This window comes from Lepidochelys olivacea (genome assembly GCF_965140295.1).
Source record: "Lepidochelys olivacea isolate rLepOli2 genome assembly, chromosome: 11".
NCBI lineage: Eukaryota > Metazoa > Chordata > Testudines > Cheloniidae > Lepidochelys > Lepidochelys olivacea.
The window spans coordinates 69,670,239-69,935,025 of NC_140421.1; the positions used below are offsets into that span (position 1 = coordinate 69,670,239).

The 264,787-nt window shown below is 42.8% G+C and overlaps 3 protein-coding genes across 24 annotated transcripts; 1 reads left to right on the forward strand and 2 right to left on the reverse strand.

Moving 5' to 3' along the window:
• Positions 1–255: 255 nt before the first annotated feature.
• On the reverse strand, positions 256–184,714 carry LRRFIP1 (LRR binding FLII interacting protein 1). 20 transcript variants are annotated; one of them, XM_084644015.1, is made up of 22 exons: positions 184,513–184,711; positions 91,434–91,520; positions 79,068–79,085; positions 74,963–75,010; positions 72,287–72,331; positions 71,726–71,776; positions 54,742–54,786; positions 53,573–53,638; positions 48,037–48,114; positions 31,293–31,325; positions 27,652–27,777; positions 26,089–26,160; positions 23,181–23,351; positions 22,015–22,107; positions 21,338–21,430; positions 20,072–20,164; positions 19,179–19,320; positions 8,568–8,614; positions 6,573–6,690; positions 5,936–6,015; positions 3,947–4,051; positions 256–995 (listed from the first exon to the last, which is right to left on the reverse strand). In XM_084644015.1, the coding sequence occupies exons 1-22, from the start codon at positions 184,600–184,602 to the stop codon at positions 885–887; spliced, it is 1,812 nt and encodes a 603-aa protein (XP_084500141.1). In that variant the 5' UTR covers positions 184,603–184,711; the 3' UTR covers positions 256–884. The 20 variants fall into 20 exon arrangements, with proteins under 20 accessions (XP_084500141.1, XP_084500143.1, XP_084500131.1 ...); XM_084644005.1 differs by lacking the exons at positions 256–995; positions 3,947–4,051; positions 5,936–6,015; positions 6,573–6,690; positions 8,568–8,614 and adding an exon at positions 13,221–17,102 and having other exon boundaries at positions 184,513–184,714; XM_084644016.1 differs by lacking the exons at positions 256–995; positions 3,947–4,051; positions 5,936–6,015; ... (1 more) ...; positions 8,568–8,614; positions 184,513–184,711 and adding exons at positions 13,221–17,102; positions 105,284–105,852.
• A 29,735-nt stretch (positions 184,715–214,449) lies between these two features.
• On the forward strand, positions 214,450–240,319 carry RAB17 (RAB17, member RAS oncogene family). Its single transcript, XM_084644050.1, has 6 exons — positions 214,450–214,932; positions 227,134–227,296; positions 231,367–231,518; positions 232,746–232,871; positions 237,101–237,194; positions 239,875–240,319. The coding sequence occupies exons 1-6, from the start codon at positions 214,921–214,923 to the stop codon at positions 239,994–239,996; spliced, it is 669 nt and encodes a 222-aa protein (XP_084500176.1). The 5' UTR covers positions 214,450–214,920; the 3' UTR covers positions 239,997–240,319.
• A 6,099-nt stretch (positions 240,320–246,418) lies between these two features.
• PRLH (prolactin releasing hormone) lies at positions 246,419–258,980 on the reverse strand. Of its 3 annotated transcripts, none has more exons than XM_084642633.1 (3): positions 258,933–258,980; positions 249,633–249,793; positions 246,419–246,754 (listed from the first exon to the last, which is right to left on the reverse strand). In XM_084642633.1, exons 2-3 carry the CDS (start codon positions 249,730–249,732, stop codon positions 246,591–246,593), a joined length of 264 nt encoding a protein of 87 aa, XP_084498759.1. In that variant the 5' UTR covers positions 249,733–249,793; positions 258,933–258,980; the 3' UTR covers positions 246,419–246,590. The 3 variants fall into 3 exon arrangements, with proteins under 3 accessions (XP_084498759.1, XP_084498760.1, XP_084498761.1); XM_084642634.1 differs by lacking the exon at positions 258,933–258,980 and adding an exon at positions 258,838–258,905; XM_084642635.1 differs by lacking the exon at positions 258,933–258,980 and adding an exon at positions 253,202–253,285.
• Between the last annotated feature and the right edge of the window lie 5,807 nt (positions 258,981–264,787).

Consider the following 264,787-nt stretch of genomic DNA (forward strand, 5'->3'; position numbering starts at 1 on the left):
TTCACACATTTTGTTTAAATCAATTATATTTGCTTCAACAATGGTAGTGAAATGACTTAAGTGCAATCCACCTTTTTTAAAACATGGCCTTACTCTGGTTTATTTATGCAACATTATTACATCCTTTAAAAGAAGTAGTTTACTTCAATTCCAAATATAGGGATTAAATAATACACATAAAAAGCTGTAATTCAGTGAAGCTATTGCCTATTCACCCTGAAATAAAACAGTCTTACGATTGAACTGGTGCAAAAATCCTTCCAATCACCTTCGTTTTATTGGCAAAGTCATTTAAGGTCACTTTTGCTTCCAAGACCATCGTCTTCCATGGTTTCCACTGAAGGAGTTTTGCTTTGTAATGGCTCGTGGTTCCACAGTGTTTTGTTAATGAACAGGCTACTATGAATATACTACTGTAGTCACTAAATTGCAGATACTGCCATGAGAAGTCCAAAAAATTACAGCTTCCTCCCCCCCCGGCCCTAAATTTCAGCAAGACAAAAGTCAAGTCCCAGTTTACTCTTTATTTTTAACACCATTTTAAATGGCAAAAAATGGCTACTGTGCCTTTCAGGATGAAGAACTAACAGGATGCCCGGTGTGCTTGTTAAATGGTGTCCAGGCTCTGTACTGCAAACATACCGAGTGGAAAGGCATCTACAGGCACAGCCATTTGGATCAGCTACTCCTATTTATATAGTGCAGCAGGATTGAATCTGCGTAGAGAGAACCACAGTTTGGTGGCATATAGCAAATGAGTGCACGTTTGGGGATTTTTTTGTTCTCAGAAGGTAGGATGATAAAGCATCCCAAACAGCCAAAGACAAGCTTCTCCAATGTTGTTCTCATTCCATCAAGTAGTAGTTTTCAGTAAAAGCTGGCTATTATTGCTGAGATAGTAAAGCACTTCGATTGGCCTTCATCTTCTCCAGCCGTTTCACTAGATGGCCATTGCTAACTTCAAGCTCTTCAGTTTTATCCAATGCTGAGCGAAGCTGAAAGGAAGAAGCAAAGGAAAAGCCATCACTAGCTTTTGAAATGTTTTTGCTTTCCTAAAGAATGTGGCTTGGGTGTCTTAACACTAATTCTATTCTGAATTCCATATTGCTGCAACCTCACTACAAGAACAAGCAGAAGGTCCTGACAGATTTTCAACAAGTTCTGACAAATTAAGCAACTGCCTGCACCATTACTTTGAAAGCCACACAGTGTATTTTATTCATAAGACATTTTTCCAAACTAACATGCCTCAGATTCTGAATCCAAGTGTGATGGTCTATAATATTATGGTCACCCCTTTTACAAGACTATGATAACTTTTGAACAAAGTATACCGTGTGAGGTATCATTTGAAAAGTCATAATCTGCTGAACATTATTATTCCATTGAAATATGTGTAGCAACACTATGTGTAAAGTTATGAGATTCTACTGTATGATAGTTACTGAAATATATTGTAATTCTGGGTAACACCCACAAACCAGTTTTTCAGAGACAAAGAGAGACTGGCCCCAGCCAGGTGTTAAAAACAAGCAGATACTTATGCGACCTTTCTCCCACCGGGGGGGGGGGGGCGGGGAGGCCGGGGAGAGGGAAGGCATGAATAAGCAATTTACATTGCATCACAGGAACATTTCAAACTTCACGTCCACAACAGACTGTGTGTCACCACGACTCAGCAAGGCTATTTCTAGCACAAGAAATTAAGTTATAAAGGGGGAAGAAAATGCTTGACTTCACCTTCTCCTTTTCCCATTTCTCTGCTCATAACATAATGAATCTCAAAGAACTGAGCTAAGGAGGGAGTGGTCCTAGGCTGCAAGGAGACCTAGCCTGTGAAATTTACAACAGTGTATGGTAAGACAAAACCTTTGCTTTTAAGTTCAGTTAGCTTTTTAAGTTAGGTATTAGCTTGCTTATTATTCTTTTATTTTCTTTTGTAATTAAATTCCAACTTTTAGCATTATCACTTGTAATCACTTAAATTCTATCTTTCTGTAGTTAAACTTTGCTTATTGTTGTATCTTAACCAGTGTGTTTGGATTGAAGTGCGTGGGAAACTCTTTTTGGGATAAGCCCTTATCCTTTTCCTTTGATGCAACGATGGACTTTCTATGAGCTTGAATTGTGCTGTCCACCACACTACTGAACAAGATGCACATTTTTGGTGGAAAATCTGGGACTAAATTTGCAGGTGTCGCCCTATATGTAATTCCTGAGTGACTCGTCAGCGTGCTCATGTATTTAGCGGGGAGTGAATTTGCATGCTGAGGGCTGTGTGAGCAGGCCAAGAATGGATGTTGTGACAGCACAACAGCGTAAAAGGCACCCCAGGCTAGAGTTAAGGGGACTCTGCTGTTCAACTCTCCACATTCTACCCTGGGGAATGTCACACCAACTAAATAGCTTTAATTTCAGAGGTGCTGAGCAAACCTCATTCTCTCTCAAGTCAGTGCAAACTCCAAGAGGAATAGTATGTGTTCAGCACCTCTGAAATTCAGGCCATTTACTTAGGTGCCTGAATATTACTACTTTTGCTTACTATACAGTAAGCTTACGGTAGCACCAACTTCCCAAACACTCATGAAGGACAGTTTCTGGTCCAGTGGTCTCACACTATAAAAACAGAAGTAGAGTGCGCGTTGGGGAAAAGGAACGGGAACATCAATAAGCAAGTAATAAAGTCACTGATTCATTATAGGCAGCATGGAGGAAATGGGTCTTTCTGACAAATTAAGCAAATTAAACAAATTAGAGTGCGCGTTGGGGAAAAGGAACAGGAACATCAATAAGCAAGTAATAAAGTCACTGATTCATTATAGGCAGCATGGAGGAAATGGGTCTTTTAAGAAGGCCTTATGTTGATAGAGTAGGGACACTGTGGATGAGATCAGTGAGGCTGCACCATGCAGAAAGGGCCACAATGAAGGCGACACAGAGGTTATTGTGTAAAACTGACAAATGAGCAGACAAGGGCTGGAGGAGCGGTGGATGGGCTGGAGGGGTGGACAATATGAAGCTTGACAAAAGATAAGTAGAAGGGGCAGAATTATACAGAACTTTGAAGGTGATGACAAGATGTTTAAATCTGAGGTGATCATGTATGGGGAGCCCATTGAGGGACATGATCAAAACAACAAGCAAGGAAGACTAGTTCAGTAGCTGCAATGTCAATCCATTTAAGTGCTTGACTTTAAGCACTGAAATTTGAAAATGTTGATATAAAATTTAGACTTCTGCCAAACATGTGAAGTTGCTTGTGTGGCCTATCTTCTATGACTTTATAGTTGATTCTGTGTCACTGTGGTTAAATAATGAAACATGACCTCTGATACCCCCTTGCCAGCATTCCCAGCTTCCCACTCATTTCTCATTTACACATCTCAATACGGTCAAAGATCTGAAAGTACAAAAACAGAAGCTGTAACTGAGAACTGATTCTTAATGAAGTTAGTTAAAGGACATGTATGCCAACACTTGTAACTTTTTATAGTACAAACACCAATTACTCAAGTCTTATGTATGCTGACTGAAATGACCATTTGGATTTGACACTTGTAAATGACACTGTCACTGAAGTAGAACTGTACTGAAGGATATGACCCTGGGATATGAGAGCTCCAGTCTAGTCAGTAGCACCAAGCCAGAGAGAGATGCTAGGCATTAAGGATGACGTTTCCTGAGAGTCAGTTACAGTGATCAGTTCAGGGGAAATGTGCTATTGTGAGTTGTCACAGTTGTGTTTGCACTAACCAGATCTAAGAGTCTGAAGATTCTGGACACATCCTTCAGCACGATTAACAGGACCAACACAAAAGTAGCCATTTACCTTGCAGTAACCCAAGAACAGTGGCAACTACTGGAGAAAATAGCTTTCAGAGATGTGTCTGCTTCTCCTCTGTAGAAACGGAATTTGCTTGTCTATAATGTTGTAACAGTAAATTACCTCTCTTTGGAGTTTGCGTTTCTCAGCTTTCAGTTCATCTTCTATTTTTTCAGCATTTTCAGCAGCACATTTGTATCGAGCTACTTGACCCTCCAACCGTATTACCTAAGGTTAAAAAGCAAGTATACCATTAAGAACTCTGTACAGGTAAAATAACTTCTAATCCTGTCTTTCCTTTGGCAACCCAGTGAAATTGGGAGTCTACACTGTGTTCTTATTAGAATGAAGGGCATGTTCTGAGAAATAAACTATGACCCAGAGATGTCAGTTACTGGTAACGCCAGGTTGCTTGTCCATATTTTTCTCTAATACTCTACTAACGATATGGGGAAATGCTTTAATGTATTACAAAAAATGTAATTTACCTACACTGAAAGTTAAACAGGGCAAACTTCTCTACAACCAGTGACTAAGTAGGGCCGTTCTTTCCTCCTGAAGAATAACTGTGTGGCTGACTTATGCAGGACAAAAGGCATAAGGAGCAGTGATATCCAACTGTGTTATGCAGACTTGTACTCCACACCATTTGCCTCCAGCCAGTCAAGTACTGCAGGTATCTGGATATAACCACGTTCTAAAGAGTTCTTGTATTTTCAAAATGCTATTAATACAGATCCTTGAAGTTGATCGTTGTTTTGAACTCTACATTTATAGAATAATATTTCTGATACGTAAATGAAAGTATTTCCAGTCCGTGTGAACACAATTAGATCGCTCTGACTCCCTAACAATCATTTCTTCAAAGCTTCTTACAGCAAACAAGACTAAAGGCTTGCCTACGCTGCCTCAGAGTTTGGACTACAGGGTGTGAATAGCAGTGCACACCAAATTGTTGCACTGTAACTCCCCCATGTAGATGCTGCGGGTACTAACTGAAAGGTTCATAGTTCGCGTTAATGTAGTCCTTTTCAAACAAGACTACTTTACTCCTGGGGGAATGCTGCACCACTGTGCAATGCAGAATTTGCACAGAATTTCATTTTTCCCCTTAGAATTTGCACTGCAGAGCTGCTGGCCGCCCATAGAGGCTGCTGTACCCCACAAAGCCTGGCTCCCAAGCTCGCAAATAGAGAACACTGTCAAGAGAAGGGGGAGCTGGAGAGTTCCCAGCAGCTGAAGTTCCCAGCATGCCCCAAAGGAAGGAGGCAGTGTGCAGGAAACTCCATATGTGCCCAGGACTCAGCAACATGCTCTTTCTCCCTCTACATCTTTGGGCTCTAGGAGTGCGGGTGTCTGGCCCCATGACTGGGTTCTGTGGGGAAGGGGTGGGCTGTCTGGGCTGGGAGGCCCCACGCAGCTCTCTCTAACACCCCCCAAATATCCTCTCCTAGTATGGACCTCTCCAGCATCCCCAAATACCACCTCCAGCACTCCCCAACTATAACCCCTCCAGCTCCACCTCCCACTCCCCCCCAGCAGTATCCTCTATTTGGAAACCTCTTTATGGTAATCCTACGGGGACAGAGCGAAAAAATGAGAATCAATTAAAAGACCTCAGGGACAGAGTTTTCTCCCAAAATGTGCCCAGCTGGCACGTGACACACCCAACAAAAGCACAAACAGAAAAACAGCAACTGGGTTGTTGAAGGGATTTCTTTAACTTTCTACTCCTGGGGGAATCTTTTTTTGTTGTCTGTATGGCAGACACGCTTGCTGACAGGTAGGCCTTTTGAAATAAATTACCAAAATGACTGAAACTGGCATGATTATATTGTGTTATTTTGACAAATAAAATATACAGAATTTTAAAATATCATGTGCAGAATTTTTAATTTTCTGGTGCAGAATTCCCCCAGGAGTATACCTCAGTGCGAATTAGAACCTTTTAGTTTGTGCCTGTAGTGTCCAGACAGGGGAGTTACAGCACTTTGGCCCGCACTGTTATTCACACCCCTGTAGTCTGACCTGTCAGGCAGTGTAGACATAACCTTAGTTTATCATGGAACTGTATTTCTTAGCTTATCACTCACTCTCCATGTGCAAACTTACATTCTGCTCCAGAGTTGTTATCTCTTGTTCAGACTTTGCAAGTTTAAATTTGAGGTCACTGATTTGTCTGTTGGCATCTCCTAAAAAAAATTACCAATCTGTTATCAGAAATGTAGGAACAATCTGGACAGGGCTCCAGTACATAAAATGCTGGAGCTTTAAAATGTTGCCTTATTACTATGTGGGGCTGGCTGGTGGGCAGGTGGTTCATGCTCTGTGCTTTGGCATGAAATACTCTGTAAAGTTCCCTTATACATGCAAGTTGGTACGCATAGACACTCCAGTCCCTGTTAGCAGGGAGCGACTCAGATCACATTACTTGACAGTTCTAAGAGCAGAATTGGTAGTGTGAAGGGAGCCCCTGCCCAGCCCTACTTGATAATACAAGGGAGGTTTCTGTGCAGCATAGTCTTGAAAGCGGAAATTGAACCGCTACGAACACCCCCCTCCTGCACCTACTGTAGAATCTTATCTAACTGCCCGTTGCACTGAAAATTCTATCAACGTAACAAGAATGAATTGAACAAGTGGACAGACAAGACAGCCTGTAAGTAACAGAGACTCAGAATTCAAGACTCAAGTGTAAACCAATATACCGCACATAGCAGTTTACTCTTAAAATGGAAATTAAGTTTACTTTGGAGATCAATCATGTGCATATCTGTCCCATTCTCAAGAACTTCATCTTCAGACTGCATATTCTCCATCTTGTCATTCTTCTGCTTCTCTTCCAGTTGTCCTTTTAGTGTTTTAATCTGAAAGTCCCAAAATAATTCATTAATTTCAGTGTCTCTACAGAGAGTGGTCCAAATCAATGTACAGACTGCCCCCCACGAAAGTTCAGTTGGCCAGAAGGAATGGTCATACTTAAATCATCTGTCTCAAAATATCCGTTTGTCATAAAGTAGTCTCCTACAAATTCCTTTGCAGCACTGTTTATCATGGGAAGTTATTTGCGTAACAGGGTGTAGATTCTAGAGTAGAACTACTACGTAACATTGAGGGGACAGAGTTATTGGTAATGAAGTTTAGACTCTACATGCAAATTAAAGAAAGTCAGATTTTTTACAACATGAGTTAATGCAGATGAACAATCATAATAGTCCCAAAGGTCTCAAGAGAATAACTGACAGGAATCTTTATCCTACCTTGGAATTTTATGATTTATAGTTTCACCATCAATAATCTGGCTATCATTTACCCAGCTATTGTATTCCTATTGCATTTTTCCTTCTAAACTGTATGTTGTGAAACAAAGATTGTCAGCAGCTGTCCAAGGACACAGAGGGAATCTGAAGTAGGGCTTCCCACACATTCACGGAAAGCTAAGATTATGTCATGGAGGTCCTGGAAGTCACGGAATCCGTGACCTCCAAAGGCCTCCGTGACATTGCGGGCCCCACAGCTGACCAGCCGCTGCCGGCAGCGGGAGGCCCCCACAGCTGACCAGTCTCTGTGGGCAGTGGGGGACCCTCCCGCAGCTGACCAGGGTGGCAGGACCCCCTGAAACTGACCAGCTGCAACCCGAGCTGCCACCCACCACAAGCAGCCGGGGCCCCACCACAGCTCCCAGTCGCCAGCAGCAGATGGACTCTGAAGCTGGTCAGTGGCCATGGGGGGGGGGGGGGGGCTCCTGCAGCTCCCAAGTGCCGGTGCTGCTCAGCAGCTGGGGGAGGTCCCCCACAGCTCCCCAGCCTCCATCACTAGCAGGTCCCCTTTCCCCCCATAGCTCCCCTGCTGCCGGGGTAGCAAGGGGGACCCGCCATCAGCTCTCGGCCCTTAAAGGTAGTGGGGGGACAGACCTGCAGGGGGACCACTCCCAGCCACTGGGATCCCTGCAGCTCCCAGCCACGACAGGTCACTGCTTCCATGATTTTTTGTTTTTTGCCCGTGACTTTTACTAAAAAAATCCATGACAAAATGGTAGCCTTAATGATAAGCCTTATGCAAAGACAGGCCAGCATGCAGACTGTTTACTGTTTAAAGGGCTGTTTTCTCTGGAATGTTTTTGTTCAAAGCACTTTGCTTTAAGAAGGCTGTCTGGTCACTGTTTATCACCATCATTGCTTCCCGAGAAAGCAGAACTGCCTGTTGAGATAATCATGGTTAATTTTGGGGACTGTAGTGCAAGGCCGAGTCTGAGTAGGAGAAAAGCATGATTCCATCCCAAGAAAGGTGGCTGTGTGAGGCCAGAGACCTGAATGAGGCACCCTTGAAGAGACCAGGAGGGGTCTACAGTGCAGTTAGCCCTGTGACACATGCAACTAGTCCATTTGGGGTGGAGGAGTGGGGGTGGGGGGAGAGAAGAGAGAATCCCCTGTTCAAAATCTTGATAAAGTTTTTTATGAAGATTGTTTTTGAGTGTGTCCTTTCCCGTCTATGACTGTTTTTTGGCAGAAATCTGCCTTACGCCCATCCCCATAAATATATCTCCAGTGTACAAAGCTGAACCCAGCTCTTGTGGAATAAAAACACTGAACACAGGAAGGGAAGCAAAGCAGCAGCTGCTATGCTCTGTTGGGCATTATCGCCTATGCTCTTTATGTTATAGGAGTATTTTGTTCTCTTGTAAATCTCCGCCTCACCATGTTGCTTTACCAGGCATCCAGCAATACTGAAATATGTTAATTACCTGTTCTAGCAAGGATTCTCGTTCACCAATGAGCTTTTTCAGTCTGTCTGAAAGAGAAGAGAGAGAACTCAGTACTGATTTAGTTAAGTTACATCTTTCAGGGTATATATTTAATCAAAGAAAGAATTGTGAAGGTTAGTGAAACTAATGATGAAGGTAGTTATGCACGTACCACAGGAAATGAGGTCACAGACAGGACTGGGAAGGGGTTTCAGCCAAAGGAAGTTATGTCATTCTCACTGAGCATGCTTGTCACTTCAGTAGCAGCACCCAGCTGCATGCAAACAGGCTAATCTTCTATTTTAGGTTAGCATGCAAGAACTCTAGGGTCAAACACAACTGCAACACAAAAATCTCACAAATCTTTAAAATTTAATATCATTAACAAGAGATTATATACACCTGCAATCATTGCTAATCATACATTAACATTTTAAAATCTTTACTAAAATCTTTGTAACTAAGTAGCTTGGCTACAACATTTTCTTTCATTATCTCTAGTAAAACATTTGCCTGTGTGATTTTTTTTTTTAAAAGAAATAAAGTCTGGTGAAGTGGTTCTCTCCATTTTAGTCCTTCAGGTCGAATATAAATAGGAGATTGTTAGCTTAGACAATTTGCTGTGTTAGAACTGAATTTTGAAGCAATAGGGATCAGTATACAAATACGAGCTAGCACACAGAATTAAAAAGATAATTTTGAGAAAAGAAAACTGAAGTAAACAAACACTCATCTCTTTCCTTTGAGGCAAAGGGAAACGTTTCAGCAGGTGCCATATTTTTTATGCAACAAGTGATTTTATGAACTGCGGAGCTACATTACCACCAAGTTGATTTTACCTTTATACTGAACAAAATACATTGAAAAATGTATTCCTTTAGAGCAGCTGAATTTGACCAACAGGATTTTCCTTTCTACAAGCTGCTCAATGTTTTGTTTTATACTGATTCTGTAGAGCATATATATTACTTTGTCCTCCCTACAGATAGAGAGACAGAGTGGACAGAAGTTGGTCCAGTAAAATATATTACCTCTGCCACCTTGTCTCTCTAGTATCCTGCGACCAACACAGCTACACCACCACAGCACTCCTTACAGATAGGCAGTCAGCTACATAGAGCCAAACATAGGTGCTGAACACTCAACATTCTTAGAGTTTGCAATTGACAACTCACAATCCGTTATAGTTTTTACTGAATATATTCCTAAGGATATAATTTGTGTAAAGAGACCTACACTGTATGTTTTGAATTCTTTTAAATATGAAGATAGTAGGCCTTTTTAGATCTTATATATGGAAAAGGTCATCCCTAAATTATTACCCTTTTTCTTTGTTGACACACTATACTTAACACAGGAAATAACTGTGGAATTGGAGATACCAGTATATGGTAAATGAGAAAACGTTGACTTTTTAAATGGAAGCCTCTATATATGGCAAATCTACAACGAACAATGGTGATTCGAGATAATGCAGTGACTCATCACGGTGGTGTGCCTACAGTCAGAGAGGTCATTCTAAGATTATGAAAATGCACCTTTTTATCTGTGGTGTCTGATACAACAAACACACATATCATAAGTAAGACGACAGTTCAGCACCATTGTACATCTACTGTATGAAAGCATTCAGCATTCAGAACTGCCCAAGAAATGGACAGGACACAGGGAATTTCAAGAACATCCATCTTTGTGGTAGCCAGGCATCTATGTGAAACCACATTTTGTATACTTTCTTGGGAAAGCAAAACTTTCCTGATATGAAACTGAAAGTGGGGGTGGAGAAGAAGGGAGGGACGGATGACTACCCATATATGACACGTTGTGGTAAGTCCTGCAAAATAAATAACTTGGTTTGAAACACATGTGCATATACAGTGGCTGAAAAGCAAAGGGAGGTGGAGAGCAGAATACCCTGCTTAAAGAAGGAAAATAGAGGAAAAATGGAAACAAAGCCAAAGAACAGAAGAGCAAGGAAAAATATTTCAAGGCTGGAGACAGGGTTGGAAGTCAAACATCAGAAGAAGACCCAGAAAGCAAACTGCTAAAGAACGAGGTTTAATATAGGACAGAATGTCCCATTTTAAAGTTAGCCCCACCTGCCAAATGGTCCATTTAATTCTGGAAGCTAAATTTAACCATGCACACATATATACACAATTATTACACAACTACCACAGTATTTACAGTATTGTACACATATGCCTTTTGTGTTTGAAATATATCTGCAGTGTCCAGAATGGAAGCACTTAATTGTCATAGTTATTTTTAGAGCTACCCGTTGCATTTTTGGGGGCACTTGCAAAGCAGTTTTTCACATCACTCCTCGCAACATAATGGACTCCTGTCTACTTCAATCACATGAGTCTTGTGCAGGTGTGAGGATTTGTGGAAGGGCAAGTGAAATGGTTCTTCTAGGTACAAACAAAACGTGTGCGTGTCTGTGTGTGTGTAAAAAGTTCTTTAGGTTCTCCCCTCTCCACCCCTCCTCACACGCATAGAAGAGGAGCCTGTACTGGGGTTTGTGAAGAAAAATCCACTATATTTTTATTTTGAAATGCTGCGGTTTTCTAACAAGCCAAGTGTCTGAGGGGCAGTAGGAGTATTACTCCATTCTACTGAATTCTATGGTGCCTTTTATATGTGGTAGCTAATTATCTTCTTTACGGGGTACAGTGTATCCCCATTTTGCTGATGATGAAAACTAAAACAGAGTTTGACTAAGGCATCTGTATGGCGTGCCAGAGCTGAGACCTGGAGACAAGATACCTTTGCCCTCCATCCCACGTTTAACCTATGTGGTGTCTCACGCTATTCAACTATCTCAGTTGTGGCCAGAAGTTGCTGTGGCTGCCCAGCAATGTAGCTGGTCAGTTGCAAGAAACCAAGGGGGAGAACTTGCAGGAGGTCCTAGTGCCATCAGCAGCAGCATGGGCAGTATTGCTCCCCCGGACCTGGGAACTCATTTGGGTTTGGGACCATCCCCAAACCATGGGTTATGTGTACCCGAAAGGCCAGCGTGGCAGCTGAAAGGTGGTGGTGGGAGGACTGCAAGTAAACCATGAATCTTTAGGAAAAATTCAGAGTCTAATTTTCAAGGCTAGTTTTAGGAAGAAGAGTACTAGGAACTTGGTCTTTTATATGAAAGCTGAGACTAGCGCTGCCATTGCTAGATACCCAGATAAACTGGAGCCATTGGCCACTGGCTTTGGAGGGCCCCAAAGGCTGGCTCTGATCACTTAATAGCCCCACATACAAAAGAAACTATAGAATTTCGTTAAAGAGTCAATGAGTTTACTCCATGAATTTGTACTTTTGTTGACTGAAGGATGACTGTAGCTCACGAAAGCTTATGCTCAAATAAATTTCTTAGTCTCTAAGATGCCACAAGTCCTCCTTTTCTTTTTTCTAATCTTTGGCATTATTACATAAACACATACTGGGAAGTCACGTTTCCTTTATAACAGTGCACATTTTGCTGGGTGCCATCTGTGTAATCTTGGAGGACTGGTAAGTAACCATTTTTGCCCTATTATCTGTGGTTCTTTTCAAGATGATTTGCCTGCATGGAACCACACTCATGCAGTGCACATAACCCAAAGCATGCATACAAAATGAGTGGAGATTCACATCGGAAAATGACCTAAGAACTCAGAGGCCTTGTCTACACTGGGTATTTGCCCTGATTTCAGCAATTGGTGGCCAGTCACGGATGTAGCTGCACCAGTAAAAACTCTGCTACATTGATGGCTGGCCACCGAATGCTGAAATCATGGCCAATATCCAGTGTAGAGAGTGCCCAAATTTGGAAAAACAGAAGACAATATGACCAAGTTATTAAATGAGTCATAATTGTATCTGTTTCCCTGGCCCTGTACTAATGTTCTAAAAAGTTCTTACAGATGTGCACACGCTTCAGAGGAAAATAAACTGAAATATTAATGAAAAACTAGTATTAACTTTCCCATAATTATGTCAGAAGTATTTAAATTACATTTCTCCTTATGAACAAGTTGTCTCCAGACATACCAAGTGCTGGTATATGCTTCAGTGGATTAGGCATCATTAACACATAACTATAAATGACTTCCTAATTACTGACAAAGTCTAGTGAGCACATTTATTTATATTCCATTTGAGATTCAAGCAATGAAAAAATCTTCATACTAGTTAACTGTACTATACAGTAAGAGGTGCTTTGAAGACTTGTTGCAGTTCATCAGATTAATAGTGTAATGATTATATTCCAATATTAACATTTATTGTCCTCAATCTTAAGGATTGCACATTTTCATAGAAACTGCACCAAAGCTGCCATCACAGTGTCAGAAAGGAAGCCATGTAAAAGGCACTGTAGGTTTAAAATTACTGACTCCTGTAATGTCATATTAAGTTCCTGGGATGTGGAGGTCAAGGTTTCTTAGCAGAATTAAATAACATCAATTCTACTACCTATAATGAGCATGGAGGAAAATGGTCAATAAGAAGTTAGACGTTTAGAGAAATTACAATACATAAAGCGTTTGAGAGGCCACTCTGCAATGCCTTTTTACAAAAAAAGCTTTTTGAATCTCTTATCAGTTTAGACTGAATTTTATGCAGGTTTGCAAGCAGTGCTCTGGACAGGTATTTTAAAGTATAAAATATGTTTATTTCAATTATATACAGCTCAGTACATTTGTGATATACATCTTGAATCTTTTCAATCTATTTGCACTCTACTAATTTTGTAACAGCAATACAAGCAATATCTTGCTATAGACCGCCCAAAACCTTGAGTTTGCATTCCCTTTTGATTTTCATTGCTTAAAACAAGTTTAAAAGAATGTTTCCTTTTGCAAAAAACACATTTCTTCCCAGCTGGTTTAAAATTTGCAAATAAGACAATTCTCTACAGTTTATATTCAGGCTATCACAAGCAATCTAGCTGTTGAGAGGTATTTTCAAAAAGGCAGGTTTGGCTACATGGGCACTAGTACATAAAGAGCAATACCAATTATCTGATTAAGACATTCAAAAAGATTAAGACATTCAAAATTGACTTCATCCTGGCAGGGAGGAAGGAAAAAGTATATTCAGAGATAAGAAAACATTCTTTCATAACCATATTTTTGCAAAAAAGACAATGTAATAAGGAAATGCAATTTAAACAAACTTTCCTCTAAGAAAAATAGATATTTTATAATACTATTAACTTTGCAAGAAAATGTACTTGACAGAAAATCTACACACACATTAGCATGTGTACCAAAACAATCCTAAAATAATAAAAAAGTACATGTGAGACATGATGTAGAAGGCTTATTCTGGTGCAAAGTGCCTAGATTAAGTAAACATGTATACACTTATTCCTTTCAGAAGACTAACAGGTCAAAACATTTATGTTTTACTTTCTTAAACTCTATACTGTTCTTTCAAAGTGCGCAGACTAAGCAGATTCACAGCGACCTTACTAATATTTTGGCATTTTGTGTGTTTATCTTATATACCATGCTTTGGAATGTGTTCATACTAAAATCATACACAAAGTGGGTTTATATGTTGTTTTTATTTTTAGCTGTTATAGTTGGTTCCTGAACCTGTAGGTATTCACAAAGAAGTTTGGACATTATTACAAGTTCTGCAATGCTTGAGAGTTGCTTTATCATAGTTACCATAAAGTGGTGATGTACCTAACAGAGACCTCTGGCAGGTATTTAAGTACATTCAAAACATCTAATTTGCTAAAAACTAGTCTAGAAAATAAGAGCAATATTTAAGGTCCCTTGGCAGGAGATATCTGCCTTAAAGGCATTTTAACTCGATGTGAATCTGAACAGTACATTTGTGCTGCTTGTTCTTTTGGTGATAAAATATGAAACCTGAGAGATTAAAAACAAACCTACATGTTTAATCTCTGGTGGACATGTATCGCAGTAAGTAACTTGGATGGATGTCCACATATATAGATTGACACTGTACTATGAGACTTGCATACAGAGGAATTTAAAGAATATTTCTAAAGTCGGATTTATTGTGCAAAATGCATTTTTGTATTGAAACTGATCAAATGGTATGTAACTTATTTGGGTCCTCGATTTTGAACTCATGATATCACACAGTCTTCTTTAGATCTACCCTTGCCCCTTCTACTAGCTTGCATATCCTCTTTGCTTTCATCCCTAGTGTTGCCTAAGTTTCCTAACTCCTGTTCTGATGAATATTCAGCAGCTATTTTTTCCATATTATTGCTGTCTAACACTGCTTCATTCTCAGTTTCGTCCTCCACCAGATCACAGGCTTTTTCTGGAGCTGCAGACCGAGATGTATCAGTTTGCAAATGACCAGCTTCTTCAGCTTCCTTTTCTTTTTCCTGCTGGGTACTAGCATTGTCTTCAGTAACCAAGCCCTCATTCTCTACACTCTGTGTTCTGCTTTGATGAGTTTCCTCCTTTTCACCTTTTCCTGTTTTGGCAGTTTCTGTGACTATTTCCTTTTCCCTAACTTCCTTCAACGTTTGTGTATTAACTTTCTCAGCATCATGCTTTCCGGGAGTTTTTAATATCAGCCCTAATTCATCATCAAAATCAAATTTTTCACCATCATCTTCCACTATTTCCTCCTCTTGACCCCCCACCTCAACTTGTTCATTAGACTTCTCATCCAGCTCTGCTTTCTGTGTCTTGAGGTAATCAGCATCTTCCTCAACATCTGGAACAACTTCCAGTTTCTTAACTTCTTGTAATTCATTCTGCTCGTCTATTCCTTTATTCTCATCTTCCTCATTCCCATTTCCCATTTGTTTTGTATCCCCTTCTTTTCTGCTAAGTTGACATGCATCATCTAACACAGTTTTCTGAATTTCCATTTCCTTTGTGTTGCCTTCAAGGGATTCACTAAGTTGCTGTGATAGTTCTGTGATTTTCTGCAATGAACTATCATCAGAAACAAACCTATCATGCTGCTGGTCTGGAAGATCCAGCTTCTCGCTACTTTCCACTGATGCCTCTTTATCATCAACTTTCTCTTCAATAATTTCACTGACATCTTGAGTCAATTCCTGTCTAGATTCATCTTCCACTTCTTTAACTACTTTCTGCATTTCATTTTCTACAGTCTTATCTTTTTCTTGTATTGGATTATTCTTTACTTCTTCACTGCACTTAATTGTTTGGGTTTCTACCTGTGTTCTCTCATCTTCCATCAACTCACTTCTACTTTCTTTTCCTTTCCTAGATTCATCCCACATTTCTGTGTTTGATTCCTCAATTTCATGATCGCTGGGACTAGTAACTAAAACAGTTTCTTGGGATTGAATTTCTTTCACAACATCTTGGTCCTGCTCTGTCTGATGCGATACACCCTCTTTTACCTCTGTAAATTCATCTAGGGATACCACAGGTTCCTCCTCTTCCACCCTTTTGTTTTCAGAATCTGGTTGAACATCCAACATGCCCGTTAATTCCTCCATCTTTCCTGTGTCTTTTGTTTGTCCCCTCTCAGCAATATCCTTCTCATTCTCTGCCTCATCTTGCATATTTCCTTCCTCTTCTGCAAATATCAGATCATTTTTTGAGAAAGTGGATAGAGTATGTGTTTCATCTGTTTTTTGTTCTTTTACAATTGTATCTGGTGTGACCTCACTTGCAAATGCTGCTTCTCCCTCCTCTTCCACAGGATCTACTTCTTTCCTTCCCTGACTCTGAACTGTATTTCCAGTCTTATTTTCTTCTTCAGCTGTATCACTGTCATTTTTACCATCCTCTCCTTTACCAATTGTTCTGTCTATGTACGCTTCGTCTTCATCAAGCTGCTTCTCCAAGCTACTCATAACCTCATTTTCAGTGCTTTCTTCTGCTTGACAGAGACTCTCAGTGCGAGCCTCCACATGTGATTCTTCAATACCTGTACCTGCTCTTGTATCTTCTGGTGATCCTGACTGATCAGAAGCTGATGCATGGCTGCTAACCACAAAATCAAGAGCTTCCTGAAATATTTCACTACTGCCTTCTCGCTGGCAAATTGTAAAATCCTCTTGTGTTATTTTCTGCTCTTGTGCAAGTCTTTCAGATTCCTGCTCTATCTCTAAGTCAGTAGGTCTTCCCTGAGGAGTCTCAATACCCTGACTTTTCAGTGTACCCGTTTCCCAATTCTCATTAGTCAAGTGATTTAAATCACTACTATGTTCAGATTCCTTACTACCAGACTGTTGGGCTTCTAAGCTATCATCTCCTGATTCTGTTTCCTTTCTCAACTCAATTACATCACTATTTTCAGTGGAAGAAACATTTCCTGAAACATGTTCTGTATGGCTTTGAATTTGTTCCTCACATCCACTACTTAACATCACTGTTGATGTGACATCATTGTCTTCCATGGTTTTCTCTGCCTCTGTATTTTCATCAGCATGCAATGTCTTTATCTCCGTACACTCCTTTACAATTTCCCGCTCCTCAGACTCCTCTTTGTGTTCCTCATGCTCAGTATTCTGCAAGATTTCTCTTTTCCCCATATCCTCCAAAATCTCATCTTTCATCTCCACTTCATTGGCTCTGCCTAAAAGACCATTGAGAAAGTTGAAGGGACTACACCAAGGGGTGGCTACTTAAATTTGTTAAACATGTAACACTTACCTCCCCACTTAAAACCCAAAAGAGAAAATGAATTGAAAGAATCGGTTAATAAAAGATCAGCTTTTGCCAATTACGTGAGGCAAAGCAGCAATTGAATTAGTAAATTCTCTGATCAGTGAACCCCCCGCTTTCCCAAAAGCAAGAATTGTATCTGATTCTGGCATCAGATAAGTTAAAGATTTCTCTAGTTGAAGCTGTATGAAGTACAGCTTTCATAAATGAGATGAACATTTTTCAAGCAGTGCAGTTTATTAATAGTAATGTAACAAAACTCGCAGATTTAAGATTATGAGACAAAGGTAGAGGGTTTTTTGCTGCTAACAAGTACAAGCTATCACCATATTTTTAACCCTCACATTGCTCTATACTGTATTATTATTGCCAAGCTGTGTTTGTTTGATGGCATTACAACCAAATAACTTACCTAATACTCAGCAATATTTTATAGCTACTGACTTAGAAAACAGACACTATTTTATAAATAAGTGTGTATAATGAGTGTTATAGAAGATGGGATCTGATTGGCAGGCAAATGTTTTGAATGCATGGATATCAGACATAACCCACAAGGTTGAAGCTCAGTTATTTAGCGCTTCTTTCAGGCACTACATCCATCCAAAAGGGACAATATTTCTTCCCAAGTATTGTTTAAAAATATAACTTTTCTTCCAATTTGCAGCACTTTAGGAGCAAAAAAGCAGGTGTTAACCAGCACTTAATGTCAGGTATTAGCTTTTGTTCCAATGACGTACCTGTTTCCATAGAATCAGAATACGTTAGAACAGACTAAAGTTTTAGATACAACTTTTAAATATTCTCATATCCTGTTTTTGTTGTTTCAAATTGTTTTCACGCAATGGAATGAGAAAAAGCTGCCAACAGCTAAATCTGAGAAAACTCTCACTTCCAGTTAAATGGTTGGCTGCCTGTTGAGATTTGCTAGTATTTCAATTTAGAAGTAAACATCCAGTATTTTCTCCTCTTCCATGAGCATAATGAGACAGTGGAAAGTTCAACAGCTAATGAGTTCAGATTCTGACTATACAACATAATTGCACCAAAGTCAGAATCTTTGCCAACCAATTAGACTCCTCCTGGTCTGAGGACACACATACATAATGTATACTTCCTGTACACACTGCTGAGCATATCATTGTTATAAAATTTCCAGCAATATAAATTGCTTTATACTTAACAGTATTAGATATTAAGAATTCAAATGTTAAAATGTCTTGCAACAGCACACTGAACTATTGTTCAGCAGACATTTATGGTTCTCAAATAATACATTAGTTACAGAATTTGTACACTAAATTTACATATATGAATTCAAATGCTCTTATTCTGGTTCTCTCTCAGCTTAATTCTCTGTGTTAGAAAAAATAACCAAAGCAACAGTAGGATGGTTGAGGACATTCCTAAATTCAGGTTTTAATATTAAGCTAAATAAGCTGCTACTCATCTTGTATTTATACTTGTGTCATGACCATTTATTTTCTCAGGGTGCAGAATAAAGGGAATGTACAATAAAAGCTCCTTTTACAGGTACAGAAAAATGTCATGATATGCTTGAAGTGAAGCAACTATAATCAATAAGCAGAAAAAGGCATAGGAGGTGATTCAAGAAGCTGCGTGATTGGTTAATTGTCTAAATAATGAATGCTCAATCTCCAAGCAACAAAAGTGAATGAATTATGATTAGACAGATGGAGAAGTCTAGTGCAGTGATACTCAGACCTCAGGGGTTCAGGAGCCAAATTAGCAATCAACATTACCCACAAGAGCCACAGTAGTGTGAATTCATTGTTTAATTTACTATAGTACTATTCATATTTAAACAGTGCGAGCTGATAACTTAATAGATTAATAACATAGTAAAAGCATCCAGCGTTTTAATATCACGTGCTGCAAAGAGCCGCAGGAGACGCATTGAAGGGCCATTTGCGACTCACAAGCCAGAGTCTGAGTATCACTGCTCTAGTGGAGCCTGAGCACTTACCTAGTGTCCCATCCCCAGCTGTCTGTAAGATCTGAGTCGCCCCTGGAGTAATCTTGGTAGAATCTGAATATCCTTCATTATCGAGACCATCTAAAGCCTCTCCATTGGTGGCTACTTCCAAATTTGGGATTATTCCATGTTTCTGTGGATAAGGAAGAAACATTTTAAAGTCTGGTTTCAGAGTAACAGCCGTGTTAGTCTGTATTCGCAAAAAGAAAAGGAGTACTTGTGGCACCTTAGAGACTAACCAATTTATTTGAGCATAAGCTTTCGTGAGCTACAGCTCACTTCATCGGATGCGTACTGTGGAAAGTGTAGAAGATCTTTTTATACACACAAAGAGGAATTTTTTCATGCTTTGTGTGTATAAAAAGATCTTCTACACTTTCCACAGTATGCATCCGATGAAGTGAGCTGTAGCTCACGAAAGCTTATGCTCAAATAAATTGGTTAGTCTCTAAGGTGCCACAAGTACTCCTTTTCATTTTAAAGTCTAGTGTTCAAACACTACAATTAGCTGAACATTCTTGCCCCTTTATATTTTGAGCAGTGGTTGCTTCATAACAAAAGCAATGAGAATGTACCTTGTTCAAAGTTTTGACAGAACCGATCTGATCACCTTTTTAAAGTAGCTCTGTTGCTCAATATCTGACATGTTCCTTGGACAACAGCCCCTCGCCTATATTCACTATAATATATTAGGAGTGCCAACAACCACAGAAGAGATAGGTAAGAAGCAAATTCTTGAAATGAATGAGAGCAACATGTACATACGGCTTATCAGTGCTGGATAGCTGGAACCAGCTTTTCTGTCCAGTGCACCAGAAGAGAAACCAGCAACTGATTACTTAATTGCTTTAGCAACAAGAGTTTCTTCTGTTCTTATGGCATACCTTCAGTTGTTCCTTCAGCACAACCACCTCATCTCTGAGGTCATCCCGCTCACTCCTTATGGAATCAAAGAACTCTTTCTGCCTCTCTAACGCCTGAGCGTTCACAGAGCAAACAGACAGAAGGCAGGGAGACAACAAGAAAGGAGAAGAGACTATGTAAGGCAAGTTAGAAAAAAGAATAAGCAGGTATCAGTTATTCAGAAATTAATGGAAATGACATGCACGAAAAGGAGAAAATTAAAAGATTAAAGGCTAAATTTACAAATTCATAAAAAATTTAAATCCAGTAAATATATAATTTAATCCAAAGATTCAGTTTGGGGAGTTCATAATAAATACTCAATCCCTGATAGCCTATACTGTGTTGGGATTAGATTTTTCAGTAACTAGATACAATGAGGCAGCTAAGAACAGATTTTTATACTCTTGACTTTGAATTTCCTATAGTACTTTTGTGTGGGTGTGTTTTTTAAAATCAAAATACATTAAAGAAAGTGTATGAAAGCTGGTCTGACAGATCTCAGTGGCGTCCATGGAACTTTTGCAGTCTGTCATGGAAATAGTGTATATACCTCAAGTATGCAGCATGCAATACAAACTTTTATAAAATTCTCAGCTGTAGTGAAATTTTGACCATTCTAAATTGTGGGTTTCAAATTGCCATAAATCATTGGACAACATCATGGACAAACGACTTGCCAGGTTTCTTTTGTCCACCCAAGAAATGAGTCTCTCACATCTCATCTGTCACTGACTACCATATTTCTCTCTAGAAGTGCCACTGATAGTTAACATTTCATTTACACTGGTGGGGGGAAATACGAAGATTTTCATCCCCAGAGTCCAAGGAGCTATAAACAAGCCCACTTTCTCCTTTCCCACAGTGCAGTTATGGTTTAAAAGAGTAAAGGTAATAAATTTGAATAGAAAACCAATTCCATTCAGCATTGAAACCACATCATGAATAGCCAGTATTTTACTAAAGGGCACTCCTTTCTTAGTTCTACATATCCATGATGGGCGTGCACACATTTCACCATGTTATATGAACTCCAGTGAATTTTCAAATCTGGCCAGAAGATAAGCATTTTCTTGGACCTTATCTTTTAAGTTAAAGCCACAATTCAATGTAAAGAGTATATTTGACTGATTATGGGTCACATTGTATAGGGTAATATTTCATTCATGAAGTTTTGCAGGGGCGGAGTCTGCTAAAGAAGCTCAGTGTGAAACTGAGCAAATTTCAGAAGTTGTGTGCGTTCCTACCCCTATTTTTTTGTCTTTCCACTCTATCGTCTCCTGAAGATCAGAAATTTCCCTGATATAGCTCTCCTGTTTCTGTTGCAGCTGTCGCACTTCCTGAGGAGCAGGGACACACAAGGAGACAGAAAGCAGGTAAAGGGTTAATCAGAAGAAAAAGTCAAGATTGTAGTGATGCAAAGAACAATGAAATCAGGTGTTAAAATACAACAATCTACCTACATGCATCGCTCCCATACCCAACTGTTTTCATTCAAAGAGATGAATACAACTCCTGAAACCTACCCTGCTAGGGACAGCCAACCTCTCATCTTTAGTATGACGACAAACACCTGTCTACTGGAACTATCTTGCTCTGAATCCTTACTTGAGTTTTATGCCATTGTCCTCTTTCTTCCAGCCTCTCCACAAGAAGGAGCCCAGAGCATAACAACTTATTCTGAGAAATTAAAGACAGCGTAACGTACAAATCCAACTATGAACAGTACTTCTGAAATATTTTTGTTTTATCAGCCCTAACCATTTCAGGTCTAACAGAATGAACCTACAGTACTGCATCAGATGAGAAATCTGGGGCAGGGACTAAGATTCCCCATTCCTGTCTGAGCCTTCTATCTTCTAACTGTTAGTTTGGAACACATGGATCAAACAACCACATTAAACACAATGGAGTAATTACCTACCTCGAGCATTTCTTCTCTTTGCTTCAGGGTCTCCTTGATTTCTGTGAACTGAAACTGCAATATGCTATGAGCATGCTTTTCCCGCTCAAATTCCTGGAGAGGCAAGGAAATATTTATTTGTCATGCATAATAATAATACCACCTAGAGCTTTGCATACACAGATCTCAAAGTGCTTTACAGATGAGGCAGTATCAATATCTCAATTTTAAGCTTGTTTGTCTGAGATTGGGATGGGTTATTTCAAACCAAATGCTCAATTTAGACACTGATCCACAATAAACTGGGTGGGGTGTCTCTTATGAAGGAAATCAGATTGCGACTGGGTTATTTTGAGCCAAATGTTCAATATAGACACTGATCCATAATAAACTGGTGGTGTGGGTTTTGGGTCAGGGAGAGTGCACATCATTTACAGCACTCAAGCCCTGCTGACTTCAGAGATAATGACTAGAAATGGAACCTACCTTTTTCAAAAGGTAGAGTACTCCAATGTGGCCAGTCCTTATTGTGAAATTTCAAAAGCACACCATTTACCAAGAGCTATGCATGATGGAGGACACACTAACCAATATCTCATGAGTCAGAGATTTAGCTCCTGAGAAGTTACCACATAATCCCTAAGGAAATACTAGTTTGCACGAAAGTTAACTCAGTGAGGCTCATTCCATCACCTCAGTGAGGTGACAGTAATTCAAGTCAATAGTATATTTTCAATAGTTAAGCCCATGAATGCCTTAATTTGTTTAAGAAGTACTTCTCACACAACCTTCCTATGGCCTTTTGAATTAAGCTTTGTATGTAACCGTGTCCCAGAGGAAACAGGAAAGCCTTCAAAAGTTGCTAGGGATAACATTTCCTGGAGTCAGAAAGGCTTTTTGGATATTCTCTAAGTCAAAATGCAAATAAAATGCATAAAGCTATACTGATGAGCTTGTATGCAAAAAAGTCACCATATCCTGGATATTGACTTATAAAATGTAAATCTCATATTCATGTGCCGGCAGATAAAGGCAAAAAAGGCAGCCAAGTTGCTAATGAGCGCTATTCAACGGGTAGATTTCTACATACTTGATTCATCCCCCTCTCCTTAAAAAAAAGTATTGTCTCTTCCCTGAAGATACTTTTTCAAACAACTTTCAGCTTCTCAAGAAGTGTTCATACTTACTTTGCTTTTCTCTTCATATTGCCTCCTGGATTCTGCCAGCTGTTCTTCTAACTCTAACAATGCATCCTTCAAGGTATCTACTTGGTACATGAAGTTTGTTTTTTCATTGTCTAGCTGTGCATTGGACACCATAGCCTTTTTATATTTCTCTTCAACTTCTGCTAGGGAGTCCTGAAGGCAAGAAATATGTAAGTACAGTGAGAAGTTACTTCAAAGAAAGCACTTTTATACGTTGCGAAGTATGCAAGCACATGCTTAAGTATAGACACGCAAGCAGTCCAGCTGAATCAGCTGTTAACCATGGCTTAAGTAACTTTGCTGACTGGGACCCCAAACCTGGGAGAAGAGGTGGCAATATCTGTGCTTTTTGCGGTCTTAAATTAGGACTCTAATATGTTTAATTAAAAATTGCAGTGACTGTACACTACCTTTTGGCTATGTGCACACTTAAAATGCTACAGAGGCACAGCTGCAGCACTTCAGCTTAGACACTCACTACAGCAGTCAGTCCACCTCCCCAAGAGGCAGCCGCTAGGTCCCCAGAATGTAGTGCTGTCTGCTTTAGGGGTTAGTTAGGTCAGCATAACCACATCCCTCAGGAGAGTGGATTTTTCAAACGCCTGAGAGAGACAGCTCTGTAATGTCAGTTTTCAGTGCACACCAGCAATTTATACTGCATTTTTGGTTAGATTTTTGCTTCAGATGAAGTGTGAAACAAATTGTTTTCCATGCTTACCCCTTATTTTATTAGATCACCTTTCTCAACCTGTTCCTACTGTCTAGGCAATTCAGATTTATTAACTCAGGCTGAGCATGAGAACAGTTCAGATATAATAATAGCTGAAATGTTGGCAAGATACAATGGTACCATTTTCCATGTTACACCGCAGGTCTAAAACCTCTCCAGGTATACAATTTGAATTAAGACCAACCTAACAGCAACTTTCAAACGCATTGCAGTGTAAGTATGCAGGCAAGAAACAAAAAAGAGGTGCCTAGACAGATGTCTTAATTTAAAGCTAGGCTCAACAATCCACCAGTTCATTAAGTCACATTGCTAGCATTATATGGACATCCATGATAAATTTTGGATATTATAATATTCCACTTCCACTAGATCCATAAACATTAAAGGGGGAAATACGCATATTTTTAAATATGAAAAGATGACAAAATACGTAAGTTTCAAATTAAGAATCTATTTTGGAATACTATTAAAGTATAAGGCACTCTGACATTTTAAAGGTACAAGAACTTGTGTCTCATCATTAAATATGAATCATGTTACTGGTGCGTGTTGCAGGTGTACTGTATAAGACAAGAAATATCAGTTTCTGAAGGGCAATCAGGAATCAAAGCAGCTACATGATTAATTAAATCCTTAAAATTAGTTGGCACGAACTTACACACTGTTAAGGGTTAAATGCAGAACCATAGAAGAACATGCCCAATTTTGTTTTATTAGTATTATCAAATTCTATCCCAACCCTGGACTATCTGTCATTTAATAATTCTAAATCTGAATACAGAGAATAAAACCACTAAAGACATAGCCTAAAATCAGATGGAGGTTTCAATCTATTCACTATTTAACACTTTTATTCTGTGAGGGGATGAATTTAGCTTGCTTAAAATGTTCCAGTCTCTTCCTGGCAAATTCTGAGAAAAGTTACTATAGCTGGAAATTAATTTTAATTAAGTATATGTTCCACATTCTATGCCAAAAGCAAGATCAGAGGTGACTAAGCAAAACCGAAGTTGTTGGTCTTCAAAGACACAAGCAGACCTGGATAAAAATGCTACCAATGCACTTGAAGGGAACAATATTACAAAAGTCTAGTTCACTTATTCTCCAAAAGAGTAAGGTAGATTGGTTTGCAGAATCTAATATATATTTTGTGATCTAGAAGAGAAAAAAGTTTAGGCTTCATATATTTAAAAGATGCAAAAAAAGCACAAACTATTTTTTCCATTTGCAGGTCACATAAGATGCCAGTAACCGAATATCTTGTACTACTGAACAAATGAGGAAAAAGTATGAGAGAAAGTTTTAATTTTAATTAACAATTATGCTAATATGTACCATATTAGCATATCTGGTATGCTAAGTCCCCAGTACACTCATCTTTACATGCCTTCTGTTTTTCAAAACGCGAGCCAATGCAGCTGAATACGTAGTATAAAGTGTCAAACTGATACATTTATTTAGCTGCTACACCAAAATCCTTTTGTGCATTAATGGAATTTGTAGGCATTCCTCCCCTGCAGCTGCTGTGACAGTTTACCCCACACAATACGGAGGTTTTACCAGGGCTGCTTGTATAGCATGAGATATGATTGCCTCTCCTTCAAGTATGCATAACTTACCAATTGTTTTACTGGGACTCTCTACCAAGTACCTTTTAAAATACATTTACAGTATTTAACTTTGATTTCCCATGTCACTGAACTCCACAGGTTAGTTACATGCTTAATAATCAGCATTTACTTTTATTTTAAATTTACCCTCAAATTTAGAGTGATTTCCTGTTCTTGTATTATGGACATATTTTAAAAGGAGTAACTGATTGGTATTCTATATGCTCTAATCTTTATATTACAGTTGTTGATGGAGAATTAAATACATTCTCAAGACACCAAAATATAAGACATGCAGTAGTAAGAGTTCTCATTAATCACCTTTTCTACAGAGGCTAATAGAATATTTACATGTGCTGATTACCAAGAATTATCCAAAGAAATGATTACTGGTCATCAGCATGTTTTCCTCACTGATTAAATGCTTTTAGTTAATTCAAACCTCAGCATAAAAGCATGCAGGTTAAATTCTAGTTCTGTCTCTTGCTGTGCCTCTCTGAAAGTTTAGCTCATGTTAATATCACATGTTCAGTCTGCAATAAACCAGTACCTTCATTTCTTTCAGTCCCTGCATGTATTTGCCTTCTACATCCTGAATCTGGTTCTTTAACTCATTGATATCCTGAGGGAAATGGCAAGAAAAGTGAATGATATCAAGAAAACTAATGGGCAGTTATGACAGCTGAATGAGAAGCCGGTGTTCAAAATTCCCATTTACAGACACGTTTCTACTCTAGTTTGAGTTTTCTAAACTTCACTGTAAAAAGATTTACAGGCTTTTCAGCCAATCATCCTTCTTGAATAGATGTAAATTCCTGTCCTAATAATTTTGATTGGGAAAATAGGATGTTTCTACAACAATAAGGATGGTCTTGTGGTTAACTAACTAGATTGTGACTCAGGGGATCTGAATTCTGTTTTCAGCTCTATCACAGGCTGTATGATATTGGGCAAGTCCCTTTCTATCTCTCGTTCTGCCTCAGCTCCCTATATGTAAAATCGGAATGCATTCGATGAAGTAAGCTGTAGCTCACGGAAGCTTATGCTCAAATAAATGTGGTTAGTCTCTAAGGTGCCACAAGACTTCCTTTTCTTTTATATTTCTCTACTAGCACCCAACAGCGGTGTTGTGAAGATAAATTTATTAGTGCATGTGAGGTGCTCATAGCTACATCACTCTATGATAAGTCTCAGAGAATAGGAACATGAGCACTAACAGGACACCCTAGGAAGTGTGGGAAATACCACTGGGAAATGGAATGAAGACATTCATTTTAATTATGAGCCCAATTAAAGCTTTACACAATCTCTCTCTCTCCTTGGTCACCTCCTAATGCCAGAACTGCAAAAGAAGTAAAATATTATAATTTGGAGGTGACCAAGGAAAGAGAAAGGGACTGGGTTTGTTTCCCACTTCCATAGTTTTTAATACCAGATGGAACTATTACGATCATCTAGTCTGATCTCCTGCATAACACAAGCCATAGTGTTTCGCCCAACCATTCCTACAGCAAGCCCATAACGTCCAGTAGTGCTACAGCATCTCGTTTTAGAACAGCTATGCATCATTTTTCCAAAAAATAAGATTTCTTTTAACCAGCCAATAAAATGAAAATACAAAACATACCATAAGGCGGGTGAGGTAATACCTTTTATTGGACCAACTTCTGTTGGTGAGAGAGAGAGAGAAGCTTTCAAACTTACACGGAGTTCTTCTTCAGATCACCCAAAGAAAAGCTCCATGAAGGCTCGTCTCTCTCACCAACAGAAGCTGGTCCAATAAAAGATAGTACCCCACCTTGTCTCTCTCATATCCTGGGGCCAAAATAGCTACACAACTCTGCATAAAACAGACCACAGTTACTGCCCACTTTTAGACTTCAAGAGGGCTAAATCTTTAGATGAATTAGGTGTTTCTGGTAACTCCTGCCAATATTGATTTGCATGTGTAATTTCCCACACATACTGATGGAGAAATATAAAACTATGCTTTTAAATAATTCCACTGCTTACTAAGTCAAACTTAGTGGGAAACTTCAAGACATGAAGAAATACATTCTACCTGGCAAGAGACAGCTCCTACCAATACATGTCACTTACAAAGACTTCTTACCTTTATTTCTCTAATGGATGCCTCAGTATCAACGGAGATGGAGGTGTCCCCACTGCCTCTCCGGGAGGAAGTTCCACCCAGAGAGGCTAGCGTAGCTGCTGATAAGCTTGACACAGTACGAGCTCCCTAGAACCATACACAGTTTAAATAAAATGGGTATAAAACAATCCTTTTTAAACACAAAAATGAATGCATGTGAATATTTTGAGAATGTGATCTGCCTCTTTATATGCATACCAAGTCAGAATGATCAAAATGATCTCTTTGGAACAAAGAAAGTTGTTTTCATTTATAGCAGATGGATCGTCAGTAGACATGCTGTGCATCAGTGGGTCACAAAAGAACTTCCGTTGAACAAATTTTATGTCCTGAGATTTTTCAGATCATTTATAGTATGACTACTGATGGAGACAGAAGCCTTCATCTTGAGGGCATCAGTTCAAATTTGGAACAGGATGAAATTGACTGACAGAAGTTACCATCAGATAGCTAATTGGTGAGCTATAAGAAGCAAGTCTGTGCCTTTAATTCAGTCCAATTCACAGTAGAGAAGTGTCCAACACCACCAAAATTATATAATTAGCACTCACATTGGCAGTCCCAGCAGCGGCCAGTGTTTAAGTACAGAGCCTCATCTGAGAGTTTTACTTCATCACAATGAGGCAAGGTGAAGTTCACTGAATTTATTCTGTAATATTCAGATATTTTTAAGGCCAGAAAGGACAATCTTGTGTGGCCTCCTGTAATATCACAGAAATTTCACATCAAATTTCACCCAGTTACCTCTGCGTTGAGTCCAATAGCTTGCATTTGACTATAACGTTTCTTCCAGAAAGGCACTCAGTTTTGATTTGAAGATCTCAAGAGATGTAGAATATACCACTTCCGTTGGTAGTATATATCAAAGGTTAATCATCCTTAAGGCTTTGAGTCTGTCACAGATTCTGCAACTTCCCATGACCTCCATGACATCTGCAGTGGCTGGCTCAGGGGCTGCCTGAGCTCAGCAGCCCTTGGGCCAGCAGCAGCAGTTTCAGTGTGTGGGAGAGGACTCAGGGCTAGGGACAGGGGGTTATGGCGTGTGGGGGATGCTTACCTCAGGGTGGGGGGCTCCCTGGCTCCCACTGGCATGGCCCTGCAGTTCCTAGGCAGAGGGAACAGGGGGGTCCTGGGCTGTATGCTGCTACCGCACCCCCACCCTGCCATCACCAGCAGGTTCCCGGGCCACCTCCTTGGCACTCCTGGACTGCCCCCGCAGCCCCATGCCCAAGTTTTAGTTTGGGGTATATAGTAAAAATCATGGACAGGTCACGGGCTGTGAATTTTTGTTTACTGTCGTGACCTGTCCATGACTTTTACTAAAAATACCCGTGACTAAAATGTAGCCTTAATCATACTCCACTGCTAAAAAATTGTGCCTGCAATAGGCTATACCTCTCTGACACCCCCCTGGAGAGAGAGTGGGCTCTGCTCTTGCCTCAGAGTTGGGGGCACTGCTCTCTGGCTGTGCTTTTTAAGATGTTGGCCCCCTTGCAAGAGGAAGTTAAAGCAGTTTAAACAAGAAGTTAGTATTCTTCCACAGCAAGCAGAGTTGTAGTCCTTTGGGAATCTGAAGAAGAAATGAGAAAAGTACCTCTTTTCTGAGAGGGCCTGGGCAGCCATGGTCTCAAGCTGGTTCCCTAGTCAGCACTTTTAGGGGATGGGGACCTCGGAGTTGCAGTCTTGTTCCTTCAGAATATCACTCTGCACTGAGCAGGGATCCGGATCCTCCCTTTTCATGGCCTGCCCCACTCTAGGTTTGACAAGCCTCACAGATGTACTGGGTTGAGGCTGATTGCACCCAGAAGGGCTCTTTAACCCCTCTCCTGACTGGGTGGGGGTCTACTCCACCACAGCACCTTATTTCTAATTTGAATTTGTCTGGCTTTAACTTCCAGCCATTAATTCTCGATCTCTGCTAAATTAAAAAGGCCTTTTAGTGCCGAGTATTTTCTCTGCATCAAGGTACTTACACACCATAATCAAGTTAACTCTGTCACCTTTTTGATAAGCTAAACAGATTGATCTCTTTAAGTCTCATTTTAACACTTTTTCCCCCTGCCCTTGAATCATTTTTATGGCTCTTTTCTGTACCCTCTGATTTTTCAACATATTTTTAAAACGTGACCACCAGAACTGGACACAGTATTGCAGTATTGGTCTCACCAATGCTATATACAGAAGTAAAATCATGGAATCATAGAATATCAGGGTTGGAAGGGACCTCAGGAGGTCATCTAGTCCAACCCCCTGCTCAAAGCAGGACCAATCCCCATTTTTTGCCCCAGATTCCTCATTGAACTGGGTTTAGCAGGCCAATGCTCAAACCACTGAGCTATCCCTCCCCCCCCCCGCCCCATTTTGTTCTGCATGTGTGTGGAACCGAGCACTAGGGAGTCTTTGGCACGACTGGGGTTCCTCGACCCTGCGGTAATCCAGCAGCATCAAGGGCCAGGTTCAGTATCTAGGGGTTTCCTTTCAACAATACAACACAGAACTGGCTCGAGCCCCCACCCAGTGACCTATCGCTTAAATCGACTTCTGTACCAGATGACTGGTAAACGTGTTGATAAATGTGAAGTAACACGCATTGGAAAACATAATCCCAACTATTCCTACAAAATGATGGGATCTAAAGTAGCTGTTACCACTCAAGAAAGATCTTGGGAGTTATCATGGATAGTTTTCTGAAAACATCCACTCAGTGTGCAGTGGCAATCAAAAAAGCTAACAGAATGTTAGGAACCATTAGGAAAAGGATAGATGATAAGACAGAAAATATCATTATGCCACTATATAAATCCATGGTATGCCCACACAAATACTGGGTGTAGTTCTGGTCACCCCCATCTCAAAAAAGATACATAAGAATTGGAAAAGGTACAGAGAAGGGCAACAAATATGATTAAAGGCATAGAACACCTTCCATATAAAAGATTTAAGAGACTGGGACTTGTCAGCTTGGTAAAGAGACAGCTGAGGAGGGGGATATGATAGAGGACTATAAAAATCATGAATGGAGTGGAGAAAGTGAATAAGGAGGAAGTGAATAATTTACTGTTTCACATAATACAAGAACTAATGGTCACCCAATGAAATTAACAGACAACACGTTTAAAACAAACATAAGGAAATACTTCTTCACAAAACATATAGTCTTCTTATGGAACTCATTGCCAGAGGATGTTGTGAAGGCCAAAACCATAACAGGGCTCAAAAAGAATTAGATAAGTTCATGGAGGATAGGTCCATCAATGGTGATTAGCCAAGATGGTCAAGGTCACAACCCCATGCTTTGGGTGTCGCTAAGCCTCTGATTGCCAGAAGCTGGGTGTACATAACAGGGCACAGATCACTTGATAATTGGCCCAGTTCTATTAATTCCCTCCGAAGCATCTGGTATTGGCCACTGCCAGAAGACAAGCTCATGGCTAAACGGACCACTGGTCTGATCCAGTATGACCATTCTTATGTTCTTACTATATGAAGCTATATCCTGTCATGGATTTTATTCAAAATTAGTGCAAATTCAATGCAAGTTTAACATGGAAAAGTGGTAAGATATGTGTTATGATCAATATAATTAATGTCAACTCTCTTACCTTCTCAAAGTCTTTTTCTGGCCTTTCTTCAACCTGCAAACAAGAGAGATTATTTAGAAGCAATAATTGGATAATATTGGACAAAGGGAAGACAAAATAAGGCAGGCTGTTTGCTTTTAAACCTAGCTCTGAGGAAGAAGGTTCACTGGCAAGATATTCTGCTCAAAGAACAACCACAACACATAACACTGTAATAGCATTTGTGGGAGGAAGCAGTCTGGATCACACCTCTCAAGCCTTCCTTGGTGTACAGTACATTTTAAGATGGGGTATTCTTCTAACTGATAAAGTGAAGCTTGTGAACTTTTCTGTTAGGACTGCTCATATGTTATATAAATGCTCTTTACCTTAATCAAGAAAGCCATATTTCAAATAATTTCAAATCATTCAGAAATTAGACAGGTGTATAGGCCACATATAAATCACTTGGAATAGAAATCCATATCCAAATCTCAGCCACCCAAGAGCATACTCCACATTAGAAACTAATCTATAAGATGATGCTGAAAAGGGGGGTAGAAAAAGAAAAGATGAATGAGATTAACCAGAAGGTGGTCTTGGGGTGGGCATAACTTTGTTATAGCTCTGTTCTTTAAATTAAAAATAAAATATGAAGAGTGTGTCTCACACATGGAGGAGACAGGAGAAAATAGACAGGCACAAGGAGGGGCCCTTGGCATCTATATAAATCCTCCCAATGTAGTGCAAATGATCAGATGGTAATCTATCCTGAAGAGCAAGGGTTGAGGTCCCATTGGCAGAGAATGTACCTCCTTTGGATTGCAAAGAGAAGTAGTCCAAGTGTTCAAGGGGAAAGTACAGTGGTTTAGGGAACGAGATGGGCAGCAAAAATCCGCAAATTTGAAATTTCAGTTCCAAACAAAACAAAAAATTCCCATGAAACTACATTCAAGAAGTTTTATTTTGGATAAAAATATTTCAGCCTGATAAAACATCTTGTTCCAATTTCACCTTTTAAAATGTTATATAATATAAAATGGAACTAAAAAATAACTTTAAAAAAATCAAAATGTTCTTTTCCGAATAGGCTGAAATGGAACATTGACCTTATTTGAAAAAATGGAACAGAGCATTCCAAGTAAAATTTTGTCCATCTCTGTTTAGGGCTCAGCAATTCAGTCATTTGAGGACTGATGCAGATGCTATTTTGGTATTTTATTTTTGGATTTAAAGGAAGGCGAACGCAGAGGGAGGGGCTGCAAAGGTAGTAAAAAGAATTAATAAAGGAATTAACTATGGAAGTACACAAGCAGAAATCAAGCCCACTCAAACACACAATTATGAATACAATATAATTAGAAATGAAACATTTGCCATACAATGGTTCATGCCTTCAAATAGCCAAAGAAACATACAACTTTCAAGTTTTGGATAAGCTAAAGAGTTATCAGTGTCTTTCCCTTTGAGGTATCATTTTTGAATGTCAAAGGGCAACGTAATGTCATTAAAAGGAAAAAAGGTCTGGTAGAACTAAAAAAATCACTCAGATTATTTCACTTCAAGAAACTCATTTTCAGGAGGACCAGATTGTGGCAGGAAAGAATTGGTTTCAAGATTACTTTTTTATTTCTTTCAAAGGCATATTTGCTAAACACGGGCATTTTCAGATTAATGATCATTTTAAGAACAAAGGATGGTTTATTTTATTAAACAGCACAACTGCTGAGTTATTAACAATAGTGGGCTCAGTCTAGGATCCAAGTCAAAAGCAAAGAACATTTTAAAAACATTTCTTTCAAATACTGCAACACTTTGGGAAGGGTAAATCCTACTTGGAAAAGCCTTCAAGTGTAGACCAATTTCTTACTGGGACAAATCTGATAGGTAAGAAAAAATAGATAAAGAAATAGGTGTAGCATTAACCTTTTTTGTACCAACTACTCCAACTCAGGTTACCAGAGATCTGGATGATGGGATGGACTGCACCCTCAGAAAGTTTGCGGATTACACTAAACTGGGGGGAGGAGTAGATACGCTGGAGGGTAATGATAGGGTCCAGAGTGACATAGACAAATTGGAGGATTGGGCCAAAAGAAATCTGAGGAGGTTCAATAAGGACAAGTGCAGAGTCCTGCACTTAAGACAGAAGAATCCTATGCACTACTATAGGCTGGCGATCGACTAGCTAATCAGCAGTTCTGCAGAAAAGGACCTGGGGATTACAGTGGACGAGAAACTGGATATCAACAGTGTGTCCTTGTTGCCAAGAAAGCTAACAGCATGTTGAGCTGCATTAGTAGGAGCATTACCAGCAGATCAAGGGAAGTGATTATTCCCCTCTATTCGGCTCTGCTAAGGCCACATCTGGAGTATTGCATCCAGTTTGGCGCCCCCGGAAAGGATGTGCACGAATTGGAGAGAGTCCAGCAGATGACAATGAAAATAAGTACAGGGCTGGAGAACATGATTTATGAGGAGAGGCTGAGGGAACTGGGCTTATTTAGTCTGCAGAAGAGAAGAGTGAGGGGGGATTTGCTAGCAGCCTTCAACTACCTGAAGGGGGGTTCCAAAGAGGATTGAGGTAGGCTGTTCTCAGTGGTGGCAGGTGACTGAACAAGGAGCAATCGTCTCAAGTTGCAGTGGGGGAGGTGTAGGTTGGATATTAGGAAAAACTATTTCACTAGGAGGTGGTGAAGCACTGGAATGGGTTACCTAGGGAGGTGGTGGAATCTCCATCTTTTAAGGGTCGGCTTGTCAAAGCCATGGCTGGGATTATTTAGTTGGTGTTGGTCCTGCTTTGAGCAGGGGGTTGGACTAGATGACCTCTTAAGGTCTCTTCCAACCCTAATCTTCTATGATTCTATGAAATGCTGGTTTCTAAATCTTTAATGAAGCAGACAAGATCTGTAGAAACTGGCATGGCCAAATAATCCCATTACAAGTTATACTGCATGGTTGAGGTGGGTCTCAAAGATGATGTATGGAAAATGAGTTTGATTCTCCAGGACAAAAACTGGACGACAACAATTAATGAGGACATTGTTCAATATTTTCAAATGATATAAATGTAAAGAGTTATCTTCTATGGGATGCATTTGGAGAAGTTTTTAGGGGTCAGCTGATAAGCAGAACCTCTCAATTGAAAAAGGAGATTAAGAAAAATTAAAATCAGAAGCGATTCATAAAACTCCAGGTTCAAAAAAGTATATAAATAGTTAACTAATATTAGTGGGAAACTAAATATGTTGATGACACATGCCACTGAAAAAGACCTTAGATATATAAAGCCGATATTTTATGGAACAGGAAATAAGTGTGGTAAATTACTGTCTTAAACTTATAGGGATTCAAAAGCAACCATTATGCCACCAATTAACAGCCAGCAATAGATACACACCCTAGTGATGCGTGCTACTTTTGCTGCTTATTATAAACCCACTCTACTTCAGATACACCAAGCTCTGAAGTGATTCAAAAATATCTGGAAGTAGCAGACTTGCCAAAGATACATGAAATTGATAAAGAAACTGTAGATAATAGAAGAAGAAATCTTAAGAGGCAACACCAAGCATGGAAAGTATGCAAATTCCAATATCTGATGGCTCTTCAGGTGAGTTTTATATGGTAATTTAAGGAGAATAGTAGGTCCCTTGAGAGATCCCTTTAGGGACATTTTAAGCTCCAAGCTAAGGCCTTGTCTACACCATAATGTTAGAGTGACACAGGCCACCTTGTGTCAACCTAATTGTGCATAAGTCTACACTTAAATTTGCCTCCCACCAATGTAAGTGCTCCATTATGCCAACAGAGTAACAGCACCTCCCCAAGTGGCACTGAGCCATGGTCCATGTATTGAAGTCGACACAGCAAGAATGTAGATATTGCATTACCTTTGTCAACCCTAACAGTCCTCCAGTCCACAATGCCCAATACTGACTGCTCTGGTCACAGTTGTCAACTCACTGTCCAGGGTCACAGAGACCAGAAGTCCCCCATCCCCATTAAAACCCCACAAATTTTTGAAATGCCTTTTCCTGATTGTCTATCTTGGCAAGTACACCTAGCAGCTCTCCATTGTTGTGTGCAACTGCCCAACCAGCCATGGTGGCTACACACGCCAGACAGGAGGTATTTTATCTGCAGGGCCTGTGGAGAGAACAGGCTGTGCAAGCACAGCTATGGACCAGCCACAGAAACATGGACATCTATGAGCATATTGTACAGGAGATGCAGGGGAAGGGGTGCGACAAGGATCAGCAGCCGTGCTGTGTGAAAGTAAAGGAACTGCAGCAGACATATCAGAAGGCCAGAGAGGCCAACAATCAATCTGGTGCTTAGCAGCAGACCTTCTGCTTTTACAAAGAGTTGCATGTCATATTTGGCAAACACCCCACTGCTACCCTACACACCACTGTGGATACTCCAAGGCCCCTAGTGTGAACAGTGAGGAGAGTGGGGGTCCTGTGACTGTGGGGTCCAGCTATTCCACAAGTCAGGAGCTGTTTGAGATTCCACTGCAGTCCAGTCAGTGCCAGCAGTTGAGCACAGGGAATCCTGATGCCGAGGAAGGAACCTCAGGTACATGTGTAATTGTATTTCCCACTACAATGATGTACTGATCCCTCCCCCCAACTTAGCAGGACACAGGTACTGACTTTTCATTAATTTACTTGTACTAGAAGAGGCAGTGGTACAATAAAGAGGTAGAGTTGCTATCGGTTTTTCATTGCCCTGCAGAATTAGTAGGGGGGCCATATGGAGCAGTTTATGTACACAGGGGTTTCCTTTGAATCCTCTTCAGAGATCTTAGTGAAACTTCCATGGAGGTATATTGTAAATCCTCTCCCAAAAGTTTCTAGGGATGGCAGCCTTATTTCTTCCTCCACAGTAGGACACCTTCCTATGCCAGCTAGTAATAACTTCAGCAGGCACCATTGCAGTCAACAGGCTAGTAGCATAAAGGTCTGGGTGGCTTTGAGACACCAGCAACAGCTGTGCCTTTGTTACCCTCAGAAGTGAGATTTCAGCTAAATTCACGATCTCTTGCAGAAAATGGAGCCATGATGGGAACCTGACCCTGGAGTCCCAGTCACTCCTGCACGACTCGTTTCTGCCCCATCATGTCTTGCCAAAACTTCCCAAAAGACAGTGCACTGAATGGTGGTGAGGTGCATACTGGGATGCCTACCCATGGTGCACCACACTCCTGGTGAGTTCTTGCACTGCGGACACAAGGAGCCAAGTATGCACATGCACAAGCAATATATTAACTGCAGCAGCTTTTATGCTGATGTAACTTGCATTGGCAAAAGTCTGTAGTGTAGACATGCCCTCAGCTCCAGTCATCCAGAAGAGGGGATTCTTGGTATCCCCTGTTAGTTAAGAACTGACATCAGCATGGTAGAAGGCCCTTAACATTGAACCAAGTGGAAACTGTAAACAGTGAAAGTTCATGAAAGAAAGTTTGTTTTTCTTTGAGGTTACACAAAGTTGTTGCCAAACAATGCTGAACTTCCAAGTTACTGTGCAACAAAGAATGCTATCACACAAGCAAACCGATGGAGAACAACCTAACTGTCTCTGAACTGCTCACCATACTTTTTACTGTAAAAATAGCTAATAAATACATGCTACAGAAAAAATGAAAGAAGTACCTGCCAAGAAAGTAACATAAATAGGAATACATCTAATAAAAATGTAAAAGCTTTTTATTGTAGGACTCTATTAAAATAAATCAAAATCTATGTGTGTTAATAATGTATAATATTAATCTCTATTAACAGATCCCCATCATTTCATGGGGGGTTATGCAAGAGAAGGAAGGCATACGTAGAGTAGTTTTCAGTAAAATTCCTATGTGCAGCATTGTAACTTGGCAAGGGGTACAAGCTGTTCTTTGTAAAATAAGCACACCACAGAGATCAGAGTTCAGCCTCTTTTGAAGGTTATTTTTCAGAATAAAACCAGAGCCATGTTACAAAAGCGCCAGCACTATCAGAGGGGTGAATGCAGCTGGAAGCCAAGCAGGAGCAGAATAATTCTACAAGTCCATATATGGAAGCATTGCCTATTTTTCAGAAACAGTAATGAACTACTGCAGTTTTAATACATTTGAAACTTATTTTCCTTTTTCTTTCCACTTAACTAGCAAATATTTGATATTAACCCTTCAAATGCCTTGCCTTTACACATACCCAGTGCCAGCATCTCCACTGTGCACTAATATAGTGCCTTTCATCTGAAGCTCTTAAATTGTTTTACAAACATTTACTAAATAGACTTCAATACTCCCATGAAGTAGGTTCATATTATCCCCAGTCTGTGACAAATAAACAAACAACAAAGTTAAGTGACTTCAATGTCAAATTAAATCAGTGGAAGAGTCAGGCCTTTAATCCAGAACTCCCAGACACCAGCCTCTTAAACTAGACCACATATGCTTACAAATTTTGACAAAGCAGCTGCTAGAGGACCTTACGTTGTACAGTATCAGGTACTAAAAAGTCCACAGCCAGTGTGTGAATGTATCACTGAATTGCTCCTCAGCTCCGTTTCAGTGACATGGGATAAGATCATTTTCCTCATGAAAAGTAAGGTCTTTTTTTCTTGTTTGTTGTGACATGAATGAAATCTGAGATCACATTTTCTATTCTAAAACTATTAGAGTATTTCAAAATCATTTAGGCTCTTAGGGGAGTGAGCTCACCATTGGTACAATTTCACAGTTGTTTTGACCTTTTATGCTCTATAAATCCAGCACCAGAGGGCAGTCTCAAACTCAATCAAGAAAGAATGAAACAGCACCACCTCTGAGATGGACAGGACAGACTATCTAATGCTGAATGAGAGATGGACAGTCATTAGATACAAGGAATTATAAACCTACCTTAACACTGAGGAAATAAATTTTTTACTAATTTTAATAATCAGAATGTAGCGTTCCTTCCTGCCTCATTGGGAAACAGTGACTGATGTAATCAAACACCACTCATTAAAAGTACAGTCTAAAAGTGGTAAATTCTGTGGGCATACACAGGGCCATCTTAAGGCCTTGTGCATTTAAATAATAGTCTACCCTGCTGTAGGAATCAGCACAGAACTTTTAAAGTTTACTAGTGAGAAAACCTCTGAACTTTGTCAGGTTAGGATTAGGTGTTTCTTCAGGATTCTTTGTAACTAACCTAGATAAGGAATGACTATTAAATCAATCCTTCTTACTTAAACAAACCTATCAGGAATTTCTGGAATGCAAGTCAGCACTGCAATAGATCTCCACTCCAGACAAGCTGAAGCACAAACAGATCCGCCACTCTTCACTGGCTTTAGCTGTCAGCTTTGGTATACCAGTAAAATTTTAAAATTGAAAGGGGAGACTGTATTGGATGAAAGCTGTGAAAAATGAGGGCAAGGTATCAAACAACTAACACATTTGCTTAGAGTTAAATCTACTTCTGTTATCACTTGTGTGCTGTTCGTCATTAAAGGTGTACCCTCCTACAACATAAGAAGCTAGTTGCAGCTCTGCCAAAGGATTAGTATGTTGGTTTGTTACAGCTAGGCCTGCACATTCTCCTAATCACACTTTCATTTTCAAAGACATGGCTTATAATGAAAATATTGTGATGCCAATCAGCTAGTACAGCCCCTCATAGGCTACAAAAAAAACTGACTGTTGGTCCCCACCCTTCTGAGTGTCTCCAAGAAATGGGAAAAGGAACGTAGCACAGATTACCTGTTGTTTCCGGCTAACAAAATATGCCTTTGAATTCCAAACATATTTTCCTCTTTTTAGCTCTGAGAAATCTTTTAACACAGATTCAGAGAATAATGGAATTGGTTTCATAGGCGTATCTTTCAAACACTAGCTCCTCTTAGTGATTAAAAAGTCTGAACATTTTTAAATTTCCAGACTTAATAGCATACAGTGACACTTTCCTCAGCATTTGAAAGACTAATCTACATGATCAGGATTTACCTCCAATTTTTTCTTAAGTACTGAAGATTTATGGAAAGTGAAATCTACCAGCATTATCCTGAAGATCTGTATTTATACAGAAAACTATGCAGTTTCCTGTTATATTAGCATGTAGTTATTGTACATATGCACAGACACAGGAGTGGGCAATAAAGAGGCAGTCACATGATGAATGGGATTAGTGAGCACCAGATCAACTTGCAATCAGCAAACTTGACTAAGTACCATCATCTTATCACTTCAGTTTAACTACACACACATGCAAATATAGAAATTAATTATAATTTTATGTATATCATTTTAATATTACCAACTATATTCCCAACACATGCATGCATATTAAAACCTTCACACCACTAAGACTTGTGCAGGGCTAAATCTGCATTCTCAATTGCTTGCAGGTGCAGCTACTGCAGTTTTTTGCAAAAAGGAGCTGAAAGCAGTGCTGGGGGGATAAATGGAGTAGTGAGAAAAGGTTATGAGTTTGAGGGACATTTTCCAATATTTAATTTGAGAAATCAGTATCTTTCAATGGCACTCCACTCCTTCAAAACATACTCTGAAAACTTAATACCATTTAGTTGTGTTTTGTTTCTTAGCACAATTAGCAAGTGTAGGAAATAGGTACGGTTGTGTGCTGACTTGAGAATACCTGCATCTGTAAGGGTGTAAAGCCAAGCCCATTTCAATGCTGCCAACTCACATGATTTTTATTAATTATTTTTCTCATATACCCAGACTTCTCCTTAAGTGTTTAAATACCTTAGTGTCCCTGTTCATTCTAATTTTCCCTATTTTTTTGGAGGGTTGAAATCCAGCTTTCAATGGGACTTAAAAATGTTATTGATATATTATATGCATTGTAAAAACTCCACAGTTCCTTCAGAACCATTACATACTATTATGCCATTAAGTAATTGTTTAAAAATGCCAATTTTTACTTACAGGTAATGGCTGCAGTATGTTAGCTGTGCACTGAAAATCCTCACTATATCATTTAAAAAATCAGAAATACCCTGACCTTTTTGATGCAAGGTTTGTTTTTAAAGCATTAGCAAATTACTTCCAAAGATCTTTTTTTCAAAACAGAGATCCATTTCTCAGTAAGTCGTCAAGATTTAAAAAAAAAAAAAAAAAAAAAAAAAGACCTGAAAGACTGGATTTTTCAATAATACATTTTCAAACTAAAAATGTTTTTATTTTTAATAGTACAACTTTAAAATAGTCATTATTGGGCTGAGATCATACAAACCCACATTTAGTCCTGTTTCATGCTGATACATATATCAGAAAGTCATAATCACCCTGTGTCAAATACATAGCTATTTATGGGAAAATTTTCTGTACAGAGTTTTGTACATACACATTCTTTGTACAACGTTACCAAACTTCATACCAGGACAGCTCTACTCCTGTTTGAACCAATCACGAGAACCAAAAAACAAACTACTGAAGAACAACACTACCTAATGAAAGTCTTTCAAAGCCAGGTTTACACGTTCATAAGTAACCCCTGTGGCAAGCTAACAACAAACAGAGCACCTTTACAGAAAAATACCGTATCATAGTTACATCAACTGAATTCTATGGACTTTAGTGAGTGGAACTTCTTAAGGAAGGGATCTTAAACATCAAAGTCTTGTGTGGAGCCAGGGCAGGCAGGCAGGGAGGCTCCACTGATCCCTTCTGTAAAATAAAGTGGGGTAGGTGTCCATCAAAAGTTTACCTTCTAGGCCAGGGTGGGCAAACTTTTTGGCCTGAAGACCACATTTGGGTGGAGAAACTGCTTGCAGGGCCACGAATGTAGGGCTGGGGCAGGAGGTTAGGAGGCAGGGGGTTGGGGTATGGGAGGGAGTCCAAGGTGTAGGAGGGGGTGCAGTGTGAAGGAAGGGGCTCAGGACAAGGGGTTGGGGCGTAGGAGGGGGTGCATAGTGCAGGAGGGGACTCAGAGCAGAGGGGTTGGGGTGCAGGGGGGGTTGGGGTGCAGGCAGGGGGCTTAGGGCAGGGAGTTGAGGTGCAGGGTGCAGAAGGGGTTCGGGTTCTGGCCAAACGCCGCTTATCTCGAGCGGCTCCGGTGTGGCAGTGGTGCGCACCGGGGCCAAGTCAGGTCTCCCTGCCTGCCTGCCCTGGCCCCAGCCCCGCACCACTCCGGGAAGTGGCTAGCACGACATCCCTGCCGCCCTTGGGGGAGAGGGGGCAGAGAGCTCCGCACGCTGCCCTTGCCTGTGGGTACCTCCCCCAAAGTTCCCATTGGCCGTGGTTCCCCGTTCCCGGCCAATGGGAGCTTCAGGGGAGGTACCCATAGGCAAGGGCAGTGCACAGAGAGCTCTTCCCCCACCAACCCCCACCCCAGGGACATGGTGCTGGCTGCTTCTGGGAGCCGTGTGGGGCCCGCAGAGCAACAGGGGTGTCAATCCCGCAGGCCGGATCCAAAGCCCTGAGGGGCCAGATCTAGCCCATGGGCTGTAGTTTGCCCACCCCTATTCTAGGCACTTTTGTGTCATGTGCTATACACCTTCACTCAGACACATGCATCCGATGAAGTGAGCAGTAGCTCACGAAAGCTTATGCTCAAATAAAGTTGTTAGTCTCTAAGGTGCCAAAATGACTCCTTTTTTTTTTACGGATACAGACTAACACAGCTGCTACTCTGAAATCAGACTCTGTTGCTTTTCAATAGCGTTCTATGTTTACTGTTGTTTCTAAATTGTTTTGGCATCCTTCTGGGATGGAAGCCATTGTGTGTAAGAAACAGGAATGAACAATGTTCCTGAAGTCAAGCTGCTGCTAACTATATTTTGGGGAAACCTTTGCTTAACTTAATCTAGGGTACATGCAGGATGTCAGAAAGCCATGTAAAAGACAATATAGACTGTTCCTCAAACTCCAGCTCACTGACAGGTTTCAGAGTGGTAGCTGTGTTAGTCTGTATCAGCAAAAAAACCCCAAACCAAAAAAAGACCACCACACAAATACAATGAGGAGGACTTGTGGCACCTTAGAGACTAACAAATTTATTTGGGTATAAGCTTTCGTGGGCTAAAACCCACTTCATCGGATGCATGCAGTGGAAAATACAGTAGGAAAATATATATACACACACAGAGAACATGAAAAAATGGGTGTTACCATACCAGCTGTAATGAGACCAATTATTTAAGGTGGGCTATTATAACCAGGAGAAAAAAAACCCCTTTTGTAGTGACAATCAGGATGACCCATTTCAAACAGGTTTCAGAGTAGCAGCCATGCTAGTCTGTATCCGCAAAAAGAAAAGGAGGACTTGTGGCACCTTAGAGACTAACAAAGTTATTTGAGCATAAGCTTTTGTGAGCTACAGCTCACTTCATCGGATGCATTCAGTGGAAAATACAGTGGGGAGATTTATAATACATAGAGAACATGAAACAATGGGTGTTATCATACACACTGTAACGACAGTGATCAGGTAAGGTGAGCTATTACCGGGGGGGGGGGGAGTAGGGGGACACGACCTTTTGTAGTGATAATCAAGGTGGGCCATTTCCAGCAGTTGACAAGAACATCTGAGGAACAGTGGGGGGGGGGGGATAAACATGGGAAAATAGTTTTACTTTGTGTAATGACTCATTCACTCCCAGTCTTTATTCAAGCCTAATTTAACGGTGTCCAGTTTGCAAATTAATTCCAATTCTGCAGTTTCTCATTGGAATCTGTTTTTGAAGTTTTTTTGTTGGAGAATTGCAACTTTTAGGTTTGAAATTTAGTGACCAGGGAGGCTGAAGTGTTCTCCAACTGGTTTTTGGATGTTCTAATTCTTGATGTCTGATTTGTGTCCATTTATTCTCTTGCGTAGAGATTGTGCAGTTTGGCCACTGTACATGGCAGATGGGCATTGTTGGCACATATCACATTGGTAGATGTGCAGGTGAATGAGCCTCTTATGGTGTGGCTGATGTGATTAATGTCCCTTGACTAGATGGTGTCCCTTGAATAGATATGTGGACAGAATTGGCAACAGGCTTTGTTGCAGACAGCCCCCCAACCTGAAGCAAATACTCAACAGCAACCACACCCTACACAACAAAAATACTAACCCAGGAACCTAGCCTTGCAACAAAGCCTGAATAAAGACTGGGAGTGGATAGGTTATTACACAAAGTAAAAACTATTTCCCCATGCTAATTTTTTCTCCCTACTGTTACTCACACCTTCTTGTCAACTGTTTGAAATGGGCCATCCTGCTGATAATAGACCACCTTAATTAATTGGTCTCATTACAATTGGTATGGCAACACCCATTTTTTCATGTTCTCTGAGTATATATATCTTCCTACTGTATTTTCCACTGCATGCATCCGATGAAGTGGGTTTTAGCCCACGAAAGCTTATGCCCAAATAAATGTGTTAGTCTCTAAAGTCCCACAAGTACTCCTCAGGTTTTTTTTAAGCTCACTTTGAAATATCCTTAGATTGCATATTTAAGAACAGCAGATTGAGTGGCACAGTGGTTTATGTACCAGCCGTCTTCACACCGACACCTCAAATTTGGCTCATTTATTGTGCAGTATATTGGCTCACATGACTTGAGTACACTATTGCACCCAAAGTCAGCTGTTTCTGTTGAATTCCAGTTCAATGATGCAGAAAATGAAGTAACTCAAACCGCTCTCAATTTATACATACAAAGGGATCTGTCTCTTCCTCCTGGATAGAGAAAGCCCCTGAAGTTTTGGGTTCAGACATCTATTGGTGCAAAGTGGGACTGCTTCATTGCACCCCCCATCCCTGCCTTCTTCCCCTTTTCTCATATAGCTGGGGCTGCATCACCACATCAGTCTTTTCCAGGCTTGCTGGTCCAATGCTTGCTTTGTATCCACTCCATCCTACCACATACAATCCATCCACCATTTTCTTGGCCATCCTCTTGTTCTTCACACATGTACTCTAATCTCAAGCATCTCCCTAACAAGATTCCCTTCATCCATTCTTTGTACACACCGATACCATTTCAGCCTCTTCTCTTACAGCTTCTTTTTGATATCACAGACCTTGGTTTCACTCCTGATGACATTGTTCTGTTGTCCCTCTTCTTTTTCTAAAAGCAAATTGCTCCTTTCCTAAAATGGGCTCCACTGTTGGACAAACCTTGACTATGATTCTCTCTAACATCTTCATACAATGGGACAGCAATGTAATTCCTCATTACTTTGAATGTATATGTCACCAATTTGTTTGTATATTGGCACCAATATAGACTTTTTTCCTTCTCTTGGGAGTGTCTTCTCTTTCCAAACTGCACACAGGACTCACTTGAGCCAGCATACACGAAACTCTCTCAAGGCTTTGATAATTTCCACCATGACTTCATCTGGACCTGCTGCTTTTCCAGGTGCTATCTTCAGCAGTGCAGTCTTGATGTCTTCCTCTGACAGGTCAGAGACATCTGTGATTATCGGTTCCCACAATGGGAGTGTAGCATATAAAGTAGACCCTCATTAAGTTGACCCTCAAAGTATTCTTATTGGTTATTCATATTCTCACTCACTCTCATATCTATATCTATATCTCATCAATACATAAGCTTCCAAACTGGGAACCACATTCACTGGTGACCTTTACAATAATTAATTGGTACCAGATTTTGTTTGTTTTATTTTCAAAAGGAATAATCAAAGTTACCAAGCCCCAAACTTATCCTGTTATCTGGATATTTTCCCCAAAAAACCAAGAGGTGTAAGTATTTTCTAAAATTATCTCCCAAGGGAAGGCCTAAAACAACATTCAAGTTTTAGCTCCTCAGCTAGGAGGTGCATAAACTCATGGTGGAGTTTATGACGACTGGGGATGTCTACTAAAAGTGGGTGTTCATTCATGTCATCCTCCTAAAAGTCCATATCTTCGCTCCCTAAGGGGAAGTGCTGCAGCATGTATCTGGCAGATAATAATGATTGAGTCTAAGGGAATTAGCATAATTATACTGGTGTTAAACTTTACTAGAAGTGAAGTGATGCTTCATTCAAGCAGACTCATAGCCCTTTGAAATTCACTGGAAAAATTTAAGACTTACTCCACTATAAACTGAATTTTGCTATAATCTAGTTCACTATGCAGCATGTGGGTGTGGGTCACTTGCCAGAATTATCTGAATGTCTCTCACTTACTCGTTTCCCTGCCATTGTGGGGGCCTCAGGCACTGGTCTACTCGTATTCTCTGCCGGTGGATGTTTTTTTTTGTTTGGTTAGGTGCAAGGAAAATGCTAGACTGATGTCTCTGGAAATTGAAGTTCTATCTTTATCCACATAACGTAAACAGCGCTGGCAGTAGAGCTTGCTGAAAATGCTCTGCCAACATGCCTCACACTTAACCCTGTGGCGGCATTTCTAGAAATTAAATGGTGTTCAATGCCTAGCCTTTCTGCTGACAACACCACTGAGTGCCAACTGTAGCAACAGCTTTTGCAACATAGTCAGCTGTTCAGCAGCAATTAGACTCAACTCATCTCATTTAAACCACAACACAGCTATCAGATATTAACTCTGGTCACTACAACGTCGGTTAGAATTAAAATGCCTGTGAGGTGAAAATCTCTAATTGTCCATTCTATAAGTCAGTTTCCCTGATCTCGTAGGGTATATCAGGTTTAAAAAAGGATTTCTAAAAATGTAATTTTAGATCTTAACTAACAGATCAAGAGATGACTTAGTAAGTTATGCACTTATTCTTTAAGAAAGGCTACATACTTCCAATTTGTCTTTTCTTTACTGAGTAGGTTTATGCATATTTAATGTAAGTACTGTAGACTGAAAACACAATTCTCTTCCATCTCAGTAATTAAGAACAGAATTTATAAATAGCAGCATGATCAACAATGGGAAAGCACAGGATACCCACAGGAAGCATATACCAAACATTTTCCAAATGGAGATAAAAGACAAACAACAAGCAGGGAGAATGTGAGGCATGACTACAGTACACATCAAGGGAAAGCGAAACCCAAATCAATATAGCCACTCCAAATTCACAGTCCACATAATGCTAACAACTCACAGTAAATATCGGTTTTTAACTATACGGAGACACCCATCTCTTATATTTTATACTAACTTTATGAAGACAAAAAGAAAAGGAGTACTTGTGGCACCTTAGAGACTAACCAATTTATTTGAGCATGAGCTCACGAAAGCTCATGCTCAAATAAACTGGTTAGTCTCTAAGGTGCCACAAGTACTCCTTTTCTTTTCGCGAATACAGACTAACACGGCTGTTACTCTGAAACCTGTCTTTATGAAGACACAGGGTTTTGTGGCATGGTTATTTTGTTGATACAGTTTTTTCAGCATTACATGATTATAAAAGACAGTCACAAAAGGTACAAGTGAAACTTATTGAAATGGTCCTGTCATTTTCTGAGGAAGCCCAAATAGCTCTCTTTAAATTCCACATTCTAGACATGTTAAATAGGTAGCCTGGTCCCAAGGACCATGGAATTCTGCAGTTAGATAAGGAGATAACATTGCTTAAAAGGAGAGGTTTTTTCTGGTATACAAGTTGTCTGAAATAATTACATGTCTCTTCAAGTAAGGTCCAAAGCCTCTATATGATCATTTTGTCTAGTAAAATGACATTTACTGCCCAGACTGCTAATAAGAATTATGGACTCACCAAGCAAGGCTCAAGGACAGCATTTTGGCAGTAATCCCAGCATCCTCTATTCCAAGCAAGAGTGGAGTCGTTACTGTACAAGGATATTGCTATTTTACAGTGCATTCCCTCCCCCTCACCTTAATAGCAGTGTCTGCTAGTAGGGCTAATCTTCCAGCTCTTGGGTGTCTGGGAACATACAAGAGATTAGGTGGGCAGAAAATGGGTGGGGGAGACAGATTGGACAAGTTAAAAAAGTATGGTATTAAAAGATCTTGAGAGAAGAAAGCCAGATATTTGGAAAGAGGTAGAGAACAACACAGGGAAAGATAAATATACAAGGAGGTAGGAGAGAAAAGGAGGAAATAGGAAAGATTGAAACCACCACCGGTGAAAAAATGCACCACGAGCAGGTCAGAAAAAAGTCTAAAAGATGCAGGAAAGGGAGAGAAGTTATGTTTCAGGTAGTTAGATTGAAAGATGTTTGATTAACTTACAAAAATGATTACACTATTTATTTATTCCTTTAAACTGCAGGGCTGTGGCAGCAGCCGGGTATTTATTACCCTGCTAGTGGAGGCAGGGTAAATTTTGAGCCAGCCCCAACATCTTCAGTAACCAACAAGTATCAATACCCTTTTGACATAATTGTTGCAGAGTCTCCAAGTCTAGTAAACTCTGCTGAACTCAGGCTGTTGCAGTTTTGAGTTCTGTGCTATCTGGAGCTTCACCTGTTAAGAGGCCTGTCAGAGCGTACTGTGCACCTCTGACTCCGAAGAAAACTTCAAAACTGCAAGATGTGAAGATGGAACCTGCTCGGCACAGACCCTCATCACAGAATTTGCAGGATATTGAGAAAGGAATGAATGTGTGCATGTGGGGATGGCTAACTGATGGAAGAGCACATCTTAGATTGGGTATGGTTGTGTCTGGTGATGCTTCTCCAAAACTTAATATTTATTTGGTTAGAGGATTTAGCTACGGTTCACACTGTTTCTTTGTATTTTCTGATCCTGCTCACTGATCCTTAGTCATGATCAATATTGTATTATAGGTTAAATTAAACTTGCAATTGACTAGTTGTCTGACACCACACTTTCTGCACAAGTATCAAGCAGCCTTGGGAAACACAGGAATGAAGCAGCTGAAAAGGAGGAAGAGATAAAGAGAAGATATGTGCTCACCACTGGACTTGCCCGAGCAGAGCTGGCTCTAGAAGATGCCCGAGATCCGGAGCCGAGGTAGCAGCTGTACTCCGACGGCTGCCCACAAATACCCCAAGAACACAGTAAGCAGAGATAAGAACAGGATTAGCACTGGAGCAATCAGAGCAATAGAAGAGTCAGAACACTACCATTTCAGGTTAGTTTAAAAAGGGGTGCATGCAGCTGTGAAAGAAAAAAAGAGGAGGCTGAAGTTGAGAGCAGAAACCTACATTAGACAAAAGGTCTGCATAAGCAATTGGTACACAAATGGACTCAGTAAAAAGGTTTTGGTTTAACTCTTTTACACCATGTGGAGCAGAGAGACGTTTGTCCTTAATATTTTATTTAAAAGTTTAAGGTATCAGCCATTCCTTCAATCTCTGTATGTATGGAGTGATTCCATCCCATTCCTTCATTAGGAGATCTTACCTCCTAGCTCTGTTCAGTCCTGTGATGCTTTGGGAGTTCACCCAGACCAGTAAGGGGGTTCTGTCAGCCCCTGCCTGTAACCTTGGCTGCCTTTAGGCTGTGCAGCTTTGGCTGAGAGCCCTGACACCAGCAGTATGCCCGCAGCACAATGGTCTCACCCTCAACTCTGACCAGCCCACTTACTCCTTGCAGGATGACTCCAATAATCTTCCAGACATGAGTCTCCCCAAACCCATCTCCCCTGTAGCGTCAACTTGTTTTTTGTACTGGCTCTTGGGAGGCAGCGAACACGGTGGTACCTCTGGGAGTGTCTAGTAAGAGAATAGTTTGCTGCAAGTTAGAATGTTTTGGGGAGCCTTGGGTCCAGAAGGGTTGCTGGGGATGCCCTGCAAGGAGTAACTGGGCTGATGGAAGCTCAGGGTGAGACCACTGTGCTGTGAGTATGCTGCTGGTGTCAGGGCTCTCAGCCAAAGCTGCACAGCCTAAAAGGTACCCAAGGTTACAGGGCATGTGGCAAGAGAACACCTTTTTGGTCTGGGTGAAAGTTTCACAAGACCCTCACCTCTTCTGCAATACTGTGAAGTTACAAAATGAACACTTGCTCCATACCCAAAGCAAGAAACCTCCGTGGTTGATAAGTGTTCCTTCTTGACTGGATACAGATACTATGGTAAGAACTGTACCTTCCCATAGAGACTGAGAGCATCACCCCTTCAGCCTCCATCTCCTGCAGACGTAGGGATTCTAGTCTTTCCTAAGAGCAGGTTTCTACAGAGCAAGATATAATTGACAGTGTTGACTTGTGGCTGAGAGGTTTAGGCCAAAATAGTCAGAGACTTTATCGTGTTAGTCACCATATTGACAGGCTGGAATCTGGTGAAAGTGGAGAATGCAACAGTATAAAATAAAGAATGAGTTTTACCCAATAGAAAATCAGAATCGAAATCCCTTAGATTTGAATTTCTGAATTTTTTCCCCCCTACATTTGACACATACTTCCACAGCACCAATCAGACACCCTATTGCACTGCTCAGTATTTTTACACACATGAATTATCAGGTGTATATAAAGATTTCAGCATATTCATACCACACTTGAGCCAAAAAAAACATGTGTTCTTTATGCTCATTTCCTGTGACACTGTTTCTGCCACTGCTGCCTCAAAGACAACTGTGAATGTAATTTTTCAGAAATGCAATTTTGATTGTTAAAAAAGCAGGAACTGAAATACACAGAGCATGTCCTGTTTAGTGTGTCCTTCAATGATAAAAAAAAACCTCTCTATTTCAAATGCTGTTGGAGACAAGACTGACGTTTTGTTGACTGCCTTGTCAATGAATTCCTATAATCAAAGATGTCATCAGAGATGCAGATTTCTGAATAGTATTTGTTAGTTATGAGCCAGTGTTGAGTAGTAGTGGAAACTTACACATCCTGGTTTTGGATGGCAATTCACAGCAGTGTGTGTGACACACTACGAATTTGTAGTAATATTGGTGGATTTATTTTGTAAATAAGACTCATTTTGGAATAAAGTGCAAGCAATTGAAGCTTTAAATTTGACCTTCTAAACAACTATTGGAATCTGAAGAGGAATGACCTTGACGCTAAATGTAGTTTCTATCCATGAAAATAATTTCTGAAGACAGACAACACTAAAATATACCAACTTCCATAACTCAATTGGGCCAGTAGAGAAGCCATCCTCAACTCCTCAGCTACTGAGAGAACTGACAAGATTGCGTATCCTCAAGATGAACAGGTCACTGGAAGCTTGCCTACATTGTTTTACAGGTGGATAGCAATGCAATTTCTAGTGGGTGGTGGTGGTTTTTTTTCCCTTGAGTGGATGTTTGGTTTTTGGGGGAGGTTGTGTGTGCGGTTTTTGCTTTGTTTTTTTAAAAAAGATAAGAATTGAAGCTTATGTAGGGAAAAAACTTTCAAGCTTGGGACAGAAATGGTCCTTTCTGCAACAGAACCATAAGCTTAACAATTGTGACTTCAAGACAGTATCTTGGCAGCAGATAACAGTCAAAAAGCTATGGAAAAAGGAGATAGGAGCACCCTCAAACCATGCTTTTCTTGATATTCTGCAGATAGTGACAAAGCTTCATGCATGTTGACTATTGAACTTTGTCTCAGAAAAATCAAAGCAAATACTTAATGATTCCATTCCCTTAAGAAACCTGTTAGACGAGTCTTGCTCCATCATTGCTGTTAAAAATATACATTAAGTAAAACAAAAACGTAAGAAATTATTCTTGAAATATATTACGGGGAAAATGTAACTGCTCATACCAGCCTAATAGTGAAGTATTGTTTCTCAGCTACCTCATTTCCACTTGTTCCTCTCCTTGTTTTAGCATTTATAACCGGGGATAAAGCTGCTCTTTAAATTTAAGGATCTTGTGGGAAAGCAATTTGAAAATTGTCATTAGCAAAAGAAAAAGATGGATTGCTGAGTTAAGTGCCCTCTGGTCAGTAATTTGGGGGTGAGCAAGGAAAGAAGAACTACATACCACTTTGTCCTACACAGTCTCTCAGTGTCTTTGGCAAGCAAGGAAGAGGACTCCAACATCCTTCAGAAAATGCTTCTTGGCAACAATTGCCCAAATGTCTCTTCCAAATATGAGCAAAGCTATAAACTTCATGGCCACGAGCATAACTGTGTCAGTGCAATGCTGTAATCAAGATATTCCTCTGGAGGCAGGGGTGAAAGTAACTTAAAGGACTTACCCATATGCAGGGCTGGGGTCCTGAGCAGAAGAGGCGGGGGCTTTAAATCCCCAGGCCCTTTAAATAGCTATTTAAATCAGTGGTGATTTAAAGGGCTCCGGCTGCAGTAGCAGTGGCTGGGAGCCCTGGGCCCCTTAAATCGCTGCCAGAGCCCTGGGGCTCCCAGCCACTAACGCTACCCCAGGGCTCCTACAGCGGGGCTCTGGTGGTGATTTAAAGGGCCCGGGGCTCCTGCTGCTGCCAGGGACTCCGGGCCCTTTTAAATTGCCAGCCTGGGGAAGCTGCCCCCTGCCGGTACGGTCGGCTGTGTACCGGCTCTTGCCAGTATGCCGTACCAGACCGTACTGGCTTACTTTCACCTCTGTCTGGAGCCAAAGGCCTCATATTTCAACTGTCCTGTGATTACAAAGCACCATGCTACACTAGAACTGGAGAGATGGCATTATTCACCAGCATGCAGAATCTGCGGCACAGCAGAGAGAAGAGAAGAGAAGAGAAGAGAATGATACTATGGACATTAGTGTCTTTGGACAACATCCTTAGGATTGGCAACAAATTTTTTTTATGATTTCCATGGATAATATCGACGTTTATTTTTATCTATTTAAATGTTCACACTTGAAGGAAATTATGGGGGTCCAGACAATTATTTAATGACTGTAGACATTGAGATATAAAAAGTTAAAAAGCTTTATAACCATTAAAACACAAATTGTCAATACCATGGGTCAAAATAAACTCTAGTAAGTGCTCATGCAGCATTTTTCTTATTTTGTCTATCTATAAACTTCAGTCATCAATGGAAATATTTTTGCACCTGTGTGGTCAGTGAAATTGAATTTACTGACATTTACTGATAAAAACCTAATCCTTCCAAGCCTAAACATTCTCCATTCAAAACGCTGTGCTCCATGTCTCAGCAAGATGGAGAAATAGCTCTCAGGCTCAGAACCCACAGTAAATGAGTGTTTTGCCCCAATTAGGACTGCAGGATATGATCCTTTGAGATATCTGTCTAAATGACACACACCTCTACCCACAAAACACGACTGCACTGTCCAGATGGCAAATCCACTGGATTACACGCTGCTGGGCAACCCAAACTGATTATCAATGGATGTTGCAACAGAGCAAAATGAAAACAAGATAAGACCCGTGAAGCAAATTAATTTGAGGACAGGATAACATTGATAAAATGTACAATTCTATTAGCAAGTCATATTTTGATTGCAACAGAATGTCATGTATTGGTAGAGGATAAAGTGAAAATATCAGCTGAGTTAGCTTTACAGAGACAATTTCCATTTATTTTTCTAAGTTAAAAACAGGACTACACTTCTAATGCATAAGAGAACATTAGAATATCTATTTTTCATTAATTACTGGCAAAAAATAATGCAAAAGGTTTAAGACTTTCACAAGGGAAGCACTGAACAATGAAGGTCTCTATTTACATTTTCAGAACAGGTACAATGGCAGTACAAGTTTCCTCACACTGCCCCACCAAAATGGCTCCAAACCTGACATGGGGACACAGAGGAGAAGGGGTGTCTTCATCTTTAGCCTGCGTTTTGCAAGTGACATTAAGGGTGTTAATAGTAATGGTGATATTTGTAACCTGTCCACTAGTTAAGCCCTACCCATCCTCTAGCTCATTTAAATAAGCTAGTGAACAACCATTAAATGCTAATAAATTGTCATTTTTGACCAGAGTCAGATTTAAATGGGTAGAAGGATCTCCCATAAATGATTCCTTGAGCTCTCCAATCTCACCCTAGCAACTATTACAGACTATCCTCCTCCTAAGTCACCTGGTATAAATACCATGTTACAAGAGAATGAACCCCAAACCCTGACTAAGTCACAAGTGAAAACATAGTAGCATGGGGGTACTGAATTTTTAAGCTCTCTGAAGCCAGTTTATTTAAAAGTGAAATGGAGCCATAAGGAAGAAGGGGGGGGGGTCTTACATAAATGTGGTTTTCCAGTTGATGTTTTGAATTTTCTTAACAGCAAATAAATTCAAAGGCAGAGCTAAGATTCCTTTCACAAGAAAGAGGAACCCCTTATACTGTCATATTGAAACTATAAGGTGATACCCCTGCACAGTGTAGCATGACAATTGCAGGCAGGACACTTAGTATTTGACTCCAGTGAATCTACATGGAGGGAACTTTGTAGAGGTGATGCTCCCAGTCTTGTTTACATAAAATTCTCCATCATCAGCTATCTGGCCAGTAATCTTATACTGCCCATTGATACAGATAAAACTACGCTCTAGTAAAACAGGTTATCGTAGGACATAACACTGAAGACAGGCCCAGCAGAAAAATGCAGAAAACATCTTACAGCACGAGAACTAGAGGCACTATATCGACGATTCCCACTGTAAATGCTCTCATCATACAGAGACGCCTACAATTAAAAAACAGAGTCAGCACAAAACTGGTAGACTTTGGTTTTGTTTCTAATCTGGAGCATTACAAGATTGCAAGGTGCAGCACAAACGAGGAGTGCAAGGGGGAGGAGAACGAACAAAGGTGCAGAAACAACAGGGGCATTTCCTGTAAAACCCCATATATGGCATGCAAGTGAAGAATGAACCCACCAATTCTCCAGTGAGCTCCAGTGAGCTGTGAAACACTACAGAACACGTGCAGAATTAAAATGAGATCCAAAAGTCATCAGAAACTTCACACACTCATGCAGTCTTAACAGTTCTTTTTCAAACTATCAACTTTAACACTTAAAATTACCTGCTATAAAGTGACAACATCAATTCTTATAATTTTAGTAGTGCTAAACCAAATATTTTGGGGTTGGGACAGGGTAAGGAAAAGAGAAAAATTGATTCCTGGTAAATTTAATTGAAAAAGAGATATTAGTTACTGGATTAATAGGAAGCTGTTGGTGGGGACGCATGTTATAAACCGTTACCATCTAGTTCGATTTTAGAACACCAATCTCTGGCTTAGTTATGTGGCTCAGAAAATGCAGGGTAGGGTTTCCTATCACCATTGCCAAGACTTGAGAATGAAGTTAGCTGCACTCAGTTTAACACACGAAAACAGTGGGAATGTATTCTGCAAGAACATTACACTGTATATTTTGTTTTTAAACAAGACAAATTTTTGCCAATTTGTATAGGTCAGGATTGATGTTGCCTCTTTCTAGTCCATATTTCAGTGTCCTACATCATACACCAAAATGAAGACAGAAATGTCTTACTCCAATTAGAAAGCTGCAGAAGTGTTACAGATCCATAAGCAACTGTTGCAGAATTCCAATGGGAGTAAAATGTAGGACCAGCAAAACAGAACTGACAGATGCACCATGGGCATATGGGCATATGTGCATTCCATTCAAATGGATCATATACTAAAATGACAATATAGTACAATATAAATAAACTGGACCAACAAGATAGTCTCGACAAACTGCAAGGGCAAAAGACAACATGTGCATGGGTGAGTGCACAGCTTCTGCATTTGTGGTTAAAATGACAAAGCACAACAAACCCTGTAACTTCTGGCAGGCAGAACATCACTGTACAGCAAGGAAGGCTGGGGAAGACAAGCACAAACCTTTTTTATATAAAAATGGATAACAGCAAAAAGTGTTCACATTGGGATTAATCATCCCAGTCAGACGTATTCATGCTATTAAAATTCTTATGCTATAATGCAGGGAAGCGGTGTACAGATATCGTACACAGTATTACAAAACTGTATTAACCATCTGTGCTTAAAAACCTGAAAGCTCAAGTCCAAACAAAGACTAAGTATAAAGCAGATATATATGCATGTTTCCTACAGGAAGGGAGGATATCAGAGAGAGTGCAGAAGGAAAACCCAGTAACTTATTTTAGTCACTAATCCTCTCCAACTGTCTAAGAGAAAGACCTAGATGTAAGGCTATGATTTTGTCATGGAGGCCATGGAAGTCACAGAATCCATGCTTTCCAAAGACTTCCGTGACTTCAGCCCGCAGGTGGCTGGGAGCTGCAGGGTCCCACTGCCGCCAGCGGAGGCCGGGAGCTGTGGGGTACCCCTGCCGCTCCTGGCCATCTCAGGCAGCAAGGGGGACCCCGCTGTACCTGGCCATCATGTGGGACCCCACAGCTCCAAGCCGAGGGGGATGGGGGACCCTGGAGCTCCGAGCCCCCATGGGTGGTGGGGGCTCCCAGAACTCCCAGCCAGTCCCACAGCTACCGAGCAGCTCCCCATTTTGTCAGATATTTTTAGTAAAAGTCAGGGACAGGTCATAGGCTTCTGTGAATTTTTCTTTATTGCCCGTGACCTGTCCGTGACTTTTACTAAAAATATCTGTGAAAAAATCTTAGCCTTGCCTATATGTACAGCAGTCAGAAGGACAGCTTATGACCATTCTGGTTTCAGTCAAAGCCAGCAATTCAAAAACAGAAGTAACTTTGGTACAATACCCACAGAGACAGGAAAATTAAGAGGGTAGATTTTTAAAATACTCCAGACAGTTTTGAGCCATCTGTGACCTATTTTATTATTGAACAGAAAGCGACAAAATCAAATTATTCAGAATCAGGATGGACAATTCTGCTTACATTATAAGACAGGATACCATAAAAGAAACAGGGAGGTGCATTCACAAAAGACATTACTGTTAGTAATACACATTCCCAGGAGGTGAGTGTGAAGTTCAGAGTGCACATTCAGCAAAGGCTGCACAAAGCACAATACGGTGCTGTATATACTGTATATACATTAACAGCACCCTCACCCAGCCAGATACAGTGTACTTTGCCTGTATGCAGAGAGGACAATTCAACCACCAAGAGGATTTTAAGGCCTTATGCTTTGTGATTTTCTTGCCCTAGTACAGGAATCATTTGCCTTGTAAATTACACAGAGTGGGAAGGGCAAGGGTTGTAGCTTCATCTCACATGTGCCAACAGGAAATAGACTGGCAAGGTGAGCAGAGGAGTGGTCTCAGCTAAGATGAACTACAAATATTTAATGGGGATTTTGCAATCTTTTCCAAAACAAAATTTATGACAACTGTCAAAAGCAAAATAAAACAATTGCAGGAAAAGGAGAGGCACATATCAACATCATGACCTGTCTTAAACAGATCTCTGTTTCCCATTCCAGACATAAATTTGTAACAAAACACAAGACCTAGACACGCCTGGCAACCAGACCGAGAACAGTGTCATTGCTTCGCTCCAATGTCCTATCATTATTTGTGTGAATACAGGAGGTTGTGTTGTCCAGGTGAACTCAAAACAAAAAAGTCAAGGTTAGAGGGAAACAGACAGTGACAGACCCTATTTCCATTTTGGGAAGAAGGTTGGGATTTGGAAGTAAAGCCACTGTTGTGAAGACCAAGGTCACAGTAGTAGGAACCCTGTATCAACAGGAAGAAAAACCTGAGAACTCTGCTTAATGTGAAGGAATTGTCAAATTCTGTATTAATTCATTTAAATTAGGACAGTGGTTCTCAAACTTCATTGCACTGTGACCCCCTTCTGACAACAAAAATTACTACACGACCCCAGGAGGGGGGAACAAAGCCTGAGCCCGCCCAAGCCCTGCTGCCCTGGGCAGGGGGCCAACGCTGAAAGGCTTTAGTCCTGGACCAGGGGTGGGAGGGAAAGGGCTGTAACCTAAGCCCTGCCACCCAGGGCTGAAGCCCTCAGCTTTCAGCTTCAGACTTGGGTGATGGGTTCGGCCTTTAGCTTCAGCCCTGGGAATTAATCTGACCGAATCCCCAGAGTAGACCGCACTAGATGAACAGAAAAATTCTTCAATTGACCTAGCTACCATCTCTCATGGAGGTGGAGTACCTACACCAATAGGTGAACCCCTCCCATTGGCACAGGTAGCGTCTACACTGAAGCACTACAGCAGCGCAGCTGTGGCATTTCAAGTATAGACAATCCCTCAGGCACATTAGCACTTAGACACTTGAAAATCTGACCTCACATGAAAACATATTACTCTCATTCACCATCTCCTCCAGTTTAATGCTTAAAAGCTCTGAAGCCTAGTAAAAAAAAAAATCTATGAATTCCATTTATCACATTGTCTTGTCCTTGTGCAGAGGAATTACCAATGTATACAAAACAGCAGAGACACCTCTCATTTAGCTATCATAAATGGATCGTATTTCAGATTTTTAGAACAAATTTCAGTAACAAACAAGCTGCACTATTTTGTGCATCATTAATCGAAATCTGCCAGCAACAGCTTTTCCTAGAATTTTTTTTCCATCGCTTCAGACTCGGGGAGTCAGAGTGAAGTGAAGCAGAAATGGGGGAGATGAAGGAAAAAAGAGAAAGGATTACATTCTTTGGCTTGGAATTCTTATTAAGATGAAGGTGAGGTTTTATAAAGACAAAATTATTTGCTTTTTCTGGATTTAGACTGATTATCAGCACCTCTAACCTTCCCTGCTGAATAGGAGAGACTCTGACAGCTGCAGAATGTGGCACAGAGAACCAAGACAGGCTGCAGCAAATCAGGTTTAACAAAAGGTCTGTTCCCACTCAGTTAAACAAGAAACCCAGTAAAACTAGGAAGTAAAAACCTGCCCAACTCTAACCCCAGAGAGTTATTTGGAAGGCTGGGTGCTCTACAATATAGAGCAAAAAATACAGGGTGTCAAAAAACCACCTGATTGGTCTGGGGAGCATCCAGAGTGTCTGAGGCCAAGCCTTTTTCCTGATGTGCCATAGCTAACAGAAGCAGGGAACAACCCACAGTCAGAAAAGGTGTGACAATGTGAAGCACACAACAGAAGTGCAGGAGTAGGCCTCTCAAATGAAATATCTTCCATTTGTAACCTCGGTGTCATTCCAGCAACTTCAACTCCAGTAGCGAGCTTTCATCTGTTTAGTTCTGAATCTGGCTGGCCCAACTAGTTAGATGGGGAAATTTTAATGTAATTTCTAGGCAGACATGCGGAAAGATAACAAACAGCCAACTTTAAAGTCGGCTGTGGACAACGGATCTCTGTGTTACCGACAGAAGCTGCAGGAAACTCTAGTAAAGACTTGCAAGAGATGAAGTGAGTCTCACTCCAAACACTCAAATTTTGTTTTATATCTTTTAGGCAGCTGTTGAGGTGGGGTGACCCTCTTCTACAGCACAAGGGTTTATCTGCAGCAGTTTGTGGTGTCTCTATTTGGGGATAGGGCAGGCAAATAAGACATGCCAGGTCCAGGCCTTCAAGTAGTAGAAAGGCAGTTTACAACACTTAATAGGACTATTAGTTTCCCAAAAGCTTTAGGAAAAATGAGGTATTATATACTTATACTGTAGCATACAGTAACATACAATATTATGGTTAAGGCATGTTAAGAATTAAATGGCTTGGTGCTTTGCATGCACAAACAACACATTTGCAAATTAAAACCTGTTCTCTGTTTTAAACATACGGGTGGGATGTAAATCTGTATTGTTCTAAGGGAGTAATACTGGAGGTGGAGTTTATTATGCCCTATGAAGACAGCTCAATTATGTTACTGTTCCCTTAAACCTTACTCTCCCTTCAAACAGTGATCAGAATTACTGTTAGTAATGAAGACATCAAAGAGTGAATAACGTGATTGTAATCATGTGCTACATAAAAAACTCCATGCTACAAACCCTGCAGTTTCCACAGAAATCATGTTAATATTTAAATAGAAACCAACCAACTTCTCCTCCCTGGATGACTTCTTTGTAGATTTTCTGCTCTCCCCGCTGTAGTTGGAGCTCTAGAGTATGTCATTAAAGAACAAGAACATCATTTATCAGAGATGCTGGCACAAATCAAAAGAGCAACAAGTCCTCTGAAAAGACTGTACAGTGTTTCCTTTTGTCAAAAAGTTCAGCAAGATTGGCAATACTTAAACTGTTTAGACAACAAAAAATGTCCCTGTATGTGTTGTCTTTTCATAAGAGTCCTTGTTGCAATTTCAGCTAATTACTGCAAATTTAAGGCAAGCATAATGTACAAAACTACAATTTATTGCAACTATAACTTCAATTCTACGTTTTTTCCACTGAGACTTGCTGTATATCTCCACATAGCTAGCTGTCTGGAGTTTTGATCACTGTACGCCTCCTTATGCATGTAAGGGTGTTGCTACATGAAGTTTATTGCACTTAATTCATTCTCTAGGTTCCACATGTAACAGCTAAATACAGAAAAAGTGTAAAGGCTATAGGAAAAAGAGTTTACAACAGGGAATTAAAACAAATGCTGGCTTCTGGAAAATGCTTAAGTATATGCTCAACTTTAAGTATGTAAGTAGCCCCATTGAACGCTACAGGGTTACTCACATGCTTGGAGTTAAGCAACTACTTAAATGCTTTGAATTGATTGTACAGATTCAATTGGATATTTCATGCCCATATTCCAATGGCAATCAAATCTCTATAAAGGATGCATGAAAGAGCTCCAGAGACTCCAGTCCAAGCTATATTTCCACCGCCAAAGTATTTTTCTCCATAACTTGTTTTGGTTTTTTTTACCCAATTAGTTTCGACAGAACTATATTCTGGCCCCAAATCCTACTTGAATTTTCTCAGGCCAAGTCTTTTTCCTTCCCACTCACGGCCTCTTAGAATCATAAAATCATAGAACATTAGGGTTGGAAGAGACCTCAGGAGGTCCAACTCCCTGCTCAAAGCAGGACCAATCCCCAACTAAATCATCCCAGCCAAGCCTTTGTCAAGCCGAGCCTTAAAAACCTCTGAGCATGGAGATTCCCCCACCTCCCTAGATAACACATTCCAGTGCTTCACCATTCTCCTACTGAAATAGTTTTTCCCTAATATGCAACCTAGACCTCCCCCATAGGAACTTGTGACCATTGTTCCTTGTTCTGTCATCTGCCACCATGGAGAACAGCCTAGCTCCATCCTCTTTGGAACCCCCCTTCCACTAGTTAAAGGCTGCTATCAAATCTCCCCTCACTCTTCTCTTCTTCAGACTAAATAAGTCCAGTTCCCTCAGCCTCTCCTCATAAGTCATGTGCCCCAGCCCCCTAACCATTTTTGTTGCCCTCCGCTGGACTCTCTCCAATTTGTCCACATCCCTTCTGTAGCGGGGGGGGGCCCAAAACTGGATGCAGTACTCCAGATGTGGCCTCACCAGTGCCGATTAGAGGGGAATAATCACTTCCCTCGATCTGCTAGCAAAGCTCCTACCAATGCAGCCCAATATGCCGTTGGCCTTCTTGGCAACAAGGGCACACTGTTGACTCTTATCCAGCTTCTTGTCCACTGTAATCCCCAGGTCCTTTTCTGCAAAACTCCATTTAGCCAGTTGGTCCCCAGCCTGCAGCAGTACATGGGATTCTTCCATCCTAAGTGCAGGACTGTGCATTTGTCCCTGTTGAACAACATCAGATTTCTTTTGGCCCCATCCTCCAATTTGTCTAGGTCATTCTGGACCCTATCCCTATCCTCCAGAGTATCTACCCTTCCCCGCAGCTTAGTGTCATCTGTGATCTTGCTGAGGGTGCAATTCATCTCATCATCCAGATCTTTAATGAAGATGCTGAACAAAACAAGCCCAAGGACTGATTCTTGGGGCACTCTGATATTGGCTGCCAACCAGACAGCGAGCCGTTGATCACTACCTGTTGAGCCCGACGATCTAGCCAGCTTTCTATCCACCTTATAGTCCATTCATCCAATCCATATTTCTTTAACTTGCTGGCAAGAATACTGTGGGAGACCATATCAAAACCTTTGCTAAAGTCCACCGCTTTCCCCATATCCACAGAGCCAGTTATCTCATCATAGAAAGCGATCAAGTTGGTCAGGCAAGACTTGGCCTTGGTGAATCTTGTGGTTTACTTTTTGTTTTGTTTTTTTATGGACTTGGTTGTGCCTCTACAGAGGAGCAGATGCCTAGTGACCTGCACAAGTTGTAATATGGAAGTCAGGGGGAAAACGCCTTCCAAAGCAGGGACAAAAAAAGAGCATCTATTTTGCTTTAGAAAAAGCCCTCAGCAAAGGAGACGGTTAATTTCTGGAAAAGCTTCCTGTTAATTCCATGAACTTGAGTGACATGTTTTTTAGAAATTCTTTACTAACCCTGCTAGATTTTCTACTCTGGGATGATCCATACATGTCTTCATCATAACCATTGGTCTGTCATGAGAGAAAAATGAGAGAGAAAAAACTTAAATGAAACCAAAAGAGGTCTCAGGGAAAGTCATCATTTATTCAGAGCTAAGACACAGATGGTGCTTTTTCTACAAGTACAACAGGGACATTGGTTCCCCAGAGATCATTATGACTTCAGACAGCTCATAGAACACTTGACAGTTTTATCTGCCAGCAATACCTGTAACCTATCGAAAAATGTCCCTGTTTTCACCTCAAATTTTTGTAAAAACAGATCAGCAGAATGTATTTAAAGTATCAGACTTTTCTGACTCCTTGGGAAGTGAAAATGGATGGTTTCACTTCAGTCTACTGAAGGGAAAGGGAAAGTTGGTCCAATAAAAGAAATTACCTCACCCATCTTGTCTCTCTCAATCCCTAAAATTGTTATTGATAGGTTTTACTTTTATTACAAATATTCTCTACATATTTTTAATACATCACTAAAAGAAACATCAGACAAACCAATCTGAATCTGTTTTCAAGCAAAATGCAACTGCATACTCACTGAAGAGTTGTATGCCAAATTACAGACTGAAGCAAATTAAAATGATAAATCCCCTCAAAAACGGAACTGGTAATAAAAGCCTGTAATAAAGCGATGTCAAAATGCACCAGTGCATTAACATTTGCATTCATCTAGCAGGATTACGAATGATTGAATTTCTAATCACAAACTACACATTTCAAACAGTCCCCTGGCAACATATATGTTGCATATTCTCTCCAATAAATGTATGTGAAAAAACTGAAAATGCTTCTTTCAAAGAATGAAATTTAACAAAAATCAATAAGAAACTAATTTTTAATCAGACTATCTTCTATATCAGCACAGAAATAAAAATCCATTAGCTAGCACACTAGTGCTGTTAACAGTTAATTAAATTTATACAGTACAGTGGACTAAGATATTACTGTAGCAATTGGTGAGAAACTTGTTTTTGGAGTCGTCATAGATTTCCTAGAAAATCTGAGCATTTGCTGTGAACAAAATATTTGACATATTCTAGCTTTCTGTTGGCCTTTCTACTTGCGTATGCACAGAGAAAACCCTGATTAATGTGGACGTGATTAGGGTCTTCATACTACAGAGACTTATGCACATGCTTAACTTTAGACTGCATTATGAGAGACTAACATTTGTGAACAAGCCTTACGGAATTACAATAAACTGTTGAATTAAACTGAACCTTACTGAATTAGGGTTAATACCTTTGGGGTACGCTGTATTAAAAATGCCATTGTGTACATATTGTGGCACTGTATGTACTCTCTCTAGTAGGGACAGGGATGCTATTAATTTCTTCCTTTATCAGCCTTAGAAGCTATCCCCTTGGGCAGGTGCGCATGTACTAGTTCAAACTGGATTTGCCAGGGATCAACAGAGCAAGAAACAATTTTTGGATAAACAGCCTAGTTTTAAAGTGATCTAGGGCCTTGTTTCTGATGCAGCAAACGGCCAGGACCTCTGGTCCATGGAGGGTCACAAGCCTTTGGGAAGGCCTGGAAGGACTTGGCCTACTGAGGCCTCATAAGACCACGTGCCTGATCTGATCTGAAGCTGTAATTAACTTGTAACCACAATGACGCCCCTAGAAAGGAGGCTTGAAGGACTGCTCCTGCCAGAATCCATGTTAGGGTTGGGACTCTGGTAAGCTTATAAACATTTGTGCAAGGTTCTTTTGTTTTTAAAATATTTTCTCTGTAGTGCTTTTACCTTAAGACTAAAGTAGGCTTGCTTAGAAAGAACTCTGTGGTTATTTATATCTGTATCAGTCACTCTTATCTGTCTCTGAAGAGAAAGCAAACAGGTCTGTTTAGGCAGAGTGTCTTTGTTGGGAAATACACAGTGAAAGCAGGGAACTGAGCAGCCTGTGAATACCGTTATCAGAAAGGAGAGAGACAGCTCTCCACCCAGAAAGGCAAGAGCTGGGGAGCTGAAACATGGGTCGATGCTCTTGCTGAACCACTGTGGGGAAACGCAGGGATAGTTGCTCTGAACTGTCACATTCATCATAAGAGTTACTATGAACAAAGTTGTGGCAGACACACAAAATGAGTAAATATTTGTCACATTTCCACCTCCAGGGTATTTATTGCATTATCTGGCAATATATTTTGGACTAAATGCAATATTCCAATTGACGACAAAAGAAAGCCTACATGTAGGTGCCCTGTGGAAGTCACATAAAGATTGATTTTACAATAACCTTCTCTAGAAAAAAAACAAGTGATTGAAATGTCTTTGGCATGAAATCAATGCTGCAAGAAAACTAGTCCCTAGTTTGGTGGAGGCATTTACATCTGATGACCTCCCCTCCCACCACCCCGGTTCTGCAAAATGAAGTCTGCATTCCTACCTGGAAGCAATCAAACTCTATTTTCCTTTTTAAAAGGTTTCGAAAGTCATTTCTGTGGACGTTTGAGGGGGAGTCTGTTTTTTAAACACGGCTATTCTTTGAGTTTTGAAAATTTTTCAGTGTAAAGCTCCTTAACAAGTAGCCTATAAAAACTGTTTTATTTAATGAAGCACTCCTAGAATCTTAAAGCATTGTTCAGTTATTATCTACTTACTTGTTAGATTCAATGTTACTTGTGCTTGTTAGATTCAATGTTGACCCATTACATTTACTGGTTTGCTACTTTAAATGACATTCTCCCTCCTCCTGCCTCATGGAAAAAATACAACCTTAGTTACCAGTCACACTAGCTGCTACCATCTTTTCCCTACATCTTTCTACTCACTAATGTAATATATGAAGATACAGAGTATCTTGAAAAAAATCCTCTAAGCAGTACTGCTGTATAATCATTTGGGCTGAACTGCATTTTGTAATAAGCAACTGATACTTAGTGCTTTTTATGCACCCAAGACTACAAAGAGCTACAATATATTCTTGGCATTAGGCTGATTTATCAGTATAAACGAAAACTGTTTGGCCCAATCTGGCCATAACCCTATGGCCAACAATTTTTGCAAGTGCTCTCCAGCCCCAGCATAACCCTCTCAGAGGAAAACACTCTCTAAATACATACTGCTTTGGAGTTCTTCTTTTTGGGCCTCTCATTCTCTAATCCAACCTGCAGTGAGAGTAAGAATACCCGGTGAAAAGATCAATGAATTCTTGTATTTCTATTTTCCCCATGTCCTACATGCAGATCTACATGCAAAAACCAGGTCCTGTATTCCTACAAATCAACAGAGCATGATTCAATATACACACTCAGTGAGGATATAGAAAACAGAATCACACCAGATTCAGATTGCTAGTTTATGATTTAAAATTATTAAAGAATAACCATGCAGTTAACATTAATAGCTGCAGTTAAAACTATTCATGCCTGCTGGGTTAAATCAATTGATAGAGCCCTCTGCCATATATATGTACTACATCAATATATCCATGCAAAAACTAAGCACAGTAAGTGTTAGACTCATAGAATATCAGGGTTAGAAAGGACCTCAGGAGGTCATCTAGTCCAACCCCCTGCCAAAAGCAGGACCAATCCCCAATTTTTACCCCAGATCCCTAAATGGCCCCCTCAAGGATTGAACTCACAACCCTGGGTTTAGCAGGCCAGTGTTCAAACCACTGAGTTATCCCTCCCCACAGATAGAACTGTATCTGAATATAGGCCACTGATCAAGGAAATAGAATATACTGGGTGAATAAATTCTTAATTTGAAATAGGGGTAGGGAATGCAGAAAAAGAGAGAAACACACAGCCTTCAATGAAATTGGCTGCAAGAGCTTGTTTTCAAGTTCTGATGTGGAGGCCTGAAGCACTGATTCACAACAGCCAGCTAGTGGGAGGTAGAAATGATGCTTAGTTCAAATAAAGTGGAACTGCTCTTCATTCAGCAGCTTTTAAAAAAAGATCTTCTTGTACTTTGCCTTTTGTGGAGGCACAGCAAGACCCTATGCTCTGTCACAATAGATTTACAAGGGAGCAGTATTAATGTTGTCATGTAATCTAAACCCAGATTTAAGGATCCCAATCTTAAAATCCTTTTTTTCTTTTTTGCAAATAAAAATACTGTAACTATGAATGTTGATTTTATCTTCACAAGCAAAGATAAGGCTATTCAGACATGGTATATACTGTACTGCAGATTTATTCATCTTCTGTTTCCAGGAACAGATCTACTTGAAATGAGTTATGTAAAATAAAAGGTGCTTGAAATACATGGGAAATTAAAGTTGTATATAATATTCAGCTCTAACAGGTAATAGTTTTTCTACCTAGATTTTAATGATCTCCAAGACAGCTCTTTGTACAATGGGGAAAATGTCCAAGAGATATTCCTGTGGGAATTCTGCACCACTGAGCATGTGCAGAATTCATGTCCTCCACAGGCTGCTTTGCATCCCTGCAGAAAAATGACTGAAAGGTAAGCAAAGGGAAGCTGCAAGAGCAGTCATGCACCACTCCCTAGCTGCGCAGGTACATTGTTTCAGGCACCTCGAGCAGTCGGCAGAGAGGTAAATCACTGCAGGGCTGGGGACACCCCAGGCAGTGGCTCCTACCCTGAGCCAAGATCAGATGCTAGTCCCAGCTGGGCTGGAGGCAGGAGATGATGGGACTTCCTCTTCCCCTATAAGGAGTGGCTAGGGCTGTGTCAGACCCATTCCCAGAAATCTCCCCCAGCTGCGGGAAGCTCAGCATCCTTCCCTGCTTCCTGCCCCCATTGCTCCTCAGCTGTGGGGGAGGGATCACTGTACAGGAAGCTGGTCCCCCATCCGCCCAAACCCCATGAATCCTGAACTCCCATACCCAGACACCCCCGCCAAGCCTCACCCCGTACTCCCAGAACCCTCCTAGCCCTCCATACACCACCTTCTTGAACCCCCTGCATCTGAAGCCCTCTGCACCCAGAGCCCTGCATCAGGACCCCCACCCCTGCAACCAGACCACTCCCATTCAGCTCCCTGCACTCAAGCCCCGACATCCAGACCCCTACGCCACTGACCCCCCAACTAGCTGCACCCAGACCCCCAAGCCCCACTCCCCCAGCACCCAGACCTCCCTGCTGAGACCCCCACACCCAGACCCCTCCACTGAGCCCCAACCACAGAGTCCCATTGTCCCTGCACCTGGAATCCCTCCAACGAGCCTCTGTGAATCCAGATCCACCCCCATACCTAGACCCTCCCACTGAGCTGCCTGCACCCCAGACTGTCCCACGCAGAATCCTCTCACCCCACACCTGGATTCCCCCCCATACTGAGTCCCTCCGCACTTGGATCCTGCCTGGTTGAGCCTGCCCACCCACACCTGACGCAGAGGGGCAGGGCCCCGGACTGTTTCTGGGGTAGGCCCAGGCCTTGTGCGGTGTCAGGGTCAGGTGCAGCCTTGCCACTGACTCCATGTCCTGGGGGGTGGGGAGGCTGCAGCGTGATCTCCCACCTTCATGCAGTCAGTGGCCTGTGATCTGCACTGCCATGCTGGAGCCTCTGCATTTACTTATTGACAAATAAAACGTGCAGAATTTCAACATATTGCACGCAGAATTTTTAGGCGCAGAATGCCCTCAGGAGTAAAGAGGAAAAAAGTTCGCTGTTCATGTCTCAATTAAATGCACATTTTGAAAACAGTGAGCTTTGTATTTGTGAAGATTACCACACAGAGCACTGGAGAATGAAGCCATCTCTCCTCTGAGCAGGTACAAGGTAAGTAGTGGTAATGCAAGTTTCTCCACGCAGCCCTGAAGGGACGACACCTTTAGGTGGGAGTTAGTTCATTCTCCATGATTGTTATTTAATCCTTTGCCTTGCTGAGTCTGACAAATGTTATAATGCTAAGTGAAACAGTGGGATGTGTCTCATTCCTTGAGTCAGGTATCCACATCAGAGACCACAACACTGCTATCATGATCATTTGCCTTTTTAGGTCTCCTTCTCTACTATTGACCAGATATAGCAAGAGGCGTTAGAAATTGTGAAAAAAAAGTACTATTACACACTGCAACTTCAGACCATTCTCACCACTGGATAGGCACTGGCATACTCCAAGTCAGACTGTCAAGAGCATGAGAGGGAATAAAAACTATCAGAATACAAAAAACCCAAAGATGGCAATCAGGAAGACATAGGCACTGAGTTGTAAAAGTTTAAAATTCCTTGGTTTTGAGCAACGAGAGCACAAATGCTAGCACCGGTTCAGAAGTCGGGAATTTCTGCAACCATCAACCAGATTAACGAGAGAAATAGAGACAAGTCTTTATATGCTGCATCACTATTGGGCGATAACTCAACAATATTTCACCTTGTGGGATCTTGGATGTGGGAGTTGGCCCATTATGAAATTAGGGAAAACTGAAGAGAATTTGCAGTGGAAGAAGACTGAAACCAGAGTCATATGTCTTAAAAAAAAAACAGAAAATGATATTCTAAGTTTTTCTGCAACAAAAATCACTTAAGAGTAAAGCAAGTCTATGGGGCTTCCAGAATGATACGGTAGGATACTTGGGCAGTTTTCATCGGTCTCAGAACAAATCACAGTAAAACATTCTTAGAGGAGAATAGTCCAGGAGAAAAAACTCTGAGAAAGAAATTGCTGATTTTGGAGGACTGGGAGGTTTCACATGGTAATACCTTTTCTGACATTGCTCCAGAAACTTCCTGTTTGGAAGTTTGGAAACTTCCTGTCCAAAAGAGAAAGAACCAACCCTTCAAGAGAAAATTTGTAAATTCTACCCATCTTGTATGGTATTCCATGAGTGACCACACAGATATTTCAAGGAACTTTCACAGGAAGCAAAACAGCTTCTTTTTGTAAGAAATTAAAAAAATCTGTTTAACACCAAATCCAAATATGAAGTTTTCTATAACAAATAAACTTTGAAACAAAAGGTTTTCAAACAAATTCCACCTTTACTTACTGTCAAAGACCACAGTTCAGATTTCTTTGTGAATCTAATCTAGTTTCACACAAACTTAAATAGAGACAAGATATAGTTTCCTTGTTTCTAAAGTATCAGAGGGGTAGCCGTGTTAGTCTGGATCTGTAAAAGCAGCAAAAAGTCCTGTGGCACCTTATCGACTAACAGACGTATTGGAGCATGAGCTTTCGTGGGGGAATACTCACTTCATCGGATATATTCACCCATGAAAGCTTATGCTCCAATACGTCTGTTAGTCTATAAGGTGCCACAGGACGCCTTGTTTCTAAAGACTTCTTTATGTTAACAAGGCTTAGCAAAAGAAGCAGAGAACCCTGAACTCAGATCCTAGGAGGCCAGGTTTTCATTTCACTTTTATACATACATAAAAAAGCAAAACCAAAGATGCCTGAAAGAAGTTAACAGAAGCATAACTAAATGTCTACACAAACCACTTAAAGCATATTCACAATTTTGTCTTGTCAAGCAATTGTGAGCCAGGTATCAATCCTAAGAATATAATTAGTTGTATTTTGTTTCAGTGTGAATAAAATCATGTGCCTTAAACCAAGGCTATTAAGGGACAGACTTTGGCTCAGACTTATGAGCTAATATATCTACCTCCTGCTTTCCTTGGCCTGAAGTCACAATTGCCCCTGGGTCAGGGCAGGAAATCGCAGGGGTTTCTCATTCTTCAAGTGTTAAAATTTAGGGGTCAAACCTCCCTCAGTGTGTGTGCAAAACTCAAATATTTGGATTTAAGATCATTCATTGAGGAATGCCCCCCTTTTAACAGTCATACAGGAAATTGGGTGCAATACGTTAGGGATATTATGGCATAAAGTTTCTTCCACAAGACTCCATTAGACAAAGTTTTCTACCAAACAAGGACATTGCTCACAAACTTAACTAGTAAATATTTATGAGCTAGATCTTCAGCTGCTGCTAGTCACTGACTTCAGTGGCTACACCAGTTCGCACCAGATAAAGATCTGGCTCTTAAAACTGAAAGACTGTATGGTTAGTAGCATGGGAATACTGTTGGATATTAGGGACGCTTATTTGCACTCCAGAGAGATTAGAAATCAGACATTTCTTTTGGGTGAGGAAATGCAGCCTGTTTAGTGAAATGCAAATTTTAATTACCAATGGCCATCAGAATAAAGTATATTAAGGTCTAATAGGGACCCTTATTCATGAGGATTTTGGAAATGATATTTCAGTCATTAATTTCCTTGCAGGCCATGAAAATACACTTATAGTCAGGACTGGATAAGCAGTTTAATTGAAAATTGCCCAGAACAAACTAAACTGAAACCTCAAGTGCTCTAGGAATTAAAGCATTTTTCCCTAATCAATTCCATGCACAATTTTATTAAAGTTTAATTCAACTAAAATCTAAAAAAACTCATTTTAATGTTCATATTTCTTAACCTTTTCCTCACCATTGAGGAAAACTCATCCATTATTGCTTTCTTGTTAATGAAATAAAGAATGCAAAGTCATAAAGGTATCAAGCATATTCTAGTTATACTGTTTGGGAAAATTAAATTAATCCCCAATTCCAGGAGGTGGGAATGTTTCAGTAAAACCAATGTCATATCATGACTAGTATATAGATGTCACACAAAAAGGGAATGAGACACTCATAGTACAAGATATACTGTATGTCCATTAAAAGATGGGAATTTAATTAGCAATCACTCATTCAATTTGTTTCCCCAGTGGTAGAATTTTAGGCCTTTTACACATAAATATAAAACTATTTAGAGGAAAATAAGACCATTCCATTCAACAGTTCCTCGGGATATTCCTCCAGAAAGAAAAAAAACATGAACTCTTAGTTGAGTAAATAATTACAGGATCTTCCAAGAGCTGCATGAAACCTCTCTGCAAATGGTAAAAGCTAGGATTAAGGATGTGGATCATTCTTTAAAATATATACTCTTAATTTGCCTGAGTTGAATAATCTATATCAGGGATTCTCAACCCTTTTTTCCCCCTGAGGCTCCCTACAACATGCCATAAAAACTCCACAGCCCCCCTGTACCATAATTTTTTTTTCTCCAACATCAAGCGGTAGGAAGCAGGGCAATTGCCTGGGGCCCCACATCACAAAGGGCACCATGAAGCTAAGTTGCTCAGGCTTTGGCTTCAGCCCCAGGTGGTGGGGCTCAGCGCACCAGGCTGCAGTCCTGCGTGACAGGGCTTCAGCTTTCTGCCCTGGGCCCAAGCGAGTCTAAAGCCAGTCATGCTCGGCAGACCCCCTGAAACCTGCTGATGGGCCCCCAGGTCCCTGGTTGAGAACCACTGATCGATAGCAATCTTAAAGAGGTAAACTAATGCTATTGTTAACTGCCTTAAGATTCTGTCTGCATTAGAACAACAGAACTGGCTTAGGCACAAACGATTCTATGTGCCCACTCTTAATTCATGTTCCAAACTGTTGCACTATTGCCCTATGTCAGTACTAGTACTGCTCTAGACCATTTCAGTTGCAATGGCCTCTGAGTACCCACCCCATAAGCTACAGAATTGTAAGAGTTTTCAAAAGATAATCAGTGCACCATGGGACAGTAGCAGGAGAGACTCTCTCAACCATGTGCACTATCATGAGAGCTAATTTGGTCCACGCTGGAATTAAAATGGTGCACACTGGAATGGTACAGAGTGAAGCAGTTTGATGTACCTACATGTATACTGGTTGGAGCTATTTTGTATGTGACAAAGTGTTTTTCAGATATACTAGGAAGATATTACCTTTCTTAAATGGTAAATTTATCTCATATAGATTGGACCTAAGTGACTGTGAGCTCCTGTGCCCAGTGATCCTTCCTTAGTGCCCAGCCTCATTTCTGGGAGGAGACAGGCTCCAAACATCTCAATAATGCCAGCTTTGAGGAAGAAGTCACCTGGATCCCCAAGCTATTTAAAAAGACCAGCTAAGAACGGTATTAATACTGGTTCACAGGAACACTGAACTGACGTGCTTTCCATCAGCTGATTTACATTTAGTTTCTAAACTGTGACCCCTCACCCCTAACACCCAACGGAGTGAATGCTGCATCATTTCTCAGATTGCTCCATATGGTCACTAATGCTGGAACAGCTTAAAAAGATCCATGCAAGAGGAAATTCTGTAGACCCACATCTTGACTAAATACCTCCCCCAGTGATTAGTGAAGAGAGCATTCAGCAGAAAAAAAATCTCTACGCAATTTTATACTTTACTTCTATTCATATTTACAATTTAATGTCTATGAAACTGACACACCTATCCAGTTCTCCTTGGATGAAGGAACTGTTGGCTTCAATGTAGGCCTCAAGTATAAGGCTATAATGTAGAAAACTGGGAGGTTTGGGAGACAAGAAATTATCAGAGCTCTCTCTGGAAAGGGTACAGAGAAACTTTTGCAAGGTGTGGGAGAACAGCAACATCAATAAAAAAAAATCATGCACGTAATTGTACAAGTTACTAACCCTCAGGCTTCCACGGCTACCCACTGACATGCGCTCATCTTCATCTGAAGCCTATTGAAGAGAAAGTGTAGGAGACAAGAAAATTAAAAGAATACAGATAACAAGCAATGAAACAAGTACTGATAGAATCAATTAACAGAAGCCAAAGGGAGGAAAAGATTTTGTGCTCAACTCCTTAAAGGCTTGCCCAGTACACGTTTCATTTATATTAGACAACAAACATAAGAGTAAATATAACAGTGCCACATCAAACATTGGACCATTTTCAGGCAATACAAAGGAAGTTCTAAAGCATTCCCCTACAGGCTGAACAGGTTAGGAGCTTGTACAACTCCTCTTTGTGCCATGTCTGGCTCATGCAAAACAAACAGGTTCATTGTTCACTTGTGCAAAAGAGTTGGATTTTAATTTGCAAAAACTCACCAGAATTCTTTGCAGAGAGGCATGAAGTGTTGCACAAAATTAACAGTAAATATATTTGTTTTTAAAAGAGACACTGCCAGCGTGCTGCAAGTGACGTACGTAAATATGTATGAAGAATGCACAAAAGAAAATACTAACCGAGGCATTTCTTCTGGATCTACGAGAATAACGCTCACTGTCTTCCTATCAAAGCAGCAGAGAAAATAAGAGTGAAATGTTGAAAGGACAGAAATAGTAAAACAAAGCCTTCAGTTAGAAAAAATGAAACCTCAGTGTTAAGAAGGAAGCTGGATTTAGCAAGGTTTAATCTGATAATGACAGATGATGCACTATGGCAACTGAGGAAAAAAAATTAGAACTTGCTATTTCCCTATACCTGTCCTCCTTCCTTCATCCCAGCCCATTCTTCACTACTATACATTTCTAAAATACAATGGCAAGTTATATGCATTGTTTTCTTTAGCCATGTTGGTCCCAGGATATGAGAGTGACAAGGTAGGTGAGGCAATATCTTTTAGTTGGACCAACTTCTGTTGGTGAAAGATACAAGCATACATGTCGACTTTCTAACGTGCCCGGGGTTGCTCCCCTCCAGCTCTGCCCCAGACCCCACCTCTACTCCACCCCTTCCCAAAGGCCCCACCCCTGCCCTGCCTCGTCCTGCCCCCGCTCCCCCTAGCACCCTGCCTGCCTCCCAATGCCTCCTGCCCACCACAGGAGGGGGAGGTGCTGATCAGCAGGGCCACCGGCCAGTGGGAGGCACTGGGGGGAGGGAAAGAGCTGATGTGTGTTCCAGCCCTGGAGCACCCATGTAGTCAGTGCCTATGGAGACAACCTTTAGAGCTCCCCAGGGTCCCTAAGAAGAGCTTGAAAGCTTGTCTCATTCAAAGAAGTTTCTGCTTGTCTCTCTTATTAATACCTAGACATTCACAGTGCAAACACACTGATTAAGACAGTTAAATGCACTACCCTAGCGGGTCTGAGAGCCTGTAGCTAAAAGAAAGCTTTCTAGTCTATAGTTCCCTCAGAAAGAAGTCTTCAATTTGAATGGCATTCTCTACCCTGTAAAAATGAGAATGCAATCCACCTTTTAATGTGGATTTGACTGAAAGACATGGCCTTTGCTAACAAGCTAAAAGAATCTATATCCTACTTCCAGTAACTGGGCTGTATTATACATTGCTTTGTATGGGAACTTGGAACACTGACAATGTAGTAGGATGCACTAAATTTCAACAAAATGGTTTTAACACTATTTAGCAATGGCTAAAAAGTAGAATGAAAAATAAACGTACGTGTTATACAACTATATTTGCCACAGGTGAGTTGTTTAAATTTGTTGGTTTTCAAGCAAGCTTCAATATTCTGTGGTTAGCGTTCTGCCCATTAAAACTAAGCTCTGGATTTGGGAAGCACTAGAGATAGTGAGCTCTTGCTCTCTCTGTGGAGCATGCAAGGTTTTGAAGTGACAAAAGGCTGACTTGTGAGCTCTCAAGGGAGTATCATCAGGTGGGTCTTGCTCACATGCTCAGACTGATCTCCATTTTCAGGGTGATGAAGGAACTTCCTCCACATCAGAGAGACAGGGACCTTGGTTTTGTTTTTGCCTCTGCCTCTCTGCAACATGGGGTAGGGGTCACCAGCTAGGATCCTCTGGGTATAACTAAGGCTACATCTACATCTAGAAACTTCAAAGCGCTGCTGCAAAGTGTGAGTGTGTGAGCGCTTTGAAGTGTGAGTGTGGTCATGCACGAGCGCTGGGAGAGTCTCCCAGCGCTCCTGGTAATCCATGTCCACGAGGGGAATAGCTCCAAGCACTGGGAGCACAGCTCCCAGAGCTCGGAGCCTGTCCACACTAGTGCTTTAAAGTACTCAAACTTGCTAAGCTCAGGGGATGATTTTTCACACCCCTGAGCCAGCAAGTTAGAGCGCTATAAAATTAAAGTGTAGACAAGCCCACACTAAATCAATTCCCTGCATTTGCCAAGGCCTTGGGCACTGGTGTACCTCAGACCCTTCTATTCTCTGCCTGTGGCACACAATAGTTTAGTCTCCTGAGGGCTGTAATATTTGAATCTAATCCGGGTCAGTAGGTTCAACACGGGGTAATGGGGTGGGGTTTAGTGGCCTGTAATGAGCAGGAGACCAGACTAAGTGATCTGGGGGGCCCTTTTGTCCTCAAACACAATGAGGAACCTCACCTAGTCTGGATGGTATGTCACCCTGACAATGGTGGGAGTGTAATCCAAGAAAGTGTGTGGCTGGGGGGACAGGGGAAATGGATCAGGATTTCAAGAATCAAGCCAAAAATTTCCAGACATTAACTCATGTTACCAGGTCGGGATACCCAAAAAGACCAACCTGGGAACAACAGCCCTGCCTCCAGTCCCTAACTAGTGAATGGCTTTATAAACTAAGGATCGAAGAATAATTTCTTTTTAAAAGCTGAAATAAATACATTTGAAACCAAATCTGGTCTGTTTTAGCAATTGTTTTAGTTACCAGAAGAAAAGAACAACTTTTTTCCAGGTCTAAAGCGAATTTTTGTGTGTGCTTTTAAATCAAGAAATCCATTTTTAGCAACTATTTCAATCTTATGTTATGACCATCCTATATATTAGACCCTTCAAACTGACTACAAACAAAAATACAAGTAAGCAATACTCTAGATGCAAAGTTCAAAACAGTCTTCATAAGACTGGAAACTGATTCTTCAAATATAGCAATATACCTGTCCCATGGAATCTCAAAAATTGTAAGCTGTACAAGATTTCAATGGTAAAATTATTTTTAGCTTTGTTGATCAAGGCCTACCATCCACTGCTCGATGTCACCCCACTTTGTATCCAGACCATAATATTTCTATAGACAGAAAAGGGAAAAACAGAATTCAGATGAGACAGATAAGCACTGAACTTTGAGACGTGCATTGCCATGGTTCTGCCGAGCTCCACAGTCAGTCTCTCACACTGAAACACGCATGCTCAAGGATTAGACAAACACGCCAGTGCAAAGCTGAAAATTGCAGAGTGTGACTCAGCTCCTTGATGCCACTGTGAAAAGCAGCGCATGCCTGAAACAAGTTTCCTTATAAAGAAGAAAAGTGTTTTGCTTTGTTTTTAAATCAGACAATCATAAGCAAAGCTGTGGGCAAAGGAGTGAGAAAGGGTGTAATGAGCCTTGGGTTCCTGACCCAGGTCAGTCAAGACTTGTTACAAGGGGACTGTACATAACACTTCCAGGATGAAAAGTTCCATCAAACCATGGATTTGTACACTTGGAAGGAGGACAAAGTGATTAAAATAGAGTTAATCTCCATGTACTCTTATGAAAATGAACAATTCTTAAAAGATCCTTTTCAAAATGTGAATAGGCTTTTTCACAACTTCCATCATCATGAAAGTGGTACAAAATCATGAATGGCAAGAGGTTACACATTATAAGGAACCTGCAGTACAGTTTAGGATGTGCAGAACCACAAAAGGTGGAGGGTAAGGTCTGGAAAGCCCACACCCACTCAGTACCAAATAACACATATACATTCCAGGAAGAAAGCCTTCAGTTTCTTGGTTCATATTTTCTTTGCATAACAACTCTGGAGTAACCCTACTGATTTTGTGATTGGATTAGACAAGAAGTGCTTTAGAGTTCAGTAAACTAACATTTCAGGTTTTTTCTTCCCATATAAACACTATTAAAAACTCTATTTTGGGGGGGTTACTGAAAGTCTACTTAACACAAAATAGTATGACAAACTTTGTGAAAGTTATGACAATTAAAAAATTACTGCTATAAAGAAGAATCACTGGAAACAAGGAGTAATTAATTCGTATTTCGGAGGAAGATGTACATCAGAACAATTTATTTGACTAATATTCTCCTCAAAAGGATTCATATTATTGTAAATAAGCCCACATCTAATCTTTGCCTGTACCTGCATTGTTGGTAGTGCCTTTGAGAGGGAGACAGGGAATTGTTTTTAAAAGCATGGCTTCCTATTTTGTTTAGATCCCATAACATTTAAGTTAAACATTCAAGAACTGGAAGTCTTTATGGTATAACTCAGTGTTTAGCATCAACTCAATTGCAACAGTTTCATTCACCTTACTTCCTAAAGCAATCTGCATATGAGAAAACTTGGGAAAGAGACATTTGTTGGCTTTCCTTGTCTAATTCTGTCAGATTACAAACATCTCGCCTAATTGGGCCTTCAAACCAAAGGGGGTGATCTGGCGAGCCCCCTGGAAGGAGAAAAGCAGTGCTTTACAAAGGAGATCATAAACATGACTACTCAGTTTGGAGAATCCGGGCAGACAAAAACCACATGATTAACTTGATAGATACCACTGGCTTGGAGGAACAATTGAGAATAGGTGGATGGATGCTTACTGCAGTCTTATACAAGTATGAAAAATATTAGAATATAAGCTTCCAAAAGCAGTCACTGTCATTTAAATAAAACATTTTTAAAATAATTAAAAATAAGAGCATTTATTTAGTGCTTTATATGTTTAAAGCACTATGCAATAGTGTTTCTACAACAAAGAAAAAGACTCTTATTCAGCAAGGTAATTTACTTGCATGTTTAAAATTCAGCAACTAAGTTATTGCTTCTCTTTTCCACAAAGCATTTAAGGATGGGCTCAGAAACCTCTTGCAATGTACAGACACTGCTTAGCCATAAAGAAATAAGAATCCAAAGCGCACTTCAAGGTAGGGCTTAATTCATTTCATTTGTACTATTTCTTGTTCTTTCTTCAGCAACTGACCATAGTTCCATGCTTTAAGCATCTCATCACAAGTGCTGAGATAGAACTGGAATATGACAACCTACCCCAAAATTAAATATAATGGAAGGTCCCAATCCTGTAAATAAATGCACTAATTTAGACAACTGCAGAGTCCTGTTTGGTAAAACTTACAAATTTTGCTTTGTAATATTCAGGACAGGTAAACTGATTAAAATACACATTTCCTCCAAAACAATTTGCTTGCAATTTTGTCTGGTAACCAGATTGATTTAAATTATGTAATTCAAACCTAAAAATTCCATGAAAATAAAATACAAGCCATTGTGTTTACATAGGAAGTGTCTATAAATAAAATTAACAATATGCTCAGTGTTTTGTGAACCATGCTTTCTGCACACTTCTGAATTCAGTCTTGTGAACAAGGCCAAGGAGATATCCATAGAAGATTTCAGTGTTTCTCAAATTTACCTCCTGGCAGTTTACAGTTCTCCTTTGTGCCTTCCCTTCCTCCACCCACCTAAAGCTACAAGGTTTAATACCACTGATGAAAGAAAGGCTATTGAGTGCCTTAGAGGTTCTAGTCTTTAATTTATAAAATGCTCTGACATAAACCGGATCACCTCATATTGACTGAAAATATTTAGTAGTCTTTTAAATATGTAAAAGTATTAGACATTTGCCAAACCAACTACATCAAGTCTCTTTCTTCAAGTATTCAAAGTTGACTATTATCTAGTTTCCCTGCAGATTTCTCTTACAAATGGTAAGTAATTCTAGGACACTTTCAGGAAGAAAAATTATGTTTACTCATTCATTTGATCTTTTTAGTTAGTATGCTATTGCAAGCTTCAAGTGCTGTTCTAGTCAGAAAAGTGACATTAAATAGCATTGCAAGGTTCCAGTTTTAACATCTGCCAGTGATTCCAGATCAAATTTACTCTGTTTATAAGAGTTAGGAAAAACTAACTGGCACATTTTTAAACACTAAAGATGGGATTTGAAAGTTAAACCAGGTAGTTCCTGGTTCATGTAGTAATGATTCTGAAGGTCAAATTTTATCTTGTCCTAGCTGCACAATCAGAATGCCTCTAATAGGGATGTACATATGTAGTGTAACTAAGTGTTAATATTATCCCATAATTGGGACTTACTTAACAAATCTGTTGACATGCAGGCAGAAACCAAATTCAACTTGCTCTCCCAAAACAGAGTTGGTTCGGCAAGGATAATGGAGATTAAAATTTATTTTTTGTCACTGAAGTAATCAAGCTATTACTCTGAACAGATAGCAGATCATTTCAATAAAAAAGTGTCTGTTTTACATACTCACTTTTCAGAGTATAACAGCACTTTCAAAACTCTACACTATATGGTCAGCCAGTGAAACATGCAACAAAGGATAGGTCAAAAGCACACCAGAGAGTGACAGGTCAAAGCAAACCAGAGTTTGATTTTCAGAAGACACTTATGGTTCAATGAAAGGTAAGAGGCTCAGAAGGATCATTTATTAAATAAGGTGGATGACAGCAGGTTTATATAGTCTTGGATTTCCTTCTTCTCCCAGATACTATGATAACAAAGTATTTTTTTAAAACAATTTTTCCGTTAAGGTGCTACATGGTTCATGCACAGCAAGTATTGTACAGCTTGAGATTTTGACATAACATGAAGACTTGCTGATGATCCGTTACTACCATTATAAACATTAAAAATTGTAATTTTTGCATTCATTCCACAAACTGCTGTACAGTTTATGACACATGAAGCCACCACACAGTTTCACATTATGCCTGATTTGCCAGATTAATCTTTCGCTGACTACACTGATCATTTACATGAAAACCAGTGGGAGGGAATAACCTGAAATTATGAGATGAGCTAGAAAGATACTGCAGTTACAAAGAGCGTGTTTGACAGTGGAGAGGGTTGTTTTAAAATGTTTGACTAAGCACATTTTCTTAACTACCAGCAGAACTCTCAGAGCTGGGGTGAAGGAGGGACAGTTAGGTATGGAGACCACCTAATAGTTAGGGATAGTTACACACACAAAAAAACCTGCTGTGTACCATGCGTTCTTGAAGGGTTTTATTTCTGAAATGGTATCAAGGCCCCTGATGTGACAAAGAAATGCATGCAAATCATAATGCAAGAGATCAGACAAACCCTACCTTTTGGACCTGATAGATCTACAGGAAAAAGGGGAAGAGGAAAGAAATTGGGAAAGAAAAAATGCTTGTATGAATAAATTAATAATAGCCATACAATTTTAGAACCTATTGTAAAAGGAAAAGGTTGTTTATACAGTACATACAGTAAAGTGTAAATACAGAAATAAGCCATAATTGAAATCCAGGAAACCTTTGTAAAATTAAACTTCCCTGCTTTCTCTCTCCAACTCCCCCCCCCCCCATATTGAGCTTAGTCAAATTATGCTATTCCTGATTTTAGACCCACTTGATACTATACTACAGAAACAGATGTAGCTGCATGTTAACATGTAAAAACATTTCTCAAGCTTTACATTGAGTCTGTGGCATCGAGGCAGGTTTGCAGTCTTTCTGAACAGTGATTGTAGAACAAACGTCCAAAAAACTAGCATTGTTCCTGGACTGATGGGAAATGGCATAATGAGCAGCAAAAGCGTGTACCCTAATGACCATAATTCTGTTTTGCAAACGTCTCCAATAAGTACTTGTGCTAGGAACGCTGCTGAAGCCACTTGCACTGTGGTCGAATGAGCTGATACTGTAGGGGTAGTGTGACATTAGCTAACTAGCAGCACAAACAAATGCAAGAGAAAATCCAGAAGGAAGTCCAGCATGGAAACCAGTTTGCTTTTCACGCTGTCATAGAATCATAGAATATCAGGGTTGGAAGGGACCCCTGAAGGTCATCTAGTCCAACCCCCTGCTCGAAGCAGGACCAATTCCCAGTTAAATCATCCCAGCCAGGGCTTTGTCAAGGCTGAAACAACAAATAACTGTCCACAACAAATAACTGTGTAAAGCGTCTGGTGCAGTCCAAGTAGAAGGCCAAAGCTCTTCTCACATCCAATGAATGAAACTTCTGCTCATCTGTATGCACATGAGGCTTCTGGAAAAATGTTGGCAAATAAATTGCCTGATGAATGTGGAAATTGAAAACTACCTTTGTCAAGAATTTTGGGCGATGGTGGAGGTAAACCTTATTCTTATGAAAAACCATGTAAAGAGGTTCTGAAACCAAGGCTCCCAATTTACCCACTCTCTTGGCTGAGGTTATTGCACCAAAAACACCATTTTCATAGAGAAGTGGAGTAGGGGGCAAGTCATAAGAAGTTCAAAGGAAGGTCCCATTAATTTTGTTAGCATGAGATTGAGATCCCATGGGGTTCTTGCACTGGAAGAAATAACCTATCCAACCATTTTAGAAATCAGAGCGTAAATCTTTTTTTCAGCTCCGTAACTACTCACTGCAGAGTGGAACGTTACAATCACAAATGTACTTTAATGAGAACTGTCAAGGCATTACTGTTGCAGGTGCCAAAATGTGCTTAATGGAAGCCTGCCCTGGAGAGAGACTTCTCTGCCGAGACCTGATAAAACAGCATTTCCATTTGGCCAGGTAAGTATGCCTTGTTCAAGGTTTTCTGCTGTTCAGAAGCACTTCCTGAACGTTTTTCAAGTACGGCTAGCCATGAAGCATCCACACCGTCAAGCTGATGGCCTGCAGATCGGAATGGAGCAGACGGTCATGGTCCTGAGAAATCATGTCTGAATCTAATGGGAGCAGTAGAAGAGACCTCACTAACAATGCTAACAGGGTTCAGAACCAGTGTTGTTGAGGCCACACTGGTGCTATTGGTATGAGGCAAGCATGATCTTGCTTGGCCTTGAATATGACTCTGGGTAGTAATGTTATCAGAGTAAAGGCATACGCAGGGTTCATGAGAGTAGGACAGTGTCCGTCAAAGAACCAAGGCTGTGACCCCTCTGGGTGTAGAACAGATGGCATTTTCTGTTGACCTTTGTTGTGAACAGGCGCACCTGCAGAGTTTCCCACAGCTAGAAGGTAGACCTGCTCATGTCTGGATGTAGTGACCATTTATAGGGAGGAAAGAAGGACCCGCTCAAGGACCTGCCAATGTGTTCTGCTCTCCTGGGAGGTAAGCAGGTTTGAGGTAAATGGAGTTGGGTATGCAGAGTTCCAAAGCAGAATTGCCTTCTGGCACTGTTGGGAGGAATACGCCCCTCCCTGTCTGTTTATATAAAACATTTTCTATATTGGCTGTTAACACTAACAGATTTTTTTCCTGGAATACATGCACAGAAGGCTAAGCAGGCCAGACAAATAGCATGTAGTTCCCTGATGTTTATGAGTACTCAGATCATGCAACGACCACGACCCTTGAGTTTGCAGGATTTCAGTTTGTGGCCTCCAAGCCAGGGATGATGTCTCCATGACCAAAATGAGTGTTGGTTACAGAGAAACGAAGGGAACTCCTGCACAAATGTTCGAGGTCCACCAATCTAGACAGGACAAAATTACCTTTGAAATGCAAATGACTGTCTAGACAATGACGAAAGGAAGCATACACTGACGCTAACCATCCTTGAAACCTTCTGATATGTAGTCTGGCTTGTTGCACCATAGAAGTATATGCTGCCATGTGCCACAGACGTCTGAGGCAAACGTGCACTGTGTTCCATTTGCCTCAAACCTGAGGAAGTTGCACTGGTCTATATGGATCGCTATATGGAACATCCTTTAAGTTGAGGACAGAATACCAGTCGCCCTGTTCCAGGGAAGGAATGATGGAAACTAGGGTAACTATGCAGAACATTTTTTTTCAGGTACTTGTTTAACTCTTAGATCTCAAATAGTTGTCAGACCATATTTTGCTTTGCGAAGAAAGAAATAGCAGGAATAAAAACCTTTCCTCTTGAAGAATACAACTTTCTCTATTGCTCCTGCTATAAGGAGATTCTGGACTGCCCGCTGAAGAATGGTCGTGTGAGAATGGCCCCTAAAGAGGGAGGGGAAGAGGACATAGAAGTAAATTGAAAGGAATATCCCAGCTCCATCATGCTTAGGACCCACTGATCTAATGTGATGGGAGTCCAAGCATGGAGGAAGTAGGATAAATGACTGACAAAAGGAACAGGTAGGAATATATTTACCTGTACACTGCTCTCTAAAAAGGCCATCAAAATGCATGTTCTGCTGGTCAAGAGGAATCTGATGTTGCAGATAAAGGGGGCAGTGGTCACCGCCTGTAATTCCTGTCCCCTTTTCTCAGGGGATATTGAGGCAGAGGTATAAAGCTCTGATATCTGTAAGCCTACTGTGGCTGGAATTGCTTCCTCTTCGTTGCCAGTGTTTACATTCCAAGGGACTTCATTGTTGCCCTGGAATCTTGTTAGCTATGCAGTCTATCATCTGTCTTTTCTAAAAAGAGGGATGGACCCTCAAATGGTAAAACCTGGATGGTCTGATGTACTTCAGGAAAGAGACCAGAAGACTGCAGCCACAAACACCACCTCACAGAAATAGCGGATGCCATGGAATGAGCTGCTGAGTCTGCTGCATCTAAACTGCACTGAAGAGCAATCCTTGCCACCACCTTACTCTCTAGCACGAGAGTGAACTCCTGCCTGGAGTACTCTGGTAGCCTGTCTTTAAAATGTATGATCTCTTCCCACAGGGCAAAGTCATAGCAACTCAGGAAAACTCGCTGGTTAGAAAATTGTAGCTGTAGGCCTCCTGTCAAATAAAAGTTTACAACCAACCAGGTCCAGCCTCTTTGATTCCTTACTATTCAGCACCGACATTTGGTAACCCTGCCTCTCCTGCTCACTAGCTGCTGCCACAACCAAAGAGCCTGGGGGTGGGTGAGTGTAAATATGGTCAAAGCCCTTAAGAGGGACATAGTATCTCATCTCTGCCCATTGTGCCATAGGCAGGACAGAAGGCGGGGTCTGCCAAAGCATTTTAACTGGCTTCAGAATTGCTTCATTAACCGTAAGTGCCACTCTGGAGGTTCCCACAGAAGCTAAAATGTCCACTAGCCTGTGAGATTTCTCACAAACCTCTTCTACTTGAGCATCTAAAACCAAGAGCACCCTTTTAAGCAGTTTTTGGTGAGCTCTGTAATCCTCTGGTGGAAAGTCGCTCACTATCTTTGCTGCCTCATCTCATGATGAGACAGAGGACACACCAGGACACTGAGGCAATAGAGAAAGTTGTTGTATTCTTCAAGAGGAAAGGTTTTTATTCTCTTTCCAATAGAGACTGCTTTGTAAATTAAGATTAATCCTCCCGCGTCCAATTTAGCCTTAAAACAGAGAGTAGGTTTATCACAATTTAGAACCTTTTGGGTGCTCTGCAGTAAGCCCAAACATTAATTTATATAGTAAGAAAATGACTTCTTCCTGGGAAAGATTAAACAAAAGGAATAAATGTCGACCATAATGAGTAGCATAATCAATAACTATCCATTACTTTTACTTTTAAGCAAAGAGGGATATCCAATTGCAGCTATATAATCAAATATTTTTCTTCTTCTATCAATAGATCTGTAAGCAGTCAGGACTCTAGTATTTACAATATTTCAATACAGAAAAAAAAATCTACTTTATTATTTCCCACAGTGCGAATAGTGGCTTAGTTACTGCAACACCTAAAATAAATGTACCATTTAACATGAACGGTACATGTTTGCTACTACACAAAAATGATCAAATTAATAAATCCTGGGGCAGAAAAAAGGTAAGCACTATTGTCAAGATGGAAGGTCTATGAGTGATGCAGTATTAATGCACATATAACCTTCATGTCTTCCCCTTTCAATCCTTCCGTGAATCACAGTACCTGTTTTTAGCTGCTGTGCAGTCTCAAAACTGGATACAGGCCAATCTTCATACAGGAACAGCAATTTCTCTCCCATAGATAAGTGGAAAACAAATTCCAGCCAAAACTTCCCTGCCCTCCAGGACAAGCCAGCAGGAGTTTTGTTTCCTTGTCGGTCTCTCACTGCCTGTTAGCCATCTAAGGCTGGGAAGGTATCACACAGAATCCTAGTTACCCGGTGTCAGATCTGGGTCAGCAGGTCACATGACCTACAGACATTAAATCCAAGCAAGGAAAGAAAGTGTCCTAATTCTCACTCAGTAGGGGATTAATGGAAATGAATTACAATTGCAAGTCTTTCACCTTTATTAACTTAATTTATTTACAAAAATACATCTTGAAGGAACAGTTAGGAAAGGACACTATAGAAATGTTTATATCAGTATTTTGTTGTAGCTGGTAACTATATTTTCCTCCTCCTTTGGCTTTGTCTGTGCAAGTGAGAAAAGAAAGTCCTGCAGCCAAAGATAGCAATGACGGTATTTTTTGTAACACTACCCCCTCACTTGGACTGTAATGGCAGCAGTAGAGTTAGTCAAAGGCAAGCGGATTGTTGATGTGTACAGCTCTCTGCTATGTCAGACGACACGTAGGGATTTTCTGCTGAGGATTAGAAAGAGTGGGATGAGATTACCATTTTCTTTTCACTTCAGACAATACTATCAATTTAAACAGTGGTATCTAGGTGTATGCCCTAGAAAAAAAGCAACACATTTACAGTCTTGTCAGCGGAGAAACCAGACTGTGCCTCTAAGTAAAACACATCTCAGCATTCTACAGTAACTATTCACAAAACTGCACAGTTTACATTATGTTAATGTCTTGTATCATTGCTGCAGAATATTGTATTTCTTAAATAAGAGACAAGAATTTAATTTATTCTACAGCCCCAGAAAAATTTTAGAAAAAGATTCTGCTCTCAGTTACATCCTGCTAATCGCTCTGATTTAGGCACTTCCCTGTTCAGAAAAACTGAGCTGTATATTCAGGAATTCCTTCTGCTTTACAGAAATTGTTATTGTTGTACTGATTAAAAACAAGAGCCTGAACATATGCAGTCATTTCTCCCAGTAAGGAACATAAGAATACAGTGCCTGAGCCTTGGTCTACACTACCAACTTATATGAGTATAACTACCTTGCTCTAGAGGTATAGACAGTGCTATGTCGACTGGAGGGCTTCTCCCATTGACATACCTACCGCCTCTCAGGGAGGTGCAGTATCTACACTGACAGGAGAAGCTTTCCCGTTGGTGTAGGTAGTGTCTTCACTGAGCACTACAAGTGTAGACAAGCCCTTAGGGTCTACCACTGCTTCAGCTCCTGCTGAGTAAAGCAGTTTAGAAAGGGTTTAGGAAGGGTGAAGAACAATGGTTGCCTGTTATGAATACTTAATATAACCAATTATGTTGGCATCTGCCACCGATGAGGGCTCTTTATCTACCTCCCATGGCCCCAGGGATGAAATTATATTGGTCCCTAGACTAAGAACTGGGGATCCTTCACCTCTCCTCTGAACCAAAAAGAAACAACTAAATGTGGGAAATATTACAAAAAGCAAAAGAAATTCATATAAATCTATTACTCCCCACAAGACTGTTACTGCCCAATGCCTAACCCCTCCAACTTCAAAAGCCTTATATAGCCCATGCTGCTGAAGGACAATCATTTTTTCTTCTGTTTCTGGGGCAATAATTCTGCCTCGGCTGAGAAGAGTGGCCACAAATAAATTCATTACTTCATCAAGATTAGGTGGCTGGATCAAAATGCAAGTTGGAGTCAAAATGAATCATGAAACACTGATGCAATGAAGTGTTGTAGCGGTGACTTCTTTGATAAGAGCAGCTTTACACTCAGTCCTTTCCAAAGGTGTCTCCTTTGAACCATAAACCTACAGCAGAGAACTATGGGCATAGTTTGGGTGGAAGTAGGGTGGGTTCTGCTCCCCCATCAAATGGCAAGCCTCGGGCAGCCGCGGAATTAGGCCCCCACTATCATGGGCAGCCCCATCAGCCCGACTGGTATTTCCCCCAAATACAGAAGTCAAACTATGCTTATGCAGAGAACTAGTATGCTGCAATAGAAAGAAACCACTTCCAGGACATGTTTTAATGTACATAATCAAAATTTGTTTTACCCTTAATTAAGAACAGAAAGAAGATTTTACTGTGTAGGAATAGGAATTTGAAAAGTATGTTTACACTGTAGAACATGATAGGTTGGAACTTCACAGGATTATACTGTTCTCCTTTTCTAAGTGACAAAGATTTACAAGAGTGTTATGTTTCTACATTAAACAATCTTGTGAGTATAACCTCTAGATCCTTATTTTATTTTTGCCCTCTTCATCACTCACAGGTTTGCCACAAACCCCTCACAAAGGCTAGCACCTGCGTTACTTGGACCATTCACTCCAGGATAGGTCCATTTTTTCCTAAACAATAACTCAATATCAGAAGGTTGTTTTTTCTTTTAAAAAATATTCTCCAGGGGCTCTCTCAATCACCAAGGACTCAAAATGGTTTATACAAAGATTCTAGCCAAGGGATGGCAAAAGTGTTACCTTAGGAACCTTTAAGCCTAGGCTTCGCCCTCTTGACATCTACTTGAGTTTTTTGAAAAACAAACAAAAAAACAAAGGTATATGCCAGGCCCATTCCCAAATCATGCCATCCCCAAAACATTTTTCAGTTATCTGTACCTCCCTTTTCCACTAGGATGTAAAAGCGTCCATGAGGTTACAAGCAAGACATACCTAAAAGTGTGTGTGCAATGAATTTAGTACCATAAGCATTGTATATTACACACAATGCACAACCAACCTGTAGAGCTCACTGCCATGGGACGTTGTGGTGGCAAAAAGTACAACTGGATTCAAAAAAGAATTGGCTTAAGTTATTTGCGGATAGGTCCATCAATGGCTATTAGCCAAGATGATCAGGGTCACAACAGTATGCTCACAGCAGTCTGACACCTCTGACCACCAGAAGCTGGGAATGGAAGACCGGAGCGGATCATTCCATAACTGCCCGGTTCTGTACACTCTCCCTGAAGCTCTGATACAGAGCACTCCAGGAGACAGAATACTGGGCAAGATGGACCATGGTCTGACCTAGGCAGCTCTTATGTTCTTACATACTGTACGAATGGGTTCAGTTTCTGATTTCCTCACCCCAAATGAGAGGAAGTTTATTTTATACATCATAGAAGCAGAGTGCTCCAAATGGATTCGATCCTAACCTTTCGAGATTATAGGACTATCATACTTTAAACTTATGATACATGTAATTTCACTCACACACACACACACACACACACACACCCTTCCCTTGTTAAAATATTGCTGCTCTCTGGTACATCAAAAATCTGCAGTTTGGCTGGATCATGCCCTGCTCCATCACTTTATCCATTCTCTCTGCCTCTGGTTGGTGGCTTACCCAGTGCTCAGCTAATTAGACATCCTGGCCTCGTATTTTTGGGTTGGTGATGGTCAGAGTTCATGTCTAAGATGCACCATTTATAGAATTGTTTTATTCCCATTAGCCATCCTTTCATGTGTGCATTCCCTTTCAAAAGTTTATCAAGCAAATGTCTAAATTGTCCTTATATTTAAGGAACAATTTGTGGTCTGTGTTCCATATGGCACGGATGTGTGGTTTATCGAGCTGTTCAGACACTGACTATGCAATCTCTACATTTCCAGTTCATATTGGTTCTGTTTTACATTGTGCTGGCATTTCTCTCAGAGTTCCAGTCAACTTCTTGTTTCTTCAGTCCTTGTGGACACCCCATTCTTAATGTTCTAGACATGTTCTCCTCCAATTGCCTGGCTTTCTTTCTTTATCCCCTTCTTCACTCCCTAAACCTGGATTACTAGCTGGCACCAGCTGTAATTGGTAAATTCCTTCTAGGGTATCTCCATTCTCTGCTGCTAAGAATCCATACAACTCTTCTGGTGCCACTGTGCTCCCAGCTTCCCGGACAGAGCTTTGTTCAATTGCTCATTATCACAGTAGAGATTTCTCTTTGATTAACTTTACTAATTGCTTCTCCAAAGGCTAAAAGCAACTTGTATTTTTCCCCAAAAACAACAGAAAAACTCATTTGCTATTTTTTTTGGACTCAGTCTTCTTGACATATCAGCATATCACAGACCCTGGTTCTTGTGTCCAGCCTGACCCAGCTTGAAGCCCTGTTACATTTTCCAGGGATTTTTTTTTTTAAAAAAGATGCCTGACTTCCTGTCATATGAGACAACCACCTTGTCCTCCCCCAAAACATGCTGGTCCATTCCCCTTGTCTCATGCCATGCCATGCCCTCTCACTTTACTCCCAAAATTAGCCAAACCCTGTTCTAGCCTCATCACTCCAAGTGGAGAGATTCTGCCCTTTTTTCTTTTCTGTCTGCCACAGTTGTTAAATTGCTATGTTAAATGTTAAATTGCCCCACTGGAGGAGTCAATGGGAGCTGAACTCAGGTCTGCTTTTAAAAGACAGTTTACATAATTCTTAACATTAATTCTACTCTACTGCAAACAATCATTGGCACATTAATCAGTAGGCTGTTGTGCAGTTACAATGGTTTCTAGCAGAATTATTTTGTAATTCTCACTAAAGTAACTTGGTAAATAATTTATCATTACTGCACACAGAAAATTCTGGAATCATCAGGAGGAGCTACAAAATAAAACAGTGTTCTATACGGAGCCAAATGATCTTAACCCACACAAGCAACAATGAGCAAGCCCCAAGTAAGGTGCAATATATATACACATTTATTATGGTTCACACATTCCTTTAAAAGGAAAAGAAACTGCGGATGGAATAATGTACTAAAAAAGGATATTTTTAACCTCTAGGTAAAGAGAAGGAATTTGTAGCTATACACCAATTTTTGCCCTCAATTGTATCCATGGAATGTAAGTAAATTCTGCCAAAAGAGAGGTTCGAATTTGGCCCTCCACCATTTATTTCTCCCAATCAGCTTTGGCTCCAGGCTCTACATATGGGTAGGCTGAAGAACATGGTTACACAATATGTTTTAATAGTCAGCTCTTGTAATAAAAATGCATAGCTCATTCTGCATGTAATAAAATTCAAACTAAGGATTAAGACAGATATTATTTATACTAAGCTTTTATACAGCAAATTTCCTACACTGATATTAAAGTATATTACACAGAGATCTCAGTTTTATCTCTGTGAAGCAAATATCCCCACTTAACAATGAAGCAAAGGTTGAGAGACTTCACTAATGTTATGCGCTAGTTGGAAGAATTAGAAATAAAAGCTAGGGGGATCACTTTCCAGTCCAATTCAAACCACACTGCCTCCCTGTGACTGAAGGTGATGCAGTCATTTTTGGAAGGCTAAAAAAAGTTACTTAGCTTGCAGTGAGAACATCTGGAAGGTTTTAACTTAAGGACTCAAAAAATGTACATATTTTCTTAGCTGATCCATGCTGCTTAAGCAGATCTCTCAAGACATGTGCACTGCTTTAAGCATGAGAAAGTGCATAAATATTCACTAATTGATTGGTTCTTAACTGTTATAAATGCCTCCATCAAAACTTTCTACAGTAAATAAAATGAGTGGTTTTGAGTCAGAGTTATTCAGCATGGCAGCGGTGTGAATTTTACTGCTTTACTGCATGTAGCTCAGGGACAGATTAGGTTTTTTCCTTTCTCTTCATAAAAGAAGTCAAATGCCCTTCTGACTACTGATGTTACGAAGTGTTCTCATCCAAGGTTTAACGCTAAGAAAGCTCCTGGCTGGTGGTTTCTTAATATATGCTACAGCAATGTCTTCTGACCTTCTAACATCTGTAAGACACTCTTGTCAATGAAAAACTGCATCTGTAGCCACTCCCTCCAGCTCTGCCCTCTCATGAGGCTGGGAATGAGATATCTGAAAGGTTTTTCTGAATACTGAGCATGCAAGATATAAAATAAACATGCAGAACATACATATTACTATGCATTTTATCCCACTGAGAATTACAAAGTATATAGTAGGTGTATGTTTAGTTACACTTGTGGCAATTTTGGAAGATTTTTAGAGGACTTTTATATACCATACGAAGTTTTTCCAAAAAGTTTCATTTCAGTAGGTTTTCATTTATTAGCTACAAGGAAATGGAGCAAAGTCTCTTGAGAGATAGCTATCAAAACATAAGCAGCTATCTGAAGTCTGCTAAGTTGCAATTTACCAGATTGCTGTTGGTAGTATCCGTTTTTAGTCTAACAGAGAAAAGAGGTCATCAACTGCCTTGTAATTACTATGAAATTGGAAGGTAATATCATCATCAGCTGCTTTAAATGTCTATGTGCATTTGCTATCTGAGCAGTGTCATCATAATTGTTTACCATGGATTCTTCTAATGCTGTTTAGGAAATCCTATTACTCATGACTTAGGCACTGCATGGGGCTCTACAATATAAATACAGTGCCAGCCATGAAAACCTTTCAGCTTTGGCTGAGGCTGCAAAAGAACATTCCATTCAATCATAAGAAGCAACTGTAGTCGTAAAAGACTCTTCTTCAAGCAACATCCTGCTCAGCTAGTGATCTCTCTCCAGCAGCTGTTTCCCAATCTTCCTTTGTTATATCCCTAACATCCCTATCCTCTTGTATTTGTTAGAAGAATCAATTCTTATAACAGCACCCATAGGAACATCTGCCTAGTTCATTACATGTGTGTGCCTACTGCAAACACAGGGTGCATAAGCTTATCTGGACAGCACTATCTTGAAAATTCTAGTAACTGATCCAGATGTTTGTTCCGGATAGTGCCCTGTCAGTCCTCTTCTAGCTTTTGTTCCCCCAAGATGAAAATATTGATTTCAATTACTCAATATGGGAGGGAGAGTTTGATATTTAGTACAGCTCTTGACCTGTCAGATTCAACAGGAGCAGAACAAGTCTCTCTAGGCCTGTAAAATTGTTAACATATTGGAGACTAGAGATTTTATTTTAACATACCCCCATGTACAACTTCATTTGGCTGGCAGTAGAGAAAAGGCCAATCTTGTAAGGTGTAGGAGAGACTTGGCTGGTAGTAAAGAGGAACAATTTATCATGGGGGGAGAGTGACATTTTCATGAGCTCAGTTTTCTACAGTCAGCGGTTGTGCCAACGGTGACCTTACTCTGAGATTATCATCATTCTTAAAAAGACAGGTGTAATCCACACAAGGTCAATGTCACAGTCATACAGCTTGGTTTACTTTACTGCAAGGATGATTAACTAATGACCCATCAGTACTAATTTTGCAAGAGCTACAAACCACAGAGATACGAGTCTCCTCTATACTTACAAGATGGTTTTCTAACCAATTGCTAAAAAAAAGCAACAAAGTTTATATTATAAACAAAAAATATCCAACACTAGTTACAAATCAGTCACATATTCTCCAGTTATAATTACACTGGCTGATGAGGAACAAATACACTGCTGCTGCACAGTCCCTGCATTTTCAGACCATTTTTATCCACAATCTTAGTACCGGTACCATTTACCCTTCAGAGGCCCAACTAGGGCTATTAGTATTTCAGCTAACAGAAGATTAACTAGTAATTCCAGGACCTTGGAGCCTATTCTGAGGGAGGTAGAGAGGATCAAAACACCCACTGAAAACTTCAAACGTACCTCCTTCTGCTGCCTCTCAAGTTCTTTCATTCGGATCTCCCGTGCCTCAGCTCGTGCGGCTCGTTTTGCTGCAAGTCTTGCTTCAGCCTGTGAAGAGAAGTATAATAAAACAATGTAACAGATGCCAGAGAATTTAACTTAAAGCACTTCTGCTAACTAGCACATGCAATGAAGACTAGATTCAGTAAGACTTTACTTGTAGTGACAAATGAGTTCTTACAGACGTATGTAATGGCCCTACCTTCCATAACAGCGTGTTATGCTTCACAAGTAAATAACATCTTCATGCAGGCATCTATCTATCATTATCACTTGTATTTAAAAGCTTTTCTGTGCTCTCATTTAAAGAAAAGACTACCATATTTGTATGAATATGTATAGAGGAAACATTTATATTAACAAAAGGTGGTAACTGGGCTCGGTCAAAATGCGTATGTTTAAAAATAAACACTTAAGTAACAGAAGCTCTGAAGAAAGAGAGGCATGATAGTATACACTTACTATTTTAGGCTGGTCATACTTATCTTTATCCCCATAATTAGATAACATGCTCACTGTCAAAAAGCATCAAAAATCTGTTTTCTCTTAATCTGATGTATGCACCTGCATACATGAGCACTGCAGTGGACTATGCATGATCTGCATGTGTGCATGCTGCACAATGGAGACTAAAATTATTGAAGGGCATTGGTAAACCTACGAAAATCCACTTCAGCTTGGTTAGATTAAAATATCCAAATGTTCTGCCTCATATCCAAAACCTCCGGTCTGGAAATCTGTCAATAACAGGCCTTGAGAGATTTCTAACACTTCATTTCAGCAGATTTGGAAATGACAAAATACCCTCTAGAGTGACATTTTGTTGTTCTTATAATCCCAGACAAAAGCTGGAAGGAGAAAGTAAAGTGAAGAAAGTCTACAATTAGCTTAATTAGCTTTTCAAACCTCAGAATGGGCAAAAGCTCCACTCAATTTTCCCCTGAAGATTTAAGTGGTTCATTCAGCTTTAGTTAGAATATGGCCCAGAGCAGAGAAAGTAAAAGTGATGCTCTAAATCATGGTCACTACACATTTACACACAACTGCCCTCAATATTTCACCCCACTGGAATCTCCAGCTAGATGCTGTGAGGACAAGTGAAGTGCACTGCTAGTGAGAATTCCAGCTTTCACCAGAATTCCTATACTATAGGGAAGCATCAATCCTCCTTAGGAAGAATACTCACCATTCAAAATAGAAGAGAAAGAGGCCCCCAACAAGATAAGAAGAAGAAAGGTTCACCCAACATTAAGGTATTACCTAAGAATTAAGCAAATCTTACCTCTAACTGAAATTATTTTGGCAAGAGTAGCCACTGAACTGATCCATGCCAGCTAATGAGTTCAAGCAATTGCTTCAAACAGTCAGTCAAATCTAGAATAGACTGCATAGACGGCACAGAAATACACAGAAAAAAGTTCAGTCAAGGGTAAGGACTTTTATTATGTGTCTTATTAGCAAACTCCTTTCCTCCATTTCTGAGGAACTAAACCATCTCAATTTCACAGCATTACATCCATGATAACCCACACAATCAGAACTGAAACATGAGTTTAGTACATTTAACTGAATAGAGTTGGTATCTTTATGTCTTCACAACACAGCCACCTCTGAACTGTAAATAATCAATACTGTAAATAAGAACAATTGCTGCTCCTAAGAAAAGTAAATGAAGTCCCTCTTTCCCCCAACCCCTTGCTACACACAGCAGGAAAGGCAAATTAGAGATTCCTCTCAGGGAAGATTGGTGTCTTTTTTTAAATTAAGGTGTTTGAGTTCTAAGATAATGTTGAGCTTTGCCATGGAAGAATAAAGTGCAAATATACCTGTTGAAAAACTGTAGGTACAGTAAGTCACTTAAGCTGCCTGCAAAAGTGTCTCAGACCTTTGTAGTCCCAGAATATTAAGGTTATGTATGGCACACTAAGTGTGCTCAGCACTGGACATATGTAATACGCATGCCTGAAGAACCTGCAGTCTAACAGCATGTGCCTGGTACTGTTCGAACAGGAGTCATAGTCCCTGTTCTAAACAGTTCAGATCTATTAACTTCAGTGGTTGAGCAGAGGCCTCTAAGACATCCATTGTATACATTTCAAGGGCATAGATGCTTTGGAACAGGTAATATGCATAATCCATATGCTCTTTGGAGATGCCTTTTTTACCCTTCAGCCCGTGAAGCGGTATTAAAATATATTTGACCACAAATACACTGTACTGCCCCTACATTAGTCAATTTTATTTCACTGACTATAAATTTTCAAATGTTAAAATGCGTAAAGGTGTTGCAGGAACATCTGTTATTTTATGTCCCACACAGGCGCAGATTGTAATGCAAGGTTAAATTTAGAAAATTAGACCATTCTACAATACTCAGCACTAGTGGCTATTAAATGACTCATGGGTATCAAGAACTTTGACAATTACCTTTCTCAATTACCTGCCCAGTCAACATAGCAAGGTTTCATTGTATATACAGAACTCTGGAAAGAGTGGAAAAGCACGTCCCTAAAACTCTGACTTTCAAGGTCACTGTATTTAGAATAAAAAGAAAAGGAGTACTTGTGGCACCTTAGAGACTAACCAATTTATTTGAGCATGAGCTTTCGTGAGCTACAGCTCACTTCATCGGATGCATACCGTGGAAACTGCAGTAGACTTTATATACACACAGAGATCATGAAGAATGTTTGTGTTTCTTGTTAAACTTTCTAGCATTGCTTCTGGTTTGACCTATGTAGAGGAGAGGGAGAATTCACACTGAGATGCAAACGGTAAAGGCTTCTTATAGGCAAAACTGAACCACAGGGAAAAAACTGGCAATTCTAGTTTCACAACTCTGCTGCAGTTGCCAAAGTTTATCAAGTACAGCACCCATTTTGGAGAATGTCTGATTAGCAGCAATGCAATTTGTTAAGTTACAGTATTATACTGTAGCTACTGGTGCTTTGCTCCATCCAATATGCATGAATTTAATTAAAATGCATTGCCTAAATTGATTAGAGTGACCTTGGGACTCTGAAACAGAGGAAAGAGATAATTCAGTCTCCAGGGGAACTGGTCATAACCTGCATCACTCAGAATAATTGGTTAGGGGACTTTCTTTAAAGGGAATGTCTTCCCCACCCCCTCAGCCATTGGGATAAGTATGGATTCAGTACAGAGTATATGTAGCTACTTTACCTGGCAGCCAGAGGCTAAAATGTCAAGTGATAAAAATATTGATTTTAAAATCTTTCCAGGAAAGCATTGGCTTCAATCAATAATTTTAACAACTATTTATATAATATTAGAGAGACATGGTTGGTGAGGTAATATCTTTTATTGGACCATCTTGTCTCTCTCACCAACTGAAATTGGTGCAATAAAAGATATTACCTCACCCACCTTGTCTCTCCCGCCAGGTCTACACTATAAACTTACATTGGTACAATTATGTCTCTCAGAGGTGTGAAAAGTCCACACCTCTGAGCAATACAGTTATACTGACCTAACCTCTGCTGTACACAGCATTATTTATAACTGTCTATGTCTATCTACAGCACTATGTTATTTGGAGGTTAATATGAGGGGGAAAGGAGTCCAGGAGAGCTGTATTTTAAAGAAGCCTTATTGAGGGCGCAGGAACAAACCATCCTGATGTGCAGAAAGAATAGCAAATATGACAGAGGCCAGCTTGGCTTACCAGTAAAATCTTCGGTGAGCTTAAACACAAAAAGGAAACTTACAAGAAGTGGAAACTTGGACAGATGACTAGGGAGGAGTATAAAGATATTGCTCCAGCATGCAGGGGTGTAATCAGGAAGGCCAAAGCACAACTGAAGTTGCAGCTAGCAAGGGATGTGAAGGGTAACAAGAAGGGTTTCTACAGCTATGTTAGCAACAAGAATAAGGGTCCCACACTTTCCCTGACCTTCCTGAATGGGGGAGGCAACCTAGTGAGAGATCTGGAAAAAGCTGAAGTACTCAATGCTTTTTTTTGCCTCGGTCTTCACAGACAAGGTCAGCTCCCAGACTGCTGCACTGGACAGAATGGTATGGGGAGGAGGTGAGTGGTGAAAGAACAGGTTAAGGACTATTAGGAAAAGCTGGATATGCACAAGTCCATGGGGCCAGATGCAATGCATCTAACGGTGATGAGGGAGTTGGGTGATATGATTGCAGAGCCACTGGCCATTATCCTTAAAAACTCGTGGCAATCAGGGGAGGTCTCAGACGATTGGAAAAATGCAAATATGGTGCTCATCTTTAAAAAAGGGAAGAAGGAGAATCCGGGGAACTACAGCCCCACCTCAGTTCCTGGAAAAATCATGGAGCAGGTCCTCAAGGAATCCATTTTGAAGCACTTGGAGGAGAGGAAGGGGATCAGGAATAGCCGATATGGATTCACCAAGGGCAAATCATGCCTGACCAACCTGATTGCCTTCTGTAAGATAAGATAACTGGATTTGTGGATATGGGAAAAGCAGTGGCCATGATATATCTTGACTTGAGCAAAGCTTTTGATACAGTTTCCCACAGTATTCTTGCCAGCAAGCTGAAGTATGGATTGGATGAGGTATAAGGTATAAAAATATTTAGAGATTAATACAATCCCTAGGGATCTACCAGTTTATTCTTCTTAAATCAATATATACTCAGCATATTCAGGCAGCAAATCAATACATTTTCACTCCATCCAATACATGTAAATTCAAATCATACACACAGAATTAGATGGAAGAGAACAGATTTTCATGTAGAAGCTTCAATGAACTAATGGCTGGTTTCCCAAGATGGTGTATTTTAATGCAGAAGTATATTCTTGCTCATGATCACATAGCTATTTAGAATTAAACACTTGTTAATGAAACCAGCTCTTAGAATCAAAGACAAACATGTTACGGTTCCTGCTGACTGACTGTTGAATATTATAAAATAAAAATGGCTAACTACAACCAATACTGCACATTGTGAAGTTGCAAGCAGCAACACTGGAAAAATCAATGCAGCATAATTCCAAACAAGGCACTAGTACTTCATAGAATCATAGAATATCAGGGTTGGAAGGGACCTCAGGAGGTCATCTAGCCAGCTTTCTATCCACCTTATAGTCCATTCATCCAGCCCATACTACTTTAACTTGCTGGCAAGAATACTGTGGGAGACCATATCAAAAACTATGCTCAAGTCAAGGAACAACATGTCCACTGCTTTCCCCTCATCCACAGAGCCGGTTATCTCCTCATAGAAGGCAATTAGATTAGTCAGGCATGACTTGCCCTTGGTGAATCCATGCTGACTGTTCCTGATCAATTTCCTCTCCTCTAAGTGCTTCAGAATTGATTCCTTGAGGACCTGCTCCATGATTTTTCCAGGGACTGAGGTGAGGCTGACTGGCCTGTAGTTCCCCAGATCCTCCTCCTTCCCTTTTTTAAAGGTGGGCACTACATTAGCCTTTTTCCAGTCATCCAGGACCTCCCCCGATCGCCATGAGTTTTCAAAGATAATAGCCAATGGCTCTGCAATCACATCCGCCAACTCCTTTAGCACTCTCGGATGCATCCAGCCCCATGGACTTGTGCTCGTCCAGCTTTTCTAAATAGTCCCGAACCACTTCTTTTTCCACAGAGGGCTAGTCACCTCCTCCCCATGCTGTGCTGCCCAGTGCAGCAGTCTGGGAGCTGACCTTGTTCGTGAAGACAGAGGCAAAGAAAGCATTGAGTACATTAGCTTTTTCCACATCCTCTGTCACTAGGTTGCCTCCATCATTCAGTAAGGGGCCAACACTTTCCTTGACTTTCTTCTTGTTGCTAACATATTTGAAGAAACCCTTCCTGTTACTCTTAACATCTCTTGCTAGCTGCAACTCCAGGTGTTATGTGGCCTTCCTGATTTCACTCCTGCATCCCCGAGCAATATTTTTATACTCTTCCCTGGTCATTTGTCCAATCTTCCACTTCTTGTAAGCTTCTTTTTTGTGTTTAAAACCAGAAAGGATTTCACTGTTAAGCCAAGCTGGTCGCCTGCCATATTTACTATTCTTTCTACACATCGGGATGGTTTGTCCCTGTAACCTCAATAAGGATTCTTTAAAATACAGCCAGCTCTCCTGGACTCCTTTCCCTCCATGTTATTCTCCCAGGGGATCCTACCCATCAATTCCCTGAGGGAGTCAAAGTCTGCTTTTCTGAAGTCCAGGGTCCGTATTCTGCTGCTTTCCTTTCTTTCTTGTGTCAGGATCCTGAACTCAACCATCTCATGGTCACTGCCTCTCAGGTTCCCATCCACTTTAGCTTCCCCTACTAATTCTTCCCGGTTTGTGAGCAGCAGGTCAAGAAGAGCTCTGCCCCTAGTTGATTCCTCCAGCACTTACACCAGGAAATTGTCCCCTACACTTTCCAAAAACTTCCTGGATTGTCTGTGTACTGCTGTATTGCTCTCCCAACAGATATCCGGGTGACTGAAGTCTCCCATGAGAACCAGGGCCTGCGCTCTAGTAACTTCCATTAGTTGCCGGAAGAAAGCCTCGTCCACCTCATCCCCTGGTCTGGTGGTCTATAGCAGACTCCCACCACGACTTCGCCCGTGTTGCTCATGCTTCTAAACTTAATCGAGAGACTCAGGTTTTTTGCAGTTTCATACAGGAGCTCTGAGCAGTCATACTGCTCTCTTCCATACAACGCAACTCTCACACCTTCTGCCCTGCCTGTCCTTCCTGAACAGTTTATATCCATCCATGACAGTACTCCAGTCATGTGAGTTATCCCACCAAGTCTCTGTTATTCCAATCACATCATAATTCCTTGAGTGTGCCAGGACTTCCAGTTCTCCCTGCTTGTTTCCCAAGCTTCTTGCATTTGTGTATAGGCACTTAAGATAACTCACTGATCGTCCCGCTTTGTCAGTATGAGAAAGTACTTACTTTAAAACAATCCACTTTGATGAGATCAATATGTATGTTACAACCAATTTGTTTTTGCATTTAGAACTGTTTTAGCATTATATTTTTAATTAAGTGCTCATCACACACTGGGTACTTTTATGCTGCCCCTCTCCAGCATTTTATCAGACTGCCTATTTATATTGTGGTAGCACAGAGGTCCCAACCCTATTGTGCTAAACACCGTACAATCATGCAAAAAATGAAGTGGACCCCGCCCATAAAAACTGACAATCTAAGTAAGATGGGAGACAACAGGTGAATACAACAAATACGTTAGGAGCACAGGGTAACAAGAGGATACTGGTCAGCATGATAAGCAGCAGTGACTATTTATACATTGTTAATACCTGTTGTTGCCATGTTGTTTAAGCTGCAACCCAGTATTTCAAAACAAGATTTTAAATTTTCATTTTTTTTTTAGAGTAGATTGATTTGTAAAGGAAAAACCTCAACTGGCAGTCCTATATCATCCACCCTGTTGTTTTGACTGCTTATTTGTTCTCTGTCATCCTAGCTCCCTTCCTCATGAAGCAAGTACACCTATGCATGCAGTTCAAAGCACTGTCCAAGGTTCAGGTGGGACGCTGATCAACTGCCCCAGAAAATTCAGTGGTGTTCAGGAAAGCAGCTACCTGGGAAAGTAACAGCAATACAGACCACACCCTTTCAGAGAGACTAATCATGATGCTCTCCAGTCTCTACTTGTCCAAGGTCACTCAAAAATCAGGTGAGGTTTCCAGTGTTGTATGTAGGGATTCCTGTGCACTGCACGGAAAAAGTTACTCCTAAATGTCAGATGATTAGCCTACAATAGAGACTTTACACACAATGAAATGTCATGAAAATCTGAGCATTAAGATCTATAAGTGGTTCAATCATACACTGAAGTCTGCAGGAAAGGTTTGTGTTGTTAACTTGTGAGATTAACAGCAGAGACTCATTTTAAATCTAAAAATTTTAGTCAAGCTGGTAAAGTTGTGACAAATGAGAACTACTGTGCACGATTATATTACTGCACACAGAGCACTTAAAATCTGTTAACATATGAACAGGCATCACATGTGACTATTCATTCAAGCTGAACTTTACAGAAACATTAAAAACCAGATTACAATGAAGGGTGCAGTATAAGAACTGAAGTAGAGCAGAATGCTGTAGTGTGAGAACTCATGAAAATTAAACACTTCCTCCACGAAGAGGTGTTTTTTGCATTCAAGATGGACTAGATCTCTGTTCGGAAGTGTCTGGCTTAGCTTGCTCGTGTTCAGTTTTCTGCTATAAATATCCTGATTTCCTGTGCATCATGCAAGTAGCAATTTTAATTGCATATTTCTCTCCTGCTGTTTCCTAACTAAGCCAGAACAGGCTTTGCCTGGGTGAATTTGGCACTCCTCCAGTCCAAGCAGATAAGCATGTAAAAGACTAACTTGGGTCTAACTTGAGGGGGTGATGATGGGAGAAAGTCCCCCAAGTGTGAGGAGGCTGCTGAACTTCACATTAGTGAAATCACTAAAGTGTTCCCAACCTTCATGACTTTGTCATGAGCCTCATCATAATTGTTTTCCCTAAAGCCCCAGCTCCTGGAGTCAAGTGGATATGTGATGATTTCAGCCTTCATTATTAAAGACAACAGCAAGCAGCAAGCAAGTAACAAGAACATCAAAGTTATTATTTTTATATAATCTCATGATTTTTGGTGAGCCTGACTCCTGATTTTTGAATATTTAGAGTTGGCAATACTTACAATGACTTTAAAAATATATTTTTTGAAAAGCTACAAAATGTTACAGTAGTAAAAAGTGTGAGTGAAGATTAACATGAGAATCTCAAAGTTTGATGGGAAGAACTTCTTTTGGTATTCAAGGTTAAAAGTAACCATTTGCCTCAGGTTAGTCAGCTATTTTGTAGATTACTTCATCCTTCAAACACTGCCAACACCGGGGGTGGGGGGGGGGGGGGTTGGGGAGAAATACAGGCCTCTAATACAAGAAATTTATCCAAAACAGATAGGGACACATACAAATGTAACTACCAGAGAAACAAGCAGAACATTAATTAAAATTTGAAGTCCAGGTACACTTTAAAAAGTTTTTGTATGCTCCTTGTCTGACAGGTGAAAAAGATGAAGTTACCATTTCTGTTAGGCAAATCGTGCAAAAGAATAGAGAAGAGCTCCAAAGACTGCCTTGGGTAGGGCAGAGGAAACCGGAGACAATTACTGTGGCAAGGAGGGCACAGAAGCCAGCATTATTACAAAAACTACAGCTTTCTACTGAAGTTGTCCAAAATACTGCAGTAAATGCATACTGTGACATTTTAAAGCCACTACAGGCCCTAAAATAGACACACTGCTACAATAGAAAAGTTTGATGTTCTTCTCTACCTTACTCTACTCAAAATAAAAAACTCAAGTGACTTTTTCCGATGGAAAATCCATCCCATTTAATATACAGATATTTATCCTACCTATTCCGTTCAACCTCTCCAGCATCACCCAGGAAAAAAAGAATACTGCAGCCTGTAAATCTAGTCAGTTTCTCTAGCTCCAATACAGTATCTTGAACATGCCAATTACTTTTGATTTTACCTGCAGACAAAGGTCACCAGGGAACCGAAATTAGGGTTAGTTATCCAGAATTATGGAGTCTCACCTTCTAAATACCAATACCAACCTAAACCAGAAGCCCAGTTGGAATGATCACCTACAATATTGTATTTACACCCATTTCTCACACTGCCCCAGCACAGCCAGTATATAATAGAACAATGACTAAGGAAGTTCTCACTTCCTGCCTAAAGGGCACATTGTCCCCTGCAAGCACAGGGAAGTAACATTCAGAAATGTATTTACATCAAGATAAAATTGATGGATTTGATTATGAACATGTTTCTGTGACGCAAGCATACCCTGAAGATGTACATGCATAAAGAAATAGCTCTCTGAAACATGCGGACTTCACTGTTAAATTGGAACTCCTGACAAACAGCCAACAGAGATAGGAAACTCTGGATAGCAACAAGAAAAGGAGGACTTGTGGCACCTTAGAGACTAACAAATTTATTTGAGCATAAGCTTTTGTGAGCTACAGCTCAATCCGATGAAGTGAGCTGTAGCTCACAAAAGCTTATGCTCAAATAAATTGGTTAGTCTCTAAGGTGCCACAAGTCCTCCTTTTCTTTTTGTGAATACAGACTAACACGGCTGCTACTCTGAAACCTGTGGATAGCAAGAAATCCAGCCACAGTGACCTTTGTAATCCCCATGAACGATTCCAGATATAGAAATCTTCAAACAACTCTCGAGATAAATCATTAAAACAGTACAATTATTCAAAGAGACTTGATTTTACCAAGGGTCTAATATTCAAAGCCAACAGCATGTGCTTTCTGTGAAGGGAAAGGGTTAAAGAAACAGCTTGTGAGCAGAAACAAGTTGCCTGTAGGAGTTCATTCTTATGCAGATCACGTTATTAAAGCACTAATTAAACGAAAAGAATCTCACTGAAAGTTCAGTAACTTACCAAAGTGGCAATCTGTATGCAACAGCCACAATATTTTTTCCATCTCGAGAATCAATTTATTCTCACTTTCTGCTTTAAAGTTATTACCATTATGCTAAAAAATACATCCAACAGTTTATGTTTTGAATGTTTTTCCTGATTAACAGGAAAAATTAATCAGTTCTGCCCCACTGTTTCACAGTTAAAGGCTTGTTTTCTCCATACTTTATACTGGCCTTCATTCCACTTGTCTATGATATACATTCAATCAGTAAACTGGAAAAATAAAGCAATGTAACCAAGGCTTTGCTGTAGATTAGCCATTTAAAATTTCTCTATCCAAGTGGTACATTGCTTGTGATAACCCATTTGGCTAAACACTGCTATCCTCAGCCACAAGTACTAGCAACAAGACCAGATATTTTTGTACATTTATTCCCCTTCACCATTGTTTAGTAAGGTGCAAATGTAATGAATGGGTTACTCAGTTACCGAAATGAAATTGTCATCACTCCTTCCTTCTCACTTGTGAAGCAATCATGACCTAAATTAAAGAGACAGAACCAAACTCCAGCCAGTACCAGACAATGTTGTTTTACATCTGAGTGTCACTGAATGAACAAGATTGATGAGACCAGACGGCTCAGGAAGCAGACCAGCAGTGCCAACTCAACCACAGAAATGGTATTTAAAAAATAAAAACAAAAGACTGTTCATGTATTTAAAGCAAAGTTTTACAATTTTCCAATAAAATAATTAAAATCTACATCAAAGCTGTCCCACTGTTTATTAATATTGCCAAATTCTGCAGTGGTTTTTTTTAGCGTTTTTTAGAAATACTGAAATTGTTCACCCACAAGAACAGTTTGATTTGTGGAATAATTCCTTAATTCTTTACTTTCAACAACAAAAATCTAGGGAAGTACCCAGGTGACCAGACTAATAGGACTCACTCCTCCAATTCCTTAGGGAATGGCTACACTGGAAACTTCAAAGCGCTGTCGCGGGAACGCTCCCATGGCAGCGCTTTGAAGAGCTCCCCCAGCACTCCTGGTAATCCACCTCCACCGCTCGGAGCCTGTCTACACTAGCACTTCAAAGTGTTCAGACTTGCTGCGCTCAGGGGGGTGATTTTTCACCCCCCTGAGCCAGCAAGTTAGAGCACTATAAAATGTAAGTGTGCACAAGCCCTTAGTAAATGTTTATCTCAGCTCATAATGCTTCACAAACATCAGCCCCATTGCTAAGGAATGAGCTTCAAGGTTCTTGGCATAGCTTATTCACACTATCTGACCCGTGGACCACTGTAGAGTCTGTTTAGCTCTTCACCTTTCACCTGTATAGACTGCACCAGGACAAAAATTAAAACAAGTTCCTCCTTTAGCAACCTAATCATTTATAAATGCATTAATTACACTCACTTAACCATGTGCCAAAAATCCACACCTTAGATATAAGCCCATGAATGCCTGTTTCCATTGTAAATCTTTTGTGTATTGCATGTACATACACGGAACTGTTTTGGAACTTCGAACATTAAGCTAAAACTCTGTTGGCATGTCTGCTCACAGGCTAAATCAAGCTATAAATGGTTTAGATATTTTTCTCTTCCCCCTCCCCCCTCTTCAATAGGCCAAACAAGGAATAGATAGTAACTGGCTCTAGGTACTTTCAACTTTTTTTAAACTAGGCCTGAGAAAAATAACTTATTAAAAACACGTAATATTTGAAGTGTTGATATAAAATTTAATTATTGCATTTGGTCAGTAGCAATCTTCTAAAGGTAACACTTAGAAGTAACAAGTAACAATAGGGACTGACAGCTAGCCCTAAGGCCCCTCACGTTCCTGCTTTATTTTATGTTGTATGATGCCCAGCACAGAAGTATTTAGCCATTCTGATGCTGTGAATTAGTGACAGTTTAAGCAGGTGGGAGCTCAATCCCCATCTGTTTTAAAATACATTAATTTTTTTCTAAAAAAGCCCCACACGGCCAGCTCAAGGAGTGTGAGCTGCCTCAGTGAGGGAGGAGCCCACCTTCATGTATTGCAAGTGGAAGTCAATTTGAGAATAGACGTTTGGGCTCGGCTGGCACCTGGGCTCTAGGACCCTGCAAGGTGGAAGGGTCCCAGAGCTTGGGCTGCAGTCCAAGCCTGAATGTCTACACTGCAATTAAGTCCAAACCCCCCCGGCATAGTGGGGAATAATGCTAGTAATTCAGAGACAAATTAAGGGTTTTACTTTGCAGAAAGAAGTTAACTTTTTAAGTAATAACTTAAGTTTAGAGTTACCTCTTACAATCCCCCCCTTCCCCTCTTCGCTCTTGCAAGATTGAATGCAATACACAGGAACACCCATTCTGCTGGCAGCAAGCCGAATATATGCCAGATGTTTCTGTGTATGAGGAGAATCTCTATTTCTTTTCCTTAAACAAGCTACCTGAACACTTTCCTTGTCTGTCTCATTGAAAGAACTCTCCCAAATGACGCATTTCACATTCAGAAGCATGTCCTTATTGTTTCTCCAAATGTTTGTATTTATACATGTAAAATGTTAAGAAGTAGGAGGCTGACACCAACTACAGTGACAAAAAAAATTTATGGAGTAGATCGATGGCACCAACGGGTTCAAAAAGATTCAAGTTCAAATGGAAAAAAATTAAAGAATATTAAGAAAAAAAGTCAAAGAAAAACAATAATGAACATCAACTCTCCTCCCCACTTTACACTCCCTTTGAGGCTGAAAATCTGAGATGACACACCAACCATCTTTCTATTATACCAGCAAAATGCAAGACATACAGTTCTATTATCTGAAATGCATTTGATCCGTACAGAGTTTTTGTTGACGTTTCCAGGGTAATGTTACACTGGCACTTTGCAGAGCTTGGGGAAAAGAATTTGAATTCCTATAGTTCATGGGAAGATCTTTTACCTTATGATAATTATCACACTTCTCACAAATTTCTGCAATTAATTTATTTATTGTACATAGAAACCTTCTTTAAAAGTTTCTTTGCTGTATAAAACAGTAACAAGTAATATTCAAGAACATTTATGTAGTTAATAGAAACATCACAACACAAGCAGATAAACTGAATTGTTCTTTGTACAAGTATAGCTGCAGACTCATGGAATGTATATTCTGGTGCATAAAGCATAACATTTATAATGTATTTATGCACATTCACTTCCTACTTCACACTACAGTAAACCACAGCTTCTTAAATGTAATCAGAGACTAACGTGTCAAAGGCACAACACACAGTGGAGCTTTCCACAAATATCAATACACCCATTAACTAGTACCTCATTTTTAAACTTTTAAAGACAGCACAAACAACAGGAGATTTGGACTAGCAAATTATTTCCCCCCACCTTCCTTACCAGTTTCTGAGCTTCTGGACTGAAGCAGTCTGCTTCCGTTTGCATGGCCGCAAAGTTTGTTATTCACCGTCAGAGTCTTTGAAGTTCGTACACGAAAAGGGAAACAAAATATCCACTTTACTACTTGCTAGGCTTCTGCTTTATTTACTTAACATCCCAGGAAAGTATTTCTGATCCAGTTTGTCCAGTGTTTATCCAAACAAACAAGATGACTCTGTCCACCTCTCCAAAATCCTCACATTTCTGTCAGCCTGCTCTGCTGACACAGAATCCACCTAGGGGAGCGGTCAAGACACAGGGCGAGTCACACAGGTGCTCTAGGGACCACACAAAGAGTCAGTGTGCTTCATAAAGGAATCCTTCCTTCGCCGCTTCAGAAAACACAAGCACAAGCACAGATTTCCTCCCACAAAACTTTCAGTTCTTTCAGTTCACATTTGTATTGAAGTTTCCACCTACTCTCCCCACCCTACTTCAAGGGAATGGCAGGACAGTAATAGCTCACGGCTCCACGCCTGTCAGTAACTACAGTTCTTGAGTCAGCAAGTGAGCAGCTGGCTCCAAAGGTGCAGGAAGGCAGACAAGCTGATTTTTCCTCTTCCCTCGGCACAGGATCTTTGACTAAGCAACTGTCGTAATCTGCAAGTCTGCAGCAAAATCATTCAATGTTCCTTAGTCTTACCCCAACCAGCACCACAACACCAAGAACAGGATGTGTTTATTACTGTAGTGTTTTCTACAACCATCACTTTACAGGCTGTCAAATACAAATAGTCTGTGCTGCTTTATGAAGCCCCTTGTGCTACTACATGACATTTTTATGGTAGTGCATAAACTTATTTTTAAAATCAGAAAAAAATTCTGAGATCCACTTGTAAACAGAATTCCTTTTTGCCTCTTACCCAACTTTTCACCCTGCGTGCTGATGTGGTCGTCCCATCTCAAAAAAGAATATATTGGAATTGGAAAAGGTTCAGAAAAGGGCAACAAAAATTATTAGGGGTATGGAACGGCTTCCATATGAGGAGCGATTAATAAGACTGGGACTTTTCAACTTCGAAAAGACAACTGAGGGGGGATATGATAGAGGTCTATAAAATCATGACAGGTGTGGAGAAAGTGTTATTTACTCCTTCTCATAACACAAGAGCTAGGGGTCACTAAATGAAATTAATAGGCAGCAGATTTAAAACAAACAAAAGGAAGTATTTTTTCACACAACGCACAGTCAAACTGTGGAACTCTTTGCCAGAGGATGTTGTGAAAGCCAAGACTATAACAGGGTTCAAAAAAGAACTAGATAAGTTCATGGAGAATAGGTCCATCAATGGCCATTAGCCAGGATGGGCAGGCATGGTGTCCCTAGCCCAGAGATGGGCAAACTAAGGTCCGCAGGACCGTTCAGCCTGGCCCCTGAGCTCCTGGCCCGGGAGGCTGTCCCCCGGCCCCTCCCCCGATGTCCCTCCTCCCCTGCAGGATCAGCTCACTGCGCCGCCGGCGCAAGGCTCTGGGCAGCAGGGCTGCAAGCTCCTGGGGCAGCGCAGCTGCAGAGCCCAGCCTGACCTGGTGCTCTGTGCTGCGCAGCACAGCTGCCTGTCCTGGTGTAGCCGCACCACCAGCCACCGGTGCTCCAAGCAGCACGGTAAGGGGGCAGGGAGCGAGGGAGTTCGGGGTGGTGGTCAGGGGGTGTGGATAGGGGTCAGAGCAATCAGAGGGCGGGGAACAAGGGGGTTGAATGGGGGCAGGAGTTCCAGGGACGGTCAGGGAGAAGGGGTGGTTGGATGGGGCAGGGATCCCCATGGGAGGGGGCAGTCAGGAAGGAGAGGAGGGGTTGGATGGGGCGGGGGTTCCGGGGGCGGTGGAGGGGGCAGAGGTCGGGGGGCTAGTCAGGAAGGAGAGGGGGCGGTCAGGGGACAGAGAGGGAAGGAGGATGGGGCAGGGGTCCCGGGGCAGGGCGGGGGAGGCTATCAAGGGGTGAGAAGCAGGGGGAGTCAGATAGGGGGCAGGGGCCGGACCACAGCTGGCTGTTTGGGGAGGCACAGCCTCTCCTAACCGGCCCTCCACACAATTTCTGAAAACCAATGTGGCCCTCAGGCCAAAAAGTTTCCCCGCCCCTGCCCTAGCCTATCTTTGCTAGAAACTGGGAATGGATCACTTGATGATTACCTATTCTGTTCATTCCCTCAGTGGCACCTGGCATTGACCACTGTCGGAAGTCAGGATCCTGGGCTAGATGGCCCTTTGATCTGACCCAGTATGGTCATGCTTATGTTGATAATGTGAAGCAAAAACCCCATCATCAGCAATAACTACACTAAAATAGTGGCCTGTGTTTACATCTCTGCCATCTAGGATATGGACATTACCCAAGCTGCTACTCTGGGTGCATTGAAAGTTTACATTTAATAATGCTTGAGTGGATTCTCACACGTGACCAATGTTCACACCTTGGAAAAATCCAACTGAAGTGCCTGCCACTTTGGCACAATTACATCAGTATGCTGGCTTCATTTACATAGATTTTATTTAAAAAAAAAAAAACAGGTGGGTCATCAATGTTGAGTGTGACACAAGGAAAACTTCTCTTCTGTAATCAATGGGAACTTAATTCTGACTGACTAAAAAAGGGAACAAAAAGCAAGGAACAAGGGTGGAGAGGTTGACAGCGATTAGTTTAGAGTTCACCGAAATCTGTACACTACCGGTTAAGGATGAGAGACAACAGCAGAACAATTAAGAGAATCCTAAACTGTCACTACCTGTACTCTACCCATTTCGGATAGATCATTTTGGATGGATCACTTGATGATGAACTGTTCTGTTCATTCCCTCTGAAGCACTAGGCATCGGCCACTGTCAGAAGACAGGATACTGGGCTAGATGGACCTCGATCTGATCCACTATGGACGTTCTTATGTTGTCAATCAGGAGATGGAGTTGGACACCAGTACATTTCATAGTGTTCTAAAATTCCTTAAACACTAAACCAAAACGGATTGTAACGTTTTGTTTCCCCAAACTCAAACCAAATACTAACGCAGATTATCACACACTTTTAAGTCACTTCCTTAAGATTTCACCTTTAGCGTAATACTACGTGATATTTATAGGTACAGAAGGACAGATCTATGCACAGTAAGCAAAATCCTGGCCATGCTCAAGTCAATAGCAAAACTCCCATTAACTTTAATGGGGTGAGGATTTCACCTAATGTACGCATGCACACCATCTCCCACAAAGAAAACAGGCAGGAATAGACATGACCCTGAGAAGATAATCTAAATTTCAATGGTTATTTTTCAGCTGTTGACATTTTGGAAGACTAGAGGAGGTTTGTTGTCAATAGAGTCCTCTCTTCTTGGCTCCATTCCTTACATTGCATGGACAAGCAAAATAGGTTGTTACCCAGCAACCAAGCCATTATGTTCCTTCCTGGTCAGCCAGCTAACGACGGAGAAGCCTGTAGAGGCTCCACCTAGCAACAGAGTTCAATTTTTCCATAAACTCCCAACCTACTGCCAGTCCCAGCCAAAGAACTCAGTAGTTCATGCTGTTCCCATAGTATCATCCATATAACAGGCAGATTGTTTTCTTAATTCATTTTTAAGTGCATAGAATAATTTTTTATTCACAAGCTAGTATTTCACAGTAATTTTATTCAGTGAGTTCCTGAATATCAACCATGTCCCATTGTTCCAGAAAGGCCAAGCATATTCTACAAGGCTTCCTCTGCAGAAGTGCTCCAAGTATGCATAATTTACAAGCTGTCCTTCAAAACTGTCATTTGAGAAGACAACTTATTTAAAAAAAAAATAGCAACTTTGCTTTTTCATAATAGGCCTGCACTGTCCTATGGGGAAATACCCACCACTTTCTTCAGCCTGTGAAACTGTGAGGTTAGGGATAGGAGTAGCAGAACGCTAGAGTATACAGAATCATACTCCTGCTCCCCTGGGTCTACCAGAACGCTCATTCATCCAGTGACATTTGGATCAGCAGATTTGCTGACTCTTCCTTTCACTTTACATTAACTGGCAAGTCTCCTCAAGAGGGTTACTAAATTATAGAAGGGGGAATATAAACATTATAGAGTCACAAATCAGAGAATTTTCGAAGTACTACTTAGATGTCAAATTCAGGAAAAAAAACATAGGGTATGACCGAAGGATAGATTGGAGACCAAAACGACCACATGTGGTGAGCCACCAATGCTGTTTATACTTCAAATGTTTCTTCCAGTTTAAGATATTTCTTGCCTATTTTTCAGGAAATGCAAGAATATTCCATTAAAATTTTCAAACCAAGAGAAACTCTTCTCTCCTTCAAGGGAGAGAATTTTTGGAAATCACTTCCAGTTGCTCTTATAACTGTAAATATTAAATCAAAAATTGTTTAATTCTGCTAATGAGAATGCTGTTACTAGTAATAACTTTCTCTTCAACAGGCATCGTCCTCAATACGGATGAAGAAAGGAATTTCAGGTGCCAGGTAGCTCAGTATATTAGTATACTTTTTTCCATATTCAAGTCCTCTTTTGGCCATACATTTAATTTGATGGTCTCCATATTGCAAGATGGCAATTTCTACTCTCAGCAGGCCCAAGGTCAGATCAGCAGAGGTATTACACATCAGAAACAAATGCAGTGGAGTTTTCATAGTACCTACCTGCATTATGTCTGGCTCTAGCCAGTTCTTTTCTTAAATACTAATTTTAAGTTATGGGGAAACAAAAATTCTTAACGGAGAAATTCTGTTGACAAGACAACTAACTCCAAATCATACCTGCTTCTCCAAGACAGCTACCCTTTTGAATTGTTCTATGCCTCTGTCATCTACAAGTTGGATTACAGTAATATACTTTATTTAGGATTGCTTTGGGAGACCACCAAGCAGCTTCAGCTGCAGAAACATTCCAGTCTGTCACCCAGCTGTGGTGGGCAGCGGACTGTATGCAGTACCTTTGCCTAAGATTCTACACTGGATATGTTTGCTTCCATATGTAAATCACTGTGCTACCTGGTTACTTAAGAAAATCCCTCTTTCCCTATGATCAGTCATGAATGTTAAGGCCCGCTGTGGACTCATGGGATATATATAATTCAAGTTCCAATAGCAGTGTGTTTTCAGCAGAGACCCATTCCCAATGGCACTTGCAGTTTAACAGCCCTGGCAGCCCTGGCAGCTTTCAGAACACACAACTTTTTTTAAAACAGGGTTGGGTTGAGATTTTACACACAGGTTACAAGACTCATACTGTTTAAAGTTGCAAATGGGTCAACATATTGGATTTGTCTAGCCTATGTTGATTATACAATTTAATTATTAAAATGTGAAGCACTCAGATGTTGTGACAAAAGGTGTTGCATATCAATGTCCATGTAAGTAATCAAATAGAAGGACTAGATGCTAGGAATATAAAGGTACCTTTAAACCCCAGAGCTTTTTAAATCTACGAAAACTAATCCCCACCTCTCAACCACACCTAAAAAAACTGAAGTGTTGTGAAAAGAAAGAAATGGCTTATAAGATTCTGTAAGTAAACAAGCTAAAACACAATTTGGAATGCTTGAGTGGCTTGTCCCCAGGGTTTGCAAATTCCAAGTGGGTTCATGTTGCTTGGCTGAGAGTCAAACTGCTCAACCGCCTCAGGTTGATGGTGGTGGTTGTAGTGTTAGTAAACTGGAGACAAATTGTTTGCTAGAGACTTGGAAAAAATCCACTGACCAGTGGCTCGGTCACATTCACTGGAAAGTGGGGGTTGGCTAAACTATTAATTTTTCCAGAAATTTCATTTGTTTTAAAAAATGTTTGTAGCCCTTATGATTGCAAAAACAGCCATCTAAAGTAACTGATGCAGTGTGGTCTTCTTTCTGAAGCAGTCTCCAGACTCCAGATGAGGCAGTAGCATATTCCTTCTAATTAACAAATTATGCAAAAAAGACTCTCCAAGAAATGATCTGGCTAAGACACCTGGGTAGGAATCCAAGCAACTGTTATTTCCCAGCAACTGGAGATGGTACGGGGAGAAGTTACTGAACTATTACACTGGGGAATTTCTTCAGGACTCCCATTTTCAAATTTTTAACCGGCTAGTCAGGGTCCATTTTCTCAACACATTCATTTGCTACACCTGTAAGAACCCAGCTTGCAAAAGGGACAAATTAAATAAATGAGAGTGAAATGTATTAAATATAGGAAGACAGTTACGGAAAAAGCCTAATGCTCACACCAGAAGTGTGCTTGCCTACAATCCCAATCCAATGCAGCCCAAAGAGAAAGCTAACAGTGCAGACCCTTCAGTACAAATGAAACATTATATGTAGACAAACAAAAACAGAAACAAAAAGGTAGCTGTCACTTTTCTTCATAAGCCTACAAGAGCAGCAGCATTAGTAATAATTAACCAGAAAAGCAGCAGTAAAGTTATAAGGATCAGGAAGCTAGTACAGGTATTAATCAAAGGATACTGAATACATCTTTTCCCCCTCCCCTGAGGAATATATCAGGGTATTGCACATGCATATGATTTGCAGTTACACAGAAACATACTGCATGCTTTATATGCACATGTTAATATGGAGCCTAAACCCTAAACATCAAACTCCATGGGAATGAAACCGGAAGGGACTTGAAACTCCCAAGCGATAATCATGAAAGAGCTCCTGTGTAAACTGGAAACGGGAGTATGGTAGAAGGCCCATAATGTTTGCAACAAAGAATGTCAGAATAATTGCTAGCACAAACAAATGCCAATAAAGTTTGGCCTTTAAGTTAGGGCACACCCAGGCATTTTGTCTCCATGGTACGTTGTGTCTCACCAGACCAGGGAATCAGTTTTTCAAATCAGCAGGAAAGTTGGGCTTCGAGCAGGAGCAGATAAAGGCAAATCCTGCATAAAAAACCCCCTGAGAATATCAAAAACTTTGGGTGCTCTATTATACAATAAACCTCGCCCAGCCCAGCCAAAACAATACGATTAAGAACGTCTTTGCTGTGGTAATCAGTGAAGTAACATTACCACAAACCACCTTGCAGCATTTCATTTCAATTCAGTAGAACTTATCGTTCTGGATGGGAATGTTTGCAATCTTATACATTCCTTTGACAAAGCATACTACTTGGAGACAAGGATATAGTCCCATCTATTACCTATTAGAGCCTTACCAAGCCAACAGAAACTGGTTATACCCGAGTCACAGCGTAACTCCTTCTCAGAAAGGCAAAACACTCTAGCTCAAGGTACATTATTGCAGCATCAGTACAGCATACAACCTGGGGTCTTAATGGGACATGTGAATTTGTATTCTTTTTTGCAGAATACTGTCTGAGACACCTGGCTCATCACTTAAAAAGAAAATGAAGTTATTTCAAAGTAAGTTATTTTAAAAGACACACACACACACACTTACACTTATTTTCAAAGTTTGAGGAAAAGACATCTAATTAAAAACTCACCTTTTTGCTTTGACCCTTTTAACACAAATAAATATTTTTTTTAACACTGGGCCAAACAGCATACACGTTATTTTTACACCGATTTTCCTGCCATATTTACCTGTGAAATTTGTACAGAATGTTAGAACAGAGGTGACATTCTAATTTCATTATTTAAGGAGCAATACAAGTTCTCATAACGTCAGTAAAATTCCAATATGATGTTACATTTCTACTGCGGTTCCAAAGCATAACTGTGATTTGTAGTTCTGATGTTCTTTAAAATACAAGTTTCATTTTCTGATGGACAGAATAGATAGAAAATACTTCATACTGAAAGAGTTGGACAGAGTTTAACTGAAATGATACTATCTGTGGCTCAAGTAGTGCCTTTATTTAACATTTTTTATCCTGTTCTCATGGCATTTAAGAGTGTGTCTATATTAGTGCTTTGAGAAATATCCTTTTTTGAGGCACAGTTATGCAGAAAGATCTTTTTTTTCTATGCCATGACCCCACTTCATCATTACTCTCTTCAATGGGCACAACCTGGCATCTTTACAGTTTAGCTGGCAAGGATTACAAGAGCTCCTTGTAAATGGTAACCAAGGAAATGAACTCAAGTATATACAGCTAAATGCTTCTTTGGAAAACAATGTTAAATTTTCATCACCAAAATGTACCACCACAATCAACAGATTATTTTCTATGGAGGCTAACATGAGACATAGCAAGAAAGAGGAAGGAAACCATGAAAGGCACTAAGTACTTCTCAATTGCACTGAAATCAGACTAGTTGACATCATGCTAACTGGGGAAATTTAAGGGTACGCCTACATTAACCAAAAAAACCCAAACCAAACCAACCCACAGCAGAAAGTCTCAGAGCCTGGGTCAACTGACTCAGGCTCACGCTACAGGACTAAAAATAGTAGTCTAGACATTCCTGCTCAGGCCGGAGCTTGGGCTCTGAGACCTGGTGAGAGGGGTGGGCCTCAGAGCCTGTGCAGGAACACTGCTATTCTTAGCCACGTACAGCGAGTCCTATGAGCCCAAGTCAGTTGACCTGGACTCAGACTTGCTGCCATGGGTTCTTTGTTTTAGGATTTTAATATTTGTGTCTATGGAAAGTTATGCTTTTTATTTTTAAAAAGGAGCAGTTCACTGAATGCATCCGATGAAGTGAGCTGTAGCTCACGAAAGCTTATGCTCAAATAAATTTGCTAGTCTCTAAGGTGCCACAAGTCCTCCTTTTCAGTTTAAGAAGGGCTTGTCTAGCCAAATGACTAGATGTACTCATTCCTACAGTTCTTGGCTCCTTTGCTTGATAAAAATATACAAGCTGCGAAAGGTAAAATCTCTTGAAAACAATAAATGAAAAGAGGTGGTTTTCATACATGGCTTCAATTGCAGATAACCTTCATTAATATGCATTATTCACTGTAAGATGTCATCCCACAAATGACCAAACTACACAAGAATCAAAGTTTATATAGAAGTGGGATTCCAATTCAAACAAAAAGATGGAAGCTACCTTTGCTTGTAGTGGATTGCTCTTCTTTGCAGGATAGCCCAGTTCAGCATCTGAGTACTCCTTGGCCTTACTTCAAACCCTGTTTGTTTTGCACTACAAACTATATTGATAACCTCCCCAATGGCAGTTTGAAAATTAGAATGTAGAGAGGTTTCAGAGTAACAGCCGTGTTAGTCTGTATTCGCAAAAAGAAAAGGAGGACTTGTGGCACCTTAGAGACTAACCAATTTATTTGAGCATGAGCTTTCGTGAGCTACAGCTCACTTCATTGGATGCATACTGTGGAAACTGCAGGAGACATTATATACACACACAGAGATCATGAAACAATACCTCCTCCCACCTCACTGTCCTGCTGGTAATAGCTTATCTAAAGTGATCATCAAGTTGGGCCATTTCCAGCACAAATCCAGGTTTTCTCACCCTCCACCCCCCCCCCCCCACAAACTCACTCTCCTGCTGGCAAAAGCTCATCCAAACTGACCACTCTCCAAGTTTAAATCCAAGTTTAACCAGAACGTCGGGGGGGGGGGGTAGGAAAAAACAAGGGGAAATAGGCTACCTTGCATAATGACTTAGCCACTCCCAGTCTCTATTTAAGCCTAAATTAATAGTATCCAATTTGCAAATGAATTCCAATTCAGCAGTTTCTCGCTGGAGTCTGGATTTGAAGTTTTTTTGTTTTAAGATAGCGACCTTCATGTCTGGGATTGCGTGACCAGAGAGATTGAAGTGTTCAATCCAGACTCCAGCGAGAAACTGCTGAATTGGAATTCATTTGAAAATTGGATACTATTAATTTAGGCTTAAATAGAGACTGGGAGTGGCTAAGTCATTATGCAAGGTAGCCTATTTCCCCTTGTTTTTTTCCTACCCCCCTCCCCCAGACGTTCTGGTTAAACTTGGATTTAAACTTGGAGAGTGGTCAGTTTGGATGAGCTATTGCCAGCAGGAGAGTGAGTTTGTGTATCCCTGGCTCTAGAAAGTACAGTACTACTACTAATCCTTCACTTTCATAAGCACTTCACTGATTCTCATATTCAATAAAACAAAAGGCCAACCAAAGCAGCAACAACAACAAGAATCAATTTTGAGTAGCTCATGATCTTGTCTCACGTCCCTATATAATGGTAGTTTCAGCAGAAATAATTTTGGCCTTGTTTATCACACAATCATTTTATAATTTCAGTGAAGAAATTGACAAAACTCTACAGAAACTCATTTGCCAAACTGACAAATCTTGAAACGTGTCACAATGAATTGAAGTCAAGAAAAACTATTTGATTCTTACCAGGTTTGGGAAAATTAAAAAAATCAAGTAACTCAATTCTCAAGACTCAAACCTCTGGAATAGATATTAAGATGAATGCGTGCCTCTTAGCAAAAAGGTTTTGCTGAACACTGCAGTGGGAAAAATACACCTTTCACAAAACATTTCCTTATTATTACTCAATCACACAGCGTGAAAGTGTGGTGAGGGTCTGGATGGTGTGCTTCTTTGTACATGAAAGAATTATCCTCACATTCTCTTCATGCAAGAGTTCAGGAATTAATCCCCTCCCCTTGCCTTTTTTTTTTAAACCTCTTAAGATGCCAAAAGTTTATTTTTTTAAACCTGGGCAGCCAAGGGTACAGAACTAGCTGTTCTGGGATGTCTATGGAACAGCTATAAGTCATCTACATTTAAAGCCTGAATGTTTTTGGTCTTATAGCTCAACATTTTGAATATTCAAGGCCATGGATTGTGGGCAGGAGGAAACATACTAATGATACACAATTCTCACCTGAACATCGTTTGCTTCAGAGGAAAAAAGATTCCCTACGCTATTGCCAGAAGATACAAGTTTTAAAGAAAGAGAATTTAAGAACAGGACTGGGAGCCAGAAACTCCTGATTCTGACAGACTCTCTCAGTCTTCAGCAAGTCACTTAACCATAGGTGAAAAGTACTATTGATGTAAACTGATCAATTATTTTTTGAGCAATTTGACAATTCCCCCCCGCCCCCCCACTATTCTCTTCAAACGTCCCAACTGCATGGGCTCAAGCAGTTGCAATGTGGTCTAGGTGGCCTGCCTCAGAACCTCTTCCCTCCCCTATATGTCAGAGAAATGAGGCATTTGTAACTTTCTTCAGTGGCTTGTCTCAGCTTCCTGGACCTCCACTGCTGTGTTAGTCTCCAGGCAGCCCAGACTGACAGTTTATGCACCTGGCCTGCGCGCTACACCCCAGCCATGGACGGGGCTTCTTCTCTAACTCCCCACTCCCACTCTACCGTGGCTCCATGGAACAGCACAGAGAGTATGCACTGCAATCCAAATAACTATCTGCTGTAGAGATAATTCTCCTCATTAAGTGCTGCACAACTCCATCATAGGGAATTTCCAACCAGCAATGCAGAAACAGACTTCAGCTTTAAGTGCTGTCTGCATTTCATCTGGCAGAGGGCCAACGCTGTATCAACTAACCACATTTAGGTCACTTCTTCCAATGACTTTTTCTCAAAATAGCTCTAGGTCAGTAACATGCTACTCCTGCTAGAGAAGAATTTGAATGCTATTTAGAGAAGCACAGAAATCTGTGTACATCTCTCCCAGTAAGGGTTCATATAAATTAAATCTCAAATTTTCTCTTTCAGAGCATGATTAATACAAATAAAATTCATACATTTAAATTTTTCCCAAATCTTGACACAGCTGAATCATTTTAGTTGCAAAATTCAGGCTTCAGAAGACACCCAGGACGGAAAATTTCATCCCAAACAGTTAAACTTAGACAAAGTTTTAAGTAACTCACATCACGTTCTTATAACGAACAGTATTGGGCAACATTAATCTTAACTTTTACTCTTAACATTGCTAACTGCGCGGCCTATAGTACAAAGCATACTGGTTTGTAGTAGACTGTACACATAATGGTTTCCTAGATGTTCTCTTTTCAACCCACTTTTTAAAAAGATACAAATATTTTCTTTATAAAATATTGGACAAGCTGATCACAAAAACTCCTATCTGCATTCTTCTGGGTTCTCCCTCAATGTAAGCTGCTACAAAATGTAGCTAGGTTAACTTATTTTAAGCTAAAGAGTTAGACATCATTTTAGAAAGAAAAAAACCAAAAATATTCCAAAAGCAAACAACAAGGTAAGGTGTATGTTGTGGGGTGTATTTTTTTGTTTAAATTATGGCTATAACTACTGCATTTGTACTCCATGACAGTGTTCATACAATGCAATATGGAATTTGTCCCAAACTTTGCACTGCTCAACAGACAACCTTCTAGCTGATAAACAGTCAGTGCTGCTGAGTTCCAAAGATAATCACAGCTAGCTCGGTCCTCCTTAGCTGAAAACATGGTGGCTGTGATGGAAAATTGAAAAATTTTGGGGACTTTGGGGAGGACAGAGGGTGAGGATTAAGTGGAGAGAAGAAGTGGTGTCAAGGCTCAAGACCAAGGACAGGGGTTAGTATAAAGATGGAAAGAAGAGTATCTAGTAAGTGACATGTTATCTATTTTCTGATAGGTGGAAAGTATGCATACACAATAGAAAGGACATGAATGTTCTAAAGTTAAATCTATAAAGTTTGCATTTAAGGAGAAACTATTTCTTTTTGCAAATTATTATTTTGGGGATTTTGAATATTAGTGTTTTCTCCAGAGAACAAAATACACAGCATTCACAATAGGTCTGAAAGCTAATCACAGCTGCATGATCCACAATCAGTGCAAACCTACAGTTCATATACAGGACCTACATTATGTTCAGTTTTTGCTCCAAGAAAAATATTAGGATAATATGTAACATATAATGTAAGTTAATACATTAAGGAGTCTGCAGTCTCATTAATTTGTTAGCACTTCATTAAATCATATTGAACAAAGAAAAAGCTGGACTGTATTTGGATTCCTTGCTCTTGTGTTGTGTGCTGAATCTCCAGCTATTTGTTTGTGGATTTACTTGTGTTAAAGGCTCTATTGCATGTGCTCTTGTCAATTTACTCTTGAACAGCTTCAGCTGAGACTTGCAACAAAAACTCTGTTTAAGAGAAGAAATGTTGTTGGCTACCTATGAACCCAGATGTTGCTATTACTGTTGCTACCAAACAAACTGGTTATTTTCTACCACACATTCACCCACAGGCATACAACTTACACAGCACAAGCATCAGCAAAACTCCCTCAACTGTGCAGCATATATACAAAAATAAAGCCAGTTATTGGTACATATTACTAGAAACCAAAGACAATTTATCTTGACTGTGCTCCGGGTGAAGTAATCACAATGACCAAATTTGGGCCTTATTATAAACAATGGTATTTCATCTGTCCTCTGTACAATATAAACACAAGTTGGGACAGGCTTGTGTGTGTTCCAGAACTGGGCTAACACAAGCATCTCTCTACATGGACAAAGAATTCTACATTTGTCTCCCCCTTCCTGACCTGCATAAACAGATTAAACATTTTCAGAGGAATGATACAAGCAGGGTCTGGCCCTTCACTCAGGTCATTACAAGACCATTTATCAGTAGAGTCCAGAGACAGTGAGGGTCTAAATATTAGTTACAATTCCAACATCACGTCAACCCTTCCAGGAGAACTTGTCTTTTTAAAATAAATCCCTACTGCTGTGATTTTACACTCATGAGGTGAATTTGGGTCTTTACTGCATGCAAGTAGTTATTTCTTCACATAATAGCTGCTACTATTTTCTCCCTTGAGAAACGTCGTGCAATCTCATGATTCAAGCTAAGCTTATAGATTATTAAATACCTGTTAAAATACCGCTAGGCAATTTTTTTATGGTAAATATTGAGTACCCTCCCTTAAAGTCATATCAGAGGCCAAATATTTATCTGTAGTCATAGTGATTGTTATGTCAAGAGAAATCAGGGTATATTTACACCATACATAGAAGACAGCTAAAGGGGGCATATGGAAAATTTTAATTCCTACAGCACTTTTTCCAATATTTTTGTACCAATCATTCCCCAATGTCCACTATACCAACCACCAGTCCCAGGAATAAAATGATTATTCTAATTTACTATAGGAAGCTGCTCAGAAAGGAGTGCAAAAAGCATGTAACCATCTCAAACTTCGGCAAGGATCCAAGCTGTGAAGCAGATCAGGAGGACGCACTGCTCTGAGCAGAGCCTCTAAAAGCAGACCCATTCTCTCTCTCCATCTCTATGCACTTACCACTTCATTCAATTTTAAATCTAATTGCTTAGTCTTTATATCCCAAATTATTAAATTAAGTAATTTTTAGAAAAAAGAATCCAACATGTAGCATCCCAACTTCTGAGAGTTCTTCAGTTAGAGACAAAAGCTTATAGGAGCTGAACAGCTTACTGTTATCATATTGTAGTGCTGACATAGCAAGAATCAGTTTCACAAATCCACAGTTGTAGAAATACATACAAACTATGAACTACACCAATTCTAGAGGGGACCCTCACAGACAGATGTAGGAGTCTATTAGTTTAGTAGAGCTGTAGCACTTAATATTTTGACTCATTGCTCACACACACTGATGGTAGAAATTATACTAGTATCACTCCTTTGCATGCTAACCCTATTAAATCTTCATTGGTTATAACGCCATGAGTACACACACAAAACAGTGAATCTGCCTTACCACTTCAAAGATAACTGCTGGTGTCAACATTTAACACTCTTAGAAAAGTTTCATTCTATTTCTACATAATAGGAAGAAAGTACTTTCTGGACCACTCCCGACCCCTAGCAACCTCCAACAGCTTGGTTCTCCAAATATTTAATTCTGCAAGGGGGCCACCATTGGTGGTCTACAAACCAATATTATAATTATAATAAAAGTAAGTTTGGATGGGGCTAAAACAGGTACTATGCCAAAGTGTAAAATTACTGATCTTAAGGACTTCCAGGTACCAATACCTAAAGTGAGAGAACCGAGACAGACAAGAGAAAGATGACAACTGTGAAGTGGCTCCTACTTGGAGGTTAAAAACTCATAGCAGGAAGGACATGCTCCTGATAAACCATAACACTACAAAACCACTGAATCAGCTTGGGAAGAGCTTGGTTCCTTGTTTGGCAAGCCCTGTTTTTTTTCTTTAGAGATAAAAAGTGAAGTGCATGTGCAACACAAGACCATACAGCCATGTCAACAAGGGAACAAATACCAGTAACAAAATTAAAGAGAGGCACAGATAACAAAACAGAGTTCTTTAAAACACATTTTGCACTACTTACACTTAATGATCTGCAGCATCTATCGTGAATGGTATGAAAGCCTTCAGAAAGGTGTGAGCAGTTAGCAACAGCTATGTTACATTCCTATTTTGCAATACACCTTTTCCATGCCAGAGTGCTCTAGGTTGTTCTGGACACAGGAAAAAAGAAGATGTACAGTATGTAATCAAACACTTCTTCCCAATTCTTGTAAGAGCTTGGGCATATTTTCAATATTTTCTACAAAGAACACAAACGTCAATACAGTCTACAGAATCACTTTTCTATCTATGAAACTATGTGTGTTCCTGATGACATCACAATCAGACTGTGTGAAAATGCAAACCTGGTGCACCAGAAATACTGGTTCTGGAAAGTGCTGTACGCATTTGGACTAAGTTGGAAGTATTCTTTAGAAACTGCTGCAGATTAATTCTTTTAGTATACTGTGTGTCTGTTTTCATCTTCACTTTTATCAGAACCAGTGAAAAGAGTCCAGTTATCCTTTTGAATACAACCTCACCTAAGTTTTACACATCATTCATTTCTGAGCAACTGCCAACCCACATTTATATATTTTCTTTTTACAAAGCTACCAATTAAGGTAGTTTCCTCCCTTCTGATTTGACGGGTTTGAGTTTTTGAAAAAACCTGCCCCTCTCCTCCCCTCGGTAGTTAAGAACAGACGATACTTTAAATATCTGGATTCTACATGGACCATGTTCGAGAGTTCCAGTGTAATGTTTATCTTCTCTTTCTAGAATATTCACGGGAGTGACAGGGAGCATAACTCTCTTTAGGACATATCCAATATGATCCTGAACACCTAATACAATAACTTTGCACAGAAAATATAAAGGCAAGTGTTAACTGAGCTTGATCCTTTCCCCATCCGAAAGATGGGGTTAAAATTGTGGTACCAGTAGTTAATTTTGTCTCAAGATTCTGTCCAGTCTACAACACTGACCAGAACAAAAAAGTTGATTATGCAGGGAGGAAGAAGCAGCCAAGAACAGGAACCAAAATGTTCTGTAGTTACTCACTGTAGTTACTAGTTTCAGTCCAACACTGCTTTGTTTTTCTTTTCTGTGTAGTTACTCCCTGTTAACTTTTTGATAAGGAAGGTCAAAAATCTAAAAGCCTGTAGAATGTGTTGCAATGCATATTCTAAAGATCAACACAGAATACTTATGACGACTCAGAGAAGTTGCCAAATAAACTACAGTCTTCAAACACATACTCCCTTTTCCAGAGTTTGTCTTTGCAATTACAGAATAGCATTATATTGAAACGAATGTTAACTGCATTTTGTGCTGTTTGTCACAAAATAAAAATGTATGTATATTTGGTTGCCTTCAGTACATGCTTATAAACATGGAGAAAATTAGCTCCCTGAATTATACAAGAAGGTGTTGAGTATAATTTGCAGGACAAGTGTCACCAACTTCTATAGATCAGGTTTTCATCTAAAAAAAATAAGTGTCCTGTCATTTTGGTTGTAAACATCACATTCCAAATATGAATTGAGCATAAAATGATGCAGTGCTATTTTCTAAATCCACTGACAAATTGTGCCAGCATCTACACTGCTGCTTGCAGTTTTGCTAAACAGAAGCATCATGAAATCACAACAAGTTGGTTTCACATCTTCTATTCAGAGCCTTGTTGACAAACTAGGAAACTGATCCAAAACATGCTTTCTGGAATTATATGCTGGTTCTAGGCAAAGTAATGAGCACTGGAAGAGAAAGGTACATTTGTGATCATGGTGTCTTCAAAAGTTATTTTATATCCCTAACTGCTGGAAGTTACAAAAGCTGAAGCTCCTAAACAGGGCCCTGGCATAGTACCTTGATCAGAATCAAGCTTGCTCCCATTTCCCTTCTCTATTTTTTACATAAATATCTATCTGAATTGGAGCAGGGTATGTGGGTTGATATAAAAGACAGATAAGATAGTCAAATGATGCAGAGTACAAAGGAAGATGGGTTTGGAGAGTGGGACTAGACAAAAAATATTGGAGAGAATATACTGTAAGGAAAGAATAAAAAAGATAAGGAGGACTCAAGGAGCAGGGAGTGAGTGGGGAAGGTAAGATACTGACATCAATGAATGAAATTGTAGGTCAGAAAGGGAAGGAAAAGTGAAGACAGGCCAAAAAGGGAAAGAAGGCTTAATTAAAGCATGGGAGACAAGTGACTTTTTAAAAAACTACATTCAATACACATGTTGATTGGTATGTTACACTTACTGTATACAACTGGTTATGCCTTTAAATTGCAGGGGGTGAGGCCTTGGTGGCACAAGAATTTCCCCCAAGCCCTAGACTGTTTATTAAGTGTTAGGTAAATTTCTCAACTACTTATAATTCTGCATATAAAAATACTTCTGAAAAGACGACACCCAATTGTGTGATGACTGTTTAGACTTGTAGCTATACAATATAAGCAAGTACATCAAGACCCAAGTAAGCTGTTATAGAAATAACAATTTTATAAGAAATCCAAATAAAAAATTGCAGTTTTTAATTATCTGAAGCGTGGCTATCCAAAAAGGTATTTGGCATCTATATTTATATCTGGACATTAGCTGAGTTGTGCAGTCCCAACTGAGGTTAAAGGAATATTAGTACCATATACTATTTGCATGAGATACTGGATTGGCTCAGAAAGGAATACACTTACGTAATTAGGAATTTTTTTTAAATCATGTCAAATATTCAGTTGTCCCTCAGAGCCATTCCAGACAAGTAAGTTACATATTACTTATATTTAAAGCCCACATTAACAACCATAAGTGACTGAAAATAATAAAGTTAAGGACCATTTTTAATTTGTCTATTTTACAGTTTTTAAAAGAAATATCTGACCACAATCTAGAATAATCACCTCCCGACTACACTTTTCAGTTACCAACAGCCTCAAATCAGTAAACTGTTAGAAATAAATTGCAATCACTTTCACACTTGATACAAAACGCTTATTATCTGGATTCAGAGTAGCAGCTTGTTAGTCTGTATCCGCAAAAAGAAAAGGAGTACTTGTGGCACCTTAGAGACTAACCAATTTATATGAGCATAAGCTTTGGTGAGCTACAGCTCACTTTATCTGGAAACATTCAAGAAATCCTGTAAAAACTTTATTGATCGAGGTGGCTTGTGTATACACTCTAGGAATTTTACTGAGCTTTTAACTATGCTATATCATCTCACCTCATCTAAACAGATTTTACTACATGAAAATGATTTTGGGATGATCAGTATAACCCACTCTAAATTCTGGGTAGAAGCAGGAGGAAAACTAAAAGACAGCATTTAGAAACTAACTTTAATTAAATAATACAGCCTTTCTAGAAAGAAAAAAAGAAACCAGCCTCAAACCATCTTGTTATTTAAACAAGATCTATGATTTTAGCTATTTGGTTCATGCACTATTTTCTGGCTATAAATATAAGAGAACCTGCTCTTTGTCAGATGACCAGCAGCCTTCTCCTCCTGATTTGATTACAGTCAGAACAGGTTCCCTGACATAAAAAAAAAGAACAGGTCACTGGGCAGAAATGGGAGGGAGTCTTTCACAGAATGACTATAGTACTTATTCATCTTGTAATCAAAGCCTGCTGTCTACCCCGTGAGGAGAATGAACAGACTACACATTCATGCTGAATACTCAGCGGAAGATCAGGAAACTCCCATTTCCTTGTGGAATTCAATAGGTTGTATTATATTTGAATGGCTTGGTCTGACACCAAGTGGATGAACCATTTCATTTTTTTTCCTTTAGTTGTTAACATCTGACCAAAAAACACTTTCACAAGCTTCAGCATCCTCTAGAGGGAAGCTGCCATTTTTTTGCTGCTCTGTATTTTGTTGGATAGAGAGAGGTAGCAGAAGAAAGAAGGGAAGGTTTAGCTCTGTAATGACCTTGGAATACCTTCCCTTCAATGTTGTACCTGGCCATCCAGTCTCCCAGGATGCCTTCAAAAATGGAGTTGAGAGATGGAGATTTTGGTGCAAACTAAAAAGGGTTTGTTTCTCCCATAAGCAAAACTGATTTTCCACCAGGAGGCTGCAGTCCTTTATAAAGAAAGTATAAATGTACATTTTTACGCTCACAGAAAGGAGGCATTTATAAAGTGGAAACAAATTAGCAGTGGGTTGCAGAGAGCCTCTCTCTTGCTCCTGTTAGCCTTACTGCTTCCGATGGGTTTACCCAATAACATCCCCCTTCAAGTCCTCCCTAGTCTATGAAAAGGGAGCCATTTTGATACTAGTCTCCATTCCCTTTTCCCACCATACCTTGCTATATGAAAGCATCCATTGTTGAAATTCATTATATTTTCCAGTAACTGACAGACGCAGATCAACACGAACAAGGAGAATATGCAGCTAACCAACACACCCCAACTGTAAAGGTTGGGTTGGGTTTGGGGTTTTTTTTTGGTCATATTCGAGTAGTTCATGAAGAGAGTACAAAAGTACCAGAGAATATTTTATACCAAGTACTATGACTCAGCCAGCCTGAAGTGAGAACAGGCTTATTCTTCTGCAAGGACAATACTCAAAGTGATCTTTGATGCTGTTTCAGTCAACTGGAAAGAACAGCATGAGATCTCTTTTCCCACACAGGAATTGCCTTCAGGCACAGCCAGAATGCTGTATTCAGTACTCAGGCTAAAAGGTAAAAAAGGTTAGATTTGATTCAGAGGTATACATTCCTATAAAGAACAAACAGTCCTCTAACCAGCACAACTGGCTCACTGTTAGCTCCAGCAGGACAATTAAGAGGCACCTTATTAACCTGAGGCAAATGATAAGAAGCTAAATTGTACCATTATTTCAACATAATGTGATGAAATAGACATTTCGCCACACGTACCAGTTATTTGCAAGTCATGTTGACAAGTGACCATTTGAAATGTTGTAATAAGTCAGAACTGAATTGGTCTCTGAACATTAGCTCACAGTTTAGGAGGAAGCTGAGAACTGGTGGTCAGAAAAATCTAGGTTCCACCACAGGGTCTGCCACCGACACACAGCATGACCGTGAGCAATTCACAACCTCACTGTGCTTCAGTTTATCAGTCTACAGAACAGACATAACACTTCTCTACCTCAAAGGGAAATATAAATTATAATTTAGTTTGAGATTCTCATATACAAAGAATTGTATAAATTCAAAGTTATTTTGACTAAAGCAAGGATTATGAAACTTTCCCAGTGCAGACTACGGTTTCAGGCTTGTTTTCATCGCAACCCTAGGCAGAGGGTGGCTATGGCAAGAGGTGGCTCAGTTCCCCCCTAACTGTATTTTGTGAGCCACCCGTGTGCCTGCCCCCTGCAGCAGGTGAAGCTCCATGTCTGGCGGCACAAGGAAGGGCACAGAGGGTCATGGATGAAGTGCTGGATTCCTGCCAGGTGGAGCTAGCGTCCTGATCTCAGCAGGGTATATTGGCTCCTTAGTGGCACTTCCTGAGAAGGTTTGTTGGGATGGAAACGCTCCCGAGGAGATTGGGGTGAGGAGAAGGGGAGTCCCAAGGGAAGGAGAGAGATCCTGAGGCCACATGTCTAGCAGCACCAGATCCAGGAAGGGGGCGAGGTGGGTTGTCATGAGTGGAGGGCCCCAACTGCATATGGATGTACGCATCAAGCAACACTGTGGCAGGCTCCTCCAAGTCAGCTTGTAGTGAGAACCAATAGGCTGGAACCCAGCCCTGTGGGACAGGAGTCATTGCTGCAGGGTGAGTGCTAGTTTTAATCCAGCTACCACAGCTGAAAATATCAGTGAAGATCCAGCAGCAGAGATTTCAGAGTAGGCCTGCAACACACAAGTATGAAGCCTGTGTCCCCAGGCAGGCTTGTACAGCTTGCGCTGAAGAGTGTGTCACCATGTCTACACTGCTATTTTTGGCCATGACAGTTAGATTAAAGCTAGCACGTGTATTCCTACCTGAGCTGAAATCACACCTTTGATGGTAGTTCGACTGCAATGGAGACATTCTCAATCACAGCTGCAGGAACTATAGTAATTGCTTACATGGAACAATGACATTAAGGAAGCAAATATTTTTAGCTGTTTTAATGGGACTTTTAGTTTCTGGAAGTAAACATTAGAAGTACTGACAGGCAAGCTCTGGAGACTATCAGCAAGTTCTCTAAGACCACCACTGGTCCATGGACCACAGTTTGAGTGTTTGCAGACTGAAGATGGGAAAAGACATCAGAAGTAATTTAACCAAATCAGTGTAGGTTGTACTTGCCACGTGTAACAGGAATGCAGTGACATACATAAATCATACTTTTTTTGACCAGGACAGAAATGAAGCAACATCCCTTGAAAGGGCTGATTTTCTAATTTCCTATTAGTACTACAACAACAGGAATTTGGATGAGAAAGCAGGAAGATACCTCTGCTTTAATAGCTTTACTCCTCCTGAAATAATGGAGCACTCTCCTCTTATTTCCAAGGACTGGAGCGTCTAGGAAGGTCTTCCTTTGGGTAACCCACATGTACTTACGATCACTCAGATATTGAATGCATCTCTTGGGGGATCACAATGACATCCAGAACACACTTGGCATACCACAGATGTTATAAAGCCAGCCCTGCATTGCACCTTTATATGAGAAAACATACACAAAAATAGAAGAAATTAAATCTGAGAAAATAGATGATTCAGCTAATTGTTATAGTTTTAATTAAGGAACTTTAAGAGGACACATTCTTCATCATAACCCTTCACCAGTGATTTATATTCTGTATCCTGTTGTCCAATTTATTCCGAAAAGTTGAACTGACAAAAATTACAGCCATTCTATTCCTGGGTGTTTGATCATTCAATTTCAGCATCCAGAACACAAATTAGAGTTGAGACAGGAAAATTCATGATGTGACTTGACAAGGTGTATAATTGTCCCTGACAGGTGGTGTATATACTGGCACCCAGAAGCAAACTATGACCTTCTCTTTAACTGCAAGAAGTTAGTCTGGGAGCATGTGTAATTCCATAGGCAAGTTAATGACAAAAAGGTAAGAGATGTCTTTTGATTTCTAAAAATCCACAGAATCAATTTCAAAGGTGTGACCCTCTGTGGTCTGACAGGGGAGCTCAACTCCTCACCCCAACTCCCTGGCTGCCAGCTCCTGGTCCTGTGGAAATTTTAATAATACAGTGTCATTGGAAATGGGTCAGTTTGGTTATTGTTCAAAAGTCCTTTCTTCCACAAACACAATGGTACCAAACATGACAAACCTAGAACAATTATGTAGTTATATATTCAAGAAAATGTTTAAACATTTTTTTTTAAAATTATACTTCAACAGAAGGCATGTCAAAAATGCAGCCCTCACAAAGTTAAGTTGTGGCCCTCGACTGAAAGTACTATGTTATTAGTTAATGCTCAGAACATACCTGATTATATTTTTTAAATGTTAGATTACTTTAAATGACTGGAGTGCTTCAAGTTGATTTGCCATCATCAGTAAAAAAAATGTTCAGTGATACTGATTATAAGCTTGGTTTATTATGCCAAAGGAGTTGTCGTGAGGCACTGATGAAGATGGCAGTTCCCAGCTGGAAATTACTGGAATCCATCCGCAAACGGTATGCACATGATTACATAACATATCACATAACTATTTACAATCCCAAAGTAATTTTATTACAAAATCTTTATTTTTTACTTTGGGCTTGATCATTTTTAGGCTTCAATGGGGAGGAAAAGAGTACTGACTAATAACTGAATCTTTGGAGAATACCACCATGGAGCATTTAATTAAAAACACAACACTATAAGCAGTACACCGATAAACCAAATGTGGCAAGGAGAGGGAGTACATCCAGCTTCAGGAAAGAGTTGAAGATGCCACAACAAGTGCCAGCAATGGGCAAGATTTCCCTTATACTTGGTCCCATTACATGCATTTCAAGAAGAACATCAGCTTGTTCTGTAGTAAGCTGGAAAAGTGAAAGCCTTCATTAAGCCCAGTTTCAACACGAGACAGGCGAGAAATGGAAGTAATCACTTATAGCAAGAACATGGCATGGAAAGTACAATTCAGTAGGTTCACTGACCCAAAACATGCCCACACACACAATGCTGCAAACCAAGTGCTACACCAAGAATGTAGGTAATATGTTGTGTCAAAAGGTAAAAGCAACAGAAACAAATATTTATTTTACTATTGTGAACTGTGCGACAGCTGGAGTTCATACACTGGCTTGCAGAGATTAATGGATCAGAAAGTGGTGGTGATGGCAGATGCAGAGGCTAAGCACAACAAAATATGTGCTTTGAATGGGATTTAAGAGGGAGAGATGCTTAGCAGAAAGGCTGTTAAAGCCCTTATTGAAGATAAACTGTGGTATATGGATGTAACTTTTAGCAATCCTCTCTGCAGAAATGAATTACAGTGCATATCCTTAAAGGCCGCAAAAAAGACATGGTGCTAGCAAAAGCAGAGAAAAAAGCTGATGTCAGCAGTAATACAAAGACTGTTTGCAGCTGCTAAATTTTTATGGAAACTCATGTAGTGCTGCAGTATGTGGGAGTTTAAGGGATACATAGCTGATGCCAAACCTGGGGGAAAAAAAGTGTAGATCACATGGATTTTTAAGTGGTATATCAGTGGTCACAGTAACTTCAGCACCAGCAAGCATGACAGTAAGCAAGTAGAGCACAAATCTGCCATTTTATTGAAAAGCCTCATCTGCGTGCTTGGGTGAAAGGCAGGTTTCCAACACTACGCATATGCCTCACAGTTGACGAGTATATCTACCACTACAAGTGACTGTTGATTTAACAATTCATTCTGAACCCATAGCAAATGCCTCATGCAGCTTATGCACAGCATTGGTTCCTCCACTGAGTACAACAAAGTACTCTGCCTGGAAAATGCAATTGCAAACAAGGTTCTTCCCCACACAGATCTGAATAAAGGATTGTACATTCTCCCAGATCTTGTCAAGCATAGGTTTATATTTTGTGCTGCTGCTAACTTACCTTTCCTTGAAGATACAGCAAATGGCAATGGTACCCTTCATACTATCATTATCATCTGCTATCCAGAGTGTATTAATGAGAACCGGTCTCAGCCTCAAGTGCTTTCTGGTCCAGCAAAGAACTGTTCCTTGAAGGAGCATCCTGAATTCACAACTCACTTTCCTATAAAGGTCCAAAAATTCTGAAGCCAAGAAGTCCAGTTTTCCATGAAGCAGAAGTTGTGTGCGTTCACTAACCTTGACCTCACTTGGTTATTGTGCAAAAGTGGGACGAACTCCAGAAGAGAAAAATCATTGAGTACAGCTTCAGCTGAAGAGATAGAAGACATAACCTCCTATGACCCAGACACCCAGGATGTACCACATTACACCATTTCAGGAAAAAGGTACATTCCAACACAGTCAGCCTTTAACTGACCTTTTCATCAGCTGCTAATGTCCCTTGATAATGAGCTGCAATATCACAAAACAAATCAAGCATTTCAATGAGGTTGAATTGGTGATAAAGACAACTTTCAGGATGGTGCAGCAATATGAAGACAGTTGAGTCTTTGCTTCTTTTTATTTGATCTCTCAGAACTGCTAATTGGAATTTGCACCTTACAGCAGTGGTTCTCAAAGCCGGTCCACCGCTTGTTCAGGGAAAGCCCCTGGCGGGCCGGACCAGTTGGTTTACCTGCCGTGTCCGCAGGTTCGGCCTATCACGGCTCCCACTGGCCGCGGTTCACCACTCCAGGCAAATGGGGGCTGCGGGAAGCGGCGCGGGCCAAGGGACGTATTCCTTTTGTTTTTGCGAATACAGACTAACACGGCTGTTACTCTGAAACAGTTCACTTTGTGAACTTGGTTCAGATGAGGACCTAGAAAACAGAGCAATCAAAGTCGTTGTGGGCTTGTTGGGCATAACATCCAAATGCTCCCTCCTGGTTTTTCCTGGCAACCCAAGAACACCATCAAATTTCAAACAAAACATCAAACATGATTGGGATAACTTCTCCAGAAGTAACCAAGCACCATCTAGACTCCTTAGGTGCTGTCAAAAGCCAAGAAGGAGCAATTGCTGAAAGAGTCACTGGAGAGGTCATAATTGGAGGTATTAACATGCCAAGTTCACCATCTGATGACAAACATTATGATCCTGGCAGGGTTACGCTTGTGGACACTTTCCAAGAAGACAACAAATGGAGAAAAATTGCCACCAACAAGGGATGCATTTATACCTGCTATCAACAGAGCAAGTTATCAAGCAATGCAATGATGCTGGGATGATCAAGTGCATCCAAAACTACTCTATAGCGCATGGATGGGTCTTGGAGGATGGACTGATCACACCAGTTGTGTGTGAAATATCATGCACTCCTTCAGCTAATCAAAAGCTCAAGTGCAAAGACCAGATGCTTACCACCCTGCAAATGTTTGGCCAGCAGCCTGCCTTGTACTGAGATATGCAAGTGTAGCACGGACAAGGATCAATGTGACAATGTGTCTATCGGTGGTGCCATAGACTGAGATGATGCTTATGACAACTTTGATAAATGAATGTTTTCAGTCCTACATGTCAAGGACAACTTCCCTAGGATTACCAAAGATCAATGTCTTTTTTATGCATCCCTGTGTTAAAGTATAATTTAAAAAACATTGATTTTTAAACATTTGCTCCAATATATAGCTACATAGCTGTTCTAGATTTGTCATTTTGGTACCATTGTGTTCACGCGAGAAAGGGCTTTTGAATGACACGTCATTGGAAATGGGTCAAGGTAGGTATTACCAACATTTCCATGAACTGAAGGACCTGGAGCTGGGGGTGGGGGGTGAGTCCCTCCCCCACCCCTGCCATGCTACAGAGCGTGATGGGTGACGCCACTGAAGTTAATACATTTTTACAAATAAAATGAAATCTCCCTTACCTTTCTATTAGGAACTTGCCCACAAAATGAGATTTTACTACATAATGCTTCCAGACTATTAACAGAAGTACTGAGTCTTTAAAATCCTCTCTACTTCACTGACTACAATGGCACCTTTCAGGTGTGACACCAACCCTTGCACATAAAATCAACTGCATAGGAGAATACACAGGATCAACTGGACTCTTACCTGGAGCTAGGACCACCTGTACCAGTAAGACTGGCTTTTACTGCCTTCTACCCCACCCCAGAAACTGAATTTCAGATGCTTGTTAAGCTATAATAGCTGTTAACAGCAAACACTGCAAGACTGAAAATTCTGCATGCAGCACATGAGATTTTAAAAGCTTAACAGCTCCCCACATTTTATTTTCTTTCGTTACAAATTAGGTATTTTCTTTATAATTCCTAAGGTCTGTCAGAGGCGGTGCTACGCAGAGAAGAAAGGAGGTTTATTATTTTTCAAATGATAGAGAGAGAATTAAAGTGGCAGGAAACTATGCATAGGAGAAGGCTTCAGATTACTCAGCCTTGGAGATGGTAGATGCCAGCTACAACCACACCCCCTGCTGGATAATTCCAGGAACTCACTGATGTATGCTTCAGATGCAGATCAAAGAAACATGGAGGCTTTACACTGTGGCACTCAGCCAAGAAGTGAGAGTGTAGAAGCCTTAAGTCTATGTTTAAGCCCTCAGACCACCTGATCATTAATCTCTTAGCAGTTCTTTTAAAATGGATGTCTGGGCTCGCACCTCTCTCTCTCTCTCTCTCTCTCTCTTTCACACACACACACACACACACACTTCTATTATTTCCCTCACTTCCTAAAGCTTCTTTATGTGATACCCTAACACTATGCTTAAACTTTTTCTTTGTGGGCACAAAACAAGTTTAAAAATCACGAAGCAACTAGTGAGTTTGGTTCATCCAAGCCGGTCTCCATTAAACTAGTCAGATTTAACATTCAGATATCTCTAAACTCTATTTCTGATCTCTTGAAAGCCAGAGAGACTGATGCATAGAAGTATTTTATATGCAGTAATACTTCTATGCACTTGAACATATTTCTTCCAATTCCCCTGAGAACAAATGTCCCCTCCCCACATACACATACTAATTGATTTTAACATTCGCATTAAAGAATAAAATTCCCTCATTGTACTGCATACTGCAGAACTAAATTTTTTAAGTGGTTTTGCTATAGATGAAGCACTACTGGAAGCCAAGCCAGTAAAAAGGAACCAGCAGCTTTTAAAAGGTAAACAGTTTGAGGCTACATTTTTCATGAGCCTACAGATGCTCCACCTTCTAAAAACAATAAAATTAAACAATACCTTCCCCTCACATCAGTAGTTACCAAAGTCACAAGGAAAGCTGTGGCTGAACCCAGAGCAGAGCTTCCAGGGCATAAATAAAGAGATCCATGAGACACAACTGTTATATTAATTTATTATTTTACATTTAAGTATAGTTAGTAATGTCTCTTAATGATCATAAAATATTTCAAGATCACTTTTTTTGAAGCTCTAGTTATGCTTACAGCCATATCCCCCTCTGCAGTCAGATCTCATAAATGAAGCAGAGTTGAGTTAACTGAGAATTTGAATGAGACACTCTCAAAGGACATTATGTGTTGTCAGAAGCAATGACCATGTAGTGGATGGCATGCCTCCCTCTGATAAAGAAAAAGAACCAGTGAGCTGGCATGGTATTTGAATATACCAGGCTACCAAAGGTGCTGTGTCTCAGATGAGAAAAAGATTGTTTGAGGTCACTGAAGATTTCCAAGCACTTTCTGCAAGGGTTCTATTCGTGTACAGTATCTTCACCAAACTCCAGATGAGAGAATTACATTCTGCCTAATCTTCCCCTGCAGTTTCATTAGGCTATGCTGTTTTGAACTGCTGTGAAGTGTTGCTGTGTGCTGTCAAATGGCAGCTTATCACACCATACACAGGACGGAGGTCTGATAAAACCTACATTTGCCAAACCAATGTCAAATTTGATTCCAAAATAAAATGGATCTAGAGGGTATGAATGATAACCCTACTCAGCAAATTATGGCACTACATTCACAGGAGAAACAGTGTTCTTCTACCCTTTAATGAAGTCACTATCCTTCCCTAATCTTTTCAAAATGTAAGAACTACTGCTAAACATATTTTGTAAAAAAAACCTATCCAAATACACATTTACTTGTGACATAGGAGTTGACATGAGTAAGATTTTAAAAGCTTGAATGAAAGTCTGTATCATAATACACACACACACGATGAAATAGTTGCCAAATGGTAAGCAAAGCCTTCGGCTTCCAAGTCTCAATCTTATATCCAGGAAATGTAGTGTTCTGCATGGCAATAATGTCATTTCTCCCTCCACCCCACAACCGAGCTGAGGGCTCATCGAGACAGCTGCTGGACAGGATCAGGCAGACAATAAATCAGGTGAACCAGAAAAGTGAAACCATCTAGGACCCTGATGCTGTGAAGAGTTTATTAACAGTAGTTAAGTTACATAGGTAAAGAGAAACTAAAGTAGTGCTGAATGTTTGGTCAATATATTAAATGCACTCAGCTTGGTATATGCTCTATATTGCATTATAGGGGATGTATGGTTATAAAAGAAAAAAATAAAAAGTTTTAAAGTAGTTATTTATATTGTGTCTAAATCAAATAGCACATGCAAATCCACTTCAGAGTTTACACTGCTGCAGCAAAAGCAAGTGCTAATGAAAGATATAAACTTGTCACTTCGCTAAGGTGTGTGGAGATATTGCAAATAAACTGTTTATACCTCACACTACTCTTTTTATAATAGCTGAAAATAATTCTGCATAATCGTAGTCATAAACGCATTGTCACTGATTATATTAACTGTCTTTTGGAAAGCCAACTTAAGACCACAACCTGTAGCCAACCCTAAAGTTCTCTGGGTAGTTTCCAAAAAAGAACCTTGAAAGTCTTGTCCAAGTTAAACATACACATTAAGGAAAAATACAGAATTTTCCCAATTACGAGATTTTAATCAATCACTCTACAATATTCATAAAGCAAACAAGAACTGTAAGGTCACCTGCACTAGAAACTTATGTTGGCTGAAAACTAGAAAGCTGATGAGCATAAAACAATTTAAGAAAAGCCATGGTTTAATCACAGTTGCAGGCCTGTGGAGGACAGTGCTAACTTTTCCCCTTTAAAAAAGGCAAACAGTCACAAATCAAGCCCCAGAGGGTTTCCAGAAGCAATAATGTAATTTGTGCTGAACAGTTTAAGCTGACAAAAATTACTGCATCCATTTCTCCAAACATAATCAGCATGTTCATAGAGGCAGTCTATTAGAACCTCAAGTCAATACACGAACTGGGACGGACATGCATGTTGTTGCTGAAGTATGTTATGTTCACACTGAGCCATGACAACATTTAAAAAATACTATACACTATATCTGAAAAATAACTGTGCAGGAAACTAGCTAATCAGGTAAAAGCAATGCTATGCATGGGAATACAGGAGTCATTTAACATGTCATTACCATTAGATGTAACCCAAGAAGCCACAGTTTGGGGGGCTACAACTACCACTTGACTCTTCTGTGTGAATGACAAACATCAGTGTTTCTAAAACCTGCTAAATTCTTGTCTTGTTACCCGTTCCCCATGCAGTTCACAAAAAAATTCTTAGCGGGTTATTTTTTTTAAAAAATACAGTTAACATTCCAGGGAAACACTATACAAACGTCTACACCAATGAAAATAGCTGTTCTGTACCTATGTGAACAACAGGCAAGTCTCTCTCCATTCACAAACCTCACCTGAACATGCTGGTACAATAATCAGGAGTCTCACTGTGAAAGATAGCCAGCCCTCCTGAACTATACTGATCACATACAGAGAACAAGAACATAGACCAAAAAAGGAGGAGGAAAAATGTTTTCTGCGGCATGAGACTTGTAGATGCCAGCAGACAATCTGACAATGTTAGCCCATTCACAATAGTATCCTCATGCAAACAAGAAAAATATTCCAGTGACTGTCAAGTACCTATTTAGTTGTCAGAGAAAAAGATCCCTCTTTTCAAAGCCAGTCAGTATTAAAAACCCTCAAAGCCTAGTGAATTATGTTGAACGTATGTTGTTCGATATACCTGCTTCAGTGACAAGCTGATGTGACCTACACTTAACAATCCTATGTACACTGACAGATATGTGATCCAAAACTAAGGGAAAGCTGGCCTCAGTTTCCTTGAGCAACCCCAACAAGATTTTTCCAGTGTACAACAGGTGGCCCAATTTGCTGAGTGGAGCTATGATATTTACTTAAAAACTAGGGCAAGAGGCCAATTTTTATTTTCAACCTCTTCAACAGGATAGCCATTATTATTTAACAAGCAATGCCACTGTATAACAAGACAAAATTCTACTTTATAGCACTTTTCACCGTAGATGGAAAGAAATCTTGGGTTACAGATCTCCAAGTACTTCATAAAGGAGGTCAGTATCATTATCCATATTTTACAGATGGGGAAACAGAGGCACAAGGAGGAGCAATAACCCGCCAGTGGCAGAGCGAGGAACAGAATCCATGTCTCCCAAATCCCAGTCCAGTGCTCTATGCACTAGGCCAAACTGCCTCTCTAAATAAAGAACCAGTTTTTCTACTGGTGTTCAATAAGAAGTCCTGTTAGCACTGAATATTAGGGCATTTTGATGGATTTTGAAGTGCAAAACAACAGCTTGTCATGTGATAAGTAAATGCTGCTTGCCCTGACCCGAGTTTGGCTGTCCCAGCTGAACAACAGAATTCTCCCTCCTAGTTGTCCATGAACTAGCTAGTAGGTTTCCTCACTGCCTCTGAAAGCTCTGAACTTTTCAGGATGTTACTTGGAAACCTCACAGGCCCCAAAACAGCTGACAATACTTGCTGTTTCCAACAGTGTTCACAACACATTGGTCACTGAGAAATTGACTTCAGCCTCCACTACTTTCCATTCACCATACAACAGCTTCTTTACAATAGAGCATTTGGCACCCAGTCTAGCAACAAACCATTGTATTGTCCTACATCTATTCATAGATTAAAACCATGCACACTGTGTGTGTATATATGTATTATATATACAGAGCGAGGAGACAGAGAAATATGCCAGGTAGAGTAACGCTTGCCTATAATGATTAACAAACCCAACAAAGTCTGTATCTTCCAGGACATAATGTTTCCACTTTATTACTTCCGTTGTGAATGCAGGGAATGTGTTGATAAACCCTTGGTGGTTCCTACTACAGTTTACCATGGATGGTAGCATGTAAAAATCCCCACAACAAAATACAGGAGAACCTCAAAGATAAGAACACCAGAGTTATGGACTGACCAGTCAACTGGACACCACGTGGAACCGGAAGTACGCTATCAGGCAGCAGCAGAGACCCCGGGGGGGGGGGGGGGGAGCAAATACTATACTGTGCCTGTACTGCAACTTAAAGACAGGCACATCTGGGTTGCCTGTCCCCACCACCACGCTAATGCGTGGGGCAGCCACTTACAGCTAGGAGGTGAAGACGCTGATGTTCGCAGGCACAATTGTGAGCCCCAACTGCCAGCCTAAGCAGGCAGAGCAGGAGCAGCGCTGGGGTCTGTGCCACTTTCCTGTAAGCCGTGGGCACTGTTTTCACCCCCTGCCCTCCCTCACTCATCTTTGCAGCCAGGGAACCAGAACTAGCTGCCTGCCCCTATGTGTAGGACAGCTACTTACAGGTAGGAGGTGAAGATACTGTTCAGAGTTACGAACAACCTCCATTCCCAAGGTGTCCGTAACTCCGAGGTTCTACTGTATGCCAGCAGGAACAAATCCAGGAAGCGTTGTCATGGTGTGCAACAGGGCAAAGAAAGATGCCTCTGAACTAAGAAATAATTTGCAGAAAATTCACCAAACCTTTCACCAGTTATCTTTAGCAAGAGAGGAAAATAAATCCAATTTAGTTCCTTGGAAAATGGAGAGTTGGGCTCTGACTGAAGGCCAATGGGATTCAGGAACTTAATTTCTCTGAAAAGTCCCGGCTTTAGACACTTACTGCCAAAGTAGCGTACTAAAGTATTAAAGTTATATTTCTCAAACAAGAACCTTCATACACAAAACTAACTAAGGGCTTGTCTACACTGGCAATTTACAGCACTGCAACTTTCTCGCTCAGGGGTGTAAAAAAACACACCCCTGAGCGCAGCAAATTTCAGCCCTGTAAAGCACCATTGTAGACAGGGCACCAGCGCTGGGAGCTACGCCTCTCGTGGAGGTGGGTTTTTTAGAGTGCTGGGAGAGCTCTCCCCTAGCGCTGCACTGCGACCACACAAGGCACGTTAAAGTGCTTCTGCAGCCTAACTCTACACCGTCACAAAGCCAACAAAAAACCTGACACCGGTTAAGCTGCTGGTGTGCTGACATCCCAACTTACCACACTGACCAATACTGTCTCATTGACTGAAGGGGGAGTACAAGAAAACAATCTGTAACCATCTGTTGTGACTTGTCTTGTACTTAGACAGTACACTCTTTGGGGGCAGGGACTGTTTTTGTTCTGTTTGTACAGCACCTAACACGATAGGGTCTTGATCCACGACTGTTGCGCCTAGATGTGATAACACTACAAATTAAATTTTGTTATAGTTTGGATAATTACTCAGGAATAAGGCAACGTATAGGAGCCCTGAACTTACAGACTGAATACCTACTGAAGGTGGGTTAGACAGCTTTGAAATTAAACAACATATGGTACCGGATTTGTGTTCCATGTGTCTTTCCATTAAGGCAATTTTAACAAGGAAATTGCTAAACACCACATTCTAGCTCTTACTTTTGTGCTTCAGCAAACAAGTTCATTTGTTTTTAAATAAGAAACATTTCCCTGATCCTTTTGTCTCTTTCTGTACATCATTCACCACAATCAAGCATGAGATAATTTACTCTGTTCATCACAATGACACTTTCAGGTCATTCCCTTCACTGACAGGTGTCTCATAGTTGAGAAGTAATCTACACTATTAAGGAGGACAAATTGTTCTTTTTGTTTCCCAGTGAGGACCTACACCCTTAGAGAAAAACGGAAGTTACTATTAATTCAAACAGTCTAGCCCCTATTAAAAACATATTTCACAAGTTGATGCAATACATGTCCTCTTTATAAAGAATACTGAGCAGGAATACCCACTTCTGTTTAACACGCTGCATTTACCTGGCTTTTCCATAAATTATGTATTGTTTATATTACAGTGGCATCCAGAGACCAACTGAGATCTGGACCCATCATGAGTGTGTGTCCCTGGCCTGAAGACTTTACAATCTAAACAGACAAGATAAACAAAGGGAAGGAGGGGAAACAAAGGCACTGAACTGAAACGCTTTGCCCAACGCCATAGCAGGTCAGAGGCAGAGCCAGGAATAAGACCCATGTCTCCTGACTCCCAGTCCATTGCCTTATCAGCCAGAACACACTGCCTCCCTAGTGTCAGATGCATTTCCAACAGGAGAGTGGGGTTTTGGGAGGGGGGGGGGGAGGGAGAAAACCTGGATTTGTGCTGGAAATGGCCCACCTTGATTATCATACACATTGTAAGGAGAGTGATCACTTTAGATAAACTATTACCAGCAGGAGAGTGGGGTGGGGGGAGAGGAAACCTTTTGTAGTGATAAACACCCATTTTTTCATGGTCTGTGTGTATAAAAACATCTTCTGTATTTTCCACGGTATGCATCCGATGAAGTGAGCTGTAGCTCACGAAAACTTATGCTCAAATAAATTGGTTAGTCTCTAAGGTGCCACAAGTACTCCTTTTCTTTTTGTGAGAGTACAGTATACAGTTCCCAACTAACATCTGGCACTTTATCCTTGAATTGGAGAGCCCTAGCAGATGTCTGTCTCTTTTTCCACAACAGCTGAGGAATCGAGTCATGTGGAAACATACCCAGACATGGCTGAAGCCAATTATCCTGTGCTAAGCAAAAAAGACTGCAACAGGGGAAGAGGTTTTGGAGAATATTCTTGTTGAGCTTTGACACAACAGAACAAGAGTTCAAATGTGTCCTGACAGAGAAAGTAAACAGTATTGATAAATTGTATTTTGGTGTTTGTGTGTACGAAACCAAATTATTAACACAGAATTTGCTGAGAACTAGATATTATATGATGTTTGTTTGAAGGATTGCATTCTCTGCTCCTGTCTGATCTTATGCTCATTGTATACATGCAGTTTGTCTAGTTTAATTTTAAAATGGAGTACGCAGATTTTCACATAAGTAACACCAGGCCATCATTGTTTTTATGAGACTAAACCACCTTTGCCTCAGTCTGCTACTGTCCACATCCTTCCAAAATGTTATGCCAACGCACTGCCTACCTGGCCTCTTATGCCCACACACTGGCTACATTGCTTCTGATGCTGAAAGACAGGTACCTGATGTTAGACAACACCAAGCCTCCTGCTGCATATTAATCCTGAGGTATCAAAAGAGCCAAGAGGTGCTGCTTCAACATAAAGCAATGAGAATAGAAAAACTACATAATGCCCCACTGTGCAGCTAATGCTCTTACAGCAAGCTTCGTGAATACACTGTAGACAAATCCCAGCATTCGGATGCATGGTTCATTTGTGCTACAATATTGTGTCATAGTCCACATAAAAATTCATGTTCTTACCTTTCACATTCTCCTAACGCATCAACTCCAAATTGTCATCCTACACTACTAGCAGGTAGCCAACAAAAGATTTTCCTTTCCTTTGATTTTGTCGGGAGTGAGTCTGCCATATCCCTCAATTTTCATTGAAAAAGGAGAGCTCAAACAAAAAGCAAAAAAAAAACCACCCCAAGCAATGGCCTCAATTTTGCAACTGGATCTATGCAAGGGATTAATGGGGCTTTGCATGGGCGCACAGGTCAGTACGCAGAGATCCAGTTCCACAATTGAGGCTTAAGTCTTTCAAGTGTAGAAGGAGCACATTCTGCAAAGGATTCTACTACAGCTGTGCAATCTGCACCATAACTAAATTTTCACATTCTGTGCCCTCAGTGTACGTTCAGATCTTAACTGATCACAGATTGCATTATTAAGACATATTAATGTAAAAGGTTGGAAAGCAGACTGCCATTTGCCCCTTTTAGCCCTCTGGGGAACAATGAACAGTTCCATTCTTAACTAGAGGGATATGAGTGACAGGAGACAGATGGCAAGGACATGCTTACAAAGTGCCTCTCTTCCCACAAGAGATCCAGAATGGATAGAAAAGTCTTTTGCATTAAAGAGATGTGAACCGGACTCTCTACTGTCTCCATGTTATATACCATATAAAAGGAGACTGGGATTTGCTTATTCTCAGATAAAATTCTGTAACTTCTTCCCCACTGGAGATAAGATTGCCTAATCATTTCTCTTTGTCCTTTACGCAGTCTGGCCCCATGGATTTGTGCACAACAGAGCTAAGGTTGTATTCACCCCACTAGTCCCTCAAGTGACGGGGGGAAAAAAAGCTAAATTTGCTTTGTCTCATCACATTAATGCTGTGACAGTCCCTCGGGACAATGTGGATAATGTCATGTTTAACAGTAGCACCCCAACATTAGGGTGAGGGAGCACAGAGAGAAGGAAAAAAGTAAGAGGGAAAAGAGAGTACTGGCAATTGACTTCTACTAGACAGAGATCAACACAGTAGGAGTTGTGGCAATGTTGATATGAGAAAATAATACATTTTAAGCTCAGTGCTGACCTACAAGAACCATCACCAGTACCACTCCCTTTCTATATCAGGCAGGTTTTATATTATTAAAGTTTCACTGTCTCATAGAAGTTAAAGTGTTTAATTACTGCAAAGTGTACACAGAAATACTTCAGGGCTTGAAATAACCAATTCCTCACAACACCGGCTCCAGTGAATCTATTTATTAAACAGGGCTAGACACATGAAGAAAATGCACTCTTTTACACTACGTGGGCCCATTACCTGCAAAGCATTTGCTGAAGGTTACCAAATCCATCAGATCCCATTTAGAGCACCTAAAAATTGTATATGTAATACAAAACAATGTGGGTGAGGGAATATATTTTACTGAACCAATTTCTGCAGGTGAGAGATAAGCTTTCCAGCTTACACAGAGCTTTTCTTCAGGTCTGGGAAATTTTCTCCAAGCGTCACAGCTAAACACAAGGTGGAATAGATAGTTTAGCATAGGTAGTTACATATTTCACGGTGAAGTGGCCCATTAACATCCCTCCAGTCATAGGGAGAAAGGGAAGGCGGGTGGAAGGAAGTGGGGGCAGTGGGTGTTAGTAAGGTATAGATTGTTGTAATAAGCCACAGATCCTCTTCTGGCCTCCCACCCAGCCCCTCCAAACTCATCAGAAGCAAGCTCCACACAGACCAGAACCCACCAATTCTAAGTGGCAACAGACCCTGTCAGAACAACATCATCATCATTATTATTATGCTTAACAATCTGTTCCACCTTGCGTTTAGCTGGGATACTAAGGCTACGGCTACACTTGCAGTCTCAGATGTAGAGCACTGAGAGTTAAACCAGCCCCCGGAGACAGCAGCAGGGAAAGCGCTGCCATGTGTTCACCCTGTTAGCTGCAAGCGCTCACCCTGTTAGCAGCTCTTGCAACACCACAGAGAGCAGCGCATTGTGATAGCTATCCCAGTATGCAAGTGGCTGCAGCATGCTTTTCAAATGGGGGTGTGTGTGGAGCGTGACTGTGTTGTGTGTTTGTGGGGGGAGAGACTTTTTGGGGGCAGAGTGTCAGCATACTGTCTTACAAGTTCAGACAGTGGCAGGGGGAAGGGAGAAACCCTGACATCAGCCCCCACCTCTCTCTCTCACACACACACCCCCCACACCGACCCCTCTGCAGCAGGAGCATTCCACAGTAATGGTTTGCTTTGTGTCTCGGAGGAGATAAGCATGCTGGCTGTCAAAAACGGAGCTTTGAAAGGGGATATCCGCATGCCTGCGGCAGAGTTCAAAACAATGACAAGAGTGGCCACTTGGCTTCAAGGGATTATGGGACTTTTCCGGAGGCCAATCACAGCGCAGTAATGCAACACGTTGTCCACACTGACACCCCAGCGTCTCAGCCAGGGCGCAGCAAGCTCTATGCTTCTCATAGAGGTGGATTACCAGGGGCACCCCAGCCGCAGAGTCCAGGCACCCCAAGTGCTTTGCCAGTGTGGACACCCCAGGAGTTAGGGCACCCAGGGCTAATTTAACACGCTCTAACTTACAAGTGTAGCCAAGGCCTAAGTAAGTTTCCCAAATCTAAAAAAGAGCTCTGAGTAAGCTTGAAAGCTTCTCTCTCACCAAGGGCATGGCTACGCTTGCAGATGTAGAGCGCTCCGAGTTAAACCCGCCTTCAGAGAGCACAGTAGGGAAAGCGCTGCTGTCTGTCCACACTGACGGGAACAAGCACACTGGTGTGGCCACATTTGCAGCGGCATTCGGAGCGGTGCATTATGGACAGCTATCGCACAGAGCATCTCTTCCCATTCTGGCGCTGTGGCTTGTGGGAAGGGGGTGGGGGGGTGCAGGGCATTCTGGGTCCTGTCCCAATGCCCCATGATGCATCGGTTCGCATCCCAGCGATCCCTGTGCTTCTGTCCACATTCGGCGCCATCTTTCAACATTTTTTGTACTGTGCACTGTCTTCCCTTTCGGTCTGCGGGAATGGAGCCTGAACTGCTGAGGAGTCTGCTGACGAGTCTCACCAGCACGACATGTTTGGCAGTCGAGTTATTCCTAATGATCCAAAGTGACAGTGAGGGCTCCGACGACGACATCAACTCGAGTAACACAAATGACACGAGTTTGCTTGTGGCATTCACGGACATGCTCACCACCATGGAACACAGCTTTTGGGCTCGGAAAACAAGCACTGAGTGGTGGGATATCATCATGCAAGTCTGGGATGACTAGCAGTGGCTGCAGAACTTTCGGATGAGAAAAGCCACTTTCATGGGACTGTGTGAGGAGCTCGCCCCCACCCTGTGGCGCAAGGACACGAGATTGAGAGCTGCCCTGACAGTGGAGAAGCGGGTGCTATTGCAATCTGGAAGCTGGCAACTCCAGACAGCTACCGATCGGTCGCTAACCAGTTTGGAGTGGGGAAGTCGCCCGTTGGAATTGTATTAATGCAACTTTGCAGGGCCATTAATCGCATCCTGCTCAGAAGAACCGTGACTCCGGGTAACGTGCATGACACTGTGGATGGTGTCACAAATGGGTTTCCCTAACTGCAGAAGGGCAATAGATGGCACACATAGTCCAATTCTGGCACCAGCCCACCTAGCCTCCAAGTACGTTAATCGGAAGGGGTATTTCTCTATGGTTCTCCAGGCGCTTGTGGAACACTGTGGACATTTCATTGACATTAAACATGACGCACGCATCTTTCGGAACACTGGCCTGTTCAGGATGCTGCAAGCCAGGACTTTTTTCCCAGACCAGAAGATCACAGTAGGGTTTCATGAGCCACGGCATTAAAAGGTAAGCAGGGTCTCCAAGGATCACAATGGGCATTTCGACTTCCCCTGAGGTTATATCCGCGTGCTGTACCCTCCATAACATTTGTGAAGCGAAGGGTCAACAATTCACTCGGGCATGGAACTCCGAGGTTCAACACCTGGAGGCTGAATTTGAACAGAGAGAGAGCAGGGCTATTAGAGGGGCCCAGCGCGGGCTTGCAAGGATTAGGGATGCCTTGAGGGAGATGAAGCCACCAGCAATATCCGTTGCCCTGCACAGGAGTGAAGCACAGTGGTTCCAATGCTAGTAGGAATCTGTTTGCTACGCTGACTTGCAGTGCCTGTTTCCTGGGCTAAGGTATCTTTCACTTTATGCAATAATAAAGAATGTTCTCAAAGCCAAAAAATCCATTTCTTGAAAAGAAACAGAACTGCTTGGGAATCAGAAAGGGCAAGGGGGTATAGTGGGGTGGGGAACGGTACAATTGCAGATTTGTGTTTGTCCTGTTATCATTCTCGGCCTTCCTGTCTGGAGTGCTGTGCAACGAGTGCTGCACTTCAGGATGGCTATACTGCATGGTGATGCAGGTTGAGCGCAAGAGGGTAAGGGTCGTAGTTTTCAGGGCTGGGTGGTGAAGCTACAGGTGTTGGAGGCAGCTGGTGGTGGTAAGAACCCGGATGTAGGGGAAAGTGGATTGGAGGTGACAGGGAAAGAGTTTTGGGACAAGGGCTGCAGGGGGGGTCGGGCACAGTAGCGTTCCGCCTGCATGGCTCCGAGTGCCTGGATCGAGTCCGCTTGGCGCTCCATTATGCTTATCAGCCAATCAGTGCTTTGCTGCCGGAGCACCGTGCTTTTGTGCCGGCGCTCCTCATTCTGCTGCCGGATCCTCCTTTCCCTGTCCCGCCACTCCTGCACTTTTCCATTTTCATTACTTGAATGCTGCATTACTTTATGCAACATGTCTTCCTTGCTTCTACATGGCCTCTTTCTGATTCTTTGGAGTCTTTCGGACGGTGATAACATGGACAGCTGAGATCTCAAGGTTGCATCTGTAAAGACAAAATGCAACACTTAATGGAGGCAGCATTGTTCACACCAGACAGAGCAGTGATTCCCCCGTACTTAAGGGCAAGCACCGTCTATACAATAGCATAATTTGCCCGTCCCAAAGCGAGCGCACATAATCCACAGAAGCCCCAAAATGGTGGGTAAGCACAGGGTCAAGCATGACTGACTGTTTCATGGCTGTACTGTCCTTTGGGTTTCTGTGCCTTGGGGAGAGCCAAGAGTGGCAGGAGGCCCCTATACTGAACACTGTCCCCACATTTTCCACAGGAGTTCATCCTGGAAGATATCTCGCTGCTGAGGGTGACCTGGGAAGCAAGGGAGGGTCTTTTACTGCAATGCGGCTTCTTCCCTGGCGCATATGCAGCTTGCCTGTGGGCAGCAATGGTTCCCCGCCCCTCACGGTACAGTGGTGTGGACAAGTTAGCCTTACTGGGACAAGGAACACAGTGGCTCTCCCGAGAAATCTGCACAAGTGCCTTGCCCAAGTTCTGGATGAGACCTCTGAAGAGATCACTGAGGCCGATTACCACAATGTGAGAGAACACATCAAAGCCCTATTCCGCATCCAGACATGCATGTAGCCCTAACCCTCCTCACCCCAAGAGCCCACACTGAATAACTTCCTTCCCAAAATAAAAGCCGCTTACCGGGAACCTCCTCTGGTGTTTGTCCTTCCCCAAGCACCGGCTGCCGTGACTGGCTACCTTCCTCCTGGCTTAAGAACAGCTCCTGACCGCATGCATCTAGGGATTCCGGAGTGTCTTCCTCCGCCTCAGCACCCTTGCTCCCGCTTTGCTCCTCCTCCTTCTCTTCCCCCGGCCTTGTTGAACTGGGCTCTGAAGTGTCCAAGATGGTATTCGGAGTGGAGGTGGGGTCGGCCCCAAGTAGCATGTCCAGCTCTTTGTAGAAACGGCAGGTCACGGGGGCAGCACCAGAGTGGCTGTTTGTCTCACGGGCTTTGCAGTAGGCATTCCGCAGCTCCTTCACTTTAATCCTGCACTGCAGTGCATCCTGGTCATGGCCCCTTTCCCTTGATATCTGCCCAAAGGTACTGTAATTCCTATGGCTGGAGCGCAGCTGAGACTTGGTGGGATAACTCATATGACTGGAGTACTGTCATGGATGGATATAAACTGTTCAGGAAGGACAGGCAGGGCAGAAAAGGTAGGGGGAGTTGCACTGTAGTTAGGGGAGCAGTATGACTGCTCAGAGCTCAAGTATGAAACTGCAGAAAAACCTGAGTGTCTCTGGATTAAGTTTAGAAGTGTAAGCAACAAGGGTGATGTTGTGGTGGGAGTCTGCTATAGACCACCGGACCAGGGGGATGAGGTAGACGAGGCTTTCTTCCAGCAACTCATGGAAGTTACTAGAGCGCAAGCCTTGGTTCTCATGGAAGACTTCAGTCACCCTGATATCTGCTGGGAGAGCAATACAGCCGTGCACAGACAATCCAGGAAGTTTTTGGAAAATGTAGGGGACAATTTCCTGGTGCAAGTGCTGGAAGAACCAACTAGGGGCAGAGCTCTTCTTGACCTGCTGCTCACAAACCGGGAAGAATTAGTAGGGGAAGCTAAAGTGGATGGGAACCTGGGAGGCAGTGACCATGAGATGGTAGAGTTCCGGATCCTGACACAGGGAAGAAAGGAGAGCAGCAGAATACGGACCCTGGACTTCAGAAAAGCAGACTGACTCCCTCAGGAAACTGATTGGCAGGATCCCCTGGGAGAATAACATGAGGAGGAAAGTAGTCCAGGAGAGCTGGCTGTATTTTAAAGAATCCTTATTGAGGTTACAGGGACAAACCATCCCGAGGTGTAGAAAGAATAGTAAATATGGCAGGCGACCAGCTTGGCTTAACAGTGAAATCCTTGCTGATCTCAAATACAAAAAAGAAGCTTACAAGAAGTGGACTGGACAAATGACCATGGAAGAGTATAAAAATATTGCTCGGGGATGCAGGAGTGAAATCAGAAAGGCCAAATCACACCTGGAGTTGCAGCTAGCAAGAGATGTTACTCTTAACAGGAAGGGTTTCTTCAGGTATGCAACAAGAAGAAAGCCAAGGAAAGTGTGGGCCCCTTACTGAATGAGGGAGTGACAGAGGATGTGGAAAAAGCTAATGTACTCAATGCTTTCTTTGCCTCTGTCTTCACGAACAAGGTCAGCTCCCAGACTGCTGCACTGGGCAGCACAGCATGGGGACGAGGTGACCAGCCCTCTGTGGAGAAAGAAGTGGTTCGGGACTATTTACAAAAGTTGGAAGAGCACAAGTCCATGGGGCCAGATGTGCTGCATCCGAGAGTGCTAAAGGAGTTGGCGGATGTGATTGAAGAGCCATTGGCCATTATCTTTGCAAACTCCTGGCGATCAGGGGAAGTCCCGGACAACTGGAAAAAGGCTAATGTAGTGCCCATCTTTAAAAAAAGGAAGGAGGAGGATCCTGGGAACTACAGGCCAGTCAGCCTCACCCCAGTCCCTGGAAAAATCATGGAGCACGTCCTCAAGGAATCAATTCTGAAGCACTTAGAGGAGAGGAAAGTGATCAGGAACAGTCAGCATGGATTCACCAAGGGCAAGTCATGCCTGACTAATCTAATTGTCTTCTATGATGAGATAACTGGTTCTGTGGATGAGGGGAAAGCGATGGATGTGTTGTTCCTTGACTTTAGCAAAGCTTTTGAGACCGTCTCCCACAGTATTTTTGCCAGCAAGTTAAGTAGTATGGGCCGGATGAATGGATAGAAAGTTGGCTAGATTGTCGGGCCCAACGGGTAGTGATCAATGGCTCCATGTCTAGTTGGCAGCCAGTATCAAGTGGACTGCCCCAAGGGTCGGTCCTGGGGCTGGTTTTGTTCAATATCTTCATAAATGATCTGGAGGATGGCGTGGATTGCACCCTCAGCAAGTTTGCAGATGACACTAAACTGGGAGGAGAGGTAGATACGCTGGAGGGTAGAGATAGGATACAGAGGGACCTACACAAATTGGAGGATTGGGCCAAAAGAAATCTGATGAGGTTCAACAAGGACAAGTGCAGAGTCCTGCACTTAGGACGGAAGAATCCCATGCACCGCTACAGACTAGGGACCGAATGGCTCGGCAGCAGTGCTGCAGAAAAGGACCTAGGGGTTACAGTGCACGAGAAGCTGGATATGAGTCAACAGTGTGCCCTTGTTGCCAAGAAGGACAATGGCATTTTGGGATGTATAAGTAGCGGCATTGCCAGCAGATCAAGGGATGTGATTGTTCCCCTCTATTCGACATTGGTGAGGCCTCATCTGGAGTACTGTGTCCAGTTTTGGGCCCCACACAACAAGAAGGATGTGGAAAAATTGGAAAAAGAGTCCAGCAGAGGACAACAAAAATTATTAGGGGACTGGAACACATGACTTATGAGGAGAGGCTGAGGGAACTGGGATTGTTTCGTCTGCAGAAGAGAAGAATGAGGGGGGATTTGATAGCTGCTTTCAACTACCTGAAAGGGGGTTCCAAAGAGGATGGATCTAGACTGTTCTCAGTGGTAGCTGATGACAGAACAAGGAGTAATGGTCTCAAGTTGCAGTGGGGGAGGTTTAGGTTGGATATTAGGAAAAACTTTTTCACTAAGAGGGTGGTGAAGCGCTGGAATGCGTTACCTAGGGAGGTGGTGGAATCTCCTTCCTTAGAAGTTTTTAAGGTCAGGTATAAAAAGCCCTGGCTGGGATGATTTAGTTGGGGATTGGTCCTGCTTTGAGCAGGGGATTGGACTAGATGACCTCCTGAGGTCCCTTCCAACCCTGATATTCTATGGTTCTATGACTGGACAGCTTCCTCCCCGCAAACACTGATGAGGTCCAGGACCTCACCATTGGTCCATCCTGGGGATCACCTGGCGCATGGTGGCATGGTCACCTGGAAAGATTCGCTGAGAGCACTCCATGCCTGGCTGAGCAAACAGGAAGGGGATTTTCAAAATTCCCAGAGAATTTAAAGGGCGGGTCTGACGGTTGGTCACCCGAGGGCAGGGCAGTAGAGTTCAAAGTGATGACCAGAGTGGCTAGTACAGGCATTGTGGGACACTTCTGCAGGCTGATCAGAGCGCACTCTAGGACCAGGGAGTCCACACTGGCGCAGCAAACATTATTCCACTTGCCGAGGCGGAGTACCAGCAGCGCTGTAGCCAAGGAGTCAGAGCGCTCTACATGCCTTGCCAGTGCGGCTGGGTAGTGAGCTAGTGTGCCCGGGGCTCCTTTATTGCACTGTAACTCGCATGTGTAGCCAAGCCCGCACAGAAGTTGGTCTAATAAAACATAGTATCTCACCCACCTTCTCTCTCTAATATCTTGTGACCAACAGCACTGCATAGGTGTAACAAAGTGATTTAGATGAACAACTAGGTAATCACTTTGCAAATGTTTTCATAGAACGATTGAGATTTTTCCTCTAAAACATGGAGACCACTCTGGCCTGTTGGGCTGACATTGAAGAGGTTTGACACTTTAGCTCCTCCTTACTCCCCACCCTCCCCCCTCCCCACCAGCAGAATTTTAACCATCTAACAAAGAATTTTGAAGCTTTATTCAAAATGACTGCTGAATTATGTGGATAGATGTTGTATGTTTTCAGAGACCTTGTCCTTTCTAGTCTACGTTCAATAATATTGAATTGTACTATTGTAGTTTAGTTATGATTGGGTATTACATTTTGTTGTATTTAAGCTGTCAAGGGTGCCCAGAGCACATGGATAGGTGCTTTTTAAAAAAACAGTATATAAAAAATTAACAAAACAAGTGTCCTCCTTACATCAGGTTAGGATGGTAATAGTGTAGAGCAAAAAGGAAAAAAGTCTCACTTCTTAGGAAGTTAAGATACTGTTTATTTTAGAAAATAAGACTTGATCTAGCTATAGGACTTGTGAGTGGAAAGTACAAGAGTAAATCTCTATATACGACAAGGAGTCCGGTGGCACCTTAAAGACTAACAGATTTATTTGAGCATGAAACTCTGGCATGCTAACTAGTTATGCAACCCCTGAGCATGCTCAAATAAATCTGTTAGGCTTTAAGGTGCCACTGGACTCCTTGTTGTTTTTGTAGATTCAGACTAACACAGCTACCCCCAATACTTGTCTCTATATACAAGCTCCTATAGTTCTAAAATTAGTCTTTTTGATCTCCTATCATTATTAGGAACCACCACGTTGATGAGATAAGAGACATAGCATAGGGGTCCAAAATGTTGGCTTTGTTAGCATATCCAAATCAAAGTAAAGCTTCCAGAGTGCTACCAAGTAGACTTCTGAAAGATTAGGCACTGCTGCTTGTAATTTTTAATACGGAGGTGTGAGGACGTCTGCCTTGGCTTATTTTACTTCCAACATCCTAGAGATGGTCAAGGGATATTTTTTTTTAAAAGGTGTGCACCTTTAGGTTTAATGAAAGCCACCAGGGAAAAATTTAAGATTTGAGAAACGTTGGCAGATGTTTCCTGATTCACAACAAATATTGTCAGGTTTCAGAGTAGCAGCCGTGTTAGTCTGTATTCGCAAAAAGAAAAGGAGTACTTGTGGTACCTTAGAGACTAACAAATTTATTTGAGCATAAGCTGTTGTGAGCTACAGCTCACTTCATCGGATATAGGTTCATCTGGAGAAAAATTAGGTGGGTATTTAAGTCTATTGGCTCACCTAAGAATACAACCATTGTACAACATCGGGGGGGGGGAGGGGCGGAAGGAGACACTTCTGAGATTGACAAGATTGTTCAATTAGGTTGTAAACTGTTTGATACACAAAACGTCTCTTCCCACTTTTGTATAGCGCAATGCAGCCTTAATCCTGACTCAAGCATCTAGGCACCACTAATAAATTCAAATAAATTACACCCAAAAAGCTATGTTATAAGAATGTTAAGGTTGCAAAGTCAAGCATTCAAAAGTTAGGAAATACTTGCTGAATGGTTTGTTTTATGCTCATCATTCAATGAGTGGCCCCAGGCATTATTTACTGCACATTATCCAAACTTTGTACTGAATACAGAATGATTAACTTCCTTCTGGGCTTTTCTATGGTGCTGTCATCAAAGTATTTCAGTTTTTTATAAACATTAATGAATTTACCTTCAAAGCATCCCAGTGATATGAATCATATGAGCAGACTCATTGAAGTCGGACTGCTCATTTGCTAAAGCATATGCAGCATGGAGCCAAACTCCTGCTAGATATGACCACACTCAAACTTCCTGCATATTTGTTTCAATGAACAAATGTTAAAAATAATTATACAAGATCTTCACAGCTCTTAGGATTGATAGTAATCCATCTGTACATAAGAAAACCTGTTTCTCTTTCAGTCAGTCAGTCACATTCATGAAGTGTTCATTAAGCCCATTACCTGACTTATTTCCATATTTGATTAGTATAACTCCAGAGTGTTCCATGTTTCCATGTGTTCACGGAGGAAAAAAAAATTGTGGTACAGTGCACTAGATTTCTGCCTCAATAGAATTTTGCTCTTAACACCTCATAAGGGTAATTAATTTAATTATTTTAACTCCCCTAACGGCATTTGTGGTGTAGGTGCTAATAGTCGGATTCCTCTGGAGGCCTGCAGTAGCAGCCAAGGAGATAGGCTACCAGCTGATTTTGCAGGAAATCAGTTAAGGGTTGCAGGGTGCTCTATTTTTTTAACGGCAGAAGTGGGAGGAGTATATGGTAAAGTCAGATTAAGAAAGTCATGTGGTTTTAAATGTCAATGCAATTTGGCAACCGGAAATAAGAGCCAGCATCATATGACTATCCAGCTCTGTGAAGAACAACAGGACATGTTCTGCGGACCAGTCTAAGAACCAATGGATCAGATGACCTAACAGGTCTGCTCCATCTGCCTTTTTACAACTCTGCAATAACAGCCTAAGAAACAAGTCTATGAATGCAAAGCACTGTTCTAGCTTCCTGGTCATATACAGAGATTTGCCCTGAATGGGAACATTCCATAAAACTGAATTGTGCTTGATAGATATTAAGGTAAATGACACAGTGCTACTGATGAATACCTGAACTTTAGATAAGCACATGCAAGGCATGTTGGTACCAGTAAACAAAGGACTAGTGCTCTAATTGAGCATATTTTAAAGTTATATATTTTCATTATTGTCTTTATTCAAGCCTAAATTAATTGTATCCAGTTTGCATTGTCTACAGCCAAGCTCTACGATACAACCGCATTTGCTCCAATCCCTCAGACAGAGACAAACACCTACAAGATCTCTATCAAGCGTTCTTACAACTACAATACCCACCTGCTGAAGTGAAGAAGATTGACAGAGCCAGAAGAGTACTCAGAAGTCATATACTACCGGACAGGCCCAACAAAGAAAAAAAACAGAACGCCACTAGCCATCACCTTCAGCCCCCAACTAAAACCTCTCCAATGCATCATCAAGGATCTACAACCTATCCTGAAGGATGACCCATCACTCTCACAGATCTTGGGAGACAGGTCAGTCCTTGCTTACAGACAGCCCCCCAACCTGAAGCAAATACTCACCAGCAACCACACACCACACAACATAACCACTAACCCAGGAACCTATCCTTGCAACAAAGCCCGTTGCCAACTGTGTCCACATATCTATTCAGGGGACACCATCATAGGGCCTAATCACATCAGCCACACTATCAGAGGCTCTTTCACCTGCACATCTACCAATGTGAAATATGCCATCATGTGCCAGCAATGCCCCTCTGCCATGTACATTGGCCAAACCGAACAGTCTATATGTAAAAGAATAAATGGACACAAATCAGACGTCAAGAATTATAACATTCAAAAACCAGTTGGAGAACACTTCAATCTCTTTGGTCACTGGATTACAGACTTAAAAGTGGCAATTCTTCAACAAGAAAAACTTCAAAAACAGACTCCAAGGAGAGACTGATGAATTGGAATTAATTTGCAAACTGGATACCATTAACTTAGGCTTGAATAAAGACTGGGAGTGGATGGGTCATTATTTCCCCATGTTTCTCTCTCTCCCGCCCCTGTTCCTCAGCCGTTCTTGTCGTCAACTGCTGGAAATGGCCCACCTTGATTATCACTACAGAAGGTTTTGTCCTCCCCCTCTCCCGGTAATAGCTCACCTCACCTGATCACTCTCGTTACAGTCTGTATGGTAACACCCATTGTTTCATGTTCTCTGTGTATATAAATCTCCCCACTGTATTTTCCACTGAATGCATCCGATGAAGCGAGCTGTAGCTCACAAAAGCTTAAGCTCAAATAAATTTGTTAGTCTCTAAGGTGCCACAAGTCCTCCTTTTCTTTTTTGCGGATACAGACTAACACGGCTGCTACTCTGAAACCTGTCATAATTTTCAATGAGAGTTAGGCTCCTAACTGCTTAAGTCACTTTTGAAAAATGGGATTTAGGCACTTTTGAAAGTGTTACCCATAAACAATATTCTTGTAGTAAAAAGTTACAAACTTCATTAAAACACAGGTTTATAGAAGATGTCATTACATTTAAATGGGCAGCTTTTCAATTTATTCTAAAATCCTATTTCAAAACAGATGAAGCCACTAGCATTAAACTAAGGAAAAAGAGTCCCTATCAAGGGCATTTTTATACATTTAAAGAAAACTGACCCACTGGCTTCCTCCACATTCTTGCTTTTAAATACACATCAAGAAAATGTGAACTGCAGCGCTTCTTGTTTCTACCATTTATAGGTTATAGAGGCGTTTTAAAAAGCCAGGTTTTTCTTAAAGCATGGAAAAAATCTTTATCCATTTTTTCAGAAGTAGTGTTTCCAAAACCCCAGTGACATTCTCTTATTCATATACTTTGCTTCTTTTGATTTGTGGGGGATGACCCTTTTTATGCTTGTTAATGTTAAAGAACTGACACAGACTAAAGACTAACCACCTCTGGTAACCCACAAGCCAGAAATGCTGTCACATTTTACAGTCAACTCCACAACCCCCTTTTTCCAGTCTGACTTCCACAGACAGCATTTTGTTTAACCCAATATTAACAGCCCCTCCGCACATATTAATATTACATTTTTAACAGCCTGACACTTGCTGGTTTGCTCACAGACTACAGTAGAATATTTAATGCTTTTCAAAATTATTGCCGCTTTTAGCCAGGAAAAAAAACTGGCTCACATGTTTCATGTTTTATCAGAGCTCATGTACTAAATGAAGGCAATCAGCAGCACCTACTTAAGGACCAGATAAAGATCAGTAACTGACATGGGGCAGTGGAAGCAGCTCAGTCCTGCACAGCATAATCCATGCAAGCTGAGCTCTTCATTCATACTTGACTTCATTTGAAAGACAATCCCACAGCTTCCATTCCCAGCTGCAGAGCCAGGGAACATGTCTTAAAGCTTTCCATTGGTGTAACACTTAGTATAAGAATAATAGCAACTCTCGAAGTCAGACCACCGTTGCAAAAAAAAAAAAAAAAGGTGCGGGATTTCCAGGCTATTTTACAAAAAGTGGACTAAATTCAGTACTAACACACACACAGGTCTGAATGGATTTTCAGACTATTCTGTTTTGATTCTTTGCTATATACTCCTTCTCACCTCTACAAGGAAATCAGCAGTGGATTCTCCCAACAGTATGGCCCCAATCATGTTTACTGTAGTTTAATTTAACAATTTTACACATCCTGTATTTTGAGGAATCAGTCATCTACTAAAATAGAAATAACTCACTTATTTTAATATAACAAAGAATAAAGAAATACTTGATCAAGGCACATACATATTTTTATCTATACTTTTTTCTCTACCACCAATAATTGAGAATTAGCTTTTCTTTAGGAATTTAAACATAGAATAAATTTAAAATTGGCCCAAATTCCTAAGATCAACTCTGTGGATAGTGGCTGGATGGCAGACACTAATGTGACATGTAGGTACGGGACATGGCAAAAAATTGGTTCACAGGTCTGCCCAAAAAGGTTAAGCCCAGTCCCAGATGTAGTGCCCAGGAATCACTGGTTACATCCACATGGTGATAAGAGACCTGCAGCATGGCCTTGAGTGGCCCAGTTCAGCTGACTCAGACTTGCAGAGCTATTAAATTGCTTTGTAGATGTTTGGGCACATCCTGGGGCCCAGTTCAGAGGCACTGTGAAAGGGATGGGTCTTGTCCATGTGATTTTGAGTCTGGCTAAAGAAGACTGTGCATATGCAGTGGGAGGAGAAATAGGGGTTAAATGGAAGGTTGGTTTAATTTTAGAAAAAGCCATTCACATGTCTCCCTGTGGCCGAGGCTCCAGCCCAAACATCTATTTTTAGCCTCACAGCCCAAGCCCTGCAAGGCTGAGTCAGCTGACCGAGGCTTGAGACTCGGTGCCATGGGATTTTTGTAGACATACCCACTGACAACCCTGATACCCACAGAACACACAGAGCATGGGGAGTGGAAGTGTAAGATCTATCCACTGCTCCACAAATAAACTTCAGCTGTAACTTGAAGGAACCAAAAGGGTCCATCCCCAAGTTTAAAGGGTTAGTTCATTCTCCATATCTTCGCAGTTCTTGACCTCCCTGCAAGTGTCAAAGGCTGCCAACTAATAGCATTTCATTCCTGATGTGTACACTGATCTAACAGCAACCAATTCGTTTCCCATAGGCAATTGAATAACCATGTGGTGGTGACTAAGTCACTACTAGTCAGACTTGATTCATACTAGTGAGGTAGAGATGAAAGCTTGCATATCCCATTACCAATCCTTGAGCCATCCAGTCTCTTGCACAGTATCATTTTAAGTTTATTAAAACTATTCAGGTAACTATAACCTATGCATTTAGGTTTAAACAACAATGTTAGATTAAGCTATGCATCCTTCGTTTCAAAACAGCAGGTGTCAAAGCTGCAGTCTAAGAAGGGGTGAGAGGAATACAAACAAAAAAATACTTACAAATATACCATCTAAAATACCCACTTTGCATGCACCTTGTTGCTGAATAGGATTTCTGAAGAAATATTTCTTTAGCAGTTTGGCTGAAAAACAGTAGCTGATAAAAGTACAAACATACTGGACCAGTTTCCATCTTTTTAGCTCTACCAAAAATTCTGATATTTTGGATACCCAGAACCGTTACTAATTTAAGATGTCCTGACTCAGTGTCTAAACTTGAACCAATGTTTGTTTTAATCTAATTTGGTAGAAGGAAGTTATTTTCCCATTTGCTGTGATATTTATAAGTCTGATTTTTGGTACAGTATGCCATGTATCTAGATTTATTCTCATCCAAACACAGGAATAAGTGGATAAGCAAGCCACACTCTCAACAGCACAGTCCATCTCCAGGCCACTTACGACTGCTTTAGGTCCTATATGTCATACCTGGTTCTTGGCTAGGCTCCAACACGATCAGATAAAATTGAACGAAGGAAGTTAACACTTCATCTGCATTAGGGGACCAATTAAATTTAGGTTTGGCTTAGCTAACATGATCTAGGTAAGTCTAGCCTAAATACGACAAATTTTTTAAGTCACGACAAGGCCAATGAAGCAGGAAAAATGCTTAGGGCTCCCTCTGCAAACTGCTATTGTAATCAGTCCAATTAGTGTTCACTTCCTGAACACTGTGTGTGTCCCCTTTTCACATTAGCCTTCTCTGGTCAAGACACAAATGGTGCAAGAACCAGCCTCGGAGGTCATCCTCCCGTACGCTTTGAGACAGACGGGAATTGAAACTGGAGACCGAGAACAGCAAACTCTGGACTGCAGAGAAATCCTGGATGGTGATTAGTTATCATCCTCTCTGTCAGAACAAGTGAGAAGGAGGAGCCCAACACCTGACAGGCTAAACTACAAAAACATAAGTTTCACAAACAATGAGATCCACCTTTATGTGGGTGCCAATCCCCTTGCAAGAGACTGGTGCATTATAAGAGGGAGACTGACACCCATCTTTTTCATTCACATTCTTCCTCTACAAATATAGGTTTCAGTAACAGCCGTGTTAGTCTGTATTCGCAAAAAGAAAAGGAGTACTTGTGGCACCTTAGAGACTAACCAATTTATTTGAGCATGAGCTTTCGTGAGCTACAGCTCACTTCATCGGATGCATACTGTGGAAAGTACAGAAGATCTTTTTATACACACAAACCATGAAAAAAATGGGTATTTACCACTACAAAAGGTTTTCTCCCCCACACCCCACTCTCCTGTTGGTAATAGCTTATCTAAAGTGATCACTCTCCTTACAATGTGTATGATAATCAAGTTGGGCCATTTCCAGGAAGGAGAGTGATCATTTTAGATAAACTATTACCAGCAGGAGAGTGGGGTGTGGGGGAGAAAACCTTTTGTAGTGGTAAACACCCATTTTTTTCATGGTTTGTGTGTATAAAAAGATCTTCTGTACTTTCCACAGTATGCATCCGATGAAGTGAGCTGTAGCTCACGAAAACTTATGCTCAAATAAATTGGTTAGTCTCTAAGGTGCCACAAGTACTCCTTTTCTTTCTACAAATATAGTTTCTGAAGTATTTCCAATGGTAATATCAAGAAAGAAATATGGACCATTTTGATACTGGACTTTTGTCTGGTCATACAGCATGTGTAGTCTGAACTATGCTGCAGATGCTTTTGGAACAGGGGCCTAGCATCTGTTGTGTACTGCATCACATTGTACAAATTAACTGTTCATTAAAATAAGTTATAGGCGAAAACACAAACAGTTCTCAGGATAGCCAAGGACTGCAGCTGTCGAACAGCTCAGTCATCTCTGAATAACTCTCATAGCTACAGCATGTAACGGAAGCCTTCCATATTTGTCCACCTCACAGCCACAGAACGACTACAGGGAAATATCTTTCATGCTTTCCAAGTTATGTGGAATACAGTAGAGAATGTCAGGTTCAGAAGATATGTAAAATTTCCCTCTAATTCTGTCATGACTATCTCAAGAACCAAAATTCGCTTTGAGGAAAATGTTAGAATTAGACAGTCCTGCTATGATAAAATCCTTTAGGAGAGGGAAGAGGAGGATTTTCTGCTTGTCCATGTGATTTTGAGTCTGGCTAAAGAAGACTGTACATATACAAGGGGAGGAGAAAGAGGGGCTAAATGGAAGGTTGGTTTAATTTTAGAAAAAAACATTCACATGTCTCCCTGTGGATCACTAGAAATTCTTGCAGAGAACATAACTGTGATCTGTATTGCCCCATCCTGCTATCAAATGTGTAAAGGTAGTCCCATAGGCAGGGTCTTACTGTTTATTAAATGTAAAGGCCTCACCCAAATCAATGAAAGTAACTACCAAACCTTACTTTTCCAGAAACCAATGTAACAAAACAAAGCTTGGTAATTTTTAAATAGCTTGAGGCTTCCCAATCCTGCTGAGGCTTTGACAAGAAGACTAGTTATGCAAAAGGACACTGTGGAACTAAGGTCAGGCTTTAGACAATTAATATAAAAGGTATGAACTTAGTCAATAAATACACCAATTACTTTTGCTGCTCTTTTTTGCATTCCATAAATTTGATAAACTTTCCTAAAATTCCCACCACCTACTGTATGAAAAAAGTTTTCATAATATTAAACCTTTCAATGATTACATTTTTGAATGGAGTAGATAAGTGAGCAATTTAAAATCAACTCTCATGGGCAGGAAATATCAATAAAGGTAAGTTCAGTCTTTGGCAAGAAGCTGCCAGTTCCTCTTTCACATCTTGTTAAAATATCACAACGTTACTGCAGGACAGTAATGAATACAGTTTCTTACTGTTTGCCATTACCAAAATTTAAACTTTACCTTTCTGTAATTCAATAGTTTGTGGCTTGTAAAAGGTGAATAAATAAAGGATCAGTTAGTGTTTATAAGAGTGGTAGGATGCCATACCTGCAGAGGGCACTCATGAGCAGATCATATCCCTTCAAGCATCAGCTCATTGTTAGGACCCTAACAAATTCATGATTCACTTTGGCCAATTTCACAGCCCCAGGGTCTTAAAATTGGTCAATTTCAAAATTTCAGATGTTTACATCTGCGGCAGGAGCTGCAGGCATGGGCAGCAGCCCCCAGCCCAGATGCCTCAACCCTAGTGCCCCGAACACAAGCAGGAGCTGCAGGGGGAGGAAGCCTGGAGCCCAGTTCTGGGGCTACTGCAGCGCAGAAGTGAGGGTGATACATCCTCACTTCTGCACTGCCTGTGGAGGTGGGTCTGATCTCCCTCCAATGTGGAAGGACAAGTCCTGTCTCTCCCCAGCCCGGATGATTTTAGGGAGATCAGATTTCATTGGGAAGGGCTTATTTCACGGTCTGCAACATGTTTTTCATGGCGGTGAAATTGGAAGGGCCCTACTAATTCTGTAAATTTATGCTCTCAGAGCACAACTCCAAAGTCCATTCTTTTTAACCATTATTCATACTAAATTGTTGAAAATGGCTAACCCACTTTATTCAGTTTCTGCTCTCAAAGAGTAGCAGTTCTACTCACAGCTCTAAAAACACAACTCTGAAAGATCAGGTTTAGCTCTGACCTGCAAGCCACTGGTGCCAGAAAATCCTGCAGCTTGCTCAGAAATAAGCCAATGGAATTTTAGGGGATAAAGTACAGTGTGTCAAAAGGACTAATCTACTTCTAAACCTTTTTGGTAAATTCCCCTTTATTTCCATAGACATTTGAACCTCATTTGGCAGCTTTTCTTCAGCTGTTAAAATCTCTAGTTTTGATCAAAGCATAATTCTCCTCCCTTGACAATGCGTGCAACAGCAACTCCAAAAGGGGGGGTGTGGGCAGGGGGAACTGATTCAAGTGTCTGAAACATCCAAGAATGAATACAATGTAGTCTAACATTTTGGGGGGTTTTTGTTGGTTGGGATTTTTACATTTGTGGTAGGTAAAATGTTCTAGTTCTGACTCTGTCCTTAAGAGGTTATTTGTATCATTTCCATAGTCATTTATAATCATTGCAAACAAATTTCAGATCAGTTTAATAGTTCATTATATGAAGGATAACAGCAATTCATTTTACCACTGTGACCTTCTACCTCATATGACTGGTTGGTCATTTATTTTCTAGTTAACTTAGGAAGCCTCAGATGAAGGAGAGGAAATGAAAACCCCAGAGAAATGATATGGATCAGTGCACTAGCCTATCACCTGTGAAGATGCACATCCAAATTGTGCCATAGGTAACAATGAGAAAATAGTTTGGTGGTCTCCTCCTAGAACCTATTAGTCCATGCCACAAATTTACCATATAGTTTAGCAAAAGTGAGCTATAATACCAGAAGACATTATTAGGGCAGAGCTGGCGGCAAGGCATAGATGGCAGAGAAGCTTGCACAAATCTTGACTGAACTATGTCTGAATAATGGCCAGTGCTATTAGTCCTCACTTTTAGGAACATTAGTGTTTAACATTCTATTTTTTCCTTAAAGCCCCAGCTCCTGAAGACAAGTGATCAGGTAAGATTTTCAGCTTTCATTTAAAAAAAAAAAAAATGTTTCCAGCCCTAATGTTTGTGGAGAAAAAACTTAAAACTGTGACTGGAGCGCACAATCTCAATCCTAGTTTTTCACCATATTTCTCAGCCTTTTGCCAGAACAAGACTGTCTAATTCATTATCTTTAGCTTAATCTTCCACCAATTTATTCCATATTATGTTAACATCAAGCTAAGATATTGTTACACACTGTTTGAGTTTCCCCTTTTTTAGATTACAATCCATTTGCTAGCATGAACCATCTATCATGAAATAAGAAAATCTACTGAATTTTTTTTTTAATTGTGAAGAGTTAACTTCTAAGTCATATGACCTCAAGGGTGAATCAACTAGAGAGGCAGAAAGAGAACCGTTATAGCAGGAAGTTCAATCCTATATGGCACACAGTTTAGCTAAACCACAGGAATCACCAGTACAGAGCTGCAAACTTCTTAAAGCAGGCAGTTGTTTCATCTTTCACTCTCCAGTTGCAGAGGAAAATGAGGATGGTTGTGCGGTTAAACCAGTGACTAAAGATTCAAAAGACGCGGGCTACCCTCCCAGCTCTGCTACAAATGCTCTGTGTGACCCTGAGCAAAAACACTTTTATGGACTAGTTCCCCCATCTGCAACATGAGGATAATTGCTTCCCTATTTCATCTAACAAAGGTGCTGAAGATATTTATTAGTAAATGATGAAAGAGACAGGAATGCTTAAACAAAACATTCACTGTCCTGTACCACATAGTGTTTAAGCCTTAACTGCATACAAAATAGAGTACCAGCTGTTAACTGGACACCATAGTATGGTATACTGATGGTCCTTCACTTATTTTGCTTCTTGATGGCATCAGACCCAAAAAGCTGTTAGAAATCCACACAGATGATTCATTACTCTTAAAGGTTATTTAAATATTTTGAACAAGTTTACCATTACAAGGGAAAAGACTGCATCACCTACTGGTCTTTTTTAAGAAAAAGGCTACATTATCATCAAGTTATTTTTCATTTTTAAATTTTTGAATGAATGCTTTGAATGAAAGATGGTAGTTTCACAGCCCAGGAAATGCAGAATTCCAAATGGCACTCTGCCAATGTAATTCTTCAAACCTAAATCACCTCCAAGAGAAGAAAGTTCACTCCATTTCCATTCCATCTTTGGCCTCTCTACTGAAATTGCCAACAAGAGTGCAAATTATTGTAGAGAAAATTATCAGACCAATAGCATAAAACAGGGTCTGGCAAGTTTTTTGTATTTCTCCAAGTACTGGGAAACAAAAAGACTTCTCAGAAACTGATGATCTGCTGAACTTAAAAACATTCTGTAATGAAGGTACTCAAAATAAGTATGAGTTACATGAAAGTAAGGAAAGAAAGGCTCCATGAAAAGAGAATTGGTACTGTCAAATATGGAGGCATTCAGGCAAAGCAAGTGGGTAGTCTGACATCCAACAACTACAGGAACAGCTGAGAGCACTGTCATGATTTTCATCCAGACCCTAAACTAGAACCTCTAGTAATGATTTTTGAACTGACAGAATGAAATATTTTTATTAAAATCCATTTTTATGCAAATCCATTTTAAATCTAAAATGAATACAGGTACTTCAAATTAAATTTGAAATTAATTTACGTTAAGACCTTCTTATAAACTTCTTATAATCTATTAACATAATTTTAATGAAATGCAAAAAATAATATTAAGCAGCACAAGTTTTCTGCCAAGTTTTAAAGAAAGTCAAACCATCGAATGGTAGAAGTCACTAGCTAAGCATCTGAAGCTAGGGTTTGCTGAAGCGCTAAACCATCATTTGACAGCAGTCACTTCTTCTGCAGGTGCAGAGAGAATATTTTCTTCATTTTCATTTATTCAACAAGGGCAGTTCAATGACCAGTTGATTCAAAGTTAAGAAACCAATATGAATTGGCAAAGCAGGAAAGTTTCTTTTCCTCTTCTCATCTATTAATAAAAACCAAGGTCTCAGAGGATGGGATCTATTTGTTCTAAAAATCCTGAAGGACCTAAAGACCACAATCAGTTCTATCTGCTAACTAAAGAACATATCATACTTACTTTGTTTAATAAATCAGTTTGAAAAGCAAAAAACTTTTCATAATTTTTCTGACGTCTCCAGCACATTTAAGGTAGGTCTACTGAATAAAAAATTAAAATACTCTTTTTGTGCTTTGGGTGGAAATTAAAATTCAATTAAATAGAGCAGAATACAAATCAAACGTAAAATAAAGAAATCCATCATTCACCATATTCTAACATGATACAAAAATTAAAAATTAAGAATATCAATAAATGTAAATTAAGCTATATAACTGCTTGAATAATTAAAAATAAAATAAAAAATAAAAGGAGATACATAGTGAAATGAAGCACTAGCAGAGATAAAAATCTTAATTCCGTAACACTGATATCTATTAAACCACACTGTAGACTTAAATGTGTATATGTTATCTATTGTAGCTCATGACCTATTGGTAATATTTCTGCTCTTAAGGAATTTTTTTCCTACTCTATACAGGAGATCATAATTTTGTGTATTGTATATAACTTTGGATTCCTTAATATTAAATGATAGGAAGTGGCAGTAGGCTTTTAGCACCACAAGAACACCCTCCATGCAGCTGTTAGGAGAATATAAAGCAAATACAAATGTTTACATATCACATTTGAGAGAACATTTTGTCAAGACAACTTTAAATACTTGTTTACACTACACTTACAATTTATATGGATGGCTGAAAGCATTTTGTCATTTTACATCCAGAAGAGTTTCATTCACTGTAAGAAAAGTTCTACACCTTTCCAGCAACAAGACTAGATCTTTTCAGATAAAAAGAGCACAAAACTGAAAATAAAATGCTTTCCTGAGCTTAGCACAAGTGTAAACAGAAACAATAAGTTTCCAAGTTTAACAATTCTGATGAGTCGAAATTAAAGAGATGCTACATTAAATATCCTTCCACAAGTACGATGGGCACAGTATGTTTTTCTAAACATGCGGCGTTGAACAGAGTACCAGCTGGCTATTTTTCAGACTGAGGTATGATTTTTGAAAGCATTTGAGTAATGGACTGTTGACTTTGCTGAATATAAACCACGGTAAGTGGCTTATAGTTGCAAAACATAGTTTTATACTATCTTTCCTTCCAAAACACCAAATACAAAAAAGCTGTAAACAATGAATTATTCAGGTACACTCATCACACTTGCATTGTGGAGTTCAGAGGTACAGTACCTAAATTAAAGGGTATTTGGAACAAAAGTAGTCTGGGAAAAAAAAACTTACACAGTATGCAGAAAGGAATTATCCCATATATTGTCCTTTTCATCCCCTCCTCCCATTTTTATACTTCTAATGGGCAAGGGTGACATTAAGTGTAAATTAGCATATAAACACATTTTTAAAAGATCACTGTTCACACTTTGTCTATGCTTTGAAAAGTACAAGTCTCCTTGTGACTGGACAGGGCTGCCCTTTTTATTCCCCCTAAAGATCTTCCATTATTCCCAATGGACTTGAGCCTGTTATATAAAATCTAAAGTCTACCAGCAAAGGGCCAGGAATTTAGAAAACTCCATAACATTTGAATTACATACTGAAATCTGTTCATTAAATTATGATCTTTCCAAAAGGTTATTGAAAATAAGTAAAAAACCAACTGAGACTGGAAAGGTGTCAATATTCAGAGGCAAACTGGCATTTCAAGCAAATACTGGCTAAATTGAGCTGTGGTGTTAGTATAACTATGACAAATAATAAATATAGCTCTACAACAAATACAGCATGTTGAACACCTAATATTTAGAGACCTGCATTACACTGTATATTAAAACAAGTACATTGGCATTTAGCACAAACTCAACTTAAAATGTTTGTTTAGGAACCTTAATTTAAACACTCACATATCCAAAACATCTCTCTCTTTTTTTTAAAATAAAAATAAAAATAAGTTCCTTGGTATGTGTGTCACATTAAATCTATTCATCAACTTCTGACCTACAGGGTAGAAGCCTACCTGGTTAGTAGATAAGGACTACATTTGATGAGTAGTGCTCCACAACCCATTCTCAATCTGGCATTTTTCTTAACATTGGAGAAGTTCTATTCATTACAAGACAAGACATCAGAAAGATATATACCGTAATTAGCAGTCTATGTCAAGGGGTCACTTTGCAGTGACTCAAACAGCACTGAATAACGCAACAGCTCAGACTGTTAAGGCCAAAACCCAGAGTTGCTTAAGAAATGATTGGACAGCTTTTGTGTGGGGGTGGGACAGGATTACAGTATCCAAACTGGGACTGAGCTTGAATGGATTAACTGATCTATCTTCTTTCCAAAAGAGTTCCTTAGGTTTTAACCCTAGCTGAGAAATGAGCCTCAGTTTAAAAAAAAATCTGTTGTGTCTCAGATATACAAAGACTAGAACTATTTATTTTAATTTTTCGGAAAAAGATGACAGTGTCCATTTACTGTAGATTGTACAGTGTCCCTAGGGCCTTTGCCATATTCTTCCAATTTATAAAATTCATTATGCTCCGAGCACATACAAATGAGCCCTTTTTAATTGGCCTCTTCATCTTGCTCAGTTCATCAATTGATCCTACAGTCCAGGGTTTGTGAAATCACAACTGTATCCACCCTAATTGATTGTGAGGTTGCTCACTCAGGTTTGGCAACAGTGATTATTAATCTGATACAAGGAGCAGGTCATTAAGAAAGAAGAGCAGATCCCTCATTTTGTTTATGGACATTAGAAGATTAGTGGGGCATACCATGAGTACATTTCAGCCTCATGCCTTTGTCAAGCCTAAAAAGGGCAACCTGGGATTGATTTGGACTAGCAATCTAGAAATAAAAAGCATTACATATCCCAATAAGTGCACCGAATCAGAAAATCTTGACTGCTGCCATTGTTTTTTCACATAGCGTAACAGCATTCCTAACGTTATCTTCTTCCCCCACACATCTTACGATTGTCCTTCTTAATAGGTTTATGCTAGTTTTTACCATTTTAAGAGGCATTTCTGTACACATGAATATACACAAATACAGGGATTTTCATAAGTGCTTAGCAATGGCCTCTCTGTTCCCAATGACATCAAATGGTAAGACTTCTTGAGCACCTTTGAAAGTCTCACCATATAATGGGGAACTACCTCCAAAAATAAAAAAATATTTCAGGTTACAATTAACATACTTAAAAAATGCAGCTATGTGAAAAGTGTTATAAAGGGTTCAGAAGATTATAACTCCTGTAGACTTAAGGTACAAAGGGATTGGTGCACGACCACTGTTTTTACACAAGGATTTGTCTGGGGCGGAAAACACATCTTTAGATACAATGGCCTTCTCGGTCAGCATGATATTTTCCAGGGTGTGACCTAGCAAGCAGTCATAGAATCATAGAATATCAGGGTTGGAAGGGACCTCAGGAGGTCATCTAGTCCAACCCCCTGCTCAAAGCAGGACCGATCCCCAACTAAATCATCCCAGCCAGGGCTTTGTCAAGCCTGACCTTAAAAACCTCAAGGAAGTTGATTCCACCACCTCCCTAGGTAACGCATTCCAGCGCTTCAGCACCCTCCTAGTGAAAAAGTTTTTCCTTATATCCAACCTAAACCTTCCCCACTGCAACTTGAGACCATTACTCCTTGTTCTGTCATCTGCTACAGCTGAGAACAGTCTAGATCCATCCTCTTCGGAACTCCCTTTTAGGTAGTTGAAAGCAGCTATTAAATCCCCCCTCATTCTTCTCTTCTGTAGACTAAACAATCCCAGTGCCCTCAGCCTCTCCTCATAAGTCATGTGTTCCAGTCCCCTAATCATTTTTGTTGCCCTCCGCTGGATGTTTTCCAATTTTTTCACATCCTTCTTTAGTGTGGGACCCAGAACTGGATACAGTACTCCAGATGAGGCCTCACCAATGTCGAATAGAGGGGAACGATCACGTCCCTCGATCTCCTGGCAATGCCCCTACTTATACGGCCCAAAATGCCAATGGCCTTCTTGGCAACAAGGGCACACTGTCGACTCATATCCAGCTTCTCGTGCACTGTAACCCCTAGGTCCTTTTCTGCAGAACTGATGCCTAGTCATTCGGTCCCCAGTCAGCCAACGGACCAGCTCTGCTTTGAGGGGAGCTCTCACTGCATAATCCAGGTGCCTGCAACAGGCTCCTGCATTAGCAGGCAGGGGCACAATGTAGTTAATAAAAGGATCAGGCAAGGCAGAAAAGGCCTTCTCTTTACCTTATACTACAAAATCCCATGCTCCATCCCGACGCTGTCTGTGGTTACTGGCACAGGGTAATAATTTGTGATTTGGAGATTATGTTTTGTGTTTGACAGAACATGAATGCAGATAAGTTATATGGTCTGCATCATCTGGACTAACACCATCGTGTGGGTTAGTGCAGCGCTCAGACACGTGAACTTTGACACTAGTGTGGACCTCATCAGGGTCAAACCAGTTGCATAGGCTCTTGTGGACTTTAAAGAATGGTGAATTTAATTTGCAAAGACTCCTTGGGACTTTGCTTGTTTCAGAAATTGGTTGGCAAGGATACTGGAAAGATTTATGGGTCAGCTGGTACAAGGTACTCTGAGGACTCAGGATGTCAGTTTGTGTGGTACTATTTGCTTGCTGAATTGGCACAGGTTTATGTTTGTTTCACAGGATCATAACTTTGGACAGAAGGTCCTGTAAGCAGAGGTGTCAGGCATGGGTTTTAAACAGCCAGTTTTGAGCCCTGGGAAAGTGTTGCTCCCGAATTGATCATTAAGAAGGGGAAGTAAGGTGAGGCTATTGCATTCCTACTTTTCCATTACTGCCACACGTGGTCTCGAAAACAGAATTAGTATTTATGGCCACATTTTCAGGTGTCTGTGTCCATTCTCAGTAGCCCTTGTCATTTGCAAGGATCCCCTGAAGTACACATGGGTAAGATGACAGATGTCCGTTCAACAGCATTCAGCACCCCCTCAAACTATTTAAAGAGAAACTGTACTTCCAGTATTATCCCACTTGATCTTTTGTATGCTAAGTTGGTAGACTGATTAGGCAATAAGAGGCTCTATGCAGCCAGCTATCCTCCCCCTGGAGGATGAACACATTCTCAAACTTAAATCTACAACTGTAGTTCATTTGTTCTGAAAGCAACATATAGATGCAAAAAGAAAAGGAGTACTTGTGGCACCTCAGAGACTAACAAATTTATTTGAGCATAAGCTTTCGTGAGCTACAGCTCACTTCATCGGATGCATAAAGTGGAAAGTACAGTGAGCAGATTTTATATAGACACAGCCCATGAAAAAAAAAAATATATATATATATATATATACATACACACACACATTGTAAGGAGAGTGATCTCTCCTTGGAGTCTGTTTTCGAAGTTTTTTTGTTGAAGGATACTCACTCTGAGATCAGAAATCGAGTGACCAGAGAGACTGAAGTGTTCTCCGACTGGTTTATGAATGTTATAATTCTTAACATCTGATTTGTGTCCATTTATTCTTTTACGAAGAGATTGTCCAGTTTGCCCAATGCACTATCAAGGATCTACAACCTATCCTGAAGGACGACCCATCACTCTCACAAATCTTGGGAGACAGGCCGCTCCTTGCTTACAGACAGCCCCCCAACCTGAAGCAAATACTCATCAGCAACCACACACCACACAACAGAACCACTAACCCAGGAACCTATCCTTGCAACAAAGCCCGTTGCCAACTGTGTCCACATATCTATTCAGGGGACAACATCATAGGGCCTAATCACATCGGCCACACTATCAGAGGCTCGTTCACCTGCACATCTACCAATGTGATATATGTCATCATGTGCCGGCGATGCCCCTCTACCATGTACATTGGCCAAACTGGACAGTCTCTACGTAAAAGAATAAATGGACACAAATCAGATGTCAAGAATTATAACATTCATAAACCAGAGGGAAAACACTTCAATCTCTCTGGTCACTCAATTTCTGATCTCAGAGTGAGTATCCTTCAACAAAAAAAACTTCAAAAACAGACTCCAAGGAGAGACTGCTGAATTGGAATTAATTTGCAAATTGGATACAATTCACTTAGGCTTGAATAGAGACTGGGAGTGGTTGAGTCATTATACTAAGTGAAACTATTTCCCCTTGTTTATTCTCCCCCCCCCCCCCCAGCTCCACTGCTCCTCAGAAGTTCTTCTTAACTCCTGGAAATGGCCCACCTTGATTATCACTTCAAAAGGTTTTCTCTTCCCCCACTCCACTCTCCTGCTGGTAATAGCTCATCTTAAGTGATCACTCTCCTTACAATGTATTTTTTTTTTCCATGATCTGTGTGTGTATATATAAAATATGCTCACTGTACTTTCCACTTTATGCATCCGATGAAGAGAGCTGTAGCTCACGAAAGCTTATGCTCAAATAAATTGGTTAGTCTCTAAGGTGCCACAGTACTCCTTTTCCTTTTGCGAATACAGACTAACACGGCTGCTACTCTGAAACATATAGATGTACCCTCAACCAACAAAACCATTTTCCCTTTTTACGGACATACTGACTGGTATTTTTTAGCAGAATCATTACATTTGTGAATATGCCAAAACAAACATTGCTGCAAAAACCATGAGACCAGTTACAATACTGTCATTTCCTACAGATACCAAGATTACCCATTAGCATCCATACATTGCCATGTTATTTCCTAGAGTCCTTCACAGTTCACATAAAGGTTAGGTCACTTCATTGATTCAATGTATTCATTCTACTTCAGGATGGAATTAATTTCATATTTAATGCACAATGGGCTAATGTGACCTGTGTGTGTCAAAAAAAGTCCCAGAAGCCCTTTCCAATTTTCAACAGATGTTGGTTCAGCACATTTAGCAGTATTTAACCTCTTCAGTGCTGAACAGTGTACTCAACAAGCAAAGAAACCAAGGCCTGATTACGTCCATGGGTTTCATACATGACAACTGGTATTCTATTGAAAATAAACGATGAGACAAAATTATACAGCACAATAGATTTAAAGGGACCATTCAAATTTGGGCCAGAACTTACATTTTCTGAAAGCATATATGAAACCTAACACCAAAAGAAAGAATTCAGTTATTCTTAACCAAAACAATTTGAGTCAACTTTTCCCTGCAGCATTTGCAGCCCAAACACTGAAGCTCTGAGACCTCAAAGCGACAGTGACTGAAGACCAATGTGAAAGTGACTTCATTATTCTCACTGTTCAGAGCCATGCAAAGTGACAAGTCAATTAGACTTCAAATTTTCTGCTGAAGGCTCCAAGGTATTTGTAATGTACTTAAGGTAGGTTTGTTTACAATGCATTATTTTAAAGGGGCAGCTGACATAAAGAAGTGCTTCATGATGGTGTAAATAGTAAAAAGTTATCCTTAAGATTGACACCAGAAAAAAGCATTGAAATTCTGTTGTGTGAAACATAATATTCTCTCTGTTCCCCTGCTGTCTTGGTACATTAACTGATAAATGTTCCATAATTAGAAGACTCAAGTGGGAATGCCTGAAATCTATCTGACCCGAGTTCAAAAACTTCAGTCAACTTTTAGCCCACGTAATATGCCAGTATTTTGATACTGCCTAGTAGATAAGACTGGCAAAGATGGATGGAAGAGGGAAACTCTCCTAGATATAAATACACTAATTTAGGTCGGGATTGGGATCCTAAGAAAATTTTGGGTTGTGAAGAGGACAAAGTGGAAACAGAGGAGGGAAGCAAAAATCAAATACAAAATGCTTAACTGAAGTCAAATATTGGAGATTGGCCATTATTACATTTTCGGTGACCTTTCCTGAGTATTTGTGGGAGAAAAGGAATCATAGCCCTTAGAGGTCAGGGCTTACACAGACAGAATCTAACAGTTTAAGGCAACCAAGTGACAGCAAGAATTCTCTGCATAGCATCCGCGGAAAAACTTCCCGCTTTACAGATAATACCACCACATGTTTTAATTTCAACTAGAACAAAAACACAATTTAGCTACAAACTAGCTAACTCAATAAAATACATTAACAAGAAGCCTTTACATAAAGCTCGATTTCAATAAAATAGGGACATCTACTTGCACTTCCTTGCAGAATCTACATTTACCTAAAACATGTTTATGTGCAAATACATTTCAGAACGTAAGCTTTGATTCAATGAGAAAACAGATTTTTGAGGAAACCAAAAGTAATTTGTGTTTATATCCACTAGCTCATTCATTTGGCAATGAATTACATTTAGGCAAGGTAATTTACTCTACTTAACATGCAACACAAACATTATGACAGCACAAAAGAAACATAATTGTTGGCTCTAACATTTAACCACTGTTTTTGTATTTCCAATGACAATGAGTACTGCCCTATCTAATTGCTAAGTATCAAGAAACAGAAACACAAGTGGCAATGCGCTTGGTAATTTTGGTTAACCAAGAGGCTCTGATTTCTTGTGCAGAAATATACAATACAAAAATAAAATGCTAAATATTTACTCAGAGAAACTGCACAGCAGCCAGGAAACCACCTTAGAGCACTGGAAGTATGTTAACATTTTACCTAAGGTATTGTTACAAGACAATAAAAACAGCAACACTGAAGAAAGTTTAGGTTTCAGTTCTAGACATATAGTGGTATTCACTGGAGGAACAAGGGATTAGTGGTGGGGGAAGGGAACAAGAAGATAAAAGTGGTAGAAAATGAGTGGGCAACATAGCACAGATTCTGGATGACGACCTGTTGGCCAAAGGGCAACCATTTCTTTTATTGGATCTCACCACAGTATTTAATGCCATAGAGCATGAAATGTTGTTGACTCCCCTCAGATGCATAGCAGCAGTAAACAGAAGTGATTAAATGGGTCAATCCTCTCTTAAATTGCACCCCAAAAAATCATAATGGCAGACCACACTTCAGCCTCAAGAGGTCAGACCAATGATCCACTTAGCCCAGTACCCTGATTTCTGACAGTGGCCAATGGCAGGCACTTCAGAAGGAATGAAGAGAACAGGGCATCTTTCCCCTCTCATCTAATCCCAGCTTCTGGCAGTCACAGCCATAAACCCAGAGACTGGGTTGCATCCTTGACCATACTGTCTAATAGCCATGGATGGACCTATCCTCCATGAACTTACCCAACTTTTGAACCCAGTTATTCTTTTAGCCTTCACAACATCCCTTGGCAATGAGTTCCACAGGCTGACTCTGCATTGTGTGCAGAAACACCTGGAAGTTCTATTGCAATAACTTTTTATGCAGCAATTAGCTAAGATACTAAATAGTATTGTTAACTCCCCAAATTAGCACAATTTACTACCACCTATACTAATAGCTGAATTTTAGAGGCGATTTTTGGTAACAAAAGGTTGGTCAGTCAGACTAGCTATTCTAAATATTTCAGACCATAAAGCTCAGCCATTTGAGTTGTAAGCAAAGAACTGTCTTTAAAACAAAATAGTTTTCATCTTTCCATAAATCAGAAACAAAACCTCCAATTTTGCTCAAGTTTTCCATAATTACTTCTGGGTTAAGAAAAAATTACAATTTCCAAAAGTTATGAGAACCTGAAAACAGAACTACAAGTTCCAACATAACCCTGACTTGCACCTTCTGATATAGAATGTCCACTATAGGACAGTACAGCTAAATTGTGCACATGACAATTTTGGGTTGAAAGCAGCAGTGCAAAGGAGAGTGACAGTCCAAATGCTTACCGTTGGTCAAATGTGTTAGTGGCTAGACATTTATCTCCGAGAACCACATTTAAGCCAACAAGAGATAAAACACTGACAACTAGCAGGAAAGTATTGGTTGTTGAGGGGCCATCACCTTTCAAGACAATTAAATCCTGGTATTCCCAGAAATTTTATTAACTATCATTCTAGCTCTTCCTTTCCTCTATAGTAGTTAGTTATCCTCCTGCTGCATGTAACAGGAGGAAAACACCAACTAACCTTTGAGGTCAAATTTTTGTTGCATTAACTCCTACTCACCATTTGTTCCATCAAGCCAAGTAGCAGGACTCTCCAAGTTGTGCCTAATTTCCGGTCACCTGTGTGTTAATCATTTGCATTTCCAACACACCGCTAGCCTAAGTGCATTTATTTAATAACTTTTCAAAGACAATTATCTTAAAATACATCCAATCACATTTGTGAAATGGCTTTGGAACTGAACTCTGGAAACCAAGTTCTCTGACTGGCTAACAATAATGTCAGACATAATCTCAGTGGTTAGGTCACCTCGTCCATTCTCCTGCCAATGCAGGATTGTTTTGTATGTACTTCTGCTCTTTGACCAAGCAGTCTAGTTTTGACTAATAGAGCTTTCACAACATGTTTGGAAGACAGTCAGACAAACGTTTTTTCCTGACATCTCATGCTTTCCTCTGCATAATTTCATCCACTTGCTTCTTAGCACTCTCTTGGCCACTAATTCATCTTCTCCTAGAAATTTACATCTCTCAAATGCCCATAGTTAATTTCATTTTGCCATACAAAACATGTTAAGTTTTCTTAAGGTCATCCTACCATTTAGTGGGTTTTTTTGTTTGAATTCCCTGCAATACTATCAATATTGGCCACTATATTAACACTGATGTTCCCTATTCCCACATTTCAATAAGTCTGGATTATTATAATGCACTGAAGAAGTGGCTGATATTGCTCAGGCTTCAGTCTTGCAAATCAACTGTGACAATTATTTTCAAGTGTTCCATTTCTCCTGATTTAGTACTTACATTTTAGAATATGTGTGCATTATTTTTAGTCAGAAAAATCCTGCCTCTCCTTTGTCCTACACTTTTTAAGTGTAAGGAAAGAGCAAAAGCAAACCAACCTCCTGAGAGGAAAAACTTGTGAATTACTTTTATAAAGCACCCTCCCCTTATCACTATGACAACGTGACCAACATCCAAGCTTAAACATGATTCTTTTGTATCTGTCAAGACTAAAATGAGCCATTCATGCCTATGGACTTGAGTCAGATATTTAAATGCATCAGATGAAGTCAAAAATATGTAGCGCTACAAGCTGGAATGCCAGTGCAACTATCCCTTTCTTTGACCTCCTAAGCTAGACTTGTAAATGCAAGTGCTGACAGCATTAAAGTTACCTCATGACTGTTGAAGGTAATATTTTCCTCTCTTATCAGAGGTGAGCAGTAAGGTTCATCTTCCCCTCAAAGGTAGTTTAAGTGTAGAAGTGAGGGAACAGCTGGCATTTCAGAGAAGCTATTTTAAGCTTTGGTTATTGAGTCCATCTAGATTGACGTATTGCGAGCCTGGCAGCCTGCTGCTGTGGGCATGGTGACCTGACTGTACCCCAGTAAGGACAAATGTTTCTTTTCTTGTTGCAGGCCTGCTGTGGAAGGCATTTGATCTTTGTTCTGGTGGTTAGATCATCTAAATACCACTTTGAAAGCACTCCTCTGACTCCCAGTTTTATCAAACAATCAATTCAGAACACTGCTTTTCTAGGGCAGGATAGACAGAAGTTTCAGAGTATACACTGAGTCCTGCAGATAAACACCACCTGGGATCAGGCATGGATTTCTACGTACTTTCAATTCTTACACAAGTCTCATCCTTGACTGCAATAGGATCCAGGGTTCCAAAACAGCTGTTTCCTCAGCCAGTCATGGAACAGCTGAGCAGGATTCAGGCCAGAAGTATACCCAAAACAGATAACCAGTTATTTGAAGAAGCAATATGCATGTTGTTAGATGGATTATAGTTTAGAAGACCATCCATTTCATTTTGATTATATGGATTTTAGGGTTTTGTCTCAATTCTAAAACTACACAATGCTTTGCCTGAGCATTTCCTCTGAAAGAGGATGGGAAGTGACCTCTAAAATCAGTGCTGCTCATTGGCTATATAGGGACAATACCTTACCTTAGAAGAGATGGGAAGACCATAGAAGAATTAGCGCACATTTACTCCATAAACTACTAACCTTTTAGTAATGGGAACACTTCCCACTATCCTACTGGCAACTACAGCTTCCTCTTTATGGGCCTAATCCTTGCATCGAAGTCACTGATGACTGGATTGAATGGGTTCAGGATCAGGCCTACATGGGCTCTAGTAGCTTCCATAATGTTCTGCTTTACTCTAGCAAGGAGATATAAAGCCAGTTCTGCTTTCTCTCTGATAAATGTTGTGCTACGATGCCCAAAATGCACTCTGGTTTACAAAGCATTGATTGGGCGCACTCAGTCTTGGGAATAAACACTGGTTACTGATGTCCACCTTCCATTGGCAGGTCACCCAATTTTTTGTATAATAATTTTACAGGAAATCATTTATCATCTGCCCTCTGATCAGACATAACCCATGAGAACTCTAAGAAAGCAGAGGGAACATTAGAAAAATCAATGAAATTTCCAACTGGAACAAATGAACTTCAAATGTTTGGATCTTCAGAGTTCTTGAAAGGAATCTATCAGATTAAAACTAAAAATAAATGTATTTGCTTCGTTAAGAAGTTGACTTCAGTTGGAGTGGTGCTCCATGGTTTCCAATATCAGGAGCTAAGTGGGTAACATCAACCTGTGATGAAAACAGTAAAACTAACAAAATAAAATGTAACAAAACCCCCTGCTGGTTAACCTCGGCAGGCCTCCCCAATGTCTTATTAAAGATCATTCAAAACCCAGGTCATAGTTTTAAAAAAAAGTCTCCATCTACATACATATACCACGGCTTATCATAATGAGAAGCTATGTCTTTTCACGATTTAGGATTATTTTAATATTTTGTATGCATCTCTCTCAGCTTGAACAAAGAAGACTGTCTAGTCAGTTTCTCTTTAATTTGTAGTTACTTCTAGTGAGCCACACATTCTGCTTCCCATGCACTAGCACAGTACCACAATTTTTGGACTGCAGATGACACAAACCAACATTTAAACCCAATTTCACTGAAATTGATAATGAAAACTTTTTTCCTTTTTTAAAGCAACACAAAAACAAGTTGACAGTGTTCTTGACAACTGGTCAAGTAACTAAATATAATAAATACTGTAAATTTGAGATCTGAAAACACTCTCAACATTATACCAACTTTAATAGAAAGAAAGAGACTTAAAAAAAGTTTTCCAGAACTAATTACTGCCCTCTTCAATTTTATAGACAAAAGGTCCTTTTTAATGGTCACACAGACAAAAAAAAAAAAAAGCAGAAATGAGGACAAGTTTTCCAGCACATAGATAACGAAACCCAGTATTGATTTTTAGGAGTATCAAAGTTTGCATTCAAAATGCCAGCATTGTGATGTATAACTGACTTTTCTAGGTCACCTCATAAAAATAGTAGCTTACGGTCTTGTGTGCCTAACTTAAGCAAATAATAAATATAGATAGATACCTGTAGCAGAACTACTTCATTTATGCAGCTGACATGAATTTCCTTGCTACATTTACTAGACTCCTCTATATCCATTTAACATTATTAACAACTAATGAAAAATGCACAGAGTGGAAGTCAGCAAGAGAAAAGTATACCTGAAGAAAGAGTGCTTCCTCAAGTTCGCTTCACCAAATTGTCAGTCCCATCTGCACTGTACAGGGAAATATCAGACAACCAGGCCCCACAAAAATGTAGATACCACGTCATAATGTAGGGTATGCCTTGACAAGTGACTGTATTAGGGATAAAGCTCTGACACAGGATTCCATTCTGCATGCACTAGTACTTCTGGCCAGATTGGCACAGTACTCATGGATTACTGAACTGACAGACCGTATTATTCCCCTCCAGAAATACTTGCCAGCAGTGTTAGCAAAATCAAACAGTCTTCATTGACCTGAACACAGAATAATCTGCTAGCATCATCACTGGTCTGTGACAGAATATGAAAGAGAAGCCTTTCATTGATCACCTTTCTTCTCACCCTTAAGCATTGACACAATCAAAGAGAAACAGTTTTGGTGATGGAGAGATTAGTACATACAAAATAAAATCCTCAGTGGAAGACATCTTTCTGTGAATTAGAAATTCAGAGTAGCATATATATATATTTTTTTACCTTGGGAGTTCATCTGTAAATATATTTACAAGTCTGCAATTCATTTAATCCCCAAATTAATTATATCAGTAGCAAAAAAGTTACATCTGATTAATGTTATCAGTTTAGCCAGAGCTACAGTGCAGAAGAAAGAGTTGAAGGAGAAATGTGAAATATCATTAAACTATTTTCACACTATTGGAAATGTTACTGTAGACAGCCTGCAAACATTCTTACCACTATAAACAACCTGGTGGTAAAAATGTCTGCAGTGGGTCTATGCTAGTGCGTCCATCAGAGCTAAGTCAATGGCAAGAAAACAGCTAACGAGTCCCAGCGTAGAGACCGCTCCAGAGAACGAAGTGTCAATCCTGAGTACAAAAAATGCTGTCATTACAATTTGATTCACTTATACAGTTTCCTTTCATTGGTTCATAGTTGCTTCCTCCTAAAACTGCTCTCTCATATCCTGTAGAGGTGATAAATGCCATGCTTTGTTTCCACCTGCATTTTAGATAAGTTTATACTAGGGGAGGGAGTTATGGTCTTCAAATTCAAGGACTGATATGGCCACTAGACTACCCATACACAATTTGAACATGACAAAATAAGTTACTAGAATATACTCTATAATTTACAAGCTTCCATGGCTGCAAGCTAACAACGGGAAGGGATGATGGTTGAAGGAAGTAGAAAAGCTTGTGGACTTCATACACAGACTGAAAAATAGAGAGAAAACCAACATCAGAAACCATAAATGTCTCAGAACTCTGCCAAAACATGAGGGAGTGACTGCAGAGAGGCTGGAAGAGCTGGCATAAACACTGTCACCCATCTTAACACCAGGTTTTTTCTAGCTATCGTCACTATGATGGAAACAAGAGGATGCTACAAATTTTTTGGACAAATTGATCCCAAAAGTTTTAGACAGATGTTATTCACACTCCAAAATGCATTCAGATACTAATGTGACAAACGTGGTAAAAACCTCTATAGAATAGAAATAGAACACTAAAAAACCAAATACTGCATAACAAATGTATTCACTCTAGCCCTGAGTGGGAGACAAGACAATAATAATAAAGAATTATGACAGTTACACTATCCAACTCACATGATTGAAACTGTATGGTACAGGCAGTTAAAAATAATATGAGAAAACTCAACTTTCCAGACCTCAATCCTATCGCCCAGTGGAAAAGATGGGAGATAAAAGTGATTAAAGAATTTCAGTTGAATGGATCGGTCCTTTATCCAGTTAAATTCCAGATAACATAGGGATCACACTTACTGTTTCCCTTTGGAAATACTTTGGGATAGGGAAGCAGTACACAACTTTCTGGGTAAAGCTGAAACTAGGACAGGAACACGTAATAGAAAGCAAAGACATGGAAGACTGTCCTATTATAAATGAAGTCCGCTCCCTACAAAACTATATAGGCTAAGTCAAGCACAACTGGGAATAAGATCAACTTTTTTGTAATGGCATTTTAACACAAGAACCCGATTCAGCAAATTCCTTAAACATGATGATGCACTTAAATTTAATCACAAATAATCCACTGAATTCAATCAGACGACTCAGATGCTTAAAGCCAGACACATGCTTGATATCATGCAGAACCAGGGCCTACGACCTTGAACCTGCATCATTACAGTCAATGCAAGCTTTTGCCATCAGCTTCAGTAAGCACAAGATCAAGGCCTTTATGACCATTTTCTTCTCCAAAGAGGTCGTAATATTGATTTGCACTGTAAGTTGTTTACACTGCTTAAAAAGTTGATATTAGCTTAGCTGCTTGTTAACTCAAATTCATGCACAGAGGTTATGTCAGATACCTGTTTCAAACTGTAGAATCCATGAACATTAAACGTTCATACTAGAGCCACTGTTATGAATACACTGCTGTAGAATAAGCAAGGGCCTGAATTTTCTTGTTCTCAGTTATTAATGGTGACCTCACAATCAGTAGGCATACCAGCAGTTTTGCTATCTATCCAACTATACTCTTAGCCCAGCAGAAGAATCTGTCCCATCTCGGGGCCTCTCCTTCTGCCCCTCCACCCCCACGAACATGACACAGTTCTGTGGTGACCTAGAATCCTATTTTCGACGTCTCCGACTCAAGGAATATTTCCAACACACCTCTGAACAACATACTAACCCACAGAGACCCTCCTACCAAGACTACAAAAAGAAGGATTCTGGGTGGACTCCTCCTGAAGGTCAAAACAACAGACTGGACTTCTACATAGAGTGCTTCCGCCGACGTGCACAGGATGAAATTGTGGAAAAGCAGCATCACTTGCCCCATAACCTCAGCGGTGCAGAACACAATGCCATCCACAGCCTCAGAAACAACTCTGACATCATAATCGAAAAGGCTGACAAAGGAGGTGCTGTCGTCATCATGAATAGGTCAGAATATGAACAAGAAGCTGCTAGGCAGCTCTCCAACACCACTTTCTACAAGCCATTACCCTCTGATCCCACGGAGGGTTACCAAAAGAAACTCCACCATTTGCTCAAGAAACTCCCTAAAAAAGCACAAGAACAAATCTGCACAGACACACCCCTGGAACCCTGACCTGGGGTATTCTATCTACTACCCAAGATCCATAAACATGGAAATCCTGGAAGCCCCATCATCTCAGACATTGGCACCATGACAGCAGAATTGTCTGGCTATGTAGATTCCCCCAGCAGGCCCTATGCTACCAGCACTCCCAGCTATCTTCGAGACACCACTGAGTTCCTGAGGAAACTACAATCCATCGGTGATCTTCCTGAAAACACCATCCTGGCCACTATGGATGTAGAAGCCCTCTACACCAACATTCCACACAAAGATGGACTACAAGCCATCAGGAACAGTATCCCCGATAATGTCATAGCAAACCTGGTGGCTGAACTTTGTCCTCACCCATAACTATTTCACATTTGGGGACAACGTATACCTTCAAATCAGCGGCACTGCTATGGGTACCCGCATGGCCCCACAGTATGCCAACATTTTTATGGCTGACTTAGAACAACGCTTCCGCAGCTCTCGTCCCCTAATGCCCCTACTCTACTTGCACTATATTGATGACATCTTCATCATCTGGACCCATGGAAAAGAAACCCTTGAGGAATTCCACTATGATTTCAACAATTTCCATCCCACCATCAACTTCAGCTTGGTCCAGTCCACACAAGAGATCCACTTCCTGGACACTACGGTGCTAACAATCGATGGTCACATAAACACTATCCTATACCGGAAACCTACTGACCGCTATTCCTACCTACATGCCTCCAGATTTCACCCAGATCACAGCACACGATCCACTGTCTACAGCCAAGGTCTATGATACAACTGCATTTGCTCCAACCCCTCAGACAGAGACAAATACCTACAACATCTTGATCAAGCATTCTTACAACTACAATACCCACCTGCTGAAGGGAAGAAACAGATTGACAGAGCCAGAAGAGTACCCAGAAGTCATCTACTACAGGACAGGCCCAACAAAGAAAAAAAAAAACAGAACGCCACTAGCCATCACCTTCAGCCCCCAACTAAAACCTCTCCAGCGCATCATCAGGGATCTACAACCTATCCTGAAGGATGACCCATCACTCTCACAGATCTTGGGAAACAGGTCAGTCCTAGCTTACAGACAGCCCCCCAACCTGAAGTAAATACTCACCAGCAACCACACACCACACAACAGAACCACTAACCCAGGAACCTATCCTTGCAACAAAGCCCATTGCCAACTGTGCCCACATATCTATTCAGGGGACACCATCATAGGGCCTAATCACATCAGCCACACTATCAGAGGCTCTTTCACCTGCACATCTACCAATGTGATATATGCCATCATGTGCCAGCAAATGTACATGCCCATGTACATTGGGCAAACTGGACAGTCTCTATGTAAAAGAATAAATGGGCAAAAGTCAGACGTCAAGAATTATAACATTCAAAAACCAGTTGGAGAACAATTCAATCTCTTTGGTCGCTCGATTACAGACCTAAAAGTGGCAATTCTTCAACAAAAAAACTTCAAAAACAGACTCCAACGAGAGACTGTTGAATTGGAATTAATTTGCAAACTGGATACAATTAACTTAGGCTTGAATAGAGACTGGGAGTGGATGGGTCATTACACAAAGTAAAACTATTTCCCCATGTTTATTTACCCTCCACCCCGTACTGTTCCTCAGGTTTCAGAGTAGCAGCCGTATTAGTCTGTATTCGCAAAAAGAAAAGGAGTACTTGTGGCACCTTAGAGACTAAAATTTATTTGAGCACAAGCTTTCCTGAGCTACAGCTCACTTCATCGGATGCATCCTTTTCTTTTTACTGTTCCTCAGACGTTCTTGTCAACTGCTGGAAATGGCCCACCTTGATTATCACTACAAAAGGTTTTTTCCACCCCGCTCTCCTGCTGGTAATAGCTCACCTTAAGTGATCACTCTCGTTACAGTGTGTATGGTAACACCCATTGTTTCATGTTCTCTATATATATAAATCTCCCCACTGTATTTTCCACTGAATGCATCAGATGAAGTGAGCTGCAGCTCACAAAAGCTTACGCTCAAATAAATTTGTTAGTCTCTAAGGTGCCACAAGTACTCCTTTTCTGTTGGCACTAAGTAATGTTTCTCCTATACATAAACACTTTAAAATACTGTAGGCTTAAGTGGTGCTCCAAGATCATAAATGGATCAACACCCTGGATGTTAATGTAACTTTTGTGTTTTACATTTTATAAATTTGCACTTTGATATCAGGTCTCTTCCTAAAGCAGACAACTGTGCTAGAATTATTATGTCTCTAATCCCTCAGGATACAATTTTGCAAAGCTAGGGAATTAATAATTAACAACTGTGCATGTAAAAAATATTAATATGTTGTTCTATGAAAGTGTACTTAACTTACACCTCGGAATGCTATCAAGAAGTCACCAGTGAAATGCACTATATACAGAAAAGAAATTCAGATTCTAAAGAGTCAGGATATCTCCAGCCAATACAAATAAATAACTGATCTGAGCAAAATACATAACTTGTATGTATGGGGTGCCTGTGGCCCTTCAAAATCTTATTCCTGCTTGCTGCTCTCACTCTGTACACCCCTATTTCTAATCAAGAAAAGGGTGGACAATATACTTGTACTCCATCCTAGCAGCCAATCAGAATCTTATCTTACTTCTTCATGTAAAATTTGTTCATTGGATGTTTAGGGCTTCATCCTCTAAAAGGCACTGGTTTTCAACCAGGGGTACGCGTACCCCTGAGGGTATGCAGAGGTCTGCCAGGGTGTACATCAACTCATGTAGATAGTTGCCTAGTTTTACAACAGGCTACATGAAAAGTGCTAGCAAAGTCAGTACAAACTAAAATTTCATACAGACAATGACTTGTTGATACTGCTATATACAGACGCTCCCCGGGTTATGCAAGACCCAACTTATGCAAATCTGCACTTACGGAAAAAGTTCCGTAAGCTAAAAATATTAGGTTTTGTTTGTTTGTTTTTTGCGTAAAGCTCAGGAATATGTTTCCGATTTATGCAAAATTCGAGTTACGCAAAGTGTTCCGGAACAGAACAATTGCCTAAGTCAGGGAGCGTCTGTACACTATATCCGTGTTTCTCAACCCAGGGGTCATGATTTTATAATTATATAGTAAAAATTAGAAAGTAAGCATTTTTTCAGTAATAGTGCACTGTGACACTTCTGTATTTTTACGTCTGATTTTGTAAGCAAGTAGTTTTTAAGTGACGTGAAACTTGGGGTATACAAGATAAAACAGACTCCGAAAGGGGTACAGTAGTCTGGAAAGGTCTCTGAGAATCACTGCTCTAAAGTGCTGAGAACTCTAAGCTTCCGTTTAAGTCAGGGGCAACTGTGGGCACTCAGGACCTTGCAGCATCTAGCCCTTAATGTTTATGTCAAGCCAACCTACAAGCCTCAGACTTCTTGACTCTTAAATCCCACATGAAGCTGTCTATAGTGCAAATTAATATCACACACAATGTTATGTCTTTAAGACATTTTTCATCACAGAAGTGTGAAACAAAGCCTGAAAAAGAAAATCACCTCCTTTCAACTGGCAAGGTTCACTCACCCAAAATTTTGCTCTTTGCTGCAATTGAATTAGTGCCTATAATAGAGACTGCCCTAAAAATGTTTACTTATATACACAGCATATCATTAAGAGATAAAAAAAATACCAGCTAAATAATGTTTCTGACTCTTTACCATAGAATCTCTGGCATAGTCTTTGCTTTTTATCTGAAGCCTTGTAATTACATGTGGCTGTCTCCTAGCTGAGAAAAAAAGAAATAACGCAAGTTTATACAAGCTTTTAAGACAAATGCCATAGCATAGGGTAGCAATGCAGGGATTTCAGCATACAGGCTGTACTCCACCTTTATTATAAAGCTGCCTCTTATAACACTAACTGATAAGGGGCCACTCTACATTGGTTCCCAACTGCATTCAACCAGATAAATGCTCTCAATTCAGATTCCTCTGTAACGCTTAAAATAGAAAAGGAGTATTTGTGGCACCTTAGAGACTAACAAATTTATCTGCGCATACACTTTCGTGAGCTACAGCTCACTTCATCGGATGCATTCAGTGGCTGTAGCTCACGAAAGCTTATGCTCAAATATATTTGTTAGTCTCTAAGGTGCCACAAGTACTCCTTTTCTTTTTGCGAATACAGACGAACACGGCTGCTACTCTGAAACCTGGCATAAAATAGAGTTTATCAGGGCAGAAGGCAAGTCCGGAGATTTAAACTACTACTAACACCTGGTTTTATGTATGTTCCAATATACTGAGTTTTAAAATTTTGATCATGTGGAAAATCTTAATTACAAAAATAACAATTAAAGCCACTGACAAAAGGGAAAACTATGCAGAATAGCCCAGCGTCCCATTCTAGCTTAAACTTCCAAGGGTATGGGATAAGTAACGAAGTATGACTAAATGGGTCAATTTAAATACATACTTATTTAATATAAAAGTTAGCCAAATATTATGGCCACAAAACCCGAACACACAATTCACATGATAAAAAGACTTTTAAAATATGGTTGAGTCTCACAGATACTCGAGACCTATTTCTTGCAAAATCTAGGAGTGTATATTACCCATCTTCATCGCTCATTTCACTGACAAAATCCACAGCAATTGGAAAGCTTCCTGCACTTTCCTCTGAATCATATGGTCAAGGCATTTCCTTTATGCTAGTAAAAACTTGTAATTTCACAGTGCAAGCAAAATAGAGAGCATCATTCCACTGGACAGGCGTGCCAGGGTTCCAAGCCACAGTGTAGGCCTGAAACCAGATCACCCCCCTATTAAACCAGCCTTGGGTGAAACTCAATAGATTGAAGGGGCATGAAAACCCCAGGCAAAAAGCCGATCACATGGGAGCGGGTTACATTCCTGCCTTTACATTGCAACAATTCTCCTCATACTGCAGGATAAAATAATTCATACTGAGCAGCAAGTCACCGAAAGCCTGGAAACAGCGTGCTGGGGAAAGCTGGGGAGTTCAGGAGTGGGGGAAGGCAGGCTCTGCACCGTGGCCACGTTCACGGCGGGCAGCGTGTAGACACACCAGCCGCGCAGAGGCAGCCCGCAGCCGGGGAGGCGAAGGCACCTGACAGCAGGAGCAGACGGCACCTGCGGTCGCTTTCAGGAAAGCCCCTGAGGCAGCGGCGAGGGACAAGCAGCAGCAGCAGCAGCGGCGGCTCCTCCCCCCGCCCAGCCACAACCCGTCCCCGAGGGACCGCTATTTATTACACACCGCCGGCCCTCCCGGGGCCACCTCAAGGGCCTGGAACCCCCAGGGCGAGGCACAGCTCCGCCCGTCACCGCCCGTCCGGCCTGCCCCCGCATGTCACCTCCAGCCCGCAGCCCCCAGGCTCCCCGGCCACCCCCGTGTGTCCCCCCAGCCCTAGTCCCGTCCCCTGCGACCGCCGAGCAGGGCCGCCCCCCGCCATTTCCGTTCCGCGTCAGGGCGGCCGGAGGGACGGGCAGCCCCCGAGCCCAGCCCGGCCCGGCCCGCTCCGCGCCTCACCTCCCGGGCGATCTGGTTGAGCGCATCGTCCTCCGCCGTCAGCCGCTCCCGGTTGGGGAGCCGCTTCCGCCCGGCCCCCTGCGTCCCCATCGCCGCGCGCGACGAACCGCCACTGCTGGCCCCGCTCCGGCACGAGCTGCCGCTGCCGCCCCGCGCCCGCCGGCGGCTACGCACAGCGCGTCACGGCGGGGCGGGGCGGGGCTCAACCGCCCAGCACGAGGGAGGGGAGATGGGAGGGGCTGAGGAGGCATGGGCGGGGCTTTGCTGCAATGGGCGGGGCGCTAGGGAAGGGTTGTGGAGTGGGGAGGGGCCGTGATGAGCTGGAGGGGGTGAGTGGGGAGGGGCTGTGGGGAGATGGGTGGGATTGGGAGGGGCTGTGGAGTGGGGAGGGGTGGTTGGGAGGGTGTAGGGTGACCAGAAAGTGTGAAAAATTGGGAAGGGGGGGGGGGGGTAATAGGTGCCTATATAAGAAAAAGCCCCAAATATCAGGACTGTCCCTATAAAATGGGGACATCTGATCATCCTAGCAGGGTGGGATGGGGCAGAGAGGGGCTCTGGGGAGACGGGTGGGGAGGGGCTATGAGGTAGGGAGGCTCTTTGGGGAGATGGGCAGGGAGGTAAGGAGGGGGTACGGAATGGGGAGGGGCTTTAGGGAAGGCTCTTCCTGTTCATTGAATGAAGCAGGGGTCTTGTAGACAAAATAGTACATAATTAAAGACTGTATTATAAGGCAAGGGGGACAAATTAATTTTGGCTTTTCTAACTCCTGAGAGTTTGATTTGCAACCTTAATCATTTTGTTTTAACTAAATTTGTTGCGTGTAATTTCCTGGGTTTAAAAAAAACTCAACCCCTCCCAAAAATGTCATCAGGTGGAATCATATTGACTCCCCCATGAGTCATCGTCATGGTTGGAGCTTTTAGATCCACCACAGAGATCTCTGCCACTTAACAGAGTAACGGATACCAACAGTAGGTTGTTATCTTCTGTGTCGACTAGCATCAGAGGGGGATGGGAGACTGTCCCAGTGGGTTTCATAGATATTTGTTGATAGCAGAGGAATGGTGAGATTTAGAAATCTTGGGTTCCATTCCAGGCTGTGGAAGGGAGTGTGTCTACTGGGCACAGATTCTTCTGCACATTCCCTTCAACTGTTTGACCACTTCTGTCCTGTCCCCTCCAACTATCTCTGCATCCTAGTGCCATTATCCTTGCCTACCCAGATCCAGTCTCCACTCCTCAAACTCCTCAGCCCAATCCCCATCTCCTTGTCCAGCAAGTCTCACCTCTTTGGACTCCCCATCTCAGTCTCCTTGCTCAGCCATTCCCAGTTTCCCTCCACCCAGTTTCTCATCCAATCTCTCACTCCAGTCTCCAGAGCTCCAGTCATGCCCCTCCCACCCCTCACCCATATTCCCCATCCCCACTGGCTCCCACGACCACTCTCCCTCATCATGCTTCTTGGGCAATGTCAGTTGGCCCCTGCCTCAGTTCCTAGTCTGAGTCTCTACCAAACCAGTCCCAGTCAGTTCTCTCCCCCACCTCATTCATTCTTCCAGATCTCTCTCTTCCCCACACACCTTCTCCCCACCCTGCTGGTTCCCAGTTCTCCTTTCCCATACAGAGCAGTTCCCCCTGCCCAAGTTCCTCATCCAATCTTAGTCTTCCCCCACTCCTGCCACTGGCTCCCAGTCCTCTCCTCTCCCACATTTCCCCATAGCTCTTATCCCAGAGTCACCCACCCCCCAACTCCCACTCCTAGTGTCTAACCCCTCCACTGCCAGTGTCCAGTCCTGATCTCCCCACCAGGCTCCTTGTTCCACTCTACAACTCCTGCCCACAGGCCCAGCTCTAGTCTTTTTTGCATTCAAATCAATTGGCTTCCTCTTCCATACTGCCTAAGTATTAGCTGAGGAGTCACTGGGAGCCGAGGAGAGACAGGCTCCGGGCTCTAAGTTCTGATGTTTGGTCTGGTCCCGGCCTGGCCCGCAGCAGTGCAGATCTGCAATTGCAGGGAAAGTCCTGCCCAGCCCCAAGCCACTGCCAGTGGAATCTTCAGGGAGTTTAGTTGCAAAGTCTCTACTGAACATGTGCAAGCTGCACTTTTTCAAAGTCTTACAAGTTGGCCTTGTGGACAGCAAAAGGCATATCCCTGACACGAAGGCCACCACCTCTCTACCAAATGTTAAGTCTCTGTTCCAAGCATGGAGGCACTGAAGCTCCTCAAAGTAAAGGTCACCAGGATTTTGTAACATGGGCATGTTAGGATATAGATATTCAGGCCTGTCTGTAAAGGCCTATACTCTAAGAATTTAGGTGTATTCCTATCACTTGGCTAGTTATAGAGGTATAAAAGAAAGAATCAAAATCACTGTCTGCCAGTGTAAGGGCCTTCTCTCACTGTGACAGTCTGAGGCCCTGTTCTTAGGCTAAGGCCTTTGGCTAAGCAACAGAGGCAGCCATAAGCTGGGAAGTGAATGGTCACATCCTCACATTCCAAACTAGTCACATTGAAATAAGGTGCTATTGGGCTGTTAGGAATTTAATCCTGTCCTTATAGTGCCTATCACCTCCAGAGAAAGGGAAGTGCCTAGAAGCTGTAAAAGGAAATTGAGGTTGATAGTTTTCTGTCTGGTAAGAACTCACTTATCAATAGACACAGCTGGGAAACTCTTATGTCTTTACAGATGTAGTTGTGAAATCCTCACTTCTGTATTGTTTTGTCATTATAGTTCCCACTTTGCTATTGTTTATTGGCATGGTCTCTGTCTGGTTCTGTGATTGCTTCTGTCTGCTGTATAATTAATTTTGCTGGGTGTAAACTAATTAAGGTGGTGGGATATAATTGGTTAGCTAATCCATGTTAGGATTGGTTAGTTAAATTTTAGTAGAATGATTGGTTAAGGTATAGCTAAGAATATTACTATATAAATTAGGGGCAAACAGGAAGTAAGTTGGGATTCGAAAATAAGGAAAAAAGGAACTTGTATTTAAGCTTGCTGGAAGTTCACCCCAATAAACATCGAATTGTTTGCACCTTCGGACTTCGGGTATTGTTGCTCTCTGTTCATGCGAGAAGGACCAGGGAAGTAAGTGGGTGAAGGAATAAGCCCCCTAACAGGGCAAACCGACATGTTTTCCTCTAGCCTCATTCTTGGAAATGGCTGCACCATTTTGACTGTAATTTTCCAGAAAACATCTGTTTGAGGTAGACATTCAGCAAAGAAAATTTCAGCCCAATTGAGTAAAGTTATAAGCAACTGAAAATGGTCTCATAACGGGAAGTTTTGAGCAATCTTAGTAATAGACAGCGCTACCAACCCAACCTATAATTTTGTGTGTTAAATCTGAATAAATTTTGCACAACTTCAACTGGATTGGCGTGTACACATCATTGGTGCCCTGCAGCCTGATCCAGGCTCTGACACTGACTCCCTCTCTGGCTTTGTTCAAGTCACTTAATCCTTCTGCCTTCCCAGTGCCCCCTCTTATTCCAACCAACTTCCAGCTCACCGCTCTCTTCATCCCTCCCTTCCTATTCAGCCTCCAAAACAAATACCCCGTTAGGGGTGGTAGAAAAAAGATTGTTCCTTCAGGCTCTGAAGGCAACTTTTCTCCACCTGCCATGATACATTTCCTTGTAAGAGAAACTTTCCTATGAATTTTTAAATAAGAATATATTTTATTTATTTAATTTACTTATACAAGAATATAGCCTGCCTTGAAATGTCAGTTCTAACAGCCAGCCAGCAAGGAACATTCTTATTGTTGTTGTTGCTAATCCAGCAATATTCCATCTGTTAGGATCTTATTTTTCATAGAATAACAGAGTTGGAAGGGACCTCAGGAGATCATCTAGTCCAACCCCCTGCTCAAAGCAGGACCTTCTATTAGGATAAAATGAAAAGGAGGACTTGTGGCACCTTAGAGACTAACCAATTTATTTGAGCATGAGCTTTCGTGAGCTACAGCTCACTTCATCGGATGCATACTGTGGAAACTGCAGAAGACATTATATATACACAGAGACCATGAGCTCACTTCATCGGATGCATACTGTGGAAACTGCAGAAGACATTATGGTCTCTGTGTATATATAATGTCTTCTGCAGTTTCCACAGTATGCATCCGATGAAGTGAGCTGTAGCTCACGAAAGCTCATGCTCAAATAAATGGGTTAGTCTCTAAGGTGCCACAAGTCCTCCTTTTCTTTTTGCGAATACAGACTAACACGGCTGTTACTCTGAAACCTGTTATTAGGATAAAATACAGATGAAAAAGAGAGAAATTTTGAGTTGAACAATACAGAGAGAACATTAACATTGCCAGGCCCTATCTTATAGGACACAGTCTGTCTGAAACTCCTATTGATTTCAATGGGAGTTGCAGGTGCTCATCACCTCTCTATGAGTCAGATCACCCCTTCCTGCTCGGGAAACACACAGAAGTGGCAAGAAAGGCAGGAAAATGCCAGGGGGTTAGTCTTGTGAAGATTCCTAGAAATCATCCCCTCAAGGAAAAGGGGTTGGAGAAGCCTCCCAACCCCATAGAATCTATGGGGAAAGGGACACCCACTCTAGTGTATGCTGGAGTGGTCTGCAGGAACTGCCCTTCCTCCACATTTGTTGCTCCACCGCCCCTCCATCCCTCTTGGCAGCAGGTGCTACCATTGGGCTCTTAAAGGGTTAATATAGCTCAAACCTGTGTTAATTCCCTCCTAGATAGAAATTCTGTTGGTTTTCAAGGCACAGTGCTATAGTCAGCATCCCTGCACTGCCTCTGTTCCTGTCTTCTTAGTCCCTTTCTCCTTTCTCCCTCTGCCTTACCCCACTTTGCAAACCCCATGGAATCCTTTCTTCATGGATACCAAGTGAATTTTCAAATGAAGTGAAACCATCCATTATCAATTCTAGTAGATTCCCTGGACTATGCTTGAAGAGTTGGATACAAAATTCATTTTTGAAACATTTGTGCCAGTTGTCTTCTCATGAAGGTGAAGGATTAATTAGCATTGACAAGGAGCAAGTGTTCTCTGGAATTCCCAATACAGCTCTACCAGGATACCTTAAGTCTGACCTTCTCTTTGAGTTCTGAGCCTCTCATGAGTACGGACCACAAATGTGTGAAATTGTGCAGTGGTTTTGTAATGTGTACATATATCTCCATGGGATTCAGATAAAAGCGGCAAATTTAATTTCTTTTATGACCCACTTTATGCTATAATTTGAAACTAGTTTTCCAGAGGTACAAGGCTAGTATGACCTCACTCCTAATAAACAAATACGTTTCAAACACAGCTATATCAGTTAACTTCAGTCATCAGTTGCTATGACTCTAGTATTCCAATCCTGCAGACCTCCGTGCCAGTTGTGCCAGATTATTTAGTGGTTTTCTGATACAAACAAACGTTGCTTTTTAACAAGGTTGGGACAAACATCTTATTTGTGAACTAAGAAGTTTTTCTTTTTCAAGGTCTAAACTTTCCGATAGAGACAAATACAACCCTAAGAAAGGAGACGCAGAACGTTTAAAACACAAGGGAAGTTGAAAATTATAGCTCAGGCATGTGCTAAAATCAGAAAGTGCCACGACACACTACCCACAGTGTTATTCAGATTGTCTGTGTTGAGCCAGACCCTGCATTCCTTGTACACGTATAACTTCAAGAGATTGATCTGGGAGCTTTGAATGTACAATGATTATGGGATCTGATTCATTTGTGCATTCCTCTGCTGTCCAATGATGTGCCAGTTTAATTAATAGTTCAGCACCTCCCAAAAGACAGGCTCCTGGCTGTGTGTGGAAAGGGCACATTGATTTCTATTCACTGAAGGAGATCTGGATAATGGAACCCACTGACACAAACTGCCATGGAAAGAGAAGGAGAAGGAGAAGGAGAAGGAGAGAGAGGCCTCTTAAGCAATTTCAAGCAGTTATCCTTCTTCAGAAGCTCTTTCATCTTACTTTGTTTCTTTTTATATACATGAAATCAAGGTGGTTATTTTTAGTTTGTGCCTGGCTGTCTCTATTGTCTGGACAGAGATTCCATTTAGTGTTTGGTGGAGTTATCCAAAATAAACCCTCTCATTGCCAAATAACAAGACTGAGAATTTATTACCAAATACTTCTAGGTGTAAAATGTCTCCTCTAAGGTGCTGATGTACATTTCTGCACGTATGCCGTGTGGCTGAATTACAATTGCTGTGGCAACCATAGCTTTTCCATTTCCGTTTGCTTCTCAACCGTAGCATTGGATCAATGTTGTGTCTTAATTACATTTGCTTGTTTGTTTTTAAAGAAACCTAATTGATCATTTTGCTAGGGGAGAGTGAAATGCAGGCAGCTCTGATGTACCCATAGTCATTTTATTGACATGACTGCACATTGAAATAAACATGCTACTTTCTGAGAATGGCACTTAGGGTGAAATCTACTCTGATGCCCCACAAAACCCAGAATAAACAGGCTTTTTGGGCTGGGAACAAAGTAAGGGTGTGTGACCTCCCTCTAGAGAGCAGAGGTGTTACTTTGGCCCAGTTCTTTAGTAACAGAACTGCAGCCTCCACCCTCCATCAGCTAGTCTGCGTCTCCAGCTAATGCACATCTTCCCTCACTGGCTCTGATTGGCCAGCAATTCAGACTCTCTAATCCACCCTCCTGAAGTCTTTGCTGAATGCCATGATTGCCCCTATAAATTTGCCCAGTAGGCCCTTATCCTCAATTCTGCACTGATCGTCCGATGGATTTTGGCCAAGGACCGTGGACAATGCCTTATTTGCACAGGGATTTCAACTACCAGTGTAGCTACACGCATAGGCACCAACTCCAGGGAAAAGCTAGGGGGTGCTCAGTACTGGCAGGGCCAGATTAATCTTTTGTGGCCCCCGGACCATGGCCCCATCCTTCGCTCCACCTGCACTCCGCCCCGAGGTCCTGCTCCCACTCAGCCTCTTCCCCCCACCCCCAAGGCCCCATCGCCGCTCGCATGGGGTAGGGGGCAGAGAGGAGCACCCACCGCCAAAAACAAAAGTCATATTGGCATGCAAACCCCTGGTGTAGATATGATTTACATGGACAGTGTAATTTGTACAGGTGGAGTTTGCCCGGGTGGCTGATATCCCTAGATAAGGATTTAAGCCCACATTCAGGCTAGGGATAGTCATAGGTATGTACCAGAAAAGCTGCTATTCAGAGCAGAATTGCAAGGCGCTTTTATTTTTTAAAAATCACCTTTGCAGTCGTAGCCATTGGGTGAGTGCAGCCAGAATTTAAGTTACCCACTGCATGTGCCGAGCAGCGTAACAAACTGGGGTTGCCATCTATCTAGGTTTCCCCAGGATTGTCCCTTTTCGGAAATCTGTGAGGATGCTTAGTACACATGGCCAGTGGGCCAGTGTTATGGGCTCAGGATCATCCTGGATGGCCATGTTTTGTACCTCGGCGATACAACATAACCCAGTAATTTAATACGCACCTGTTTCACTTGCATTCCAGGCTGTTAAAGAAATTTTATTTCAGTAGAAAGGGGGCTGGCCAAAATATAAACCGTCTCATTAAAAACACTGCATACAGAACCTGCCTAACTAAATATTAAATAATGAGTCAGATGTACATTATTCAGTTTTGGCTACACTATAAAAGAGACTGGGCCCTTAATGAAAATTAAATACAGAAATAGCGGCATTCCTTATGATACTTGACACTTTTTTAAAACAAGCAAAATGAAACCAAGATTCCTTTTGTATTAAAATAGTAATAATGGTGAACAATGACACCCAGCCAAGACTAAGTGTCCCATGCCAGTTTCAAAGAGTATAAAGGGGCTAACATTTTGCAGCTTGTTTTTCAATATCCTGTGTGCAAGTAGACTGTTACACCCAAGCAACAACATAATGTTTCCTCTGTGCTACTCTTGAAGCATATCTTGTAAAATCTCACTCTGGCTTAATCAAAACAAGCAATCAGCTGTTAAAATTGCTGCAGCTAAGATAAGGAGGACTAGTGGCACCTTAGAGACTAACCAATTTATTTGAGCATAAGCTTTCGTGAGCTACAGCCCCTTCATTCGGAATGCATTCGATGAAGTGAGCTGTAGCTCAGGAAAGCTCATGCTCAAATAAATTGGTTAGTCTCTAAGGTGCCACAAGTACTCCTTTTCTTTTTGCGAATACAGACTAACACGGCTGCTACTCTGAAACCTGCAACTAAGATGTTACATGGAGTTTATTTTGGATACTAAAGCTGATGTTTGTCTCCATGTTCCTTGCAGAGTGCAGAGCACCTACACCGGGGCGGGCAAACTTTTTGGCCTGAGGGCCTCATCAGGTTTCGGAAATTGTACGGAGCCTGAGGCCAGTTAAGGGAGGCTGTGCCTCTCCAAACACCCAGGCGTGGCCCGGCCCCTGCCTCCTATACCCCCCTCCCCGCTTCTTGCCCCCTAATGCCCCCCCCGGGACTCCTGCCCCATCCAACCCCCCCTCTCCTTCCTGACTGCCCCCATGGGACCCCTGCCACATCCAACCACCCCTTGTCCCTGTCCCTTGACTGTCCCTGGAAACCCCACCCCTGACTGCCCCCTGCCACCGCATCCAACCACCCCTTCTCCCTGTCTCCTGACTGCCCCCGGAACCCCTGCCCCTGACTGCCCCCCGCCACCCCATCCAACTCCCCGCTCCTTCCTGACTGCCCCCCTGGAACCCCTGTCCCCATTCAACCCCCCCGTTCCCCGCCCTCTGACCGCTCCGATCCTTATCCACACCCTGCCCCCTGACCACCACCCCCGAACTTCCCTGCCCTCTATCCAACCCCCCCCCCACTCCCTGCCCCCTTCCCGGGCTCTGCAGCTGCGCTGCCCCAGGAGCTCGCCACCCCCCGCCCAGAGCATGGCGCCGGCAGCGCAGTGAGCTGAGGCTGTGGGGGGAGAGGGAACAGCGGGGAAGGGGCTGGGGGCGAGCCTCCCGGGCCAGGAGCTCAGGGGCCGGGCAGGAGGGTCCCGTGGGCCGGATGTGGCCTGCTGGCCGTAGTTTGCCCACCTCTGATCTACACTGTTACATTTCTTCCAGTTTCCAGGTCACGAGGAAGGGTGATCTGCTGGTTTGGGTCTTTGCCAGGAGTGGGGTTTCCAGGGGCAGTCAAGGGAAGATAGGGGTTCAAACTGCTGCTCTCCCAGAAACTTCCTGCTGGCCCTATGCAAGTTGCTTAGGGTATACCTGCAGTGCACATTAAGGTGCAATTGTATCATGGGTGGGAGCAGCACCGAAGATGTGGTAGCATGGATCTCAGTGCAGGCTAGTAACGTGAACATAACCCAAGGTCTCTGCTGGGGTCTGTGCCACCATGTCTTCACTATTATTGTCACCCATGCTAGCTAGATTAAAGCTAGTGGGAGTAGGCATTTCCATGCTACAATTACACCATCGTTTGCAGGGTAGACATACTTATACCTCCCTGCATCTCACATAACAGTAGATCTCTGCCTTTGAGGGGTGTTGTGAGGTTAAATCCAGTACAGATTGTGAAGTGCTCAATTTATCAAGGTAATGGGTTCGTATAAGGATCATGGATATTTGTGGTCTGCTTCCTTTTCACTATTAATGAAATGGTGATGGGAAGACCTGATTTTTCCACTAGAGGGCAAAAATACTTAGCTACCTCTCCTCCTAGGATCAGGATAGCCTCTCCGGCAATTAATCTGGAGGGAGAAAAAACCCCTTCAGATGCTCTTGCTGTGTTTGGAGCAAAGATGTCACGACAGGGCTCAGGGCACTGCAGTACCAAGGCCTCGGGGATTTGTCCAGATAACAGCTGTTGGAGGCTAGGCACCAGGGTAGCTGCACCAATTGCAAACCCCTCGCAAAACCAAAAGCCACTATTTTCATCAGTGTGGCCGGTTCCTGTTGGAAACTTCAGGTGGCGCTACTGATAGAAATGGTTGCTTTGCCCATCTACACTAATGCTTTGCAGCTACACCAGTGGCTAGTCACCAAAGGCTATAATTGGCAAAGCCTCCAGTGAGCAAGGGATTAACGACTCTAGCTTCCCTCCCATTGTATAGTTGCTCGGAGGAGGGGCTACAAGCATGGCTTGGGGGGGGGGAACGGGAGCTTCCTAAAAGTGGGTGGGGCAGCTGCACCCAAACCGTGGCCCCACCCCCTGTGCCACCCCTTCCCCCCCAAGCCTCTGTCCTCGCACCGCCCCTCCCCCCCCGAAGGCCCTGCTCCTGCACTGCCTCTTCCCACCGAGGGCCTGATCCCACTTGTTCTTCTCCGCCCCCTCCTCCCCTCGCTTGCCCTGGGGGCAGAGCCTAAATTCTACAGAAATTGAAATCGTCAATACTAAATTCTGAGAAAAGATCCCTTTCAGTGCTGCTACTGAGACCAGGGACAGGCTCCTTCCAATAAGCTTTAGGTCTTCTGGACTCTGGCTCCACACCCTTCCACTCCAGCATGCTCCTTATGCCCACGGGGGCAGCAACAGCAAGCTGCATAAAACCAGCTGTCGCCGCAGCCAGGGGTTCCCCAGCTGTCCTCTTAGGGCAGCTCTGCACACACCGGATTGGTGGAGCAGCTCTCCAAATAGCAGAGATGTTCCAAGCCCTGAGCCTAGTGACTGGATGTGGTGTCTGCCGTGGCTCTCTCTGTGCTTGCTGCGGCTGGTGGTATGATGGGCATATAGCTGTCCCTGCGGCTCTCCAGTGAACAGCTACCAACCTATGGCCCTGTCTCTCTGCCCCTCTCTGTCCCCAAGCTGAAGATGGAGCCTACCTGCTGTTTGTTAATGGTCACTCTGCTTGCTGCTGCGGTGTGACTCAAGGACTAAAGTGTGACTGATTCAGTAATACAGTCTCTCTCTGGACCTAACCTAATAACTAACAGTTGCAAAGCCCAGAGTGTTTGCAATAGTCGAAATTAAGCCAACTCAAAAGCAGCTGTAGTAGCAGGCAACTAAGCTTGTACTGGCCTGCCAAGTAGCAGCCAGCAGCCCCTGACTGCAGTGCTGAGTGCACAGGACAGGCCTGTAATGCTCTGCTGTGTAATGAGTATTCCTGCCTCATGACAGGTTTCAGAGTAGCAGCCGTGTTAGTCTGTATCCGCAAAAAGAACAGGAGTACTTGTGGCACCTTAGAGACTAACCAATTTATCTGAGCATAAGCTTTCTTATTCCTGCCTTTTCTTATTCCTGCCCAGTTATTCTACTCAGCTTGCCACAGCTCTGCAGACAGCTGCAGAAACCAGGCTCTCTACTCGTGTCCCCTTCTCCCCTTGCAAATAAACAGGATTTCAATAGGGAAAGTTCCAGTTTGTTGTTTTAAAAAGTCCCTGCCTACAATGCAGCTCTTCCAACTGGCCTATGAACCCGAGCCAGGTGTGACTCAAGGACATCCCTTGTGGGAAGAGAGCCCGTCTCTCTAAGGCTATGTCTACGCTACCGCCGTAAGTCGACCTATGCTACGCAACTCCAGCTATGTGAATAACGTAGCTGGAGTCGACGTACCTAAGGTTGAGTTACGCGGGGTCTACACCGCAGGGGGTCAGATATCTCCTCAGTCAGCGACTTGAGTATTCTAGGATGTATTTCACCAGGCCTTGGTGACCTGAAGACATCTAACTGGTTTAAACAGTTTTTAGCTTGTTCTTTCCCTATTTGAGCCTCTGATCCTACCTCATTTTCACTGGCATTCACTATGTTAGACCTCCAGTCACTACTAACCTTTTTGGTGCAAACTGAAACAAAAGTTATTTAGCACTTCTGCTATTTCCACATTTTCTGTTATTGTTGCTCCCCACCCCCAACTGCCCCCATTGAGTAATGGGCCTACCCTGTTCTTGGTCTTCCTCTTGCTTCTAACGTATTTGTTACTTGTTACCCTTTATGTCTCTAGCTAGTTTAATCTTCTTTTGTGCCTTGGCCTTTCTAATTTTGTGCCTACCTACTTGTGTTATTTGTTTTTATATTCATCCCGTATAATTTGACCTAGTTTCCACTTTTTGTGGGACTCTTTTTTTGATTTTTAGATTATTGAAGATCTCCTGGTTACGCCAGGGTGGTCTCTTGCTATACTTGCTATCTTTCCTATGCAGTGGGATAGTTTCCTTTTATGCCCTTAATAATGTCTCTTTGAACAACTGCCAACTCTCTTGAACTGTTTTCCCCCTTAGAATTGATTCCCATGAGATCTTACTTACCCCCTCCCTGAGTTTGCTAAAGTCTTCCTTCTTGAAATCCATTATCTTTATTGTGCTGCTTTCCCTCCTACCATTCCTTCGAATCATGAACTCTATCATTTCATGATCACTTTCACCCAAGTTGCCTTCCACTTTCAAATTCTCAACCAGTTCCTCCCTATTTGTCAAAATCAAATCTAGAACAGCCTCTCCCCTAGAAGCTTTCTCTACTTTCTGAAATAAACAAAATGTCTACAACACATTCCAAGAATTTATTGGAGCACCTGTGCCCTGCAGTGTTATTTTCCCAACAGATGTCTGGGTAGTTGAAGTCCCCCATCACCACCAAGTCCTGGGCTTTGGATGATTTTGTTCGTTATTTAAAAAAGGCCTCACCCACCTCTTCTTCCTGGTCAGGTGGTCTGTAGTAGACCCCCTGCCATGACATCACCCTTGTTTTCCTCCCCTTTTATCCTTACCCAGGGATTTTCAACAAGTCTGTCTCCTATTTCCATCTCAACCTGAGTCCAAGTGTATACATTTTTAATATATAAGGCAACACCTCCCTGTTTTCCCTGCCTGTCCTTCCTGAGCAAGCTGTACCCTTCTAGACCAATATTCCAGTCATGTGGATGGGGAATTGAGACATTAAGGTGAAAAATTACTGAAATGCTTACTAATTTGGGGTGCTTCAGTTGATGGGTGCCCAACCTGAGACACCTAGGGTTGGTTTTCAGAGGTGCTGAATAGACACAACTCTCATTGACTTCAGTTGCACTGGTGAGTGCTCAGCACTCCTGAAGACCAGGCCCTAACACATCTCAAATTGGGCAGAAAATGAGGAACACAGCATAGCGGCCATCTGTGAACATTTTAAGTGACTTGCTCTGCACCTCACAGGAAACCTGTGAAAGATTCAGAGGTAGAACTTCCTTATCCACAAGCCCGTCCTTTCTCTTCATGCAGTTCTGTGTCTCACTCACGACAAACCTCAGTGTTGTGAGGAAGCTTTTCCTGGGGGCAGCTTAACCCCCCGCTGCTTACAGCAGGGTTTCTTGAACCTTTCCCTAAAGAAGCAGGTGGTACTGGCTACTGCTGGCTACAGGATTTTGACGGGGCAGAGTGGCCCTGCACTGATATCACAGGGATTAACCCTTCCTTCCTGGCAGAGGAAGTCCCGCCCCGGAAGCCCTGCTGGGCATGCTCCAACTGGAGACTATGTATAAAAGCCTGCAAAGGGGCTCAGTCCGGGCTGACCACAGAGGAGGAGGCACACCGCCAGCTCCTGAAGAGGGACAGCCAATGATCCAGGGGCCAGCCAAGCCGGGATGCACCAGGCCTCCCAGACGGAGGTCTCGACAGAAGGGGACGGACTGGAGAACTCCCCCAGAGTGGAGAACATGACGTTGAAGGTAGGAAGTGATCCAGGGGAACCAGCAGCGATAATGCTGCACTTACACTCGGCATGTTGCAGGAGGATCCCTGCCGAGTTAAGTGCAGCAGGGAAACTCTGCCAATAGGCGAGCCCTGAGTCGGGACCCCGTGGAGAGGGTGGGTCCGAGACCCCCTACCACTCCGACCAATGGGATACACTTCCCCACTTGAGAGGGGGAAGGCTATGGACTCTGGCCGTTGGGCCACGCTGCCCTGATACGCGGGGCGAGCTGTATGGACTCTGGCCGTTGGGCCACGCTGCCCTGATACGCGGGGCGAGCTGTATGGACTCTGGCCGTTGGGCCACGCTGCCCCGACCAAGGGGTGAGCACGGGGAGACCGGTCATTGGGCCACACTGGAACACCCTTAAAGGGATGGAAGTGGGAACTTAACAGTGGCGAGGCCCCGACACCCCATCTATCCCTGCCACAAAGGGGTGCTGCGGTGCTGGACCCGTCACAAGGAAGCTGGACTAGGTGGATCATTGATCTGTTACAGACTAGCGGTTGCTTTGTTCCCTTCAGCAAATGCAGCGAGAATCCTACAGCCATCAGCCCATTCGCTGCACAGCCCCGATTCATTGCTATGGCAGCTTTTATATAGAACAGGAATGGTGGCAGTGAATAAGGACAATTGGAGGGGACAGAAGGACAGCTTTATCCATGATGGCCTCTTTTTGTGCAGCCTCTAGCTCCAATGCTGAATCACCCCAAAGGATGAGACACATTAATGACTAATTGAAACTAATTAAAAACTCCCCAAAATAATTAATATTTTTTTTCAATTATAAAGTTGCTGTAGGTAATAGAGCAGTTGATGGTTTCTCCCTATGGTATCTTCATTCCTACCTACTTTACTGGCACTGGATGACTCATTCCACCTTCTGTGTTATAAAACGACTAGGTTAGCACTCCAATAGCCTTGGGTTGGATTGAACAAGATTACCCCAACTCCTGCAGCTAACGAGACTGCTTCTATGCCTATGGTCTCTTACAGAGCGCCTCTCATACCTTCTGTCTGAAGGGATGAAGCGAAGTGACTCAAACAACAGAGCCTGGCTTCCAGTGTACCCCTGGAAGAAGCATGCGAGTAAAGGAGGCTGTTCGCCCAGTGAAAAGCATGACAGAGAGATACAGAGCCCATCACAAAATGTTCTCACTGTTAGCCCCTGCAAAGTAGCTTTAGGACAGGACTTTTGAAAACTTGCTTTAGCACATGGGATAGCTTTCCAAATCCAAGTCAGACGCTGCTTGGCTGTCATTTCAGACTCTCTTGCTATCATTAAAAAAAAAAATGCAAATCTGTTTGCACACTATGTTGTTTTGCACATTTTGATGGTAATTGACAACACATCTGGAGACTATTGCTTCCAAATCCTTGACAATTTCAGCTGGAAACAGAGCTTGGATACACCTGATCCACACCAGAGAAGGCAATTTATTACTTTGTTTCCAAGTTCTGCCATGGAGCCAATTCTCTCCCTGTGATGTAGTCAGATATAGACCACAAGGCTCTACGACAAAGCCCCACCTCCCCTAATTCCTCAGAAAAGGAAGGGGTGGTTCATGAAGATCTCTACAGGTAAAGTTGCATCTCATTCCAAGCAAAAGACTGGAGAGGATGGAGCAGTGCATGCTGGGATATGTAGCTAGCATCATAAAGATGGGAGCGGCTACAGCCTGGGGCATTTTATGGAAACTAGATGCAGTCTCTGAGCTCCTGGCAAGCTGCCAACATAGCCCTCTTAGCAGTGTGAAACCAGGGCACCTTGGCTGTAAAGGGAACCAGCCATTAGCATGGTGGTGACATGCTCACTAGATTAGATTATGATGATGACATGTTGTGATACAGGTTCTATGCATCTGTTTTAGTAGGGAAACCAAAAACCGCACAGTTCCTGTCTCTCTCTTCATTAGCCTGGTAAGAAGAGACAACCCAAGCTTTATTTCTTTTTTTAAATTTTGTGGGGTTTTTTTAAAGCCGCTCTCACAATTTGGGGGCAGGGAGGGCCTGAATCGTGATTTATTTTTTGAAGCCTGAGGTTTGATGGTACTGCACCTGGGAACATAAGAATTGCCATATCTGAGCTGAGCAGTGATCTGCTTACTCTGCTATACTATGCTGGATAGCAGCCAGTACCAGATACTTTAGAGCACTGGTTTTCAGACTGTGGGATGCGTCCCCCTGGGGTGGTGTGATAAGGTTATCAGGGGGCATGAGGTAGGGCGCTAGGCTGCAGCTAGCTGGATTTCCAGGCCAGCAGGGGTAGAGCAGGCAGGGATTTAGCATTGAATAGGGGAATCACAGCCCTGCTCAGTCCCACCTTGGCATCAGCCTACTGCTCTCCTGGCCCCTGATCATTGGGGACTGATTCTCTATGTGCTCTCCCTGATGCTGGCTCGGCCTGACCACTTAGTTGGTCGCAATCCCATGAATTTTGAACCCTCCAGAGGGGAAGCAGAGCAAGGATTCCTGGCTCGCTTGGTGAGCCTGAGGGATCTGGCCCCTGCTTCTGAAACTCCTACCTTCTTGGTGGCAGGGGTTACAGCAACCACATGCAAAGACTCTGGAAAGCTGGCTCAGTCCACCTCTACCTCACCTGTGCCACCATGCCAGCAGCATGACCAACGAAGCTCCTGGATGGCCTTTGGGGTGTCTGAGGAAAGCACTCTTCCTCTTCAGCCCATGGAAACTTCCAACATTAGATGCAATAGGGTGAAAGTGATCCACTGTGAATCTGGGCAGCTAAGATGCGGCTAGTACATTCGGGTATTGTTCTGAGTTGGGAGAGTCCAAACCCAGCAGTGCGGTCAACATAACCTGTTCCTGTTTGAACTAGTACACTGAGTTTGTGCCTCAATACAGAAGCTCGTACTTGGCCAAGTAAGTAGCATAAACAGTGCTCAGCCGGGTGTGGTTATTGAAGCTAAAATCTATATCGTAAACAAAAAGCTAGTTAAGAGAGGCTACGGCTGACAGTGTGTTTCCATGGAATCCAGCTAACACTCCAAAAACAATGTCATGCTCTCAGCTTTTAAAAGCCTAAATGTTAGAAAGTCTGGCTACAAACAGACCATTCTCATTACTATGTATTACAGTAACAGTAAATACTGCGCCGGGCACCATACATACACATAGGAAGGGGCAGTCCCTGCTCCAAAGAGCTTACTAAGTAGATAGACAAAGGGAGGGAGGGGAAATAGAGGTGCAAACAGGTGAAGTGACTCTCCCAAAGTGACACAGACCTGAAAGCCAAATTGGGGAGGAACCCAGAATGAAAGCCGGGTCTCCCAAGTCCCAGTCCAGTGTCCTATTGCCAAACAGACTGAACACCAGAGTAATAAATATCTAACACTTTTTTTCACTGATAGATTTCAAAGCACTTAACAACAGAAGGTCAATATCATTAGAACCATTTTACAGATGGGGAAACTGAGGCACGGGACAGCAAAGTGACTTGCCCAATGTCACCCAGCAAACCAGCAGAAGTACCAGGGATACTAGGAGATTATTGGGAATAGGTTTCTACAGTAGAAGAAAGGCTTCTATAATCTAGTCATTTATTTTGGCCTTTCAGTAGGTTTTCAGATGCCCATATACATTAGAAATAAACATTTTTTTTCCATCCAATTGCCATCCTATGATGGGGGAAGAATTTTTAAAAAGGTGAAGGTAAACAAAAAACACAGGGAAGAACTACAGATGGACTCTAAGCACTCGGTTCAGACCTCTGCACCAGAAAGTCTCACCTCTAAGGATATGTCTACACTATGAAATTAGGTTGAATTTATAGAAGTCGAAGTTTTAGAAAGCGATTTTATACAGTTGATTGTGTGTGTCCCCGCTTAAAACCATTAAGTCAGCGGAGTGCGTCCACAGTACCGAGGCTAGCGTCGACTTCCGGAGCGTTGCACTGTGGGTAGCTATCCCACAGTTCCTGCAGTCTCCACCGCCCATTGGAATTCTGGGTTGAGATCCCAGTGCCTGATGGGGCAAAAAACATTGTCATGGGTGGTTCTGGGTATATGTTGTCAGGCCCCCCCCTTCCCTCCCTCCCTCCGTGAAAGCAACGGCAGACCATCGTTTCGTGCCTTTTTCCATGGGTTACCCGTGCAGACGCCATACCACAGCAAGCATGGAGCCCGCTCAGCTCAGCGTCACTGTATGTCTCCTGGGTGCTGGCAGACGTGGGACTGCATTGCTACACAGCAGCAGCTCATTGCCTTGTGGCAGCAGATAGTGCAGTATGACTAGTAGCTGTCCTCGTTGTTTCCTGGGTGCTCCTGGCAGATCTCAGTGAGGTCTGTTGGGCTCGCCTGGTCGGACATGGGTGGTCCTGGCAGACCTTGGTAAAGTCTGTCGGGGCACCTGCACATAAATGGGAGTGACTCAGGTCATGCTCTTCTTACATTTTGTCTAATGGAGATTCAGTCCTGCCTGGAATATTGGCACAGGGATAGCTCAGTGGTTTGAGCATTGGCCTGCTAAACCCAGAGTTGTGAGTTCAATCCTTGAGGGGGGCCATTCGGCCTCAGGCTGCTCTTCCAGCCAGTAGCACCATCTGCTCCCAGCCTACCCTTCCCTCCGTGAAAGCAATGGCCAACAATTGTTTTGCGCCTTTTTCTGTGCAGGCGCCATATTGCTGTCAGCATCGTCATCCATCTGCTGCTTCCACTGCCACTCTGCTCTCCTGCTCACGCCATACCACGGCAAGCATGGAGCCCACTCAGATCACCGTGGCAGTTGTGGCTGCTCTAAACACCACATGCATTATCATGCAGTATATGCGGAACGAGAACCTGCAAAAGCAGGTGAGTAGGCGATGGCAGCGTGGTGAGGAGAGTGATGAGGACCTGGACACAGACTTCTCTCAAAGCCCAGGCCCCGGCAATTTGGCCATCCTGGTGGCAATGGGGCACGCTCATGCCATGGAATGCCGATTCTGGGCCCGGGAAACAAGCACAGACTGGTGGGACCGTGTAGTGTTGCAGGTCTGGGACGATTCCCAATGGCTGCGAAACTTTCGTATGCGTAGGGGCACTTTCTTGGAACTTTTTACTTGTTTCCCCTGCCCTGAAGCACAAGAATACCAAGATGAGAGCAGCCCTCACAGTTCACAAGTGAGTGGCGATAGCCCTCTGGAACCTTGCAACACCAGACAACTACTGATCAATCGGGAATCAATTTGGAGTGGGCAAATCTACTGTGGCCGCTGCTGTGATGCAAGTAGCCAATGTGATCACTGAGCCGCTGCTATCAAGGGTAGTGACCCTGGGAGATGTGTAGGTCATAGTGGATGGCTTTGCTGCAATGGGATTCCCTAACTGTGGTGGGGTGATAGACGGAACACATATCCCTATCTTGGGACCGGACCAGCAAGGCAGCCAGTACATGAATCATAGAATATCAGGGTTGGAAGAGACCTCAGGAGGTCATCTAGTCCAACCCCCTGCTCAAAGCAGGACCGATCCCCAATTAAATCATCCCAGCTAGGTCTTTGTCAAGCCTGACCTTAAAAACTTCTAAGGAAGGAGATTCCACCACCTCCCTAAGTAACGCATTCCAGTGTTTCACCACTCTCCTAGTGAAAAAGTTTTTCCTAATATCCAACCTAAACCTCCCCCACTGCAACTTGAGACCATTACTCCTTGTTCTGTCATCTGCTACCACTGAGAACAGTCTAGATCCATCCTATTTGGAACCCCCTTTCAGCTAGTTGAAAGCAGCTATTACATGCCCCCTCATTCTTCTCTTCCGTAGACTAAACATCCCCAGTTCCCTCAGCCTCTCCTCATAAGTCATGTGTTCCAGTCCCCTAATCATTTTTGTTGCCCTCCGCTGGACTCTTTCCAATTTTTCCACATCCTTCTTGTAGTGTGGGGCCCAAAACTGGACACAGTACTCCAGATGAGGCCTCACCAATGTCGAATAGAGGGGAACGATCACATCCCTCGATCTGTTGGCAATGCCCCTACTTATACATCCCAAAATGCCATTGTCCTTCTTGGCAACAAGGGCACACTGTTGACTCATATCCAGCTTCTCATGCACTGTAACCCCTAGGTCCTTTTCTGCAGCACTGCTGCCAAGCCATTCGGTCCCTAGTCTGTAGCAGTGCATGGGATTCTTCTGTCCTAAGTGCAGGACTCTCCACTTGTCCTGGTTGAACCTCATCAGAGTTCTTTTGGCTCAATCCTCCAATTTGTGTAGGTCCCTCTGTATCCTATCCCTACCCTCCAGCATATCTACCTCTCCTCCCAGTTTAGTGTCATCTGCAAACTTGCTGAGGATGCAATCCACACCATCCTCCAGATCATTTATGAAGATATTGAACAAAACCGGCCCCAAGACCGACCCTTGGGGCAGTCCACTTGATACCGGCTGCCAACTAGACATGGAGCCATTGATCACTACCCATTGAGCCCGACAATCTAGCCAGCTTTCTATCCACCTTATAGTCCATTCATCCAGCCCATACTTCTTTAACTTGCTGGCAAGAATACTGTGGGAGACAGTGTCAAAAGCTTTGCTAAAGTCAAGGAACAACACGTCCACTGCTTTCCCTTCATCCACAGAGCCAGTTATCTCATCATAGAAGGCAATTAGATTAGTCAGGCATGATTTGCCCTTGGTGAATCCATGTTGACTGTTCCTGATCACCTTCTTTTCCTCCAAGTGCTTCAAAATGGATTCCTTGAGGACGTGCTCCATGATTTTTTCCAGGGACTGAGGTGAGGTTGACCAGTCTGTAGTTCCCAGGATACTCCTTCTTCCCTTTTTTAAAGATGGGCACTACATTAGCCTTTTTGCAGTCGTCCGGGACTTCCCCTGATCGCCATGAGTTTTCAAAGATAATGGCCAACGGCTCTGCAATCACATCCACCAGCTCCTTTAGCACTCTCGGATGCAACGCATCCGGCCCCATGGACTTGTGCACGTCCAGCTTTTGTAAATAGTCCCGAACCACTTCTTTCTCCACAGAGGGCTGGTCACCTCCTCCCCATGCTCTGCTGCCCAGTGCAGCAGTCTGGGAGCTGACCTTGTTCGTGAAGACAGAGGCAAAAAAAGCATTGAGTACATTAGCTTTTTCCACATCCTCTGTCACTAGGTTGCCTCCCTCATTCAATAAGGGGCCCATACTTTCCTAGACTTTCTTCTTGTTGCTAACATACCTGAAGAAACCCTTCTTGTTACTCTTAACATCTCTTGCTAGCTGCAACTCCAGGTGTGATTTGGCCTTCCTGATTTCACTCCTGCATGCCCGAGCAATATTTTTATACTCTTCCCTGGTCATTTGTCCAATCTTCCACTTCTTGTAAGCTTCTTTTTTGTATTTGAGATCAGCAAGGATTTCACTGTTAAGCCAAGCTGGTCACCTGCCATATTTACTATTCTTTCTACACCTCGGGATGGTTTGTCCCTGTGACCTCAATAAGGATTCTTTAAAATACAGCCAGCTCTCCTGGACTCCTTTCCCTCCATGTTATTCTCCCAGGGGATCTTGCCCATCAGTTCCCAGAGGGAGTCAAAGTCTGCTTTTCTGAAGTCCAGGGTCCATATTCTGCTGCTTTCCCTTCCCTGTGTCAGGATCCTGAATTCAACCATCTCATGGTCACTGCCTCCCAGGTTCCCATCCACTTTAGCTTCCCCTACTAATTCTTCCCGGTTTGTGAGCAGCAGGTCAAGAAGAGCTCTGCCCCTAGTTGGTTCATCCAGCACTTGCACCAGGATTTGTCCCCTACATTTTCCAAAAACTTCCTGGATTGTCTGTGCACCACTGTATTGCTCTCCCAGCAGATATCAGGGTGATTGAAGTCTCCCATGAGAACCAGGGCCTGTGATCTAGTAACTTCTGCAAGTTGCCGGAAGAAAGCCTCGTCCACCTCATCCCCTTGGTCCGGTGGTCTATAGTAGACTCCCATCATGACATCACCCTTGTTGCTCACACTTCTAAACTTAATCCATAGACTCTCAGGATTAAGATAAACCGTAAGGGGTACTTTTCAATGGTGCTGCAAGCACTAGTGGATCACAAGGGACGTTTCACCAACATCAACGTGGGGTGGCCGGGAAAGGTGCATGACGCTCACATCTTTAGGAACTCTGGTCTGTGGGAGTGGCTGCAGCAAGGTACGTACTTTCCAGGCCAGAAAATAACTGTTGGGGATGTTGAAATGCCTACAGTTATCCTTGGGAACCCAGCCTACCCCTTAATGCCATGGCTCATGAAGCCATACACAGGCACCCTGGATAATAGTCAGGAGCTGTTCAACGATAGGCCGAGCAAGTGCAGAATGGTGGTAGAATGTGCATTTGGATGTTTAAAAGTGCGCTAGCGCAGTTTACTGACTTGGTTAGACCTCAGTGAAATCAATATTCCCATTGTTATTACTGCTTGCTGTGTGCTCCACAATATCTGTGAGAGTAAGGGGGAGACATTGAGGCAAATCGCCTGGCCGCGGATTACGTGCAGCCAGACACCAGGATGGTTAGAAGAGCACAGCAGGGTGCGCCGAGCATCAGAGAAGCTTTGAAAACAAGTTTCATGACTGGCCAGGCTACGGTGTGACAGTTCTGTTTGTTTCTTGATGAAAACCCACCCCCTTGGTTCACTCTACTTCCCTGTAAGCCAACCGCCCTCCCCTCCCACCTTTGATCACCTCTTGCAGAGGTAATAAAGTCATTGTTTCAAATTCATGCATTCTTTATTTATTTGTCACACTAAATGGGGGGATAACTGCCAAGGTAGCCCGGGAGGGGTGGGGAAGGAGGGAAGCACCAGGTGGGGTGGTGGAGCAGGGAAGGACAAGGCCACATAGCACTTCAAAAACTTATTGAATGCCAGCTTTCTGTTGCTTGGGCAGTCCTCTGGGGTAGAGTGGTTGGGTGCCCTGAGGCTCCCCTCCCGCTGTGTTCTTGGGCGTCTGGGTGAGAAGGCTATGGAACTTGGGGAGGAGGGCTGGTTACACAGGGGCTGCAGTGGCGGTCTGTGCTCCTGCTGCCTTTCCTGCAGCTCAACCATACTCCGGAGCATATCTGTTTGCTCCTCCAGTAACCTCAGCATTGCATCCTGCCTCCTCATCATGCTGCCGCCACCGCTCCTCTTGCTTGTCCCTCCTGTCCTTGCTTTCATTTTGTGCTTTCCTGGACTCTGACATTGTCTCCCTCAACGCACTGTGCTGGGCTCTTTCAGCTTTAGAGGCCTGCATGAGCTCAGAGAACCTTTCATCGCGAATGCATTTTTTTCGGCTTCTAATCTTTGATAACCTCTGGGATGGAGATGATAGGGGGAGTGTTGAAACATTTGCAGCTGAGGGAGGGAGAAAAGGAAGATTAGTCTTTAAAAAGAGACATTTTCGAGAACAATGGGTAGACTCTTTCACGGTGAACCAAGCTGTTAACATTACATAACACGTGTGGTTGGTTTACAAGGTGGCATTTTGCCTCTTATATCAAGGACCTGCCAATTTGGTGTGAGAGATCACACATGCAGGGCCGGTGGGCAACAGAATTCGGCTTGCAGGCAGACATGGTAAGCCACAGTCTCTTGGCTTCTTTAACCTTCCTAACATGTGAGAATGGTTTTAAACAGCAGTGCCCTCATTTCACATACCAAGCGCCCATTGGGTTGGACATTTAAAAGGAGGGGCTGTGGTTTTCAGGTGAACGTGCAGCACAAACCCAACTAACCCCACCCCCACATACCCCCAATTCTCTGGGATGATCGCTTCACCCCTCCTCCCACCGCGTGGGTTACAGCAGGGATGATTTCTGTTCAGCCACAGGCAAACAGCTCAGCAGGAATGGCCGCCTCTGCACGTCCCCTTAATAAAATTCCCCTATTTCAACCAGGTGACCATGAATGATATCACTCTCCTGAGGATAACACAGAGAGATAAAGAACGGATGTTGTTTGAACGCCAGCAAACATACACTGCAATGCTTTGTTCTGCAATGATTCCAGACTACATGCTGTTGGCCTGCCGTGGTAAAGTATCCTACCATGGAGGATGGAATAAGGCTGCTCTCCCCAGAAACCTTTTGCAAAGGCTCTGAGAGTACCTCCAGGAGAGCTTAACTGAGATGTCCCTGGAGGATTTCCGCTCCATCCCCATACATGTTAACAGACTTTTCCAGTAGCTGTACCGGCCACGAATGCATCCCAAGTCTTAAGGGCAAATTAATCATTAAACACGCTTGCTTTTAAACCATGTACTATATTTACAAAGGCACACCCATCAGAGGTGCCTTCTCCGCCTTCAAGGTCCGGCAGCCCAGGTTGGGAGGGTATTGGCTCCAAGGTGATAAACAGTTCCTGGCTGTCGGGGAGAACGGTTTCTCAGCTTACCTGGTGTGCGCTATTTTCCTCGTCCCCAAAATCCTGATCCCTGTTGCGTGAGACTCCCCCCTTGCAGGAGTCCACGTGCAGGGTGGGGCAGTGGTAGGGACACCCCCTAGAATTGCTTGCAGCTCATCATAGAAGCCGCATGTCTGGGGCTCTGACCCCGAGCAGGCATTTGCCTCTTGAGTTTTTTGGTAGGCTTGCCTGAGCTCCTTAGCTGCTATATTTGTCCGGCTGTCTGTTGTGGAGACACAAAATTCAATGTAAGACTTTCTGTGGTCTGATATACTTGTTAAATAGTGCCCTCTAGTGGCACGTGGATGACTGTGACCTCTAAAGCTCAGATCCTCAAAGATGCTTAGGCTCCTGACTTCACAGAATCATAGATTCCAAGGCCAGAAGGGACCACTGTGATGATCTAGTCCAGGGGTTCTCAAACTGGGGGTTGGGGCCCCTCAGGGGATCATGAGGTTATTACCTGGGGGGGTCACGAGCTGTTAACCTCCACCCCAAACCCTGCTTTGCCTCCAACATTTATAAGTGTTAAATATATCAAAAAGTGTTTTTAATTTATTAGGGGGATCGCACTGAGGGGCTTGCTGTGTGAAAGGGATCACCAGTACAAAAATTTGAGAACCACTGATCTAGTCTGACATCTTGTATTACACAGGCCAGAGAACTGCCCCAAAATAATTCCTAGAGCAGATCTTTTAGAAACACAATCCAATTTTGATTTAAAATTGGTCAGTGATGGAAAATCCACCCTAACTCCTGGTAAATTGTTCCAATGGTTAATTACTCTCATTTTTACACCTTATTTCCAGTCTGAATTTGTCTAACTTCAACTTCCAGCCCTTGGATCATGTTATACCATTCTGTTAGATTGAAGAGCCATGGATGGGTAGGGACGCCGTCTCTCGGAGCAGGGGCGGGCAAACATTTTGGCCCAAAGGCCACATCAGGGAATAGAAATTGTATGGCGGGCCATGAATACTCACAAAATTGGGGTTGGGGTGCAGGAGGAGTGCGGGCTTTGTGGTGGGGATGGGGAATTTGGGGTATAGGAGGGAGCTCTGGGCGGGGACTGAGGGGTTTGGAGGGCAGGAGGGGGATCAGGGCTGGGGTAGAGGTGCGGGAAGGGGTGCAGTTTCTGGCTGGGGGTGTAGGCTCTGGGGTGGGGCTGGGAATGAGAGGTTTGGGGTGCAGGAGGGTGCTCTGGGCTGGGATCAAGGGGTTTGGAGAGTGGGAGCGGGGTTGGGGCATGGGAAGAGGCTCAGGGGATGCAGGCTCCAAGCAGTGCTTACCTCAAGTGGTTCCCGGAAGCACCGGCATGTCCCTTCTCCTGCTCCTATGCAGCGGTGCGGCCAGGTGGCCCTGCACACTGCCCCATCCGCAGGCACCACCTCTGCAGCTCCACGTAGGAGCTGGAGCGAGGCCATGTCGCGGCTTCTGGGAGTCATGTGGTGCGGCCCCGACCCAGCACCCCAGCTGGAGCACTGGAGTGGGGCCAAGCTGCGTGGTGCGGCTCACGGGCTGGCTTAAAACGGCTCATGGGCCATAGTTTGCCCACCCCTGTCTTAGAGGTAGTGGATATATATGCTTTGCACCTGGTTCTAAAACAGCTGCCCCATCTTTTAAATTAAGGAGATATTTCCCTCCAGGCTTTCTTTCCAATTAACTATCCCACGTGCCTTTTAAGCAACCTGGATTGTGGAGATGCATTTCATATCTACTTCTGTAAAGTTTGGTAGCAGTCTACGCAGTGGTTTTTTTTTTTTTTTTAAACACAGGTGGAAATTCTTCTCAAAGGATGATTCTTATTATAACCTGAGACTTTCAAGCCCCTGCTCTGAAACATGTCAAATTGATGCACATAATGAAGACTCCATGTCTTGTTCAGCTTGGATTCCTATTTACACTGGGCTGATTTTTATTTTGTTTTTGGAGCCCTTTTTATGTTCGAAAGTCCTTCCCTCCCCCGCACTTTTTCAGTCCCCTCCTACTTTTGGGTTCCAGATAAGACTAGAAGAAAAATGTCAATAAACTAGCAAGAGAAGCTGTAGAATATCTGGCCCAATCTGTTCTAGGAACATAGGGATTGCCAGAATGGATCATTCAGTCCAATAACATGTCTCTGAGTGGCTAGCTCCAGACATCTCAGAGGAAGTGCAAGAACCCCAAAATAGGAAGCTGTGTTATAAACTGATCCCAGGAAGGTCTTATTCTATACCATAGGTTACAGAATGGTTTAAAATCTGAAGCATCTCATCCAAAGCTTTATTTGCATTAACTGTTATAACTCTGGAGATTCTTATTATATTCTATCCCTCTTTTAATCTTACTAAATTCTTGGCCACAGCAGCAGCATCATGGGGCAATGAGTTCCAGTGTCCAATGACACACTGAATAGAAAAAATGTTTCCTTTATTGGTTTTGAATTTGCTACCTTCGGTTTTCACTGAATATTCCCTTGTTATTGCATTATGGGAGAACAAGGCTCCCACTCGGTCTTCTCTCTCACATTCATTCTTGTACGATTTGGCAAAAGTCACAAAATATGGCTGGCATAAATGTTGGGCAAGCATCCATACTTTATGGTGCTAAATCAGCCTCCTCACAGTGATGAGTACAAGTTTCAGAAAGCAGTATGTTCCCACACCATCACTGCCAAAATTTGGTTTTGGATCCAAATCTGGATTTCAGGTCCTCCTGCCCCTGAAGTATGAGAGCTGTCAGATTTGGCTCAGCCCATAAAGGAAAAAAACACCAGCTGTGAAATTCAAATACGAAACTCCACTATAGTTTGGTTCAGGCCTATCACTAGACAATATTAACCTGGAAAGCAATAGGGGAGTTTGGGGGTTCCAGTTGCTTCTACCATATAACCCATAACTAGTGCCAGGGTTACAGGGCTCCTTCCTACCCCACACGATGGGTTATACAGGCTCTCCTCAGCCTACCCGCCAGAACTCAGCTCTCTCCATGTCCTAGCACCACCTCCCACCATGAGGGGGACAGAGGGTGCAGCTGGGTGGGGACCTTGGCTTGCAAGGGCTACAAAGGTCACAAGGTCTCACCCTAACACTTGAACTCAAGGCCTCCTCATGAAAATCCCAGGCCTTTTACCTCTGGGAACTGTTCATTGGTTTCTCCTAACCACACTGGAAATCAGCCACAAGTTGCAATGAAGAAACTCCTCCATCCCAGTACCTCAGTTAGATACTAGGCACATTCCTACTTACCTCACTGTGGCTTGAAGGGGCTGTGAGGAAGGGAAGAAACTCCCTAGTCCTTTGCCAGTGGGTCCATGGGAGAAAAAATTCCTTCCTGACCCCCTACAGAAGCAATCAGCTAGACCTGCAGCATCTGTCAGGCCAGGTTCCCAGTCCTCATTTGTGTGGGTAGGATGGCTGCTGGAACGGAGCTGAAAGAGGCTCCATATGGCCCCTGCTCAGAGTTAAATCCTGGGAGCTGGGGAATGCTGGCCAATCAGTACCCTGGCCGCAGCTGGCCAATGAATGCCAGAGACTCCCAGTGGGAGGTGCTACCTATTATGACTTGGCAAGTGTCTGCTTTCTTTTGCCACAGGGATTTCTAGAAGGGTGGAATAATGTTGCTGCTGCATGGTGTCAAGGCTGCTAAGCTGTTACAGCCCCTCAGCGCTCCTCTCCTGGGTGCTCAGTGTTATCAGCACGAGCAGAGAACACAGCCTGCTAATTCAGCAGACCTTGATGTTACTCTTAGAGAAAGACCACAGGCATGGTTCAGTGACAAAGGCACTCAACCAGGTTTATTGCCCTCAAGACACAATCCTAATGACTTGCACAAGTACATTAACACGAGTGTCTTGTGGCAAGGAGCAGCTCAGTTAGCAGCGGGAATCTCTGCTGTCCCTTCGGCCACACAAAGGATTAGAGTGGGGTACCCCAACATTTAGACTGAGAAACAACCAGGCTAAACAACTTTCATACCGTCTTGCGTGTTTCATGACATCTGTTTGTTACCTCTCCTTGTTCCTGATATTTCAGACAAAACATGCCCTTTCATTGTTCTCTCACACCCCAATCTAGCGCAAGATAAGATGATTTATCTGTACTAGCCTTCTGGAATGTATTTATGTAAATGTCTAGGGCCTCGTACTTCTTTGGACTGCCTGTGTTTTAGCAACACTGGCAGCAACTTTGCCAAGTTCATGTACAAAACATTGAACTTGTGAGTATCCACTTTAATACACGGCCTGACTTTGGTTCACAGCCTCTCGTTCAGGCCTCAGGTCCTGCACCAGGCCCAGTGCTCCAGGCTCTCTCTCTCTCCTAATGCACTTTCCTCCTTTCACTGCTGGCCCCATCAAATTCCCCCACCTGTTGATGCAGGGGGGTGGCATCTTTAAGTTCTGAAACTGATGGTCCGAACTGAAAGCCCAAGGGCTGTGAAAGTGCCACAGTGTGCCCACAATTTGGGCTCCCGTTTCCACTTGGAGGTGCAGCGCTTTCATTGCCTCAAGCCACCAGGCTGCAGTGGTGTCTCTTCTATGCAGAGGGGTCAGAGTCGGCTCTCAGGGCCCATCTACGCACAGACTCACATCAAAACAATATTAATTTGAGCCAGTTCAGTTATTTTTGGGACCAAACTGGGTGTAGACACACTTGTTGTTAGAAAAAAATAAAAAGAGCTAAATCACTTCAGCTAAGTTGGTAAAAATTTGACATTAGTCACTTTGCCTGGCCACTCTTATTTCTGAATCAATGATTTGTGTCAAAATAACCCACTCTGTTATGGGAAACACATTTAGTTATATTGGTGCAAGTTGGTATACAGACCATCTCTGAATTACATTGGTGTAATCCTTCCGCACCCACAATGGCATTTCTCTGCATTTCTTTCACTATATCAGAGATCCAACGAATCAGCCCCCCCCCCCCCCAAATCACGAGATTGGCTTTAAAATGTTGAGATTTTAATTTGTTTTTCCTCCAGGTCTTAGGGCTCATGTTTTCAAATTTTTATCCATAACCACAAGGGTGAGAAACTTCCTTAGAAACAAAATCAATCAGATGATCACATTATTACATGATTCTGAGAGGTGAGGGTTTAAGGCAAGACACCAAACGTCATCATGAGACTTGTGCTAAAATTGCAAGAGTTGTCCAAACTGGCAGATGCTTGTTTACACCCGCTGCAATCCTTGCTGTCTCTTCTCATTCTCGATGCAGGATGTACCATTACATTAATGGGCAGTGGTTTCCTCAATATTGCTATATTACGGTTCCTGAGAGAGACAAGAGCCTTCTTTCTCTATGAACAAGCAGGCTCCAGTTGCCTGGAGTAACTAGTTATTCCTTTAATTAAAAAGGAAGCAAGAAAGTCCAAGTTTTAGAGTCTGTCTCCACCTCCCTTCCACCCTCTCTGGTTCTTTGCAAGAGTGGATTTGCTATTCACAACTACGTAGCAAGCAGAAAATACATCCCTGCAAATTGGAAGTGCTCTGCAAATCGGCCCAAACAAAGTAATCTGAGCTCATCTCCTGGCACAAGGCCACGAACAGAGCATCCTGGCCCTCCCAGGCGTGGAGGTGCTGGAATAATTTATATAGTGGGGGTGCTGAGAGTCTTTGAACCAAATTGTAAGCCCTGTATATGATGGAAACCACTTCAAGCCAGGGGGTGCTGCAGCACCCCCCGTATCCCTAGTTCCAGCACCTATGCCTGGGGTGGCGAGAATACAGGTGTTATAGTGATCTCGGGCTCTGGAGTGGACCAAGGGGACCTGTTCCAGCATTTCTGAAGCTGAGAATGTAACACTTCTCTCTCCCCAACCTTGCACTGAGCACAGCTCAGCAGGTCCAAGGATCAGGCCCAGAGATTTTTAGGAATATTAACAACTTCCTGAATTCCCAGTGCTGCTGCCCTCAACTAGTGAGTCATTCTTTAGTATAAACAGGATGTGACATGCTACATGGTCATGAATCACAATGGAAACAAGAAATCTAGGGGCGGACACAACGTTTGCAGGACCTAGCAGAAAGACAGAAAGGAACAGGATTATGAAACTGTAGAAAGGAAGGGAACCAGGGACAGCAGAATCACTCTCCTTAGCATTTCACTGGAGTGTGCAGGGCCCCGCCCTTCGAAACAAGAGGCCAGCTCCACTCAAATCACCTTAATTACAGGTTTTATGGCTCTGCATTCCTAAAGGCAAATCAACTAGCTGCAGAATCAGTGGACCTTAAACTTTACCAAGCACTGTTGTGTTCCTGTGTTGATCTTTAGGAGCAACCAGCGTGCTGGTGAAAGTACCTGGCTCTCTGTGGGGAGGTTCAAGAGGGGCGCCTTTTACTTTCTAGTTTGCCTGGATTTAACTTGTTTGAGCACCTACACAACCCAGCTGCGACAGCTGCTTCCCAGCCAGCATTGTTTCAAACTTTCAATGGATTGAAGACTCCCCCCCGCCCACCTAGAAGAAAAGCAATGTTTAAAAAGGTGAGCTCTTCTTCTCTCAATACCCTGTAAGAGCAGAGGGTGGGAGGATGGGAAAACCAAACCTGCAACAGCTGAGAAAGTGGTGTGGCTTGCACACATTTAATGTTTAAAGCACTTTTGGGTATGTTATCAATGTGGGCACTGTAGGTCAAGGTGTGTGTAACCGGCCGCCACTGTGCCTGACTGAGATGGCAGTGCATCTTTGGTTAATTTCAGGGGGAAGCTCTTTTGGATTATTCATTGCCTACGGTCAGTTGAATGCTGAGCACTGCACAGAGGAGACCCAGGGTCTGTCTCAAGGACCCTAGGGTTGAAAGAGGCAAAAAACTCCATTGAGCCCCAAAGCACTGCTTGACCAGGAGCTGGGTTTACCCAGGAGAAAGGCAGCTTCCTTCTTTCAGCTTCCCAGAGTTGAAGCCAGAGTTTGGGTGTTGGGGGAGGAGGGGCTTGCCCCTCCCAGCAGGGCTTGAAAGAATGACTAGGAAGGGTTTATCAGAATGCAGGGATCCAGCACAGAGGAGACTAAAACCTCAGGAGTCCCAAGTTAATCCTGCAATAAAGAGAGACTATAGCTATAACTCATTTGGGTTAGGCATTTTCTTTCAAGAATAAGGGCCCAGTCCTACTTCCAGTGGCTTTGGTGAGAATGGATCAGGCCCTACATTGGCACAATATCATCCAAGAATGTCTTTAAGCCTTGAAATGTCCCCTTCCCATTTAGACTCTCAGATCCCAAGCTGATCTTTAGTTAAAGTAAGCTTTAGCAATGACCATTTGTGGACACTCAGCATCAGCATCAGCTTCAGCACTTCCTATGAGACTTCTGTCCCTGTAGTTTAAGGAGGAAGATTTCCAAAGGCACCAATTGCAGACAGGTGCCTGACTCCCAGCAAAAGTCCATGAGAGTTAGGCACCTCCCTGCCATCATTTTAAACTCTCGCTGAACCTAAAGATGACCTAAACCACCTCAGCTAAAATGTTCAAAAATAGGCACCTAAAATTAGCCTCCCATGCCTGTCCTGAGGCATCTCAATCCAGGGGCCAGGATTTCTGCAGTGCGGAGCCACCATGGGAGCTGCTGGGTGCTCAGCGCTTTCAAACATCGGGCAGGTGCCTAAAGATGGATTTTAGGAGTTTAGGCTCCTATTTTCAAAGGCTTGGCCCTAGGTACAAATGGGCTTTTACATGAAATGGCATCTTAAAGAAACCGTTCAGAGCCAGCGTCATCCCAAGAGCCCATTTTTACTGGTGTTCTTTAAAGACAAAAGAGCCAACTCTCCGAGTAGGTAAAATCCAATTCTCTTTTATCGTTACCAGGTCAGCAGTAAGAAAACCTCCCCCTCCCCGCAACCCCCTCACATCACCACAGTGAAGTGGTTGAAACCTCCACTCACCACATTGCATTCCAGGATAGCCACCCACTCCATTTCTCACAGGCTTTCATCAAAAGCCGTAAAACACTTGTTCAGACCCTTCAAGCTGCAGCATCCCTGCTCAGGGGCTTGAATGCAGTCTGTTCCTTCAGCAGCTGAATGATCGGATCAATGGTGATTGAATTTAAGACAAACAAACATCCTGCATGCAGAAAGAGTAGTGCAGGGTTGGTCCAGCCCAAATTACTGGGCTCTGTACAGTGGTAAGTGGGTGAGGTTTAATGGCCTGTGATAGGATCTAAGGGTCTCTTCTAGCCTTAAACCCCTGCAAACCTATGAATTAATCTTCTTAACTTCAGTGTGTAGGCAGGCACATTTCTCTAACAGGAATCAAATGACAGCAGCCTCAGGGCTAAGGGTTTAGCTGAGTCAGAGCTGCAGCTGAGCCTGTCTGTCAGGGTCTGTTGACAGGCGTGTGTCAGAAAACACTCCAAGTCATTATTGTTAACACACAGGATTGTGCAGTGGAGGAAGGGGTCATCAGCTGGCCTTCTTTTCTCCCTAGTCTCTGAGGCTGCTCAGCCTGGCTTCAGTCCGGCCATGGTCTCTGCTTGCTCTCTTATGGAATCTGTCCACGCGTCTCATCTCAGGAATCAACCTGCAGCCCCTTTCTTTCTGTTTGGGGTGCTTGTCTGTTCAGGGACAGTTCCCCCAACACTGCCACTCTTCCCTAACCCGCTCCCTAAATTAGTGAGCTAAGCCAGTTGCAGAGACTTTCTGTAAAGCCTGAGGCAGCTCTGTAGTTTCTCCCGGCATCTAACCCCTCTTTCTTTTTAGGCTTTTGTTTGTATTAGAAAACTTGCTGCATTAGTGCGGCTGGTATAGCTAAAATCATTCTGCATGGGGCTAAATGAGTTCAAGTGCATCTGCATTTGGGTTTGTTGTGAGGTAACCAGATTGATTTTAGTCAGACCGGTGCAAGCTTTCTAATGTGGACATGGCCTAAGTGTAGCTTAAGTAATGAGAGTTAGCAGGGGTAGCTTTGCTGTTTCCTCCCAGATGCCCTGTCACACTGGACCAAGATTTTGTCAGAGTTTCCCTGCTCTGCTGTCAGGTGGGCTGGTGTTTGGCTTTCTGGGTTCTTTAGAAGTGCTCCTGTCAGAGTGCGAGGGAGGGGAGGGGAATACTTCTGCAATTCATGTAAAATACAGAATGAGAAATACATACAGAAAACCAGGAGGCAGGAGCCGTCTCTCATGCCTTGGAACGTGAACAGTAATATTTACATCCACCATCTCTCTCTTAGAAGGGGGCCTTTAAAATATTCAGCATATCACTTGGTGCTAGTAAGCTTAACCCCTACTGTTATTTCCATAAGAAAATGGCCAGATTTTTTGGGGGTTGTACCATTCTCTGATGTTTAGTCAACTCTTAATTGGCCTAGTGGACAGAACCCAGTGCTGGCACTCAGGACACCTGGGCCAGCTTGGCTGCTGGGTTCTATTCCGCTGGCCTGCTGGGTGACCCTGGGCAAATCACATCCCCCCGTGCCTCAGTTTCCTCATCTGTAAAGTGGGGATAATGATACTCCTTTGTAAAGTGCTTGGAGATCTACTGATGAAAAGCTCTGTGTAAGAGCCAGGTGTTGTTATTAATTCTGCTCCATCAGAGTTTAAACCTCAGTCATTTAGCACAGAAAGAAACAGACTAGCAGGGTGGTGAGAACAAGGGGGGGAGGGATAGCTCAGTCGTTTGAGCATTGGCCTGCTACACCCAGGGTTGTGAGTTCAATCCTTGAGGGGGCCAGTTAGGGATCTGGGGCAAAAATTGGGGATTGGTCCTGCTTTGAGCAGGGGGTTGGACTAGATGACCTCCTGAGGTCCCTTCCAACCCTGATATCCTATGAAGGGATGATAGTATGAGCCTGGTTCTGGCTAGACAAAGCTGTGTGCACAATCCATAGGTTTAATGAGCTCTTCCGTGACAGTAAGCAAGGAGCCACTTGCCTAGCCTGTGTCCACACAGGGACGGGCACAGCTCGCGCTAGGTTCAGTCTGTCCCCTGACCTAAGCTGACCACTAATGGGGAAGTGAGGGCCCAGAGACCATGTACATATTGGATCCCCCTCCTGGGGCTGGGAACAGTGAGGGAATTCAGGAAGTGTAACATGCTAGCACTAGCAAAGGACCCAGCTCTGCCCAAATTGAGTGACCAAGAGTGGAAGAGGCAGAGTGCATGGGACACCAGATGCATCCCTTCAGTGCTTGTTCAACAGAGAGAGACCAGGCCACCAGACTCTGGGTAAATTCATGACTGTCTGCCTGTATTTCCATTTTGCATCCCCCCTTATCTCCTGGCTACATACCCCCTGCTGGCCACCTTGAATAGTGGCTCTAACTTAAATGTTCTCATCCAACACCACACTCTAAGAGATGGTGTGCACCTCTATAGAAGGCCAACCCTATAAACTCCTCCTGGGACGCACTTGCATCCTCCCCACCCCATATGGTACCCAAACCCGAGTGTGTAATATTAATCAGCAAGGTTGGAGGGGAGGGAAGGTAAATTTTCAGTGAAAAATTTCAAGAGAAACCCCCCCAGAATTTTCTCAGAAATATGATTTTTCATTGAGTCGGGGGGGGGGGGGAATCCTTTCTCCCCACCATTCCCTTTTTCTTTTCCAAAGAGAGGGGAGGGAATGGAAAGGGGAAAGAAAGAAAGGAAAAAGCCTGGAAGTCAGAAGTTTTTCCATTTAAAATAAATCCCCTTTCCCTTTGTTTTGGCAAAACATTTCAAACAATATGAACATTTTCCGCAGATGTAGTGTATTGTTTGAAAAACCACTTTTCTTCATGAAAGATTTTTCCTTCCAGCTCTATTGACAAGTTAGTCCTGCCTGTGAGGTTTCATGTAATATCTCACTAACAAAGGTTTTGCATTTATTATTTTGTAATAAATAGGACAATGAGAAAAATAACAATGGAACCAGACTAAAAACCAGACCCAGTTAAGCTGCTTTCGGGGCAGATACTTTTCATGCAGACTCTTGACTTGGTGCTTTAGCTGCAGTGGCACATTTTGCCTAACTGGAAGAAGAGGGGGGGAGGGCTAGCTCCGTGGTTTGCGCATTGGCCTGCTAAACCCAAGGTTGTAAGTTCAATTCTTGAGGGGGCCATTTAGGGATCTGAGGCAAAAATTGGGGATTGGTCCTGCTTCAAGCAGGGGGTTGGACGAGATGACCTCCTGAGGTCCCTTCCAACCCTAACCTTCTATGATTCTAAGAGATTTTTGTGGTCAAAAATGGGCCCATAACAATGGCCATACAGGGTCCATCTAGCCCAATATCCTGTCTCTGACAGTGGCCGCTGCCAGACGCATCAGATGGAATGAACTGAACAGGGCAATTTTGGGTGATCTGTCCCCGTCATCCAGTCCCACAGCTTCTGGACGCCCAGATCATGGGGCTGCATCCCTGACCATCTTGGAGGATACCACTGATGGATCTATCCTCCGTGAATTATCTAATTCATACACCAGTTATGCTTTTGGCCTTCACAACATCCCATGACAACAAGTTCCATAGGTTGACTGTTTGTTGTGTGAGAGTTATGCAAGGCACATCACTGCATAGTTAAACCATCTATGCTGCCGGACGTGTTGCTGCTTGAGGTAGGTGTGAGTGGTTTTGATTTCAGTTATACATGTTGGGGCGAGATCCCCAGCTGCCAAAATTAATTGTAGATCCACTGAGGTGACTAGGGCTATGCCAGTTTACACCAGCTGAGGATCTAACCCTGGTGTTCTTAATCGGGTAGGCTGGGAGAAATGGTTTTGATTTGAAGGCATTCAGACAGAAGCCCAGGTGCTGACACAAGTATAACGAACCTGTAACTGCAGTTATAATCATGGGCCCTGATCCTGCAAATACTTCAGAATGTGGTTATATGAGAGATGCTGTGCCTGGTCTTGCATGATTGTGCACTTGGACTATGCAGGCAGGAGTGATTCTGCATGAAAATAATTCCGTATGCAATTACATTTTTCCCTCCCGCCCCAACTGGATTTTATGTATTTTTAAACACACCTCTGGAATAGTCAGCGCTTTGAAAACAAACCACTAATTAAGTGTTATTGTCATCAAAAATATATTCAAGCATCTCCTCAGTTATTCCAGCTTGCATGCTGTACTCCCCCAGTACCTGATGTTGGTTTATCTATCTTCAGGGCTTCTGGTTTTCAGGGCTTATTTTTAGAAATTTGAGGTCTATGTACATGCCCTCAATTTTTCAGGGCGTTCTTTGATACTGTCATGGGAAGATTTTTTTCATGTACTTCCCAAAATTCTTGTCTTAATAGGATCTACAGTAGAACCTCGGAGTTATAAATACCAGAGTTATGAACTGACCAGTCAACCACACACCTCATTTGCAACCAGAAATATGTAATCAGGCAGCAGCAGAGAAGAAAAAAGCAAAAAGCAAATACAGCACAGGACTGTGTTAACCGTAAACTACTAAAAAAATAAAGGGAAAGCAGCATTTTTCTTCTGCATAGTAAAGTTTCAAAGCTGTATTAAATCAATGTTCAGTTGTACATTTGTGAAAGAACAATGTTTTGTTCAGAGTTACAAACAACCATTTCCGAGGTGTTTGTAACTATGAGGTTCTACTGTACTTTAATTTTTATCATGTGTATAAAAGATGACGCACATGTTTGGTTAACCTTTGTATCCTTGTTATTAAATTCCTGGGTTAGCATTTAGTGCGTTTGTTCCCGAGTGTGCTTTAATGAAGTACTGTTTCAAACAGCACTAAGTTAAAGCACACTAGGGAACTTTTAGTGTGCACCAGCAGGGTCTACATAGATCAATTAACGCACGCTTTAGAAATCACACCTCCAGAGCCTGCATTACTGCTCCGTGTAGATAAGCCCTTAGATACCAGCCCAGAAGCAGGGCCATTTTGCCTACGTAAACAAACCACACTGGGAAAGGGATGAAGTCAACACAAACGGAGTGTTTTTGTGTTTTGTTGGATAAACACTGATTTCATTTTTTTCTTGTTATTGGGGGTGTTTGTTGGTTAACACCTAAAATCAGAAGCCTTGACTTGTCGGGGAGCATGCCCTTTTACCCAGCTGAAGTGCCTTGCACACTCTAGGTGCTAGGAGAATAAATACTTAATTTTTCTGGAGTTACCAAAATACTTAGAGAATTGAAAGCCACTTCCCTCCTCCTAGCATAATGACAGGTTTCAGAGTAGCAGCCGTGTTAGTCTGTATCCGCAAAAAGAACAGGAGTACTTGTGTCACCTTAGAGACTATTTGAGCATAAGCTTTCGTGAGCTACAGCTCACTTCATCAGATGCATTCAGTGGAAAATACAGTGGGGTGATTTATATACACAGAGAACATGAACCAATGGGTGTTACCATACAGACTGTAACGAGAGTGATCAGGGAAGGTGAGCTATTACCAGCAGGAGAGCTGGGGGGAGAAAACCTTCTGTAGTGATAATCAAGGTGGGCCATTTCCAGCAGTTGACAAGAACGGCTGAGGTAGTGGCAGGGGGGAATAAACGTGGGGAAATAGTTTTACTTTGTGTAATGACCCATCCACTCCCAGTCTTTATTCAAGCCTAAGTTAGTTGTATCCAGTTTGCAAATTCATTCCAATTCAGCAGTCTCTCGTTGGCGTCTGTTTTTGAAGTTTTTTTGTTGAAGAATTGCCACTTTTAGGTCTGTAATCGAGTGACCAAAGAGATTGAAGTGTTCTCCACCCTATCAGAGGCTCGTTCACCTGCACATCTACCAATGTGATATATGCCATCATGTGCCAGCAATGCTCCTCTGCCATGTACATTGGCCAAACTGGACAGTCTCTACGTAAACAAGAGATCCACTTCCTGGACACTACGGTGCTAATAAGCGATGGTCACATAAACACCACCCTATATCGGAAACCTACTGACCGCTATGCCTACCTACATGCCTCCAGCTTTCATCCAGACCACACCACATGATCCACTGTCTACAGCCAAGCTCTACGATACAACTGCATTTACTCCAACCCCTCAGACAGAGACAAACACCTACAAGATCTCTATCAAGCATTCTTACAACTACAATACCCACCTGCTGAAGTGAAGAAACAGATTGACAGAGCCAGAAGAGTACCCAGAAGTCATCTACTACAGGACAGGCCCAACAAATTAAAAAACAGAACGCCACTAGCCATCACCTTCAGCCCCCAACTAAAACCTCTCCAATGCATCATCAAGGATCTACAACCTATCCTGAAGGATGACCCATCATTCTCACAGATCTTGGGAGACAGGCCAGTCCTTGCTTACAGACAGCCCCCCAACCTGAAGCAAATACTCACAGCAACCACACACCACACAACATAACCACTAACCCAGGAACCTATCCTTGCAACAAAGCCCGTTGCCAACTGTGCCCACATATCTATTCAGGGGACACCATCATAGGGCCTAATCACATCAGCCACACTATCAGAGGCTCTTTCACCTGCACATCTACCAATGTGATATATGCCATCATGTGCCAGCAATGCCCCTCTGCCATGTACATTAACCAAACTGGACAGTCTCTACCTAAAAGAATAAATGGACACAAATCAGATGTCAAGAATTATAACATTTAAAAACCAGTTGGAGAACACTTCAATCTCTTTGGTCACTCGATTATAGACCTAAAAGTGGCAATTCTTCAACAAGAAAAACTTCAAAAACAGACGCCAACGAGAGACTGCTGAATTGGAATGAATTTGCAAACTGGATACAATTAACTTAGGCTTGAATAAAGACTGGGAGTGGATGGGTCATTACACAAAGTAAAACTATTTCCCCATATTTATCTCCCCCCCCCCACCCCCAACTGTTCCTCAGTCGTTCTTGTCAACTGCTAGAAATGGCCCACCTTGATTATAACTACAAAAGGTCCCCCCCGCCCCCAGCTCTCCTGCTGGTAATAGCTCACCTTCCCTGATCACTCTCATTACAGTGTGTATGATAACACCCATTGTTTGTTTCATGTTCTCTGTGTATATAAATCTCCCCACTGTATTTTTCACCGAATGCATCCTATGAAGTGAGCTGTAGCTCATGAAAGCTTATGCTCAAATAAATTTGTTAGCCTCTAAGGTGCCACAAGTATGCCTTTTCTTTTTCCCTCCTCCTAGTCTCACTCATCTAGTTAAAACATGGCTGTGTGGTTCTTGGTCAAACTTTCCAAAGGGGCAGGGTGAAAACACAAGATACCCACATGCATCTTACACAAATCTTTAGGACAATACCAAGCATAGGAAGTGTCAAGACCAGAGGGAATTTGAGAGAGTTCTCAGTGAGGGATGATGTCCTTTGAAAGGACACATGTGCCTTTTCAGCCTACTAAAGCAATCGCTACACGCAAAGTATTTGGTGCCAAGGGTTAGAACTAGGGGGAACAGCAGGGATAGCAGGACCATTTGCTTTGCAAAAAGCAGGAAACCTCCTTGTCCTTTCCCTCCCGCCATGGGGGAGCCCAGCTTCCTTTCCTTGTGTCCCTACCACTGGCTGAGGAAGTGAGGACTTGCCAGACATGGGGAATAAGATTCTTATACCAAGATGGAAAGTTTCTGGGGCTCCTAGCCAGAAGGTTGAGCAGCAGTGCCCCAGCCTGGAGTGTCCTACGGTCTCTCCTCCCCAGGGAAATTCCCCACCCATGGCTTTGGTATCCACAGCTGCTGCACCATCAAGAGTCCTATAATTCCTGAGGGCCTAAGAAATCCCCCTAAGCCTGAGTCTAGGGCCTAAGGTTTAGCAGATCTGGGCTGGCTCAAGGTGAATAACCGGGGGAGCTCAAGATGAGCTTGGACAGAGGGGGAATGGAAGACAAAGCTAACGGCATAGACTGTGTGGTCCAAAGGATCAGGCGTTGGCCTGGGAGTCAGGAGACCTGGGTTCTATTGCTGGCTGGCTCTGGGCTGCTGTGTGACATGGAACCAGTCACTTCCCCTCCATTACCCCAGCTGGGTAATAACTCCTTTGTAAAGGGATTTGCGGTCTGTGGAGTGAGTGCTGTGTAAGAGCTAAGCATGGCTTTGTGCAAGGTGCTCAGATACCATGGTGATGGGCACCCTCACAAAAACCTAAATTGATAGGGAGAGGAGGTGGCTTAGATGGAGGAAGGGAGAAATAAATAAGTCAGAGGGATAAACACGGAAAGAGCGAGGAAGTGACCTAGGCGGATGAAGGAGAAAGAAGAGCATAGCCAATTAAGGGAAAAGGATGAAAACAGAAACTGCTCTGTGGAAAGTCTGGTGCAAGGGAGACACGAGGAGGTGGGTCTTTAGAGATGTGATTGGGTTAAAATAATTTAGATGGAGAGAAACTCATGGTTCAGGCCACAAACTAACCGCTAACTTAGATTTGGAAGAAACTCGCCCTGTGGGAAAGTTTGGTCATGGTCACCCCCCTTGGAGCAACTAGCAATGCCGACTGTTGGAGACAGGCTACTGTTCTAGATGGACCAGTGGTCCCATGCCGTGCAGTTATGTTCCTATGGAGATATGCACTGGTGTCCTGTATCAGGTGTAGGGGAGGGGATAATGGAGTCTGGTTCTACATGGCATTCTACATTGTTAATGCAGTGCCGCCCTCTGAGGTGGTTTTGTTTTACATTTATGGCTGATAGAAAGGGGAGCAAATTCATTGGATTTGATGCATGTTTATGGATTTTTTAAGATAACTTACCACTGGCAAGTTCTATTAAACAGCTGCAATTGACAACGACATTTTGGCAGAAAGTTTCTCTTCAGTGTTGTCTTGCAATTTCCTGCGTTATAGGAGAATTCATTGGGCATTTCAGAAATGTTCAGAGGAAGAAGCTAACAGTGTTCCAATGTCCGTTCTCTTTTTATGTCAAAGACTCGCCCGTCTGGTGTAGTCTGAATAATGATCGAGGGAGAGAGAAGGGGAAACCCCAGGAAATGCCCCTACAAAGTGGGGTGTCATGTTGGAGAGTTGTATGTGGTCAGAAGATTCTACGTGGTGAGACTTCTGGGGATGGTGTTTTGTTTCTTGCATTTTCTCAGGATGGAGATGTCTCTGTGAAGTTTTGCTTCTTTTTTCTTCATGGTGCAGAGTTTGGCTGGCTTGAGATTGCTTTCAGATTCACTTTCCCTCATTTTCCTTCTCTGCATCCATTCTCCATCTCCACAGGATGATGCAAGGAATACTGCCTCGCTGCCTGACAGATGTCTGTTAGCCCAGCACTTACTTTGGTGAACTTCTTTTCTTTTGTTCTGCTTTAATCACTCTCTGTCTAGGAAGATTAAATCTTTCATTTTGGGAGCCACACAGGCTGCTTCTAAATGTGTCTAAAACTTGATAATGGCTTATACAACCCTGGGCTTTGTCACTGAGCCCCACAGTAACCCATGGGAGGAGGTGTAAATGGATGGAAGATCAGGGCACACAATTCTGATGTTTGTGTGGGCAGGTTGTCAGCTACAGATGGAACCTAGCTCTGTGTCTAGGATCAGCCATCTTCAAAGTGATGTAACAGTTACTCAGCAGTAATAAGGAGTCTCTTATCCAAGGATCTCAAAGCACTCTACAAAGGCAGATATATATGGAGGAGCAAAGATACAGAGATTTGACAATCAAAGTTTACAAAAGGAGCCATTTAAAAAAAAATCATTGTCTCTGATAGGCATTTGTTTTCATGGGTTGCTTGTCTTTAGGGGTTCATGGATCTGTCTCTGTCATTATCACAGCTGGAGTTGGGGGCCTGTGAAACCATGGACATAGGTCTCCTTATTTTTTTAAACTATCGCTAAGGCTGAATATAGCCTTGAAAATGTGGCCCATCTTCATAACACCAAGCACTAGAAACAGACTTCAAGACAAGCTATTTTCTAGGATTAAAAGTTCAGCCACTGATTGTTTTTTTCCCCCCCTAGTCTCCCGCCATAGCCAGCCTCACCTGGCCTTGGAGACTCCTGAGAACCATAGGTAAAGGGCCAGAGAGGTTTTTTGGTGAGGAAAAAGTCCAACTGATTCATGGCTGTGCATCTGGACTGTCACTTGTGAGCCTAGCGATGGAAGCTTTGGGACCATCTGTATCAAGTTTGTTCCAAGAGCCCAAGGCAGTGTATTGACAGAAGAGATGTCTCAGGAGGTCAGGTATCGGTGGTGGGGGGGAACAGGTTGGAGTGCTATGAACAGTATTTGGGATGGGGACGATGGAGTTCACAGTGCTGCTACGAGAGTCCACCTGGCAGTGTGGCTGTGGCCACAGCAGCTCAGGCTGGTTATGAGTCTATGGATTAGACTTGGTCTACACGTAAGTGAGGTCAGCACCTTGCCCTGTGGTTGGCCACACTCCTGCGTGACATTGCCATGCCAACCGAACCCTCACGGCGGATGCAGCTACGTTGACAGAAGAATGCCGCCATCGCTGACGTGCCTGTCATTCGGGGAAGCAGTGTCCTGCACCAAAGGAAAACCCCGCTTCTGTTGGCGTTGGCTGCGTCCACACCACTGCATTATACTGGCCTATACAGGGATATAGCTATGCTGGTACAGCCCCTGTACTGTACAGGGACCCTTAGGGTTAGACTCCCATTATGTTTCGTTTAAGCATGTTAAGCTTGATTGACTGGAACAGGGGGTGCAGGAAGAATTAAACTGGAGCCATGTCTCCCACTGTGCTGAGTGGGAAATCAAGGCACAGGGCCTAACCTTTAGAGTGTACGCAGCTAATCAGCCCAGGGCCCTGAGCTCATTGCCAATGCCTTTTGAATAGGGTTTTTTTCTTCTTTGCAGAATATGGCCCCGAGAAGAACGCAGCAGGTGCGGGCGGGGCCTTCCACGGAGCAATCCTACGTCTACAAGGTGGTTCTGCTGGGGAGCACGGCCGTGGGAAAGTCAAGCATAGCCTTCCGCTATGTGAAAAATGACTTCAGGGAATCCATGCCCACTGTGGGATGTGAGTGAGTGGCAGCAAGGAACTAACCCTTTGGTGCAATATAAAGGGCCTGACCTGCGTCTCCCTTATAGCAGGCGTACCTCTGCTGAAGTCAGTGGAGCTATGCTCGTGTGAAGTTTGGTTTTGTTGGTGCTAGCAGGCCCAGCAGAGCGCCTACAGGCCATCACTCGGGAGGCAGGCTCCTGTTGGAACTTCCCGGGCAGCTGTGGCGGCTCGCTAACGGGATGTGATCCAACAGAACCCCAGGTTACAGCCAGGGAGTGCGTGGTTCGTTTGGTTTCTCAGCTCAGGCACAGGATGGACGACCGAGAGATAAGGAAAAGTCTGGTTAAGGTAGCGCAAGCTGTGCAGGCGACGGTGCCCGTTTGAAAAGCTGGGCCTTTTCTGATGCTGCTCTTTACAGCTGGGTCTTTAGGCACCTACTTAAGAAGCACTTCTGAAAAAAGCCAGGCCTGAGCATCGACTACTCCCCTGACGCCAGCGGCCAAGTGCCTTTTGAGTTCAATGGCAGGGAGGATGAGGCCACATGCAAGACACATTTCTCCACTGGGGTAGATTGGAGACGCAGGGACCAAGAACAGGTTTCAGAGTAGCAGCCGCGTTAGTCCGCAAAAAGAACAGACTTTATTGAATTGAATCGAATCTATTCCCTTAAGTTAAGCATCCTCACACCTTCTTGTCAACTGTCTAAATGGGCCATCTTGATTATCCCTACAAAAGTTTTTTTTTTTTCCCCTCCTGTTGATAATAGCTCATCTTAACTAATTAGACTTTCACAATTTGTATGGTAACGTTCAACTTATCTGTATATCTATCTATCTATCTTACTATATGTTCCATTCTATGCATCCGATGAAGTGGGCTGTAGCCCACGAAAGCTTGTGCTCTAATAAATTTGTTAGTCTCTAAGGTGCCACAAGTCCTTCTGTTCTTTTTAGGGACCAAGAAATCATGAATAGGGAAACAGCAACGCAGCTGTATTCATTGTGCAGTTAGAGTGACATCTAGTGTTTCATTGCAGGTAATGTAGCATTTAAATAGGTCTCAGCAAGGGTCATATTATTACAAAGCTCATGTCAGCAGTGGGTTTTGGTGGCATTTGAACGGAGCCTGCAGTTCTGACTAACCCAAGAGAGCGTTTACAGCATTTAATGGTAAATGGTAGACTTTCCCCTTTGCAATCCCTCCCCCCACACCCCGGCTTTCCCAACTGCCCCCACAGAAATACTACCAATTGCTCTGTGTTATCTATGGATGTGTGCCAGTCCCATTCTCAGCGTTCACTGCAAAATTGCACCACGTTCTTACTCTCACTGCAGAAACTGACACAGGTGTGCCCTTGAATCCTAGGAACTGCACTTCAGAGTCTGATCTTCTGGCGTTAGGTCGGAACCACCCCCAGTATAATTCCTGGGTGTCAGAAAAACAGACGTAACGCTCTGTTCCACGCTGTTTGTGTCAGAGGACTTAACAAGTCTGCTTCTTGGATTCCCTCTGATGGCTGACAGCAAGGCCTCCAACAGATGACATTTAAAGGCTGTCTTCCCAGACTCCCAGTAGCTCTGCCCATTAGATAGCTCTGGCCAGCAATCTAGTCCAAGCACCCCACCTAGCCTCCCCCCCGATGTCATCGGCATACCTGCCTTTGACATCATTTTCATGGTGTTTAAACAGAAACCCACTCACATGAGAACTAGGTGAAATTTCAGCCAAAGATTTTTTTTTCTGAAAAAGCTGCCGATCCAGTGACACCACTACATGTTATGAGTTCATGGTCGCAGTAAGAAAAGGAGGACGTGTGGCACCTTAGAGACTAACCCATTTATTTCAGCATAAGCTTTCATGAGCTACAGCTCACTTCATCGGTGTTAGTGTAGCCATGTTGGGCCCAGAATATTAGAGAAACAAGTAGGTGTTTTATTGGACCAATTTCTGTTGGTGGAGGGGACTAGGGTGACCAGATATCCCAATTTTATAGGGACAGTCCCGATATTTGGGGTTTTATCTTATACAGGCGCCCATTACCCTCCACCCCGTCCTGATTTTTCACAATTGCCGTCTGATCACCTGAGAGGAGACAAGCTTTTGAGCTTTACAAAGCTCTTCAAGGTCTGGGTAGGATGCTGAGTATATAGCTGAAACACTCTGGTTCCTTCCTCGGACCTGAAGAAGACCTCTGTGTAGCACGGAAGCGTGTCCCTTCCCCCCAACAGAGGTTGGTCCAAGATAAGATCTTATCTCACCCACCTTGTGAGTTCATGGTAGTTTCACTAAATTGTTTGTTTAAAAAAAACCACCTGAACAAAATATCACGTTTCAATTTTCTGGTTTGAAATTACTTTCAAAAATTCCTTTAGTCTTATTTTTAAAAAATTATTTAGAATGGTCAAAGTCGAAATAAATGTTTAATTTGACCCACAATGAAATTTCTCTTGACTTAGAGTCAAAATCTTTGAAACATTTCATGTGGTGTTGGACTTGCAATTAATTTTTTTTGACTTTTCAAATTGCCACCAACAAAACCAAACCACCATTATTCACACAGTTCTGCTACACGCTCCCATCATCAGATGCAAAAAGGTTCACCTCAGTAGGCAACACTGATGGAAAACATGGCTTCAGTTTTTATTGGAGATGTCAACACAAGGTCAGTTAAGTCTCTTTAGGAAGTTTTACAAGCTTACAGACCCTGCTATGAGCTAGAGAGGCCATTGATATTCATGGGACTGATCCCCATCTGTTCTATGTTGACTTCAGTGGAGGTAAGGCCAGTTTACATAAGCAAGGATCTGGCTCTGTGTCTTTATGTCAGAAATAGGCAGAAAGACACTTTTCTTCCTGTTTTACAGAAGGATCCTGACCTTTGTCAGGAGAGTGGGGATGGAGGATGGAGGGCCCAGGGGGTCTCCCACTCTTCCACACAATCCAGGCAGTCACAGAGCCTATACCAAGAAGCGTGGTGTCATTTGCCTACATTAACTGGCACTCAGAGAAGTCTTCTGTCCCTCCCAGAGCTCTCTGGAGAGCTTTGGCTCTGTACTGCCCCCTCTACCTCAAGCCCATGTCTGTGTTAGACAATCTGGCCCTTAACAGATGGCTTCTGCCTATCTACTGTGCACAGCCGCACATTTGAGCTGCTATAGCATTTTCAGTCCAAGGATCTTTGAACATTTTGCAGACATTTGCTCGCTTTCACAGCACTCCAGGGAGGTGGATTTTAATTAGACCCATTTTCCATCTGGGCAAGCTGAGACAGAAAGGTTAAGGGCTAGCTTGGGACTTTGCCCACACATTTGCCTGGGGACTATGGGAAAGCAAAGGCCTCTCCTCCCACCTTTACACCCCTGGGCCAGGTGTGCAGGAGTAAACATGCATCTGTCACTTCCCTAGAGCAGGGAGAGAGGGCGAGCAGGCATGGCCTGGGTGCCACCCCCGCCCACTGGCCAGCCTAGCCCTGCCAGTTTGGGGGTGGGGCAGGTTTGCTGACATGGGCTAAGAGCAAGAAAAAGCAGTGATAGAATTGTAGCTCAGAAGCATCTGAGCACCTCCCCGGGACTACTCGTGGGACAGCGCTGCTTATGTATAATCAGGGCCCACTCGAGACTTAAGTGACTTGCCCAAGGTCATACAAATCAGTGTCAGGGAGATTGCAGTATTTCTGTTATAGCAGCACCCAACAGGGGCCAGGCACCATACAGCTGGATTAGAACTCAAGACTCCTAATTCCCACCCTGCCATCACATTTCCTCCAACTAGACAGCTGCAAAACCAAAGCTTGCTAATGCCACTAATATTGACGGTCTGTCAGCCCTGCTGAAGCGCATTGGTGTAGTACAGTGCTGTTATTGGGCAGTACCAGTTCACCAGCATGTTGGTTACATTGCTTTAGGTGGGGGAGGAGGTGTTTTTATCTCTCTCTCTCTCTCGCACACCTCCCCCCCCGCCTAAACCCTTTCCAACTGAATCTTGACACCCATCTTTCACACAGGTTACCGAGATAAAGGTTAACATCTAATAAAGGGGCATGCTATGACTTTCTCAGTGAGCTGTCCCATCTCTGTTGCTTCCAGGTTCTTTCTTCACCCAGCTGGTATGTTTAGAGACTGCCACGATTAAGCTTGAGATCTGGGACACTGCAGGACAAGAGAAGTACCATAGCGTTTGCCGTCTTTATTACAGGGGAGCTAATGCTGCCCTTCTTGTATATGACATTGCCAGAAAGGTAAGACAAGTGATGGCTTGTTCCTCTGCCTCTCCTCCGGAAGCCTTTCCAAAATATCCAGGCCGAATCTTGATAATGCAGCCACGCCGCTGGTACATTGCAATAGTTCTAGCGTAGGGTAGCTTCCCAGTACATCTCCAAACATTTCAACCAAGACGACTTTTCCCTGCACATGTCATGTAAGGGCTACTTTGTGGGCAGCTTATCCTTCGTCTTCTGGTAAAGATGGTTGAAGACATGCAAGGAACTGGTACAGACATTTCGCTTACAGTGGACAATAAAGGCTCATGCTTTCCCCCTAAAACCCAAGATTTCTCTATCTACCCCTACCTCCCAACCCAATCCACCCCAACAGCCAAGTAGGTAATGGAGGAGCATCACTAAGTGCTCTTTGTCCCCCTACCCTCATGTAACCCACACACCTTCTGGGTGTGGTGTTCTGTCTCATCTAGTGGCACCAAGACCACTTAGCGAGATAAAATGAGCCTGGCTCTACAGCCTTGGCTAAGAGTCAGTTGGCTTTTAGCTCATGAGGTAGAGGCTCATGCAGTAAGCAGCAGGTTCAATCCCACCCGCCAACGGCCGGGGTCTGTAGTCGTTACAGTCACTCCCTGGACTTTAAGGATGATATAGTGACAAAGATTAAACGCATCTGTTAGTTGGCTTACACTAATGTCCATTTTTGATGGACTGTTCCAGGGGGACATGTTGCCTGATCTCCCACTACATTATGCATGTCTTTTCCCTTTTACTGGTAGCACGCAACACACAGGAACCGCAACACCAAGGGCCACATGCCTGTATTACTGCCATGGTAGTTACAGAAGGAGAAGACCATAGGCTGCTGTAGAGTAATGTCTCACAGTAACAGAACTTTATGGAAGAGATAGGCCAAATTTTTAAGAATCCTTGCCCCATCGCGAAAGAGCCAAATCACCTCAGCCCATCACCTGTAAGCTGGGTCTATGACCCACTGCAGATCCATGGTGGTTTGATCATGTCTGATGGAGTAGGAGAAGTCATCCTCCTTGGCTTTGGGGAAGGAAGTACATTTAGAGCCGGTTCCATGCTGAGTAGCCCTCCTAGCATCACTACCTGTGACAAGCACATAACCCATTTGTTTCTACAATTTTTAGCCCTCACTTGCCAATCTCCTTTGGGCCACGTGACAGCTCATGGGTATCTGTCGGTTTATTGTCTGTGTGTCTGTCTCTCTCACCTTTCCAGGCAACTTTTGCGAGAGCAAAGCTGTGGTTGAGGGAATTAGAGAAGGAATTTCTTCACGATGAGATTGTGATTGTTTTAGTCGGCAATAAGACAGATCTTGCCGCTCAGCGGGAAGTCACCTTTGAGGTAAGTGGCATCACTGCAGGAAGATCTCAGCACTTGGTAGATTACCTCTTTCAAAAACATCTTTCAAAAAACAACCGAGTGCTGCACTTCAGGCTTTCAGACTGAACAGTTCTTAAGTAAATGTTTAGGTGAATGCGATTCTCCTAGCAGCGAGCAATATAGCGAGACCCCACTGGGTGCCAGGGATGTTAAGAGGTCATTAATCCCATTTTGTCCTCTGTTTCAGCTGCTAACTTTTTTGGATCTTAGAGACTTTCCTGAGCTATGGTGGGTTTGTTCAGAGGGTTCAGAGTGTGCCATAGGTAGATGTCTATTGTCCCTTTTCGTAGCTTCACATTAAGATGTACAGTGGATGCATCCAGAAAGATTCTACTGTCCTCAGCAATATCCTCTCTTGGCGTAATGGGCAAAGTCTATCAGAACTGGTAGAATCTTTTCAAGCACATTGAGACAGCCCTTTCTAGCACTATAGATCAGCTCATTTATCTCTAGATATATCTCTGATGAAGTGGGTTCTAGACCACGAAAGCTTATGCCCAAATAAATTTGTTAGTCTCTAAGGTGTCACAAGGACTCCTCGTTTTTTTAAGATATACATAAATCACAGTGGAACTGCACTAAGAACCACCTCAACACAAGAAACCCTCTGTTTTAAGAGCCAACTTTAAAGTGTTTTCATGATTCCTGTGCAATTGTATGACCTGTCATTAAGTGCCATCTCAACTAGGCAGCCAACTTTCGCTAGTCCCCTTGTGACTTAAAGGTAAATCAAAGCCAGCACTGGGCTGCTTTAGAGTAAAGGGTAAAACAGGTTTATTAACAAAAAGAGAAAGGATTTGAAGTGAGTTTACGTATAAAGGCTAGAGTTAGAAATAGTTATAAACAAAAGTGAAAAATGCTTTCTAGGGACTAAGACTTAACAAAGCTACAGTCTTGGTTCAGGGTAAGATTGGCACATGACCTTCCAACAAGATGGCTGACCAACCCCTCTGGTCAGGATCTCCCACAAAGTCCAAAGTGCCTGGTGCCTTTGTCGTTTTAGGTAAAAGATCTTTGCCTAAGCAGGTTTCTCACCTCTATTCAATTCCCAGAGACTTCAATTCCCCTTTGGCTGAAGGACCCATCCTTCTCAGCTTGCAAGAGCTCCGGCCCCTTGTGTCTGTCTAGTGATGGATAACGTAGGGGTTCTCTGCCCCTCTGTTTATAGTCCAGTAAGCCATTGAAAAGTATCTCCCCCAAAGTTCATTGTGCTTGCTTGCAGTGGCAGGAAGGCTTTCTAGGGGTGTATCTCTATTCCCCCTTTGAGACTGGTAAGTGGTTATCTTTCCCCACTTGCTGTCCTGATGGCTTGGTTTACCTTGCCCATAAATATGCCTTTGTTGCCTCTTCCTGAAGGTTGGTCAGACCAGCAAAGACACAGTTCTGTGTGATCCGGACATGCTGACTCCCCAGCTAGCTTGTGAGCTTTGATAGTTCTGTTTACTGCCTAGGTAAACTGCAATCCCCCTGTCACGGGCCAACCCTGCTTCACTGGTACTAGAGGCCATGGCAGACCCATTTTCTACTTTGCTGAAAGACAGATTTTAAAATGTAAGATCAGAACATCCAGGACTCCATGTATCGTGTCAATACACACATCTCACAAAGCTCTGAACCACCCGTGTCATTGCTTTTCCAGGGAGATATCACATGATGCCTGTTAGATACAGATCATGACCCCAAGGAATTGGGCTACATTGGTCAAGCCAGCTGAAATGCACTGCTTGATACCATGGAGCCCTTGGCCTTTGGGATGCTGTTAGGGTCACACCTTCCCCCTTACAAAGCAGGAGAGTTAGCCACTGGCTGGCCCGGAGGCAGCAGGTCAGAACCCTCGCTCCTGGATGGCGTGTCTGCCCCCATGTTTTCTTTCCCCTTTACATAAAGGAGACAAAACAGGTTCCTTCTGTCTGTTTACAGTCTCTGGGGATGTGGTATTGGGGAATAGCTGTGATTTCACCTACAGAGTTGTCACAAACATTTCACAGTGACATTACTGACCAGTGTGGTGTTAGATTTCAAACAACATAGTATACCTCACCTTTCAAATAAGTATCATGACACCAGCGAGTGAGGTGTGGTGAGAATGTCACGCCTGACAAGAGTCACTGACCCAGAGTAACAAACCACCAGTGGGCCTCTGTGTCACACAACTAAACATGGGTAGGTCTTCAGTGCAGTTAACCCCCCACCCACTTTGTAGTGAGGGTGCAGAACAAACTATTCCAGTGCCGATAGGCCTCCAGTGCCTTCCCACAATTCCCCTTGTGCGCCCAGAAGGAGAGTGGCGTTCTCCCACAATCCCCTGGGAAAGAATCAGAGGGGTTCAGCGTACTGCAGCAGACAGAACCATGGGCTATGCCTCCAGAAGCCAGAGCGACACACTTGGGAGAGCTCAGCACCAGTGGGGACATAATAATTTGGGGAGGGAGTTGCCATGTGGCTGCTCACCGCCAGGCTAGGCCAACTTGGGTGCCAGTCACCTGAGTTAGCTGCTGTGAAGACATACCAAGTGAAATACAGCTATAACTGCAGGCTGTGTGTCATCTGGACACTCGCTCCATCGCATGTGCCCTTGCCTAGTGTCATTTGATCATGCAGGCTGTTGTGATGCCTTTCCTCCAGGGCTCTGATCGAAATGGTGGGGATTAGGGCTGGCTAGAAAACAAGACTTCCATTGTGTGAGAAATGGAGGCACCAGGCAGAGCAGGGATTCAAACCTGGGCTTCCCAAGTGATCGCCCTACACACAGGGCTGTTGGCTAGTCTGGGTCGGGGGCTCTCTCACCAGAACACCAGCCTGGACTTGAAAAACCTTCTTGAGGAAAGTTTAAGCTAAACCCACATTTCTACAAAACACATTTTTGTTATCCACACCGGCATTTTCCAATAGAAATACGTTGGCAAAGAATTCCTGACCAGCTGTAGCAGAGATAAGGGTAGGGTGAGAAGGGGGCAGGGAGGCTGAGCGTAGTAGCCTTATCTGCCAACTTCCTGGCCTGTTGGCTTTAAATCTTAGCACAGGATAGCCTGTTAGTACATGTATGGTTGCAGTTATGCTCCTGCTTTGACCCTGTAGTATTTATGAGTTGACTCCTTTCTCCTCACACCCCCCCCACCCCGCCCCACTTTGGACAAGATCTTGCTCTGAATATGTCCTGTAGAAACCAGGCCATCTGCAAAGCTACTGCATCAAAACCCGGTGAGCCAGCGAGTTTTAACACGGTTATATCAATGAGTGGTTCCCACCACACCACACTCTGATTCCGGTCAGAGAGCTGTTGCAATGCCTTGAGCGGTGCAAGAGAGAAAACAAGCAGGGCCTAAACAGTTAGGCTGCAACCGTGTGAATGGAACGGAAGGCGCGTGAGCTGGGGCAATAGGAAGCTTTAGGCTTTGCAGCAGAATCTGCAGGAATGCAAGGGTGGCTGTATCACCGGACACCCCGCTCTTCAGAAAGATGGGGAACTAAAGTCAGCGTCTGCATGAGTGGGGTACAAGATCTACTGTGCACTTGTGTGCTGTGGACTAACTGGCCCATAAGGACCTGCTGGCACCACGGAGAGTTCCCTAGTGTGCGTCACCGTAGCCCGCACACGCCTGTTAGTGCTCAACACACTGGAATGTAGCCCTCCGCCCCCAGTGCAGACTAATGCACCATGCAGATGACGTCTAGGCAGGAAGGCTCCTTTGTACGTCATTGCTTTGACCGTGCAAGTGTTGGTGCTAACGACGGGGGTGCGAGGCCCTAAGGCAGTTTGCAGCATCCAGCATAGAGACTTGTTCCAGAGCCACCTTTGCGAATAGCTGGAGATTGCGACATGCTCCTCTTCCTACTACTCAGCCACTAGTCAGCCAGGGCAAGTTGCGGTAGTCCTGCTACACCAGTGTGTGTGTCCGTTCTGAGCTCAGTAATCTCTTCTCCGGGTTGGTTCCATGTAGCCCTGTCCACACTGGGCAGGGCTTGGTCATGCCTGCGGTGACTAATCATACAGGGAGGAGCTGTGTCTCCCTGTCAGGCCTAAGGACAAGATCCAATACCTCCTAAATGGAGCCCTTATTTCCACCACCTTCCAGGATGGTTACAGGGGGACATTTACCAGGCTGGATGTGATTACAGTGCAGAACACACCGAAGTCTACTTTGAAATAACCCTGTTTTTGTACCTTCCACCCCTCCCCCCACAACTAGGAGGCGGAGGAGTTTGCAAAGAGCAGAAGCTTAATCTACATGGAAACGTCGGCAAAATCCAACCACCACGTGACCGAAGTATTTATGGCCGTAGGTAAGTTCCAAGTGAGAAGCTGCTGTACAGGTAACAGCATGAGAGAGATGCTGAGGTCTGTGCCAGCTCTTTGCCTTCTGAGCCATAGCACAGCACTGCTTATCTCCTCCCAGTTGCTCCAGGGCAATTAGGATTGAGTCACTTGACCTGAGGAGGTCCAGGAACTGGAAAGTCTTTACCGTGAATGCAGCAGTGCATTGCCTCTAGGCATAGACAAGAGGGGACTGGGTACACTCTGGCCTGTCGAGCCTGACAGCTGCCAACAGCGAGTGGGACAGACCCAGAGCAGCTGCTTCCCCATTCCAAACACAGACAGGCTGCCCCCCCTGTTGCGCCCAACTTCTGAGACAAGCAAACTTCTGGAGTGGTTCTGCTTTTGCTGGCGGGGTGAGGGTGGAACCTGCTGAACGTGGGGGAGGTTCCCCCACCCAACCACCCTTGGGAACACCAGTCATTGGCCCTAGCAGTGGGAAGGTGGGAATTTCTCCCCACCCGCCAGATTCCTCACTGCTACTCCAAGAGGATCTCTTCTCTCCGAGACCCATTCCCCTTGGCTCCAGTTATGATCCCCAAACAAAACAAGCCCATGTTTCTTTCATCCCTCAGGACAGAGATCAGAGGCCTTACCCAGGCAGGAAAACAAGATCCCTGGATCCTTCTTCCTTAGGATCCTTCTTCCTTAGCCCTCCAACTGTTTAGGACCGTGGCTCTCAACCTTTCCAGACCACTGTACCCCTTTTCAGGAGACTGATTTGTCTTGTGTACCCCCAAGTTTCTCCTCACTTAAAAACTACTTGCTTACAAAATCAGACACACATACAGAAGTGTTGCAGCTCCCTATTACTGAAAAATTGCTTACTTTCTCATTTTTACCATAATCAATTAGAATATAAATATTGTACTACACTTCAGTGTGTAGTACACAGAGCAGCATAAACAAGTCATTGTTTGTGTGACATTTTAGTTTGTACTGACTTAGCTACTGCTTTTTAATGTAGCTTGTTGTAAAACTAAGTAAATATCTAGATGAGGTGATGTATCCCCTGGAAGACCTCTGCGTACCCCTGGTTGAGAACCACTGGGCTAGGAAACGGAGCCAGAGGCTCAGCTAGACCCTGGCGCAGAGAGTCTTTGAGGTTTCTTCTTAGGACAAGCACATCCAGCCCCGTCCCAAGAACCAGTTATGCCCAGAGATAATCCCAAGTTGTCAGTCCTCCCGTCACACGAATGTCTGACCACTGCCAAGCCACCAACGACGCTGGTTTCATGGGAGGCTAACCAGAGCCAGCGGTTTGTAGACTCTTCTGGCGAGCCGTTTCTTCCCCACATGCAGGCCTGGAACCCTGGAGCTCTGTCCCACCTATCCTACTTAGCCTCCTGGGCCTCCGATGCACTGCTTACCCCAGAGATGTTAGCCAGATGACCCGGTTTTACCATATAGGGATTCAGACATGGGATATGCCTCCAGCTTGACCCTGCACTAGTGCACATATGGCAAACGGCTTTACCTTGGCAGCCAGTGAGATGGCACTAGGGTCTGCTCATGTTTGTTCCTGTTAATGAGACCGTTCGGAGAAAGCTCTAGAATAATAGGGTATGACAGCGACAACAGATTCCACCTTCAACGTATCATGAACCAATAATAAGCATTTACTACCCAATAGATATTCTTGCTCCTTAAGAATGCCAGCAGTTTGATAGTGGCAATTCATGAGACTCCTAGCACCCATCTTATGCCAATTTCAAGTGAGGGGCTCCTACTTCTAGTTCCTTTTTAAAAGAATTTCACTAAAGCTTATAGAGATGTGATTTGCACATCATCACCATTCTATTTTATCATGGGATTTCCTACAGACAACTTGGTGCAATACAAATTTGCTGTACCGTGATGTTTTTAGGGGTATGTCCATGATGCAGGTGCAAGGGAATCTGTAGATGTTCTAGGGCGGGGAATGAAGAGGAGTATGGGAGAGTCCTGAGGGAGGGACCATTTTCTAGAAAGAACGAAGGAGCATGAGGAAAATTGTGAATGGGAGTTTGTTAAATAGTAAGTGCAGGAGCCAAGAACCATGTGGGTTTCAAGGTAAAAAAAATAGGAAGTTAAAATGTAAACTTAACTTAAATCCATCAATGTTATAAATAAGAACATAAGGACGGCCAGACTGGGTCAGATCAAAGGTCCATCTAGCTCAGTATCCTGTCTGCCGACAGTGGCCACTGCCAGGTGTCCCAGAAGGAATGAACAGAACAGATCATCATCAAGTGATCTATCCCCTGTTGCTCATATTTAGATATTTTAAATCTTAATAAATTTAAAGGGACAGATCCCCAGGCCTAGCCAAATAGCACATGAGGGAAGGAGAAAGTGGCTTTAAGCCTCCTTTTCCTCTCTCTATTGCTTATCGTGGGTCAGTCCTTGGCATAAATTGAAACAGCCCTGGGGCTGCTCTAAGTTTCACCACCAGGAACCATTCTGCTGGTTGGGGATTGGGGTGCTCTGGCCACACCCCAGTCCACTGCTGATGGGAGGGGGACACAGCAGAGGAACCCCTAGCTGCCCCCTTAGCAGCTGGAAAGTTGTCCTAACAAAGTCAGAGCAGGGTCTGAGGATGTAGCACAAAATGTTAAAATAGCTTGGCAGAGAAGGACCGAGAATTTCTTATTCTGAGTTTCTTCACAGCTCACAAGCTATTGAAACAGGAACAACAGAAGGAATCAGCCCTTCAGCATCAGCCCTGGAAGAAGTCACGTGTGGATCTGCGAGAGCCAAGCAATCAGACTAAGAAGTGTTGCATGAACTAAAGGAAATGGCAGACTGACCTAGGTTTACCATCAAATGCGTTTTTATTGTGGGGGAGGGAAGGAATGCTGGCCCTATGTATTGTGTGAAGTGCTGGTTTTGCCAAGGCAGCATGGTTCTCGGGGCAGCTTGTGTGTCACTGTGATTATTGCTTTTTAAAAAAATTATTATTGTCAGTGTTCGATTGAAGAATTGTACGAGAGGAGATATTGCCGAGTGCAAGGGACCTGAAAAGCCCTGCAAATCTCCTCTCGCTTGTGTTTGTTCAGTGTTATCATTATACAAGAATACATTGTAAAGTATCTTCACAAATAAAAACAGCAAAAAGGAGGAGTAGTTTCTCTCCCCGCCCCACCTTTGCAAATTCTATAAAACTTTTACAGAAGCTGTTAATGTTAAGGTCACCCAGTCATTAAATGCAAGACATGGAATAGCCAGAATATGCAGATCAAGTTTAATATTGCTGTAAGAACTCATGATTTTCATAGAATCATAGAAGATCAGGGGTGGAAGGGACCTCCAGAGGTCATCTAGTCCAACCCCCTGCTCAATTCAGGACCAATCCCCAACTAAATCATCCCAGCCAGGGCTTTGTCAAGCCAGGCCTTAAAAACCTCAAAGGAAGGAGATTCCACCACCTCCCTAAGACTGGTTCAATAAAAAGTAACAACACATTTGGAAAGTGCAGTGGCTCATTTCACTGCAGCTGCAGCAGACACCAGCCAGTCTCTGCTATTTTAGGAGGGTGAAGCCATCCTCTTGTGCACATATGCTTACAACACGTCATATGATCTCACCTCTAGACTCATCCTGTTGCTTATATACATAGTCCCACACCAGACAGACTCATCCTGGGGGAACCTTCATAGAGTTCCATGGCTGACGTGTGCCACATTTACTAGGTTCAGCCCCAGCTGAGTCACTTTGCTTCCAGGGTGGTGGGTGTCCTACAATTAGTTCCTGACAAAAGGTGCTGCATCTTGCAGCTGGGTTTAAGCTTCATTACTTTGCAAAGGTGTCAATTGTATACGAGCTTCTCTTCTACACGGAGAGCAGGGAAAACTTTCCAGCTTGCTTCCCTATGTCAGGGTGTAATGAATTCAGAGGCCACCACTGGCATCTGTTGAGATACAGCAAGGTGGGCCACCTTGCTATTAGCATCAGACATAAACTCGAGTACTACAGAAAGTGCTCTTTGCTCTTTGCACCACATGGAGAAAGGAGAACCTCCCATGTCACCTGTGTTGAGGCCAGGGCAGCTACGAGCAGTGTGCAGGTTTGGTCCTGGACGTGTCTGTTCATTTTATTTGAGCAGCACAACCAGGCATGTCTGGAGCCCCCATCCCACTGGTGACAGGTTTCAGAGTGGCAGCCGTGTTAGTCTGTATCGGCACACAGAATGAGGAGTACTTGTGGCACCTTAGAGACTAACAAATTTATTTGAGCATAAGCTTTTGTGGGCTAAAACCCACTTCATCGGATCATGCAGTGGAAAATACAGTAGGAAGATATATACACAGAGAACACGAAAAATGCGTGTTGCCATACCCACTATAACGAGAGTGATCAGTTAAGGTGAGCTATTATCAGGAGGAGAAAAAAAAAACCCTTTTGTAGTGATAATCAAGATGGCCCATTTCCAGCAGATGACGAGAAGATGTGAGTCACAGTAGGGGAAAAATAAGCATGGGGAAATAGTTTTACTTTGTGTAATGACCCATCCACTCCCAGTCTTTATTGAAGCCTAAGTTAATGGTGTCCAGTTTTCAAATTAATTCCAATTCTGCAGTTTCTCATTGGAGTCTGTTTTTGAAGTTGTTTTGTTGAAGAATTGCCACTTCTAGGTCTATAATCGAGTGACCAAAGAGATTGAAGTGTTCTCCGACGGGTTTTTGAATGTTATAATTCTTGACGTCTGATTTGTGTCCATTTATTCTTTTACATAGAATCTGTCCAGTTTGGCCAAAGTACATGGCAGAGGGGCATTGCTGGCACATGATGGCATATATCACATTGGTAGATGTGCAGGTGAACGAGCTTCTGATAGTGTGGCTGATGTGATTAGGCCCTATGATGGTGTCCCCTGAATAGATATGTGGACACAGTTGGCAATGGGCTTTGTTGCAAGGATAGGTTCCTGGGTTAGTGGTTCTGTTGTGCGATGTGTGGTTGCTGATGAGTATTTGCTTCAGGTTGGGGGGCTGTCTGTAAGCGAGGACTGGCCTGTCTCCCAAGATCTGTGAGAGTGATGGGTCGTCCTTCAGGATAGGTTGTAGATCCTTGATGATGCTCTGGAGAGGTTTTAGTTGGGGGCTGAAGGTGATGGCTAGTGGCGTTCTGTTACTTTCTTTGTTGGGCCTGTCCTTTCTTGGTACTTCTGGGTACTCTTCTGGCTCTGTCAGTCTGTTTCTCCACTTCAGCAGGTGGGTCTTGTAGTTGTAAGAATGCTTGACAGATCTTGTAGGTGTTTGTCTGTGTCTGAGGGGTTGGAGCAAATACGGTTCTATCTTAGAACCTGGCTGTAGATAATGGATTGTGTGGTGTGCCCTGGATGGAAGCTGGAGGCAAGTAGGTAGGCATAGTGGTCAGTAGGTTTCCGGTATAGGTGGTGTTTATGTGACCATTGCTTGTTAGCACTGTAGTGTCCAGGAAGTGGATCTCTTGTGTGGACTGGTCCAGGCTGAGGTTGATGGTGGGACGGAAATTGTTGAAATCATGGTGGAATTCCTCAAGGGTTTCTTTTCCATGGGTCCAGATGAGGAAGATGTCACCAATGTAGTGCAAGTAGAGTAGGGGCACTAGAGGAAGCGTTGTTCTAAGTCAGCCATAAAAATGTTGGCATACTGTGGGGCCATGTGGGTACCACAAGAAGCAAGGGGATATCTGTTTCAATGGTGGGCTAAGCATGCTGCTCTCTTCCCCTCCTGCTTGGATGGCATATTAGCGCTGCCCCCGCCCTGCAGTGGGTTTTGTTGTGAATACACATTTAGAGGCATGGGGTAGTTGACACCTCTCAGGGTGGTTGTTTCTGGCCATCTGCTGGCTCGAGCCAGGTCTATACTATGGTCTTCTACCAGCATGGCTGGATCAGGGGAGTGACCCCTGTGTAACACACCTGTGCGTGCACCAAGCCTGGAGTGCCAATACACCGCAGAACTGCACTTTTACTGGGACGGCTTGTTTCCCCTGTAGTGGTGGAGAGAGTCTGGAATAATCCATGTGGACACAGCCTTCCAAGGGCGGGCCAGACCCCAGGCAGACATCGTCACATTGGTTAGTCTCAGTTCACATTTTCCACCCACTCCCCTGCAGCCAAGAGGGTCAGAAGTGGGGACCCCGGGAGCTGAAACCTTGGGCTTGGGTCTATAGTTTGCCTGTGCACTGATCTGGCTCTGGAAAGTGAATCAGCCCTCCCTCCAGCATAGATCTGTCAGGCAGAATCCATCATCAATATCCCAGGCAGCTCAAAAACAAATGAGAATGTAGTGGGTTATCTGAGAGGCTCCTCAGGAGATCGGCCACCCTCTAGCAGGAGCAGATCACTGGCTGGGCTCCAGAACAGTCAGAGAATCCAGGTGGTTGCCTAAGAGGCTTTCCTCTTAGGAACTCCTAGGCTACTTCCTCTTCCTGCTTAAATACCTGCCCTGTTAAGCCCAGGTGGAAGCTGGCTGCCTGTTATTGGCAGGCTGAACGGGGCCTGGCTCCCTTTGCAGAAAAGTAACCCTTTTCCTATCTGATTGAATGTGGGGCACATTCACCCCACCACCGGCACGCCACTGCAGAGTGCAGCGGGGCATAAGCCTTCTCAGACCCTGTGCTGTCATTCCATTTGCTTCATGCCCAACAGCGTCACCGTGTGCAAGGCTGTCTGTCGCTTTTGGAGGCGGAGAATCCCCCCCCTCCCCCGCTTCAGTGGAGAGACTCTGAATTACACCGGGTGGAGACAGGAGAATCGGGCCCCTAATCTGCCCTTATGCCCCGGGTAATCCCAGTAAACTCAGTGCAATTGCATGGGGGTGCAACAGGGCAGAACTGGGCCCGGAGTCCTTGCCTTTCCTTTCCACGCCCTGGCCTGGCACTGTTCATTAGGTCCTAGTTGCTGCTTTCCCCAGCCGTAGCTGTTCCTGCTGCAGGAGCTCAGGGCTGTTGGGCTTTCTTCCCGGGCTGCGTGGTGGGGCTTTCCATGGTCATTAGAAGCAGAGGCCTGTGGGACAGCGATCAGCACCCAAGTTGCTCCCCCCTCCTACCTGCTTCACCCAGAGGATGGAGCAGCCTGATTTCTTTACACTTTTGTTAGCCCGCGGGAGGTTCGAAAGAGGTGTCACACGGTGTGTGCTCTTGGTGGGGGGAGGAGCCCTCACGGATGGAAACTCTTCCAGGCCAGTCCCACCAGCCCCTGGGCCAACGGGAGCTCGTACTGAGCCCTGCCCGTCGAGCAGTGCCTCCAGACCCAGCTCCAGGAGCGGCTCCCAAGGTCTTTGGCAGCCCTATAGTTCTGATAGAGTGGCCAAATTGCTAATGTCTGAAAACTGGACCACCTGCCCTGCCTCTTTCCTGAGGCCCCGCCCCTGCCCGGCCTCTTCCTCAAGGCCCCGCCCCCTGCTCCCTCCTCTGCCCCCCATTCGCCTGTCGCTCACTGTTCTCCCCTTTCAACTTCAGCACGAGCAGCCCTAGGGGACTTGAAAGCCCCGCTCCAGCAGGCTGGCTGGGAGTGCAGGTCAGAAGAGCGCTGCGGCCACACGGGAGCAGCCAGGCAGCCCCGCTGGGGAGCTAGGACGCGGCCCTCCTGCACGCCAGCCTCCTGCCTCCCTCTGCGCTGCCTGCCCAGCAGCCCCCTTCCTCGCCCGCTCGCACCCTCCCCGCCCTGGAGCCGCCTGAGAGCTCGGCCAGGGGAAGCGCCGGCTGCCGGGGCAGCTCGAGTTCCTTCCCTCCCGGGGAACGTTCTATGCCTGCTGAGAGCCCTTACCCCACTCGCCGTGGGTCCCCCACTCTGTCTTCTGCCCCAGCCCCGCAAGCCAGGCTCTGCAAAGGGGCCGCCTGCGGCCCGAGCTGATGCGCGCGTGCTGCCGAGGGAGCCGCCACTTCAGGGCCGGGCAACAGGCTGCCACTTCCCCCCCTGCCTGCCGTAACCAGCCTTTTAGTGTCCGGTCAGTACTGACCGGACTCTGCCAGGTTCCCTTTTCGACCGGGCTTTCCGGTCAAAAGCCGGGCACCTGGCCACCCTAATTTCTGATTCTGTGCTAACGGCTGCTTATTGTTCCCGCTGCCAAAGGTGGCGTGCGGCTTGAATCCCCCTTTTCCCGAGACACTTGTAGCCCCACTGAAGCCAATGGTGCGATGCTGGCCTACTTCACAGTGTTTCTCAAGTAACGTAGTGCAGTGCAACACTCCGCGCTGACTGCCGGTGGGCCGCAGACGGCGGGATAGCAGCGGGGCGCTCAGCCCAGCCAGCTCAGTGCGTGCAGCAGCCGAGCGTTGTTTAAAAGGCGAGCAGGAACATTGTACGTGGCACTTTGGTGTAAGTGGGAACTAAGGCCAACATGGATTCAGCATCTTCTAGATTTTAAAGCCAGATGGGCCCATTAGATCATCTAGTCTGATCTGACTAAGAGAGGCAAATCTGATGCAGAGCAGCATGGCTGGCCCGCAGTGAGTGACTAACAGAGGTGGGAATTAGAGCCGCCACCGCAGGCCTTGGCAGAGCGGTAAGTGTTTGTTGTCCTAGGCTGTGGGTGGAACTGCACAGATGCACAATGGCAAAATGTCGGCCATCTGGACTGCTGCACAGCCAGCTGTGTGGGGCCTGCTGAAATGGTCATCTTCATTCGCCAGTGTATTACTCCTGCTGGCACGACACATTGGTCAGGGGAGTAGGACCAGTTATGATGCCACCTGTTTTCAGATGGAGTCAGAATTCCGACTAAAAAGCTGGCTCCTTTGCCCGGTGATCACATCAAAAAACTTTATTGTGTGGAAGAGAAATTGTTCAGGAAAAGACTGAATGCATCCGATGAAGTGAGCTGTAGCTCACAAAAGCTTATGCTCAAATAAATTTGTTAGTCTCTAAGGTGCCACAAGTACTCCTTTTCTTTTTCAGGAAAAGAGACACAATCTCGGCGGAAAGTGATGCCACTCAGTTCTAAAGACCCTACTGCCCAAGAGAGTTGCGACAAGTCTGGTTCATTTAAAGTCACATCAGACGTGCAGGGCTCGGTTTCTTGATTTTTTTTTTTTTATTATTTTGGTTTGGATAAAAGAGCCCATGTTCTAGGAAGAGAATTAACATGGGAATTTGTATTTCTTTCCCCCAGCAATTTTCTGGTGTAAATCATCTTAGACTGAGAGCAAAAGCCAGAAATGGGGGACAAATGGGGAACAGGGGAGAGAAAAAGAAAAAACAGACAAGAGGGAAATTGTCTGCAAAAATACTGGAGTTACCAACTGCTCTTTGGTTTCTATATTTTATAGCCACAAAGATACATTGAAATGAGACCAAACATTTTCATTTGCCTAGAAAAGAGGCTGGGATGTGGAAGGAAGAGAGGAGAAGGGTCTTTTCTTATCATCACTCAAATTCATTCTTTGTCTTAGCCATTTCATTCATCTTGAATGGATTCACTGCTTTCTTCCAGAGGGAAGCAAGCTTGCCTGTGTCCATAGCCCGACTTCCGGGAGCTCTCCACGACTGCTCTCCTCCGGCCAAACCGTCCCACGGGTCTGATCCCACGCCCCGTGTACCAGGAAGGGTCGATATCAGGGTCTAGAAGGCAAAGGCCAGGGAGTATTTAGAACATGAGGCCGAGGAATATTTCTCCTGAGCATGTGTCACAGCCACCTTCTTGGGATTGTGAAGCAGGGACTTCCAGAGCTAAAAGCATGGGCTGGTCTAGCTGGAGTTAAAGCTCCGTAGCTATGGGCTGTGATCGAATCATAGAATATCAGGGTTGGAAGGGACCTCAGGAGGTCATCTAGTTCAACCCCCCTGCTCAAAGCAGGACCAATCCCCAATTTTTTGCCCCAGATCCCTAAATGGCCCCCTCAAGGATTGAACTCACAACCCTGGGTTCAGCAGGCCAATGAACTGTCCCTCATATCTTCTGTGGCTCAGGCCCAGACCTGTAACATACACTTGCCAGTGGGTTGTACCTACCTTGTCATTGCCTGTAGTGAGCAGGCGGTGTGGCCTTTGCTTATTTTAAAATGACAATGTCTTTTGCACAATAATGAAGGAGGGAAGGGGGTAGCTTTGCAGAGGAGGGACTGGGTGACACAGGGCACTGGGAATGGGCCATGTAGCCTTTCAGCTTGGTGTCTCCAGTTCAAACCCTGCCCAGGTCAGTGTGTGGTGGTGAACCTGGCTCAACTTTTGAACCACCAATCCCCCAGGTTTACAGGTAGACCTGCATGTTTGGGAGATGGCCAGTGCTGAGGAAACAGTGTGAGCTCGTGCCCACCGCTCAGGTGTGGCCAGTGCCCCACGCTCATGGGCTTGGCCTCACTGCAGAGTTAACTGGCGTTATAACACGCGTGTTGCCTCAGCCCAGCTCCTCCCCAGACACACACAAGCCCGTCCCTTGAGCACCGCGGTGCTTTTCATTCATGTTGGCTGGTTGGCTGGTCTGGCAGGGGGTCCGGGCTACAGCTCGAGTTAGCACAACCCAGCGGCTGCTAACACACCCCCTGTGCAGTGTGGCCACGGTGTCACTCGAGTCCCGGGTGCCCAGAAAGGCCTGACACGTTACCCTGCAATTCACTGTGAAAGACTCCTAGAGAGGCTCGAGCGATGCACCCCTGAGGTCTGGGTGCCCCCCGTGCATGAATGCAGCGCCAGCGTGGACACAGCAGCTAGCCTGTTATTTGGCAGAGGGGCCGCACTCACTCGAGCTCGGCTCTCTCGCTCGCGGAGTCAGCTGAGCGTGAGTAGCGCGAGTTAACGCTGCGGTGAAGACGGCCCCAGTGGTGCGCGGTGGCGTTTCTGCAGATGTGGCATTTCTGGCCACCCCTGAGTCTTGGGCCGAGTCCTGTCACCGGGACCGTGACGCCGTCTGGTGGCATGTAGGAAATGAGTGTGATGTCACAGGTCAGGCCCACGGGCCTGATCCTGCGGGTGTTGAGCACCTGTGGACGGTAATGGGAGTTGATGCAGCGTCAGCTCCCTAGTGGATAGCAGCAGTCACATCCCCAAAGCACCACAGTTAATGCCTTCCTTGGGACAGGCCCAGGAGTGCAACCAGTCAAGGGCAGTGGGGCTGAATTGCCTCCTCCCCACGCAGCAACCCTCTTCCCCTGTCTGGTTCCCATTGTGCCTGGCCTGTGGAGAAGCACAGGACTCGATTCTCCAGGGGCTGCCATCCAGCCCCTTTCACGGCCCCTGCTAAAAACCAACAGCAGGCACCCTGAGCCACGCAGCACAAACAGGGCCTTGCTGGGGTGACAGGAACCAAGGGTCACCTTCTCGGCTTGGAGCAGATCCTTTGAAATCAATGAGGCACCGCTGATTCATAGCCGCTGAGAATCTGGCCCATGTGCTTTGTTCTCTTGCTCTGCAATGACTCACTTGAGCACGTGCGCCCCAGTCATCCTGAGAGTGCCGACAGCATGGTGTGTCCCACCACAAGAGCACCAGGCAATTCCATTGGATCAAGCGAATTCAGGTTGGCTGGGGAGTCAGGAGAGCTGGGTTCTAATCCTGCCTGTGACCTTGAGAAAGTCACCGCCCCTGTGTCTTGTCTGTTTATATTGCAAACTCATTAGGGAAGGGCTGTCTGTTATTGCCAGGGGTGGGCCTGGTGCTTAGTTGGGTGCCTCAGCAGTGCTGCCGTAACGCACGTGATAGGAAGAGATTTTCTGGACAGGCTGATTAAAAGCTGCAAGTTTTTAAGTTCAGCTGTCTGGAAAGTTCCTTTAGCACTTTCCTGGCTCATTGAACCTGCAACGCGGCTGGGCCAGGAAACGCCGGCTGTTTCATTTTGTAGGCCTTGCTGGGGAGAACAGCCCGGGAGGAAGGGGGTTAAAAGCTGTAAAGATTTGTTTTAGAGTGTCTAAAGTCCACTGCTAATAAATCTAAAAGGACCGTTTTGAAGTCCAGCTCCTGGACTGAGCCAGAGTGGGAGTGGCTGGGTGGGGGAGAATGGATTGGGTTGCAGAAGATGAGAGGGAAAATGCAGAGAGGCAGCAGGGGGAAGCTATGGGGATTTTGGAGGGACAAGAACAAAGCCTGGATAATAAAAGGACAGAAAGCTCAGCCACCTCACGCTGCAGCCTTGTAGCCTGGTCGTAACCTGTAATGTTGCACGTTCACAGGCAGAGGGCGCGACTACACAGAACTGAGCACACAGTGGCTAGCAATCATTACAGCCGTAACCTTTTCAGAAACTTTTGTTGCATTTGAACAACTTCATCTGTTTGGGGTCTGGTTGGGACAGGTCCTTACATGGGCGGGTGCATGTGTGCAAGGGGACCCTGCTTCTTCCATGCAAGGACCACACCCAGCTGTGGTCAGTGTGCCCGGGGAGGTACAGGGATCCAATTATCGGGGGGAGGGCAATGATAATGGGCAGCATGGCCATTTGGGGCGGCTCTGCGCCAGTCTGCACCAGCTGCGGAGCTGGCCTGGCTGCTGCAGTTCAGAGACTTACTCCTGATTTCCATGGATCGCTCATGGAGTCGGCATTCGACTTTGGGCAGGGTCAGACAGGTGAGCAGCAGGTACATGAAGCAGGCAGCCAGCAGTTTCATTCCCTTCAGCTCCCCCAAGGATTGTGGCTGGTGCCGGAATTTAGCAAGGTGTGAGCCCAGCCTGCAGAAACAGAGACCCGGAGAGTTAATCAGACGGTCCTCTTGGGTGGGCTGGGGGTGGTGTGAGCGAATGAATCCACTCGCCTGAGAGACACCCACTGATGTCAGGACTATAACAGGAATTACAGCTGTTCCTGGAAAGAAAAGGAGTACTTGTGGCACCTTAGAGACTAACCAATTTATTTGAGCATAAGCTTTCGTGAGCTACAGCTCACTTCATCGGATGCATACTGTGGAAAGTACACAAGATCTTTTTATACACACAAAGCATGAAAAAATGGGTGTTTACCACTATAAAAGGTTTTCTCTCCCCCCACCCCACTCTCCTGCTGGTAATAGCTTATCTAAAGTGATCACTCTCCTTACAATGTGTATGATAATCAAGTTGGGCCATTTCCAGCACAAATCCAGGTTCCCCCCCACCCACACACACACAGTGTGTCTGCGGAAGTACACTGGAGGGTCTGTTCCATGGAAATGCCAACGTTTTGAAATGGGTTTTTGTTCCAAATCGAACTGAAAAGCTGAAATTTCCCGCAAAATAAAAAATTCCAAGATTTTTTAAAATTTGGAACCATCAAAATGTTTTGTTTAGTTAATGTCAAAACAATATACACTATTAAATCATCAATATTAAATACATTAAAATTAATGGTTTAATGTAAAAGCCAAAACTAAATGAATCAAAATGATGAGATAAAAAACGAAACACTTCAACATTATCAAAACGAAACAAGTAAGTCAAAATGGTTCATTTTGATTTTTTATGCATCGAAAATGTTGTCAGAATTGAGACATTCCCACAAAACAGCTGGACGTTGACAAAACAGCATTTTCCAACGGGAAAAAGGTTCCCCTGAAAGTGTTTTGACCAGCACCAGTGGGAATAGCTGCATGATCAGCATTGCCAGCCACACCTTAGTCATTCAAAAGTCATGAATCAGGTCCCCCTAAATCATGAGATCATGATCATAAGATATATATAATTTATATTTATGTTTCTTTTTATTTGCCGGTCTGGTTTCTGAGCTGTTACCGTGAACTTGGGTTATATTTTCAAGCTTTTCCCCTTCAGCCAGTAGGGCGAATAACTATTTTTGATGAAAGCCAAGACTCTCCTGCGATCTCTGGATTCAAACACTGGGGCTTTAAGAAAAATGTGAAATCTTGCATGTCCCAAGATAAAAAATCTCGAGAGTTGGCAACACTGTAAGCAGTGAGTGAATAGTTGCCTTTTTGGAGCTGTAACTAAACACGAGGCCTGTGAAACTACACACCGGTGTACACACGAGCACCTCCTCTGCGGGCATGTAACAGGCCTGGGTTCTAGAGTCTGGGGCTGAGCCAGCCCTGAGTACAAGAGGAGCCTCACCTGAGTGGATGCAGGTGATTTAATATAAGAGGCAGCAGGACGCGGCAGGTGTGTGGCTGGTTGAGAGGGAGGAAGGAGAAGGAGCAGAAGGGCAAGCAAGGGAGCCAGAGGGCTGAGAACTGACAGCTTTGGGTACAAGACTCTCTGGAGGGTGTAAGGGGCCCATAAGCGGGGGGCTGCTAGAGGTAAGACACTGCAGCGGCATGCCTGGCCAGAAGGGGGCGCTTGCACGGTAGCAACACTATAGGGCAGATAAGGACAGTGAAAGGGCGGCAGGCTGTACCACCAGAGAGCCACATGCACTGATGTCTTGAGCTGGTACCTGCATCTGTGACATGCGGGGTAAAGGGGAGCAGTGGGCAGGCCAGCATCGTCCCATCCATTTGCATTGCTCACGGCGGAGATGTAACACAGCCAGGGCTAATAAGTTTCTGTTGCCCATCCGTCAGTAAAGCCGTGGAGTAGCTGCTGGTTTTGGAAGGGCTGGCAGTGCAGCCATTGGGGAGAGCCATGGCATTTGCTCCCTCCATCAGAGGCATTTGTGGGAGTGAATGCCCTAGCCCTCAGAACCGCCACCCCAGGCCTTCTCCTCAAGGCCTACTTGTGTGTCACGAAGTCCCCTGGGAAGTGACAACTGCTAATAGCTCAGTAATGGACAGTGGGGATCGCACTGAGTATTATGTGCATTTGTTTGCATCTCATAATTTATTTGAACTTATAAGAAGACTCAGACCCATCCACGGTGCATATTCATCAGTTATGCACCCTTCGGTCACCTTATCTGTTGTTCCATTCCATCATTCCCTCACATTGTTTTCTAGGCTTGCTCAATTGTTTTTGACTTTGTCTGGGTGTGTCTTGTCGTAAGTTGGGCCCTTACCCTACGAGCGGCTGTGAGTGACCAGAACCCTGCATCCCTGTGGAGCTGCGGCGAGTTCACCACGGCATTTTGTGGCCAGGGTCAGGACCTCAGACCGAGCTCCTCTGGGCATGGTCTGTCTTTTACTGGGTGTTTGCCACAAAGGGGCTGTGATTTGATTGAGTGCCATGGGCACATAAAGAATCCAAGACACCTCCCCTGAGCACAGCTAGAATCATCTCAAGATCTTAAGGATCAAGGCACAACTCTCCCTCTCTGTCCATCTCCTGCTGTGCTACCTGGAAAAGCTTGAAGTCAGGGAACAACCGCAGCCAGTATACAGTCCTAAGCTCACTGTCAATTCCCAATGTGTGTAGACTCAGACTTTAAGGCCAGAAGGGGTCATCACGATCATCTAGTCTGACCTCATGCACATTGCAGGCCCCACAGGCTCATCCACCCAATTCCTGTAATATTTATGAAGCACCAACAAAGTGCTTTGCCTATAAATAAAATACTCCTGCCATCTTCCCCACCCCCTCCTCTGTTTATGTGTCTGCCCTCCTCTCTAGGAGCAAAGGACGAACTCCTGCCCCTCTGGTCATGGTTATTGGAAGTGGGAACAAAATGGTTTCCCCATTCCATAAAAGTATTTCAAGATTTTTTAAAATTTTCCCGTCCTGACTCAGGATGAGAAGTCCAAAATCTCAAAAATTTCCTGAACTGAAAATTTGAAAAAAACAAAAAAACCCAAAAACCAGTTTGGGCCAATCAGAATGTTTCACTTTGATTATTTCAGAATGTTTCAGTTCAGTTTTGACCCTTAATTTTTGTAATGATCACTAGCTGAAATTTTGAAATGAAAAGTTGTTTAGGAATCAGAACTTTTCATTTTAAAAAATGTTAAAATGAAACATTTTGAACATTTTCAAATAAATGTCAAGTCAAGAAATTAATCAAAACTGACTCTTTCGCACGATAAATTTTGGTTTTTCACAAATCAGCATGTTCCGATGAAAACCACTGAGTAAAAAACAATTCCGACTAGCTCTGATTGCTATTTCTTTTTGTACAGTCCTTGGTGAATGACAATAAGACAATGTAAGAAAAGAATTGCTTTGAAACGCTTCCTGGTCTATTACTTCTGTTCACTGTTATTTTCTATCCAAGTTACTGACCTGCTTAAAACACTGAAGTGGTTCAGCAATAGACATATGTCTTCATCCTAGGAAATAAATGACCAAGTAATCTGGCTGCGTGAGGAGTCAATGCAAGTTTAAGTGTTCATTGTAACCTACAGTCTCAGTGGAAAGTCCTAATACCTTGTTAATTCTTTCCCTATCACGTTAGAGAGGGCATTTTGGAAGCCATTTCTTATTGATGTTAATAAAAAGGAAACTCGGGCTCTGGGGCCGGGAAGGCAGGTTGTCATTTAATGAAGCAATGGTTAGAAAAATATAGGGAAAAAAGTAGCGGATCCAAGATATGGCCCAATGAGCCCACTGGCATGAATAAGGCAAGCAGAACTTGAAGCTGGGTGGCGTAGTGGTGAGACCATTGGGCTAGGGCACAGAACGGGTCAATTTCTGTTTTTGGTTCTATCACTGACCCTTGCCAGTCCCTTACTCTCTTTAGTCCTTACTTTCCTGTCTGTAAAATAGGCATAACAATACTTCATGATGTCATGTTCTGAGTCTTAATGAATGTTTGTTAAGCACGTTGAGATCCTTGGACGATGGGAGGTGCTGTATACCGGCAAACTATGGGCTTGGCTACACTTGCGAGTTAGAGCGCATTAAAGGAGCCCCGGATGCCCTAGCTCACTACCCATCCACACTGGCAAGGCACGTAGAGCGCTCTGACTCCGCAGCTAGGGTGCTCCTAATACTCCACCTCTGTGGGAAGATTAACGCTTTTTGCGCCGTGGCTGAAACGCCCGGGCGTCAGTGTGAACGAGGTGTTGCATTACTGCGCTCTGATCAGCCTCCGGAAATGTCCCATAATCCCCTTAAGTCAAGTGGCCACTCTTGTCATTTTTTTGAACTCGCTGTAGGAATGCGGATACGCCCTTTCAAAGCTCCGTTTCTGACAGCCGGCTGCTTATCTGCTCCGAGACAAAGCAACCATTAGTGTGGAATGCTGTGTGTGTGAGAGAGAGGCAGGGGGGGTCTGCTGCTGTCTGAACTTACAAGACAGCATGCTGACATGTTCTCAGCCCCCCCAAACCCACTCTCTCTCCCCCCACATTCACACAACACACTCCCTGTCACACCCCCCCACCCCTCCATTTGAAAAGCACGTTGCAGTCACTTGCATGCTGGGATAGCGACCACAATGCACTGCTCTCTGTGGCCATTGCAAGAGCTGCTAATGTGGCCACGCCAGTGCGCTTGTTCCTGTCAGTGTGGACAGACTGCAGCGCTTTCCCTACTGAGTTAAACCAGCCTTCGGAGAGCACAAAGCTCTCTACATCTGCAAGTGTAGCCATGCCCTTTTGTTCTGAACTATGCTATTAAATCCATGTAAATGGATACCATTAAGGTGTTCTGTGAGGACGGCTACCTGTTGAAAGCTGTGCATGGGGAAGGAGCCATGCAGTTCCCAGCAACACCAAAGACAACTGTCAGACTGACTCTTCCTGCACCCCTACATCTGACACAGGGCCTAGCCCAAAGCCCAGTGGGAGTCTTTCCATTGATGTCAGCAGGCTTTGGTTCAGGCCCTTAGTGGGCACCCTAAGAATGGTTTCAGGTGCCTTAGTAAAGGGCTAGAAGTATTAACCCTTTCAGTACCTTTTGGTATGGGAGGCCAGAATGGCCAGTACATTCCTGTTGTTTTGTGCTGCAAAGCAGCCGAAAGCCTGTTTAAATGGCCAGTGAAACAGACTTACAGATGCTTCAGTGATACAAAGCAGATGGAGCTTACAGGGGAAACTGGCCACAGTGTCTGTCTACAGAGAAGGTACATGTATTGTCCTATGGATTTACAGGGCATGGCTACATTGCACATCAAGCCCGGGCACTGACTCTGGTTTGAGCCCAAACCCCCTTCCATCTGCATACAAATCAGTCTGACTTGGGTCAGCAAGCACTGGGTCTTAGGATCCTGCTAGAGGGAGGTCAGAGCCTGTGACCTGCTGAGACCCAGGTCCAAGCCCGGTCACTTTGCAGTGTGAATGCAGCTCAAGCCACAAACCTGAATCAGAAACAAGGTCTGTGTAATGCACTCTGGACATGTTAGCATGGTTGTAAGATCCAGGTCCAGCAACTCTAAGCTTAGATTTACAATGCAGTGTAGACACTCAAGTGCGGGCTTGGTCACACCAAGTCCACAAGCCCAGGTCTATAACTGTCTATGATCGTGTTGTTAGGGGTGCTAATTCCTTCACCCGCTTACTTCCCTGGTCCTTCTCGCATGAACAGAGAGCAACAATACCCGAAGTGCAAAGGTGCAAACAATTCGATGTTTATTGGGGAGAACTTCCAGCAAGCATGATTCCAGTTTCCTTCCTTAGTGTTCCCCTTCACAGCTCTGACACCACAGAGCCCTCCCTGTATCCCTGTTCCCATTCCCCCTCTTAGCAAAACAGGATTCCAATTTCTCCACCCCCATTCCCTGTTCCCATTCCCCACCCCCTTACTTCCTGATTGACTGCAGCCTATATAGTAAAACTCGAGTTCTGCTTAGCTATACCTTAACCAATTATTTTACTGAAATTTAACTAACCAATCCTAACATATTGTAACGTGATTATTTAACCAATTATATCCCACCACCTTAAATAGTTTACACGCAGCAAAACTAATTATACAGCAGACAGGAACAATCACAGAACCAGACAGAGATTATACAGACAAACAATAGGGAAATGGGGACTACAATGATAGAACAAATACAGAAATGAGGATTTCACATCCCAGCTATTGATAAGTGAGTTCTTGCCAGACAGGATGCTATCAAACTAAGTTTCCTTTTACATTTTCTAGGCACTTCCCTTTCTCTGGAGGCGATAGGCACTATCAGGACAGGATTGTATTCCTAACAGCCCAACAGCACCTTATTTCCATGTGACTAGTTTGGAATGTGAGGATGTGACCGGTCGCTTCCCAGCTTATGGCTGCCTCTGCTGCTTAGCCAAAGGCCTTGGCCTAAGAACAGGGCCTCAGACTGTCACAGTGAGAAAAGGCCTTATACAGTCAGACAGTGATATTGATTCTCTCTTTTGTACCTCTAGAACTAGCCAAGTGATAAGAATACCCCTAAATTCTTAGGGTCTAGGCCTTTACCGACAGGCCTGAATGTCTAGATCCTAACACATGTATCCCCTGTAGCACCAGTCTGGTGCCTTAGGACTTGTCTATGCTTGAAATGCTACAGCAGCACAGTTGTTGCACCGCTGTAGTGCTTTGGTGTAGACGGTACCTGTGCTGACAGGAGCGGTTCTCCCATTGGTGTAGTTAATCCACCTCCCTGAGAGGTGGTAGCTAGGTTGATGGTTCCAGCAACCTAGCACTGTCTCCACGGGACCTTAGGTCAGCTTAACTACACCATGGAAGGGTGTGAATTTTTCACACCCCTGAGCAACATGAGCTGGGTTGGTCTAATTTTCTAGTTTAGACTAGCCCTTAACTGCCACCTCCTTATTTCTCTGAATCACGAACCATGAATCTCTTTGGGAGAGCAGGATCAGTCCCGTGACAGAGCCCTGACTCTCACACCTGTAACTGGCAGAGCCATCAGTGGATGCCGAGGCCTAGACTGGATTTGCGTTTACTCCTATGCCTCCCACCACGGAGCTGATGTGTGGTTTCAATTTCTTAGTGTGATTTACTCTGACCAAGACACATAGCCCTTCCCCTTGCCAGGAATCACCCTGAGATTCCCGGTAGAAACAAAGTGAATCTGTTTGGAAATCTCTTAACAGAAAGGCCAGCTGATTGCAGTTATAGTGCTACTAGCAGGCTGCTTAGTTTGAACCTTTTAGCAGCAAATATCCAATGGAAGGAAATGTGCTAATCTCTGTAGACCCTTCTGTCCATCCACACCTGTTCTTTCCCTCTGGGCTGTATTACCATTTATCGCCTCCTTTTTAGCTCTCATGGTTTCTCTCCTGCATGCGGTGATAATTGTGCATGAAGTTATGTACCCGCAGCTGTGTGCATTCAATTTTAAAATGTGGAATTCTGTGCTACATAGAACAGATGCATTCTGGCACTTTGGGAAAGATGGACTCTGAGCACTGAGGCTTCTTCACATCCCTTATGGCACAATTTATACCGTGCTTCTTACGTTCTTGTTTAAAGCGATGGCATCCAGGCAGCCGAACATACCAGGCATGGGAGTCAAAACTCCTCACCAGTGCTTCTCCGGGCAACTGGCATGCTCTCACTGCATCGCCCTCACCAGTCTCGTGGGGTCTGGCCATTTAAAAGACTGCTGCTGGAGCTGATGCAATATGAATGAGAGTTGGACCTGGCTGCAGGTTCTGCTGCGTTTGTCCATTGCCCCATTTCGTACAAAGACAGACTTTTGGGCAGTCCACACCCCACGGCTGCAGGACGTGGCCCAGGGACACCAGTTAACGTGCCGCTATTTAGGTGGTAACTGAGTATCAGTGGAAGAACAGCATTCCAGCCCAGCCCATTTCTAGTTTCTGCCTCTCCTGGGATGCTCAAGAGTCATATATTTGACCTCTCAGTAACAGTGATGCCACCTGTGGCTGTTACAGCTTGAGCAGAGTGCTCAGTTAAGTCAAACAGCAATCTCCCCCTGCAAAGTGCTAGACCTGAAAATCCAAGCCAGGCTCTGAAAATCAAAGGGCTTCTTACATCAGCAATAAATATTCTGCCATCAGGGCGTCCAGAGTTTGGCAATTCTGCCACTGATGCAACAGACAGAAGAGAATCCACCTTGCTCTTCCAGAGCTGGCTCAATCTGCAGTGGGAACTTCATGCAAAAACTGGGTCAGTGAAGGAAGCAGGTGTGACTTAAGACACACAGGACACAGTTTTTAAAACTGAGTGCACGCAGCTGAGGGTGCGTAACATCGTGCACAATCATCAACCTTGCGGGTGATCACAAGATCCGAACCGAACACATTTTACTCTTTTCTAGCTTCCCCTTTTTCCTCCCCCATTGGGTTTTACGGGTTTCACAAGATGTTTCACGGGTCTTAAACAATGAGGTTAATATTATAAATGCACAGGCTAGACGCTGAACACGTCCAGTGTGTTTTTCTTCTGCCACCTGGAATTCAGGAGCCAACTGAGTATATACAACCTACAAGGGACAAGAGGTATTGTTTAAGAAGTTCTTAGCATCAGCTGCAGACTCATACAAAGTCAGTTTTACTTTGCAGGCCTTTTGAAAATTCTAAAGCGCTAAACTGAATCGACATAAAATACCTGTTTTGCCATGCAAAGCAACATTGTAGTAGTGGTCACAGGTCAGTAATGGGAAAACAGAATTAGGAGCCATTTGGATAGAAGCTCAAAGGCTCGGACTGTGTATGGACACTTGCCTTTCATTGCACGCTTTATGTACTTTCAGCAAAGAGTACTTTATGCGAAATACTGTTTGCTGAAAGTTTAAGCACTGCTCACATGGATGCATAGTACACAAACATTCATGTGCAGAAACACACACACTAAAAACGTCAAACATGCTAACAAGCACATTTCCACAGCACACAAAGGTCACTGCATGAAAACACCTAGCAGCATCCCTAAGACAACACATCACACAAGCAAACAATAAATGGATGGAAAAACCAGTGGATTCAATAAAGGTGCAGTTCAAACCCCTTCCAGTTTACCTCTGGCTTATTTTGCTCTCTCTCTGCTTTCACCAGGATGCCTTTGCCTCAGCCGTGTGTGTGTGGATGGCACACAGACCTGCTAAAGTACTTACTGTGTGTCAAGTCGGAGTTCTGGAGTGTGATGCTGCTTCCTTCCTCCAGTGATTGGACTCTGTGAGCCAAAGAGCCCCTGTTTGCCTGTTTTATGCCTTGCCTTAGTGCTGATGTCACAGAGGAATCCAGCCCTGGACAAAGCCAGGGCATTTTCACGTCAGCTCCCCTCCCCATAACCCATTATGTTAATTTTTATCAAATCAAGAAAGGGATTTTCATGACTTATGAGGGTGCTTATTTTATCTTGGGGTTTGAATATTTTCTTCATTTGGACAATTCAGATAGCCTGGAAATACGCTAATCTTTCCTCCATATATTCCATTATTTCCTGTGTAAGGAGTTGGACTGTTGGATCATATTAAAGAAGTTCTGTATTAAAATCACAAATGAGTTTGATTCCCCATAGTTTAAATTCCAAGGTATTACTAATTAAGAGGTCTCTTGGTTTTTGGTACTGTTTCTGTCCCTCTCTGTGTGAAACTTGCAAGCTGCTAATTGTGTTAGTATATTCTAAGACAGAGTCTGTTCTCAAAGCAATTCTTTGTAACAACAACTACTCACACAGAGAGAGACTCAAAGCAATACTCTGTAACAACAGAAACAGCACCCAGAGACTCCCCGCCCTTTTGTTGTATTCATCTTGCTTTGTTAACTATTGTGATTAAAATAGAGATAGAGGATGTATGTGGATGGATGCTTGGTGTGGATAATAACTGAATGATCAGGGAGGTGCCAGCCTAAGAATCCAGTGTCCATCGGCTGAAGAAGGCGTCAAGTGGAAATAACCAGAGGACCCCCGGAGGGCAGACTGGAATCCACCCTACAGCCTCAAGGATGGGAGAACCAAAGAACAAGATAACATCTGGCAGCTCGGAGCCATCAGGAATGTGCCATCTGCTGATTGATTCAGCAACAGCATGATGAAGCAATTCCCATAGACTGGCATAGGAAGAAATTCCTATAAAAATGGACTCTAGAAAGTGAAAACTTTGGGGATCTGATTCTGCAAACCAACTTCCAGGAGCATCAGATGAGCATCTGACAAGGCCCTGCTCCCTCCTCGTGTCCAGGCCACCTGGCCAGTGGCTTGGAATGAACAACTCCAAGGCTGGTAACTATGATAACAACCTTGCAGAACCTGTGTGTGTGTGTGTGTGTATGAATGAATGTGTGAATAAATATGAAATTGAATGGAATATTATAGCTATAACTAACTGCTTACTATGATTCTTTCTGTATTCACAATAAATGTGGCATTTTGCCTTTTCTCCTTTAATAAGATCCTGCTGGTTTTTATTTTATTGGTATACCATTTTGGTGGAGAATTGCAAAAGGGGGAATATTGGTAAAAACCCTCAGTTATTGTAAATATTGGTGTGCACACCGCCAGCTCTATTGAGCTAGGCATTTCTATTAGGTTAACCAGACCTGCTGGCCTCCAAGAAGGCAGCAGGGAAAAACAGGTTAACCAGACCTGCTGGCCTCCGGGAAGGTAGCAGGGGAAAGTGTATAAATTAAGCTATGATTACAGAATCCAAGTCCTATTGTTCACTGAAGTATCAGGGGAACAAGAAGGCCTAAGGGCCAGGCAGTGCTGATCGCTGGAACAAGAAGCAGCAGGATCAGAGAATCTAGGCTGTGTCACTCGCTGACCTGGGCCAGGTGTGACGAGGAAATTTGATAAGCTACAATTTCAGAATCTAGGCTGTGTCACTCACTGAGTAATACCAGGAGTGACAAAGAGATTGAAATACCTGTGTTAAGATGTTTAAAAGAAAACAGGGTAAGCCAGTACCAGAGGGAGGAATGGAGTCAGAAGGAACTCCAACCTCACATTTTGTTAAAGAAATTACACCTTTTAAACAAATCCTTCAAAAATGTGGGCACAGTCCTTGGACTAAACAAGCCCTAGCTGCTGTCTGCACTATTTCGGACCTAGAGGATAGTTTGGGTCAGTATGTCCTCATATCCAAACCTTCTAGTGCTGCCAAAAGAGATGCAGCCGCAATTTGGTTGTTGTGGGAGGCCTGTAAGGATTCTTACCTCCGCTTGTCCTCATGTAAAGAGGAAAAGGCACAAACGGAAAAGGGAGCAGACAATTGGAAGGTGCTGGCTACAAATACCCAAAGCCAGCGGAAAATAGTGAAAGAGGCACTCCAGGAATGCAAAAAGAGAGAAAGGTTCCTGGCAGACCAAGCCAAAGCCTCTGAGAAAATTGAAAGAGAGAATCATGTGCTCCAAGGTATGGTAAAGAAATTAACCTTGAAGCAGGGCAGAGCACCTGCGAATCATAGTCGTTGTGTGTCACTAATTAAGAGTCTGAGACAAAATTGGGCTTTGCCTCTAAACAGGTAGCAGCCATTTCAGCAGGTGAAGGGGGAGAAGGTCCTATGTACGGCACCCCTAGGCAAAATTACAAAGAGAAAAGAGAGTGAAAAAGTTAACTCTGCAGAGGCTGAAGGGAATTAAGCAGCTAAACTTTGTGAAAATGTTAAAAAGAAAAAGCGTTAGAGGCAAATAATTCTTGGTTTCTTTGCAGCCATTCTGAAGGGAAAATGGGCCCTTTTGCAAAGGAATGTCTGTAAATTAGCCAGGCAAAAATAAACTATCTGATTAAAATCATTTGACTGGACAATTTAGTCAAATTAGCTAAAAGAACATAAGGGGGTTCTACTGGAACTTAACTGCCTCAAATGTATAAAGGGAATGTAAGATGTAAAAACAGAGCAGTGTGGAAGGGATGTTAAGGAAAAGAAAATGTGTATGTATCTGTCTGTGTGTAAATATGTAAAGTTCTAAGGACCAATTGGTTTTGTTTTTGTTTTAAATAATGACACTAAAAATCCATTTGACTCTTTAATTCAAAGTTGCAAAACTGACAGACCTTTTTGCTAGACACAGGTAATTAGTGTTGTTTGGGTTTGGGATTTGGCATTTAACCCTTAAAAGGTAACTCAATGCTTTACAAAATTTAAAATGTTTTTAAGTTGTGGCTGCAGCAGGGCAGTCAAAATCAGGAGAATAGAAAAAAAAATTCTGGATTCTTTTTGTTTGTTCGTTTTTGTAACAAAATAGCAGATGAGAGCTGTAGGAAAAAAAATAGGAAATTTAAAAAGACAGTGCCCCTCTGAAGTAACAGCAGGGGTGAGGTGCACAAAACAAAAAGAAGCAATGTTAGAAACACTGAGTCTTAAAATGGCTCTGAGTAATCAGACTGTCACTTTGATAAAGGTACATGAAAACTCTGTAAGCAAAAAAAGACACCTTATGTAAAACTGGATATGGATAGAAGTTAAACTATGGAAGGAATGTGCATTTGCCCCAGAACATGTGCAGGGCATATTGTAGAAGGGGCAAAAGAAATGCAAACATGCCATGCTACTTAATTAAAATGCTATTAGGGCTCCAAAGGGAGCCACAATAGGTTGGGTTTTCTTTTTCAGATTGCTGTGTGTTTTGGAAGCAGAAGTTAAAAAAGTGATCAAAACTCTGGTGAAAGTTGATGGTGTCCCTTTTAAGATAGAGTCTCTGAGCTGCTGATGGCTTTAAATCCAAAAGCAGGAAGCGTCTGTGAAAATGCAAATGACCTAAATGATAAAGGAAGGAAAGAACTAGCAGCACAAAGGAGCTGCAGATAAAGGACACACCTGGTCAGCAAACAAATTTGTCTAAATAAAAGGCGTGGGATAACAAGATAATTTTAATAAATGTAATGATAATAAGTACCCCTGTAACAATGTATAGTGGGTATGATTTTTGGAAAAATCGTTTAAGGTCATATGGTAATGATGCTTCTCAGCTATTACCTGCAAATAAACTTTAAAGCTTAACACAGCAGGAAAAATGTTATAAACTTGGTCTGCTGTATAAGAAGGAAAACTGAAGTACCCCACCTAATGGATTTAATGACTAAACAGTGGGATAATTTCCCCATAACCCTTAAAAGATAGAAGCCATTGAAACCTGGCCTGCCTATAGAACAAAAACAGCAAAATGTGGGGGAAATTCCTCTGTTTTGCCTGCAATCAGCAAGGGTATTTGTAAAAGAAATATTTTAAGCAATAATCTGCCACCCCAAAAAGGCGTAAAGACATGTTCTTTTGTCTTTCAGAAAATCAGGAAAAGCTGATGCCATCTGAAGAGCAACCCAATACCATGAATCTACGGTCACAATAGAAATTGTAAAAAGAAAAGGAGTACTTGTGGCACCTTAGAGACTAACAAATTTATTTGAGCAGAAGCTTTCATGAGCTACAGCTTGTCTTGTCGCTAGCACTGTTGTGTGTTTAAAAAAAATAAAATAAAAAGAATACTGCAGACCTGCAGGTAATTAAAAATAAATGAAACTCTCTGTCCCAGCTACAGGACAGCCTGATACAAAAACAAGTACATGCCAATGTAGACTTGGTCCAAATTGGTCTGGGTAACCTAAAAGCCCGATGGAATCTTTGGCAATGGCTTCATACTACCACATGGCTTATGCATAAGAAAAAACTGCCCCCCCCAGTAGTTAGAGGGGTAATTCCCTACTCTCACCCAGTCTCTTACAAGTGTAAATATTATAGACAACAGAATAAGCATGTGAAAAAGTTGGTTGGCCGACCCTCTGTGCTAACAATCAATTATTCTACAAATGTTAAACCTGGGTGTGTTTGTATTCCATAGTGCTATATAATGTCGTTGTAACGCAGAGTTCCCAGCACTCTGATTAAGGCTGTCTCAGGGCTTCCAAGGGACTTGAAATTGAACACCTGATTTAGATCGATTAGAACTCAAGAGAAACAGCTGCAAAACTCAGTATTTGAGTCCTCAGCCCATCTGGGAGATTTTCCAACAGTATCAGACAGATAGAATAAACTTCTCCTCTTCCACCCAGAGCTATAGTCACATTGGAGTCCATTGGTATTGGAAACGTCTCAAAAAAGTATGGCTTTCGAATGTGTTTGGAGTTGCAGCAACCAGAGCTTTCAGAGGTACAGAAACTCAGGTGGCGTTTGGGGTTCGGTTCTGAGATCTGCCAAGGCCCAGCTCCACAAAGGTATTGGCTTCAAAGGGAGTTAGCCACTTTGTGACCTTTGAGGGTATGGGCCCAAGTGCCTACAGCTAACAGGCTCGGGCCCTGAATGCTTAAAGCCTTTTCAAAAGAAGAAACGTGACCAAGAAACAAACTCTGACAAAATGCTGAGTGGGGTTCTGACGCTAGGGGATACAGACTGATCTGGGGTGCTGAATGTTTCCTTGGCACAGCGGCGGCTCACCCTCTCTGTCTGGTTTGGTGCACACTTTGACTAGGGGTTCACAAGCTCACTTCAGCTCATCTAGGTTTCTGACATAGTGCCATGGTCACTGGATCAGCTTGCGTCAAATCCTCACAGTGGCTGGATGTGGCCAGCTTTGATGTCACCAGGCGCTGTGGCAAAGTGAGCGTCCCTGGGAATTAGGGAAGAGCCTTGTGGAAGAAGAGACAGTGCTTTTTAACAGCCTGGACTTATTTCCCCTGTTTGGGCGTGGAGGCTAAAGCCCTGAAAGATGGGTGGGTCAGGGGCTCCCCTCTGTCTCCAGTGTTACCATGCTGGGGCAGTCTGGTTGCAGGGAAAAAGCTGAGGAAATTAGCCCAGGAGGATGGACTCGGGACTCTGGTACCGACTAGCAGCCTTGCTTCTTTGAAACAGTGATGGAAAAGAGGTCTGCCTGTGAATCTTCTTTTAGCAAAGCATGCTGGGAAGGGGAGGATTCTGCGGTCCTATCAAATGCAAACTCTTCTACCTTGCAGCTAGTACTGGCTGCTGCTATGTAATTTCTGATTAAAAAGATTAAACTGGACAAAGAAGAAATTTGGGAGCAATCTCACACC

Excerpts from the sequence above, each read along its gene's own strand:
- PRLH (XM_084642633.1), bottom strand. The coding sequence starts at position 249,732 with ATGAAACTGCTGGCTGCCTGCTTCATGTACCTGCTGCTCACCTGTCTG. Across the intron at positions 246,755-249,632 it reads GCGATCCATGGAAATCAGGA|ACCCTGATATCGACCCTTCC; the intron begins GTAAGTCTCTGA and ends TTTGCCTTCTAG.
- RAB17 (XM_084644050.1), top strand. Across the intron at positions 227,297-231,366 it reads ATCCATGCCCACTGTGGGAT|GTTCTTTCTTCACCCAGCTG; the intron begins GTGAGTGAGTGG and ends TGTTGCTTCCAG. Across the intron at positions 237,195-239,874 it reads CGAAGTATTTATGGCCGTAG|CTCACAAGCTATTGAAACAG; the intron begins GTAAGTTCCAAG and ends GTTTCTTCACAG.
- LRRFIP1 (XM_084644005.1), bottom strand. The coding sequence starts at position 184,602 with ATGGGGACGCAGGGGGCCGGGCGGAAGCGGCTCCCCAACCGGGAGCGG. Across the intron at positions 53,639-54,741 it reads TGCCTGCCAGAAGTTACAGG|GCGTCTCTGTATGATGAGAG; the intron begins GTTTGTTGTGCT and ends TTTTAATTGTAG. Across the intron at positions 21,431-22,014 it reads AAAGAGAAGAAATGCTCGAG|GAAGTGCGACAGCTGCAACA; the intron begins GTAGGTAATTAC and ends CCTGCTCCTCAG.